General features: G+C 44.7%; 2 protein-coding genes and 1 long non-coding RNA gene across 3 annotated transcripts; 2 read left to right on the top strand and 1 right to left on the bottom strand.

Annotated features, from left to right (window-relative positions):
- Positions 1-52,138: 52,138 nt before the first annotated feature.
- On the top strand, positions 52,139-58,260 carry LOC125130735 (uncharacterized). Its single transcript, XR_007135785.1, has 2 exons — positions 52,139-52,266; positions 56,644-58,260. It is a non-coding gene; the product is annotated as an uncharacterized LOC125130735 (long non-coding RNA).
- A 7,140-nt stretch (positions 58,261-65,400) lies between these two features.
- Positions 65,401-122,352, top strand: TIMP3 (TIMP metallopeptidase inhibitor 3). The gene is made up of 5 exons (XM_047786453.1): positions 65,401-65,869; positions 109,652-109,734; positions 116,452-116,563; positions 117,245-117,366; positions 118,483-122,352. Exons 1-5 carry the CDS (start codon positions 65,749-65,751, stop codon positions 118,678-118,680), a joined length of 636 nt encoding a protein of 211 aa, XP_047642409.1. The 5' UTR covers positions 65,401-65,748; the 3' UTR covers positions 118,681-122,352.
- Positions 122,353-123,757: 1,405 nt separating this feature from the next.
- Positions 123,758-251,759, bottom strand: LOC125130732 (synapsin-3-like). Its single transcript, XM_047786452.1, has 5 exons — positions 251,304-251,759; positions 233,358-233,415; positions 195,643-195,734; positions 127,505-127,661; positions 123,758-124,228 (listed from the first exon to the last, which is right to left on the bottom strand). The coding sequence occupies exons 1-5, from the start codon at positions 251,612-251,614 to the stop codon at positions 124,094-124,096; spliced, it is 753 nt and encodes a 250-aa protein (XP_047642408.1). The 5' UTR covers positions 251,615-251,759; the 3' UTR covers positions 123,758-124,093.
- Between the last annotated feature and the right edge of the window lie 36,599 nt (positions 251,760-288,358).

The raw sequence follows: 288,358 nt of genomic DNA, 5'->3' as shown, positions 1-288,358 counted from the left end.
GATTTATGATATCTACCTGCAAGGTTTTGAGAGAATTACTAAGAAAAAGTATGCAAAGAGCTTAACATAGCACCTGGAACAGAGAAAATGCTTAACACATGTTAACTGTTATTGTTTTTGTTTGTTTGTCTTATTAGAGCCAAACTCACAACATATGAAAATTCCTAGGCTAGGGGCTGAATCGCAATTGCAGCTGCTGGCCTATACCACAGCCACTGCAACACGCGATCCAAGTCGAGCCTCATCTGCAACCTACATCACAGCTCATGACAACACCAGATCCTTAACCCACTGAGCCAGGCCAGGGATCAAACCCCGGTCGTCATGGATACTAGTCAGATTTGTTACCGCTGAGCCATGACGGGAACTCCTGTTGCTTTGCTTTTATCAAATCTCTGCAGAACTGCACTTAAGTAATGCATTAAGCACTTTTACTTGCTTAATATGAATGACAAATCCCTGCTTGGGAAGTAATTCTAAGTACATGACCTTATTCTCTCACTAGATAGTAAGGCAGGGAGGGAACCACTCCAAGACCAGCTAGTGTCTCTTGCTCAAGTCTCCATCCCCAGTACCTAGGACAGTGCCCAGCACACTGTAGGATTCCAATGACCATATGCTGAACCAATGGATCTATAAAGAACTCTTGAAGCAGAGGTTGTTAGTGGTGTCATTTTGCAAATGAGGAAACAGAGTGACATGCCCATCATCGTGCAGTCAGATTCCAACCTACCTGACCCCAAATCCGACCCTCTTTCTACCACCTTCTGATTCCTGATGACTCCTCACACTCATTTATGTCAGTGAGATGGTACAGGCAGCAAAGTGAGGTGGCAAAAGCATAGGCTATGGAGCCAGAAAGCTTATTGCTACATTTACAGATGGGGCTGTTTCACACACATGGGTCCAATCACTCGCCTTTATAATAAAGAACCACCTATCTTTATGATAGAGTTCATAAATTTCTTGAAGGTGGGGACCATGTCCATTTACTTCACTGAACTTGCTTAGAACCTACAGATAGGAACCATATTTACTGAGCATCTATCTACCAGGGGTCAAGAAAGGTGCTAGGGGCTTTATGGAAGCTCTTTTATTTAATCCTGACATCAACTCTACAAAGGTATTTCCATAAGTCTTTGTTTATGCACAGGACAAAAACAAAACAGGACAACTCCTGAGGTTCAGAGAGTTTAATTGTCCAAGACTTCCCAGCTGGTAAGTGATTCAAACTCAGGGCAGTTAAACTCCAGAGGCTCTGCTTTCTCCTCTTATCACAATGTCTTTTGATAGTCTGTGCCAGTTCACTTGGTGAACTGATGGATCCCCTTGCACCATGGCAAAAAATAGGGGGTAAGATTGATGGAAGGAAGTGGCCCCCAGATTTCTGGCTCGAAGGCCAAATCAAGGCCACTGAAGGAAGCATCATTAATGGCAGCCAGAGCAGCTAAAGCATCAACAGAACTTTATCTTGCTTAACCAGGAGATGTCAGGGGTGGGACAGAACGAGGGCAGCCATATTACACAATTATGATGACGCACAGACCTTTCTTGGGCCTAAAATGCTTCCTAAGTCCCGAGGGGAATAGCATGAATACCTTATTGTGTCCATGGAGGAGAAACTAACAAAGACTTCCTATCTTACAGCTTCCTATGCCAGGATCAGAATTGTCTCTGACTTTTCTGCACTGTCGTGGGTTCTTCTTTGGTTGCCTGGGCCCAGGAGAGCCGTTCCTTATAGCTGGCTCTTGCTTGCTACTCAACATTTAATATGGCCAGTGCCTGCCTGAGCTCTACCTTGGCCTTATCTGTGGTCTTCTTAAAGGCAACAGCCTTATTTTCTTCATCTCTTTATCCCATTGTGTGGCTCAGTGCAGAGTCCAAACTTAGAGAATGCTGAACCGAAGCCCAAGAGTTTGGCCAAGGACGAGTGACTAAAGCCCATGTGATGTTCTTGGTCTTCGACATGGGCTTCTCAGACTAGCCCAGCCAGGTTCCTGGCCAAAAGGAGCTAGAGGCTGAGTTTTCAGGCAGCGGGTAATGGCCCTCCAGATGATGTTTGGACATGGAGGGACACTCTAGGATTACAGAGCCACGCTTAGTCAAAGTCTGATCGAGAGAACAGAGATTTGCAGTGTGGAAACTGAGAATTTGGCAATTAATCTAAAGGGCCAGCTTCCAGGATTGCACTGAGCAAAAATCCAAGACTCTAGAAGAGATGGCATCTGAGTAAGAAAAGGTCCAGAAAAATGTGAACGCTGTGGAGGGTTGATGCTGCCATGGTCTCTGGGTGTAAAGACAGTGGCTGAATCTGCTGCCTTAGAGGGGTGGGCTGGGTGAACAGATGCAATCCCTCATCCAGTGTCTAAGTGTCAACAACTTGGGGGCATCTCTGCACACTGGTGGAATCTGAAGAATCTCTGAGCCCTGATTAGGCCAGTGGTAGTATGTAGTAGATAGACATATGTAGGATATATCTTGGGAAGTGTTAGACTATGGACCAACAACTCCCCCCTCTCTATCACCTTAACTGCCCACCTTTATCTCCAGTGGTGCAGATGGGTGGGGAAAGAGGATGGGTAGCTACTGTTTCATATGCCACATCCCAGGCTGTCTGCTCCTTCACTCAGGACAGGCACCTGACCAAGCTCAACCAAGCTCTGCCTGGGCACTTGGACGTGGTGGAAGAAAAGAGAAAGAAATTCTCAGGCAGACAGACAGACAGAGGCTGGCCCTGAAAGGGCAGCCATATTTCCTGTTGTGTGGATCTGAGAAGAGGAACCTCATCTTCCAGGAAGGAGTAGGATAAAGCAGATGCACAGAGGCTGAGACCAGTGATGAAGGGGAAGTCCTGAAGTATTTCCTGGTTCTGGACCATTCCTAATTTATTGTTGCTTTTGGAGTCCATGTGACATTTCCCATATGTCTCAGGATAAATTCTTGATAAGCTTGCTTACTTTCATTTGTTGTTGCTACTTCTTATCCAAGAGTCCTGCCTAATACCCTCTGTACCCTTTACATGGCCTTTGACTCCTCCAGCTCAAAGCTGCCTCCCAGGTAGACATGGTCCTCAGTGAGTGTACTTTCCACTCTCCTTCTCATGTGCCTACCTGGGCTCCTGATCAGATACACCTGTGCAAGATTTGGGAGGCAGAACAGGGGAGCGGCACACTCCTGTTGCCTCTGGGTTCTCCCCTGGGGGTGTTTACAGAGGCCGCTGCTTCTGGCCATTTGACTGGTGTGGTGAGGGGCAGGACGTGGGGCATCTGCTGTCCGCAGGCTCTGGCATCAGTCACACTGGATTCTAGTCCCAGGTCTGCTACTTCTAGCTGTGAGACCTTGGGCAAGTTATTTAACTTCTCGTGCCTTAATTTCCTAATCAGCAAAAGGAGGATAATGATGGTATCTATGTCACAGAATTCTTATGAGGGTTACCTGTGGTAATGAATGTAAAGTACTTAAAGAAGTGCCCACCCACAGTAAATTTCTCAATTAATGCTTACCTGTTATTACCATCATTACTACTACTAGCAGTTCAAACCCACTGGGGTGGGAAGCAGTGGGAAGCAAATGAATTTGTGTAAATCACCTGGCACCGCCTAGAGCATCATTCCATCCCATTTCCAGCTTCCCTCTTTATCTAATCTAGGAATTGGGTGGCTCTGAGAGTTCTGATTACCTAAAAGGGGAGGATCTGAGTTCTTCCCAACACAATTGCTAATAACCAGAAAAAGAAGCCCAGACCCTGAAGCATCACCGTCAGCTGACCCCTGCTGCCTCCCACGCTGGCTCATGAATCATGGTCAGCAGACCCTAGTGGCCTAGGGGTGACTGGCTCCCCCAGCCCAGCGGGGGTGGACGTGGAGCTGCCGACATTTTTATCCCATCATGGGCTAATAACTGGGGCTCCCACTAATGTCTAGGACCTTATGCTACTCCAGCCTGCATCTTATCTTGATTTACTGACAAAGAAAAGAGTTGTAGTTGGCTGGACTGAGGGCAGAGAATGGGACCAAGGTGAGCACAGATAAGGCAGAGGCCAAGTGGGAGGACTGGAGAATAAGGGCTCCTGGTCAGCAAGCCCTATTTTGTGGGCAGAGTAGGTGGTCACACCTGGAAGGATCTTTCAGAATTAAAGTTAGAACTCACAGAGTCTACCATTCTAAATTTTTTGTTTTGTTAATTTCTTTTTCTTTTAATGGCCACACCTGTGGCATGTGGAAGTTCCTGCGTCAGGGGCCGAATCAGAGCTGCAGCTGGGGACTATGCCACAGCCATGGCAATGCTGGATCAAAGCTGCATCTACGACCTCCACTGCACTTTACAGCAACACTGGATCCTTAACCCACTGAGCGAGGCCAGGGATTAAACCTGCATCCTCACAGAGACAACATCGGGTCCTTAACCTACTGATTTTCATTAATTTTTAAATCTACTTTACTGTAGTATAAATGACATGTAATTAGGGCATTGAATTTAAATGTTCAGACCCATGAGTGCTGGCAAATGGATACAGCCAAGTGGCCATTCTCACAATCAAGGTACAGAACATTTCCATCACCCCTAATATTCCCCTGTGTCCCTGTTATAGTGAGACCCTGTATTAGTCGGGCTTCTCTAGCGAAACAGCATAGGGTGTAGATATCCTACTATATATATATAAAATATATATATGCACTTAGGGAGGCAAGAACTCCCACATTTTTCTGCCTGTGAGCTGGAGACCCAGGAAAGGCAGTGGTGTAATTCAGTCTGTGTCCAAAGGCTTGAGAACCTGGGGAGCGGATGGGGCAAGTTCCAATCTGAGTCTAAAAGTGCGGGAACCAGGAGCACTGATGCCCAAGGGTGGGAGAAGATGGATGTCCTAGCCCAAGTGCAGAGTGAGTTTGCCCTTCCTCTGCCTTTTGCTGCTATTCAGGCCCTCAGTGGACTGGATGATGACGCCACTGCATCAGTGAAGATGATTTTCTGTGCTCAGTCTACAGATTCAAATGCTAATCTCTTATGGAAACACCCTCACAGTCACATCCAGAGGGACTATTTTACCAGCTAACTAGACATCTCTTATTCAAATCAAGTTGACACATAAAATTAACCATCACAGACTCTCTCATCAGGCCCCAGGCAACAGGCAACCATGTATCTGGATTTTTTTTTTTCCTCTGTGGATTCATTTAGTCTTTTCTAGAGTTTCACAAAAAATAGATTATATAGAATGTATAATTGCATCTGGGAATTATACAGAATGAATGCGTCTATCTTCTTTTGCTCGCCATAGTTTTTTGAGATTCATTTCTACTGTTGCTTGTATCAGTAGTTCTGTTTGGTTGCTGAATAGTATTCCATAGTATAGTATACCCACCTTTCATTTTAATAATATTACCCAACATTACTGGATTCATGTCAGACAAACACAGTGCTAATGCTGTGTACAGATTTGCTCCTTGAGTTCGCACAACAATCTCATTAGGTAGGTACCATTAGTATGTCCTTTTCATGGATGGGGAAAGGCTTTAGAAAAATAATGTAATTGTCCCCAAATACACAATGGGTAAAAGTTAGAACCAGTACTTTAACCAAGGCAGTCTGACTCCAGAACTGATATCCTTAAGAATTGTGCTCTATTGCCTCCCACTTTACAGATGGAGAAACAGAGGCAGGAATGGAAGCAATCTGATCAGCATTACACTGTAAGTCAGAAGCAGGATATTAAGCATTTTGAGAATGCAAGGATCAAGATTCCCAAAGTAACATGCAGCCTCCTTTGAAGGGGCCTCAAAGACAGAACTGGCACCTTCTTTATTTGTTTGAAGCCTGTGTGTTCCTCCATATCAAACCTAAATGCTACTCCCTTGTTTATTCACCAAACGTGTACTGAGACAGCAGGGCCAGGAAATGTGCTAGGCTCTGGTCACACCAGTAAACCAAGCAGACACGGTTCTCTGAAAATAAAATAATAGGTCCAAAAAAAACATCTACAGAAGCATAAAAAGAGGAGAACTACAAACGACAATTCAGGGTTTTGTGTTATGTTAAATTCAATATGTTCAATGATGTTAAAGACCCACCGAGCCCATTTGACCTGAGCTCCTGACCCAAATAATATTTTTATAGAAGAGTCAAAATAGGTCCACCTGGACCTATGTGCTATCATATTCATCACCAAACCTCAAAACAACCCTATGAGGTAGGTACTCTTAGTATCACCATTTTGCCCAAGAGGAAACTATAAAGATTAGTGTGGCTAAGTAACGTGAATCTCTTCTATACATGGTCTCATAGTTCCCAAATCTTTTTGGAAACAAGGTGAGGGAGCAAATCTATTCCAACCCACCTAATAATTACGGCAGAGATGGTATTAACCACCAAATAACCCTAGTGCCCCCCATATTTCCCATCCTCCCCTGGAATCTGGCTTGGGCTCTTGAACCAGTTCTGGCCAGAGGACTGTGAGTGAAGGGATTGGAGCATCGCTTCCAAGAGGGGGCAGTTAAGAGCTGCTCTTCCTCCTCCATCTCTCCCTTCTTTTCTGTTGTGACTGTTGAGGCTACGTGATCTAGATGCTGTAGCTACCAGATGAGAGAAGACTGCCTGACCCACATCAGATGTCATATGAGCAAGAAATTAGTCTTTCTTGTGGTAAGCCACTGAGATTTCAAGGGTTTGTGTGTTGTAGCAGCTGAGCATTAATTATCCTGACTAATACAGTTATAAAAGCCACAATTACTACCCCTTATCTAATGTTTACCCTGTACCAGACATTATGTGCTAAGCACTCTACATCTGTCAATTCCTTGAGTTTCTCCTTACCTTCCCAGCTTACCTGCAGACTAGAGATAGGTTCTCTCCAGTGGGCTCTGGATTTGTCAATGACCTATGAGGAACAGACTGTCCCTGGGAGGTAGAATTCTCAGGCCAAAGCAACTCTATTACCAATGACTGTGCAAATAGCTGCACAAGCCTGAAAAATGTCTGCTCCCATGAGTGTGGACACTCTGTCACTAAATAGAATCCACACATCTCATCAAGGAGAAGGAAAAGGGCTCAAAGGAGAGAGAGAGAGAGAGAGAGAGAGAGAGAGAGAGAGAGAGAGAGAGAGAGAGAGAGAGAGAGAGGGAACGGTTTTTAGTCATACTGGATGGGAAAAAAAAGCACATCATAGGTCGACTCCTTCTCCCCCTGCTCTCTGGTAGAGGCAGAATGCCAAAAGGAAACTCTCTCTGCCTCACCCTGAATAAAACCAAGTCCTTCCTGATGTCTCATTTCCCATAAAAGTGAATCCCACCAGGTTATTCTGAATAGGTGGTGACCCTCCCCCCCCCCCCCTTATTTTGTCTTTTTAGGGCCGCACCCATGGCGTATGGAGGTTCCCAGGCTAGGGGTCCAACTGGAGCTGTAGCCACTGGCCTACACCACAGCCACAGCAACATCAGATCTGAGCCACATCTGTGACCTACACCATAGCTCACAGCAATGCCGGATCCTTAACCCACTGAGTGAGGCCAGGGATCGAACCTGCAACCTCATGAATGCTAGTCAGATTCGCATCAGCTGAGCCACGGCGGGAACTCCCTGGCTCCCTTTTGCGCTTAGCATTTAGTGTGACATCTAGAGCCCCCAATTCAAGTTTACAGGCTTTGGGGGGGGGTACATCTGAGCCAATACCAGTAAATGAGTAGAAGTTTGTCAGCCAGAGAAGGGAAGACAGGACATTCCAGGGAAAAAGGACATCAGGAGTGCCTGTTGTGGCTCAGTGGTTGATGAATCTGACTAGGAGCCATGAGGTTTCGGGTTCGATCCCTAGCCTTGCTCAGTGGGTTAAGGATCCGGCGTTGCTGTGAGCTGTGGTGTAGGTGGCAGATACAGCTCAGATCCTGCATTGCTGTGGCTCTAGCATAGGCCAGTGGCTGCAGCTCTGATTAGACCCCTAGCCTGGGAATCTCCATATGTCGCTGGTGTGGCTCTAGAAAAAGAAAAAAAAGAAAGAAAAGGGACATCAGGAGTTCCTGTCGTGGTGCAGTGGTTAACGAATCTGACTAGGTTCGATCCCTGCCCTTGCTCAGTGGGTTAATGATCCGGCATTGCCGTGAGCTGTGGTGTAGGTCGCAGACGTGGCTTGGATCCTGTGTTGCTGTGACTCTGGCGTAGGCTGGCAGCTACAGCTCCAATTAGACCCCTAGCCTGGGAACCTCTATATGCCACGGGAGCGGCCCAAGAAATAGCAAAAAGACAAAAAAAAAAAAAAAGGAAAAGGAACATCAGTTGAGGCATGGATTATCCATGGAGGGGAGGGTGGCAGGCAAAGGGATGGAGGGAGAAGGTTTGGGACCCATTAAAGGGGACCCTGTAGATAAGTGTTCCCATTTGGGCTTCAGCTAATTTTATTTCCAGGTGTCTGACAGCAAGGGAGACCCTGGCTCTCTATCCTGGGCATCAAGATTAGGTTCTAAAAGTCTTCCACCAGAGCACCAGGGAGGAGAGGTGGGATGCGAAGGTTATAACAGGTTGGTACTAAGACAAGAACTGTGTTGAGCATTTGACATTGGTTCCCCATTCTGTCCCCCGACAACCACAGGCAGTCATATCACTGTCCCTGTTTTACAGAGGAAGAAACTGAGGCACAGAGAGGTTATGCAACTTGCTGAAAGTGCCAGGGCTGGGATTCAAACCTGAGGATTTTGACCATTATATTGTATTAGCGTGTGCCCTTCCCTTGTAGGACAGGCTTTAAAAAGATACTCATGTTGCAACAGAAGAAAGGGTGGGGGAAAAATGTAATTGTAATGTATACATGTAAGGATAACCTGACCCCTTTGCTGTACAGTGGGAAAATAAAAAAAATTATATAAAAAAATTATTCAACTCTAAGCATTAGTACAAACTTTTATTTGTCAACAGATAAATTCACGGAGACAGAATTCATTTTATGGGTGTCTTTCTCACAGGGTCTCCTGAAGGTCTGTTATTGAGCAGATTATAGCAAGTGTCCCAAGCCAAAGTGCTCCAGACTCCAACTGATAAATGAGATAAAGCACAGAGGAAACTAGTTGTTTTTTTTAACTCAGATATTTACCCTTCTGGTTCAAAACTTTCCATTTTGCCAGATGGGAAGTTAAACCACCAGGCACATGGCCACAAAGCTCAGAATGGCTCCTGGTCCTGGCTTGGGCTCTCACAGGGTCTTGAAGAAACTTTCAGAAAAGCAGAGGACAGAAGGGCAGAAGACCAGGCTCAAATCAGATGTTTGATACTTGCTGGCTGGGCAGCCGAGAGAAGTGGGGAAAGGTCTGGAGGGACAGAAAGTGAAGTGACAATTGCCATCGCCACAATGGAAACTCAGTCTGAATGCCTACTCTGGCCATGAGAGACATGTTCTAAGTCACTTTATAAATCAGGAAACAGGCTCAGAGGAGAAAAGCAATTCACCCAAGGCCACCCAGCAAGGAAGCAGGTGAGCTGGGATTTGAACGCAGCTCTGCCTGAGTGCAAAGCACATTTCCCCGCCTTGGGCTGATTTTCTCACCTGCAAAATGCACTTACTGACAGCTTTCCCACAATGCACAGGGTGCTTTGAGACATTACATCTACTCATGAGGTTAACAGAAACACTAACAGCAGAAACAACAGAAATAGCTAAGAATGACAAGTTACCAGGAACCTGGAATGGTTCTGAAAATTTTATGTGTATCAGCTTGTTTAATCCTCACCAGGACCCTGTAAAGTATGAGAACTTCCATTTATACAGGAGGAAACAGAGACATTAAGAAACTCATACCCCATGATGTGCAAGTCTCAGCCAACAGAGAGTTGAGGGCAAAGAGAACATGGACCAAGCGATGGAAACGGAAGAATTTCTTTCATCCATATACATATCTCCCCAGGGTATGTGATACTTGTACATATAATAAATTAATAAATTAAGCAGCATTGTCAAAAAAAAAAAAAAGAAACTCACACAAAGCTGTACAGAAGAAATGGACAGAACACTGTAAATCAACTACAATAAAAAATTTTTAAATGGAGAAACTTACACAAAGTAGCACAGCCAATTGTATATTAAATAATAATGATAGAGTTCCCGTTGTGGCCCTGTTGTGGCTCAGTAGTTAACGAATCCGACTAGGAACCATGAGGTTGCAGGTTCAATACCTGGCCTTGCTCAGTGGGTTAAGGATCCAGCGTTGCCGTGAGCTGTGGTGTAGGTCGCAGATGCAGCTCAGATCCCACATTGCTGTGGCTCTGGCATAGGCCAGTGGCTGCAGCTCCAATTAGACCCCTAGCCTGGGAACCTCCATATGCTGCAGGAGTGGCCCAAGAATTGGCAAAAAGACAAAATAATAATAATAATGAATAATTATCCATCAATAAAACCCTTTGGATTAATCAGAGACTTCGAATGTTATTGATTAGTTGACCAATGAGATAATCTGAATTTCTAACACTAGCTATTTCAGTAACCCCCTACATGAGTATCAAGGTATGATTCACAAATGACTTTGGGAAATATAGGAAATTACTAATAGATTCCTAAGGGCTGGTGGAGGAGGTGGGCCCATGCTGGAAGTCACAGTGGTCTAAGACCAAATACTCCAGCTCTGATTCTGAACATACAAGGCCTCACCAGCAGAACAGGATTTAAGGAATAATTCTCAATGGCCTCTGTGGACAACTCCGAGCCATCCTTGTACCCTGGGCCAATCAGCAACCTGGATCTTCTCCTAAGCAGGGGAGGCAGACAAGATGAAGTAAGATTGAAGGCAGAGGAGAGGGAGGGAGCAGAGGAAGAAAGGGACAAAGGAAGCTGATTGCTGAGCCTGCTTTTGTTGCTGGCTGTGGCAACCCGCTTGGGAAGATATAAGTCTCATGGTTTCCAGGAGTTTCAGCAAATTGGTTGCATGTTTGAAAATGAGAGCAGCAGAGATAAGCCATTTCCCACCCAGAGCAGATGGAATCTGCTGTTGGTATCCCTGGGGCTAAGGTGACAAGCATCTTCAGCTCTCCCTCACTGTGGGCTCCAATTAGCAGAGGTGAGTTTGGAGGCCCACCTGGGCTATCAGCCTCCCCTGCCCCTTCCCCATCTTCCACCCATCAACACCATTCCTTCCCTCTTGGAGACGGGGCAACCTGAGGCACCCTGGGAGGCAGTGAGCTGGTCTTCCTGGGTCCAAGCCTCCTCTTTGGGGCAACTTTTCTACTTGATGTCATTCAGAGGCAGCCCAGTTCTGGGGTCAGAAAGACCGAAGTTGGAATCCCAAATCTGAGCACCTCTAGTCGTGTAATCTCAAGCACCTGAACTTCTCGAAGAGAAACAGGATGCACTTTGCCAGCCTGGTGAAAGGATTATTAATGAGGAGACCCATTTCATGCCCTCCCATGCCACTCTTGGCTCTCACCTCCTCTCCTCTGTGCAAACCTGCTGTCAGAGAGCATTTGTATATCACTACCCTACCCTCAGGAGTCCGGGATCAATAAAGCCAAGATGCTATCTCCTCTCTGTCTTACTAGAGAACAAACCACTCTGTGTGTAAGCAAATCTCTTTCCCCCTTTGGGGACTCATCTTTCCCTTCTAAATGTGGAAATGGGTGGCAGACGTCTGATTCTTGAAATCTTTCTGAGTCTGAGAGGCTTGGCATCCCCAGAAGCTCCTGCCCAAGCTGAACTGTAACAGAAAGTCACTAGTGGGAACACTTGATCTGTGACAGATGCTCCATTCTATTCCATTTCTGCTTACAGAATAGCCTAGTCCTGTGCTAGATGCCAAGGGAGCTAAGATGCCCTGTCACAACAGCTAGAATTCAGAACCCTGATTCGCAGAGGGCTTCACAGTTCTCAAAGCTCTTCATCATATTTAATCCTCAGAATCCAATCCTGCCCTTATGATCCCCATTTTATACATTAAAGTGTCACCCAGGAACACAACAAATAAGCAGAAAAGGTCAAATTCCAACCTGGGTCTACACTTTCACCCAATATTCAGTGGTGAACATCCCCTCTTAGTCTGAGACACTATCAGCAAGAACCAGTGGCTTGCAGTGTCAGCAAGGAGACCAGGTGTCAGTAGAAAATGATCTGAGAACTAGTAACAAAAACAACAACAACAACAACAACAACAATGGCAATAGCAGTAACAATAATGGTGCAGCTATGACCCATGCAATAAGGTAGCCTGGAGGCAGCATCAATGGGTGGGTAGAGACCAATAAAGGGCTATAGGGAGCAGAGGGTAGGAGAGCAGTGGGAGCTGGACTGTCCAGGAAGATTTTCTGGAACATGGAGGAAGGGAGCACTGGGCATTGCCAACCTCTGTGCCAGGCATTTTAGAGAAGTGATCATTACAGGTACTCTTGGAGGGAAGAATCATGGTTCCCATCTGACAGGTAAGCAGTTAGGGGCCAGGGAAGGAAATCCAGTGGTCCAGAGGCACACGGCTACCACTGGGAAGAATGAGGACTGGAAGCCAGCCAGTGGGGACGAAGGGGCATACTGGATTTCTATTCTTCTCCCTCTAAATCCCAAGCTCACAGCACCCAGCTCCCCATCCAGAGCAGATTAAGAGTGCAGACTCCGCCTTACACCAATATTGACTCTTGCTTCCCCATCCATGCCCTCTGCTCCCCCTGCTTAGGCTGCTGTAAAGTCACTGCTCTCTTTCCCAAAAGTGCTCCAGCCTCAGGCCACACACCTGGAGGGCGGGACTCCACACTTCTTCAGACCAGACATTTGGGGGTGGAGGGCTGGGAGGCAGACTGTCACTGACCAATGCCTCCTGTTTGTCTCTTCAACACCTCTTTCCCTTCCTGCCAACGGAATGTGCAGCTTTTGGCAGGGGCCTGGCCAGATTTCTTGATGGCTCCCCCCTCCCACTGGCCTAGGAACTGGAGGCTGAGAACCCAGAGAGTCTTCAGGAGGCAGAGACTGCACAACCTTGGGCTGGTCAGAGAAGAGCCAGGTGGCACCTCTGAGTACCTGCATAGCCTTCCTGGGAGGGGAAGGTACAGAGAGCAGAGAAAAGACAGACAGAGACAGACAGACACACATACACAGGGCAGAGAAAGACAGAGAGAGGGAGAGACAGGCAGGCAGGGAGGGAGGAAGAAGGAAAGAGAGAGGGAAGAGACAGAGAGGCAGAGACAGAGCAACAGAGAGGGGATGGAGGAGAGAAAAGGGCAGGGAGATAGAAAGAGAGGCAGACAGAGAAGTACTGGAGAGAGAGACACACATGAGCTATGAAGAGAGGGAAGAGAGGGAGGACAGAGGCAGAACCAAAAGGCAGAAAAGACAGAGCCAGTCCAGAGACCATACTCCAGCCATGCGCCAACGAGCAATTCCTACTTCTTAGAAGGCAACCTTATAAAAGAATAAGAAAAACGAGAAATGGATATAGGTATATGTATAACTGGATCATTTTGCTGTACACCTGAAACTAACACAATATTATAAATCAACCATGCTCCAATGTAAAAGAAAAATTAAATTTAAAAAATAAAAGAAAGAGGGAGAAAAGAGGAGAGGGCTAGGAAATCATTACATACTCTTGGGTAATAAAACTGACTTTCCAATTTGAAGTTGAATCATGATGTTCACTCAGGACTCCCTAACTTCTGAAATGAATTCCTCACTTTCATAATCACATCTTAAAGATTTTGTCCAGGCTCAGTTTCCTTATCTGTAATATATGCTAAATGATAGTGACTTCACAGGTTGCTTGGAGGACTGGGAGGGTATGACAGAGTTTGTAAACCTAAAGGGCTGTGCAAGAACAATGAGCAAAAGAAAAGTGAACTCTAGGAATCCCCCTCTGGATTTAGTTTTAAGACCAGTTGCTTTAAGTAACCACAGAGTTGCTTTGATTGGAAATGGATACCCAAGAAGAAACACTGATCTTCACGTGAAAGTTGCTGATGTTTCCAGCAGACCTAGCTGGGTGACCTGAGAAAGTCACTTCAGCTCTCTGTGCCTCTCTGAAATGACAGCTGGATGAAATGATATTTTAAAGCCTCCTCTAGCTTGTAGTGTGGACAGATCTATGACCACTGGGATGAGGACGTGCCAGTGTGATGAAACCTTCACCATAGGATAAAGGTTTTCATACTGGGACATGGCTGGGTGAGGGTTGGCTCCTCTCAGATGTCCCCTCCTCCAGGAAGCCTTCTCTGATTCTTCCATGCTGCATACAGTGCCTTCCTCTGGGTTATTCTATTGTTATTGTATCATATCATATCATCTTTGTCTGTGATGTAACCATTTCCTCACTAGACTGTGAGCTTCTGAGGGCAGAGATCATTTAGCTCAACCTCAGATTCTCAGTGCCCAGGGCCTGGCACAGAGCAGGCACTCAAGGGATGCTGGTGAACTCAAATGGGACTGAATTGCCAGCCTGCATTCTTTCCCATTAGGCCAGACATTTTCAAGGAGGAAGGGCTGGGGCCAGGCTGAGCCGCCAGAGGCTTTGGAAGCAAACTTTGGACAATTTGTGCTGTGCTCTGAATCCTTTCTGGGAGCTGATTCCAGGGCAGCTAAGAGCCAAAAAGGGTGGGAGGTAGGCTTGCTGGCTAGGGAGAGCCTGGGTGGGTGGGGGACAAGAAAGGGAAACCATCTTAACAAATTAGCTAACAGTTCCCCAGTATGTCATGCTTTATATAATATTTCCACATTTACTGTTTGTCCAAGCCTCATGGGAATCCTGGGGGCTAAGTGGGGCAGATTTCAGTATCATCACTTTTCTTTTTTAGGCAAGTAGGACACAGCCTACTGAACTTGGACCTTTAGGCTCCAGGTCCAGTGCTCTTTTTCCAAGAACGAAAAAAGGTGGCAGGTGGTATCCATGAGGTCTGGATTATTTTCCCCATTCACTAGTTGCTTAATGAACTGTTCAATCTTTCTTTTTTCTTTTTTTTTTTTGTCTTTTGTCTTTTTTGTTGTTGTTGTTGTTGCTATTTATTGGGCCGCTCCCGCGGAATATGGAGGTTCCCAGGCTAGGGGTCTAATCGGAGATGTAGCCACCGGCCTACGCCAGAGCCACAGCAACGCGGGATCCGAGCCGCGTCTGCAACCTACACCACAGCTCACGGCAACGCCAGATCGTTAACCCACTGAGCGAGGGCAGGGACCGAACCCGCAACCTCATGGTTCCTAGTCGGATTCGTTAACCACTGCGCCACGACGGGAACTCCTGTTCAATCTTTCTTAATCCATGTGTATTAAAAATGATTATAATTATGGCTGCCATTGATTAAAAACTGGTAAGTGTACTGTTCCAAGCATATTCCTAACATTCTCTCATTTAATCTGATCTATGACTTTATGAGATCTTATTATTCTATTATTAGCCCCTTTTTACAGATGAGGAAAGTGATGGTCAGAGGAGATGAGGAAACAACTAAAAATCATACAAATAATGAAAAGCTTCTATTTGAATCCAAAAACTCGGATTCTAAAGTCTGAGCTCTCAATCACCCCCCACACTGATAAGATTTATTCCTCTGCACCCTCACTGTGGCGAGTAGCCTTCAGAGCCCATGAGCCACTGTCAGAGGAGAGGCATGTTGTCGTCTGTGTTTATCCAGATGTGGAGATTGACCTTACTGGGCCTGCCCTGGCCATTGATTCCTATGATTCTTCCCTTGGCCTGGCTTGGGGGAGGATGCACTGGCCACAGTTTACAGAGCCGGGTCAGCAGAAAGCTAATAGGTGCAAGGGAGATGCGAACTAAGGCCTTGCTCTTAATAGCCCATGCCCATCACCAGGAGTGAACCAGCCTGGACATCGCCTTGGATCTTGGGTGTTGTGGTGCAGTGGAAAGAGCTTCATGTTGGGGTCAAACGAAGCCTGGTTCCAATCCAGTTCTGAAACTTAGCAGCTGGATGACCCTGAACAAGGTACGGAACTTTGTGGGCCCTTGGTTCCCCATTTGGGAAAAGGGATAATATGGGTCTCATAATATGGGAATTGAATAGAACAACCCACCTGAGGTGTCTTAGCGCAGTAGCCTACACATAATAGATGCTCAGTCATTCTTCACTTAAGAGTGCATGGCCCAGGAGTGGCCCAGGTGCAAGGGAGATGCGAACTGAGGCCTTGCTCAGGAAGAAGAGCATGGATGTGGGGTTAGGCAGAGCTGGTTTCAAATGCCAGTTCTAAACACAATCATATAAAATCTATGGTAGGCCTCAAAAGCAGTTTTTAGAGAGAAGTTCATAGTGATACATGCCTTTCTTAAAAAACAAGAAAAATCTCAAATAAATGCCAGTTCTGCTAGCTATAGACTTATAACCTAGGGCTGATGACAACCTTTCTGAGCTTTGGCTTTCTCACCAATAGAGCAAAGCTGACAGCAATTACCTTAGGGAGAATTATAAAAACAAGAACAAATGGGGGTATGATCAATGTTCAATGAAGAGTATCTGCATCAATAAAGTCGGCTTTCTCTCTTTCCCTGGAGTGGGGAATGGGAATATATATTCCCCCCCCCCTTCCCTCCTTCTTCCATCCAACATGTAAGGATGCTGTCTATATTACTGGCCCTGGGCTTATTCTAGAGGGTACCAGGATGAATGCCTGGGGCTCCCTATCTTTGGGGAGGAGACTGATTGCCATGTAGATAATCATGATATAACTTGGAAGGTGTCTAGACTGAGCTGTTGTGCAAAGTGCACTTGTCTGGCTGGGGTGCAGCAGTCATGGGCAACCACATCCACGCCTTCTCCTCTGTCGGTGAGAAGGCAGCCCCTAGATTGCATGGGTCAGCTCAGATGGAATATTAGAATTTGGGAGAGAGTGTGAGAACTTTCCCAAGTGCAATGAGAACCAGTGCTCACATGTGGAGTTCAAGGCAATGACCAGGATTGAAGGGGGTGGGGGTGGTGTTGATATCCTGAGTGGTATCTCTCACAAATTCATTCTTTAAACACTTACTAAATGCGCTGGTCCTATTATAAGCGCTGGAGACACAGTGGCGAATAAGGTAGATGAGGTAGGAGACGGACAATAGACATACCAGTGTGTCATTTTAGTGTCTTAGCTGGGATATGAGCTACAGGGGAAAAAAAGCAGAAGGGGATAGAGAATGCCACAGATGGGGATGGGTTCAAGTTTAAATAGTGGAGCCAGGGAAAGCCTAGGGAAAGTGACATTTGAGTAAAAGTCTGAATATGGGGAGGGACAGAGCCAGGTGGATACCTGGGAGGAGGTCATTCCAAGCAGGGAGGAGTGAGAGCGATGGCCCTGAAATTGGAGCACATCTGTTGTATTAAACTACAGCCAGTGTTTGGACCGCTTTGCTCTAAGTCCCTTTCATGTTGTGAGATGAGGGTGGAGAAATAAGGGAGCAGTGTAGAAACCACAGGGCGTGTAGATCCTGCAGTGCCTACTAGGACCTGGCTGACTCTGTGAGATGGGAGCCACTGGACACTTTGGAGCAGTGGGAGGGTGGACCCACATTTTTCAGTCTCATTCTTCACTGTGACAATATATGAGAGCGGGCAGGGGCAGAAGCTGGAAAACCAATTAGAGGGTGACTGCAATAGCCAGGCGAGAGCTAGTTGGATCCTGGATAGATTTTGACAGTAAGGATTATAGGTTTACTGGTGGATTAGATTGGGACTGAGGAGGGAGAGAGAGAGAGAGAACACTATAGGGAGACTCAGAGGTTTGGGGTGGGAGACAGAGTGGCCTAAGTAAGATGGGAAGACTGAGAGAGAAGCCAGTTTAGGGGGAAAGACCGGGAGTTCCATTTTGGACAGGTGAACTCAAAGGTCTGTTACACATCCTCGGAGACACCATGCAGCTGTCTTGGATTTGTGAGTTTGGAGTTCCGGCTTTTAAAACCATGACACTAGGTGGGAGCAACGCAGGAGCAAAGGGGTGGATGTCGGTGGGGAAGAGAGAAGTACAGCGCTGAGCCTAACCCAGACCCCGGCAGTGTGAAGAGGTGGAAAGATGATCAGGGACCAGCAGGGGAGATGGAGAAGGAACTGCCAGGGAGGCAAAGATGTGGTGAGTGTGGTACCCAGGAGTCCAGTGAAGGAAGTGTTTCAAGGAGGAGAAGGACCAAGTGTAGGTCAAATGAGATAAGACTGAGCAGCAACCACTGGAGGTCACTGTGACTTGAGAGGAGCCGCTGCCGTGGAGCAGTGAATACCCAGAGACTGGTGATGGCCACTCAGAATGCCCTCTGTCCTGGCCCTGAGAATTTAATTCTGAGTTCCAGGGAGAGGGTGATGTACATTTTAATAAAGGAGGGGAAAAAAGAGAAAGCCTCAGGATGTGCTTCTCCAGTGTTTCCCTGGGGTTGGGGGGGGGCGTGTCCCAGGCGTTGGCAGTTGTAGGAGGGGGACAGCATTCTGTTAGGGTCTGCCCCCCGCCTAAGTCGTTGTCAGGCAGCACACGGGCTTCAGAGGGTGCCTGGCAGAACTGGCCTGTGGGCAGTTTCTGGTGGTGACCTCGACAGAAGGTACTGACATCAATGGGATCCAAGTTGAAGAATCAGAACAGGAGACATAGAGACAACTGTTTGCCAAGAGGACAAATTTTGGGGCCCATGTGATAAGTCCTCCTAGAGAGGGACTAAAATGCTTAAATAGTGAAAACAGAGTAGGGAAATCCCGCCATATGATGTCCACAGTGATTATTTACTCCCAGACTGGTATAATGAGAGCTCGGTAAATAATAGTAAACATTTATTGAGCACTTACCATGTTCCAGACAGGCACTGTCTAAGTGCTTTGGTGCTCTGTATATGTTCTGATTTTTTTTTTAAGTATAAATAATCCTTCCCCAAGGAAAAAACAATATGTTCTGCATATTCTTTAGTTTTTTTCTTTTTTTATCAGCTTTCTTCTCCAACAAATGATAAGCTCCTTGAGGGTAAGATGTGCTGACAGTTAAATTTCCCAGTGTTTGAAATTTAGTAGGTCCTATAAAGAAGCACTGAATAAATGGAGAGCTATCCCATTCAAGGACAGGAAGACTCAAGATGCCACTTTTGGAGTTCCCACCATGGTGCAGGGGTTTAAAAATCCAACTGCAGTGGTTTGGGTGGCTGCAGAGGTGTGGGCTCTATGCCCAGCCCAGGTCGCAGCTGAGGCTTGGATTCAGTCCCTGGCTTGGAAACTTCCATATTCCTTGGGTGCATCCATTAAAAAAAAAAATGCCAGTTTTTTCCCCCAACTTGACTCATAGATTCAATGCACTTCCAATCAGAATCCCAGCAAGTTATCTTTTGGGTACTGACAAAGTGATCGTAACATTTAAATGGAGAAGAAAAAGGCCCATGATAGCCAACAGAATATTGAAGGAGAACAATGTTGGAGGACAGATGCTATTTGAGTTCAAGATTTAACTACAAATGTACAGTAATCAAGGCAGTGTGATATTAGTGAAAGAACAGACAATGGATCAATAGAACAGAATAGAGAGCCCAATATAGAGAGTCAATTGATCTTTGGTAAAGGAGAAAAGGCAATACAGTGGAGCAAAGTTAGTCTCTTCAACCAGTGGTGCTAGAACAAGTGACATCCACATGGAAAAAAAAAATGAATTTAGACACAGGCCTTACACCCTTCATAAAAATGAAGACAACATGGATTGTAGACCTAGATGTAAAATGCAAAACCATAAAACTCCTGGAAGATAACATAGTAGAAAACTTGGATGACCTAGAGTATAGTGTTGTCATACTCTAGGTGTTATAAAAGGTTATAACATCAATGGCACAATTCATAAAATAAATAATTGATAAGCTGGTCATAGTTAAAATGAAAAAACTTCCGGAGTTCCCGTCATGGCGCAGTGGTTAACGAATCCGACTAGGAACCATGAGGTTGTGGGTTCGATCCCTGGCTTTGCTCAATGGGTTAAGGATCAGGTGTTGCCGTGAGCTGGGCTGTAGGTTGCAGACATGGCTCAGATCCCTCGTTGCTGTGGCTCTGGCATAGGCTGGTGGCTACAGCTCTGATTAGACCCCTAGCCTGGGAATCTCCATATGCATGGGAGCGGCCCTAGAAAAGGCAAAAAGACAAAAAAAAAAAAAAGAAAAAGAAAAAAAAGAAAAAACTTCTGCTCTGTGAAAGATTATGTTAAAAGAATAAGATAAGCCACAGACTGAGAGAAAATATTTGCAAAAGACACATCTAATGAAGGACTTATCCAAAATATACAAAGAACTCTTAAAATTCAACAAGAAAATAAACAACCTGATTAAAGTATGGGCCAAAGACCTTAACAGACACCTCACCAAAAAAGACAGACAGATGGCAAAGAAGCATATGAAAAGATGCTCCACATCCTATGACGTCAGGAAAATGCAAATTAAAAAGACAATAAGATACCACTACACATGTATTAGAATGGTCAAAATCCAGAACACTGGCTACATCAAAGCTAACAAGGATATCCATATAACAGGAGCCACAGGAACTCTCATTAATTGCTGTTGGGAATGCAAAATGATACAACTTTGGAAGACAGTTTGGCAGGGGTTTTTTTGTTTTTTGATTTTTTTTTAAAAATTAAACATGCTCTTACCATAGAATCCAGCAATTATGCTCCTTGGTTTCTACCCAAAAAAGCTGAAAACTTATGTATACTCAAAAACCTGCACACAGATGTTTATAGCTGCTTAATTTATAATTGCCAATACTTGGAAGCAACTAAGATGCCCCTTAGTAGGTGAATGGATAAGAAAATTGTGGTAATTTGGATGATGGAATATTATTTAGTGCTAGAAAGAAATGAACTATCAAGCCATTAAAAAGATGTGGAGGAACTGTAAATGTATATTAGTAAGTGAAATGAGCTAATCTAAAAGGCCACATATTGTATGATTTTAACTGTCTGACATTCTAGAAAGAGCAAAACTACAAAGACAATGTAAAGATCAGTAGTTCTGAGGTTAGGGGTGGAATATGGAGAAGAGGGAGATGAATAGGCAAAGCATAGAGGATATTTAAAGCAATGAAAATACATTGTACGATATTATGGATACATGCCACTGTACATAGAGCGCACAGCACCAAGAGTGAACTCTAATGTAAAGTTTGGATTTTGGGTGGTTACGATGTGTCAAGGTAGGTTCATCCTTGGCAATAAATGTACCACTCTGATTAGGGATGTTCATGATGGAGGAGGCTATGCGTGTGTGGGGGCAGGAGTTATATGGATAATCTCTATATTTTCCTCCCAACTCTGTTGTGAACCTACATTAGCTTAAAAAAAACAGTCTTTAAAAAAATTAGTAGGTGCTCAATAAATACTTGTTGAATGAGTATATTCAAGTCCCCAGATATCGAACTTGATGAATCTTACCAAAGGGAACTCCAGGAGCACCAGTAAGCCTTTATTGTGCACTGACTACATACGAAATGTCAAGCCGATGCTTTCTAAATATGGGTGCATGTTCCCCAGTCACCCTGGGGCTCCTCTTTCTGGTCCACTGACTCAGTCTGGAACATCCCTTTCCCTTCTTCTCACAAGCAGTTGCCCTTCTCATTTACGAGCTCACCTTCTCCTAGGAGCTGCCTCTGAGCTCACCTGTCTCTGGCTCCAGCCTCCTCTTGACACGGGTGCAGGTCTGGACTACCTGCAGTTCCTTAGGTTTTTTGTGTTCCTACATTTTCCTTTCTCTAGTGTCTCTACCTCAGTAAATTACAAAAACTACTACTAATACTGCTGTTATTACTACCACTACTGCTACTAACCACCACACTACAACAACTACTAGTACTACTGTTACTAGTAGCCTTTTCACTGAGCCCTGGCCGTGTGCCAGGCCTCTGCTATCCCTTTCCAAGCCTCATATCACTGAATCCTTGGCATCCTTCAGAAGTCCCTATCATTGAGTTTGTGCTCTTGCCCAATAATTTATACCCCTCTGGAATCCTGACTCCTTTGTCAAGAATCTCTCCTGCATCCAGAGAGACTCTGACACAGATTGCCACGGTGGTGGGAGGAGTGCAGGGGTGGTGAGTGCCCCAGGTATTTGTTGGAGGGGTCATAAGCAGACTTTTCTGATAGAAGGGGTGTGGGAGGGAGGTGAGACTGAGCCCCAGGACCATCAGGGAGCTGAGGACTTGGGAAAGCCTTGGTCTCCCTCAGCACTAGGGCCATTTAAGGCGTGAGAAGGGTCAGGATTTGGCCTAAACAACATGGATTTCCTCCTGGCAGGGCGCCCAGGCAAGAGCCTCTTGGAGAGGCCAAGAGGAACCTCAGGGCCTGAGTAAGACACATGTGACGGAGCACTGCCCTGGCCCATCTCTGCTGAGCCTCCTCTCCTCATTGTGAACCAAATATTAGAGCCTGGCTGGGTCAAGAGGCCAGAGTGCATGGAAGGGTGAAAGGTCACAGGTCCTGAGAGCCAGTAGATACTGACCCCATGACTTCAAGTCAGGCAGGTGATTCTTCCCAGTCCCTGGACAGACCCAAGGGGCTGACATATGGTCATCTTCAGAAATTCCCAATTTTTAATTCAGGTCATCTCCAGGGGGACCTCTGGAAGACCTTGACTGCCCTGTGACAACACTACCCAGGGAGCTTCCTGGGGAAGGGTCTCGGGGAGGGCTGGCTCCACCACAGTGGGGACCTGCGTGGGTAGGCACAATTAGACTTGCCAGCAAGGGTTTATACCTAGTCATCCAGGGGCTCATTAGAGACCTTCATCGTCCCCCACTGCTTACAGAAAAAGTCTGAATTTCTGGCATGCAAGGTCCCTACCACCTTACCATTGTCATCCTTAGAACCCCCAGCTCTATGAATGGTTCTAAAGAACTTTGTTCATGAGCATCTGCTTTGTGCCAGACACTTCACATGCAGTGTCCTTCACCCAATCATCCATTCAGCACAGACTGAGGGAGCACCTGGGCCTGGCGTTGTTCCAGCTCCCTCAGTCTGTGCTGAAGGAGCTCACAGGAGAAAATAAAAGACATGGGATGCCTGCCCTCATAAAGCTTATATTCTAGTGAGGAATTATCCTCATTGTACAGATGAGAAACTGAGGTTCAGAGAGGGTGATGGGCTGCAGGCGGCAGAGCAGTAATTTGAACACAGGCATGTCTGACTCCAAAGCAGTTCTTTTCATCCTCTACTCTCCTGTACCCACCAGAAGCCACGGTGGTGTTCCACACACTAGGGCTTTGTATGAGCTGTTCCCGAAGCCTAGAATGCCTTCTCACTTCTTCTCCAACCCATGGATCCTTTCTTTCTTCACAACTCTTCTCAAGCATCCCCTCCACTAGGAAGCCCTTCTTGCTTCCCCTCCTTCCCAGGCTCTCACTCCGAGACACCTCAGGTTCATGCCATGGCTGGTGTGGTTCATGCCCCTCCTGGACTGTTGGTCTCCACTGAGAGATGGGTCCCTGTGAGCAGGACTGTGTCTCCTCAGGTCCGAGTTGCCAGTGTCTAGCACAGTGCTACTCAGGTGTCCCATAGTCAGTCTGCTCAACCTCTCCTTGTCCTAAGATGTTCAGCGGGCATAGTTGGCAATCTACTCCCCTCCAAGAGTTTTGATGCCTGTTGAAACAAAAGGCTCTGGAAGAGCTGGCCTGTATTACTGGCACCTTGGTGGGAGCAAGGCTTCCAGGGTGGAGCTTGGGTGCCAAGGTCTTGCTGCCAAGGGCTCCCTCTAGGGGGTGCTGCAGGAGGGCTGTCCTGTGGCAGGTGCCTGTGCTTCCTCCCCCTTCCCCACCACAGCATCCTGGACTACTGAACATTTCCAAGGCCATTCAGGCCGCCCTCTGCTGCTGTGGACCTCCGGCTACATGAAGATTCAGGACTAGCAGGGCAAACCGGCTCCTCCACTGACTCCCCCTGTCCTGCTCTAAGATCCTCATTAAGAGTTCCAGCAGTTTCTCAAATACTCCTGAACATACCACAGAGTTTTACACCTGATGCTGAAAGGGAAGGTGAGAGTCTCCACAGACTGCAGGGCTGTGGAGAACGTCCAGGCTGAGAAACCACTTTGTTCTGCTTTTCCCAGTGGGTGAAGCCTGGGGCCAGGGCCAGAGAGTACTCCAGAAATTCTCACTATCTTAGTCACTTTGCTCCCCACGGACCCCACAGCTGGCCAGAGGAGGAGGTGGAAACTCCCCAGCGTAGGGGGACTTATAACCTCTGCTCTCTGTTCCAGGATAAGTTGGGGGCATGACTCTACTTCCTCCCTCCCAAGCTTGGCTCTAGGATCAAAGGACAGAGGTCGGGAATAGTCTGGGGAGTTTGGGGGAGATGGAGGAGGTTGGAGGAAGAGAATATCTAACATATTTTCAGAATTACTGAGTTGCAGCACTTTTTGCAGACGCTTGTTAAAGCCCAAATGTTATCATAACCCTAACAAGGTAGGATGGTTCTAATTCCCATTTTCCTGAGGCTAAAACTAAGACTCAGAAAGACAATGGCCTGTCTAAAGTGGCATAGCCAGGTCCACACCGGGTGGATGATCGTCTTACTTCCGCCTCCTGCCTCCAGACCCACCACTTTGGCTGCACCAGAAGCACAAAGAATCTTGAGAACCCTTGACGGCTCCTAGAACCGTGGGATGTTCCACCTCAAGATCACCTTGTTCTGAGCCAACCATGTAGGGACAAAGGCCAGCGAGGTTTGGCCTGGTTTCAGTGTCAGGAAGTGGCAGAACCAAGATTCAGACTCATATCTTTTGATGCCAACCTCAGTGCTCTGTCCAATCAGTTACCTAACTCTCACCACAAACGGCTCTCTTGGCCAGGAAATCATGCCCTGAGTCCCATAAGCACAGCTTCCACTCTGTTCTCAGCAGAGTGATGAGGAAGAGCTCATGACCCCTCTGCTGCTCATGACCTTTTACCTACGGCAGTGACCCCACTCCCACCATCTCACACCCAATGCCCCTTTCCATGAACAAATACCCCGTGGTGCCTCTTGTACTACATTGAAATAAATTTCATAATTAACCTATAAGCACAATTCAAAAAAATTAACTGAGTGTCCGCAGTGTAATATAAAGAAGAAATCAAAGATAAACAATTTATAACCAATAAAAATAATTCATAATAAAAATGTGTTTCCATTTATAAGAACTCACTTGTGACTACACCGGAAGATGTAATGAAATAGTCTGATGCTTGCACTTATGCATAGAATCGCCAATAATTTAACAGTTGCAAATGTGAACTGATTCAGATGTTTCATTAGCAACTCAAAGGTCAGAAGTAGGGTGGCCATGGGTGACATGATTTCTTGAAACTACCCTTGGTAAGATTCAAACAAAATAAAGTGCAGCCTTCCCTTAATTTATACGGAGATTACCTTAAGTGGGGGTGGTGTATATTAAAACGGCTTCCCATTCCAATGCTTTGTGTTTAAATTGAATGTGGAGTTAGGTTCTTGGTTTGGATAATTATAGGTGAGTTTTCACCTCTCTGGTGCTGTGGGACAGCTCTCAACTGTGCACAATTCTCCCGTGCACAAACCTGGCCCCTCCCACTAAGTGCTCAGAGTGCCCAGGGCTTGTGATGACAACCAAAAGCCTTCCCACCAGTTTCCAAAATACACCCCGAGGGACAGTACAGCTCCCGTGAAAAACCACTAATCAGAATGTTAAACTCAAAAAGATTATATCCCCAAACTTCTCAATATCTTTCTAAGTTAGCCAGGCCCTCTATTTACTTGTGGCATCTAGAAGCAGCAATAAGAGGCAGCAATAAGCAGAGGCAGAAGAGCTCCAGAATCAGTTGGGAATTCACATGACCTTGCTGACTGCTGTTCTTCCAGGCCTACTCTAGGTGCTCAACAAATATCTGTGAAATGAAATTATTAGTGTGGCCTTGGGAAAATTATCTAATCTTTTCAATCCTCAATTCCCTCACAGCGAAATGAAGGTCCTACCATGGGTCTCTCGAGAAAATTATATGAGACCAAATATGAGAAAGCCTGGGACCTGAGGAATGAGCTCACTGACAATGAGCTGACAATGAACTCGTGATCCTGGGTGATCTGCCTGGGATGAAACTCTGGATCATGCAGAAGCTAACAGAAGAGTGTTTTCAAATCAGCCTCTGACGACTACTTAAACTTTTGGAAAGATGGTTCCTTCCAAGCTTGAGACTCAGCAATTCTGAGGCCCTTGTCTAGACAGAGCTGGTGGTGAGGGGTGATGTTCCCACCTGCCTGTCCACCCACCACCTGCCAGCACTGCCTGCAGCCCTGAGTGTTTCACTGGAGTCTAAACATCCCAGCAGAGACTCTCCCCGCATCCTGCTCCTCCGCCCTGCAGCTCAGGTGAAGGGGGAGAGAAGAGAGCATTTCCTGAGTACTGCCTATGTGCTGGGAGCTATGCTCTTCCCTAACGATGCCAGGGAAGGTGAGGAAATGGGGGTCGGGGACAGCGAGCCACTTGCCCAGGATCCCAGAGGACGTGTGGGTATGCCTCCCATACCTGGCCTTCCTTCCACCACAGCAGGGGAGGTTGACAGAAGCCAGGCACCCATGGGAATATCTACTCCAGCCTGCACCCCCCTGACCCAGGCTCCTGGGATTCTCCAGGCACAGAGTGAGGTACCTCTGCCTGTCTGCCCCCCCTCCATGGGCTCAGAGGGGCAGCGTTAGGATGGACTGGGAGAGAAGATGGGGAAAGTGTCGGAGGCTTTGAATACCAGGGGTATTGGGAGTGGCCTGGGCCTGGGTGACAAAAGGATTTGAAGCAGGACAGAAGAGATGCTTTGTGAGATGCTTTAAGAAGACTCTGCCCAGGGATTGACCGGGAGGCTCCAAACTGGTCAGGAAGCTGCAAGGGGTCTCCTTGTATGTTTCTCCCAAAGTTCCCATTTCCCTGCCCTCTCTGGCAGGGGGAGCTGCCGGGGCACATGGAGGTTTAGCCAGCTCTCCCATCCAGGGGACAGTGGCTGCTGCCAGGTTCTGGAGGTCAGGGTCCACAGAACCTCGTCTTCTGCGCTAGCCTCAACTCTGCACAAAGGTGTCATGTGACCCAGGATCAGGTGCTGATGCTCTCCTGCCACGGGCTCCATGTCTTTATGGAGGGAGGAGCCCCAGAAAATAATGGGACATGAACAAGAGGCAAGGGGCAGAAGCCATGTGCACAAGTCACCAAAGTAGGTGGTGATCCCCAAAGAAGTCCATACATTCACATGATGTCAGGCCCCAGGGGTGGGTCACTTCTGGTTCTTCTCCTACCTGGGGAGAGGGGATGACCACAGGAATGTTGGGCCACCTGGAGCCTGAGGCACGCAGCTAGCTTGCCCATGAGGGTTGACAGCCCAGTTTTGAGCGCTTGGTATAACGCTAGATGGGTCCTTCTCTGGTAGGGGTGCCTCAGGATGAAACAGGTCCCAGGGAGGTCAGGTCCTGCAGATTACTTTGGTGATGACAGCTGCTTTGTTTTGGGGGGAGTCACAGAATTCCTTTTAAGCAAGATTTCCTTCCTCCATTTATTTATTTACTTTTTGCCAAGTGATTCAGCGAAATAACCTCAAAACCAGTCTCCAATGGGAGGCAGGAAGAGCCAAACCCTCAGACATCAGTGTCCCTGTGAGGTTTTGCCTGTGGAACTTTCCTTAAAATAACTGCATCAGGATACTGTCAGGGTTGGGGTTGCAGGGAGAGGAAGACCTGACAGCAGAGTCCTGTGGGGCTTCTGAAGGACACATAACTGGAATGAGGACTCAGTAGCAGCCCCAGCACCTTTCTCCACAGCGAGGGTCTTAGCATCAGTTTCCCCTGTTTCACTGGTTCCAGAGGTTGCCTCCCTCCTGAGGAAGGGGTGATCCAGGGGTTTGAACTCGACGGTGCAAGGAGAAGTGACCTGAGTGATAGGCTCTGTGGTTGTAGTAGTGAAATATGGATTGAACCTGCATCCCTGTGTCCACATGTTCTTCACTCAGGCTGTAATTCCTGACGCAGTGGCTTTGATTCCTTTAATTCAGTGGAAAAAACAAACAACAAAGTCTTTCTCTTTGTAATAATGCATCTAAACTGGAAACAGGCCAACCAGATAAAAGGTTGAGGAGGAAATAGTGCCAGACTGGAAATTCAGGAGACGAGGGCTCTATTTTGGCTTTGGCGTGCCAAGCCGTGGGACCTTGCAGAGGTCACTTTCCTGAGGACATAAACAGCACCAGGGTCAGGATCGCAGTATCTAACCAGGAAGTCGGATAGGATCTGAGAATAGAGTTGGTCATGAGCAGAGCAAGGTAAGGTAGAAGCCCTTGCCTAAGAGTCACATGGGGCATGTCCCAGTTTGGCATTTGCTGGCTGACCTGGGGCAAGACAACTGTGTCTCTGGAGCCTCAGCTTCCCCATCTGTAAAGTGGGAGGGGGGTGGTAAAGTGTTCTTGTGATACCTCAAATGGGGAGAATGCATGGGAAAGTGCTTGGTAAACTGGGAAGCATGAGTTAAACTGGAGAGATCATTACAGGCATATACCCGTGTTTATCACACTTTGCAGATACTGTGTTTTCTACAAATTGAAGGTCTATGGCAACTCTGGGTTGAGCAAGTCTACTGGCCCCATTTTCCCACTTGTTCACTTTGTGTTTCTGTGTCACATTTTGATAATTTTAACAATATTCATACTTTTTCACTATTATGATATTTATTACAGTGATCTGTAATCATTTGATTTTTGATATTATTATTATTATTGTTTTGGGATACCACAAACCTCCACCATGTAAGATGGCGAACTTAATAAATGTGTGTATTCTGACTGCTCCACCGACTGGTCATTCCCTCATCTCTATCCTTCCCTCCCGGGCCTCCCCATGCCCTGAGACACAATAATGAAATTAGGCCAATTGATAACAATACAATGGCCTCTGAAAGTGGCCAACTGAAAGGAAGAGTCAATGGATGCAGCAAACTTTGCCGCAGTCTTATTTTAAGAAGTGGCCACAGCCACTCCAAACTTCAGCAACCCCCACCCCGATCAGTCAGCAGCCATCAATATCGAGGCAAGACCCTTCACCAGCAAAAAGATTATGACTTGCTGAAGGCTCAAATAACACCATTTTTTTCAGCAATAAAGTAATTTTTAATTAAGGTAAGCATAATGGTTTTTAGGTGCAATGCTGTTATTTCACACTTAATAGTACATTAAGTTATGTATACTATAAACATAACTTTTACATGCACTGGAAAACCAAAAAATTCGTGTGACTTTATTTACTGTGACAGTTACTTTATTGCTGTTGCCTGGAACAGAACCTGAGTAGGGTTAGCTCTCAGAGGGACCAAAGTTCAATAATTATAGTTATAATAATAACAACTATCATTATTCAGCAATTATTAGATGCTACTATATGCTAAATGTATAAACTAATTTAAAATGAACTCATTTCATCTTATTTTATGTATAACACACAGTAAATTAATAAAAGTACTCTAATCTTAAATTTTTACGCTGTATCTATCATGTGAACTGATTTAGTTTTCAAGAGCCCTTTACTTGTTACTCCCATTTTATAGATGTGGAAGCCAAGGAAAAGCTGGGATTCAAAGCCAGACGGTCTGTGCATGTGCCCTGCGGATCCCACATGTCAGGAGAGTGATGGGAGTCACCAGTGGCTGCTGAATTGGGAGGTCCCCATGAAGCCACTGGAAAGTTCTGTCCTCATGGGAAACTTTTAGAAGACCCAGGTCTTTTTTTTTTTTTTTTTTGTCTTTTTTGGCATTTCTTGGGCTGCTCCCGTGGCATATGGAGGTTCCCAGGCTAGGGGTCTAATCAGAGCTGTAGCCACCAGCCTACACCAGAGCCATAGCAATGTGGGATCCGAGCCGAGTCTGCGACCTACACCACAGCTCATGGCAACGCCGGATCGTTAACCCACTGAGCAAGGGCAGGGACCGAACCCGCAACCTCATGGTTCCTAGTCGGATTCGTTAACCACTGCGCCTTGACGGGAACTCCAAGACCCAGGTCTTAATGTTTCTGATGTTAAGAGACAAGCATCAAGCACAGAAAAAAGAATTTTCCCTTCTCTGTGAGTGTTCATCACGCCCCAGATGGGCCCATGGTGGGGTGCCGCTCATGTCCCCACAGACCTCACTTCCTTTCAGAGTTTCCACTTCACCTCTGTGAAGAGCAGGCAAAGGCTGCACTGAGAAAGCAAGTTTAGGAGGGAGGTGCCCCACTGCTGATGGTGATGGAGGACTCAGCAACCTGCTCTCACACGACAAAGAAGCAGCTCAGTATTTGAAGGAGGCTCAGCCTCTAGTGGTTCCAGCTTGGTTCCAGCTCTGGCTTCAGGTACCTCACATTCAGACCTGACCTTGGAGAAGTCACCTCTGCCTCCGGCCTTGGTTCTCCCCACCGTGGCATGAGAGGCACAAAGAAAAGGAAGATGTCTGTCTCTTCTGCTTTAAAACTCTACCTTGTGATTGGAGAACCCCATGAGACTCTGTGCACAACCACTCGAGTAGGTGGGCTCAGGTCCACCTGCTGTACGAACAGCGGGGGCGTGGGGGTGAGGGCTGGTGGCAGGCATCCATCAGCCTGTCTTCTTTCCCATTCCTACACCTTCATCCTCCCTCATAGTCTCTCAAAGGCTCTGAGGTTGTGAGCTCATGATTGATGCCATAAACACCATCTCCTTATTTGGGAGGTGGGAAGTCGCTCCCCTCCCCCACTCTCTTTTGTCCTTCCAGGATTCCCATCTCACGCCCCCTCTATTCAGTTTCCCACTTCCTGAGGGTCTTTGAGCCAGTGGGGGGACCTGGATTACAATTACTCCTCTCTGATTTGAATGAGAGCCAGAGAGTGTGGATTGTGAGAGGCCAGAATGAATACACTAGGCAGAGGGGAAAGGCGGGGGCCAGGGTCACTTAGAACAAGCCAGTCCCAAGAACCTAAAATTAGCTCTGGAATGTTAGGGCTCCAAGGAACTGCAGCTGTGAAAGGAAAGCACAAGACAAGGAAGGAAAATGCACCCGCCTCACACCCGCCACAAACATCGTCCGCCCACGTCATCTGCCCCGGGGTCTCCACAGCTTTCAACCCACCCCCAGAATATTTCTGGCCAAGTCCACAAGGTTGGTCAGTGGGAATCCCCCCTCCACCCAAATGCTGTCATTTTCCTCTCTGGATTCCTGATAGCACGTGGTTTAATTGGAAACAGGAAAGCAGAGGACAAATTTGGGTCTGGGGTGGTGATAATGAGAAAATGACTATCCAGGCGAAAGGGTGACACTGGATGAGGGGTCACATGGTGAGGAGGGAGTGCCACACGTGGGACTGGAGGCCCCCAGGAGTGCAGAGGCATGTGGGAGGGAGCACAGGCTTACTGATGAGGGGAAGTGCCTGGGAAAGGACTTGCGGAAGGGGAAGGAGGACCTAGGGATTGTGTACCCCTTTGCACGGATACAAAGACTGGGTGTTAAAAAAAAAAAATCAAACACTGCTAAGTGTGTGATCTTGTGTTTCCAGTGACTGGACCTAAAAAGGATCAAACACAGGCCAGGGAAGAATGTCTCGGGGCGGGGGAGGTGGGGGGGCGCAAGGAGCCAAACCTGCGGAAGGGAGCAGGGTGCCACGATGCCATGACGATCTGTTACAAGCAGGGCCTGATTCCGGTCCTGGAACCCTGGAGGCCCTAAGCACTAGGCTTCTTCCTCTAGTTCTGTCTCCAGATAGGACAGACTGGTTTTCACTGATTTTTGCTGAAAACGGAGGGAGGTAGCACCTTTGTGGTCTGGAGACTGGGGAGGTACTCGGAGCCACACAGTTCTGCCAATGATGGGGAAGGACGCTGGGGAAATGAGGTGGGGCAAGGAGCCTTTGTGGAAGCCACTTTGGGAAGGGATAAAGTGGAAGTGATATCTACTGAGCAGTTTTTGTGCTGTTCATGCCCCAAGCTCTGTGCTTGAAGCTTTTCTTGTTCTTCTCCTCAGGATGATCATCAAGAGTAGAAGCTCCCAGAGGGAGAAACATGAATATTTTCTTTACCAACTAACCCCCAGCCCTGGGAACAAAGCCTGGCACACAGTGGGCTCTCCACAACAACCTGCTGAATGCATGTGATAGTCACAGACACTCGGCAAGAGCTGTGTTATCATTCCCATTTATAGATGAGGAAGCTGATGCTTCGAGCAGTGGAATCATTTCTGATAGTGAGTAACACCCAAGATTTGAGCCCAGAGCTGTGCACCTGAGAAGGCCATACCCAGTGTATCATGCACACGGTCCCACCCTTCTGCAGTGCTTCATAAAGTTACCTGATTTTGTCCTGGGTTTCATCCCTGCCTCCATGGGGCTTCCCCACTTTTTCCCTCCACACCACTGAGAACCCAATGTCTTGATGCTTTCCTCCAGGTGCTCAGTCTAGGATGTACAGATATGCTCTAATTCATCCTTCCTCAAAAAAATTATCAGTCTTATTGGACCCCTTAGACAGCTCCCAGCCAAATGATGCACTGACTGCTGTGCTCCCATATTACAGAATTAAATACACTTATACTAAAACACATGCTTTAGGTATGTAATTCTGATAGATTATTGAGAATCCATAGCAAACTATTTTCTTCACCTCTTTCCCCTTCCTTCCCCTTTCTTCCTTCTCTTCTAACCAATCACAGGTCTCTCTCCTTCCCAAAGCCAAGCAAGTCAAGTCTGGAATAGAAGAGATCCTATTTGCAAATCATCAGCACTGACTTAATAATCTGCTGTGTGTCATGGTTGTCGCACATATATGTACACTTTCCACCTTTACAACTCCTTTTCCTTGGCTTACAAACATGCTTTTTTTTTTTTTAATGATTTTTATTTTTTTTCATTATAGCTGGTTTACAGTGTTCTGTCAGTTTTCTACTGTACAGGATGGTGATCCAGTCCCACACATACATATACATTCCGTTTTCTCTCACATTATCATGCTCCATCATAAGTGACTACATATAGTTCCTTGTGCTATACAGCAGGATCTCATGGCTTATCCATTCCAAAGGCAATAGTTTTGCATCTGTTAACCCCAAATTCCCAGTCTATCCCACTCCCTCCCTCTCCCCCTTGGCAATCACAAGTCTATTCTCCAAGTCCGTGATTTTATTTTCTGTGAAAAGGTTCATTTGTGCCATACACTAGAATACAGATATAAGTGATATCACATGGCATTTGTCTTTCTTTTTTCCGACTTACTTCACTTAGTATGAGAGTCTCTAGTTCCATCCATGTTACTACGAATGACATTTTGTTCTTCTTTATGGCTGAGTGGAATCCCATTATGTATAGATATACCACATCTTCTTAATCCATTCATCTATCAATGGACATTTAGGTTGTTTCCATGTCTTAGGTACTGTGAATAGTGCTGAAATGAACATATGGGTGCATGTGTCTTTTTCAAGGAAAGTTTTTGTTTGGAAATATGCCTAAGAGTGGGGTTTCTGGGTCACATGGTAGTTCTATGAATAGTTTTCTAAGGCATCTCCATACTGTTTTCCATAGTAGTTGTACCAGTTTACATTCCCACCAACAGTGCAGGAGGGTTCCTTTTTCTCCACACCCTCTCCAGCATTTGTTATTTGTTGACGTGTTAATGATGGCCATTTTGACTGGTGTGAGGTGGTACCCCATAGTAGCTTTGATTTGCACCTCTCTAATAACCAGCGATGTTGAGCATTTTTTCATGTAATTGTTGGCCGTCTGTATATCTTCCTTGGAGAATTGTCTATTCAGGTCTTTTGCCCATTTTTCAATTGTGTTGTTGACTTTTTTGCTGTTGAGTTGCATAAGTTGTATATTTTAGAGATTAAGCCCTTGCCAGTTGCGTCATTTGAAACTACTTTCTCCCATTCTTTAAGTTGTCTTTTTGTTTTCCTTTGCTGTGCAAAAGCTTGTTGGTTTGATTAGGTCCCATTGGTTTATTTTTGCTTTTATTTCTGTTGCTTTGGGAGACTGACCTGAGAAAACATTTGTAAGGGTGATGTCAGAGAATGTTTTGCCTATGTTCTCTTCTAGGAGTTTGATGGTGTCTTGTCTTATATTTATGTCTTTCAGCCATTTTGAGTTTATTTTTGCGCATGGTGTGAGGGTGTGTTCCAGTTTCATTGATTTACATGCAGCTGTCCAGGTTTCCCAGCAATACTTGCTGAAAAGACCATCTTTTTCCCATTTTATATTCTTGCATCCTTTGTTGAAGATTAATTGACTGTAGGTGTCTGGGTTTATTTCTGGGTTCTCTATTCTGTTCTATTGGTCTCTATGTCTGTTTTGGTACCAGTACCACACTGTCTTGATTACTGTGGCTTTGTAATATTATCTGAAGTCTGGGGGAGTTATGCCTCCTGCTTGGTTTTTGTTCTTCAGAATTGCTTTGGCAATTCTGGGTGTTTTGTGGTTCTATATAAATTTTTGGATTTTTCTAGTTCTGTGAAAAATGTAATGGGTAATTTGATAGAGGTTGTATTGAATCTATAGATTTCTTTGGGTAGCATGGCCATTTTTACAATATTAATTTTTCCAATCCAGGAGCATGGAATATCTTTCCATTTCTTTGAATCCTCTTTAATTTCCTTGATTAATGTTTTACAGTTCTCAGCATATAAGTCTTTCACCTCCTTGGTCAGGTGTATTCCAAGGTATTTTATTTTTTGGGGTGCAATTTTAAAAGGTATTGTATTTTTGTATTCCTTTTCTAATATTTCATTGTTAGTGTACAGAAATGCGATTGATTTCTGAATGTTAATCTTATATCCTGCAACTTTGCTGAATTTGTTGATCATTGCAAGTAGTTTTTGGGTTGAGTCCTTAGGGTTTTCTATATATAGTATAATGTCATCTGCATGCATGACAATTTCACCTCTTTTCTTCCAGTTTGGATACCTTTTATTTCTTTTGTTTGTCTGATTGCTGTGGCTAGTACTTCCAATATTATGTTGAATAACAGTGGTGAGAGTGGGCATCCTTGTGTTGTTTCAGATTTGGGTTTTGATTTTATGAACAAAGTCAGGTGCTCTTTTGATCCCTTAAGTGATCATCCCTTCCTGTTTTACCTCCCTATTTTCTGAAGAAGCATTCTCTGGCTACTGCTTTCATATCCCCTGCAATCCAGCTTCTGCCCCCCCCTACTTTCCTGGGATTGTTCCCTCAAGGAATTGCTCGTGACTTTAAACACACACAAGCACATGCATGTCACACACACACACACACACACACACACACAAATTTACCTGTATGTTTTGTCTTTAATCATCTTGGACCTTCGTTCTGATCAATTTTTCATTTAACTGGAGAAGATCTTTAATTCACTCACAAAGAGTATATGGCTGGTATACTTTGAGTTCTTTTATATTAGAGCCCCTCTAATATGCATGACATTGTGGCTCTGTAAGGGAATCTTGAATTACACACATTTCTCTCATCAGTCTGAGAAAATTGTTCCACTGTCTTGAAACTTCCAGTTTTGCAGATGAGCTCCCTGTTGCCAGTCCTCTTCTCTTTTTCTTCCTTCATAAGTAGCCTGTAATCTCTCTGAAACCTTTCCAAATTTTTCTTTTTACTCTGGAGCAAAGAATTTTCACCAGATTGTCTTTGTATTTATTTTTATCATTTATCTTTCTAGGACTCAGAGAGCCCCTCCCCCCCCCCCTTATCAGATGATTCAGGTCTTTCTTTAGTTCAGGGACATTTTCTTCTGTTATATTTTTAGTCTCTCTTCTCTTACAGTAACTCCTTTTTCTCTTTCTATAGTTCCTATTATTTTTACATAGTTCTTTGGGGTCTTTTCTTTCATGTCCCTTATGTTTTTGCTCATGAGTTCCTTTTCTTTGCACTTTTGCTAAGTGCTCTGAGATAACCCAGTACCAGCTTACTTCTGGGCAAATCCAGGGGACTTTCTGTTTCTTCCTGGCATCCCTGAATGATTTTCATTCCCTTTCTTTGAACTGTCTCACTTCAAAACTTCAGGAAAAATATTTTCATCTAATTTTTTAGCTCCTTTCTCTGTCTATTTTGATGGATACTTCCCTCTTTTCTATTTCCTAAAATGAAAGTGTTTGTCAAATTTGTGCCTAGTCCTCTTCTCTTTATATTTCCTTACTTAGATATCTCACCTATTTTCTCAGTTTCAAATACCATCTCTTTTCTGATGACCCTAATTTTATCCCAGACCTTCTCCTGAGTGCCAGGTCATATAATAATCAACTGTCTCCTGGCCATCTAATCCCACAGGCACTCAAACATATGTTCAAAACTGATCTTGCCTTCCTACCCACAAACATCACTGTTTCATCTTATTTTGTCCTCAGCTGTAAAGGTGATCAGAACATACCACATCTGAACATGGCTGAAGAAAAATACGATGGTTAACTTGAGGACTCATCTGAGGCTATATCATTCTATTATATTTCCCTAGTCCATTCCCTCTCCCATTCTTTAAGGCAAATATTTAACATTGAATCTTTTCTTGTAACACTTTTAATACGTCTTTCTCCTCTAGATTTTTGGTGATAATGACCTTGCTTCACATTTTATTGAAAACTTCGGAAGCAATCAGAAGAGATCAGTGCCCAAGCTCCCACCACCGTATTTACCCACCTTCCAGTACCTATAGCCATACACTGTGCCTTCCCTCTTGTTCCTTTGGGTGAACTCAGCTCCTACTCATACAAACTTTTCCATTGTGCTCTAGGCATCACTCCTTTCACCAACTCAAGGATATTGCTCCACCAATTTCTCCTCTCTTGCTGTATCAATTTATCTTTACTATTGAATCATTCCCCTCATGATTCAAACATCCTATTGTAATACCTCCCTTAAAAAAAAAAACCTTCGGGAGTTCCCATCATGGCTCAGTGGTAATGAACCCAGTGACAATCCATGAGGATGTGGGTTCAATCCCTGGGTTAAGGATATGGTGTTGCTGTGAGCTGTGGTGTAGGTCGCAGACATGACTTGGATCCTGTGTTGCTGTGGCTGTGGCATAAGCTGGCAGCTGTAGCTCTGATTTGACCCCTGGCCTGGGAACTTCCACCCACCCATAGAGCTGTGGCTGTGACCCTAAAAAAGCAAAAAAAAAAAAAGGCAAAATAAAACCTTTCTCAACTATATTCTCCAATTTACCACCCAATTTTTCTAATCTTCTTTATAACAAAAGGTCTATACTTCTGAGCTCTGCTTCTCTTCTGTTCTCTCTTGAACTCACTCCCACCCCTCCACTTGTCAAGGTCTTCCATGACTTCCATGCTGCTAAATATAATGATCAAATTTTATCTCTCATTTTACTTTACCAAGCAGCTGTACTTGACATAGCTGCTCATTCCACCTGCTTGAAAAACTTTCCTTATTTGGCATCTGGAACACTGTTCTTTTTGATGGCTGCACCTGCAGCATATGGAAATTCTTGGGCAACACCAGACCCTTTAACCCACTGTACCAGGCAGAGATTGAACCTGAACTTTTGCATCGGCCCAAGCTGCTGCAGTCGGATTTTTTTTTTTTTTTTTTTTGGTCTTTTGTCTTTTGAGGGCTGCACCTGGGGCATATGGAGGTTCCCAGTCTAGGGGTCTAATTGGAGCTATAGCTGCCGGCCTACACCAGAGCCACAGCAACAAGGGATCTGAGCCGTGTCTGCGACCTACACCACAGCTCACAGCAATGCCGGATCCTTAACCCACTGAGTGAGGCCAGGGATCGAACCTGCAACCTCATGGTTCCTAGTCAGATTCATTTCCACTGCGCCATGACAGGAACTCCTGCAGTTGAATTCTTAACCCACTGCACCACGGTGGGGACAACTGGAACACTAATTTTGATTGTCACTAACTGCTTGGCAGTCACCTTTACTGATTCTTTTTCATCTTCCTGACCTTTAAACTCTGAAGCATTCTGGTCTCTGCCCTTCGCTATCCACATCCATCCGTGGTGACCTCAGTCTCATGACTTTAAACATCATCTACGTACTGGTGACTCCCAAACTTATATGACCAGACAATTCTCTCCCTCTAAATATCTCCACTGGGCTGCCTAATAGGCATTGCTAGTTAAATACACTGACAGCCAAACTCTGATTTCCAACCCCTCCCACTGCTAGACCTGCAGCCCTCCCCATCTCAGTTAATGGCAGCTCCTTTTATTTGATCATCCCCAAAGTCTTTCTCTTATACCCCACATCCAATCCACTGGCAAATTCTGTCAGCCACACCTTATAATAAAATCAGAACAGACCACATTTTACCAGGTCTATTGCTACCCACCCTGGTCCAAGTCACCATCATCTCTCCTGGATCACAGTAATCTCCTCCATCTGTTCTTTGTTTCTTATCAGCCTCTTTTCCTCAGGGCAGAGAGAGTAATTCTCTCAAATGTAAATCAAGTGGCATTCTTCTGCTCTGAGCAGTGTAAGGACTTTCCATTTCTCTCTGAACAAAAGCCAGATTCTTTACTACGAACTATAAGGTCCTACACAGTCTGTCCCTCCCACCCATCCCATCCCTGACCTCATCTCCTACCTGCTCCTGCTGCTCACCTGCTGTTCCTTGAACACACAATGGATCCTCCCATCTTACAGCCTGCCTCTCCACTTGATATTCTCTTGGTCTAAAAACTCTGCTCCCAAATATCCACATGCTCTCTCTCTGACTTTATTTTTGTGTCCACCTCATCAGAGAAACCTTCTTTCACTCATCTATATAATATAAAAACATCCTTATTCCTGGCATTTGTATTCCACAATTAGTAGGCGTTGGGCCCTGAATCAAGGTTCTTAACTGTTCTGTGTCTCAGTTTTCGCCGCTATAAAGCGGCTCTAATAAGAGCACTCATAAGGATGTTGTGAGGATTAAATTAGTTAATCCATGTAAAGCACATAGTATAGCACCTGGCTCATAGGAAGTGCTCAATGAAATGTTAGCCATATTATTATTAATTTTTATTATTTTCTGTAAGCAGCCTGGCCCCCTGAAGTTATCCACCACACAGATGGAAGAATTCTGAAAACTGAATACCAGAGAAAAAAAGTAAGTTGACCGATTTAGTGACAGAGAAGACACCAGAACAGTCTTCCACCTCTCAGGACAGGCTTTTGATACTTTGTTATTCGGTGGACCTGACCCTGTCCAGTAGAAACACTAGGTGGGGAATGACCTCCAGGACCAAGTCTGCCACCTACTATCTTTCTAACACGAGGCCATTTACTTACCTGACTTTTCTGAATTTCAGTTTCCCTTCTTTAAAATGGAGATAGCAACACCTGTCTTCCTTCCTTGCAGGGAGGACCACATGCCATAATGATTCCCAGAATTTTGATGCCCATAGGCAGTGTACACTATTTCAAATACTCCACCAAGAGATGCAAAATGTTCCTTATTCATTTACAAGTGTGTGGACTGTGCAAAAAGATGCACACTCTACATGAAGCAGATACCAGTGAGCTTGTGTGGTATGCATTAACTGCCACAGCAAATGTTCATTTATCACCATGTTTGTGCTAGTTTTACCAGCCAGTGTGGAACTTGGTAACTAATGTAGTTTTATTTCCATGATCCAACTTGGAAAGGGGAGGGAGAATACATTTCTTGGTGAGCTGCTGCTTGGGGCCAGGTTTGTACAAGGCTTGGGGAATGAACAGGTTACCCAGGAAGGAGGTTGCTTGCATGAGACTGGACTAGAATATTGAGAGAGCAGTTTCAGCCCAAAGAGGGTAGGGCAAAACCCTCCTAGGACATCAGGAAAAGGCATCAAGCTTGCAAAATAAGGTGAAGAAAGAGTCCTACTCTGGAAAACAGAACTTGTTTGCTGAAAAAAAGGCTCTCATTCTTTTTGTCCCTGAGGACAGTGCTGGGCCAGGAGGAGATAAAAGTAGGACCAGAAGGTCAAGAAATGTTGCAGATGTTGGTGTAATTTTATTATTATTTTTTGCAAGCGGAAGGGAGTCAGAGGTAAGGAAAGCATATGCAGTCCTAGAAAGTGTTTAATAAAATGGAGAACCCTGGTGTGGCCAGATGTAGACGTAGAGTGAGCTAAGGGGCCTCCAGAATTCAGAGTCAGAGGGTGGGAGCTGACCAGCCTGGGAGTGGCTTCCCTATCCTTCCTTCTAGAAGAGGGGTCAGCAAACCTTTTCTGTAAAGGGCCATTCATGTGATAGGCTGAAAATGGCTCCCCAAAGATATCCATATCCTAATTCCTGAAACCTATAAATATTACCTCAATTGGAAAAAGGGTCTTTGCAAATGTGATTAATTAAGGACTCTGAGATGGGAAAATTAATCTGGATTATTTGGATGGGCCCTAAATGCTATCACTTGTATCCTTACAGGCAGGGAGAAGTTTCTCTCTCTCTTTCAATCTCTCTCTCTCTCTCTCTCTCTCTCTCTCACACACACACACACACACACACACATGCACACACACAGCAGAAGGAGGCCCTGTGAAGATTGAAGAAGAGGTCAGAGAGATGAAGCCACAGATGAGGAATGCTGGCTGCCACCAGAAACTGGAGGAGGGAAGGAAAGTTCCCCCACTAGAACTTCCAGGGGATGCACAGCCCTGCTGACAACTCTATTTCAGCCCAATGATACTGATTTTGGACACCTGGCTTTCAGAAATGCGAAAGAATAAATTTCTGTTGTTTAAAGCCCCCCAGATCATGGTACTTTATTAAGGGAGCCCTGGGAAATGAAGACATCCACTATCTCACTAAATCCTCAAAATAACCTATGAGGTAGTAAAATACAATCACTTATTCTGTGCCAGGTAGTGTTCATTCAATATTCATAACAGTCCCATGAGGTAGATACTCCTATTGTCCCATCTTACAGATGAGAAAACTGCAGCCCAGAGAAGAGATTTGGCTTTTCTGAGGTTGAACAGCCAGTGCCTGGTAGAGCTGGACTTTGGTCTGGTTCCAAATCCCTTGAGCGAGCTCTCTGCCTCATAGCAGGTGTTCCATCTACTGAGCCACATGACCTGGAGCTACCATTTCTCTCTGCAGTACCCTAAGGGACCTCTTCTGGGATCCCATGGAGAACAGATGGAACAGAGGACACAAACAGCATTGGGTAACTATAAAGTGCAGTCCTAGGGGGAGACATAAGAATTCCAAGTGGTAATATCACTTAGATGTGGAATCTAAAATATGGCACAGACGAACCCATCTACAGAACAGAAACAGAACCACAGACATGGAGAACAGACTTGTGGTTGCCAAGAGGGAGAGGGAGGGAGAGGGATGGACTAGGAGTTTGAAGTTAGTGCTTGCAAACTATTGCATTTAGAATGGATAAGCAATGAGGTCTTGCTGTACATCATAGGGAACTATATCCAATCACTTGTGATAGAACATGACAGAAGAAAACATGAGAAAAAGAATGTATATATATGTACGACTGGGTCAATTTGCTATACAGGCAGAAATTGACAGAATATTATAAATCAACTATAATTTTAAAAATTTTTAAAAAAGAATTCCAAGTGGAACAACATGCCTGACAGGCATGACAAGGCAATTGCTCTGAGATAGTGGGGGCCCCAGTAGCAGAAGCCACCCTCCTGTCCCACAGGCACACAGGAAAGTTCCTAAAGTTGGGAGTGGCCACAGGTGACCTCAAAGATGTTACCACCCAGAGTGACCCACAATGCCAACTGCATAGATGATCGCTGAACGACAAGGTGTCAGTTCTTTAAGCCTGAATCTGACCTTGCACCAGCTCATCAGTACCTCTTCTTGGCTACCTTCCCTGTAGGTTTCAAATTCAGAATCACCCCCCCCCCCCGAATCATAATTTCTTTCCCTGCAACAACTCCTTCACTCTGCAGAGAAGGAGACATTAAGTGACATATCTAAGGCCCCACAGCTAGGGTGTCTTGCCTGAAGTGCCCTTAGCTGTGCATTTTGATATTCTCAGCTCTTCCTTTATTCCAGGGAGCTGGAAATTCTGTCCAGTGGGAAGAATCCAAAGCAGGTGAAGTTAGCATGTAGGCATATTAGATTTCATGTCCTGGGGCCAGCCTAACGTCCTTTTACCAATTATTATCACACAGAAACGTGTTTAGGAAGGAAAATACACTGTTGTTCCCAAGGCACTTCTGGGAAGACCCTGATATCAGTGGATTTGTCAAAACCCAAGATGCCAAGCCTGTCCTTCCATTCACTCATCCAGTCATCATTTTTGCACCTCACATCACACATTCACTGAATTTATTGAGTTCCTATGTATCAGCCACTGTGCTAAGTGCTTGGGATATAAAGAATAAAAGGCAGTCTCTATCCTAAAGAAACTCACAAATTAGTGGGAAGAGAGATAAGAAAATAAATAATTTCAGCATTCCTAAAGCTCATACATTAGCTTTCTACATTCATTTTTGCCATTTTATCCTAACAGTTTATTATTAATACTTACTTAGTATTTTCTTTGGATTGACTTTTTCTCTCACTAAAGTGTTAGCCTTGAGAATATCTAAGGAATAATATACATGAATTTGTAGATTTGATTTGCTAGTTAAGTTTCTTATACTACTTATTGTACTAAAATGCTATTAGATAAAAAGTTGATGGGAATACCACCTAAAACCTTTGAAAAACACCAAATTACTGCAAAGGCAGGGGATATAAGCTGTAATAGAGATGTGAAGGCTTTTCTCTTATCAGGACCCTCTGGTCAAAACACATTAGGGTTAAATGACTGATAAACAGCATCTAGAGGCAGGAAGTTTTATGGCAGGAAGCAGATAATTCTGTGCTCTTACCCTAGGATCTTAGGGCATTAACTTTTCAGTGCTCACGTCATCTGAGGGAAAGACAAGGACATTCTCATTTTCAATTTTCTAGACCAGAGGCCAGGCAAAAGGGATCTGTGATGTAAGTCCACATTTTTCAACCTTCTGTTTCCATCAAGACCTAATCACCGGATGACATTCCCGTGGGAGACATTCTCATGGGATTACGATGGGTAGAGTGTAACCTCCCGGGCTTGCACTGAACTGCTGCCCCACCCAAGAAAACATACTGAAAAGCAATCAACAGAGGATGACACTGTTTTCATTTCATTTTTATTTTTGTCAGAGTTTAAAAAAAAATAACGTTAAAGTTTCCTAAGTTCTAAGAATGATTATGCCATACAATGTTTAACCTTAGATCTGTTTTCCCTGGGTCAGGACTTACGCTCTCAGGAGGGGAGTCAACCTTTGTTAGAGTGCAGTTGGGTCCCTCTGTGCCTTCCCTCATCAAAATAAAACTCAAAGGGACAGAAATTCCTTTATTTGTTTAGCTGTGCCCCCTCCCTCCCCCAACTGCCTCTCCCTCCACTATTTCAGGAAAGAGACAGCGGCCAAGAGGCAGAGAAAACAAGAAAGGCTAAGTGTTGACCTTGGCACTTATTAGGGCCCAGGAGATTTGTGAAAGTTCTAGGGGGTGTTTCTGACAGTGAGCGGTGATTAGTTTTGGCTGGGGGATCTCCAGCCTCCAGGCAGGTGTACCTCACTGTGGACCCTTTTGTCCTGCCTGACCCACTTGGGTGGGGCCCTTCTGCTCACCCAGGAACACGAGGCTCCAACCTCATGCTGTCTCAGTGGCAGCTCTTGGGATTGGGCTTTGTGGCAAAAGTACTGGAAGTGGGGAGGTGCCGGCTGCAGGAGGGGACCAGAGCAAAGAGCTGGCCTTCTGAGTGCATGTATTGGCTGGGAAGAGACATTGGGAAGGGCACTCGAGCCACTTGACAATGCCAGGGCAGCTCCATTTTCCTGGAGGTTCCATCCTGGGTGGCCTTGACCTCGCTGACCCAATACCTTCCTCTCCTTATCCTTTCCAAGGTGTGGTGTCAGCTATGGGGCTTAAAGCAGGTGTCTAGCTGCCTGGTTCTGTTTGTCAAGTGAATTTGACTAGTACAACAAGGCCCTGATCATCTGTATCACTATTCCCACCAAACCTCCTGTTAATGAGGATGACGCTATTTTAAAGATAACCTTGGACATGTTTTAATTGTTTCTTAAAAAGAAAATAAACTCCAGGACTTTCACTACCAAAACCAAAAACCTATTTGTAACACTACCTTCCAAATAATGGAATACACCAGCATATTGGGATAGTGCTCATTTCCTTCACAAATTTACTCCACACATATTTACTGAGCACCTATTGTGTGCCAGGTTTGTCTTAGGTACTAAGGTTACAGCAATGGCCTGAGACAGACACAGTCCCTGCCCTTATGCATGGCTAGTGAGAGGGGCTGATGGTAATCAGATGATCATCCAAATAAATGTAAAATGTGATGTAGGCTGCAAAGAACTCTATGTATGCTGGCTTGTAACTGTAGATCCTTATCTGGTCCCTCAGGTCAGAGAAGGCTGCCCTAAGGGAAGGACAATGGTGGAGAACTGTGGATGTAAGACATCGTATTACTTGCCACTCCTCATTAAGTTTCTTCTATGAGTCAGGCACTATCTCATTTCATCTTCACCGACTCTCTAAACTGGGCGTTATTATTCCTACTTCACAGGAAAGGAAATCCTGGCGCAGAGAAGCATAATGACTTCCCCAAGGGCACACAGCTGGCTAGTGGCAGAGCCAGGAATCAAACTCTCACATTAAGCTTTTCTCTCCAAGACATACTGCCTCCCTAGGAAACCCATTAAGAGGAAAAGCAATGATTACTAGCTGAACACACTTTACAGATTACAATTGTGATGCCATCAATATCAACTCCTTTAATCCTCAGTACTGGCTACGACAGAGGTTGGGCAGAAAAGTGGAACATGGCAGAGGGAGCCAGAACAAAGAGCTCCCTCTTTTGGTAAGGCTGAGCACATCTCTGTGTTCTGCCTCCAGCATTGCCAAGTCCACGCAGGAATGGCGGGCCCAAATGGAGCCCCCTGACACCTGCTGCCTTGACTTCTGTTCTCTTTCGCCAGCTCATGGGTGTGGGACACTGCATCTGGTTTGTGCTTTGCTGAACTGGGTTGGGTTTCACGGCTGCAGCTGGCCCTGGGGGGACCAAGGAGGTAAACGAGCTAGGTATTTCAGAAGTGTGCCCTGGGGAGTAAAGTTACAGATGACCAGGGTATAGCTGCACAAGTGTGAGCTACACCTGAGTGGACCAGGCCCCCAAAGGGCACTGTCGGCTGCCCTGGTTTCTGTTTTACATTTCCACTTGCCTTGGCATTTTCCACCTAAGTGTTAGCCGAGAATCACTGGCTGAGAACCCCGGAAATTTCTGTCCCCATCTCCACCCTTGGACACTGCACCACAGAGTTTTGTAATCGGCCAAGTACCCAGCGTACGGGAGGGATTACACCTTGACCTCAAATATTTACTGTTTCTGTTACCAGCCAAGAGTCTGGGTACTAAAATGGCACCGCCTGGTTGGAATCTTGGCTCCCCACTTACTAGCCGTGTGACCTTGGACAAGCTAATGAACTTCCCATGCCTCAGTTTCTTCATCCTTCAAATGGAGGTAGTAATATTAATCAGGTCATAGGGTCATTATTATGAGGATTAAATAGTCTAATATAAAGCACTTAGTAGTAGCTGGCATAATAAACACTTGTTAAGAGCTAGTTGCTATTATAATTAGTTATTATTACGTCTATTTCTTTTCTTCCTCCTTCCTCACTCTCTCCCTCTATCTCTCCTTTTCCCTGCCCTTCTATAATTGTTTTTTCACTTATATAAGGCATTGGAACTACCAAGACCTGAAAGACCTGGCTGCTCACAGTCCTGCTGGAGTTTCCACAGTCAGAAAGTGGACTTTGCCTGGGAGACTCAACTTTTAGAGTCTAGCTCTTTCTTTATGCCTCCCTCCTCCTTCCTCTCATCCCCCTGGGACCTCGCATGGTACCTTATCCATGTACCTGCTCAATCAATCCTTGAGGGTCTGAGTAGCTAGTGGTTAAGGGTATGCGTCTCAGAGAAAGACTACAAGAGTTCAAATACCGGTTCTGTCTTTGATGGGCTTTGTGGCCTTGGTTGAGTTAACTAACCTCTCTGAGTTTCAGTTCCCATCTATTAAATGAGATTCTGATGATGTCTTTGCCCCACAGGGCTGAGCTAAGGCTTAAAGGAATTAATAATATAGTACTTATATCAGTGCCTGGTGCATAGCAAATGCTACCTAAGTTTACCTATCATTATTGTTGTTGATGATGGGCTGAGGCAGGGCCAAGGCACAAGTGCTTTTAGGATCATTTTCTGATGCATTTTCCTTTCTCCAGGGACTACTTTGGGATTCTTGGGCAGAGTAGATCCACAGCAGAATATGTTTCTCTCCATCCTTTTCCTGTTCATTCTCTTGAAAAACAACTTTCTTTTAAAAATAGAACAAAAAATTTAAAAAGGAGCTCCCTTGTGGTATAATGGGTTAAAGATCTGATCACTGCAGTGGCTAGGAGCTACTGCGTGCTGTGGATGCAGCCAAAGGAAAAAAAAAAAAAGAACAAAAAAGCATCTGCAAAGAACTCCTTACCTTACAATGAAGCTTTCCCTCTAAGAGCCCTCCCCTTCTTATTTTCTCAAAGGGTTGGGATTTTTTCCTCCTTCAAAACTATTTCTTAACAAAAATTCCATAGTAAGAAGGAAAACAAATGGGTTTTCAGGTCTTGGAGTCCTAATACAAGGAATGTGGCTTTGCTTAGATTATGCATATGGGCCTTGAAGGATATTTAGGAGTTAGTTCATTCTCCAGGATCTCACTGGATCCTCCCAAGACCAGTTGGACCAGAAACTGCCATTGCCATTATGCAGGTAAAGATCCAGGGAGGCAAGGGACTTTCTCTCAGTCCACAGTGGAAGCTGACCTGCTTGATACTTGCATCCTTGTCCTATGGCTCCCTTCCTATAACAGCTGAGCCTCTCACACTAAGGCACAGCTCCTCTTTGGCTTCCTCCTATGACCACAGGTTTATACTGCCTGAATGTCTGGCCTAGGAGTCCACAGTGCATCTGGGGCCTTGAAACAGCAGTATGAGAAATAACCAACCTATGGCCTCAGTTGAAGAGACAATAGGGAGTGGTAGGGACTGTGCTATGCAGGAGCATACTTCTTAGTCTAACCTGGACACCTGTTCCTCAGCACCTGCTAATTATGCCCTGCCAATCTGGACTCAGAGCTCCAGGTAAACCTCAAAAAATCTACCATGTGGTAGCTTTCACACTTTGGTCCCTGTATCTTTTAAAGGAAACTCAATCTCATCTTCTAATGACTGACAGCTCTTGCTAGGCATAAGCCCTGGTGGCAGACTGCCTGGGTTCAACTCCCAGCAGTACTCCTCAATAGCCGTGTCAACTTGCTGTATTACTTGTACTATCTACAGTTGTTTCCTTATCTGTAAAACAAGGATGATAACAGTATCTACCTTATAGGGCTGAATGATGGTTAAGTAAGCTAATATATAAAAAGTCCCCAGTTAAAGCAATATGTGTTTATTATTATTATTATTATCATTATTTTCCTTTTTCCCAAGTTAAATTTTTCAGGGCTTTCAAATGTTCTCTGTATGCCATGCTTTATAGGGCTTTCAACATTTTGATCACTCTGTTCACTCTGTTTGGAGGGTAAGCTAATGTGGTCTCTGTGATCCTCTCCTCTTGGTATTTACATCTTTGCATAGTTCCCTTCCTGAGTGTGGGCGGGACCTATGACATGGTTTTCAGCAGAAGAATACAGCAAAGGGAATGGGATGTGTATGATTGCGTGTATGTGCTCACAGTACACAGGACCGTAATGCCCATCTGGGGAGGAGACCTTGCCCTGCTGGCTTTGGAAAAGCAAGCTGCCGTACAGTGAGCTGCCTGTGGAGACAGCCACATGGCAAGGCACTGAGGGAGAACTCCGGCCCAATGGCCAGTGAGAAACTGAGTCCACAGGAAATGCAATGTTGCCACAATCAGGCGAGCAAGGAAGACGAAGCTGCAGCCCCCATCAACATCTTGACTGTGGCCTTGCAGAGGACCCAGCTCAGCCAGGCCTGGGCTCCTGACCCATAGAAACCATGAGACAATAAACGCGGGTAGTTTCAAGCCCCTAAGTGTGTACTAATATTGTCATGTAGGAGTAGATAACTAATATCATCAACTAAGCACAGTGGTAACTCCTGACCCATAAAAACTGGGAGACAATAAAAGCATGTTGTTTTAAGCCACTAAGTGTATGGGAGTATTGTCATGCAGGAATAGATTACTAATACCGTTGACTAATCACAGTGGTAACTCTTGACCCATAGAAACCATGAGACAATCAATGTGTGTTGTTTTAAGCCACTAAGGGCATAGCAGCTTTGTCATGCAGGAATAGATAACTAATATCATCAACCAAGCACAATGGTAGCTCTCCCCATCCATTGCACTTTGGAAACTCTAATGTGTCAGTGGACCTGCTTAAAACAGGAGTCCTGAAATAGAACAGCGCATCTCAGCTGGCACTACTTGCATGCTGCGTGAGGTGTGGCGGTAAACAACGTCACGGCTTCTCTAATTGCTATAAGAGAACAGCTGCATTTATTCAGAAAGAGCAGGGCTGAGCTCCTATTGTGCAAAGAGCACTGGGCTGGACATTGGGAGGCAGGGGAGTCATCTCTCTGTTTTGTGCCCCCACCAAGGCAGACCCGCTCTCCTGCTTGTGGTGATACCCACAGCTCATCAGTTTTCCTCCTAATTCTCTTCCCTCTTTGCATTACTTCTCTCCATCAAAGAGGAGGCGGAAGATTTAAAAAACCAGGTGAACTAACCTGTTACAGCTGGAGGGGATGCAAGGGGCCATCCGATGTCATGGAGAGTTATACCAACACTCACAGCTCATAAGTGACAGAGCAGGGGTTAGAAAGGCACCTCTGACATCTAGCACAGCACTCTTTCCTCAAAGAGAACCTGCTATTTTATCCTTGTGAGCAGCAAGAAGCTGACATTGTGGTTCTAGGTGGAATTTTGGTGCGAGGTTCAGTCAGAGGACCCTCCTGACTTTCCCTTTGTTGTTGGGCCAAGGAACGTGTTTCTCTGAACCTCATCTATGAAATGAGGCAAATAATACCTACTTCACAAGAAGTCCAAGAAGGCTGACAGAATAGTATGTATGAAGTGCATGACTCCAAGCAAGTGGTAGAGAAGTATTTGCTCCCACGATCACATTCTTTGGGGAGGATTTAAAACTCTCATGCATCCCACCATACATGCAACTATTCTCAGATGAAAAGGACTGAGTAGAACTTTGATCTCAACTGAGAAGTCTTCTCTGGTTTCCCCAATCAAAAGAGCCCCCTCATGCTCCCTGGCTCCAGAGTCACTTGGTTTTCTCGTCTTCATTGCACCTATGACCCGCTGAAATGGTCCATCAATTTGCTTCCATGTCTACTGTCTGTCACCACCATGAAAACGCAAGTCTAAGGATAGGGAAGGTGTCTGCCTTGTTTGGTGCTCTATCTCAATACCCAGAAGGGTCAAACCCAGCCTTGGTGCTCAATAAATAAGATGTGAATGAATGACAGAACTTGTCTGTTTTTTTTTTTTTTTTTTCCTTATGAGAATTAGCCCGAAGGAGAGGGAGAAATCCAAGGAAATCAAACAATTTCAAAGAAGAAAAAAACCACAACATTCTAGAAAGACACACTCCCATTTACTTATTATACTTTTTACATCCCAAGCACAGTGCCAAGCCCTCAACATGGGGTATCTCATTTAATTCTTACACTGGCCCTATGAGGTAGGTGCTCTTAGTGACCCCAATTTATAAATGAGGCAGTGGAGGTCGAGGGGAGTGGAATCTTCCGCATAAAAGCCCAGGGTTAGTAAGAAGTAGAGTTGGGGTTTGGATTGCAAACCCCAGGGGCTAAGCTGTTCCACACTGCAGAAGTTAATGGTGGCCTGTGTTTGGGAAATACGCACTGAAATATTTAGGGGTAAAGAGGCATCATGTCTGCAGCTGACTCCTAAACCATGTGTGTGTGTGTGTGTGTGTGTGTGTGTGTGTGTGTGTGTGAGAGAGAGAGAGAGAGAGAGAGAGAGAAAGAAAGAAGGAAAAGAGGACATACAGTAATATGTTAACCTTTAGGGGAATCCAGGCAAAAGTATTTAGTAATACTCTGAACTATTCTTTCAATTTTTCTATCAATAGGAATTACATCAAAATAAAAGATTAAAAAAAAAAGCCAACCATGGGGAGAAGATACAATTCATGTTATGGTGAGTAAGTGCACAGATCCTACTTGGCTAGAGTGAAACCTGGAAATGGCGCTGAGGCTGGGGCAGACTCTGAGGCCAGAAGGCCAGCTTGAGCAGCCAGGCTTTATCAGGGATGCAATACACAGACAATGGGAGGAGCGGTGATGAAATTCCTCTCTTAGCCAAGTGTGCCTTTCCTTAAGTACCCCAAAAAGCTTTAAAAGCCAACTTCTATATCTAGCTGCTTATTTCCAAAGTTACCCACAGGCAGCATATACACACAAGGTTAGGCAGCAGCCTTCCCCTGTGGTATGGTTCCCACGCTAGTGATCCATGCAACATACCAGCCTCTCCATCCCAGGGCAGGAGAGGCACATTTGAATTCTGGGGCTTCACACACTGCCATGTAATCGTCCGGGGACAGTGGAATCAGATACCCTCTGTCCATTCCAAAAATGCCCAGAGGCAGTAATTAACTCATTCAAAGTAGCACAGGTGGCAAAACTTGGATTAGAATACCACTGTGGTGAGTTCCCTTCAAGGATCTATATTCTTATTTCTTAGTACCATCACCACTGTATCACTAACGCACTCAGAGTTAGCCTTGAGTCCTGATTCCTTCCCTTATGATGCAGACACCATCTTTCCATATTTTCTAAAGCAGCTGTCCATGGAGGCAGGATATGCATACTCATCCCAAAGCATGGGCTTGGGAATCAGACCTTGGGGACATCACTTCCTATGGGATGACCTTCGGTAAGCGATTTAACCTCCCTGAGCTTCAGCTTTCTTACCTGGAACATCATAACAATGATGTCTCGCTTGTTGGGTTGTTGTGAAGATTCATTACATCCTCATATATTTATTGAGTACTGACCCAAGTGCTACAGATACACTAGAGAAAAGACAGATGAGGGGAGGGCCCTGACCTCAAGGAGCTTCTATTCTAGATGGAAAAGACAATGAGTAAAAAATAAACAAACTAATATAATTTTTTTCATATAGCAAAAAGGACTGAAAAGGAAATAAACCTGCAGGCAATGGGAGGCATGAGTGACTAGGGATGGTTTTGCTACTTCAACGGGGCAGATGTTTCTAAGAAGGTAACATCTGAGCTGGAAGCCAAATAATGAGAAGGAACTGGCCATGGCAGGACTTGGGAAGGCCAAGTGAGGAGGTCCTGGAGCAGGGACCGAGCTGGGCTTGGTAAAAGACGGAAAGGAGGCCAGCATGGTGGGAAGGAACATGGTGAGCTGGAGGGAGAGTGGGGCTGTAAGGGCTGTGATGGTGGGGACAGCATCATGCTGGGGATGGGAGGGTGAGGCATTCAGAATTCATTTTATTTTATTTGCTCTTTATGGCCACACTGGCAGCATATGGAAGTTCCCAGGCCAGGGGTCAAATCAGAGCTACAGCTGCCGGCCTACACTAGAGCCATAGCAACACAGGATCTGAGCGGCGTCTGCAACCTATACTACAGCTCACAGCAACGCTGGATCCTCAAGCCACTGAGCAAGGCCAGGGATCAAACCCGCAACCTTATGGTTCCTGGTTGGATTCACATCTGCTGCACCAGGACGGAAACACCTAGAATTCATTTTAAGTGCATGAGGGATCTAGAGAGAGTTCTGAGCAGGAGAGTGCTATGATCTGAGGGCTTTTTTTTCTTTTTCCCTCGTAATCAGATAATATATGTAACAGGGCCTGTACTGGCACAGCGTAGATATTTTAAAAAGGATCGCCATTATCATTGTTTACCATTCCTAGGCAGCACCGCTAAGCATTACAGACTTCCAGAAGGTGGGTGGCCCATGCCTGTTTTCCTTCTAAAGATAGTACACCTGGATGCACCTGACTAGGGAAGAGCAGTGGGGCTCTTCCTGACCCCTTTGACCTCCTCCCTCCTCCCTGCCACTCTCACCCCCACCCCAAAGCAGATGCCAGCCACCTCTGCCAGGCCAAGGGGCAGCCAGGGAAGGCTCGCTGGGCCTCCAGCTGGCTCCAGCTCCAGGCTTCTGAGCCGCCTTCACGTTGCTGTAAAAATGCAAAGCATTCCAGCCATTTTAATTACTGGGTGTTGCATAAGCCAGCAACCAGTTCATACAAAGGAACAACAGACAAAAAATGATTTTTCAACATGCCTTTGGCCTCTCCCCTCCTTTTTCCCTGAAATCAGCCTCAGATCACTGGCTCCCAGGCCTTGAAAAGCACTCCAGGTATGTGCAATCTCTTTTAGAGTTTGTTGATATGACATTAAGATCTTTTTTCTCTAAATACTCGAGGCAGAGGCAGTTCCAGCTACCTTCAAGCAGTTTGGAAAGTTACTGGTCATATTCTTACTTGACACGCTAAGACTATCATAGGGGGTCTATAATATACAGACTGAGAACTTGTTATAAAAGAATTCAGTGTGCGGTGGGTCTGACTGGGCATCAAGTCAGGGGCTTTTAGTTCCTGGAATTCCAAAATGACCACATTATAAGGTACTCCCAAGGCATGAACCCCAAACACAGTATTCCAGCAGTACTCGGTTATGGAGAAGAATTTCTTAAAAGTTTGTAATGTAATTAGAGAAATTTCCAAGTTCCCTAATTTTGATCTTTTAGTAGCTTCTGAATGCTTTCCTCACTAATAATCCAATCTAACAGTTTGTTGAGGACTTACCCTGTGTTTGGCATTGTGCTACGTGCCCAGAAGAGAAAACTCAATTAGACTTCATCAACTAGCTTATTTCTTAAAAAGGGAAATTAACACAGAAACTGTCAATCTCAGTGTAGTGTGATGAATGCCAGGTCGCAGATAATCTCTAATAGTGGAATCCAGTTTGGGTGGAAGGAAAGGCTACTTGTAGGGGATGATGCTGAATAATTATATTGCCTTAATAATAATATTGACAGTGGCCACTCTTTGGTGGCTGACTCTGTGCCAGGTATTCTGCTAAGTCCTTCCCCTATATCATGTTTACTCCTCACAACTCTGTGAGGCAGGCATGAATGCTGTTCCTATTTTACAGATGCTAAAACTGAGGCAAGGGTTATGTGTCCAAGATGACACAGTTAAGAAATAGTAGTGCTGTGCTGGTAAATATTTAAAAACTAACTCTCCAGGACAAAAGCCCTGGTTTTTATCATCTGCCATTTACATTGGTGTGAATACTCCCATCATGGCCAATTTTATTTTATTTTATTAAAAAAAATTTTTTTATTTTCCCACTGTACAGCAAGGGGATCAAGTTATCCTTACATGTATACATTACAATTATATATTTTTTTCTCTCCCTTTGTTCTGTTGCAACATGAGTATCTAGACAAAGTTCTCAATGCTACGCAGCAGGATCTCCTTGTAAATCTATTCTAAGTTGTGTCTGATAAGCCCAAGCTCCCGATCCCTCCCACTCCCTCCCCCTCCCATCAGGCAGCCACAAGTCTTTTCTCCAAGTCCATGATTTTCTTTTCTAAGGAGATGTTCATTTGTGCTGGATATTAGATTCCAGTTATAAGTGATATCATATGGTATTTGTCTTTGTCTTTCTGGCTCATTTCACTCAGTACGAGAGTCTCTAGTTCCATCCATGTTGCTGCAAATGGCATTATGTCATTCTTTTTGATGGCTGAGTAGTATTCCATTGTGTATATATACCACATCTTCCGAATCCAATCATCTGTCGATGGACATTTGTCTTGTTTCCATGTCCTGGCTATTGTGAACAGTGCTGCAATGAACATGCGGGTGCACGTGTCTCTTTTAAGTAGAGTTTTGTCCTGATAGATGCCCAAGAGTGGGATTGCGGGGTCATATGGAAGTTCTATGTATAGATTTCTAAGGTATCTCCAAACTGTTCTCCATAGTGGCTGTACCAGTTTACATTCCCACCAACAGTGTAGGAGGGTTCCCTTTTCTCCACAACCCCTCCAGCACTTGTTATTTGTGGATTTATTAATGATGGCCATTCTGACTGGTGTGAGGTGGTATCTCATGGTAGTTTTGATTTGCATTTCTCTTATAATCAGCGATGTTGAGCATTTTTTCATGTGTTTGCTGGCCATCTGTATATCTTCTTTGGAGAAATGTCTATTCAGGTCTTTTGCCCATTTAACATCATGAATATTTTCTCAAGTCAGTCTCCCAAAGCAATAGAAATTAGAGCAAAAATAAACCCATGGGACCTAATCAAACTGAAAAGCTTTTGCACAGCAAAGGAAACCAAAAAGAAAACAAAAAGACAACTTTCAGAATGGGAGAAAATAGTTTCAAATGATGCAACCGACAAGGGCTTAAGCTCTAGAATATATAAACAACTTATACAACCCAACAGCAAAAAAGCCAATTTTAAATTATCAGTGTGATGTCACTGAATGCAGAGTTGGGAAGAACGTTTCTTTTCCCATGCCACAGCAGTAACTTGAGCCAAAGCAATGACAGTGCCGGACTCCTAACCCACTGCACCACGAGGGAAATCCCAGCATTAGGAAGAATGTTTCTGCCATATAGATACAATAGCTGGAAATAACCTCAAGAGCATAGATGAGACTATAACATAATAATACAATGGTGAAGTGGTAAGGTTTAAGTATTCATTACTCACATTTTTAATATAATTTGTTTGATTGTAAGTTTACATAATCATATTTTAAATAATGGATGTGTTAAACAACTGACTGCCAAAATTCCAGAAAATTTAATAATCAGCTCTCACAAGCCAGTATGAGGCAGCTCCAGCACACCCCTGGGGGCCCCTGAACCTTACTTTTCACCTCTCCAGACACATAAGAGGTAGCCGGATGAGAGGAGGAAAGGCACTCCAGCGCCAAGGGAACAGCATGAATAAAAACTTAAGACATGGAAATGAGAGAACAGACAACAATGAAATTTAGGATTTGCAAAATGTTTTCCACCAGTCACCAGAGCGCAGAGAGGTGGTAAGGAGCACGGAACTGGACACAGAACTTCCAATTCTGCTTCCACCACTTTTAACTGTGTGATCTCGACTAAGTGACTAAACCCTTTCTGTACCTAGACTTCATTTTCTATAAAATGGGCATGATAATAACAGCCCCTATATCTCAGAATTAAACACATGTATACCTGTAAAGTACATAAAGAGGACCTGGCACATAATAGATCCTCCGTCAATGTTAGTTATTTATTATTTGATCCTAAAAACTACCTCTGTGAATTAAATGTTTGTCCTCACTTTATAGAGAATAAATATAAGTTTAGAGGGGAAACTCAGTAGATGGGAGAGACAGGATTTGGATAAATGTTCTGATTCTACCTTCTGTGCTCATCCCAAGGTGGAAACCACATTGACCCCATGAGTGTTATTCTTCAGCAGGGTCCACTGATGTACTCACTGCCCTAAGCGTCCTTCTGATAGGGACCACAGCTGATTCATGTTCTGACACGCCTTGTTTGATGGGTGCAAGGCATTCTGGGAGGAAGACCCACCCAGTGACAGACACTGGGCATCAGCCCCCTGTACATTTGCTACTTTTTGCATGTTCACCCTCACCATGAAGAGGCAGGTTGGCAGGGTGGCTAAGAGCATGGGCTCTTGGGCCAGACTGCTCTGATTCAAATCCCAGCATGGCTGCATCCTAGCCATATAAAATTGAGCACGTTACCTAGTCTCTCTGTACCTTTGTTTCTGTAACTGAAGGAAAGGGGGATGTTGGTGTACCTCACAGCTTTCACTAAAAGGATTAGCATGAATTTATATACAAACTGCCTAGAAGGATGCCCTGCACCCAGGAGGCATTCTCTAAGAATTAGCTATTATTACCAAGTTTTTGTTTTCTTTTCTTCCTCCTTTCCCCCATCCCTCCTTTGAGTACTATGTTCATAGTCAAAGGGGATAGGATATGGGAATATGCTCTTCCTTGATAAACACAGGTCATTAGACGATAGGAGACTTGCCAGCAGGGGCCTCATTCATCTCTGTGCATGAAGCACCGCACCCTGGTCCATACAGGTTCTCAGTGAGAATTCACCATATGTCAGGCACTGCGCCCAGGCCTTATTCACTGAACCTTGTTTGATCCTCATGAAGATTCTGTGAGATATGAACTGTTCCCCCATTTTACCACTTGACATCTAAGGAAAGGAGAGGGTAAGGAGCTTGTTCAAGGCCACAGTGAAAAAGTGAAGAAGGATCAAAACCCAGGTGTACTGACATCACAAACTTGGGACTCTAACCCCCTTGCCAGTCTGCCTTTGAGAATACTCCACTGGGAAGTTTTGAGAGATTATAAAATCTAAACCCCTGGTTCTACACTTGAAGAGAGGGGGTTTATTAGTTTATTCATGGTGGGTCACTCAGCTATTGTGTGTGATAGAACTGAGACAAAAACCTGGTATGTTGACTCCATCTTATGCTTAAAACTGCAGGAGGAAATGAAGCCATATTCAATAGCTGTTTAAACATTCTGGTCACTATTCTATCAGCTTGCCTTTGAATTCTGGGCCCTTTTTTGGCATTACAGGTATTATTTTCTGGTAGCATCCATTCAAATTCAGAGTAAGGAAGGACATATCCATTCCCCAGATATTGCCGGCCTTATAATTTCTCTTGCCTTTTCTCTACTGCAAACCAGGTCAAACAAGAAATGATGCATCTCACTTGCCTGCTGATAAAGCTCCCTTGCTGGCCCTCAGTACCATTGGAGGTATATGTCTTCTTCTGCCCCTCCTTCACACAGTGATCAAGAGGTCTGAGTGCTCAGTGAGCATCCAAAAGATGAAGAGGAATCCCCAGCACTTCATGAACCTATGGGCATAGAGACTTTGGAGTCTCCAAAAAGAGTGCTGGTTTGAAAAGTCATCTCTAGGACAGAATCATAGCTCTACAACTCTCTTCCTTGTAAGAAACTGGACATGCTATGTCATTTTTTGACCTCGGTTTTCTGGACTATAAAATGGGCATAAAATAATATCTACTTTTTAGGGTTGTGAGGATTGGAAGAGACACCATATTGAAAATGCCTTGTACAGAGCAGATATTCCACTACTGTAAGTTCCTTTTCCTTGCTCTTGTCTTAGAAATATTTTCAGCTTACCACCCCAAGGTTGATGAACATTACAAGGCAAGGAAATAATTATTTATTGTATCTCTCTATTGTGTCCAGCACTGAATTAGAGGAGCCTGGAGTGGTGTGAAGATCATGAGGTACTAGGGGGTCTGAGTTCTTGTCTTGCCTTTGCCAATAATTCTGCACGACCATATAAAAGGCCACACTCTGGGCCTTTTTCTGTATCTGTAAGATGAGGGGGTTGGATTTGATGACCCACAGTTCTCTCTCACTTCTGGCCCTCTGTCTTACCAAAATATGGGTTTCCAATCACCTCCCCACTCCCTGGTTGTGTGGCCCAGCATCTCATGGCACACTGGACCCTCCTGTTGTAGTTCATACCACCCACTATTGCTTTCACGTCTTTCTCTCCCACTAGACTGGGAACTCCTTGAGGGCAGGTCTGTGTTTTGTTCACTGTTAGATCTCCAGTGCCTACTGTGTCATAGTGGACACCCCGTCAATGTCTAAGGAAATTGGAAGGAAGGAACCCTGTACCTTTCCTCTGAAGGGTTGATGATCACACTGTGACATACAAGCTGTGAGGCAAAGAGAGACTGTCAGTGGAGCAACGATAACAAAGAGTTCCCCACAACTTGGGAAGAACTCTGTCTGTCTTCTGAGTGCTGATGCTATAAATTCACACACCATGCATGTGCTTATCTGTCTGTGACAGTAAATCAAGACAGAGTAAAGGGAGAGTTCAAAATCCAGAAGCCAGACTTGTTTACCTGAAGGTCATCATTGCATGGTGACTGTAATCTAAAATATAGAAACAAAATGTGTCATGATATTCTCAGTACAGAAAAAGTCAGGGTGAAAGAAGGGAGGAGTGGAGAAATGGAAAGTCCAAAGGGGACAAAATTGGCAATATGTCTCTGGCCTTGTCATTGTCTGGTGAGAGGGGATCTTGCTAGCAGGTGTGAGCATTGTCACCATCTTGAACGAGGCTTCTCCTCAGTGAAAAGGAGAATTTTAGAGCTGACAGACCCTTCTGACCTCATTCCCTGTGTTCTGACTCCGTACACACCAAAGATAACTTCTGATGAGAAACTAGCTTTATACAAAACTCTTAGGGAATAAGGGTCACATTGCACATGAGTGCCCTACCTACATGACAATTAAATCTCTCATTGAAAACAAGACAGTGGAATTTGGTGGGCTTGTTGGTCTCTTATGAATTAGAATGTCCCTGGGACTGATCAACTCTGGGAGCTGAATCTAGTTGAGTTTCTGGACCGAAGACACTGGACTCCAGAACCTCCGTCATGGTGAATTTGTGAAAGTGATACACTGACCATCCTTCCCTCCATTTTCTCTGCCGTTCATTGGTTAGCTTATTCTCTCAATATATGGTAGATGCCTATGTTGTGCAGATGCCATGCTAGAGATGGAAAAAAGCTCCTGATTTATCTTCTTCTAAGGGAGAGAAAAACGTATCAACTGCTAGGGACAACAGAGTGTGGGAGGCACCAGTGGCTATCTGGGGGATTGTGGTATGAGCGGGAAATGAGGACGAAAAGCCCTCGGAGGAGTGGTCAGTTCTGATGAGGCAGAGAGAGTGAGGAAAACATCCATGAGCTGGTGATTCAAGGTGAATCAGGAAAGATAAAGATCTTGACACATGAGACGGAGGTGGGTCAGGAATATATTGGTGGAAGATGGATTCCAAGCAAAGAGTGCAGTGTGAACAAGCCTTAGAGGCAGGAAACTAATAGCTGGAACGCAAAAGTTTGGAAGATGGGAATGAGGGCATAGGTTGGGAGGGATAAGCAAGGACAAGACCTGCTGTTGTGTAACTGCAGGGGTAGCAATCACACTGTATTGCCCGTGAATAGTCCCCTCTGTGGGGCCCTGGGAAGAGCCAGATCACAGAGGGCCTTGTAGGCTTTCTTTGGATTTTAAGACTTTGTTCAGAAAGCCATGGAGAACAAATGAATCATTTTAAGCAAAGGACAGCATGATTTCAGATTTCTATTTGAAAAACTTTATACGAGCAGTGGTGAAAAGTAATAGAGAAAGACTCTGGAAAGAGTGAGCAATTACGTGACCATTGAAATTGCCAGGAAAGACTCTATGGGGACCTGATCCAAGGCAGACATGGTGGGAATGAGGAGAAATGGAGTGAGATGAGGAGATGTGGAGTGAGAATCCACAGGACTTGGTGAATGATGGCACCACTGGCAAGGACGGGTGACGCCAGAGGAGACAGAGGAAAACACTATGAGTTTGGACCCTTAGGGTTTAGGGAGGCCATGGGACCTGCAGGCGAGACTGTCCAGGGGGAAGCTGGATCTAGTCAAGAGCTCAGAACAATGCTGCTGCTTCCAGTGCCCGCCCCAGTGCACAGAGCAGAGCAGTAGGTGGATCCAAGGGAGACGGCATGACTAGCTAGGGAGAGTGTGGAGGCTAAAAGGGAAGAGAAGGGAGGGGAGTCAAGAACAGAAAACTGGGAAACACCTACATTTTAGTGGCAGGAGGAGCCTGAAAAATCTGCCAGGAAGACTGAGAAGGTACAACTGGAAAGGTAGAAAGCAAAACCCCAGAGTGGAGTCTTTGCATCAGAGTTTAAAGAAGGACGTGATCAAGGGCATCAGATGGTCTTTGGGCATCCCCATCACACAGGACAAGTCAGCTTCAATCCCAGCAGGTTCCACCAAGGAGAGCTCAAGTGTCTTGGCAGAAATAGGATCTCCAGCCCAGTCTGACGGCAGACTGACCCTATCTATGTTCATCTGTCCATCCAATTCCCTCCCAAGCCATAAGAGCACCAGGCAGAGACATTCATGTGAGTCTTCTGTGCAAAGCTGAGCATGCAACCTTCAAAGAAACCGCAAAGGAGCTACTCATTTTTAAAGGAAAAACACATGAACTCCACAGGCATACGGAAGACATTAAGACAGGGTTGAGGAGGAGAAGTTCTGTCTCCACTTCATATTACCCTTCACAGAAATAATCGACCAACTGAGTACACAGTCACTTAAAAAAAAAGAAAAAAAAAAAGAGCAAGTTCTGAAATATTAGCTCTGTTTCCCATCTCCCACCACCCCAGAAAACAGGGTAAAAATGTCTCCACCATGAACATGTGTTTTCTGGCTTAAAATCCCTGGGAGTCGCTCTCTGAAGAAAGAAATGTGAAAACTCTTGCATTCAGGTGAATTTAGCCAGACGCATACCGAGGGGTCGTCCCTGCCTGGCAGGTCTCGGGGAGAGCTGGGGCAAGAGACGTCCTGCAATTTTACTACCATGAAATTGGCTCCAGATGGAAATGAGGAAAGGTGTTTACTCCCTGCTGGTGCCAGACACAGAGAAAACCTGAAGTACCTACCATCTTAGGTCCATAATTCCCAAGTGCTGTGCAGCAACCCCGCTGAGGGCTCATGGTGATGGGTGGACCATGGCTGTCTGTTGCTTGGAGAAGGCTATTTTGAATGTAATGACTTTCAGATGGACTGTGGGTTTGGGGGAAGGCACTGTGGCTGGGGTCTGGAGGAGAAGGAGCAGGGAGGAGAGGAGGTGTTTTGCTGCACGGCAACAGGAACGACACACATCTTGTCAATACCTTCTCTGGGTTTAATTTCCAGAGGCCAGCCCTGCTCTGGAAGAACAGGACTGTGGCATCTTCTCCTGTGTTCCCAAATCTCTCCAATCCCCCCAAACCCATGATTCACAAGTCTGTAGCTTCCTGAGAGCACAGATCCCCTTGGGTTGACATGTGGCCAGCCTGGGGGTGGAGAAGCTGGGCAGCTGTGGCCCCAGACGGGATGCTGACTGAGAGCTTTGTGACCACTGCAGACAGGAGGGGTTAGCTTCACCCACTCAAATGCACCCACACCCCACTGACTAGCGTGGAATTGTGCTTCTCCCGCCTTCTCAGTGAGACTGGCTGAGGCTGCTGGCTAAAGGAATGGGTGTTCTCTGGCTTACAGCGCCCCCTAGCACTGGCCAGAGGGATAGGACTGTGATCTCTCCAAGGAGCTACCACCTGCCTATCTGAACACTGACTGAACCAGTCGGTGGGGCCAAACAATTTCATCCATTAACCTAATATATATATATATATATATATTTTTTTTGGCCACATTCATAGCATATGAAAGTCCCTAGGCCAGGGATCAAATCCAAGCAGAAGCTACAACCTACGCCACAGCTGTGGCAATGCCGGCTCCTTAACCCACTGTGCCATGGTGGGACCACCCAAAACTTATTGACTGCTTTGTTACCAACATTGTCCTCAAGGGGCTTACAATCCAGGAAGGTAATCAATCACATTACAGTCAGACAAGTGGTATGAAAGAAAGAACAGTGTAACATGGGAGGGGACTGACAAAGGGCTGGGAATCAGAGAAGGCTTTCTAGAGGAGGTGACGTATAAGCCGTGACCTGAGGCAGTGTAGGAGTTCAGTGAATTTTGGAATAAGGTAAGGAGACAATAAAAGACATATTTCCTGACCTTCTAGTGCTTATGATCCAAGTGGCAAACAGACAGATAAACAAGTAATTACAATGGGGCTCTATCAAGAACAAGGCCCTCAATCTCGCCTCTTCGCATCATCATCACAATCTTTGTTTTCAGCCTGTGTCTTAGGGGAGAGAGCAGAGAGCAGAACAGGAATTCAGCAAGTGTTGACCGAGAGATCGATGGATGTGCTTTAGTCCTGGTCACATTATACTTGTCTTAAACTTGTTTAAAGGTAAGGTATATTTTCCCTTCAGTTAACATTCACCTTGCCCTGAGAATTTTCCACGGACTCTTAGACTTTCTAGTCAGGGGGCAAACTGGAGATAGCTGGGATAAACCCTTCATCCCATTAACACAAAAACTGAGTTTAGACAGGTAAGGCGACTTGTCCACACACACAAATGTTCTGCAGTAACCTTTGGAACAAATCTCAGGTCTTTTCCTTTTTTTTTCACTCCAGCCTCTTTTTGTCCTTGAGAAAGAAAATTCTCATGCATCTCTTTGTAGCAATATGTTTGAAATGTTTTCAAAGGGCATTAGATAGTTTAGAAAGGGAAAAATAAACACACAAGAGATAAACCTAATTCATTCTGATTGGCTCAGAGGTGATTATTATCATAACAGAACTATTTAGTCAGTGCAGGCAAAATTCTTTACTTGTTGGGCACTGTGCAAAGGGACTCTGAGACAAACTCATCTATAGATCTGACATGCAGGCTCAGGACTGCGAGTGGCTGCAGAAGAGTATAAACATTAGGTCATGCACTGCAGCTGGGGGGACCGAGGCTCCTGGACCTGTGGGTGAGCACCTACATGAGGAATCAGGCAGCTGCAGCACACTCTTGGCTTTGCTGACTAGCTGACTGTGAGACTTTGGGCAAATTCTATGACCTGTCTCAGTCTTATTTTCCTCACCTATAAAATGAAGATGGGTAGTCTCTGAGGTCATTTTTCAGGACTTCTAAATGTCTATGCGAGACTTCCCATAAATTCCAGCATTCTGGGACTGGAAGAGGGGGTGGACATGAACTCTCTCTTTCTTTTTTTTTTTTTTGAGGAAAGTTCCAGGAAAAGGAATACCAGGCCATCCTGGTAGGTTTGAGGACAGGTCAGACAGATTTAGAAACTTCTTCAGTCCTTCTGGGGTTTATAAATCTACCATTGTTCTTAGCTGTCAAGAGGAAAGTGGGGAGCTGGTATCTCAGTCTTACCATTAGCCCCACATCCACTCCATTCAGCTTATAAAGTGGCCTTGAAAAAGCAATTCTTACATATTATTAGGTCTATAGACACCATGACATCCGGATTGATGGCTGTGAGGTCTGCTTGCCAGAGGGGTTGACCTCGGCAGTAGGGCTCCCCTCTGCAAGAATTCATGAAGCTTTTTTTTTTTTTTTTTTTTGTCTTCCTCAGGGTGAGGACTGAACTGACCTCACATGGATATGCAGGGGGTAGTCCCTGGGATTAGATATTAGGGAGAACTGCACGACTTTGGAAGCTGAACTCCAAAGACAGCTTAGGATAGACAACAAGAGGAAATAAACCAAAAGGCAATTTCATTACCTTTCAGCTGGAAACACAATCAGATTCCCCTTACGCTTACATAATTAAGTAGCGGACATAATCAGAAGCTTTCTATAAAGCCCTGCTGCTTGAAGTTCAGCAAAAGTTATTTCTCTGATACTAATATTCTAGGCGAGCCTTCCCTTGGAGAAACTATTGGTAATTTGGAGAAAAATTTAAAAAAAGAGAAAAGAAGGCGTCTATCGAATAAGATGCTTATCCAAAGTGGATTTGGTGTGGAAAGGCTTATAAAACCTTCCACATGACTGGCACTGTGCAGGGATAAAGGAAACCCTCAAATCCCGCCAAGTATGCTCTCCTTCAACCTGGATTCTTGGAGTGGCCCGAGTGCCCACTGGTTAAGACTCAATGGGCTGCTGTCCACACCAATACCCATGCCTCCTGGGACCCTATTTTGCACTCTTAGGGCAAAAAAGCAGTGTGACCAAAATTTTCAAGCCTCAAAGTGTTTCTAGTGTGGTTGGGGAAATAGTACAACTATATCTCAAGAAACAAGGAGCAAAGTTCTAAAGTAAACACTGAGAAAAGGGGAGCTCTCTGAGTTGGGCTATAGTTAGAGTTAAGGTGGGGAGGGTCTTAAAAGTTGGGAAGGAGAGAAGACAGAAAAATGTGGAAACTAGATTCCCTTCCTTATAGTTAAAAAATTTTAAGGGAAAAAAAGGAATTTAAAAATGTTCTTGGAAATACCATTTCCAGTGAAATTTTCTGCTTCTGCCATTCCAACGTCTCTTCTCTGAGGTGTAAAGGTTGAACTTGCATTTCTGAGCAATAGTCCCAGTCCTCATTTTGTTCCAAACTTTGAGCATTTCTATAACCAAATCATTTAAGCCTCTTTCCAAAAGGGATGAGTTGGGAGAGAAAGGGAGAGAGACAGAGTAGAAAGAAAACTCCAGATGCAAAGGGGCATTTGGGTAGTTAGAGCTAACTGCTGCTAAGGCCCAAGAAAATAAATGCCCCTCTTAAGGTGGCAGCGGTGAATCGAGTTCCTGGATGGTTGCCAAGTCACATCACTTTACTATGCCAGTTTCCTCATCTGGAAAGTGTGAATAATACTTTGTGTTTTTCCTATCTAAAAGGATTATTGTGAGATGTAATGAGGTGAGGTGTGAAAAATATAAGGCGGGATCAATGTGTTACTGAATAATAAAAATGGTCATAGTATTAGTTATTAGCAGTTATCCATTACAGCTAATAGTTCTCCATGATCTACTTTTATCCCAGTTTGGGGTCAGTTCACCCCAAATTCATTGCTAAAGGATGGAGACCTGTCTGCCCTAGATGGGGTTACTACTTTCTCCTGCCCTTTCTATTTAACTGGGTTTTTTTTTTGTTTTGTTTTGTTGTTGTTGTTGTTTTTTTAATAAGCTCAGGGCTCTTGCACTTGACGTTCTCTCCACCAAGACTGCCACATGGCTGAGGCTTTCATTCTCATCTCAGCCAGGATGTCACCTTCTCAGCCAGACTTCTTCTTATTATCCCATAGACAGCAGCGCCCTTCCTAGTCCTTTCTAGCTCATTATTCTGTTTTATTTTCTTCATGGCACTATCACCTTAGAAAATCACCCTATGTATTTACTGATGTATATAGCCTGCAGTTCCATAGGAGCAGTTTCTTTTGCTCATGCCAGCATCCAGAACAATGTTTGTTGAATGACTTCACAATTTACTCTGTCTGAACCCAGGAAACAATCTTTTATTACTGTTAGCTCCAAAAAGCAGATGGCTCCCTTCTATGCAGGAAAGTCAGGGACGGAGGTAAGGGGTGTAGCGGGGCTGTGTGGTGATAGGTCATTAACCTAGTTCTTTCCCCAGAGTCTGCACTCTCCAGAGAAGGTAGAGAGCCATCAGCTATCCTTTCCTCCAGCCACAAAATCTCCAGGGCCAGGGCCACCTCTAACCTGCCAGAGGGGTTGGTGCTGGGGTGGATGGTAGTTGATTCTGGTTTGGGTCAGAGGCTCCCAGAGGGCAGGGTGGGCAAGTGGCGAGGGTGCAGGCAAGAAGCGGACGGGGGCGCCGCTCCGAAGGCCTCTCTGCAAGCGCGTATCAGAGGCACGTCCAGCCCACCCACTCGCGTGCCCATAGCAGCATTATTCCCTATAAGGATCTGAACTGTCCGGGGGCGGCCCCGCCCCGTCGCCCCGAGCCCCCAGCCCCGCCCCCTTTTTGGAGGGCCGATGAGGTAATGCGGCTCTGCCATTGGTCGGAGGGGGCGGGCCCCGCGCTCCGGAGAGGGGCGTGCCGGGGGGACGCGCTCTATATCACCCGGCCGCCGGGCTGCGGCGCAGAGCGGGCAGCAGGCGGGCGCTGGGACAGCTTCTTTTCCTCCTGCTCCTCGGGCTTCTCCAGCTCTTGCTACAGCTCCCGCTCCTTCGCCCAGAGTGACTGCCCACTCGCCGAGCCGTGTGCCAGCGCCGAGGCAGCCTCGCCTCACCCCAGCCCGTCCCGCTGGGCACTCGGAGGGCGGTGTACCCGAAGCCAAAGTTGCTCCACACGGCCGGGCGGGCGAGCTCAGGCTGCAGCGACCCCGCCAGCGGCGCGTACCGCAACTTTGGAGAGGCGAAAGCAGCCCGGCAGCGGCAGCGGCAATGACTCCCTGGCTCGGGCTCGTCGTGCTCCTGGGCAGCTGGAGTCTGGGGGACTGGGGCGCCGAGGCGTGCACATGCTCGCCCAGTCACCCCCAGGACGCCTTCTGCAACTCTGACATCGGTAAGCGCTCCGGGTGTCCCCGCAGGAGCCCCCGCGGTTCCCGCTCGCGCGCTGCAGCCAGACTTGGGTGTTGCTCCGGGTGGCATGGCGAACCCCTCTCCTTTTCTCTGCCTAGGCTCGGGCAGGTTGTAGATACTCAGGTTCCTGCGGCGGGGGCTCTGGCTTGACCGAGGGGGGAGGTGCCCTGCAGAGAAATCCACTGGACCGGAGTGAACCCCTTGTAACCATGCTCTTTTAGGGCGTGAGGTCCCTAATAGTCCTTTTGACATCTGGAAAATTTCCTTTTTCTCTTGGGAGGATGGGCTGGGGGAGGAAGGTGGGGAGAGTGTTTCTAAAACTTGGAATGCCAACTAAAACGCTGCAACGGTGAATCTTTAAAAAAAGAAAGAAAGAAAAGAAAAAGAAAAAAAAGTCGCCAGACTTGTGCAGGGAAAGTTGCAGGAGAAACTTGAAGTTTTCTGAGTTTGCCTCATCTCCTGCACCCATGAATTTAATTCTTTTCAATGAGACCCAACCGAGCCTCACACTCCAAAGGCAAGTGCTAACTGAGCTTCTTGGCCTGACCAGTTTGGGTAGATTTAAGGAGAAAAATGAGAAGAAAGCCTTGGGGTTGACCCTCCCCAGAGGAACTGTGTTTGAGAGTGTTGATAGCAAGCAGAAGGTGGCGTGTGTGAGGGATCACTTATCATATAGCTGTGAGAATTCACAGGAAGGTTATTTTTTTTTTCCTTGAATGTGTGTGGGGAGGGGGACACAGCAGTGGAAAACGGATTTGTCACCAAAAGAACAAAGATGCCAGGGGTCACATCATGGTGACTCTTTCAAATCAGACTTAGCCTCTTGATTAGAGACTCGGTAAGAAGTAGGACCAGTTTTTATCAAGGGCCTTGAGAGTGTCCTGGGAGAACTTGTTTGGGAGTTTTCGGGACACTTGTGTTTGGATGGTCAGAGATGGAGTAGCAGCTGGAAAACATCTCTCCTCTCCTTTCCAGTTCATAAAGCATACAAGTCCAGTGGCCCCTGCTGTGTGTGTGTGTGTGTGTGTGTGTGTGCTGGGGGTGGGGTGGGACACAGTCTCGCCACCCTCTGCCCGTGTCGATTCAGAGGTGAAGAATGGAGCATGTGTGTTTTAAGCAGTCATAAAGGGGGAAGGAAATTTTCCACTGGGTCCTGGGTGAGGGCCTCCACAAGTGTGCTGCAGGGGAGGAGGGGGAGGAGGCAGTAACCCGGCAGGGGAGCGGCTGAGGTTGGGAGGGGTGCTGCTGGTGGGCCTGGTGAGCCCAGGGGAAGTAGGGGAGGTAGCTCTGGGGACTATGTCAGTCCAGCTGGCAGGCATAGATATTTGTGTAACCTGGGGTCACCTGTGTTAGTGGTTTCCTGGGGCCCGTGAGGTACACCTTTCTCTCTCCTGGGGGAATGTGGCTGGCCCCTGGGTTTGTGGATGGCTTGGAAGGATGCTTTTAGGCTCCCTGAGGCCTGGAGCCCCTGCCCAAATATTACACGACCTTTCTCTCCTTACCCCATGGGTGTCATTCCCACCAGAGCAGTGCTGGGAGTGGCTGCTGCTGGTGGCAGTGGGTTCCAATCCTGCTCAGTGAAGAGCATATACTAGGGGCCAGGAGTCAGGTGGTGTCAGAGTGTCCTCCTCTGCTTGACAATGTTTTGGGTGTGTTCACTTGGATGTTTTTGGTGTGTGGGAAGAGGGAGACCTCAAGTCTTCCCTCTGCCCTTGGCTTTGCGTTTTCACCCTGGAAGTTCACCAGTGAACAGTGGAAACAGGAGCAAGGAGACCACTTCCAAGGGGGGTACTCTTGATCCTGTTCACTGCTTGGGTTTCCTGCTGTGTGTCTGGGCTGACACAGAAAGTTCCTCATAATTTCTCTGGATTTTTTCAAGACGTCCACCCACATCCCCCTCCTCAATAGACTGTCCAGAGGAAAGCAAAGTTACTAGGAAGTACCCAAACACCAGAACATTGTGGTAGCAAAAACAAAAAAGAAACAAACAAAATCTTCGATACCGCTGGCACCGATCCAAGACGGCTCTGCCTGGGTTTGGTGGTGCACTGCACTAGTGGCAGGGATGAGATAATGCTTTTAAAAATGGGAGGTGTGGGTGTGGGCCGCCTACTTGTTGACCTCCGCTGCCTTACAGTACCCTGCTGGCGTCCAGTAGGTGGCTCCCAGTCTGGGCTGACACTCTGCCTGTCCGCTCCCTGGAGAAATGTGTTGATGTTCTCATTGCCCTTGACCCTTAAACCCTGCCAGTCAATGCTGTAGCTCATGGAAGAGGCAAGCACCAGCCCACCAGCTTCTTCTTCCAGAACCTTCCTGGCTGTTTTCTCTTCGTGGCTGGGTGCTATGTTGCCAGGCGAGGGTCCTCTCTAAGGAACCCGCCCATGGTCTTCCCTTTCGTTTCTCCTCATCCACAGGTGTCTCTTTTTGCCTTTCTCCCTCAAAGCCCTGGGGATTGGCATTGCCTTCTGGGTGAGGAGGAGTTAAAAGGTGTTTCTATGGCAACTCCAGGCCCTGCACCCTAACGAAGTGTTTAGGAAAAGAATAAACTACATGCCAGCTTATAAAACATACTGTGGGGGAAAGAAAAGAACTTGGCAGCAGCCACGATGTCTGTGGCCCCCTCCCCACCAGTCATTGCCCCTGAAACTCTTGACAAAACCTTGACTCTGGAGGAGGGAAGGGAGGAGACTAGGAATGAAGAAGGCAGCCTTGGCCTGCTTTCTGCTTCACAGCTCTATCCAGTTCAGGAAGGGGTGGACAGTGCCAAGAGTCTTCTGAAAATTGGGGTATGTGTGCACGCGTGCGTGCGTGCATGCATGCTTGTGTGTATGTGTGTGGGGGGATTCTGCAGGGGGGCAGGGGCAGTAGAGAGAGAGAATTTTGCTTCAGAATGCTAAGCCCTCCTTTGCAGAGAAGAAGAATAGGGCTGTGAGCCCCCGCCCGCCCAGCCTGTTGAGAATTTGAGAGTGAGGCTCAGCTTGGGGGCCGGCTGCCAGCCCTGGAGGATGGGCTCTGGATGTCTCCAAATTGTTTTGACAGGGACCAGTGCCAGCAGATTCTTTCAGTATCAGATCTGAGGTTGTGGTTTTAGCAAAGAAGCCATTTTCAAAAAAGCCCGGTCTGTTCCCTCTCACTCACAAACACAATTATACTGTACACTGGACTTAAGGAAAATGAAAAGGATCAGACTTCAGAGAGGAGCCAGTCACTTGGGAAGTAAACCCAGGCTGTCGACAGACATCTCAGTAACTGGAAAGAGGAGAGCTACTCTGCGCAAGAAGAAAGAAGGGACATCTCTCAGACTCCCACTGGGTGCAAGCACTTTGCAGACCCCATGTCCTTTGTCCATCCAGCATCCTTAAGAGTAGGTATTACCCCGATTTTTTTTCAGATGGAAAACACTGAGTCAGAGAGATCATGCTTGCTCAGGGTCACCCAGCTACTCTATGGTAAGACTACACCCATTCTTAGTTATGCCAGACTTTCAAAACTTTTCAGCTTTCACTTGGCCTTGATCTTCTAGGGCCGGCAACTCTTCCTAAGACCAGGATGCAAAGGACAGTTAATATCTGAAGAACGCCCTACTTATCGACTTGGGGAGTTTTCATTACAAAATATGAAGATAGCCAAACTGGCCAGAGGTTTTAATTAAACATCATATTATGGGAGTGAGAACTAATTACTATTATTATCATCGTCTTAGGGTATAAATAGAGAAAAATAAAGGGATGTTTTTAATGTTCTTTGGCTATTAGAACTGGAAGAGACTCTCAAAGCCACCAAGTCCAAGTTAAAAAAAAAAAAAAAAAGACTCTGTTTATCTCACTGAGACCCAGGGAAGAGTAAAGCTGACAGGGACAAGAGATCTTAGCCCTCAATCCTCTTTCCCTTCTGAGTGAGGATGAGTAGGGGTCTCCCAGGACAAGGTGCCCAGTCTATATAGACAGCCAGTATGGTGGGAGGAAAACCAGAGAAAATCCGGAGACGGGGTCCTGGGCTGGCTAGGGAAGGTGCCCCTCCCACAGTTCTGTGTCCCTTTCACAATCCCTGGATAGATAAGACTAGAAAAGTGGCCACAGAAGTGGCCTGGGTGGAGGGACTTTTGTTTGTTTTGCAGGAACAGCAGGAACCATTCAGCTCCACTGCTGAATGGCACATTCCAACAGGTTCATTAATTAAAAACAAAAACAACAACACAATTCTCCATTGCATTTAGTTTTTACCATTCCAGGCGGTATGGACAAGGAGGCCCCTTCTTCTAGCTTTTGTCATGGTCAACTCCTGGGTGGCCTGGAGAGGCAGTGTGGGGTGATGGAAAGGCCATGGGGCGGGCAGAACTGGGTTTAAATCCTTCCTCTGGGGCTTGTTGACTGTGTGCACTGAAGCCTGTTATTGGCCATTTTTAAGCATTAGTTTCCTCATTTATAGAAGGGGAATAATAATCTGTATCTCCTTGGCCCTTTAATTTTTATCTGCATTTAAAATATTACAAGGATAGTATATATTCATTCTATGTTCATGTGTGTATGTGTCTGCGTGTACCTCTGTGTCCATCCATCCATCCACCCATCATCCATCCCTGTCTGTCTGTCTGTCTGTCTGTCTATCTATCTATCTATCTATCTAAGTCAGATAAGGGTAAAATCCTTGTTGAGTCCTTCCTCTAATTCTAGTCCCTTCCCCAGATCCTTTCTTCCCTTTTCTCTCCAGATGCTTTCTTCTGTTCCTTATGTATGTAAAGGACACGATATATAGGTATTCTTTACATACATAGGTACCCACAGACAACTCACAGTGGTTTTCCTTTGGAAACATGAGTGGTAGAGCACCATTGAGAGTAGAATACCGCATACAGCATTCTATTTTTTTCAATGAACAATGTGTTAGAGATTGTTCTCAGTTAATATACATATAGATCGGCTTCATTTTTTTTTAATGTGTAGCATTCCATAGGGTTATACATTTTAAAAACTAATTATGTGATTACTATGTGTCAGGCACCATTCTAAATAATTGACACGCATTAACTCATTTAATTCTCTCAAAAGTCCCATGAGGCAGGTAAGCTACTGTTGTCTCCGTTTTACAGATGAGGCAACTGAGGTGTAGAAAAATCAGGTAACTTATTCAAGGTTGTAGCAGAACCTGTATTTAAACCCTTGCAGCCTGGCTCTAAAATATAATCAACTACTATATTACATATCACATTACATTATGTTATATATCATATTATATACCATGTATTGCTATTTACTCTGTAGTACTATAACAATATAATAGCCCTATAGGTATAGGTATAGGTATATATTTATTTAGTCATCCTGCTACCGATTACATATCTAGGTGTCTAACAGCTTTTCATCGTTACAAAGAGCACTGCAAATAGTCATTGTACAATCCTCTTGTTCATATGCACAAACACTTCTCTATGGCAAATACGCAATTTGGAATTGACATAAAGTACATGCATTTTACATTTTAACAGTTCCTGACAATGTGCCTTCCAGAGTGGCTGTGTTCACACAGTTCTTTTCAGATAAGCAACATGCAGAGATGGAGGAACTATTACAGCTATTAACAGCCCTGTGCTGGAGATCCTTTCATGCTTCTTTCAAATGGGAAAACAATTTATGACTTTTATTGACTTTGTGAGGTTTTTTTTCCCCCCTTTTTGCTTATCCCTTTGTTTCTTTGAAAGGGAGCAATATGAAGGCCACTTAGACCAAGCTGATGGGAGCATTTTGTAGGGAGAATGGGGCTTACATTCCAGGAAAGCCATGGCCCTTGTCTTGTTGCTGTTTGGGATTAATTTGGTTGCAGATGGTTTTACTTTTTTGCTTTAATAATAAGCCATGGGCCTTTCATGACACTAAGTTGCTTGATTTCGGGGTTTGACATGAACCCAGGTTTGTGTTTTAAAGATGTGTACATGCCCAGGGGCTTGTTTGCTGACTCAAAGATATCCCCTAGTTGACTGGGCCTGGTCAGGCTCAAGGTGGCAGCAAGGGGATGCATCCCTTTGTCCCCCTTCTCCCCTTGTCTTTGAATTTGGATGGCGCTTAGATGAGAGTGGTGGGATGGCCATGGGATGGAGAAGGACAGCCTAGAGGGGGCGAGGTTGGTTCTGGCCAAGAAAGACGCTAGAGTCTCATCTTGATGGGTGCTAGAAGGCTGGTTTAAGAGAGAATTTCACTGTCCTGATGAGACCCTTTCAGTGGACTCTTGGGATAAAGTGTCATGAAGTGGCTCTCTCAATGGCCAGTCTGGGCCCTGCCCCCCTTGTCATCTACCTCTCTTCACTGGCCCTTCCAGTGAAGTTCCTATTCTTTCTCTGGATCTTGGCCAAGTCCCCTTGGTTTTGAATACCCCTCATTAACTTCTTATTCGCCAGGTATCACTTGATCCCAGTTTCCTGCTCGCTCTCTGGCACTGATGCAGAATAGTCACATCGTGCCCCAATTGTACACATGTTGAAAAAATCATCTTTAGGAAAAATCAAGTCTCCAAAGTTGCTTGGAAAATTCCCAGAGGGAGTCATTCTTGGGCTGACCTAAGGGCTTTGGACCACCCAGAGGGACACATCTCGCCCCTCTAAGATGGGAGGCACCTGCTATGCCCTATGCATTACTTGATAAGCCCAGCCCCACCTTCAGAGCATAATACTCTACCACCCTCCCAAAGAAAGAAATTTGAAGATTTCTAAATGCTCCACAGAAGGGGATCATCAAAAATGATAACTGCCTTTCAATGAAGTGCACTTGCTATGCTCCAGGCACTACACCAAACTCCTTTTTTTTGCATGTCAATTACCCTATTATGGTAGAGGTAGAGACTGCCCATCCCAGCTGCCTAGTGAGGGATCTGAGGCCAGAGAGGTGAAATCACCCACCCAAGACCACACCACTAAGAAGCAGATGAACTGGAACCTATGCTTGCTTAGTCTACCTCCAAAACCCGTGTCTTGTATCAGTATGGACCAAGGGCTAGGACTCTTTAAATTTGAGAAGGTGCTACCCCTTTCACAACCCCATATTGGTTTTTTGACTCCCTACTGTGTCCTCTGTATGCTTCTCTTTGATTATCTTCCATAGCCAGCCTCTCCAGCCCCTGCTTCCCCTGCTGTCCCCAGTTTAATTACAATAGTCTTAACAAAACCAAGCCTCACACCCTATTTCTAATTCTTAACCACCACTCTTTCCATTCAGTGGTTCTAAGCCTTCAATACCACAGATTATTTTTGATAATTTTCCTCCAGTGGATTTCATCTTTGGAAAAAATTATCCATCACAACTTCATGTCTCAGGTGTTATTTTTCCATTACAAAACCCAGTTAAGGAGATCCCATTGTGGCTCAGTGGAAACGAATCTGACTAGTATCCATGAGGATGCAGGTTTGATCCCTGGCCTCGATCAGTGGGTTAAGGATGTGGCATTGCCATGAGCTGTGGTGTAGGTCGCAGACATGGCATTGCTGTGGCTGGTGTTGCTGTGGCTGTGGTGTAGAGCAGTGGCTACAGCTCAGATTCGACCCCTATCTTGGGAACCTTCATAAGCCAAAAAATCCCCAAAAAACAACCCAGTTAAACTATATCTATCACTTCTGACACTAGCCAGTCATTATTCTGGTATAATCAGCTAATACAATTAACTTCAGCCCAAAGCAAAGAACCTTGATGCTTTCTTAAGCCTGAGAAGCATTCTCATGGATTATTGGATAATGGCAGTGTATGATTTTGGCTGGCTCACTAAAGTGCTGAAAAGAACTCACGGACCTCTTGTAGATTGCTGTTCTGCCTCCTCTGGGAATGGTTCTTCACTTTCACACCAGTTTGCCATCTCTCCACCTGTGGACATGTCCACCCATCTCCCACCCTTTCCATTTACATGTGGCCCCCAGTGCTGAGAATAGGGCTGGAGGAGGCGATGGGTAACTGACATGTCCTAGTTGAGTTGCCTGCCCTTTCAGAGGAGGTGACATGGGCTCAGGTGTTTGTTTTCCTATATGAATCTCTGATGGCTGGAGCAGATGAGTACCGACTCTAGCTAAAGGGACGCACTAAATAGCATTTGACAGGAGGTGACAAGGTGTCTATCCCAGCCATAGTGGGACTAAGAGGGCTTTGGGCTAGGTTGCTAACAAACTAGTGTCTAGAGGAGAGGAGGGGGCCAGGAGAACTTTTCGTGATTCATCAGAAGCCATCTACAAGATTGGGATGGTTTGGCCACCACAGAAGTGACAGTCCATGCTGCCCAACACCCAGTTCTGATTTATGTTCACATAAAGCCTATCACCAAATGGTGTCATTCATGGTCCCAGGCCTGTGGCCACCTGCTCTTTGTGGAGGATGGAGAAAGGAAGGAAAGCTGAAAGATTTGGCTTCAGAGAATCCAAGGTAAAGTTCATCAGGTGGAAAAATAGAGTCCTTGGGTGACAGGGTGTGGGGAGGGCAGGGAGAGGGGAAATCTGAGCAGACCAGAGCCATTCCAGAACCAGAAACCTTAAACATTGCCAGGCGATCATCCCCTCTACCATCTTTGACCCTTCTCAGAATGAGGGCACTGGGCACTGGAGAGCCCTGTTGCCTGCAGAGGAGGAATGTTCATTCCTAAATCTCAGGGCTTCTGCAACCCCCAGGTTAGGGTATGGGGAAGGAGAGCCTTACAACCTGAGGATGTTGTTTTCTGACATGAGGGCTCACCTTGGCTAAGGTGCTTGTGGTTCATGGATTAGGATGGATCTCGTTTTGATCTAGACTTAATCATCATGCATAGACAGAGACTTTGAGATTTGGAAACAATAGCTCTGTGAGCTCTGCATCACAGAGCATGGGTTAGTACTCTGGCTTCAGTTTCCTCATCTGCAAAATAGGGGGAATAATAGCACATACCACATTGGGTTGGTGACTAAGTGAAAACATTTGGGGAAAATGTTTTGTACAGAATCTGCCACACACCAAAAGCTCAACAGATGTTAGCTTTTAGCAGTAGTGTTATGTTATATGGCAGAGCAAGTATTCTCACTCTATGTTTGGTGAGGAAAGCGGGACTCTGAGGGGAGATGGGATGTTTTCCAGGGTCACATACAGAGAGCTGTGTTTCAAAATCATGGTTTGACACCCCCCTCTCCCACCAAAGTCTAATGTTCTTTCACTTTGTCACACCGCCTCCCACAGGACAGAACAACAAACAACAAAGTTCCCCTCTATATTTTCATGATTCTCCACAGTTTAGAGTCTTAAGTCTACCTGATCATATCTGATGATGACAACCTCCCACTGAGGAAAGCAGGACAGTGAGGGGTCATTGCTCCCCTTGAACAGGTGTGGGCAGTGAGGACTGGTGTGGTTCAGGAGCTCGGGATTGGAACCAATGTCTTTCAAGTCTTTTCAAGGGCTAGATGCCTCTTGTCCCTCATCAGACTGCTCTAGCACATTTGCCTCTGGTAGTCACAGGTGACAGATTCTGGGTTAGCCAAGGGCAGGACCTGGGAAATGGCGATACTGAACTTGGGTGTCAAGTCCGTAGCCCTGTCCTTATCTACCCCAGGATTGGGGGATGTTCACTTGTCTAGGAGTAAGCACTAACCTGGAGTTAGGATACCTGGCATCTAGTAGTAGGTCATCTCCTAATTCTAGAATCACCTTAGTGATGTCAAACTCCCTGGATTTTAGAGTTTTATCTGTGAAATAGCAGGACTGGCTCTTTGTGGCAATATATACACCTTTCCCTCCACACACATTGATGGTAACTGATAGTTTGCTGAATGCCTACTACGTGTCCAGTATTTCTGGCTCGAAGCTCCTTTGGAAGGGGCTCTTTAATCTAGCAGCATAATTGAGCACATAAATACATCAACAGCACCTTTTAGGAGGTAACTTCTTTAGAAATATGGTCTATTAAGGCAAGAGCCAGAATCTCTGTGGTTGTAAAAGTGGATGAGGGCTTTGACTAAACAAAACCACTAATGAGCTGACATACTTTATCAGATGACATATTTGACCACCAGACTTCCTGTTGGAGCAGAGCTGGTGTGCCAAACAGATAGCAAGCTAGCCAACCCGGTAGGTGGCTAGAATTAAAAATCAAGGTCACTTTAGTCTCTGTCATTGATTGTGGGAAGGCTTGGTAAAAATTCTTTTGAACACTGTTAACACCACTACTGAAGCTGAGAGAGAAGAGGTGGAATTGAGACTCATTGCTGATGGGAACAAGGCCTTTCTGAACCATGGTCTCTCTGAGCAGCCCCGTCCTCCAGAAAATTTGGTTAATGGCTTGGCTCAAACATCCACACCTGAACAAAACTCATGCATGATTGGCTTGGATAAAAACCTGTGATTAAGACATGTGTCATCTGATGGAACCTTTGCTTAAATGGATTAGGAGAGGGTTTAGAAGACTCAGATCAAACATGTGCCCTACTGGGCAATCCCAGTCCACTCCTCTCTCCAACAATAGAACAGAGTCATCCGAAGATCTCACGAAGGACTGAGAGATGCGAGAGAGCCCGGACATCCAGGCTGTTCTCTGGGACACAGTTCCAAGCAAAATGGGTGCAGTGGGAAAAGACTGCACAGGAGGTAGGCAGGTGTAGGTGTAGGTTCCAGTTCTTTCTTGACTGGACTGGGTTTCCTCACCTCTCACCTAGGTCAGATGACAAATCCAAATGCCCACCAAAGCTAGTCACTGGAAGCTGGATGGTTGCATATTAAATATATTGATTTATTACTCAGCTGTACAAAAAAGCATATATGTGTTTCTCTAGTCTCCTGTTTTCCCACTTTTAATGGGTACTAACAATCATTTCTTTATTATAAGACAAACAACAAAACAGTGGGCAAATATGATGAACTAATGACTTATCTTTGGCTTTGGAGTAGGGAAGCAGTATGGAATGGTGGTGACTATGGCAAATGGAATAGTTCATGTCCCTTCTGAAAGGGATGGCTGTTCTCCAGCTCCAATCTATCAGAATGTAAGTCCGATACTGCCAGATCTCCAGCCTCTTAGGATAAGCTCGAAACCCAAGATTTTAACATGAAATCTGATTTTTTAAAAAAATTATGGTTCAGTTAAAAAGAAACACACACCTATACAACATGTGTGAGCCAAATAAAACATGTCCTTGGGCCAGCTTCAGCCCTATGGCTCATCAGCTTTGTGACCTTGAGTTGAGATAATCTCTTGAATTTCCTTTGGGTTGCAGCATCTCTGAGTAAATAGGACCAACTGCTTTCTCAGGCAAAATAGTGCACCTGTCCTCTGTGTCCCAGGTGCACCCATGTTCTGTATCTTACTTTCCACACTTTCTGAGGTGGTTAAGAGCACAAGTCCTAAAGTTATACTGCCTGGTTCAAACCTTGGCTCCAGTAATTGCTAGGCTAGCTCTACGATCCTAGACAAGTCAATCCTCTCAGCCTCCTTTTCCTCACCTGTAAAATAGAGGATGCCATAGTAGTACTTTTAACCTTGCAGGGTCATGGGAGAATTCACAGAGATGATGGGAGTTGCCAGCTTGGCCTACAGCCGATATGTAGCAAGGGCTTGATAAGCGTCAGCCATGGTGCTCCCCTAGACGGTGAGCCAGCTGGAGTACAGGGAGTCACATCCTACTCTCCATCTCACTGCCCAATGCCTAGTAGGCGTGCATAAATTATCTCGAATGAACGAGGGCATTCGAGAAAGAGAGCCTTCCAGCCTTTCCTGGCAGTGGTGTACTTAGCTTACGTGTGTGTCGAGAGAGAGAAAAAAGGAAAACCAGTTTTCTTGGTTGGGCACAGCCAGTGCAATGAGAAAAAGCTGGTCTGAGCTACTAAGATAGCAGATAGCAGGTTAAACCATGGCAGTCGTCTTGGAAAATATGACCAAAGCCATTGCCCATCCTTTTCCAAGCTGAGAAGCCAAGAGGTGGCATGGAAACCAGAGTGCACATGTCAGACTTTGGGTGCATACGTCGTGGGTGCTTTGGCAGCTTGACAGATTTTATTTATTCAGGGCCCCTTTAGCCAGAGGAGATTCCTGGAGGCTCTTAAAATTTAATGCCCCACCTGGATAGTTAACATCTGTGTTTTATTTTGTTTTAAAAAGTTAACCCCAAATAGTTCAAATTCCTTCAGGATCCCTGGAAGAAGGATTTCTTACTGGGCTACCAACAAGCAGAGAGGAGAAAGAGTGAGGCAAGACCAAGACCTTCCAGGAGAAATAACACTGCAGGCCACAAACGTGGGCTATGCACGTAATTTAAAATTTTCTTGTAGCAGTAATAAAAGGGGGGAGGGAACCTGTGAAATTAATCTCAATACCATTCTTAATCTGTCATTTCAAAATATTATCTTTTCAACATGTCATCAATTTAAAAATTATTAATGAGGTTTACATTCCTTAAGTTTTTGAAATCCAATATATATTTTACACTTGTAGCATACCTAAGCTTGGACTAGTCACATTTCAAGTGCTTAACAGCCACATGTGGTTAATGGCCACACATTAATAGGACAGCACAAGGCAGGACAGTATTTGTAATGCAAGCCATCTTTTTTTTTTTTTTTTTCTCCTTCTAGTGGTTTTATGAGCTATGCACTGAGATGGGGGGAAACTGGGAGTGCGCTAGGGCTGGTAAGGGTCTGAGGCTATTGACTCTGCTACAAGTGGCTTTCGGGCTGCAGGTCCCTGTGCTGTGAGACTGTAGAGCCATCTGAGTCCTGCTCTCACTTGACAAATGAGGAAACTGAGATCCAGAAAGGCGGGGTGGTTTGGCCTAAGAGATTGAGCTGGAAATGGAATAATAATATTATTTGATAATATCTGACACTTATGAATCATTTTTACATTCCCACAAATTACCTCCTTAAACTCTCATAACCACCCAATGAGAAGGTGGTCATTTCTATTTTGTAGATGAAGAGATCTGGGCTTAGAGGAATTAAATATTGGGTCTAACACTGGTTGACAACTGTCTTGAGAGTGTTACGTACATATTATATCAATTCTACTATTTACTATAAGTTTCATATTAGGAATTATTATCATCACCACCATTCCACTTCTCAGATCTGAAAACTGAGGCTGAGAGAGGCTAAGTAACTTGCTTAAAATGTGGCTAGTATGTGGTGGAGCCTGCCTGACTCTAGAGTCTGAGCTCTTAATCACAATTCATGTTCGAGGTCACCCCACCATATAATGGCACAGTGGTGTTTGAGCTGGTATGTCTGCTCCCTGGTCCATGGTCTTTCTCTACCATCCCATTGTACTGTCTGGATCACGACCCTTTTGATTTCTAGCACTTTTTGCCTCACTGTGCTGCCAGTAAGGACCAGACCAGGGAAACTCTGGACCCCAGTGCTGATTGAAGGGTGCAGGCAAAACAGACACATCTCCTCTGGCTTGGCTGATTCCCAGGCTGCTCTAACCCATGAAGGCCAAATTCCTGGCCCAGTGGAGGAGGGTGGGAAGAACACTTGTCCTTTCTGCCTTCCCAGTTGGGCGAGGTCAATGTACCAGGTTAGAAAGTGGTATGTGCCTAATTGCAGAGGGTGCGGTTGAGAGGATTAACACTCTTTAAATAGACCTCAGAAAACTAAGAATAGCCTCACTGCCTGGAAATTGATGGGTATTCTGGACCACAGGCCATCCCAGTTAGTAAGTGCTCAATAAATGAGATGAACTATAGGAATAAACAAATACTGAAAATGGGTCATTGGGAGCGCCCTTAGCCAGTAAGACTCTGAGCTCTGTATCAAGAGGACTTCAGACTGAAGTTATTTGCGTCTTCCTGCAGGCTGGAGACCTCTGTTACCTCCGCTTGTCCACTTTTGCAGTTTTGAGGGTCTTTAGGCCGGTGTCTTTATTTTTGGCAAGGAGAACAGCAAGCACTTAGAATACCAGGGAAAGGCAGGTTCAGTTTGTTTCCCCCTATTTCTGGCTTGGGGCCTGCTATACCACCAGGCCAGAAAGATGGGCATTACTTCTTTTTGTCCTATTATCAGGGCTTCACTGTTCCCTAGGGCACTTTGAAGATTCCAGTCCATCAAAGCCTTAAGATGGGAACCTCTGAATTTGCCATCAGACCTGGATCCATCCCCTAACACAGAGTTCCTAGGACCTTACTGAAGGCTACATTTTTTTTTTGGCTCAAAAAATTGGGGTTGTCTTCCTGGCAAAAATTCAGCATTGCTACCTCTTATAATTTCTCAGGTGAACTGTAAGGATATGGGCAGGAAAGATTTCCTTGTACTGTGGGTGAGCCTAAAGCAGTGTTTTCCAGGGTGTGATCCTCTGAATACCGGCTGTAAGAAATGTTCTTTAAGCCAACACACTTGGTAAAGTTGTTTACTGTAGTCTCCCTTGGAGATGCGCAACCGCCATCAGCAGAATAAAGGCTCTGAGGAGACCTGCTGCATGGTAACCGATTTAACTTAAACACATCTGATCCAGGAACTAACTTTTCCTAAGAAACACATATTAACCTTGTTGGTGAGACACTGCCCAGCTGAGGATTCTGAAAACCACTTTTGCCCACTTGCCTGCCCTGTGACTGCCGAGTTGGGGAGGAGACAGCCATCAGTACCATCTGTGTTGCATATGGCTTATCTGGGGTTTTGCCAAGCAGAAATGGCTGCATCAGTGTGAGTGGGCACCGGATAGGGGCGGGAAGAGGAAGAGGAAGAGACTGAGTGATCCTCACGGCCAAGCGTTGGCCAGACTAAGGTTCCATCCTCTGCCCCTGACTTGTTTTATAATCTTAAATTCTGGCAGTTCCAGTTCTTGGCACACATCAGATTTGTAAACCCTCGTATCTTGCTTACACTGTTAGGGGCTTGATGGAAGGAGATGTGGCCGTATGAAGTATTTATGACCTGAAAGTCCAGGGCACAAGTACTATGGAGAAAAGGTCATGAGCAGCAGAGGGGGCTTACCTGTGTGTCCCCATCCCTGGTCCCCAAGTAGTCTTAGTCTGAGCTCTCACGTCTCTGATCTACACTTCTCTTAGATGAGCATCTTACCATTTTACAGTTAGCCTCTTGGAAATCCTGATTAAAGCTACCTGATTAAATATTAAAGCTACATATTTCTAGAGGTTCAGAGACTTTCCTGAAGGCCAGCTATAATCATCCACCCAAATCAGAACACTTATTTAGAGAATCACTGAGTTGGTGATGGTGTGTTAAAACGATAGCAAAAAGAATAACCTAACTTGGTGTGAAATTGTCTGAAAGTGAGTGCCTCTGCAAATTCAGTGCCTGCTTGGAATAGTTTGGTGGAGGAATGGATTGGCTATTTTGCCTCAGTCTACACAGGATTTGAGGTGGTCAACTAGGGATTTTATCTCCTAGTTTTGTGGCTCTGGGCAAAGCAAGGACAGATACTCCTAGCCTATGTAGTGGATCCACTATGTTCACACTAGTACCAAAGGGTCTTGGCTACCAAGGTTCTGAGGGCAGTGTGGGGTGCAGAAAAAGGGGCCAAGGCCTCCAAAGGATAGGGCCCCAGGCCTGGCTCTGCTCCCTCTGGCTGTGCGATTCTAGGTGTATCACCTCCCCTTGGAGGGGCCTTGATGCCCTTGATGAAAAGGTCTTGGGTCCTAGGCATTGACCATTCTGATCCCAGCTTTCAAGGTGTTTCCTTGGGAGAGGGAAGGAAAGAGCAAAGTGGGGCCAGCAGAGGGAGACGACTGGGTGTTTGCTCAGCCATCCCCAGGGCTGGGGCCCCAGCTCCTGCCCCATTAACTCCTGTCAAAAAGCCCCCTTGCCTGTGGCCAGACTGAGGAAAAGCCTGCGGACAACACGGCTTCCACCTGGGCCTGGGGGTTGAGGTCGGGGGGACAGAGCTAGCAAGAGAGCAGCAGGTAGGGCTCTGAGGCTGGGAGGAATGTGGGCTGGGGAGGAATTCCCTGTCCTGGGGCTCTGACGCCATGGGCCAGGCAGGCGGTGGATTCCCAGCCAGCAGGGTCACTTCACCTCTGCCACTCCTCTTACCCCCTCCTTCATAATTTCCTATTTCCTGCCTCCTTCTCCTCTGACACAGTTATAAATAACCTCCAAGGCTGGCCTCTGGGCTTGAGCATAGGTGAGCCCGAGGAAAGTAGAGGGGACGAAGGTGAAGCTGTGTCCCCCACTTGGCTGGGGTGGGGCGGTCACAGGGTTTCAGGTTGCCCGAGGGAATTTTGTTTCCTTATTTTTTCCAGTAGGGAATGAGGTAGTGAAAGAGGAAATGATCTGTGTTGACGTGGAGAGGCTTGGCCTCCCTTGAGTCGGTGCTGGGTTATGCCTGCAAGGAGCTACTGCTCTGGTGGCTGAAGATCCTGGAGCCACAGGTCTGAGAGGCTTAGAGAGAAGGCATCTCAGGATACTCAGAGGGCTGGGCGCCATGTCAGCAGGACCTGTGGCCTTTTTCCATGCCTGGTGGGAAGCTGAAGGCTGTGTGTCAATTTCTATCTTCTTCCTCAACCGCCAACCATGTCGTAGGTTGACACCACCAGGCATGAGCCTCAGTCACCATCATCTCCATCTGGCTGCCTCCATGACTGTGCAGAGGATCCATGAATACATTCGCTGTGGACACATCTATTCCTTGAACAAAGATTTACTGAGCACCTACTAGATTCCAAGCAATGGGCGAGGTGCTGAGGCCACAAAGAGCAATTGGCTGTGCACTTACTCTCAAGGCTTTGGTTCAGCCTGTCCTCCTCTCAGCTGTGGCTCTGCCCTCCCACCTCCACCGGTCCAGCTTGGACAGATGAAGACCTACAGGAAGCACAGTTGAGGTCCCCCTTTCCCACCCCATCATTTGTTTTCAAAGGTTCAGAATACAGAAGAGGGGGATTCTGAAGTGGCCAGTGTGTTAACTTCACTGTCGCCCATTCACTGCCCGACTTCCTCTTCTGCCATGGGCCCATGGAAGTTTCTACAGTCATGATGTGCTGGCTCTCTGTGGTACCCATCCTACCACATGGCTTCCTTGGAAACTCATCAGCTTTTTTTTTTTTTTTTTCTGTGTGTGCTATAGGCTGCCAACACCTAGAAAGGATAGAGAGGGTGCCTTTTTTTGATTCACACAAAGGTGCAGTGTAGGTGTTGCTCCTGGCTCAGCCAGGGTAGTGAGTCAGACCTCCTGCCTGGCCAGGCCCTAGCTCAGGCTGGCTTGTGTCCCAGGCCATCCTCATTCTCTGTCAACATGACCGTGGGTCATTTCCAGCATTCCCTTCTTTATCCACTGGTGTGTGTGTGTGTGTGTGTGTGTGTGTGTGTGTGTGCGCATGTGTGTGCATGTTGTCCTTGCTCTGCTGTCTACCCATTCTACTGCAGCTCCTGACACCACTTGGGGACCTGGAAAAGCTAAGCCTGGCAACAAGGCTTGGTATCAGGAACCAATAGGCACCTAGCTCATTGGCATTTTTTTTAACCTCATTTAATTTTAGGATGAGGGACAGTTTTGAGAGTCAGCCTGAGATTTTTCCTGACTCATGTTTCACTGGAACATCTTGATTCTGCAACACATTTGCAGGGATGGGCACAGACCCCAGAGAATTCAAGTCCTGGCATCATCAGGACCTGTACTTCCAGGTCCAGGAAGTACCGGGGGTTGGAGAGCTGGGGGTTTGGGATATGTTCTGGGATAGAGGATTGCAGAGGCTCACTCACACCTATTTGTAATCCAAGTCTATAGGTGTTGGTTCTTGGAAGGACGAAAGGAGACTTACTGGATGAGAAGTACTGTGTGAATGATACAGAGACTGAGCAGGTTTTGCCAGACATTGCTAATTAATTCTCTCACTGCTTATTTTATAGATGATAGAAGTTAGGGAGAGACGTGTTAATTGGCTTCAGGGTCCCTGAGCCAAGCATGACCAATCTGAGAAATCCAGGTGACTTCATGCTTTTCCATCTCAGCCTTGCATGAGACTATTTCTGGGCACCTAGAATCCTTCTGTAGGCCTAATTGGAGAGACAGTGGAGGGTGTTAGAAAGAGATGGAGCTTGGAGTCAAAGAGACTTGAGGTTAGAATCTCAGTTCTGTCTTTTCTTCATGGGGTAAGTTTGACTACATTGTTGTAAGCTCTGAGCCTCAGTTTCCCCAACTGCAGATGGGAAAGATCCAAGTTGTAATGCAGGGCTGATGGGACGAAGGGTGAGCTATGTCAGCAAGGCCAGGGGCTCTCAGAAAATGTTGAACTGAGGCTGGATAGAAAAGCATGTCCTTTACTTTCCAATGAAGAGCTCCTCTCTCTCGGTAACCACTAAGATGTCATTAATGCTATGCTAATACAAGCAGAAGCCAAGAAAAGGTTGGTGTGGCTCCTCAAGGAGGTAGAGTTTATAAAAATAGATATATTGGAGAGACCAAAGAAAGGTAAATAACTTTATGAATGGAAGGAGGATGGGTGGAGATCTGTTTGCTCTGGTCTTAAGCCTGGTTCTGGGATGAAAGAATTAAGAATGTCAGGTTGGATGAGAAAACAGAGGCCCAGAGAGATGAAGCCCTTCCTTAGGGTCATGCAGCTGACTGGGGAGCAGGGGAGACAGCTTCCAGTATTCATAACTGCCCCATGTAGCCCCTCTTGTCACCCTATGCCCCCTCAGTGGAGGGATGCTTTGAAAAGACAAAGGAAACTTCGTGAGCAGCGCCCCCCCCCTCCTGCCGCCGCCCCAGGTGGAGGCGGGGGGGCCCTCACTGCCCTGAGCTGTCTGCTTCAATGACTGAGAAGCTGGAACCCTCCCATCTGTCCTTCCCCCTGCCTGCCACCAGCAACTAGTTTGTTTCCTTGTGCCGATGCCTCTGGGGATTTCCAGAGAATGTCCCTGGTTTGGGCAGAGCCGTGTGGAGAATCCTGGTGCTTGCATTCCCATCCTCACAGAGTTTGGTCTGTCACTTCCACAGGCTGCCGTTGAAAACCAAGAGCCTCAAAACTGAACATGCCCTTTAATCAGCAGTCTCATTTCTGGAAATCTAGTCAAAGAAATACTTAAGCAGTGAGGTCCACAGCTGCATTGTTGCTAACTTTATACACAAAAAGGATTAATCATGAATAGATTGCTAAAATTATGATACATTCATACAGTAGAATTCTCAGTAGCCATATACAATGGCTTGAGGTAGCCTCTACTTAATGATGTGGAGAGATTCCCATGACGCACTTTTGAGCAACAGAAACCAGTTGGTTAAAATAATGATATGGCTATTTATAAAAATGTATAAAGAAGAAATTTTGGATATCTATATAAATACCAAAACATCAGCACTGGTTATCTCTGGTTTGTGGGAGTCTAGGTGATTTTAATTTTGATCAGTATATTCTATAAAATGAAATTTCATGATGTGACATTATTTTTATAATCAGATAATAGAACAATGGTGGGAAAGTAAGGACTCAGCGGATACCCTGGACTTAGGTGTACAGCACCACTGTGGGACAGCACCAGGAAACTGCCCCTTTCCCAGGCACTCATCTTTGGCTCCTGGTTTGAGGGAGGAACTCCTGTGTCTTGTGGTGGGCTCATCCCATCCTGCTCCTGTGGACATGAGCTGGATTTTCTCTGACTGAGGGACCTGAAGTGGGTGGGACCTGTTGGCACTTGCCACAGGGGAGGTAGGAGGGGGGTTCTTACTGGGGACCGTGGGTGGGGTGGGTTTCCTCTGCTTCTCTTCTAAATAGATTTGCACCTGGGGGGTTGCCAAAGAGAGTCACCTCTGAGAAACCAGGATGCAGTGGACCTTCTATATCCCAGCCCAGAAATGGCCGGGGTGCTGTGGATTGGCACAGAGCTGGTCAGGCCTGGAGAGGTGCGGTCTGGGACTGAGTGAACCAGCGCTAGTGGGAATAGCAAGTGGAGGGAAGGAAAAGTGTTGCCAAGAGAAACTTGGGCCCTGAATGCTGAGCTCTGGACATAGCCCAGTGAATGGCTGAGGCCGGAAGAGGCTTGGTGGGCTCTTGTGGGGGTGGGGAGGGAACACCTCACTCAGAGTGAAAAGACCTGGGTGGTATCCTTAGTCATCCACACTGTTTCAGGTGAGTCGGTCCAGCTCAGAGCCCCCATCTTCAAGCCTATGAAACAGGTATTCTTATAATCCCCCACATGGTGATTGCAGGGGAGGGTCCTATGACACCTATGGATGTAAGGTAATGGAGTGGCATCTTAGGAAGGCAGCACATAGAAAGGCAAAAAGTCCCATTTAGAAAGTCAGAGAGCCCTTAAATCCCTCGAGAATACAATGCCATCTCTCAGTAACTCCATCTGAGCAGGCCTTCCTTTAGCATTGGGACAGGTCCCCGTTTCTTCACTGGACAGCCCCAGAGGAAACAGCTGGGTTGTTTTTGGAAAGCAGAGGACAACACAACCAAGACATGCTGTATCTTTGGGCCCCACAGTCATACAGGATGAGATAGTACCTCCTAGGCTCACTCAGGAATCATGGGTAGGAGAAACTGACTGGACCCTTTAAAACTGAGGAAAACAATATATTTATAATGAAATATACATAAGTTTGTACCAAAACAGAATCACTGAGTTCAGCTTGGTTAGAGATGTATGTGTATGGTGTCAGTTCCCTGTACACATAGAGAAGAAAGTTACTTTTATTAGTTGAATAGGTTATTCTTATGGCTCTCTTCAGGAGAAACCTTCTGGTCTGTTTCCTCTCCTTTAGATGTCATTCTTTTGCTTCCAGACCAGTGTTTGAGGCAAATGCCTTTGATACGGAGCGAAGAGAGGGAAAGCAGTTTGCATTCACTCTTTGACCAAAAGGGATGCTCCCCACTGTGCAGCCTACTACAACTGTCCATTCCAAGTAGAGAGCTTTTTATAAGAAGAAGGGGCAGGCAGGGGCAGGAAGGAACCTCATCTGGGGTGGTGGCCTTAACCACTGACTTTGTGACATAAACCATTGTGCTCCTCTTGGCCCTGCCTATTCTGGGACGTTTACTGAAACCTTGTAAAACTTTTGAAATAACAGACTGGGCCCAATGAGGCAGAAGAGGGATAGGACTCAGGCAGTAAGATGTCCTTCAGACTTGATCACTGGCTGGCCTAGGTGGGGCAGGGCCAGGGGCTGTGGGGTGGGAGGATGGGAGGAGACAGGACTGAGTTGTGCAACCTGAGAAACCATGCCCGATGCTTCCTCACCTATGCTCAGTGTGAGGCTTAGGTGTCTGCAGAGTAGTCAGCTCATAAGTGACTGGTGACTTGGGTTAATATTAAAATTATGGGCTTAAAAAGTGGTGATAACTTCTAGATTCAGAGAAGTCATCAGGTAAGTATGTTAAGATGTGTGTATGCATATGTGTGTGTTTGCATATATTTGTATATAAACGTTCACATGTACATATGTGTATATATACACAAACATAAACACACAAGGATGTTTATCACAAAGTTGTTTATAAAAGTGCTGTATCCACATAGTTGGAAACAATACAGCTCTTCAAAGGGATGAGGCCGAGCCAGATGGACTGATATATTAGGACTGAAAAAAACCCCAGATCACCAAGAAGTATGTTCTATATGATGCTATTATTGGGGCAAGGAGGAAACCTATATCCATAGGCTTATATGAGCAAAGGGAAAAAACTGAAGGTTAACCTATAAATAAGGAGCATAGTTATAACTGGGTGGTAAGAGTTTATTTTAGGTTATTTAAAAAATTATCATATAGTTTTTTTTGTCTGCCTCTTTTTTCCCCAACTTTTCTTCAGTAAAATTGTACTATTTACATAAGAAATAAATAATGTAACAAAATAAAAAGCATATGGAGTTCCCATTGTGGCTCAGCAGTAATGAAACCAATTAGTATCCAGGAGGACATGGGTTTGATCCCTGGCCCCACTCAGTGTGTTAAGGTCTGTGTCGCTGTGAGCTTTGGTGTAGGTTGCAGACACAGCATGGATCCTGAGTTGCTGTGGCTGTGTTGTAGGCTGGCAGCTATAGCTCCGATTCGACCCCTAGCCTGGGAACTTCCGTATGCCTCGAATGCAGCCCTAAAAAAACAAAAAGAAAGAAGGTAGGAAAGGAAGGAAGGAGGGAAGGAAGGAAGAAAAAAGAAAGAAAGAAAAAAAGAGGAGTTCCCGTCGTGGCGCAGTGGTTAACGAATCCGACTAGGAACCATGAGGTTGCGGGTTCGGTCCCTGCCCTTGCTCAGTGGGTTAACGATCTGGCGTTGCCGTGAGCTGTGGTGTAGGTTGCAGACGCGGCTCGGATCCCGCGTTGCTGGGGCTCTGGCGTAGGCCGGTGGCTACAGCTCCGATTCAACCCCTAGCCTGGGAACCTCCATATTCCGAGGGAGCGGCCCAAGAAATAGCAACAACAACAACAACAACAACAATAACAACAACAAAAGACAAAAAAAAAAAGAAAGAAAAAAAGAAAGACAGAGCATAGATAAAGCCCCAGGAAACTGGCAGGTAAGTGCATGGACCAGGAACTGTAGCAGAAAAACAGATACCTTATTCTCCTTTTGTCAAATTCTAGCCGTGAGGCCTTGGGAAATTTCAGTGTCCTTACTGTACAGATCACAGGCAATTGAGGTCTTAAGATGTTAACAGTAATTTTTTAAAAACTCTATACTCCGACTATGTCATCTTAATTATTCTTTTCTCTTAACTCCCTGGCATTTTAGATAGTGCATTTTAGCTGGAATACAACTTACTGTGCATCTTCAGTTTCTCCAAACATTTGCTAAGCACCAGGGTGTCCACTATCCAGGCCCAAGCTTGTCACCCACAGGCCTGTGAGTGAGTGAGTGAAGGCACTGAGCTAGGCTTCTTCAAATCTGCTCTCCTACTCGACCTTGTGACAGCCCTGAGAGGTTGCTTCCACTCTCCTCTCACTCCACTTGAGGACATCTAGAGGTGGAGATGGGATTTGAATCCAGAACTCTGGCTTCCAAGCCCAGCAGAAGGAAAAGGCTGGAACTCCACAGACAGCATGTTTTCCAGCTCTCCTGCTCTGAGCCCTGGGATCTCATCTTGTGGTACAGGGCTTTGCTGGCCATGATTCTTACAAGGATCCTGACAAGGGCCCACTCTGAAATTAAAAATCCCTAAGTGAACAAACCTCCAGCTTTCCTTCTCTTTCCTTCTCAGTCCTGAAAGCGAGGCCAGGAGAGATGAGCTTCTGCCAGGAATTCGGTAAGGGAGTTTGCATGGAGTGTCGGTTTCTCTACATTGCTGGGTGTTAGCTTACCCCCGTCCGGCACCAGCAGCAAAAGCAGAGTCAGGCGTGGCTGAGAGCAAAGCTCCCAGTTTAAATATGTGAATTCATCTGTGCCTGGACAGCTGCATAGCTCAAGCAGGGTAGAATCTGCCGCCCTACCCTATTTCCTTGAAATCCATACAGGGACACAGTTCCAAGGAGCTGGTGCCAGGACCTGCAAGCTCCTACTTGTAAAAGTGGATTTTAAAACATGTGAGGACACAGGCCTCCTCTCGTGCCTCTGGACTTTTCTAGGTGTCAGCATGAATCTCATGGGCGCCTAAAGTGACCCTGGGAGGTGGGCAGGGAAGGGGTGGCGATGACAATTATTAATTCCTTTGCTTTCACTCCATCCCTCCCTCCACTCCATTCTCCGAAAAGCAGCCAGAGTGACCTTTTTAAAATGTCATTCAGATCTTGGTACTACCCTACTTAAAGCCTTCCAGTGGCTTCCCAATTCCATAATGAGTTCTAGAAAGCTCTGTGGGATTTGGCCTCTGTCTCTTCTTGCCTTGCTGTGGCCATACTGGCCTTCTGGCTGTCCCTGGAATGTTCTAAGCTCCAAGTCTGTCCCTGTCTCATGGACTTTGAACTTGCTGTCCCTTCTCCCTGGAACACTCTGTCCCCAGATTTTCACTGGCTGGCTCCTTCTCATCATGAAGGTGTCAACTTGGATGTCACCTCCCTGGAGAGGCCTTCCCCTGCCCACCCCATCTTACAGTTCCACCCACCACCCCCATTCTCTATCTCCTTTTCTCTAGCACCTGACATCTTACTGGGTATTTGTTTATTGTTCTGTCTCTGCCATCATCATTTAAGCACTGAAAGAGCAGAGTCCTTACTTGTGTGTCTCACTGCTTAGATCATATTTGCAACTCTGATATTTGTTAAATGCAGGAATGCATGCTTTTTTGAAAGATGAGGAAATGGAGGCTCAGACAAGTAAAGAATCTTGCCCCAGTTTATCCAACTAGCAGAGACAATGCTGGACTGCAGCTTAGCTCCTGAGCTCCAGCCTAGAGTGGGCGAAACTCAAGAAGGAGAGTTCTTATAGGGCCACTTAGGAGCAGACAGCCTCTCAAGACAGAATACTTTTAAGCTGATGTGAAGCAGCAGATCTTTCAGAGATATAAGCCTCTGGGAGATTCTGCCATCTGTCGGCTACTGCACTAGAGCCTCAGAAGGAGGTCAGCAATCCAGCCACTTGCCAACTGCTGCACCCAGGAAGGAAGGACCAGAATTTAAAGAAGCCTCTCCTGTCCACCTAGATGAGCCTTCCAGACCACAGGCAGGGCCACATGGACTTATAGATTTTTAAGGGCCATTATGCAATCTCTTTGCTTCCCAGTTGGGGCAACACGTCCTGGGATGAGACTGACTTGCCCATGACTACTCTGTGGTTAGTGGTCCAGGTGGCTGGCACTACGGTTTCATGACGCGGCCAGGACTTCTTGTCTACCCACCACAGACTGGCCCTGGAAACGGAGTGTATCCCTCTCCCACATGCATTGCTTCCATGTGTTTGGCTCTCTAGCATGTTGAATTGAGCCTTTCCAGATTCAATGCTGAGGCCAGCAGAGTGGAGTGGTGTTGGGGCCAAAGAGTCCACTGGCCGAGCTGTGGGAGATAATCACGTAAGGAAATGCACACTCTTCCTATTTTATTAGGGGTCCCCAGGAAGAGGGAGGGCAGGACAAAAGCAAGGATCTGGATAGCTAGTCACGCCTTACCTCCCCACTACCCAGGGGAAGAGATCACCGGCTTGCTCTCTATGGTAGACTTGAATTTGGTGCAAGAGACCAGCTGAAACTGGCACCATTTTGATGCACCAGAGTGTACTGCTGAAGGATATGGGGCAGGGATAAAAAAGGAACCAGGAAGTTCAGCCCAGCACTTCTTAGCAGGCCCCCACCCCCAACCATTGCTAACTCCAGTCCCAAATCAGAGAGGCATGAGTTGTATTGAACATTAAAACTAATGCCTTCTTTGTTTGAACCTTCCTTTCTTGATCACACCTGGTGGTTCAAAGAATTGCCCCCAGCTTCCTGTTCCTGGGGTGCTGAAAGAATACCCATAATTGTTACTGAATAACAGATAGAGCATAGGGACATGCCCCCTTTGTCTAGCTGGCTCCCAACTGGCATTTCATTACAGTGGGGGGTGGGGTAGGGGCAGAGGCACCCTCAACATTTCATGTGCAACCACTTGTCCTGGGGATTGATGGGTGTTAGATGCTCCATCTAGCCAGTATCCCCACCTCCTGCTTCATGAAAAGCAGCCCTGGTTTCCATCAGACCTAGGTGGACTGCATCTGGCCTTCACTCTGCCACGGCCTCCCCACAGAATGCTGGCCACAGGCCGTTCTCTCCTCCGGCCAGAACAATGCTGGGCTCTGGCTGCTGACCCTGGCCCGAGCAGGCCTGCCAACTCCATGGCTCGCAGTCCTCACTTCGCACATCAGGGCTGGCTTCCCACACACACAGCTTCTCTGCAAGAAGGTTTGGGGACTACCCACACACTCTGACAGACCACTTTTGGCCTGAACCCCTCCCACTCAGGTAGAAAGGGACCAACATGTGATCCAGAAGGACCTAATTACTCATTAGCATTTCTAGCAATGCTTCCGCTCCCTGCCTCTTGCTGGGCCTCTCTGCACTGCTCTGGGGTGTTCATTCACTTGGACTGATACCTGTTAATGTCCCTTGTTTCAACCTGACCTGAAATCACAATGCCCCTAGCAAAAGTAAGTGGGACAGCCAACGTTTTGTGAGGGGAGGGTTGGCAGCTAGGCTGTGAGCTTTCAGTGCCCCATATGGGTCCCAGCTAGTATTCTGCATTTTCTTTTCTCTCTTCTTGGAACTGTTTCACTGTTTCTCCTACTTCCCTCCAGCCTCTTCACTGCCTTGTAAAAATGGGCCTCTCGTGAAATAATAAACACCACCACTGTTTCTCAAGGTTGCTGCTTATCAGGCACTGTGCGTTCAGTGTCTCACTCCATCCTGACAACATCCAGATAAGGCAACTTCATTTTCAAGGCTGAGAGATTTAAATGGTTTGTCCGGGAGTCTGCAGCTTGTAGAAGTTGGAGCTGAGATTCCACCTTAGGTTCTTTGGTGCCCAAGTCCTCGTGTTCCTGACATTGTACTGTGCAGCCCCCTTTCACAAAAAATGTTGTTTCTGCTAAACCCTGGAATAGGCCCTTGGGAAGCTGCTTTTGATCTTTCTTATTGGGTCCCCTCTGCACAGATCATGCATAGGAAGTTGGAAACAGATATGCAAGTTAAAGAAATTCCCAGTGGAAAATACCAGAGGTAACTGCAACCACCCCCCCGACCCCCTGAGTTGTATGTTTGCACTGTCGAGGGTCTGGAATCCCACAGCCATTTCCTGCATCCCAGCCTCGAGAGCCAGTCACACAGCGACTGGAGTGTATCTGCCTTGCACTTCTTGGTGGCCTCTGCTTCTCCCAGTGGATTTTGCAAGGTGTTTCCTGTAGATCTTGCTGACGTCTTTGCTGGCACATAGTAAAATCCGCTCAGAACATCATGATCTGTTGGCCTCAGACTGGACTGGGTTTTGTTTCTATTTGGACTTTAAATGCCACCCACCCCCAATGAGGGGCATGGGAGCAGGAGGAAGGAGGAGGGAGATGAAGGTAAAGAAAATATTGACAGATGAAAAATACTGAATATTCCTTCTGTTTCAAAAATAGAAACCTCTGGAGCTGGGATGCAGCGTGGCTGGGTTCAGGTGGGACTGAGGTTGAAGTTAAGAGCAAGGTGGCAGTTTGGCCTTTATGCCTCAAAGTATATCCTCAGCGAGGCGTGAGGGCTGGAGGTTGAGTAGAAGAGAGGCACCCTCTTGTTTTAAGACAGCTTTTCTGAGCAGCTAAAGGAGCATCTAAAATAAGCCATCCAGGAAGGATGGGGGTGGATGGTGCCCTGTCTCATTCTCCAGGAGGACTGGAGGGACCCAGAGGAGAGGTGAGTAGTTTAAATTACTCAGCACATCGGAGTGGGCTGGAAAATCGGCATGCCGATGGGATCACTGTCTTAGCTACTGTTGAACTCAATCAACAGGGCAAGGGTGGTGGAATTTTATCTTCACAGATGTGGCCATATCCCCACTTAGTATGTGAGAGGTCATTTGAGCACAGTCCCCATGGAGAAGCCATCCTGGAAGCATTTTTATTACCTTAGATTACCATACAATTGGGAGGTTAATGGCAGACGGCTGCTTCTCAGCTTTTTTTTTTTTTTAGACTTTTTCTATAGGTAGTTACCGGAACATTCAGAGCAGGAGACCCTACCTGGCATTAACGTCCAATGCTCCCATAATGACTTCAGGCACTGAAATTACCCCAGGTTTGTTTACATTCTTGGATATAAACCCTCTGCTGGACTGTCAGCCTGGAAAGTAGTATGTTACCACACACACACACACACACACCCAAAAGATAACGGCTCATAAGAAAACAGATTGGTGAGGGTTACTCAAATTATGTAGTTGATGGACTGGGTGGGTGACTTAGGAGCCAATTCTGTCCATGCTGCTGTGCCCAGTTTTGGCAACTGCCAATCATCCAGACACATAACAGGCCAAGGAAGGCTTTTGAGAGGACACCAGAAGAGGCACCTGGAATATCCTAAGTACTTATTCAAGTTAGATCAACTCTTCAGACATGTGAATCTAGATCCAGTGAATGGTAAGAACATGACATCCTGGACCTTTACCAATGGAGAGAGTAGAACTCAGGCGAAATGTATGAATTAGAGATATAAGGTGATGGTAAAATAACCTTAGCTCCTGGGTTGTGAGGGACCCTAAAATGCATCCAGCTCAACTCCTTCATTTTGAGAAAACAAACAAACAAACAAACAAAAAACTGGCAGGGCTCTGAGGATAAGGGGATTTGTCAAACTTGCATAGCAAAAGAGTGGAAGAATCAGAAAGAGAACCTCTCAACCAATTCCTGGCCCAGGGTTCTTTCTCCTACTCAAAACTTTCTATGTAGTAAGACTTCCCTCACCCCAAATTTATTTACTTCTACACCCAAGTAAGTACAGTTATTTAGCAGAGCAGGTTGAGTTATTTATTAAGTCATGTCAAAGTTGGGACACAGACCCTGTTCTGAAAACACCAGGGGTTTTTAATGGATGGTGGTGAAGTTTTAGACCTCACTGCTGGCAGTAAAAGCATCTAGAGTGGGGAGAGTGAAGGCCCTCTCAACTTTGTACACTGATCAGCAGCCCCTGAGAATTTGCATTCACCCTGCACCAGCACCATTAGGAGTTAAAGACCCTAAGTGAGACAGAGAAGGAGACTTGGAATCAAGTCATAGGTAGGGAAAGGCCATCCAAACCTATGAAAACATTTATCCTGAAAACAGTGTAGAGCACATGACCATGCTCTTCAAATGTCTGGTTTTGTATAAGCCTAAAATGTCGACTAGCTGGAGGAAGGCACATGGAGGCAGTATAAAGGAGAATTTTGGAACAGCCAAAAAATGGCTCAACATGGAACAGGCTGCCCTAGGTCAGAGATGTTATACATTAACCCTGAGATGATAGGACTGTAGAAGAAATTCAGAGGAGGTTCCACTGAGTGACTGTGAACGTCCCACTCAAACCTAGAGTTCGTGACCTGTGAAATAGCCTGTCCCCTCTACACTGTGACCACACATGTGCTTCTGGAAGGGAAGTAAGACCCCGTGGTGGAAAGCATCAGCTCCAGAGTCAGGCTGCCTGGACTGGCCTATTTCCTACTTAGATGACCTTGGGAAAGTCACTTATTCTCTACAAGCCTCAGTTTCTACAAGGTGGGGCTAATGTCAGCACTTACTTTACAGGGTCTTAATGAGGCTCAGATGGGATAATCCACAAAAGGCATTGAACACCAAATGTGCACAGCAAATGCTTGACGGATCACAGGACCCATTATAATGAATGATGATGAGTATTCTTATCAATAGGGAAAGTTGGGCACTACCTCCAGTGACCATTCTCCTGCTTTTTATGGTAATGTCTGGCCAAATGTATTCATCTCTGATACTCCCATTACTTATTCTCCAAAAGTGCAGGCATATCAAGGAAAATGTGTCCTTATTTGCTGTGTCACTCCAGTCGGCAGCATCTTTGAGCATTGGTTGGGGATGTGCTTTAGAAACTATCTTAGCCAACAACCTTTTCACATGAGCTGCCCATGGACAGGCAGGGGAAGAAGCTCTGGGTTACATGCCATAAGGGCAAAGCCCTGCCAGCCCTCAGATGTGCAGCAGAGGTGGTGGTGGGTCACTTGCATTGAGGGTGCTCTGTGGCCAGCCAGCATCCTGTGACAGAGTTAGCTGTGATCTAGCACATGCACTGTTTATCAGGCCAGGCCTCCCTCAGAGAAGGCAGCCAGATGGATGCTCTGTCAGGATAGGTATACTCTGGGTGGAACCAGAAAACACAGCTGAGCTAGGTCTGTGCAGGGGTCCATTCCGGCAGCTGGAGAGGGACCTGCACAAGATCTGGAAACTGCCTGGGGGGTTATCCATGTTCCTAACACTCACTGGCCCCATTTGGTCTGCAGGCAACTCTGCTGGGAGGGACTCAGCTTGCATACTGGGAAGTGATGGAAGGTAAGGGAAGGATGAGATGAGGGGGACTTGGTATATTTTGAAAAACTTCTACCAGATGGCTTCCACCTTTATTATTTTCCACCCTCACAAATATGCTATTCACTTTTCTTCAGAATGAGGAAACTGAGGCTTGAAGAGTTATGTATTTGCCCTGCTGGGAAGAGTCAATGGGCTGGGTTCACAAGTCCATTCTCCAGGATACCCATAAGCCTAAGTATGGCCAGTGTAAGGTTATCAAAACAGGACATGGAGGGAGTAGTTCTCAGAGGGCTAAGGACCTGGGCACAGAGAAGCAGCACCACTATCTACAGACCCAGTTTGTGGACAGTGCTGAGAAGTCCCCTGTTCAAACTCCATCCAGAGAACCTGACATTTGTTTGGGTTGGAAGGAGCTAATGGGCCTCCCCTGCTTCTCTCCAGCCAAGGTCTTCGTGGTCCCCTAGCCATGTGACCTCTGTGCCCTTGCTCATGCTGTTGCCCCTGCCTGGAATAACCCCATTCTCTTTCCGTGACTAAAACCAACATATTCTTCTTGGTTAGCTCCTGGCAGAGGAATTGGCTATGGAAAATTACAGCTAGTATACAGGGGGGATGGTTAGGGTAGACTGCTGGGGAACCAGGAAGAGATGTCAGGCACCTATTCATGCAGTAACTGTTCACTGAACATCTGTGTTCCAGGAACTGTGTGAGATGTTGAGGATAACAAGGTGAGCAAAACAAGGCATGATCCCAGCACAATTTGAGTGTGTGTGAGTGTGTGTGTGTGTGCATGTGTGTGTGAATAAGACATTATTTAAATGAACATGCAAACATATACTTACAAACTGGAGACTATGAGAATATTTAATAGGAGTCCTGTTCTACTCTGATGCTGGGAGAGAGGTCAGGGAAAATTTCCTCTAAGGAAGTGTCTTGAGTTGAAATATAAAAGACAGATAGGAATTCTAGGTAAAGGGAAGCAGAACACCTTATACAGAGGGAATGACATGTACAAAAGTCCCCCAGGCCTTGCAGCTGAGCAAAGTTAGATCAGGGTGAAAATTAAGGCTCCAGAAAAGTTTTCTTGTTTCTCCTGCCCATTTCCTTGGCCCTCAGATGGGTGCTCCCCACCTCTAAACCATGGAGCTTTAAGCTGATTACTGGGCTTCTCTGTTTGGGGAAGTTAATCCTACCTCAAAGTTCTCAGCATCTTGGCTTACGTGAGTCCTTCTCTAATAATTCAGCCTTAAGAATTTTCCTTTTCTCTGCATTTCTGATGCATTTGACTTGCTAGCTGCATGTTCAGATTTGCGCAATGTCAAGTTGTAGAAAGATGAATGAGTTTTGCTGTCGGGTGTATGTAGATTTAATTCCTAGCCATGTGACCTCTGACAAGTGTCTTATCTCTCCTGAGTCAAGTTTCTTTATTGACCCAAGAGAAATTCATGCTAGGTATCTTGCAAGTTAGTTTTAAGAATTAGATATAAAATGTGTAAGGTTTTGCTTCCTATGTGTTTCCACTACCTGACACAGTGCCTGGCATGTAGTAGTCACTCAAGAACTACTGAATGAACAAGAGGCTCAGGTACTGTGCACTATATTCAGAAGATGTTCAAGGGGTAGGAGGTCTTTTTCGTCTTTACCACTGACGCCACCTCCTGATCACCCTGTTAGGCCAGGGCAAACCTTCATAACTCTGCCATTACCTACTTTGACCAAAGAGGGCAGCAGTTAACATTCTTTTCTTATTTATTTTCTTAACATTCTTTACCTATTTATTTTCTTTAGGACAGAGATTGGCCTCCTTAAAAGGCACTTAGATCTTATCTGCAGCCATTCCTCCAAACTCTCAGTGTTAGCTATCCTTGATAACTGTCTTGGAACTTGAAGACCTATAGTTTGGCCTTGTTTTTTTTCATACCTGTTTCGGCCTGAGTGTCCTGGGTACTGTGGTTGTGACCCGGTGGGGAGGTTCTGAGTGAGTTGGGGTAGGGGAGCACCTGCTTACAATGGGACCCTCCAAGCCATGTCCATTTGGTGTCCAGTCTTTCTGGCTGAAGTTAGGGAAGTTGACGTGAAAGGAGACACGCCTTGACTGTTTTAAAAGCTACCCAACAGCTAAGTTATAAATTACCAGGGTCTTCTTGGCATCTGTGCTGTATAATCCCCAGAGACAGAGCAGAGAACAGACACTGCTACTCACTCAAACCACGACAAAGTCTCCTACACATCCCTGGTGCATTTTGGGAACAGAGTCACTGTTTGCAAAAGATGCATCTGCAGGTCTGGTGTGCAAACAAGGGAGGTCCCCTCAGCCTAATGGTCCCTTGGCTTTCCTGATCCTGGACCTATCCTGGAGTCCCTTGGCTCTCCTAGCAAACAAATCTCAATTAGCAGAAAAGTAAAATAAATACTATAGACAACTCCTGAGATGTTGCCAGCTGTTCTGGTCTCACAAAATGACCTGACCTGAAAGCTCCGAGTTCTGAGAACCATTCGTCGGCGCGGTATTTTTCTGGGCACTGCTTCAAAGGGGCTGTGGTTGAAGACCAGGCTGCTATTCTGGTGGCCTCTTGTGTGGGATAAAGTTTCCCATGGGCCCCAGGGGAGGGCTGGAGCACTTGGAATGGGGTGTTCCGAGCACCCCTTGCCTGATGACAGTGAGCAGGTCGGCCCCTCTGAACAGAGGCAGGTAGAGGCTTCCAGAGGCCTGCATGCACTATAGACTCTGGGACACCTTGGAGTTGAGCCAGCCAAAACACTCAAGGCAAGACTGCTGGAAGAGGTTAATGGGCTTGAGAGGAGGGTGCGGGGGAGACAGATTCATTAAATCTTAACTTTGAAGATCTTAAGTGGGATGTGAACTGGACTGGGATTTCTGGTGAGTCTGATGCTGAGTGGGGCCAGCAAGGCCTGATCTTGTTTCTAAGGGTTTCTCGAGGCTCTGGGGACCCACCCATTTGGGCACATGTTATCCCAAGGGCTTCTGGCAGAGACAAAAAGTGATGTCTTCATCACTGCCCTCAAAGCTGGAACCCACCTGAGAAAAGACATTGTCACTCGTTGAAGTGAGACCCACCCTACAGGCTACATGTCCCTGCCTACCTCTTGGCTTCCACCCTCCCTGACCCTTGTCACATGGGTCATTCTGTCATGGGCTAGGTTCTCCGGCCTCCAGGCCTTCCCTTGGCTCCCTCTTCTAACCGATGCTGTCTCCTTCGCTTTCTCTGGCTGATAATTTCTCAGTCCCCAGCTCAGGCAGATGTCTCCCCAGACATGTACATGGAACCACCAGGGTTGGTTTCGGAGCTGACTCACCTGGGGCTTGATGAACAGCTCTGAAGGGAGACGGTGTTTGTGATCTGGGCTTCCAGGAGGCCAGGAAGGGGACTGCACCGAAGTGCTCACCAAGCATTAGAGTCACAGAGGCTTTTGCTCTTCAAAGTGTGCCCAGGAAGGCAGTGTCAGCACTCCAAGCACAGAGTATGTCTAGTGTGGCAGGTGTGTCTCTACACTAGGACCACCTGTCTTCTTATCTCACAAGATAGGAATAAGCTTCCTGAAGGTAGGGACTTCCTCTGCTTGTTGACTGCTGAACCCCAAGGCATAGCACAGGACCTGGGGCATGTGGTCCTTCAAACACTTCTGAATGAAAAATAGCGTGAGGGAAAGAATTAGTTCCAAGTTGTAACACTGACCTCCTTTAGGGTGCTGAGCCTTGATTTTCTCATCTGTGGATGGAATCTTGGTGCTGTACCTCCACAGAGACATGTTAACTGGGGCCTCCTGTAATAGGACCCCTTGACTCACCCATTTGGGAAGAAAAGAAGCCAAGCTGTAGACAGGAGGGACTAGCATGGCCTGGAATGGACAGAAGGCTTCCAGGAGGAGGTAATATTTTCAGCTGAATGGGTTTTGCAGGAAGACAGATGTGTGGACAGATCCATGGAGAGAAGTCATTCTCATGGGGACAAGGGGCATGACAGGACAGGTCTGTGCAGCGGAGGGGATATGATGGGAGGTGACAGAGGCTGTAGAGAGTAGGACTTAAGGTAGAGTCCCCGCTCTGGACAGCAGTGTACACATTTCTGAGCTCTTCAGAATAGTTCTGACAATGCTGGGAAACCAGGGAGGCTTGGTGGGGGGAGGGGGGCGGTGTGAGTGAGTGGGACTGTTGCTCCCATTTGTTCCTGGAAGAATTGGGGGAAACTGTGGGAGAAGGATCACCTTTCCCATTTTATGTGCTTTGGGGTATTGACACTCCCCTCTGACCACACTTTGCAGAGCAAAAGCCTCTGTGACTCTAATCATGCTTGGTAAACACTTGGTAAGCACTTGCTTACTGGCCATCTAGAAACCTACATCATACAAACACCGTCTTCCTGAAGAGTTGATTATTAAGCCTCAGGTGAGTCAGCCTGAATCCAGGAATCAGCCAGCTCTGTGACTTTGCCCTGTTCTAGGCCAAATGCTTCTTATCATGCTCCCAAATCAGCTGTGGCCACTGAAGAAATTGAGAGTAGCTGACTTTACATGTGGTTGGATTAAAAATGAAATGTATTTATGATATCATTTATATGTGGAGTCTAAAATATGGCACAAATGAACCTGTCTACAAAACAGAAGCAGACTCACAGACACAGAGAACTGACTCTGGTTGCCAAGGGGGAGCAGGGATGGAGGGGGATGGACTGAGAGTTTGGGGTTGGTAGATACAAATGATTACATTTAGAAAGTTTACATTAAAGTTAGGGTGAATAAATGCAAACTATTCCATTTAGAATGGATAAGCAATGAGGTCCTACTGTACAGCACAAGGAACTATATCCAATCTCCTGGAATAGAACGTGATGGAAGATAATACAAGAAAAAGAATGTATACGTATGTATGGCCAGGTCACTTTGCTATACTGCAGAAATTGGCACAATATAAATTAACTATAATTTTAAAAATGAAAGAAATGAAATGTATTAATCCCAAGACTAGGGATGTGCCTAGGTAGTGACTCGCTAATTTTGTCTTTTGAAAACTTTAAAAAAGGTCACCACCTAAAACATGAAAGCAGGAGTGAAATGTAGATTTTGTTTGTGTTCCTTTTTGGATAATCTCAAAGTTCCAGGCAACCTGGCCTTTCTGGGCCTATGTTCCCTTTCCTCCTTTCTCTGGCCCCTTCATTTCATATACAACAGACGTCAGCAGGGGCCCCTGTGTGTTTCCTGGCGACTCAAGCAGAAATGTAGTGCTTACAAGGTGAGGAGAGCAAGGACCCTGCCAGGCGCCTCCTCCCCTTTGCCAGGAGTCCCAGGACAGGGCATCCCCAGGACAGCCTTGCCTGGGGGGACCCCAGAACACAGGCAGGCACCAAGAAACAAGAGTCTCTGTGCAGAAAGGGGTTTTAATATCCTCCTGGTTTTAATAGCTTTCCCTGAGATGGAAACTTGGGTTGAAATGATTTGCAGCTCTCCAGATTTTTCTGAGTGTGTGTGTGTATTTGGGTTTATTTTTAGCCACAGGGGTTCATTTCTTGCCAAAAAAACCTGCTTAAATAAAACCAAGATTAATATTTTTACTTAACGGAAAGAGTTAGTCAGGACAGGCTTTGAACTGGAGACTCCCTATCTTGATTGGGAGTTCATCTTAACATTCTGGCCATGGCTTTGACATCAACAAAAAGGGCCTTTGAAATGACAGAGAGACGTTCCCTCAGGGGATTGGGGTTGGAGGCGGGAAGAGCCTATTTGTGAGACTTCTCTGAGGAGCTTTCTTCCTCACACAGGCTGCCTCGCCTGCCCTGCACCCTTCAGGGTCTCCGGGGCCATCTTCCCGGAAAAGCAGGATTTTGCTCACTCCCAGATGTTTTCCTGAGGCCCTCCCCAAGTCTGGTCCAGGTTTTTGCTTCCTCTGGATTCAGATAAAGCAAACCGAGTCTCTTCTCCAGGATGGGCTAAGGCCCAGATCCGCCGCCACCTCCAGGGAGCTTCTGACACCATCCCTGGGACAGGCTTCGCCCCTCTCTGTAGCATCCTGCCTCTTGGTACTTACTCATACTGCTGTGCTTGCCAGACTCAAATGCCCTTCACCTGCTTCCTTCTCTTTCTTAACTCTGGACTAAGATCCTCCAGGGCCTCATGTATCTCTGGGTTCCCGTGAGCCTTATACATTACTCAATGCATGATCACTGGACAGATGTTTATCTGACCCCATGAACTGGGACCTGTGATTTTTCCCATCTGATGGAATAAGGCTCAAAAAGACTTGGTCATTGTCCAGAACTTGCCCAGAGGAGTTATTTGTCAATGTTTTAAAATCGCCTTCCATGTGTGCAGCACTTTTAGCTTCATGTACTCAGCAAATACATACTAGGGGCCTGCTATCTGCCAGGCTCTCTTCTGATTGCTTGGCCTACAGCCGTAGTAGAACGTTTGTGAGGCTTACATTCTAGCAGGGAGAGATAATGAACAAGGTCTATATAACGTGGCAGATGGTAGCTGGTGCTTTGAGCACAGCAAGGCTGGCCAGAGGATACAGGGAGCACTTGGGGGATCATGCAAGTGACCAGGTGATATCTGAAACCAGGTGAGGGATGAAGCCATGCGGCTACTGGAGGAAGAGTGTTGTCAGCAGGGGCGTAGCAAAGGCACAGGCCCAGAGAGGGTGGGTGGTCTGGGGTGAAAGAAAAGTAGGAAGGAGCCAGGGTGCTGGTGAGGAGCAAGTTAGCCATTTCCTGAGATGGGGAAGCTGATGGGAAGCCTAGGCGTGGGTGAGAGCCTTTACTAGGAGCTCTAGGATGGGGCAGATTTGAGATATCTTATTAGATTTCCAGGTGTACAGATGGTATGAATGCTGGATGTGAATAAGAGGAGGATGAAGAATCCACTGCTGACTGGACTGAGCAACGTGGAGGTCATGGGTGACCTTGAGAGAGCTGCTTCCATAGAGTGGGGAGGGGCGCTCGGTCATCAAAAGAACTTTTTGAGCTTGGTAACCATCATACCGATTTATACGCTGGGATGGGAAGTGACTTGCCCAAGGTGACAGGGCAGTGACTTCATCCAGGTCCTGTGTGCTCCATGCTTATTCGTTCCAGTGTATCACAGCCACTTCCACAGGGGTTTTCTTGATCTGACCTTTCAGTTTTAGAGCGGCTTTTGGGGCTTGGGGTGGGGATGACAAACAGGCTGGGGACCAGAAGGATTCAGATCAGGCAGGCCCCTCAGGGATCTTCCCCCCACCTTTCCTAAGGCCCTTTCCTAAAACAGGGACATCATCAATATATCCCCCAAAAGGCAGCAGATAATTGAGAGGGAGCTTGAAAAGGCCACTGGAGGTGAGTGCTAAAGATGAGGAAATGCTGGCTTCCTCTGGTTAGCACATTTGAAAATCTAGAAGTGCTCACCATCAGCAAGACTGCTGGACATCATCTGTTTGGCTTCAGGGTTACAAAGTCTTTTCTACATGTGCATGGTCTCACCTGATTAATCACTCTGATTAACCGTAGACTCGTAGTGCTGTGAGAAACCTCATGATCATCAGGTTTTGTGTTTTCTGTTTTTCTCCTTCCTTTCCTGGCTGGGGAGCACAGGATGCTAAGTAGATGATACTGTGTTATATTGCTGAGGTACTCATTTATTGATTCTTATTACTAATCAGAGGATGTGTATATGAGCAACTGGAAAGGGAAGTGGGCGGTCAAGGGGAGGTGGGGGGTCAGTGGATTATAAGGGGGTCCTTCCTTCTAGGGACCAGTCCTCTTTTCCGATTCTTAGCAGTGCTAACAGTGGAGGGTGGGGAGGTGCAGAAAAATTATGAACTCTTTTGCAATCAGTACAAATCTCATGGAAAGGTTCTGAGGCAGTCTGCTTTCTCAGGGACCCACCAGCGTTTTTCCCCAGTGAGATACAAACATGCCCTCAGGATATCTGTCCTTCTTTTCCAGGAAAATGGGGACAATAACAGCACCTCATACAGTTGCCATGAGGACAGAGTGAGATGACATGTACACACGCTTGGCACGTTGGAGGGTCTGATGCATGGTAGTTGTTACCAACATGCTCTAGCTCCTGCCCTCCTTCCTAATGCAACAGAAGGCAAGGAGCTAAGGGTTAATTAGTGGGTAGGCAGCTGGAGGAGCAAGGGAGCCGAGCTCTGCCCTCCTTGCAGAGGTGAACATGCTGCCTGTCCTCGGTGCACAGGAAGTGAGAACTGCTGAGCAGCTGAGCCAGGTGAGCTATGGGGTCTCTTGCTTATTGCCTTTACCCTGAGTACTCTGGCCTCAGAAATGACCTTTCCTTTGCCATCCTTTGAGGATGACAACTGGGAAAACATCAGGTGCCCATCAGACAAGCTGGATTGCAGGCATCCCTCCCTCCTTATTTCTGGGGTGCTTCCATGGAAATAGGCACAATTTTAATACTTGTAGATCCCTCTTTTCCTTTAAATTCAAGTCCAAGAGACAGGTGAGCCCAGAGTCCAAGCTTTTGCGCCCACTTAGATCCTGCCTGCTGCTGTCAGAGTAGCCCCTTCTCCAGGGTTGACACTAATAGTGACTTTTGCTTTTGGAGAAATTCATTCTATCTACTAGTCAAGTGTGCCTTACTTATCCTCCCTCTCCTCCTAAAGACCATATCTTAAGCTAGTAAAAGCATCCTACAGGGCTTTTGGGAGACAGAAATGGGGCAGTGTGTGTGTGTGTGTGTGTGTGTGTGTGTGTGTGTGTGTGTTAGAGGTAGTATCTCACCCACTAGGTGGCTGAATCAACTCCTGTATCATGGAGAGGGTCTACTGCTCTTAACAGGATGCTCAGATGGCCAGAATCCAGAGTCTTCATTAGTTGGTATACACTAATTCAGTTTAAGGCTCCTTGATCCCAAACCCAGCCAAACTCAGCCTTCCAGCTCACCAGTAGGAAAGTCCAACAATAAGTTTGGAGTAAAAAGGTCTGGATTTGATTGAAGATGATTGGGTAGGAGGTAGAAGGAGAGGATGAGAGGCAGGGGCCAGCTTATGGGTGTTTTATCCCTCTCTGAATATGTTGATGAACAGCAGATGTGCAATTTCTGGGCACACCAGCAAGCTGCACTGGGCACAGAATCCTGTTGGCATCAAAACTGGTATTTGTTCAAAACTTATGTTGCTTGTGGTCTACATTACCCTGAATGGGTGGGGGCGGGCAGCACGCAATTATTTCTGGAAGGGATGTGCCTTGTTTTGCTTGTTTCTGCAAGTTCTTATTATACTTCTAATAAATAAAAAATATTTAAAGGAAGGAAAGATAATTCCATAGATATACCTTTGCACCTGGATCCTAAAGTGTATGATGTATTTAAGAGGGTCCCACATACTTATATTCTGTGTGCCAATCATATAAGTACACAGAGTCTGGTCAGTTTCTTCTTACACGCTTTACAGTTAAAATACTCTTCACTCTGCTTTCTTTTCACTTTCACACCCCCAGAAGCTCAGCAGCATAAAAGACTCCAAGGCTAAGATTCATGCTGCACCTCATCCCTACGTCTCTAACTAGTGCTTCTGTACCTTGGAGATCAGCCCTCTAGCCATGAACTTGTAAACTTTGTCTTCCCACTAGACTGTGCTCCGTGGAGGTGGGAAATGGAACTTCTATTTCTTGTTGTCACCTCCAATAGAACCCAACTCATTTTCCTGCACACCAACCCAGTCACGCCCATGTTGATTTAGCTGCTGGAGGACACTGGGGAGACAATCTAGGGGCCACTCTCCAGCATGGAGGAGAATAAAGACAACATGTGTTCAGCCAAGTCCATCTGTAAAGGTGGCTTCCAGCCACCACATCAAGGTAGTGGGAACGGCCACACATGCTGCCAGCTCTAAGTCTGGAAACTGTCTTCTGTCGTTGCTGAACCGTGACCTCCCTGCACCTTCCCTGTCCACTCTGGTCCCTGGGCCAGCGGATGCCTTGGGAGCACCCTCGCTGCCAAAGAGGAAAGTACAAAATAGCACATATTTGAATTGCAGAGGAAAAACTGAAGCAAATAAAGACATATTAATTCACAGACCAAATAGGCGGATTTGGGGTTGGCCAACGATTTTATTTTGGAAGGACTTTGCAAATATATTTGGAAGAGCAGAATGTTATTTAATTTTAGTTAAGTTTAATGCAGTTTTATTTTTGTAAGGAAAACACTGGTGTGGCCTCTGCACTGGGTCATCTCGGCCTTGGTCTTTCTGGACCATGAGTGTGGGATCTTGTTGGTCCCGGCAGGTTGTTCTTGGGTTACAGGTGAGTGATGAGTTGGGATAGGTGAAGTGGGTGCTCCAGGCCTAAGTTTGCTCTAACAAGTTAGTATGTGCTGCCTTACCTCTCCCTGATATTTTATAAGTCCAGGGTATTTTGACAAACTTGTCTTTCTCCTTATCCTAAGGCCTTAGGATACTCAGGATTCGACATAGTACAGAAGTCACAGTAGTGGTGATAACACCAATAACAGTGACAGCAAACACATAGGATTTGGGATGGGCCACATGCTGTTCTCAGGGCTTGTACTCCTTAACCCTCACAGCAGCTTTATGAGGTATTGTCTTGTCATAGATTAGGAAACAGAGGCACAGAGAGGCTTACTAACTTGCCTAAGGTCACATAGCACCAGTGCTGGGATTCAAACCCAGGCCCTCAGGCTCTAGAGACCAGGCTCTTTAATTCTATGTCATGTTGCTGCTCCACTAGTAATAAGTACATCACTTATAAGCCACGTGAGGGGCACTGGGCCAAGACAATCAGAGAGATTTAGGAGGAAAGAGCTCTGGGGACACAGGACTTTGCCTGAGACCGCGCTGTAATGGTGGAACTCAAACTCATATGTGGCTTCCTGATTACAAAACCTTACTCTCTTTTCCCTGAACTATTCTCAGATGAAAATGTTCCAAGCTCAGGCCATTTCAGGGTAAGGAAGGAACTGGCTCACTCTGCATGCAGAAGCTTCCAGAAGTACCCAACTTTATAGGACAAGTCTGCTTATGACATGTTAAGTCCAAATGAAGTCAAGCCATTTTTGAGCCAGGAAAGGGTAGACCTTGCTATTTAAAGGAATCTTTTTTGCTTTTTTTTTTCCCCTCAAGGCAAAGACTCCCTCCTTCATTTACCTTCTGTATTAATGAAGCAGCAGAAGATGGAGCCAAATCGATTCAGGAAGAATCAATAGAAAAGTCCTGGCAGAGATGCCTTCTGCCCAATAGTTAAGCTGTTACAACCTGCCTGTGGGAGTTAATGTAGAGGAAATAGTCCCTGGGGCCTCTGGGAGGATGGCTCCCTGCCAAGGATGCTGTTTTAAAGTTAGACACAGAGGTAGAGGCAGAATCTTTAGGGGACTTGGCCTGGGATCTTGACAAACTCTTGTTTCTACAGCAGACTTGGAAACAGCCACTCACCTCTTCCCAACTTGAGCTGCCTCCACTATACTGCTAACTTTGCCAATGGTCTCTGTGTCTTGCCATCCCTGGCAAGTAAGGTCCGGAGGGGCCATTGATTCATCTGGGTCCTGATTTCATGTCTGACTGGGAGAGTAGTCTCCAAGCTTAGCTGGAGAGCAAGAGGTTAGGATTCAGTTGGGCTAGGGGAAGTAGTTCTTACTAAAGAAATTTTATTTATTTATTTTTATTTTATTTTTATTTTATTTTTTTGTCTTTTGTCTTTTTTGTTGTTGTTGTTGCTATTTCTTGGGCCGCTCCCGCGGCATATGGAGGTTCCCAGGCTAGGGGTCGAATCGGAGCTGTAGCCACCGGCCTACGCCAGAGCCACAGCAACGCGGGATCCGAGCCGCATCTGCAACCTACACCACAGCTCACGGCAACGCCGGATCGTTAACCCACTGAGCAAGGGCAGGGACCGAACCCGCAACCTCATGGTTCCTAGTCGGATTCGTTAACCACTGCGCTACGACGGGAACTCCTAAAGAAATTTTTAAGAGTTAGAGTCTATGAACTGAGAAACCTGGTGAAGCATCCAAAATGGGGAAGGATAATAAAGCTACCAGAATAGGCAGGGGTGTGTGTGTGTGTGTGTGTGTGTGTGTTTTAAGGTAATCTGTTTAACAAACTTTTACTAAGCACCTAATCTTTTCAGGGCTAAGTGCAATGTGAGGTAGGAAAGAGTGATAAGATCCTAGAGCTAGAAGAGTTCAAGCTGCAATTCAAAACACAGCTGCTCTACATGCAAAATCCATTCCATTCTGGTCAAGGTCCTGGCATGGGAGCATCCCAGCCCCCTTTGATGGAGAAGCTCTCTGCCCCGCTGGCAGCACCACTTCAACCCGCCCTGACTTTGTTGCTAGTTCTTATTATGAGATGATTTTTTTTTCTTTGGCTGGGCTAATAAATGTAACTTCTTTGCAGTTTTCGAGTTCTGTCTTCAAGACCTGTCCATTTGCTGGTTTAACAAATAATGAAGATGGCTGTTGAGTACCTCGTCTTCATGTATAATAGAAAAAGAAGTCTCTTGTAATCTCCTAGGCAGTCTTCTCTTCTCTGTGTTTTTACTGCACATAGTAAACGCCTCTTTCCCAATCTTTGTCACACTGGGTCTGTCTATTTTCGTATTCATAGTCAACTAAAATTTACTGAACCACTTCTAACCACATGTTGTAAGAAATTTAATAAAATTTTTCATTTAATTCTCATTCCAATTACCTGACACAAGTAGTATACACCCTTTTTACAGCTGAGAAAGTTGAGGCTCAGAAAAAGGAAGTGGTTTTACTTCTCTGTGGGTTTCCTCAGCTGTGTGACGTAGGTGTTAACATTATGTGCACATAGTAGGTGTGTGATAAGTGGAAGCTATTTTTCTTTTCTTTTTTTATCTTTTTAGGGCCACAACCCGAGGCATATGGGAGTTCTCTGGCTAGGGGTAAATCAGAGCTGTAGCTGCCCAACCACAGCCACTGCAATGCCAGATTTGAGCCACACTTGCGACCTATACCGAAGCTCATGGCGATGCTGGATCCTTAACCCACTGAATGAGGACAGGGATCAAACCTGCATCCTCATGGATTCTAGTCATATTCTTAATCTGCTGCCACATCGGAAATTCTGGGAACTATTTTTCTGGAAACAAAACTTCCATGGTCAGCCCATTCCATTTTTGTCAATGATGTGATGATAATGGTGATATTAATAAAACTGATCTAATATACACTCTGTCCAAGACACTGTGCCAGGAGTTCACATGCATTATCTTTCTTAATCCTTTCAACCAGGTAACTGCTATCATTACTATCCTATTTTATAAAAGAGGAAATTGGAGGCCAGAAACAAAGTTACCTACCCACAGTCATAAAAGCCATAAAGAACGGGGCTGAGATTAGAACAGTTTGGTTGGTTCCTGAGCCTCTGCTTCCAACTGCTTCCCCCTCCACCACATCCTCATTGAGCTGCTCTCTACTGCATCCCTTGCATCTAAGTACCAAGCGCCCCATCAGAGTGCCAACTGGGGCATGGAGAGAAGCTGGCATGAATCACAACCCTGTGGGTGTATTAAGATGGGACGAAATTAATGCATGCAAAGGAAGAGCCCAATGAGGGAGAGCTCAGAAAGAGGTCCTGGTACAAAAAGGATAGGTCTAGGAGACCACGGGTTTTCAGATGTGCAATGGAGGAAGGGCAGGAGGCTCTAACAGGGGAAGTAGATTTTGGATTATTGTGAAATCACAGAGTCAAGAAACTCCTCCGGGGGTGAGTGCAGCCTAGGAATTTCCAACCAGCAACTATGAACATTTAGGGAAATTAATTCCAAAAATGTTTGCCTTCTCTTTCTCTTCCACTCCTCCCTGACCACCCTAACCCAGTGCCTCTTATCTGAATTCTTTCTCATATAAACACTATCACCTAGTTGCCTCAAAGTTACAAAGAAAGCAATTCCAGGTACACCGGGGGCTGGATGCCCATCTGAGACATGATCCCTGATGTGGTTCACACCTCCCTAACCTCCCTGTCTCCACCTTGTCTTTTCTGCAGTGATCCGGGCCAAGGTGGTGGGGAAGAAGCTGGTGAAGGAGGGGCCCTTTGGCACACTGGTCTACACCATCAAGCAGATGAAGGTGAGTGGCAGCAGCCCAATCCTAGGCCCCAGGAAGGTTTGGGGGGATTTTTCTTTCCTTTTTTTTTTTTTTTTTTTTTTGCCAGTGAGTCTTGGCCAATGGAGGCAAGTAGGATTTGACTTCTGGTGTGTGTTTGCTTAGTGTCTGAGCCCCAGCCCCAGTCCTACACCTGGTGTGAGAGGATGTAGGCAAGGCAGCAGAAAGGGATGGGTGGTGGCTGCTTCATCCAGAGCTAAGGCAGGCGGAGTCCCTCAGAGGCAGCTGTAAAGAAGCTGGGCTCTGGAACTAGACAGCAGTTAGCCCTGTTACCTCGTAACTCTGAGACACTGGCCAAGGCCTGCCTCTTCCTGGTCTTCTCATCTGTAACATCAGGGGTGGGGTGTGTGGACTAGATGGTCTCTCTGGGCTCTTCCAAGGTCTGACTTTTTTGAGATTCAACAATGCCTATTGGTCTTATGTAGTCACTGAGGTCACAACTTAGGTTTAACCCCTCAAGACTTCACATTGCCTTGTGCTGATCACAGGAACTTCAAACCCAGGTAGGAACTGCGCCCTCTTTCCCTATTTTCCTTCCACTTAGCTTACTTGCCTTAGAATTATCCCTTTTCCTGAGCTCAGTTTTACCATCTGTTAACAGTGCGGGGTTGGACTGGGTATACCTAAGAGCCCTCCTGGTTCAGGCATTTCAGGATTTTAAGTGCCCTGGGACACCAGCTGCATTACTTCTAAGCAGGAGCTCATTTGGGTGCTTCAGCAGCCAGCTGGGCCTCTGCTCTGAACAGTTTGGCAGCTGGCCATATCCCACCTTTGTCAGTGCCTCCCTACGTGCAGCACTCTGTGCCGGGAGCCCTGGAGGCCACGAGGAAGACGTGCTTCCTATGCTTAGGAACTACACTCAGGCGGGGAGAGAAGACACATGTGCATGACTAATCAGAGGTTCAAGATGGGGTGTGCCCAGGTCTTAGTGGACTGCCAGCCTTGTACTCAGTGCTCATATTTGCATTCCTAGCAATTAGGGTGGGACCCGGCAGGCTAGAGGGACTTGGTGCATGCTTGTTCATCTAATAAGGGAATGAGGAAACTTATTTCCACTAGCTTAGAGGAAACTCCCCAGAGGAGACAAGCCTTGATGCCCCCTGGATGGAATTGAGAGGAGGAATAACACAGCCTATAGGTGGTACTCAGCCATCTCAGAGGCAGACCTCCTATGCATTATTCCTGTGTCCTGAGGCCTGAGGTTAGATGTACTGAGTTTGTGGAACCTGTTGCTTTGGATTCAATTTTGGAAACATCCACAGCCTTCTGGTTATGTAATGTCCAGAGTCAGCCCTGGCCAGCTGCCCTTGGCTGCCCAAGCCTGGTCATGGGACCAGCTTATGTCTTCAGACAGCCACGGGGAAAGAAGAGTGGGCGGAGGGGGACCAACAAGAGCAGTATCAACCCAAAACACCCACTGTGTAACCCCTGGCGGCTGAGGAGCAAATGCCAAAGCAGATTAAACAAAAGCAGAGGTTCAGGAGGTGCATTCCCTGCCTGCTCTAGAACAGTCCTTCCCATTGTGAGATGCTTGGTAGCCAGCATAGAGCTGGGAGGGGAAGAGCTGGGCAGAGTTCCTCAGCTTGCTTAGCTTCCCTTCTTCCGGACCTGGAAGCCAGGTTGACCAGAGGCCCTTGCTGTGGGCAGAATGTCCCATTCCACTCACACTGGGTGTAAGAACAGCTACTGAGATGTTTAGAGGCCAAATAATACTTCCTTTCCTATCCACTTCAGAGTATACACACCCACTCCAAATGCTGGTCTTATGCTAGCCATTCACCGTTTCTCAGGTCCATGGATCAGGGGGCTGGGCATTAGATAAAATAAAATCCCTTGTTTTACTTGTGACCTAGGCTTAAAGGGAAATAAGTTGCTCAAAGTCACACAGTTTATTAAAGGCAGTTCTATTTCCCAAGCTGAAGTGTCAGGATTCCTTTCTAATCCTGTGTGTTCTTTATATGACCCCCCCCCCCTGCCAAAACTCCCTGCCATCTTACTTTGATCATCAACCACTGTCTAATATCTTTTATCAACTCTGCCCCTGCTAACAGCCCAATATGAGATTACCCACAGAACTGGTCATTACCCTTCTACCCAGAGAGGCCACTGGATTCTGCTGGTCTCCAGGTTACCGGTCTGCTAATCCAAGAAGGTACGGGATCCAGGAGTAGGTTATCTGACCATCCTCCCTCCCTGCTTTCTCTCTCCCTCCTCCCCATCCTCTCTGTGCTTAGCACTGAGCTTTGGGCTCCGGATACAAAGATAATTGTTATAATGAATATAAGACTCCATATAAGTCATGGTGAATGAGCATTGTACCATGCATCCTGATAAGCCATGTATGGATTAATTGTCACAGCAACCCTATGGAATTAGCCTCTACTTTGCAGGTGAGACTTGGAAAGGTTATATAGTCAAGATCATGTAGCTAGAAAGCAGCAAACCAGAGGTTTTGCCTACAAGGAGATTACACAGCAGTGAAGCAGCAGGCTGATTCATCATTCCTACTCACTGTGGGGGCTCCCCCCATCCTATTTGTATCTAGTGCCCCAAGGGAACAAAAGGAGGTTAGCTTGGGTTTATGGGTTTGTCATCCAACACTGTAGCTCTTGACTTGCAAAGGGTGTATCAAAAAATCTTTGTAGGAGAGAAGGAGGAGTGTCCAGAGCGCAGAGCCTGCAGGAGTTTTGGCACTGGTCCCTGGGTGCTTTGTTCTGGTGGATTAGAGTCTACCCTAGAGAGTCAGACAGGCAAGGCAAGGGCTCCCTTAGAGCAGGACTAAAGGAACTCAGAAAAAGTGAGAATTTGAGCCGCCCTGTCTGACCTCTCTCTTCTCTCTCAGAGTTCCCACCCCCTCCCCCCAAACTTCTCACCAGATGAAAGGCAAGCAGACCCTCTCCCACATGCTAATTCCAGAGCCTCTGGTCCTCCTCTCAGGCATATCTTGAGTGTGCAGAAACCCACAGGTGTGTGTTGGGGGCGGGGAGGGTGTTAGAATGCTGAGGGAGCACACTGCAAACCCAAACCTGGAGACTGGCTGGGACTGAGGTGCTGGGCTATGGTGCAAAGGTGGAAGTCTCCAGAATAGGATATTCTAATCTTTGGGGACCTTATCTCTTATCAGGCCCATGAGAAAGTGGTCTGCTTGTCCTGGAGCTGTAGCTTGTGTCATGAAGACATGTTCTTAGGCTGGGTCTAGGGGGCAGTATGTGGGGGACATTATATCCCAGCTAGTCTTGGGAAGGTCCCGTGGGGAGGCCTGCTGGTCATGTGCATGTCTTGACTCGGGTCTGGACAGATCTGCTGGACAATGAGAAGGCTTGGCCCCCAGGGACTTCCGTTAGGGCTTTGTCTAATCATATGAGCAATAGCAGGCTCTCGCCTTTGAAGCTCCAGCTGGTAGCCTCTCTGACCCCTTAGCCCACAGGGAACTGTTCTCCTCCTCCCAATGCCTGTGACTCTTTATGGTTTAGGACCTGCATTAGCCCTCAGCAGAGCCTCCTTCCGTTCCCATGTGCTCTGCCTCCCCAGCTAGAGAGCCCATTCTGTGAGAGAAGATCCACGCACTTGGTACCTCATGAGGTATCTAATGACTCAGACACTCAGTCGTTTATGAGAATAAGTCATGAGTTTAAATGAGTTCAAGATATAAAGCAGCATCCAGTGCAGTGCTGATCCTCCATGGGCATGCCAGAAATATCTGACATAGTGGCGATATGTTATGCTGTGACTATAGAATGAAGACCAGACATTCCATAAGAAATAGGTAAAACTCCCCAAACTCAGGCATTTCTCACGTTATTTGTCCTTTCACCCCAAGGGAAGTTAACATCTTGGAACTTTGTGTGGATAGTATCACTAAGCAAGGCCTAGAGGCTTGTAGAGTCCAATATGATATAGACATATGTTGTGTATATATATGTGTGTGTGTGTATACACACACACACACACACACACACACACACATATGTTGCGGTAGAATATTATAATGGAACATTATTCGGCCTTTAAAAATAAGGAAATTCTTTCATTTTTGACAACTTAGATGAACCCAGAGGACGTTATGCTAAGTGTAAAAAGCCGGACACAGAAAGACAAATATTGCATGATCTCATTTGTGGAATCTAAAAAAGTCAAATTCTTACAAGCAGAGAGTAGAATGGTGTTTTACCAGGGTCTAGAAGGTGGAGGAATTAGGGAGATGTTGGTGAAAGGGTAAAAACTTGTGGCACCCCAGCAAGAGTAAGTTTTGGAGTTCTGATGGATAGCATGGTGGCAGTAGTTAACAATATTGTACTAGATACTAGAAATCTGCTAAGAGAGTAGATGGTAAGTGTTCCCACACATAGCTAACTATGTAGATGACGTGACAGATGCACTAACTAGCTTCACTGTGGGAATTAGTGTATACATGCATCAAAACATCGTTGTTGTACATCTTACACTGATTAACTTTTTATCTGTTAATTTACCTCAATAAAGCTGGGGGCGAGGGTAGGGGAAGGGCAATGTGCCTATGTCTGAAACCCACTTCAACCACTCGCACTAAAAGATGGGGTTGGGCAAGATGTGTAGGAAGAAGAGGACCAAAGGCTTCCCTCCACTCATTACTAACTTCCGTATAACTAGTTTTAAGCTAACTCTTACTGAATGTGTAGCGAGTGCTATTCTAAGGCATTTCATTCTCAAAAAAAAAACCACCTTATAAGTACCTTGTCCCATCTTACATATGAAAAATCTGAGGCCCAAGATGGTAGGCAACTTTCTGAGAGGCCAATAAATGGCAGAGACAAGATGCAGACTCTGGCTGGCTGTCTGCAGAACCTGAATTTACCATTAATCCTCCATTGCATCAACTGGATTAGATTAATATCCTTTTCAATGCTGAGAGTCTCAGATTTTCTGATGTCAGAACATAATAAGCCCATTATAAACCTCCTACAGAGATGGTTAGTTCAAACCAATTCTAGTTCTCTATGACTATAGACCTAATAATACTTTAGGATTAATATTCAGGTCAAGCTGGATTATTACAAAGAAAAGACAATAAGTAAAACCTGGCTTTACCATACATTTACCATTTTGTTATTTTCAGAATTTACCCTAAAAAGCAGCTCTGTATTTGTCAGACTCAGTCATTTGCAGTGTATTAAGATTTTGATTTGGTGTGCAAATGCTAGAAACCACGTTAAAATATAGGGTTCTTAAAATTCAAAAGCTGCAGTGATGCCAAGCTTATTTCAAGATAAGTTCTTACCAGGCAGGATTTTGATTCTTACCCACAGAGCAGAGAGGAGATAAAGGGGACAGAATAACATAGAATAAACTGGGGCTCCAATAAGCTGGCCTGAAAGACCTAGAGTGAGTGCTGAGTTGAAACATTTGCCAAAAAGTCAAAGGTCGGCCACACCAAAATGAGAAGTTGTTGGGCCCAGGAGTGAGTATAGGGGATGTTGTCCGAAGGCCACACTTGATGATGTGTACTCAGCAGCATCTTAAGCATGGTTCCTATTAAAGCCAGAGAGGCACCATCCATCACTGAAGAAGTAGGGGTATGATGTGACATGCCCCTGCTCCCCCTGGCACAAGTGAAAACTGAGTGAGGACAGTGCTTCTTGTTGCTCTTAACCATTTCCTTGTTCAGCTAGAGAACCTCTTGGGAGAAGAGGATTAAGAAGGGGGGCCAGGTAAATTAAAAGCACCTGCACCAATGGTTGCACACAATTAGAGCAACATTCCGCTTGAAAAGGCAGAGGCTCCCAAACTCTGTTGGTCCAACAGACCCTTTGTGATGACAGAGGGCCTCACGGACCACTACCCCCACCAGCTAGTCGTCACTTAAAAGAAGACAGGGAAGAAAAAAAAAACAAAAAAAAACAGCCCATTAGACTGAATGGGAGGCACTTAGATGAGACACAAATGAGGTGATGTCTGGCTTTTGATAAATTACCATAAGTAAATTAATAACACATGCCAGGAATTAAAGTGGAGACATTGTCTTATTGGAAACTCTTGGGATAAGCCCAGGGACCACCAGCCATTCGGGGCCTGTATACTCTGAGAACTGAGGGATAATGGGATTGGGCAACACCTCGGTGCCCACTCCCACCCCCACCAACTCACATGGTTAACAGTTGTCTCGACAGATCCAGGCCCATGTAACACTCATGGACTTGACCTGGAATCACCAAGTGGGTTCAGCCTCTGTTATGTTCACACCAGTGGCTCTGAGTGCAAGCTGATAAAGGAGGCACAAGAGCTATAAATGGCATTTGCCTGCATCAGAGGCCCTTGGGCATGAACTCGTGAGGATGCAGTGGGAGACAGCGTAGGGTAATAGTTAAGAGCAGATGCCTCTGCTTGGATTCCTGCCTCTGGCATTTACCAACCGTGTGACTCTAGACAAGCCGCTTAACCTGCCCAGGCCTCAGGCTCCTCATCTATAAAGTGGAATAGGAAGTGTGATGTGATTGGCTGGATGGGAAGCTTTCTTCAGGAAGGCACCAACCATGGCTCAGATAAGAGAAGGGCAGGTGGCCTTGTCTCGGGACTTGGGGCCCTGGGGTAGGTAGGTCAGTGATTGGCCACACAATGGCCTCTTAGGGGAATCAGACCCCACTGCTCAAATGACAGCATGTGTCCTAAGCCCTGGTCTTTCTCTCATATTCTTTCTGCCCACAGATGTACCGAGGCTTCACCAAGATGCCCCATGTGCAGTACATCCACACAGAAGCTTCTGAAAGTCTCTGTGGCCTTAAGCTAGAAGTCAACAAGTACCAGTACCTGCTGACAGGTAATTGCTCATTCTAGCATCTGGGTTAGGGTTTGGCTGAGATCCACTGTTCCTTCACTTGAGAAGGATGGGGGAGGAGTGGCCCAGAGTGTCCTCAGAACCTTGGCCATGAGACCACTGAACTGTGAGGAGCATCTAGTGTTGAGTCCATCTTGCTTGGCCAGTGGTGGGATCTTGAGGTTCCTCCAGTGAGGCTGGTTTTTAGTCTCTGCTCCACTACTGCCTCTGGGGAGGAAATTTCCTAGTTTTGCAATTTCTGTTTCACTATAAATAAAAAGAAGTTGCTAATACCTATTCCTCTCCACATCATAGTCAATCTATTAGGTCTATCTTTGAATGCTGTCAACCATTAGACAGTCAGTGTAGGAAAGGCAAGAACAAAAGCAAGACTAAAAGCCATTGACATGGAGGTGAACAGCTGATCTCCATTCCCAGCTCCAGTGCTTATAAGATTCGAGACCTGCAAATAATTTAACCTCTCTGAGCTTCATTTTTCCCATTTGAAAATGAGGATACAATTCACCCTAAAAAGTGTTGGGCAGGATGAAATAAAATCATGGGAGTGAAAAGTACTTAGCATAGGTCCTGGTCTAAGGGGTTCCTCAGTAGATATGAATTCTTTTCTTTTTGGCTGGGTTCTGGACTGGCAACTTTCTCCTTGTCATCCCTTTCCTCCTCTAGGCCGTGTCTATGATGGCAAGATGTACACAGGATTGTGTAACTTTGTGGAGAGATGGGACCAGCTCACCCTCTCCCAGCGCAAGGGGCTGAACTATCGATATCATCTGGGTTGTAACTGCAAGGTAAGCTACAGCAATAACAGCCAAGGGAAGTGCTGGCTCCCAATCCCAGAGCCATCAGCTCTTGCAGTGCTGGGCACTGCGTTGTTGGGCTGGGAAGCACATGCATGACAGGCCTGGGCAGAGGGGCAGGTCTGAGCAGGGGTGGTGAGGAATGTTGCACCCAGGCTGAGCAGTGAAGAAGGCAAGGAAAGAATACCTTTCTGCTGTGATCTGTGCTGCCCACTTGATAACTGCTAGGGCACAAGGGCTCTTCAAAATCCTTCGCCCTCCCGCGGCTCAAGGTTGTGGCAAGTACAAGATCCTTATGCTGGCAGGTCCTTACAAGCAGTCCCAAGTGGACCCACTTGGCAGCTGACCCACTGGCGAACCCCCAGGTGGGCAAGCTGACGCAGGACTGCTGATACCACTTGCTGCAGGGGGTTACTCTTCAACCTGGCCTGACTCCTTGACCCAAGCACAGGGTCAGGGCACACAGTCTTGCTGCTGTGGGAGGGAGCTGGGCCATTCTCTCAGTTAATACAATTCTGCAAAATGGTGATAATAGTGACCACAACTACTATAGTTTTAATTAAATAGTTTAAATTACTGTTACCCCCATTTTACAAACGAGGAAACAGAGGCCCAGAGAGCTTAAGTAAATAGGCCTAAGTCACATAGCTCAGTAAATCTGATTTCCAGCCTGGGGCAGCTAGACTTTACAGTTCATGCTTTAATCATTCTAATTCCTTAATTCCCTACAACAGCTGAGAGCTCTCATTTTTACCTGTCACCATTTGACAGGGAAAAGCTCTCTCAAAAGTAATTCTATCACTTTCTGGCTGTGTGACCTAGAGCAAGCTACTTAACCTCTCTGAAGTTCTATTTTTTAATTTGTAAAAGGGGGATAAATCTGTTATGAGAATTAGAATAATATAGAAGCACTTAGCAGAATGTCTGGTACACAGTAGGTGCTCAGTAAGTATTGGCAAGTGTTATTTATATTATTTTCACTAAGAGAGTGATGTGGCTGGACTCCACTTACATTGGTCCCAGGTTCTGACTCCAGACTGGGGCAAGCCTCAGGCCTAGGTCCACCACGGCAGAGTCCACCGACCTTTGGTTGTTATCTAATTGCAGATTAAATCCTGCTACTACCTGCCTTGCTTTGTGACCTCCAAGAATGAGTGTCTCTGGACAGACATGCTCTCCAATTTCGGCTACCCGGGCTACCAGTCCAAACACTATGCCTGCATCCGGCAGAAGGGTGGCTATTGCAGCTGGTACCGAGGATGGGCCCCCCCGGACAAAAGCATCATCAATGCCACAGACCCCTGAGTGCCAGACCCTGCCCCACCTCACTTCCCTCCCTTCCCACTGAGCTTCCCTTGGACACTAACTCTTCCCAGATGATGACAATGAAATTAGTGCCTGTTTTCTCGCAAATTTAGCACTTCGAACACTTAAAGGAAAATCTGTGCTGTCATATGGAGTTTATTTGGAACCATCCTCCTGCCCCCCCCTTCCCCTTCTTTTTGGTTTTGACATCACCTGTTTCTACCTGGGAATTTTTGGTGCCATGCCAGAAAGAATGAGGAATGTATACTCCTCTTCTTCGTGATAATATAATCTATATTTTTTTAGGAAAACGAAAATTGAAAAACTGTCCCATTTGGGCATTGTAATACTACTCCTCTTTCTTCTTCCCCAACTCACCATCTCCCAGGCCCTCCTCCCTTTGCCCTTCTCTTCCCTCTTCCCCAGTACATAAAGGACACAGACAAGGAAGCTGCTGAAAAGCCAAGTATTTCAAATCAGTCAAGGGCAGCAAGCAGATAGACTCAAGGTACGCAGAAGATCTTATACACCAAGGAGATGCTACCGCAGGTCCCAACCAGACTTTGGCTATCTGTGTCTGCATGGGAGAGGGAGGGAGGGAAGGAAGGACCTGCAAGAGGGTCTGGATGACGCAGCACACACGCAGTTCCCCCAGCCCAGGGATGCTTGGGTTGACCAGATGTTTCTGAGGCTGGAGCAAGCAGCCAGGCCAGAGTAACAGAACTTTCTTAGTTGGTGAAGACCTAAACATCTGCCTGAGGTCAGGAGGCAATTTGCCTGCCTTGTACAAAAGCTCAGGTGAAAGACTGAGATGAATGTCTTTCCTCTCCCTGCCTCCCACAAGATTTCCTCCTGGAAAACTCTGGTAGACTTGGCCAGGAGCTTGCCTTTATGTAAATTGGAGAAATATACACACCGTACACTATCCACAGATATAGCCAAGTAGATTTGGGTAGAGAATACTATTTCCAAAGTAGCGTTTAGCTCACCTAGGGGGGACGTGTTTGCATACACATTTGCATATACCCATGTGGGGACATAAGCTAATTTTTTTACAGGACACAGAATTCTGTTCAATGCTGTTAAATATGCCAATAGTTTAGTCTCTTCTATTTTGTTGTCATTGCTTGTTTGAAGAAAATCATGACATTCCAAGTTGACTTTTTTCATTTTAATTAAAATTTGAAATACTGAGCACCCTCAGCATCCCTCTAATTGGGGTCATCTGACCTCTATCCCTCTTCTGCTTCATGTTGGGGCCTTCATTTAACTGCCTTACTGGCTTGGCTCAGATGGGAGATGAGAGTTAGTATGGGTCAGGGGTCTGGGTGCAAGAAGAAAAGCTGCAATGTCCTGCCTTAGATGGCCACCTTTCCTAGGTTTGGGGACAACTTGCTTCCTTCCTCCAGCTTATTGGTGAGTGAATGCCACCATCTGAGGTCCTCGCCTCCTAGAATTAAAATTGGTGGTCACTGAGAAAGCCTGACTCTGCAATCCGCTATAGGGTTTTTGCTGTGTTTTTGAAATAAAACTATAATATAAATTCTCTGATTAAATAAAATTACTTTAAGTTTTAGTGTTGAAAGTGAGATGCCAAGAGTAAGTGATAATGTATATTTTACAGAATTGGAGATGGTAGGATGGTTACATTTAACATGATTGCTCTGTCTCTCTTTTCAAATTATGGGTATTTATCCTCTATTAGTATTTGCATCTTCAGTTCATTCCACTTTAGGAAACAGAGCTGCCAATTGAAACAAGAGGAAAAAAAAGCAAACAACACATTGTACTGTCTTGCACACATACACAAATGTCCAGGCAAAGTGTTGGCAGAACTCCAGAGTGGGAAGGCAGTAGAGGCATCTGGTTTCCTTAGGATCAATTTCATTACCTAGTACCTTTCATCATGTGGTTGTGACATGTGGCATACAGGAAATGAGATGCTTTGTCCTCTCAGTGGGGCAGTGTAAGCAGAAGGAGCTGAGGTGATCAGGCCAGTGCGTTTTAAGGGGTGAGCCCCAGATCTGGTGTTTTAAGATTTTCTTTATTTGAACCTCAGAGTCCTACAAGGTAGAATCCCTGACCCAACCTGCACAAATGCCCCCTCCCCCCGACAACTGGACATCAGTGTGACCTCCATGAGGCATCTGGTTATTCTCGGTTGCTGGTGGGGTCAACTCCACTCACACAAGGAGGGGCTTGGGGTGAGGCCTGAGTATGAAGCATCTGAAGTTTCCTTGCTGAAAAGTTGGTGGAACCATAGCCCCATCTGCCAGGCCCTGGCAAGGAGAACAGCAGGTCCTGGGCCTAAAGAAGGGTCCTTTGCAAAGTGATGTTGTCAGAGGGCGGTTTTTGAGCTTTCTATAAGCTATAGCTTTGTTTATTTCACCTGTTCACTTACTGTATAATTTAAAGTCATTTATGTAGCTGAGACACTTCTGTATTTCATTCATATCGTGAACGTTTTATTTTGCTAAATCTTATGTCATGTGTAGGCTGTAATATGTGTACATTGTGTTTAAGAGAAAAAAAAAATGAAACCCACATGCCGCCATTTTCCTGAATCAAATTCTACAATGGAATGGAGGGTAAATACTTCTACTGTGCAGGCAGCCAGACTGGCAAATTGGAGAAACTAGAAGGAACTAACCCCTGAGACTCCTCCAGCCTCCTTCCTATTGGCATCCTTGTGTTTTCTGGAGTAGGAAGGAGGAGGGAAACAAGAGCAAGTACATTCACATCCTTGCTCTGCATCAACTGGCCCTGGGCAGTCTGCTGGGCATTCCCATCCTTTTTCCCCCATCTGTTTGCCCACCCCACTGGGAAGCCATGATTTCTCCTAACAGTCCAGGGCCATGGGAGCTGTGATTCCAAGAGCTCTTGGCCTCCTCTGGCCATCTCGTCTGCCTCCCCATCCAGGAAGCACCACACCCATGCTCTCGCTACTCAGGCCAGTGCTCCATTTGGCCAGGGTGGATAAGAATTCTGTGCTTTATCCTGACCCAGCCCCAGCCCCAACATCACAATGGTCAAGATACAGCCCATGAGCACCATCTTTCATACCATGGTTCTTGAGCAGTTAAAAATCAAATGACTTGCTGGAACAGCTGTCTCAGAGACACTGTGGTCCCTAGGAGACAAGACTCTCCCTGATCCTGCCTTTTGTCATGTGCTTGCCAATCAACAATATGAATTACCCCAAAATGACGCCCAAGTATTTGGCTCCTGGCTGCTAAAGTAAAAATATCACTGAAATAATTTTACACAGGAAAAACACTTAAAAATCTGATGGCAAAAGCAAAAAAAATAGGGGCAGTGCTGGGGGGATGGATACTAATAACTTCCAAATTGGCTCTTGCTTGGGAAGCATGAGGAGGACTCATCCTCCAAGGGGCGAGGCTTCGTAAATCCCCTTATGTCCCCACCTTCCTCCTCAGCCAGTCTGCTGTCCTGAGACCCAGAAGTGAAGGAGAGAAACCAACCAGAGAAAACCCTGTCTGGAAGGAATGTATTTGTTGCTAAATTTTGTAGCACTGTTTACAGTTTTCCTCCATGTTATTTATGAATTTTATATTCCGTGAATGTATATTGTCTTGTAATGTTGCATAATGTTCACTTTTTATAGTGTGTCCTTTATTCTAAACAGTAAAGTGGTTTTATTTCTATCACATACCTTCAGTCTCTTGCCTCCTATGTCTTGACCGCCGTTGGGGGTTAGAGAGACCACAGGGGGCCTCGGAAGCCGGGTCCTGCCTGCTGTGGTTCCCAGCCTGTGCACGCTCCCCCACCCCCCGCCCCGCTCACTTCTACAGTGTGGGCCCACCCTGCCCCAGCCCTTTTCCAAGGCAGGTGCCTTTTCCAGAGTGGACCCTAGAGTTCCTCCCAGCTACTAATCCAGCCCTGACCTTGCTCCCTGATTCAATGGCCAGGGAAACTGGACCTCTAGTTGCCTATTAGTGGCACAGGTATTCCCAGACTGGGGCCCTGACTTGACCTTCCCTGTTTTCTTCCTAAGAATCTCAACATGGTGGAAGTCAGGGGGGATGGGGGAGGCTCAAATAGCAGTGTTCAATGCCAAATGCCTGCCTGAAATTCCGAGTATGGCTTGGCCTAGTCGGGAATGCCAGGAACTCACTACAGCCAGCCAACCCCTCCCTGAACTTACAACTGGGCCTGTCACCCTCGATAGGCTGGGTTAGCTGCAGACCCCTCACCAATGTTCATTCCACTGTTGACAATGTTCCAGGGTATAGCTTTCCCCCTATTTTAAAGCTACCCTACTTGGAGAACCTATTGTATGTCAGGCACAGCACCCTACACACATGATCACATTAAACCTCAACCATCCCATAAGGTGGTTTCACTATCATCCATGGTTTTCAGCTGAGGCTCACAGAGACCCAAGACCTAGTCAACAGGAAGAACTGGGACTCGAACTCAGACTGGTTTGATGTTAAACCCTGAATTTTCTCCACTGTGTTGTCACTATACTGGAATATGCCAGGTTCCACTTACTGTTCTTATTCTAATCAGTACATGCTGGATTCTATGACTCCTCTCAGTGGACCAGATATAAGGGGAAGATAATCAGTGAGAAACATTTCTGCCTGGCTAGACTGTTCCCCACCTGGAGACACCCATCAGTGTCTCCAAACAGGATTGTTGGGTTCAGCAGTCTAAGCTCAGGGTCTACCAGCAGGCCATCATCCCCATCAGGGATTACTGGATACCCTATCAACTATTCTGCTCCCCAAGACTCACATTCCTTGCAAGGCATGTATGGGGCCATGGCCCTGCATTCCTTTGACCAGTTCAACAAGACCACTGACCATACAAGCAGGTGTGTCACAGGTTATCTGAGCTGCCCAGAATTCTTCCATTCAACTTCTGGCTGCAGGATGGAGAGCTCTTCGCCCCATCCAAAAAGACATTCATCTTTTCCACCATCCAAATGGGAAGCCATCCCACATATTCCAAAAAAGTTCCAACCACTTCCAAGATGCAACCTCAGGTATATTCAAAAGCTATAATGCAAAAAGAATGCACAAGGAAACTTCCCTTCAATGATCAATGCAAATAAAATATTACTGCTTTTATTGAAATAAGAGTTGAAACCAGGTTCTCCACAGGGCTCAAGTGAACAACTTTCACTTTATTATCAACCCTTGGTTCCAACGTGCCAGCTCAAGTTCCCCCTGATTTGCTGAAAATTCTGGATGTCCCAAAGAATACTGTCCATCTTTGATATCTGCTATAGTGCCTGAATTTTCACCTGGAGACCTGACTCTTTCTCTAGGAAAGTCCAGTATTCCTATAGGATGTCACAGCTATTCTTTAGAGTCTATGTGGTCATGGAGCAGCCCCTAAGCCCACTTCCTCCATTCAAATGGTTTGAAAACATGGATATCTGTGTTTATTCTGTATCACAAAAATAAGCAAAGTTAAAAAAGGCACTCACCATTGGCTTATGGTTGGGAAAAAATGTTTGCTCCACAAGCGGGAACTTCTCAGGACCCAGGGAATGGAAGATCTTAATAAGTTGAGAGAACTAGGACAAAAGATGAGAGAACATTGGTCAACCATTGCTAAACAGTATGGAAAAACCTCCTTGATCCCAGGCCTCAAAGCATCTGTCTGTTCTGAGCTGATGGGATAAAGGCCAGAGTCCTTGGCCAGACACTCATCCTCTCTATCATCTGGTTGCACCAACCCCTTCGTTCTCATCAGGCCCACTAAGTTCTGTTCAATCACATTTAATCAGCATTTACTACACTCTTAGCATTTCACACAAGCACAACTTGCTGACCTTCATGCCATGTTTCCTGCCTGCAGTGACCTTCTTTTTTGAGAGGCATATTGCATAGTATAGTATAGACTCTGGGTTCAAATCCTCTACCACTTACTAGCTGTGTAACCTGGAAAGTCACTTCAGGTTTCTGAGCTTCAGTTTCCTCATTTGTAAATGGAGAAAACAAGAGATCCCACTTGATGGGATTGTTGTAAAAATTAAATATACAGTGTATTAAAAGCAAGGCCTGGTCCATAGGTACACTTCAATGTTGGCTATATTAGCACTATTTTCTCTGCTTTTACAACCCTACTCACTTCCAATAGGGTGAACTGCATCCCTTCCATGCCGTGCTTCCCCCCACCCCCGCAGCTTCCTTATTTTGCCATGGAAGTAGCTACTGTTCTGGAGATACAAGGTAACCTCCGAAAAGGCAGACCTGAGACTTAAGATTCTCCTCCATCGCCCACCTCTCTCAGCATCCCTGGGATCTCACTCTGTACCAGGCACTGCACTTTAATATTGGGGCTACATGCTGAACATGGCAGTCCAGACATGGAGGAAAGCCAGCCTATGGGCAGATGGTTGAGATAATAAGGTCTTGCTGGAGGAAAGGAAGGGGGTTGTGGACCTGGAGGAGTGACAGAGTGGGGGTGAGGACAGCTCCTTGGAGCAGATGACAGAGAAGAAAGAAGGGCACTCCAGGTGAGCAATGAAAGAACACTTTGTAGACAAGAACTGTCCCCTGGAGACAGTAGCTGCCATGGCTATGGCCTTGGGTGCCAGGGACAGTGAGAGAGGAGGCTAGAAAGTGATCTATCACAGACCATCAGAAGTCTGAAAGTTGGACATAAGCAGGGAAGAGCAAGGTAGATTCTGATCAGGAAGAAGGAATAAGATACTAAGAACTCACACAGAACAGGTAACTTAGCAACTTTCTGCATTAGGCCAGGATTGATCTGCAAACTCTTGGGTTATAGCCTGCAGCTGTGGTACCACATGGTATCAATTTAGTGAGTTTGAGGGACCTCAGAAATATGGGAAATGATGGGAGGGTCCCTTGTTTTATAGATAAAGAAACTGAAGTCCAGAGAAGAAGAGTAATTCCATAATCAAGCACACAAGTTTTGAGATGTCTAGCTTCACCCTACTGACTACGTGAGGCTCAGTAGCCTCATCCGTACAATAATAGAAGATATTAGAAATACCTACTCATCAGGATGGTTTGAAAATTAAATATAATATGCATGTTAAGAGCTCAGCACAGCACAGCTAATATTAATGAGTGATAGTTGCTACTAGCACCATGACTATGTGGAAAAAAAAAGAAGGGTGAACTAATATCATCTAGGATCCTTTCTTCTTGCTTCCTTGCTTTTTTTGCTTTTTAGGGCCGCACCTGCAGTATATGGAAGTTTCCAGGCTAGGGGTCAAATTTGAGCTGTAGCTTCCAGCCTACGCTACAGCCACAGCAAAGCAAGATCCAAGCCGTGTCTGCAACCTTTGCCACAGCTCATGGCAACGCTGGATCCTTAACCCACTGAGTGAGGCCAGGGATTGAGCCCACATCCTCATGGATAGTAGTTGGATTCATTTCCACTGAGCCACATCAGGAACTCCTAGGATCCTTTCTGAGATGTTGTAAGCCGAAAAGCTTAGTTAGGAAAGAATGAGACGGAGACCAAAGCCATGGCAATAGTGGTTAAAGATTATCCATATCAATTAAATTAATGCATGTATGCACTCAATATACATTGAGTGCCAACTCTGCAGAGACCTCATTCTTAGTACTATTGACAAGAGTAGCTGTCACCATTTATTGAGTGTGTATTTAATGCCCCCAACATTCTAAGCACTTTACATGTGTTAACTCACAACCCTCTCAGGAAGGCCTTATTTTTATCATCCTTTTACAAATATGGAAAATAAAGTCAGAGCGGTCAAGCAAATTGCTCAAGGCTACACAGCTCATAAATGGAGGCGCCAGGACTTAGGCAGTCTGGCTCCAGAGCCCCTGTTTTTAACCACTGCCCTATCACCAGGAGACCAACCAGAGAGACAAGAAGAGAAGACATGGCTAAGATGTGGATGAGATGGAGCACATTCCACATACCTCCCAACCCCTACATTTTCTCTTCCCCATCTCTGCTTTGTTTCCCCCTTGACACTTATCAGATGCCATATAAAATAAGTGGCATGTTTATTAACATACTGCATGTGTCCCTGCTCACTAGAATGTAGGATCCAGAGGTTTTGGTCTGGTTTGCTCACTGCCAACTTCCTAGGACTTTCAATAGTCCCTGAAACACAGCAGGTGTTCAATAAATATTTGTGGCACAATGGATTACTTCAAGTATGGGAGCCAGATAATACAGATGAATGAATAAATAGATCATTCTAGATGGAGATAAGTATTGGAGAAAAAAATAAAGCAGAGTATTTGGGGGAGTGAAGGGGTCGTATTTTAGGAAAACCTTCTCTTATAGGTAATATTTGGATGGACAGTCCAATCAAATGAATGAACATAAAACTAATGAATAAAAGTGGGGGAGGGATTGAAACTTGGGTGTTAGAGAAAGAAGATTTCACCCCTCACCGGCTACATGACCCTGGGGAGTTCCAAAACGGCCCTAAAGCTGATCTTACTTCTCTGTAAGATAGAATAATGATGCTCTCTTCATAGGATAGCAACAGTGTGAGCACCAGGCAGCACAGTTTTCTAGGACACAGTAAGTGCTCAGTAAACAGTACTGAGCTTTAACAAAAATGATACTCTCAAATATCAGTATGAGCAGTATGGTACCCCCCTCTTAACACTAGCATTATTATAAAATAACACTGTGTCATAATACACTATATAATATCTATTAGGCAATAATTACAAGAAGGGGTTTGGGATCCAAGCTTTTTATTGAGTTGCTTTAAAAAGACTCCTTTTATTACTAGGCCTCCATGCTGGGGAATGGGTCCACTTCAGGGCTTGGAGGCCAGACACTGCCTCCCCTTCCTTCCAGGTCAGCCTCGCCCGGCACCTACCACCCACGGCTTGCTGCAGAAGTTGTAGACAGAGTAGAGGGAGTTGACGGCAGGCAGCCCTCCGTACTGGAGGCCGATGATCAGGCTGCGGTAGTCTTCGCCCAGGGCCATGCTGTAGGCATGCTGGCGGACAAGGATGAAGTCTGGCTTGAAGGATCTGCCAAGAGAGGGGCCAACAGCAGTGTTAACATACCTCGCAGTACCTCACGTTGATGGAACAATCAGAGCATTGAGCCACAGCCCCCTGGGGATGGCACCTCAGTTCAGAACAGGGACAGGGTGGGCCTGTGTGGATGAGGATCAGATGCTAACGCATAGCAACTGCAAAGTACAAGCACTGAAAACAACTCAGGCTTTCTTCTAGTTCTTTTTAAGGCTGTTTTCTAAATTTTCCACATTGAACAAATATTTCTTTTGTCATCAATTCAGAGATTATACTGCGATTTTACTGGGCACTCTAGGGGATGCATGTGTCACTGAGTCCTCACAAATAGCAACCTCTGTAAAGCAGGAAGAGTACCTCTGCAATGGTAAGAACACAACAGGCTATTTGCCAGGTCCCTCTGGAGATACGATCCTGATTAATGCTCACAAGCAGACCTGGGTAAGGTTGGGATTATTTCTCTATTTTACAGGTGGGAACACTGCACGTCAGAGAAGTCATGAACTTCCCCAACTCACAAAACTGGAAGCAGGAGAGCCCGTCTGAACCAGGTCACCTGGCTCCAACTCCACATGCTCTTCCCTCTATTACATGGCTCCAGGTGGATTCACACACTGTTTCATTCATGCTGCCATGGATCCACTTGTTTCTGGATTCCTTAATTCTAAGTCACATAAGAAAATCAGACTCAACATTCGTAGGTGATTTACATTCAAAATGGTGTGATCCATTTGGCTCATCCAGAGTCAGACACTTAGCTTCAAATAAACTGTATCTCTTTAAAATAATCCAAATGTAAATTAAAAGAGCTCTCAAAGGGAAAGGACTTGGCCCCAGTGAAGACACTTTTTGAATCTCTGAGCTTGGGGCTTATGGTGCCCCCAGGGGCTGGTGCCTGGGAGCAGGGGCATAATAAGGACATGCTGAAGGAATGAAGGATGTACACAAACATCACCTCCTTGTTCCCAGAGGGAAGGGCAAGGGTCTCCCTGGCTAAGTTGTAACTGGTCCTGAGGATGGCCATGTGGATGGTGACATCTGGGTGTAGGTGGCATTGTGCTCATGTGAACAGGCAGTGATGTCACTGTGATTAAGCTTAGGGTAGGGTTAGAAGCTTAGAACTACAATGTGTACATCCCTACTGCAATCTTAGAGACAAACCAGTACCACCAGAGCATTTTACAGATGCAGATATCGAGCCATGTAGCCAGGCAAGGACATGTTCCAGGTCACCCAGCAAAACTGTGGCACAGCTGAAGGCTGCACCTGCTTCCCTGATCACCTCCTGCCTCCTGCTCTTTGCCCTCCACTTTGCTAGGTCTTAGAGCAAGAGAAATGGAAGAAGGGATGAAGGGGGGCATGTGTCTCGTAGGGACCTGACTTATAACCATTTTATATTTTTATCTTATTTTTAAATTAATATATGTTCATTGTGCAAAAGCAAAAACAAACAAACAAAAAACCAACAGCCCACCCTTGGAAAACAAAGAAGTAAACAAAATTACCTGTAATTCTCAACTCAGGGAAAATTCTAATAACCTTTCTATGTGTTTCCTTACATGTACACTGTGATCCAGTAATCTGTTTTTATGCATATAATATGCATTCGTACTAAAAATTGATTTCATGCTTTCTACTAATTACGATTTTGCTGTTTTCTGCACATTACAATGTATTTTCCCTATCAAAATATCTTCAAAAATATCATTTCTAGTGGCTGCCTAATAGTGTGCCAAATGGATATACCAAATTAAGCCAATAAATCATCTGTTATTATAAAGTATCCTATTTCCAATATTTCACACATGCACGTCTTGGCACACAAATCAACCTCTTCATTTAGAACTATTTCCGTAATTTGGAGAAATGTCTTTTTAGGTCTTCTGTCCATTTTCCAATTGGGTTGTTTGTTTTTGTTGTTGTTGCTGTTGTTGAGTTGTATGAGTTTAGCATTGGTAGATGCAAACTATTACATTTAGGATGGACAAGAAATAAGGTGCTACTGTACAGCACAGGGAACTATATCCAATCTCTTGGAATAGAACATGATGGAAGATAGTATGAGAAAAAGAGTGTGTGTGTGTGTGTGTGTGACTGGATCACTATGCTGTACAGCAAAAATTGGCACAACACTGTAAATTAACTATACTTTAATTTAAAAACGCATTAAAAATATCTCCTTAAGATAGGGTCATCTAAGAAGAGAGACTATTGGGGTAAACGGTATAAACTTTTTTAAAGGCACTCAAAAATTGGCCAACAGGGACCTTCTGTACAGCACAGGGAATTCTACCCAATATTCTGTAATAATCTATGTGGGAAAAGAATCTGAAAAAGAGTAGATGTGTGTACATGTATAACTGAATCACTTTGTTGTATGGCATAAATTATCACAACATTGTAAATCAAGTAGAAGTCAACAAAACTTTAAAGATGAAAACAAACAAAAAAGAAGCATCCCTTATTTATTTATTTATTTTTCTTTTTAAAAAGTCATTTACTTATATATTTTTTTCTACTGTACAGCATGGTGACCCAGTTACACATACATATATATATTCTTTTTTCTCACATTACGTGTTCCATCATAACTGACTAGACAGAGTTCCCAGTGCTACACAGCAGGATCTCACTGCTCATCCATCCTGAAGGCAACATTCTGCATCTATTTACCCCAAGTTTTCAGTCCCTTCCAGTCCCTCCCCCTCCCCCTTGGCAACCACAAGTCTATTCTCCAAGTCCATGATTTTCTTTTCTGTGGAAAGTTTCCTTTATGTATATTAGATTACAGATAAAAGTGATGTCACATGGTATTTATCTTTCTCTTTCTCACTTCACTCAGGATGAGAGTCTCTAGTTCCATCCATGCTGCTGCAAATGGCATTATTTTGTTCATTTTTATGGCCGAGTAGTATTCCATTGTGTATATTATATATACACCATATCTTCCTAATCCAATCATCTATCAGTGGACATTTGGGTTGATTCCATGTCTTGGCTATTGTGAATAGTGCTGCAATGAACATGCGGATGCATGTGTCTTTTTCAAGTAGTTTTGTCCAGATATATGCCCAAGAGTGGGATTGCTGGGTCATATGGTATTTTTATGTATAGTTTTTTAAGATACCTCCATACTGTTCTCCATAGTGGTTGTACCAGTTTACATTCCCACCAACAGCACAGGACGGGTCCCTTTTCCCCACACCCCCTCCAGCATTTGTTATTTGTGAACTTATTAATCACGGCCATTCTGATTGGTGTGAGGTGGTATCTCATGGTAGTTTTGATTTGCATTTCTCTAATAATCAGTGATGTTGAGCATTGTTTCAAGTGTTTGTTGGACATCTGTATATCTTCCTCGGAGATATGTCTACTCAGGTCTTTTGCCCATTTTTCAATTGGGTTGTTGGCTTTTTTGCTGTTGAGTTGTATAAGTTGTTTGTATATTTTAAGAGATAAGGCCCTTGTCCATTGCATCATTTGAAACTATTTTCTCCCATTCTGTAAGTTGTCTTTTTGTTTTCTTTTGGGTTTCCTTTGCTGTGCAAAAGCTTGTCAGTTTAATTAGGTCCCATTGGTTTATTTTTGCTCTTATTTCTATTGCTTTGGGAGACTGACCTGAGAAAATATTCATGATATTGATGTCAGAGAGTGTTTTGCCTTTGTTCTCTTCTAGGAGTTTGATGGTGTCCTGTCTTATATTTAAGTCTTTCAGCCATTTTGAGTTTATTTTTGTGCATGGTGTGAGGGTGTGTTCTAGTTTCACTGATTTGCATGCAGCTGTCCAGGTTTCCCAGCAATACTTGCTGAAAAGACTGTCTTTTCCCCATTTTATATTCTTGCCTCCTTTGTCAAAGATTTATTGACCAAAGATGTCTGGGTTTATTTCTGGGTTCTCTATTCCATTCCATTGGTCTGTCTGTCTGTTTTGGTACCAGTACCGCACTGTCTTGATTACTGCAGCTTTGTAATATTGCCTGAAGTCTGGGAGAAAGATGCCTCCTGTTTGGTTTTTGTTCTTTGGAATTGCTTTGGCAATTCTGGGTGTTTTGCGGTTCCATATAAATTTCTGGATTGTTTGTTCCAGTTCTGTGAAGAATGTCATGGGTAATTTGATAGGGATTATATTGAATCTGTAGATTTCTTTGGGTAGTATGCTATTTTTACAATATTAATTTTTCCAACCCAGGAGCATCGAATATCTTTCCATTTCTTTACATCTTCTTTAATTTCCTTGATTAATGTTTTATAGTTCCCAGCATATAACTCCTTTACCTCCTTGGTCAGGTGAATTCCCAGGTATTTGATTTTTTGGGGTGCAATTTTAAAAGGTATTATGTTTTTTGTATTCCTTTTCTAAAGTTTCATTGTTAGTATACAGAAATGTGACTGATTTCTGAAAGTTAATCTTATATCCTGCTACTTTGCTGAATTTGTTGATCAGTTCAAGTAGTTTTTGGGTTGAGTCCTTAGGGTTTTCTATGTATAGTATCATGTCGTCTGCATACCGTGACGGTTTTACCTCTTCTCTTCCTATTTGGATGCCTTTTATTTCTTTTGTTTGTCTGACTGCTGTGGCTAGGACTTCCAAAACTATGTCGAACAGCAGTGGTGGGAGTGCACATCCCTGTCATGTTCCAGATTTTAGTGGGAAGGCTTTCAGCTTTTCTTCATTGAGTATTATATTTGCTGTGGGTTTTTCATAAATGGCTTTGATTATGTTAAGGAATGTTCCCTCTATACATACCTTGGTAAGAGTTTTTATCATGAATGTATGTTGGACTTTGTCAAATGCTTTTTCCGCATCTATTGAGATGATCATGTGGTTTTCGACTTTTCTTCTGTTAATGTGGTGTATGATGTTGATTGATTTGTGTATGTTGAACCATCCTTGTGAACCTGGGATGAATCCCACCTGATCATGGTGTATGATCTTTTCTATATGTTGTTGGATTCGGTTGGCTAAAATTTTGTTGAGAATTTTTGTGTCTAAATTCATCAAAGATATTGGTCGATAGCTTTCTTTTTTTGGTTGTATCTTTGTCTGGTTTTGGAATTAGGGTGATGGTGGCATCACAGAATGTCTTTGGGAGTGTTCCTTCTTCTTCAACCTTCTGAAAAAGTTTAAGGAGGATGAGTATAAGTTCCTCTTTGTATGTTTGGTAGAATTCTCCTGTGAAGCCATCTGATCCTGGACTTTCATTTGTAGGGAGTGTTTTTATGACATATTCAATTTCATTTCTAGTGATCAGTCTGTTCTTTCTTCTTGATTCAGTTTTGGCAGGCTGTAGGTCTCTAGAAAGATGTCCATTTCTTCTAGGTCGTCGAATTTGTTGGCATATAATTGTTGATAGCATTCTCTTACGGTTTTTTTGTATTTCTGTAGTATCTGTTGTGACTTCTTTTTTATTTCTTATTTTATTTGGGTTCTTTCTCTCCTCTTCTTGGTGAGTCTAGCCAGAGGTTTGTCTATTTTGTTTAACTTTTCAAAGAACCAGCTCTTGGTTTGATTGCTTTGTCTATTGTTTTTTTAATCTCTATTTTATTTCCTCTTTGATCTTTATGATTTCCTTCCTTCTGTTGACTTTAGGTTTTGCTTGTTCCTCTTTTTCTAATTCATTTAGGTAGTGGGTTAAGTTGTCAACTTGAGATTTTTCTTCTTTTTTGAGGAAGGCCTGTATTGCTATGAACTTCCCTCTGAGCACTGCTTTTGCAGCATCCCATAGATTTTGAGTGGTTGTGTCTTCATTATCATTTGTCTTGAGGTATTTTTTAATTTCCTTCTTGATTTCCTCATTGATCCATTGGTTTTTTAGTAGCATGTTGTTTGTCTCCATGTAGTAGGTTTTTTCTCACTTCTTTTCCTGTGGTTGATTTCTAATTTCATGCCATTTTGGTCAGAGAAGATACTTGAAATAATTTCCATACTCTTAAATTTGATGAGGTTAGCTTTGTGTCCCAATATGTCATCAACTTTTGATAATGTTCCATGTGCACTTGAGAAGAAAGTATATTGTGATTTTTTTTGGATGTAATGTCCTGAAAATGTTAAGTCTAACTTTTCTATTGTTTCCTTTAGAATCTCTGTTGCTTTACTGATTTTCTGCCTAGAGGATCTGTCCATTTATGTCAGTGGGGTGTTAAAGTGTCCTACTATGATTGTATTCCCACCAATTTCTCCTTTTATGTCAGTTAATATTTGTTGTTGGTATCTGGGTGCTCCTATATGAGGGTCATGTATATTGACAATTGTAATATCCTCTTCTTGTATGGATCCTTTAACCATCAAATAATGTCCTTCTTTGTCTTTCTTTATGGCCTTCATATTTTGTCCAATATGAATATTGCAACTCCTTATCTCCTGTCTGGTCAATTGGCATGAAATATCTTTTCCCATCCCCTCACTTTCGATCTATAAGTGTCCTTTGCCCTGAGGTGAGTCTCTTGGAGGCAGCAGATTGAAGGTTTTTGCTTTTTTATCCAATCTGCCACTCTGTGTCTTTTGATGGGAGCATTCAGTCCATTGACATTTAAGGTGATTATTGATAGATATGTATTTTATTGTCATTTTATACCTTGTTTTCCAGTTGATTCTATGTTTCTCTTTTCTTCCTTTCTTTTTGTGGTTGGACAATTTCCATTTACTTTATGTTTGAATACTTTTCAATTTTTGTGAATGTAATGTCTGTTTTTTTTTTTTTGCCTTTTCTAGGGCCGAACCTGCAGCATATGGTGGTTCCCAGGCTAGGGGTCTAATCAGAGCTGTAGACGCTGACCTATGCCAGAGCCACAGCAATGCGGGATCTGAGCTGCATCTGCGACCTACACCACAGCTCACGGCAATGCCGGATCCTTAACTCACTGAGCAAGGCCAGGGATTGAACTCACAACCTCATGGTTCCTAGTTGGATTCATTCACCACTGAGCCACGACGGGAACTCCTATGTTTGGTTTTGATTTGTGGTTGCCTTGTTTTTTAAGTATGTTAACCTCTTCCTGTATCTGCTTGCTTTAGCCTGATAATCATATAGGCTCAGACACATCCTTTAAAAAAAATGAAAAAGAATCTACGTTTTCTTTTTCTTTTTCTTTTTTTTTTTTTTGGTTGTTGTTGTTGCTATTTCTTAGGCCGCTCCCGCGGCATATGGAGGTTCCCAGGCTAGGGGTTGAATCGGAGCTGTAGCCACCGGCCTACACCAGAGCCACAGCAACACGGGATCCGAGCCGCGTCTGCAACCTACACCACAGCTCACGGCAACGTCGGATCGTGAACCCACTGAGCAAGGGCAGGGACCGAACCCGCAACCTCATGGTTCCTAGTCGGATTCGTTAACCACTGCGCCACGACGGGAACTCCGAATCTACGTTTTCTTACTTCCCTTGCCTACACTATATGAATTTGATGTCTTTTCTTTTCTTTTTCTTTTAACATCTTCATGTTTAGAGCAGTATGGTGGCTTATTTAAGTGATTGCTTTCCAATTGTGGTTTCCTCCATCTTAGGTTTTCCTCTTTTATTTATTTTTTTTAATTTAGAGAAGCCCTTTTAGTATTCCTTTTAGAATGGGTTTTGTATTGCCGTACTCTTTTACCTTTTGTTTGTTGGAGAAATTCTTTATTTCCCCTTCTATTTTAAATGATATTCTTGTTGGATAGAGTATTCTAGGTTGCAAATTTTTTCCTTTCAGTGCTTTAAATATATCCTGCCACTCCCTCCTGGCCTGTAGTGTTTCTATAGAGAAATCAGCTGATAGCCTTATTGGGGTTCCCTTATAATTAACACTTTTCTTTTCTCTTGCTGCCTTTGCAATCCTCTCTTTATCTTTAACTTGTGCCATTTTTATTATAATATGTCTTGGTGTGGGCCTCTTTGGGTTCAATTTGTTTGGGGCCCTCTGTGAAAAGCATCCCTTTTTAAAGGTGCACATCACCACAGCACGATAACATCCATCTCACTGCAGCTTCACCAGCAGAGAGTTTTTAAAAAATACATTTTTATATTTGATTAACAATTTGCCCCCAAAGATAATTGGCATCCCACTTCTGGTTTAGTTTGCATTTCTCTAATTTTAGTTAGGTTGAGTTCTTTTATTAACCACATGGATTTTTCTTTTCTATAAAAGTCTGCTCACATCTTTCCCCATTTAAAAAAAGTGGGGGCTCCCTGTTTCCTCACTGATGTGAATTCTGTGTCTTAGGATACTGTCCTTCATTGGTCATGTGTGGGAAAGTTTTTCCAAGTTCCTTGCCTTTTGATGGCTGTGAAATCTTTATAAAACATGTAAATACATTTTCCACTGCTCCCAAGTTTTTTGCTTGTGATGTTTCTCTCCGCTTTGCTGCTCTGAGGGTCCTCCTGGGCCCCAGTTCCAACAGCGGGATGCCTGCTCTACCAACAGTGTAGTTTCCCTCACAGACAACAGTGCCAGCATACTTGGTGCCTCACTGGGGCAACTCCACTCTGCTCCAGGAGGAAGTCATTAAAAGTCCCGTGCTGGCCAGCCTCCTAGTGTTTCATGTTTGTGGAGAACTCAAGAAGAACACAGCCTGGGCGTGGAGGAGATCTGGCTCTCTAGGAAAAGGAGCTGTCCTTCCCAGACCACCTTCCACGAGGAGTGTCTCAAGGCCTGTCTTGGGCCATCCAACCTCAGTCCCAGATATTATTGTGCTGTCTCTCCAGGGCATCTAGAACTCACCTCTAAATCAGATCTTTCTTAATCTTTGAAATAAAGTAATGGCCACTTCCTATTTGTCCTCAAGGATTTGAGAATCTACCTCAAACTTCTACCTTCAAAGTGCTCTTTCAAAATTATACATGTCCCTACTCAAAACTTCTGAAGGCTTCCCTATTTCCTTTTTTTCTTTTTAAGGCTGTACCTAAGGCATATGGGAGTTCACATTGGAGCTGCAGCTGCAGTCTACATCATGGCTATGGCAACGCCGGATCCCAGTCGCATCTGCATCTGTAAGCTATGCTGCAGCTTGCAGCAACACCAGACCCTTAATCTTCAAGGATTGAGGCCAGGGATCAAATCCACATTCTCACGGACACTATGTCAGGTTCTCAACACACCGAACCACAAAAGAAAGTTCAGAGGCTTCCCTCTTTCTAATGACAGATCCTCACCTTGGCCCCTGCCCACCTCTCCATCCGCATTTCTACTTTTCCCCTCCCTCTCCACCACAATGACAACTGCTCCTCCCCCTAATTCTCTCCCCAGAGGCTCTTTTCCCAAATTATGTGTAGGTTCCTCCTTCTTATCACTCATTGGCTCAAATTCATTTCCTGAAAGTCATCTGTCCTGTTTGCTCTACTGAAAATTTCCTCAACCCTCATATTGCACTATTTTCTCCATGGCTCTTTTGACAACTGTGTTTCTCCTGTTTTATCTGTTTGGTTATTTATTGTCTGTCTCTCCCTGTAAAGATGTCAGCTTAATGAGAACAGGGGACCTGCCTCTCTTGGGCAAAACAGACCTTATCAATGTTTTTAAATGAGTGACGGCATTAATGATCACATGTACACATGAAAGAATGAGTGAACACGAAATAGAATGGCCACTGGGAAGAATAGTGGTCCCAGGACCCTGTGGTCCTAGAGAAGAGAATTAGGACTGATGGCCAAAGTAGTCAGGGGTAAACATGTGGCCCCTAATAACTAGGGGGCTGCCTTACAAGGTAACAAGTCCTGTGTTCTTGGAGGTATGTTAGCATCACCAAGAAAGTCTTAAGTGCAGGGAATTCAAGTTGGACCCCATGACCACTTAAGATTCTCAGATACAATATGTGAGAGATAAACACTCTCTGTGTGTAACGTATTAGGGCAAGCCAGGCATGTGTCACAGTTCAAGTTCTGCCAATGGTTGCTGTACAGAATGCACAATGTCTTCCCAGACAGCCTGGGATGTGAGGGATTTGCATAGAAAGCAGAGAAATTAATGACTCCAGCATGCAGTTCCTCCCTCCATGCCCAATACCAAGAGAACTTTGGTATAGAGAACCTATACAGTGGGGGAACAGCCAATTCCTGTATGTCACTCTAACATTCGAGGATGTGGCCACCAGCAGTGTCAGGCCCTGACAGGCAGGAGCGGCTGGATGTCCTGAAATGACTGGGACATATCCCTACTCTCACAAAACCATAGTCCTAGAGGAGGCGGGTGCAATGCTAAAGGATAAGGATTTGCTAAAAGAACAAATGAGTATGTGAGTGAAACAGCAGAAGCACATACAAAACACTATGGTGGCCCCGCTCTGTCTGGGGAGGGAGTAGATGGATATGTGCCAGAGGGCTTGGGCCATGAGGGAAAAGCAGGGGTTTGTCACACAGGCAGGGTTTTAAGGGTTTCAGGGAGTTCCCATTGTGGCTCAGCAGTAACGAACCTGACTAGCATCCATGAGGATGTGGGTTCGATCCCTGGCCTTGCTCAGTGGGTTAAGGATCTGGTGTTGTCATGAGCTGTAAGTGGAGGTTGAAGACGCAGCCTGGATCCGGTGTGGCTGTGGCTGTGGCTGGCGGCTAGAGCTCAGAATTTGACTCCTAGCCTGGAAACTTCCATATGACGCAGGAGCAGCCCTAAAAAAAAGGGGGGGGTTTCCAGGTGAAGGAACTGCACCTGCAACTGAATGAACAGATCCCTGAGGTGAGGGGTGTAGTGGACTGTGCTGGTTTTGTTTCATCTGCTCAGTGTCTTTCTATTTTTTGGTGGGGGGAGAAACAGACCCCATGATAAAATACTCTCCAATTAGAGTACTTCCCTGGGCGGTAACTGGTCTAAGGACTGCGTCGCTGGTGTTCAATGGGCCCATCACAATCCTCTGAGTGGCCAGTGAAGCTGGAGTGACGTCACCTGGGCTGATGAATACCATTTCCCTGCTCCATGGAGGAATCCCATCTGTAACAGATGTGCCACTGGGAACAAGGCAGGGAGGGAGACAACAGCCGGTCTGTACCATTGAGTCCCTGAATCCTGCTGAGCCTGACACCAGAGCTGCCCTTATTTTCTGAGTTCCAGGAGCTATTAAGTTTTGGTTTTGGCCGATGCATGTGAATTGGGTCTGGTGGCCATCACCACTGCTCTCCCTGATACTTGGAGGAAGTGGCAGAGTTGCAATTGGCTCCAAGGCTGGAGTATGATGAGATGGCGGCAAAAGATGAGGTTGGGTAAAAATTCCCTGCAACCCTCATGAACCCCTTCCTGCCTTCTGTCTCCACTGATGCACTGGGGCCAAGCCCTGTGTCTTTCATGCCTGGGCAAGAAGGCCTCCTTTGGTCCTATATGAACTGACACATTCTGGCTGGAGGCTGTCCCTGGAGTTTCTTGTTTAGACTCACTATCAGCTATATTCTTTGGGTTTCTGATATCAGGTCTTTCTCGTAGTGGCAGCTGGCACTGGAGAGGAAATCAAGGACAGCATATGATTAAATGGTAGAGACGGGACAGGTGAACCTTGCTGGGAGATTACTAGATGCTTCAGTGTTAATGGGGATGGGAGCAAAGACTGAGTGACTTTTAACCATTGTGGAAGTGTAATAATTCTCTTAACATGCAGAGGCCTGAAGTAGCAGGAGTTCCCATTTTGGTGCAGCGGAAATGAATCTGAATAGTATCCATGAGGATGCAGGTTCAATCCATGGCCTCACTTAGTGGGTTGAGGATTTGGTGCTGCTGTGAGCTGTGGTGTAGGTCACAGATGCGGCTCTGATCTGGTGTTACTGTGGCTGTGGTGTTAGCTGGTAGCTGTAGCTCCAATTTGATCCCTAGCCTGGGAACTTCTATATGTTGCAGGTGAGGCTTTAGAAAGTACAAAGCAAAACCAAAACAAAATGAAAATGCAGAAGCCTGACATGGCAACAGATTTTAGCTGAGCTTTGCCTGAGACCTAAGTTAATAAGCAGAAACCTTGTTATTCTCAGCCACTTGACTGCTGTTTTGTAGTAGTCCCCTGTTCTCCAAGAGCCAGGTGGACTAAGGAGGACAATGTTGATGATTTTGGTCACATGCTGATCCATCACACCCAGACCTGACCCCAGCCATGCCTGGGAAGGCTCCAGATTTCCTGACATCTGCATCCACGGCAGAGACTTCAGGTGTCCTCATAACCTCTCCACACTTGTTACAATCCTTCTCCACCTTCCTCCACCTCTGAAAATTCAAGCTTAGGTTCCAAATCTGAGGAAAGGAGACTAAGAGAACTGAGCAACAACCACTATGGAAAACAGAATGGAGGTACCTCAGAAAACTAAATATAGAACTACCATAGGACCCAGCAATCCCACTCTTGGGCACATATCCAGAGAAAACATTCCTTGAAATAGACACACGCACCTGTATGTTCATTGCAGCACTACTCACAATAGCCAAGACATGGAAACAACCTAAATACCCATTGACAGATGAATGGATTAAGAAGATGTGGTATATATACACCACGGAATAGTACTCAGCCATAAAAAGAACAAAATAATGCCATTTGCAGCAACATGGATGGAACTAGCGACTCTCATACTAAGTGAAGTAAGTCAGAAAGAGGAAGACAAATACCATATGATATCACTTATATTTGGAATCTAATATATGGCACAAATGAACTTTTCCACAGAAAAGAAAATCATGGACTTGGAGAACAGACTTGGTGGTTGCCAAGGGGGAGAGGGAGGGAGTGGGATGGACTGGGAATTTGGATTTAATAGATGCAAACTATTGCCTTTGGAATGGATAAGCAATGACAGACTGCTGTATAGCACTGGGAACTATATCTAGTCATTTATGATGCAGCATGATGGAGGATAATGTGAGAAAAAGAATGTATATGTGTATGTGTGACTGGATCACCTTGCTGTACAGTAGAAAATTGAGAGACCACTGTAAATCAGCTATAATGGAAAAAATAAAAATCATTTGAAATTAAAAAAAAAAGAAAAAAAGAGAGAACTGAGCAAACCAGCAAAAACAGGTGTCTCAAGGAAAAGGGGCAAGGGGATAACTACGCTCCTGAAGACTTAAGGACCACTACCTGCAGCAAGGACAGAACGGGGGTGATGTGTATGTTTGGCAGACAGAGGGCTCTGAATGGGCCATATGGAAGGACTTTGGGAATTAGTGATGCTTCCCGCCAGCCCGAGGGCTGCAAGAAATTAGTCCTGGCCTAAAAGAAACTAGGTGGCAGCCAACCAAGAATCTGGAGAGGAGTGGACAACAGGATGCTGCAGTGAGGTCTGTGGGGCCCGCACAGCAGCTGCCAGCTGCAGGGTGTGATGACGGTGGGGAAGGGGCCCAGCGGGGTTTACGAACAGGCAGGCTCTCTGATGAATGCCGGGGCTCTCTTCATAAACTACTAGGAGGTTAATACAACACAGACACGAGTTGCCGGAGGAAGTAGGCTTCCTTGTCTTCCTTCTCAGCTTCAGCATCCTGGTCTCTTGAACCCAGTCTCTCTGCTTTCATTTCAGAGAAGGAGTCCTTGCTGCTCCACCCCTGCTCTATCCTCCTCCTCCATCACCCTGGGGATCCTACATGTTATGGGCTGAACTGAGAACCCCCCACCCAAAAGATAGGGTGAGGTCCTGAGCCCTGTTACCCATCTGTGTGACCTTTTTTGAAAAGAGGTCTTTGTGGATTTAATCAAGTTAAGGTGAGGTCATATTGGAGCAGAGTGGGCCCTGATCCAATGACTGGGACCTTTACAAGAAGAGGGAAATCTGGACACAGAGAGAGGAAGAGGAGACTATGTAATGAAGGAGCCAAAGACGGGAGTAATGTGTCCACACATCAAGTAATGTCCAGGATTGCTGGCCACTATGAGAGGCTGGGAGGAGAAAAGGACAGATCCTCACCTAGAAGGTGCATGGCCCTGAGGACCCCTTGAGCTCAGACTTCTAGCCTCCAGAACCATGAAAGAATAGACTTCTGTTGTTGTTTAAGTTGCCCAACCTCTGGTACTGAGTTACAGCAGCCTCAGGAAACGAATCCACTGCACGCCCCAGTGTTTCCTCTTTCCAGCAGCTTCCTGGCTTCCTTTGTTATTGTGTGCCTCCATCCACAGCCCGCTCCCCACTTCCCCAAACAACCCCAGCCCCAACGATAAGAAAACCTTAGCGTCAAGGTTGAAAAGGAATTGACAGTTAAGAAATGTTCACATTTACGTAAAAGAGTTAACAGTTCAACACACAGATAAATACGTGGGGGTTTGTTTGGAAGGATGTTCATCAAAATGTGAGGCTGGCTGTCTCTGAAGGGTGGGATGGGAAGTGGGGGTTTTCAGATTCTTCTTCAGGCTTTTTGGTATTCTCCTCATTAAAAAAAAAAAAGAGCACAAAGCCATTTTACAACTAGGAAAAAACAATGAGGTTTATCTTCATTTTGGAAAAAATGATAAATGTAACAATGATGTAACATCATGGAAAATGCTTATGGGATAATTTCACGTGTCATAAAACAACAGAAAAGAGAATGTGTGTTATGACTAACGCACTGTAAAAATGATAGGCCTGGAAGGGGAGTTGGAACATCACTAATTTGTGAAGGTGCTGAGGCTGTGGGTGATTTGTTTTGAAATTTTCCACTTTTTGGTACAATGTGGCATAAATAAATAAATAAGAGAAGTCCCTTCCACTAGCCCTGGCAGCCATAACTAGCCTTTCCTTCCCTTCCTCTTCTTGCTGTAGTCTGTCTGCCAGCCCTGATTCCCATGTACCCATCTCCACACCCTCTGCATCTGGCTGACAGTCCACTTTCCACACTAATTGCTCTGTGGTCATTCTTAAGATCAAATGGATGCTGCTAGGCCCTCAATTTCTAAAAAACAATGAGCCTCTATTCTAAGCCTCCTGCATATCTTCACTCATTTAAGCCTGTCAAGAATCTTCTGAAGCAGCTGTGATTTTTATCCCCATTTTCTAGATCAGGAAACTGAGGCACAGAGTAATGAGGACTTGCCAAGGTTATACAGGTGTTGTTGGTGGAACCACGTGTCAAACCTGGAGTCTGCTGGCTCTGGAGAAGGGCTTCCCACTCTCTGCACCATTGACATTTGGACCTGGATAATTCTTCGTTGCTGGAGGGCTGCCTGGTGCATTGCAGGGTATCAGGAACATCCCCAGCCCCTGCCCACTTGATGCAACTGCACCCCCAGGCCCAGTTATGACAACTAAAAATGTCTCTAAACGGGTGCCGAGAGTCTTCTGGGGGAAATTCACCCTGGTCCTTGTGGACTCCTTGGCATGATCTCCATCCTCCTGCCTTGAAGACACTCTCTCCTGCCTTCCCAGCTGCCTCCTCCTGGCCCCTCACTGTGCTGTCTGTCTTCACCCCTCCTAGGGCTCTGATCCAAGGCTCAGTGTTGGTTCCCTGCCCTGTGAAATCAGCTCCATTTGGTGTGTTTACCCACCTTGTCCTCACAGGCCATGGTGTGAATGACTCAGATTTACAGAGCACTTCCTCTGTACCAAGAGTCATTTCTAGGCTTTTAACTGTGTTATCTTTAATCCTCACAATGACCCCATAAGAAGACTATCAACACTCTTACTTTTCAAGAAACGAAGCTACCAATCATCCCTAAAAATATCAAATCACTATGTTGTATACCTGAAACTAGCATAATATTGTCAGTCAACTCTACGTTAATTAAAAATAAAAATAAAGGTAAAGTAAATAAATAATAAAATAATAATAAAAATAAAGAAACTAAGACACCGAGTGATTGCACAAGAACCAGGTTTACGTGAGACCTGCCTGCTTCAAAGCTGATGTGCACGATCAACATGCCACCATGTTGGTCACCTCAGATGCGCCGCTGTCCTCATCACCTCAGATGCGCTGTGCTTGGACCCCAGGTCATCAGCTTCCCCCAGCTCGGGGGATCTTCTGACTTCTTTAAGGCACCCCTCATGCTCTCAGAAACCCAGGATCTGTCATCCTGAAGTCACCTGTGATTCCCGTCTGTGACCCCCTATGTAGGGAGCCAACTCCCCTCCAGAAGTGTCTAGGATTTCTCCCTACACTTCCTGCTCTCTTGTCTCACTCTGGTTTTCCCTCCTATTGCCTCATGCCCAGGACATCTCAGCACACCCTCAGCTCCTAACCCTGGGTCCCAAGTCCCTCCTCCTCCTCCTCCTCTCTGAAGCTCAGCATCCAGACTGGGTGTGAAGTCACTCCCCAGCCTCCACCCCAAAGATTCCCAGGCTAAATGCCAACAGGGCCCAAGCAGGTAATGTCACCTTGGTGGGGGGGGAGGGGGGAGGGCAGGCCCATATATTCTAGCAGTGCCCTCAGTGGTCTTCTTCTAACACATAATCTCACGGTTCCCAAATTAAACAAGGGAATACTCTTCATTCCCACAACACTCTCTCCAACCCTTTCTGGAAGCATGCATGTCCTTTACTCTTTCATTTTCCCACTTTTGATAATGATTTGAGCATTAAAAGCATTTTGTCTTCCTATGGGAAAGCCCAACCTTATGATAAGTGGCAGCTAACACAGGCCTCCATGGAAAGCTAGAAGTGGGGGGTCTTGAATGGAAAATGGCCCAGGCTCTAGCTGTAAAGGCCTCATAGGAAGGAGGTCCGAGGTGGCCCTAATGACTTTCTAAAGAAGCTCTAGATATTTATAGGAAATTCTCAGTTACTTAAATGCTAATGGCTCATTCAAAAATTTTAAAAAATCACCACACCTATTGCCACCAAAAATAAATAAAGCAGAACTGCTATGGGAAAAACTCCAATGAAACTCAAGGCTGCACCTAAAGGGAGCAGTTGTGACCCAGCTCCAGCATATGGCAGCCACGTGGAAATACTTGGTGCAGTCTTAACAAATCCTCCGATTTTCAAATGAAGCCAGAAACCTGGCTTTTATGTGAAATCTTTTGTGCGAAATTTCCTGTTAAAAAATATGGGACCACATTGTGTGTGCAAACCAAACGTGTCTGGATGGGGGAATATGGCCTGAAAGCAGGCAGTGTATGGTCTCCAACTTGGGGGGTCACTTTCCCATCCCCCCTCCTGCATTCCGCTCCTTCTCTAAGCTTGAAATCCTGCTTCCCCCCTGCCACTCTGCTGTTCAAAACCCACAGCAGCCTCACTGCCCACAGGAAGGAGTTCATACTTCTTCCCCTGGGGCTCCCAGAAAGTGGCCTGAGCCTCCCCTTAGCTCCATCTCCTCTGTGCTCCCAGGACACCCTTCCACCCAGGTCCACAGCCCCGCTGTCTCCTGCACTCATTTTCCACCCAACAATATTGCACTCCGTCCACACCACTCCCTGTGCTTAGAAAACTGCCCCTCAGAATTTCCAACTCAAATCCCACCACTGCCTCATGATTTCTCCCTGTCCTCCGTTCTTGTCACCTTCAGTACGTCTTGCTCATGTGGATATTACCCACGCAGCGTCGCCTGACAGCTTACAAGTTCTGGTCTTACTTAACTCTTTACCTGTTCAAAGCTGCTACCATCTGGGAGCAGGGATCTTGCCCTGCCTCTCAAGTCTCCTCTCCACGCTGCCCAGAGATATTTTTGCAGGTCACACATCTGAGTGCTGCTCTCCTGGAAAAAGGGTTTGGCAGCTGCCCATTGTGTGCAGACTGAAGCATGACACACAGAACCCTGGGTCTGATCTGGTTTGAAAAGCTCCACTTCTCCAGTTCCACTGTGGCCATCTGTGGTCACTAGATGATATGCACTCTGTATTCCAACCACATGGGATCTCACTATCCCCCGGAAGCCACAGTGTCTCATATTTGTACTCTGTACATCCTTGGGAAAAAAGCAAAGGACAGCAGACTATTCTGAGAGAGCACTGTTGAAATTAAGAATATTCCTATGGGAGTTCTCACTGGGGCACAGCAGAAACGAATCCGACTAGGAACCATGAGGTTGTGTGTTCAATCCCTCATCTTGCTCAGTAGGTTAAGGATCTGGTGTTGCCATGAGCTGTGGTGTAGGTCACAGATGCAGCTCGGATCCTGTGTTGCTGTGGCTGTGGTGTAGGCCGGCAGCTGAAGCTCCAATTCGACCCCTAGCCTGGGAACCTCCCTATGCTGTGGGTGTGGACCCCCAAAGCAAAACAAAAACAAAAAACAAAAAAAAGAAAAAAGAATATTCCCATGTGTTTAATACAGAAAAAAATGAGTCCAGGAATACTCTTGCCCATCTGCCTGCCCTCACTGGTCTTTCAAAGCTCACGCTTAATAAAACATCTACTGGAGAACACACTAGTATTATTTACTTCCTGAGATAAAAATCTGAACAACCAGGGGCTGGCTGTAGTACGTCTGTATACACCACTTCCCTGAGTGCCTGGCAGGTGTGCAGTACTAGCAGGTGCATGTGGAAATAAAATGTGCTCTGACTTCCCTTCTCAGAGTCCTGGCCCCCCTAAAGTCAGAAACACCTCCACCACTAGCAGGGACAAAGGATCCCCGAGTCGCCAAAAGAGCAGGAGGAGTGGGTGGGGTGGGGTGGGGAATGCAGTCTAGTCCCAGCTCTGCCCCTGCTTGTGTGGGTCTCTGACTTTACAGCTTCTCCTCTCTGGACGTAGGTTTCCTCACTGTTAAGGGGACAGATGGGAAGTGACCTCCAAGGGCCCTTCCTGGGATAACTGCTTCCAATTCCAAACTTGGAACCCAGGCTTTCAACACCCACCTCTCTGCCATATCTGTCCATGTTCCCCTATGACATTTTGTCACGTAGCAGTGGTATATACGAATCATAATCACTGATTATTGGGTGCTTGCCGAGCTCCAGGCACCTACAAGGGGCTTTTAAATCCACATATAAAGCCCCTGTGAGGTGGGTACTTGTCTTGGGTACTAAAAGCAGCATCCAAAACAGGCTTCCAAAAGCCCATGATTCATGGAGGGAGGGTGTGCTCTTGAGGAAAAGCTGTAAGGAGATGAAGGCAGGACAGGAAGGTGGTTGAGGATGGATATAGTTGTGGGGAAGGTCTAGCCTTGGCTTGATCCATAGAGATTTCTGGAGCATAAGTAGTCCCATGGAGTTGTCCCATCTTGAGGAAAGAGGCCCGGGCTTTGGAGTCCCCAGTATCAGTCAGTTACCAGCTCCCCTGATGGGAGAGGGAGCGGTAGCAGAGGGAGATAGCCCTTTGGTTGCTCAGGGATGCTGTTACCATAAGCCAAAGGATCTGGAGATGGCCAGAGGTACAAATATGAGACCTCGTGGCTTCTGGGGGATAGTGCATTACCATGGCACTCACAGTGCTGGGGATGAGAGCACTGGCTGGCAAAAGAGGTCTGGGCAGAGAACCACAGTATCTATACAAAGCTATCATTAGCCCTTTTTGCAGATGGGAAAAACCAAGGCCTGGCATGGTTAAACATAACTCTCTGGGTCACAGAAGTATGAAATATAGAAGTCTATATTATTAATACAACTCACATTTCCCATAAACAGTACCCACCCCTGTGAAGCAGGACCCATAGACCTGTTTCCCCAGCACCTAGAATGATGACTGCATTCAAGCGGTGGGGGAGTGCATCTGGAGTGGCTGAGTTTGTGAGGTGTGGATCTCCATGGCTGTGGGGCCTCAGGGTGGCATGTTTCCGTGAGGCAGGGGGGTTACCCCTCACCCCATGTGGGGGCCAGGAGGGCGGCCCGCTCTCCAACAGCTGCCTGGGCTTCAAGTGCTGTCGGCAGCCTGCTCCACACTGGGGCGGGCCTCTTGCCAGGCTGCCACTGCGGGGGAAGGGGAACATTATCCATCAGGGAGATAAGGCAGCTGATGAGAGATGGGCCTCAGAGCAGCTGTTCCTCAGCAGCGGCTGGAACGGATGCTGGCAAAGTGGAGGGGAGGGCAAGATGGGGGAAAGCCCATTTTGAGATAAAAAATGATGGTACTGCTGCGGGGTGACAGCAAAGCACATTTCCAACCGAGGCTGGGGGCTAGTGTATACTTATACCCAAGGCCTTCCCCACAAACATCTATGTCTGACGAACCACTCTGTGCTGCTGCTGGGTCAACCCTTGGACAAGTTGGGGGTTCTCTTGTCAGCTTACTCAGTAAGAAGTATCCACCTGGGGGGTACAGAGTTCCCAGAAAGACTTCTTTCCCTGACTAACTGTTCAATGAAACAGACTTGGGGCCAAGGGAGGCTGAATGCTCCTGGCTGAGCTGCAGCCCTAAATCACACACTTCCTGCCTCTGGGGCACTCAGGCAATGACTTCAGGGGGCCCAAACCCCCTCCTGCAGCTCCCCTGGGACTCCCCTCTTCTCTCAAAGCTAGCCCATACAGAGTGGAATTTTCCAGACTGAGAAAGCAAGTGTGGGTGAGGTTTCTTCATTGCATCTCCTTTTTCGGTGTACGTTTTAAAAGTAGCCATTAAAAGGGATGCTGAGGGATTCCTGGGAGAGAGGAGAGAGTTGGCTGGATCTTCTGTGGTGGGAAATGGGCTCCCAGGTGGGGTTCAAGGGCACTGTCTAGGCTCCTGATGGTCTTCCCCTGATGTGCCCAGCCTCTCCAGCCTCCTCCCCTGCATTCCGGTCACCTTCCTCTCTGACCACACTAGAGGGTTTGCTCAGATGTCAGGCTTTCTACTGCCCCGTGCCCTGCAGGGGGCATCCCCACCCTCATGTCCTGGCTAACTGGTACTCCTCCTCAGCAATCAGAACAGGGGGCGTGTAGAGAGGGTCTTTAAAAGCATCTATGACATCCTACTTCTCCTCATAAACTCATCTAAAACAAATGCGGCAGGATGTTAAGATTTGACCAGTGAGGTCGTGAGCACCTGGATAACAACAGCTAGTATTTGTTAAACATATACTGTGTGCAAGGAACTCTTGCCTTTTAAAGAGCTTTACTTTAATTAATCTTGATGATTACCTTTTTTAACATTAATTTTTTTTTTTATTAAAGTATAGTTGATTTACATGCCATGGCGAGTCACCCTTCACAAACTCTGCTGTTTGGCGCAGTGACTCAGTCATACATACATATATATATATATATGTATATACACACACTTTTTAAAAATATTATTTTCCATCATGGTCCATTCCAGGATACGAGATATACTTCCCTGTGCTACACAGCAGGACCTTATTGTCTATCCATACTAAGTGTAACAGTTTGGATCTATTGCCCCAAACTCCCAGTCCATCCCACCCCTTCCCCCCCTCCCCTTGGCAACCACAAGTCTTTTCTCCATATCTGTGAGTCTGTTTCTATTTTCTGACAATTACCTTTTGAGGTACTTGTTTTGTTTTAATAAGACAGAGGCACAGAGAGGTTAAGTCACCTCTCCAATATCCTACTGCAGAGCCAGTGGCCACGCCTCACCACCTCAGTATACAGGTGTTTGCTATATTAGTCTCTATACTTTTCCTGTGTTTTAAACAGTTTAGACTTGGTTTTCTTAAAGGAGCTGAAGTAAATGTGACAAAATGTTAACATGTGTTAAATTGGTGTGTTCAACTCTATGTTTAAATTATTTTAATTAAAAAAATATGCATGTGAGTATTTCAAAAGAAGAAAAAAACCTCAGTGTTCTTACAACTTCTCAGAAGCCTTCAGGAGCCCCCGAAGCCCCCTCCTCACTCCTTCCTCTAAGCCCTCACTTTTCTGTACTACTTTCCATCCTGCCCTTATCATAGCATATCCTACCTGTGGATTTACTTCTCATTTCTCCTGCTAGACTGTGAACTCCACCAGGGAAGGGGTAATGCTGGCATTTATATCTGCATTTCCAGGGCCTGGCCTGTTGCAAGGAATAATAAATGCTCAATAAAATTATTAACCTAATGAAGTTACTCCGGGGTTTCCCATGGGTTATGACAGAGCCAATGAAAGAGAGGCTACAGAGGGTGGAGGAACAACTGTAGGCCCTGCCCTCCCTGCTGGAGACATATGGCAATAATTTTTAGGACTATCACCAAGTCAGTGTTTCTAGAGTAAATGCTTCCAGCTGCACCTTCCACTGTGCACAGGAACTTCTTAAGACAAGATTTTGGCTGCTTTCAGCTCAGCTCACAGGCTCAGTCCAAGAAGTGGAGGGTGGCTTTCGAGGAAGCCATCTTGGTTTCACCCTTTGTGGCTCCAAATGTGACTTTTGCTGGACTGGCAGTTATCAGATGAACCCTTTACAATGTGGCTTTTCCACACTAGTTTTAGGGGTTCTCGATCATGGCTGCACCTTAGAATCGCTTGGAGAGTTCTTAAAACTATTCACATCCTGTCTGTCTTCCCCCTTCTTCCCCTGCCCCGAGATATTCTGATGTGAATGGCCCAGGCCGAGGGTTTTTAGAAGTTCTCCTGGTGACTTTAAGGAATAGCTAAGGCTGTGAACACGTATTAGGTGCTCTTTGCAAAAAAGACAGCTGCTACCAGGTAAACCGTGGTGAGTTCTGCATCAACAGACTTTACTGAGCATCTACTATGTGAAGGGTATTGAAGAAGGAAGGAGTTTGAGATCTGTCCCAGGGAGCAGCTGTGTTGAGAGGAGGAAGTTCTTTGCCGGTTTTGGTATGTACAGATGGCACAGCCAGCCTGGGAATGGTAGGGTCTTGGTACCCCCTAAGCCCATGGAGGACATCACTGACAGATCACAGGATAATTTCCTGCTAAGTCCATAGTGGTGGTCAATAAATACCTGCTGGACAAGAAAACAAGGTGGGAGCTACATATTCAATACTAAGCTGTCTTTCCTCAAGGTTCAGCTGGCATGGATTTATTCTTTTCCCTTTCTGGGTGGGACCTCACATACACTCATACCCAGCTAAGGAACATGTCAGCATGGAACGATCATGTAAAACCAGGTCTAGCTGAACCTAGGCAACATTCCTAAGAATTTAGATATACTTCTAACAAATGTCTAACACTGCTAATGCATGGATTACTCTTTGGGAATTAGCGGTTAAGGCCAACACTAGCTAAGCACACATGAACTCACTTAATCCTTTCAATAATCCCAGAAGTCAATTTAGTAGACCCTTTAGGACATGGACTTTGGCTTAAGCCCTGGATCTACCATTTAACAGCTGTGTGTGATCCTGGAATATTAGTCAAAATTTCTACACCTCAGTTTACCCATCTGTAAAAAAAAGAGGATAATAACAATGACATACACCTCATAGTGCCACTATGAGGTCTGAATCTGCCAATTTGGATAAAAAGCCAAAGACCAGTAACTGTCACAAAGCAAGCCCAGATAAATGTTAGTCGTGTTAGCTAAACATTGATGCTGACGGGTAGGTAGCACTTATTTGTGAGACATGGCAGAATTTTCATGTATGTCTTTTAAAAAAATTTCTTTAATATCTTGAAAATGGGTATCTTATGTATATGAGACCACAAACAGCAGCCCTCCTGCAACCCCACCCAATCCTTGATGGTTTGGCCCCAAGACAATGATCTTGTGAGCCATTTCCATGCTGTTGGTCCGCCACCACAATGTATAGCTTTCTTGCCGTTGCCAGTAGCGCGGCTTCTTATAGTCCCACCATCACTTGCTGTCCTCAGTGGGCCCATCTATGGGGGAGGTCTTGCATCCATCTACCAAGTTCCTTTCCTGTACCACAACATTTCCGGCAATGAACTTCAGATGTTTCTCCATGACCATACACTTTAAAGTATTCTGCATACTGTTCCGACTCTAGTTTTTCTACTTGGTATTTCTTGGAAATAACTTCATATCAGTACAAATGGAGATCCTTCTTTATTTGTAATTGTATCTCATTATATGGCTCCATCCTAATTTATTTAACCAATTCCCTACAAACTGAGAATTAGGTTTTTTTCCCTAATCTTCAGCTATTATCAAACATTTCTAAAAATGAAACTAATATTATTATTCACACTATGTATAGCATGAATTGCCTGCCACCAATTGCGAATGTACTGCACATACAAGTGCTTAAAAGAATTTTATGCACTATGGAATTGGATGCCAAAAATGTGTTTGACAATATCTGTTTATATCTTCTGTATGCAAGATGATTATGGCTGCAAATAACAGTGATGACTAAAGCAACAAAGAAAATGTATTACGTTACTGAGGTGGGCAGTCACATCTGTAAGTGAATCAAAGGCTCAGCATCATCCTTAAGGACTTAAATATTCTTCTCATTCCTATTTGCAGACATGGACTTTTGTCCTCACACTACCCCTTCGTATCATCAGTGAGGCATCCCACTCTCATACCTTTGAGAAAAATCCCCTTCCTTTTGTTGCTTTTAAGAAGCATAGTAGACTTTCCGGAATCTGCTAGCAGGTGCCTCTCAGGGCTTATTGGTCAGAACTGCATTTCAGGCTCTTTCCTAAACACATCTCTCTCTGTGGGAACAGAGTGACCACAACTGGCTGAAATAAACCAAGGTTCACCCCTTGGCATTAGGGGGGACCTATCTTTCCTTGAAGTATATGGCCAACATCTAGATAAACTCAGGATTTAGGAGGCAAGAAAGAAGGCCAGCAACCAACAGTTACAGCACACATTCTGAAGCCTTTATCTTCATGGATGACCATATGTTGTTTTTTTAAAGAACTGGCTCATAGGATTATGTACTTTAAGAGAACAACACTGTTAAGTGTATTCACAATGACACATACGGACAAATTTTAAAATGCAATAATAACTCTTAAAATCTGCTACAAGGCTTTAAAGAGGTCCGCCAGACCCACTGGTACAAAGAACTCTTGAATTGGGATAAGAAAATACAAGACTGAAACGTTCTGCCACTTCTGTGAAGTCTGAGGAATGTTTCCTTAGCTCTCAATGTCTCCATTTTCTCCTTTGTGACATTGGCGGCTTGGAGGAAAATTAGAAGCCATGCATAGAGGAAAATGGACTTGTAGTTAGACCTGGCCCAGAATCCCAGCTCTGCCAGCTGTGTAACTATGGGCAAACTTTGGACCTCAGTTTTCCTCATAGGTAAAATGGAAATACAAATGTGCAATTCAGAGGGCTGTTTAGAGGAAAGATTTTACTTATTTAAAATGTACAATTTGATGAGCTCTGACAAAGGTATACACCTATATAACCATCACACCAAATAAAACATACTTTTATCACCAAAAAGTTGCCTTGTACTCCTCTACAATGAACCCCCAACCCATTCCCTCGGTTCTAGGCAACCACTGATATTTCAGTGACTATAGATTAGTTTGGCCTATTGTAAAATCTCATATAAATAAAATTACAAGTATGTAGTCTTGTGTATTTAGCTTCTTCTGCTTAACACAATGTCTTTTAAATTTATCTGTGTTGTGGAGGGTGAACTATGAAGTAGCCTACCTGTGTCCTGACTGCTGGTGTTCATGCCCTTATGTAATCCACTCCCCTGAATGTGTGTTGGACCTGGGACTTGCTTCTAGATACAGCAAAGGTGATGTGATATTCATGATCATATTTCAAGACACTGTCTTTCCAGGGGATTCACGCTCTTTCTTCCTTGCTTGCTTTAAAGAAGAAAGCTGTCGTGTTGTGAGAGGACCTACAGAAAGAGCCAGGTGACAAGATACTTTGAGTAGCCTCTAGGAGCTAAGGGTGGCCTCTGGCTGATAACTAGTAAGAAACCGAGGCCCTGTCTTACAACCACAAGGAAATGAATTCTGCCAACACATTGCATGAATTTGGAAATGGTTCCATTGCCAATCAAGCCTTTAGATAAGAACCAAGCCAGCCGTGGATGACATCTTGACTGCAGTCTTGCAGATTACCTGGCCAACCTGTGCCCAGACTTCTGGCCCACAGAAAATGTGAGACATCAAATGTGTTATGTCAATAAGCTTGTAGTGGTTGTTACTCACCATAGAAAACTAATACATACCTCTCAGTAGTTTGTTACCTTTTATCACTGAGAAGCATTCCATTATGTGGATATACCACATTTTGTTTCTCCACTCAACAGCTGATGGACATTTGGGTCATCTCCAGCTTGGGCCTATTATGAATACAATTGCTATGAAAATTCTTTTTTTAAATTTTTTTTGTCTTTTTAGGGCTGCACCTGCTGCAGCATATGGAAGTTCCCAGTGGTCAAATCAGAACTGCAGCTGCAGGCCTATGCCAGAGCCACAGCAATGCAGGATCCAAGCCATCTGTGACCTATACCACAGCTCATGGCAATGCCCAATCCTTAACACACTGAGTGAGGCCAGGGATTAAACCCACATCCTCATGGATGCTAGTTAGATTCTTAACCTGCTGAGCCACAACAGGAACTCCCTGAAAATTTTTACACAAGTCATTTAGTATATGTATTTTATTTCTCTTGAGAAGAAATGTAATAGGAGAATAGGTGGATTATATGAGATATATATATGTAACTTTATAAGAAACAGACAAACCATAAAAGAGCCAGAATTGCCAAAGAAATCCTGAGGAAAAAGAAACAGGAGGCATAACTCTCCCAGGCTTCAGACAATACCACAAAGCTATAGTAATCAAAACAGTGTGGTATTAGTACAAAAATAGACATACAGATCAATGGAACAGAATAGAGAGACCAGAAGTAAATCCAAACACCTACAGCCAGTCTTCAACAAAGGAGACAAGAATATAAAATGGGAAAAACTCCCTTCAGCAAGTGGTGCTGGGAAAGTTGGATAGCTGCATGTAAATCAATGAAATTGGAACATAACCTCATATCATACAGAAAATAAACTCAAAATGGCTTAAAGACAAACATAAGAACCATAAGACTCCTAGAAAACATTCTCTGACATAATCATACAAATGTTATATTAGGTCAGTCTCCCGACACCATAGAGATAAAACAAAAATAAACAAATTGGACCTAATCAAACTTACGTACAAGCTTTTGCACAGCAAAGGAAATCACAAAAACCCCAAAAGACAACCTACAGAATGGGAGAAAATATTCACCAATGATGCAACCTACACAGGCTTAATTTCGAGCAAAAATATAAACAACTCACATAACTAAACAACAACAACAAAATCCAATTGAAATATGGGCACAAGATCTAAACAGACATTTCCTCCAAAGACACAGAGATGGCCAGAAGGCACATGAAAAGATGCCCAGCATCACTACTTATTAGAGAAATGCAAATCAAAACTGCAATGAGGTACCACCTCACACCCATCAGAATGGCCAAGATTCAAAAGTCTATAAATAACTTGGAGTTCCTGTCGTGGCTCAGCGGTTAACGAATCCGACTAGGAACCATGAGGTTATGGGTTTGATCCCTGGCCTTGCTCAGTGGGTTAAGGATCTGGTGTTGCCATGAGCTGTGGTGGAGGTCGCAGATGTGGCTCAGATCCCGCATTGCTGTGGCTCTGGAGTAGGCCAGGAGCAACAGCTCTGATTTGACCCCTAGCCTGGGAACCTCCATATGCCATGGGAGCGGCCCAAGAAATGGCAAAAAGACAAAAAAAAAATCTATAAATAACAAATGCAGGAGAAGGTATGGAGAAAAGGAAACCCTCCTACACTATTGGTGGGAATGTAGGTTTGTGCAACCTCTATGTAAAACAGTATATAGGTTCCTCAGAACACTAAAAATAGAATTACCACATGATTCAGCAATCCCGCTCCTGGGAACACATCCAGAAAAAACTATAATTCAAAAAGATACATGCACCCCTATGTTCATAGAAGCACTATTTGTAATAGCTTATATGTGGAAACAACCTAAACGTCTATCAAAAGATAATGGATTAAGAAGATACAGTACATACATACAATGGAATACTACTTGGCCACAAAAAAGAACAAAATAATGCCATTCATAACAACATGGATGCAACTAGAGCTTATCATACTAAGCAAAGTAAATCAAAAAAGAAAGCTAAATATACCATATGATGTCACCTACAGGTGTAATCTAGAATATTGCATAAATGAACCTATCTATGATATAGAAACAGACTCATAAACATAGAAAACAGACTTGTGTTTGCCAATGGGGTTGGGGGAGGGAAAGGACAGAGCGGGAGTTTGATGCAAACTATTACATTTAGGAAGGATAAACAACATGGTCCCACTGTATAACACAGAAAATATAGATATGATAGATGATGGAAAAGAATATAAAAAAGAATGTATATACACACATACATATATATTTACGTATAACTGAGTCATTTTGCTGTATAGCAGAAATGGGCACCAATACTTCAATTTAAAAAAATTTAAAAAAAGAAACAGCGAAAACTGTTTTCCAAAGAGGTAGTAATTTCACATTACCAGTGTATGAGCTCCATAACCTTGTCAACAGTTTGCACTGTCAGACTTTTTAATTTGATATCTCATTATAGCTTTTATCTGCATTTTCCTGATGATTAATGATGTCTGGAATCATTTCATGTGTTTATTGGCCATTTTTTTTTAATATCTTCTTTTGTCAAGTCCCTGTTTAAACCTTCAGATATTGCCATCCCATAGGGTTGTTTTAAGAAAACAATACACATGTAATGTGATTGGTATTTAATAGACACCAAATAAAATAGAGCTATTATTATTTATATTATTTTTAAGTGACAGAGTTCTACAATTCTATAAAGGGCTCATGGAATATACTTTTAACAATGTATCCCAAATCCTTATCCTGAAGAAGGGAAGGAGGTGAAAGAGACAGGGTAAATAACGGAAAGGATAGAGCAGGAATCCTAGAGCCCTCAGGATTTGAGCTGGAAGACTTCAGGTACAGGAGGTATTGCCTGGTTTAGAAACAATCAGGAGTTCTGCCTTAGAGACACTGAGGTTGAAGGGAAAGTTGGCATCCAAGTGGCTTTGTCACAGAGCCTTAAACTAGGGTGAATGCTGAGGGCCTAGCTCTGCCAGCCCTGCCATCCCAAACAGTGCCAAACACCTCTATTTAAAGCAGCAGAGATTTCAAGCATTTTGCTGCAATCTGAAGTCTGTTAGTGCCTGTGTTAGCCTTGCAGTCACTGGGGCAGGGGCTGGAAGATAGAGCTAAGCATGTGCGAGGGGACACTATGGAGATCCTGGAGCGACTCTCTATCAGAGATGCTAAAATTAGCACATCTCCTTCCTCACTGCTCCACTGGCCTCACCTCTACTTGCTCACCTTTGCCCCAAGCTCCAGTCCTTGGTTCTAAAGACCCTTGCTTCAGAAGGGGGCCTTGTTTCATTTGCAAATATTTTCTCCCATTCTGTGGGTCGTCTTTTTGCAGTTTATGGTTTCCTTTGCTGGGCAAACTTTTAAGCTTAATTAGGTCCCATTTGCTTATTTTTGTTTTTATTGTCATGACTCTAGGAGGTGGATTTGAGAAGATGTTGCTGCAGTTTATTTCAGAATGTTCAGCCTATGTTTTCCTCTACAGGTTTTATAGTATCCGGTCCTACATTTAGGCCTTTAATCCATTTTGAGTTTTTTTTTTTTTTTTGTATATGGTGTTAGAATGTTCTAATTTCATTCTTTTGCATATAGCTGTCCAGTTTTCCCAGCACCACTTACTGAAGATACTGCCCTTTCTCCGTTGTATATTCTTGCCTCCTTTGTCATAAATTAATTGGGCAAAGGTGCTTTGGTTTATTTCTGGACTTTCTATCCTATTCCATTGATCTATATTTCTGTTTTTTGTGCCAGTACCATACTATTTTGATGACTGCAGGTTTGTTGTATAGTCTGAAGTCAGGGAGCCTGATTCCTCCAGCTACATTTTTCTTTCTCAGAATTGCTTTGGCTATTCAGGGTCTTTCGTGTTTCCATACAAACTTAAAAAATTTTTGATCTAGTTATGTGAAAAATGCAACTGGTAATTTGATAGGAATTATGTTGAATCTGTAAATTGCCTTGGGTAGTATAGTCATTTTCACAATATTGATTCTTCCAATCTATAAACATGGTGTATCTTTCCATCTCTTTGTGTTATCTTTGATTTCTTTCATCAGAGTCTTATAGTTTTCAGACTACAGGTCTTTTGCATTTTAGGTAGGTTTATTCCTAGGTGTTTTATTCTTCTTGATGTGATGGTAAATAGGATTGTTTCCCTAATTTCCCTTTCTGATTTTTCATTGTTAGTATATAGAAATGCAATCAATTTCTATGTATTAATTTTGTATCCTGCAACTTTACCAAATTCATCGATGAGCTCTGATAGTTTTCTGGTAGTGTCTTAAGGATCTTCCAGGTATAGTATCATGTCATCTGCAAACAGTGATAGTTTTACTTCTTCCTTTCCAATTTGGATTCCTTTTCTTTCTTTTTCTTCTCCTATTGCCAAGGCTAGGACTTCCAAAACTATGTTGAATAGAAGTGGTGAGAGTGGACATCCTTGTCTTGTTCCTGATCTTAACAGGAATTCTTTCAGATTTTCACTGTTGAGAATGATGTTAGCTGTGGGTTTGTCATATATGGTCTTTAATATGTTAATATAGGTATGCCTACATTTATGCCCACTTTGTTTTTTTTTTTAATCAGAAATGGATGTTGGATTTCATCAAAAGCTTCTGCATCTATTGAGAGGATCATATGGTTTTTATTCTTCAGCTTGTTAATGTGGTATATCACACTGATTCAGATATTGAAAAATCCTTGCATCCCTTAGATAAATCACACTTGATTATGATTTATGATCCTTTTAATGTATTGCTGGATTCAGTTTGATAGCATTTTGTTGAGGAATTTTGCATCTATATTCATCAGTGATATTGGCCTGAATTTTTCTTTTTTTGTGGTATCTTTGTTTTGTTTCAGTATCAGGGTGATGGTGGCCTCATAGAATAAGTTTGGGAGTGTTCCTTCCTCTGCAACTTTTTGGCATATTTTCAGAAGGATAGGTATTAACTCTGCTCTAAATTTTTGATAGAATTCACCTGTGAAGCCATCTGGTCCTGGATTTTTATTTGTTGCAAGTTTTTGAATCACAGTTTCAATTTCAGTACTTACAACTGGTCCATTCATCTTTTCTATTTCTTCCTGGTTTAGTCTTGGAAGATTGTACCTTTCTAAGAATTTGTCCATTTCTTCGAGGTTGTCCATTTTATTAGCATATAGTTGCTTGCAGTAGTGTCTTATGACCCTTTGTATTTCTGTGATGTTGGTTGTAACATCTCCTTTTTCATTTCTAATTTCACTGGTTTGTGTCCTCTTTTTTTTTCTTGAGTCTGGCTAAGGGTTTATAAATTTTGTTGATCTTTTCAAAGAACCGGCTTTTAGTTTCACTAATCTTCTCAATTGTTTCTTCATTTCTGTTGCATATATTTCTGCTCTGATCTTTATTACATCTGTCCTTCTGCTAACTTTGAGCTTTTTTTTTGTTTTTTCTCTAGTTGCTTTAGGTGTAAAGTTAGGTTGTTTATTTGAGATTTTTCTTGTTTCCTGAGGTAAGTTTGTATTGCAATAAACTTTCTTCTTAGAACTGCTTTTGCTTATATAACTCAATGGCAAAAAAGCCAACAATTATATTGAAATATGGGCAAAAGACCTGAATAGACAATTCTCCAAAGAAGATATACAGATGGCCAACATCACTGATTATTAGAGAAATGCAAATCAAAACTACTATGAGGTATTACCTCACACCAGTCAGAATGCCATCATTAATAAGTCCACAAGGGTGGGGGAAAAATGTATACATGTAAGAATAACTTGATCCCCATGCTGTACAGTGGGAAAAAAAAATAAAAAAAATTTAAAAAGACCAAAAAAAAAATTCCACAAATAACAAATGCTGGAGATGGTATGGAGAAAAGGGAACCCTCCTACACTATAGGTGGGGATGTAAACTGGTACAACCACTATGGAAAAGAGTATGGAGGTACCTCAGAAAACTAAATATAGAATACCATATGACCCAGGAATCCCACTCTGGGGCATATATCTGGACAAAAATTCCCTTGAAAAAGACACATGCACCTATATGTTCATTTCAGCACAATTCATAATACCCAAGACATGGAAACAACCTAAATATCCATTGACAGATGAATGGATTAAGAAGATGTGGTATATATACACAATGAATACTACTCAGCCACAAAAAACAATAAAATAATGCCACTCGAAGCAACATGGATGGAACTAGAGACTCTCATATTGAATGAAGTATGTCAGAAAGAGAAAGACAAATACCATATGATATCACTTATATCTGGACTCTAATATACAGCGCAAATAAACCTTTCCACAGAAAAGAAAATCATGGACTTGGAGAACAGACTTGTGGCTGCCAAGGGGGAGGGGGAAGGAGTGGGATGGACTGGGAATTTTGGGTTAATAGATGCAAACTATTGCCTTTGGAATGGATACGCAATGACATCCTGCTGCATAGCACCAGGAACTATATCTAGTCACTTATGATGGAGCATGATAATGTGAGAAAAAGGAATGTATATGTGTATGTATGACTGGGTCATCTTGCTGTATAGCAGAAAATTGAGAGACCACTATAAACCAGCTATAATGGAAAAAAATAAAAATTATTAAAAAAAAGAACTGCTTTTGCTGCATCCCATAGATTTTGGATTGTTGTGTTTTTGTTGTCATTTGATTCTAGGTATTTTTTAATTTCCTCTTTGATTTCTTCAGTGATCCATTGGTTGTTTAGTAGCATGTTCTTTAGTCTCGACATGTTTGTGTTTTTTGAAATTTTCTTCTTGTAGTTGATTTCTAGTCTTATAGCCTGGGCCAGAAAAGATGCTTGATGTGATTTCAATTTTTAAAAATTTACTAAGGCTTGATTTGTGGCCCAGAATGTGATCTAGCTCATAGAGAATGTTCCATGTGCACATAAGAGTGTGTATGCTGCTTTTAGATGGAAAATTCTATAAATATCATTAAGTCCACCTGGTCTAATATATCATTTAAGGGCTGCATATCCTTACTGATTTTCTGTCTGGATGATCTGTCTATTGCTGTAAGTGGGTGTTAAAGTCCCCCATTCTTACTGTGTTATTGTCAATTTCTCCTTTTAAGGCTGTTAGAAATTGCCTTAAATATTGAGGTTCTCCTATGTTTGGTGTATATGTACATACAATTGTTACATCTTCTTGGATTGATCCTTTGATCATTGTGTAATGACTGTCTCTTGTAACATTCTTCTGTGTTTTTTTTTCCTTTTGCCTTTTGTCTTTTTAGGGCCATACTGGCAGCATATGGAGGTTCCCAGGCTAGGGGTGAATTGGAGCTGTAGATGCTGGCCTATGCCACAGCCACAGCATTGCCAGATCCAAGCTGCATCTGTGACCTACACCACAGCTCACAGCAATGCCAGATCCTTAACCCACTGAGCAAGGCCAGGGATCGAACCTGTGTCCTCATGGATACTATTCAGGTTTGTTAACTTCTGAGCCATGATGGGAACTCCCATCTTGCAACATTCCTTAAGGTCTATTTTGTCTGAAATGAGTATTGCTACTCTGGCTTTCTTTTGATTTCCATTTGCATGGAATATTTTCTTCCATCCTCTCATTTTCAGTTTGTATGTGTTCTTAGAGCTGGGTCTCTTGTAGACAGCATATGTTTGGATGACCATTTAGATTTTTAAAAATTATTACAGCTCCTGGAAAGAATGCTTCTATTACTATATATTTTTGGACTTTTAAACTTTTTCCTTACTGAAAGCTTTTAGTAGGGAACTTATGGGACAAGGGCTATAAAAACTTAAAATTATACCATCCTCTAGAAAACTTAAACACTTAAAATTATACTGTCCTCTAGAAAACTTGTATTAATTTTCACTTTTTTCAATAGCTCATTGGAAGGCCAGTTTCCTCTATCCTTCACAACATGAAGTCAATCTTTTTGATTCTCAAAAAAAAATCTCCTGATTTCCTTCATGTTTTCCTTGATAAGGACTGACGTTTAGCATCATTTTCCCCAATGTTTACAGGCCATTTATTCTTTTTAGTGAATTATATTTACATTTATGCTTATTTTTATTGAGATATTCATCTTTATTGATTTATAAGAACTATTTACACATAGGGGCAGTAATCCTTTGCCATAGTTTCAGTATTTTCTCCAAATCAATCAATTCTCTGAGTAGGCTCTTTCCTTCCAAGGGAGCTGTAGTAGTGGTAGCCAGGAGGTGTTCTAACTTTCCTGGCTCTTGACTGTCCCACTGGTGTGAGATTTATCAAAGCTTCTTGTGCTTCCTGGGGTGGAAGGAAGCTAACACAATTGGAAATCCACCCTCCTACTAGGGTGCATATCTTCCTGTCCTGTGGAGGATGGAATGCTGGGAACTTCTTTCCCAGACTCCCTTGCAGCTAAGATTTTGAAAATAAAGCAGGTTCGGCTGACTGAAAGTACTTGCTCCACTCTGAACAGAAAAAGTGAGCTGGTGATTCTTTTTCTCTGCCTGACTGTCTTTGAGCTGGAGCATCCATCTTCTCCAGCCTTTGGACCTAAATTCAGACTAGAATTTACACCCTCAGCATTCCTGCTTCTTAAGCTTTTGGACTTAGGTTTGAACTATACTATTAGCTTTCCTGGGTCTCCTGCTTAATGACTGCAGATCTTGGACATCTCAGACTCCAGAATCAAGTGAACCAATTCCTGCAATATATATATATCTGTTTACATGCAATATATATAGCCTAAATATTTATAATATATTGTATATACTGTAAAATAAAATCCATATATCGTATTTAAATATGCAATATACTTATAGATTGCTCCAATTGGTTCTGTTTCTCTGGAGAACCCAGACTAATACAGACACTGAGGTATTGAGCCTGAGAACAAAATGCCAATACGCTAAGGATGGGGGACAGAAAGACAAAAAGAAACTAGATCCTTGACAGCAACTTCTCTTACTGTGCCCAATCTGGAAACACCTATATCTAGACCCTTATTATATGAGAAAAAAAAGTCTTTATTGCCTAGACTGCTACATGTCCAGTTTTCAGTTACATGCGGTGAAAGCATTCCTGACCCACCCAATTATCTCACATCTCTAAGCCTCATTTCCCCAGGTTACACAATGAAGGTAAGACTAGAGAAGGGGATGACCTTAAATGAAGCTCACAAGCACTTCTCAGTGACTCCTAGATGCAGGGTTCTGAATATGAGGCTCCCAGGGGGTGGGGGGTGGACAGCAGAGCTAGTGCCTGAGAGCCAGGGACTCTGGGGCCTGATTGCCTTGACACATAGACACGTTTCTTAGCCACTCTGTGTGTCAGCTTCCTTGTTTGTAAAGTACAGCTCCTAGCAGTATGTTTAATAAGAGTTGCTGGGAGGAGTAAATGAATTAATCTGTGTAAAGCACTTAAAATATTACCTGGCATGTAGAAAAACACTCAATGAATGCTAGTCATAGCTAGACATGGGTCAGCTTGAGAGTTAGAACCAAACTTAGAAGTCAAGAAAGACACGTGTACAAATATGACTGTGAAACTTATGTATGTTTGTGGTTAAAAAAAAAGAAGAAGAATCCTTTTACTTCTTTCATTTAAAGTAAACTTAGCAGCGTCTTGTCATAGAGATAAGAGGCTAAAAACTGCCTTCAAGTAAGATTTAGATAAATAGGTGGATGACAAAACCACAATAATATGTTAAAGAAAGAAGTAAGGCATATGGGGGATCACTTCAGGACTTGTACTAATATGAGACAGAAAAAGATAATACTCTTTCATTGTTATTACATAGAAATGCAGTTTTCTGGGTATTAATTTTGTATTCTGAGACTTTACCAAATTCATGATGAGCTCTGACAGTGTTCTGGTAGAATCTTTATGATTCTCTAGGTACAGTATCATGTCATCTGCAAATAGCGATAGTTTTACTTCTTCTTTCCAACTTGGACTCCTTTTATTTCTTTTACTTCTCTGATTGCTGTGGCTAGGACTTCAAAACTATGTTGAATAGTAGTGGCCAGAGTGGACATCCTTGTTTTGTTCCTGATCTCAGTGGGAATTCTTTCAGCTTTTCACCACTGAGAATGATGTTAGCTCTGGGTTTGTCATTTATGGCCTTTATTACGTTGAGGTAGGTTCCCTTTATGCCCACTTTCTGAAGGGTTTTTATCAGAAATGGGTATTGGATTTTGTTAAAAGCTTTTTCTACATCTATTGAGAGGATCATATGGTTTTTATTCTTCAGTTTGTTAATGTGGTGTACCACACTGATGGATTTACAGATATTGAAGAATCCTTGCATCCCTGGGATAAATCCCACTTGATCATGATGTACAACCCTTTTAATGTATTGTTGGTTGTGGCTTGCTAGTATTTTGTTGAGAATTTTTGCATCTAAGTTCATCAGTGAAATTGCCCTGTAGTTTTCTTTCTTTGTGGTATCTTTGTCTGGTTTTGGTATCAGGGTGAGGGTGGCCTCACAGAATGAGTTTGGGAGTGTCCCTTCCTCTGCAAGTTTTTGGAATAGTTTCAGAAGGATAGGTGTTAGCGCTTCTCTAAATGTTTGATAGAATTTGCCTGTGAAGCCATCTGATCCTGGACTTTGTTTGTTGGAAGTTTTTGAATCACAGTTTCAATTTCAGTACTTGTGATTGATCCATTCATCTTTTCTATTTCATCCTGGTTTAGTCTTGGAAGGTTGTACTTTTCTAAGAATTTGTCCATTTCTTCTAGGTTTTTCATTTTATTGGCATATAGTTGCATATAGGAGGCTCTTGCAATCCTTTGTATTTCTATGATGTCTGTTGTTACTTCTCCTTTTTCATTTCTTTCTTTCTTTCTTTTTTTTTTTTTGTCTTTTCTAGGGCCGCACCTGTGGTATATAGAGATTCCCAAGCAAGGGGTCAAATCAGAGCTACAGCTGCCAGCCTACACCACAGCCATAGCAATACGGGATCCGAGCCATTTCTGCGACCTATACTACAGCTCACGGCAAGGCCGGATCCTTAACCCACTGAGCGAGGCCAGGGATCAAACTCGCAACCTCATGGTTCCTAGTCGCATTTGTTAACCACTGAGCCACGGCATGAACTTCCTCCTTTGTCATTTCTAATTTTAGTGATTTGAGTCCTCTCTCTTTTTTTCTTGATGAGTCTGGCTAAGGGTTTATCAATTTTGTTGATCTTTTCAAAGAACCAGGTTTTCGTTTCGTTGATCTTTTCTATGGTTTTCTTTGTTTCTGATTTCATTGATTTATGCTCTGATCTTTATGATTTCTTTCCTTCTACTAACTTTAGGTCTTGTATGTTCTTCTCTATTCTAGCTGCTTTAGATGTAAAGTTAGGTTGTTTACTTGAGCTTTTTTTGTTTCCTGAGGTAGGCTTGTATTGCTATAAACTTTCCTCTCAGAACTGCTTTTGCTGCATCCCATAGGTTTTGGAGTGTAGTATCTTTGTTGTCATTTGCTTATAAGTATTTTTTAATTTCCTCTTTGATTTCTTCAGTGATCCATTGATTGCTTAGTAGCATGTTGTCTAGTCTCCACGTGTTTGTGTTTTTTGCAGTTTTTTTTCTTGTTATTGATTTCCAGTAGTACAGTGTTGTGATTGGAAAAGATGCTTGATACAATCTCAATTTTCTTAAAGTTACTTAGACTTGATTTGGAGCCCAGGATGTGATAAATCTTAGAGAATGGTCAGTGTGCACTTGGGAGGAATGTGTATTCTGTTGCTTTTAGATGGAACGTCTTATAAATATCTATTAACTCCATCTGGCCTAATGTTTCATTCAGGGCCTGTGTTTCCTTATTGATTTTCTGGCTGGATGATCTGTCCATTGCTGTAAGTGGGGTGATAAGTCCCCCACTATTATCATGTTATTATTGATTTCTCCTTTTAAGGTGGTTAGCAGTTGCCTTATATATTGTGGTGATCCTATGTTGGGTGCATAGATATTCAGATCAGAAAGAGAAATTAGGGAAATAGTCCCATTTACCATCGCATCAAAAAGAATAAAATACTTAGGAATAAACCTACCTAAAGAGACAAAAGACCTGTACTCTGAAAAACTATAAGACAGTGATGAAAGAAATCAAAGATGACACAAACAGATGGAAAGACACACCATGCTCTTGGATTGGAAGAGTCAACATTATCAAAATTACTATACTACCCAAGGCAATCTACAGATTCAATGCAATTCCTATCAAATTACCAAGGACATTTTTCATGGAACTCGAACAAAATATTTTAAAGTTTGTTTGGAAGCACAAAAGACCCAGAATAGCCAAAGACATCCTGAAAAAGAAAAATGGAGCGGGAGGAATTAGGCTCCTGGACTTCAGACTATACTACAAAGCAACAATCATCAAAACCATATGGTACTGGCACAAAGACAGAACTATAGATCAGTGGAACAGGATAGAAAGCCCAGAATTAAACGCATGCACCTACAGTCAACTAATCTATGACAAAGGAGGCAAGAATATACAATGGAGAAAAGACATCCTCTTCAATAAGTTGTGCTGGGAAAACTGGACAGCCACATGGAAAAGAATGAAATTAGAACACTCCCTAACACCACACACAAAAAGAAACTCAAAATGGATTAAAGATCTAGATATAAGACCAGACACTATAAAACTCTTAGAGGAAAACATAGGCCAAACACTCTCCGACATAAACAGTAGCAACATCTTCTCAGATCCACCTCTTAGAGTAATGACAATAAAAACAAAAACAAACAAATGGGACTTGGAGTTCCCATTGTGGCACAGTGGAAATGAGTCTGACTAGGAACCACGAAGTTGCAGGTTCAATCCCTGGCCTCGTTCAGTGGGTTAAGGATCTGGCATTGCCGTGAGCTATGGTGTAGGTTGCAGATGCGGTTTGGATCTGGAATTGCTGTGGCTGTGGCATAGGCCAGCAGCTACAGCTCTGATTGGACCCCTAGCCTGGGAACCTCCATATGCTGTGGGTGTGGCCCTCAAAAGACAAAAGACAAAAAAAAATGAAAGCAAATGGGACTTAATTAAACTTAAAAGTTTCTGCACAGCAAAGGAAACCCTAAACAAAACAAAAAGACAACCCACAGAATGGGAGAAAATATTCTAAATGAATCAACTGACAAGGGATTAATCTCCTACAGCTCAATACCAAAAAAACAAACAACCCCATCAAAAAAGGGGCAGAAGATCTAAACAGACAATTTTCCAAATAAAACATACAGATGGCCAAAAAATACATGAAAAGATGTTCAACATCACTCATTATTAGAGAAATGCAAATCAAAACCACGATGAGGTACTGCCTTACACCAGCCAGAATGGCCATCATCAAAAAGTCTACAAACAGTAAGTGCTGGAGAGGGTGTGGAGAAAAAGGAACCCTAGTACACTGTTGGTGGGAATAATTTACATTATTGGTGCAACCGCTGTGGAAAACAGTACGGAGATTCCTCAGAAAACTAAAAATAGAACTACCATTTGATCCAGCAATGCTACTCCTGGGCATCTACCCAGAGAAAACCATGACTCGAAAAAATGCGTGTACTCCAATGCTCATTGCAGCACTATATAGAATAGCCAAGACACGGAAACAACCTAAATGTCCATTGACAGAGAAGTGGATAAAGATGTGGTACATAATCACAATGGAATATTAGCCGGCCATAAAAAGGAAAGAAATAATGGCATTTGCAGCAACATGGATGGACCTAGAAATTATCATGCTAAGTGAAGTCAGTCAGACAATGAGACACCAACATCAAATGCTATCACTGACATGTGGAATCTAAAAAAAGGACACAATAAGCTTCTTTGCAGAACAGATACTGACTTACAGACTTTGAAAAATTTATGGTTTCCCAACGAGACAGGTTGGGGGGTGGGGGGATGCACTGAAGGTTTGGGATGGAAATGCTATAAAAATTTGGTTGCGATGATTGTTGCACACCTATAAATGTAATAAAGTTCATTAAGTAATAAAAAAAGAAAAGAAAAAAGAAAAAGATAATGCTTCATAGCTTTTTTATTTTTAGTTTTTAAAGCATTTTGATGAATTTGAACAACTTTGTGAGAAGGGACAAAAACTGTGAAATTTGCTCTAAACCTGACCTCATTTTGCTCCCCACCTTCTTTAATGAGCATAATTCTCATTTTATAGATGAAAGACCAGAGGCTTACTGTGAGGCTCACATGAGATGATACAAGGGAACACACTAACTTTCCTAAAACAGTTTTTAAAAATGTGTGAGATATCACTTTGTGAGGGTTCAGACTAGAATTTGAGGGTTCAGAAATCATATATTCTCCAGTGGTATCCCACCTACACCCCAGCCCCCTATAGGAATATGAGAAGGAGCCCCTTATTCCTCCTGAGGGCCCTGCTTAGCCCACTTCTCTCTCAGGGGCTTGGGCTGTGGGAACTGCCCCTCAGAGAACTCTTCCTGGCTCTTTGGATTTCCAAAGCCTCAGTCCCTGAGGTTGGGGAGGTTGTGAAGAACCGCTCCTGACCCTTACCCTGGCCAAGCCACTTGCTCACCAGCAGAGCGCCCATGCCCTTGAGGAATGTGAGCATCCCAACCTGGTTCCCGCCTCTGCGAGACAGGACCCAGAACGTTGCTCTCCTCTCCTCTAAGGCCCCAGATTCCCAAAGCATGAATCTCTCTCTAATCATCTGAGATCTGAGGCCCACCCTTGGGAAGCACCACTTATTCAGGGAGGTGCTTCTTCCCAGGCCAGGCTTTGCTGCAGGATGCTGTTGGAGGGCCGTTTCTGCCCAGGACAGGAATCCTGGCTTTTCTGAAGTAGAGCTCTCAGCCACAACGATTACAGTGTTACACATGGAGGGGATTTCCAGGGGGCACTGAAGGACGGGAACTGTGAGCCTGTTTCCACCTCTCTCCTGCAGAAACAGCAGCAGGGGAGACAGTCACACCAGGATTCAAAAGGGTTGAGAACTCAGGCTCTGGAGCCAGTCTCCCTGGGTTCAAATCCAAATTTAGCCACTTCCTGGCCCTGCAACCTCAGGCAAGTTAATTTATGCTATGTGACTCAGGTTCCCTTTGGGAAATGAAGAGAATAACAGTACTTACTTCACAGAGTTGTTAAGAGAATTTAAGTGAGTTCATGAAAAATGCCTGGCATGTAGTGAGCACAATGAATTTCAGCTACTTTATTTACCCTGTGATTTTGAGTAAGGCTTGAAACTACATGGGCTTCAGTTTCCTCATGTACATATTATCAGGTTAATAATACTCTACCCAATATTCTGTGACAATCTACATGAGAAAAGAATCTGAAAAGAATGGATGTGTGTACACGTACAATTGAATCTCTGTTGTATAGCAGAAATTATCACAACCTTGTAAATCAACTAGACTTTAATAAAACTTTAAAAAATGAAAAAAAATACATGCCAAAAGTCACTCCTTTTCTCCCTTGTAATACTCATCACACTTGTAATTAGTTATCTGATGTCTGTCCTCCTGCCTATGCAGCATATGCTTGCAACAGGGCTTAATAGAGTGCCTGGTACATAGTAGGTGCTCAAAAATATGCACTGAGTGAAGGAATGGTACTGTTGTCAGGACCAGATGAAACAATAATAGGCAGTTTAGTCTGAATGAAATAATACTTAATTTGTTCTGTCTGTCTGTCTGTCTGGGAAGGAGGGATTTGGGCTGTCAAGCAACCTGGGCTGGTGTCCCAGCTTAGTTCCTATTACCTGTGTGACCACAGGCAAGCGGCTGACCTCTCTGAGTCTCAGTGTCCTCAGCTATAAAATGGAGATGGTGGTATTGACCTTGTTAGGAAAAATCAAGGAAGTATGGTTAAGGGTCCAGTCCGGTGAATGGCTCACAGTAGGTGGCCCGCAAGCAGCAGCTCCCCACTCTTCTGCTTTCTATGGACTGAGCCAAAAGCACAATAAAAATGATATGCATGAACATTAATAGATCATTTGCTGTGTGCCAGGCACTTGCTAAGAGCTTTACTTGTATTATCTACAGTGCAGTGGTTTTGAAACGGGACTTAGAAGAAATCTTTTTGTAGGCAGGAATGGGGTTAAGGAATTGAGGCAACATTTATATGCATTTCTACAAGATTGAGAAATTGTTAGCGGCCTTTTTTTGTTTTGCTTTTGTCTTTTGTCTTTTTACCTGCAGCACATGGAGGGAGGTTCCCAGGCTAGGGGTCTAATCAGAGCTACAGCTGCCGGCCTACGCCACAGCTACAGCAACGCCAGATCCGAGCCATTTCTGCGACCTATACTACAGCTCACGGCAAGGCCGGATCCTTAACCCACTGAGCGAGGCCAGGGATCAAACTCGCAACCTCATGGTTCCTAGTCGGATTCCTTTCTGCTGTGCCACAATGGGAACTCCGGTTAACGGTCTTTATCAGCGAAAGAGTTTACATGTAAGGAAGGGGAAGCTGGTCCATGATGGAGATTCTGGACCCACCACTGGCCCTTCATGTGGCTTCTTCCAGGGCAGCTCTGACTTTATCCATATAAGCTTTTAGTTGGGGGGAAAAAGTTCTGCTGCTTAAAATAAAAATAAATAAATAAATTGAAATGGCTTGGAAACCCCTCATATAATGGAAAGAACATAGACCTGAATTTAAAAACCTGGCTTCCTGTGCTGGCCCTGACACTAACCAGCCTGAGACCTTGGACAAGTTAATTCCCCTATTAAGTCTTGGTCCCTTTATGGGTAAAATGAGGAGGTTAGATGGGACAACTTCTGAGGCCTTTTCCAGCTAAAATATTCTGAGAGTGTGCTGTTTTGGCTCTTTCTCCAATGGAACTTTCCAGTGAAAACCCAGAGACCAGCACATAAAGATGGACTTGAATCAAGAGAGAGTGGAAATGGAATAAATAGATCTTAAGTTGCCATTTAGCCCAGGGCCATCTTCATAGATCCTTGTTCTGAGCAAATCCTCCTCTATTCTTCTCCATCTTCCAGCCCTTTCATCCTGATCACTGCCAAGCCTTAGGCAAATTTCCCCACAAAATTCTATTCATCCTTCAAAATCCAGTAGACATCATGGTCATTTGTTCACTCCATGACTATTTATTGAATACTTACTATGTGCCAGGCACTATTCTAAGGCATGTATATATAGTCAACAAAACAAAATCCACACTCTACATATTTGAATGGAGACAGCATTTGCTAACCAAGCAGACTTTTGCACAGACCTCTATAATTAGATGATTGTTTTAAATTACATGTCAGCCTCCCTATTAGACTGTAAGCTCCACAAAGACAATGGCCACACCCATAGAGGCGTATAGTCCCCCCTAAGGAGGGGCCAAAAGATTTCTACAAGAACTGGGAGGCTGCACAGCTTATTTGGGGCAGATGACAAGGGAGGCACAAGCCCTCCAATTCTGCTCCAAATTCCCCACCAAGGATAAGGGAATGATGGCACATTCCATGCCACCCTATGGGTTGCTGCTGTTCCAAACACATTCATTTTGCATGGGCATAGGGCTTGGTGCTTGAGATATTTTCTTGAGCACTACATATGCACCCTTTGAGTCCAGGGTAATTTTGGGAGACAAGCAAACATACAGGGCATTTAAAAACAAGGTGATGAGTTAGCCCCTGCAATCCCCAAATCCCAGGCTTGGCTGAGATGAGGGAGGACATAGCCAGTGAGAGCTTTTAAATCCAGGTGAGTACTAAGAAGGAGTCAGCAAGACGGTCAGGAGTTGGCCATGCCACCGAAACTTTCTGGGGGTGGTTGTGAGATGGCAAAACAGGTTTTTCAGGCAAGATTGGCTGACACCTCCAAATCACAACCTTATGGAAAATAGTCATTAGCCTTTTTTAAAAAAAATGAGAAAATTAAGGCTCAGGAAGTACTTTTCTTAAGTCACCCTGCTAAATAAGTGGTAGAGCTATTCATTCCAAAGCATCCACACCAGGTTCTAGGAACAAAGGCTTTCACACAACATGCAAATAAAAGGGTGTTGGAGCTAGTGGGTAGATTTATAGACCTAGCTTCTAAAGGAAGATCTGGTACCCTCATGTACTACAGAAAAGCTACTTGAACTTTCTAAGCTCCAATTTCCGCATCTGTTGGCATCTACTGCAGGGTCATTTTCACTTCTACTGGCAAATAGAGCATATTTGAATATGCCTCAAGTCAGAGGCTGCAAACTAGCAGCCTGGACTAAATACAGCCCTTGGAGGTAAAAAGAGCCAGTGATTTTAGACAAACTTTACAGATGAGGTTTAGGGTAGTTAATAAGTTACCCAAGCTTGCACAGCTAAAATGTGGCAGAGCCAGTATTTAAACTACAGTGGTCTGGATCCAGTGTCCCATCTTAAGCTATGCACTCGCTAATGCTCTTCAAGTACAAAGAAGTGGCAATTGACAGCCTCTAAGTCTGGGAGGCATTAAGGAGTGGCAGGGACTACAGTGAACCACAGAGAATGGGCCTTAACTCCTGTGATTGCTCCTGTGATTGATCTTGGGTAAGGCCAGTGAAAATTTTGCGCCTCACTTTTCTTCTCTACGAAACTGGGATGATAATTATGCCTATCTCCTAAGGTTATGGTGAAGACTAAATGAGTTAACATGCCTAGCACCTAGTAAACATTACCTAAGTATAAGCTGTTACTATTGTTACTATCTCAGCAGTGACTTTTGTCTTAAACATTCATAATGCCCATTTAAATATGGAATGGCGAGCTGGGCACACCACTAAGTATCACCCTCTGATAGTATCTAAGGCCTATTCCTTCTCCTATGAGCAACAGTGAGGCTCCTGGAGGGGTTAGGGAGAAGAAACAAGATCTCTAGGCCACCTGCCACAAGCTTCAGGCACCAGCAGCAGCCTCCATAGATGGCTGTGGTAGTCCATCAGTGAGCTCATGGTTACCACTGGCCTCTAGGCTGAAAAGAATGTGAGGTGCAATGGGCAGTCTTCCAGGGACACAAGAAGGGAGGCCTCATCCTTTCAAGATGTCTCTGGCTTCAGATAAAACCCTTCCTGTGTTCCAGCTCACAGCTGGCAGAGGCCATGGGCAATGACTGATTGAAATGGATAGGTTGTCGAGAAGATGTGTGTGTGAACCAAACGCCTGCTAGATGAGGCAAAGCATGCATTCAGGAGGCTGGTAGTAAGACCATCAGCTGCACAATGGTTTGTTTTGCACCTACTATGTACTTGGCCTTGGGCCAGGCATTTAGGAGGCAGTATAGTTAATAACAGTAGCAGTTCACCTGTACTTCTCCTTCTGAGCATTCCAACATCCATGGTCCCTCTTGATCTTTGGCACAATCATATGACACAAGCAGACCTCATTTCCTGCATTTAAAGATGGGTAATAGCAGTGTAGCAGAGACCAGATACTGTTCAAACTTACAAAGTGTAGCAGAGACTAAATACTGGGCCAAGCTTGTTTCCAAACTAGTTCACCTGGGTATCCAGCTGGACTATATTTCCTGGCAGCCCTTGTGTTTGTGTGCAGCCACTCTGGCCAATGGAATAAACTAAGTGCTCATAATAATGATGTATAGCTCTGCCAAGCTTGGCCCCTAAAAACCTTCCCCAGTAGTCTTCCACCTTGTCTTTTTCATCACTTAGCAGATGTAGATGCCTACAGAGAATTCTGAGGGCCTAGAGATGATGGAACCACAACATGGAAGGGGCCTGGCCGTACTTAGGAGTAACCAACTCTGCTGAAGTTCTATCCCACTGAACTTTTAAATGACTGAGAAATGAGCTTCTTTTATATTAGTTATCTAGTTTGTTTGTTTTCCCATAACAGTCAGTCTACCTTAAATGCACAGCAATAACCAAGAACTTTTAAAGGCATTTTCAAATTCTTAAGGTTTTAAAGGCATTTTCTTCCACAACTGGTAGTTTTCTCTACCACCTTCCAAGTAAGTGGACAAAGCTCCTTATGGCTGTAGGGTCTTTGGATTTTACCAAGCATTTGGACAAGTAATAGGATAGTTTCTTCCTTCCACACCACTAACCACAGAACTGTGACTCTCATCCAGTGTGGGAAGCTTCCAGATGGAATAAGTTGCCTGGGCTAGCCACAGCTCTGGTACCCATTAGCTCAGGTCTTCTCAACTAGTTCTGGGAGGAAATTATGCTCCAAGGTCCAAAAGCATCACTTGTATGAAATGAATAAACTTCTGTCCCACTCATCTGTAATGGTATAAGGTATATACTATGCCTGGGAGAAAGGTAAAAACAAACACTCATACCATTTTCTAAGTGCTCTGGTTCAGATAGGACCCCCAATTGCAAGCCACTTCCTTTCTCTAAGCCTCAGTTTTCTCATCTGTAAAACCACTGGGTGGAATCAAGTAAACTTGGAATTTCTTGCCAGCTATAATTTGTAATAATTTCATTTTAAAAAGCAATATTTTGGGCCCAGGATGGGTCAGACACTTTCCCAGGTTATTTCATTTAGTTATGAAATAAAGAGGGATATAAATTTTTTTTTTCAAATGAAAGAGAAACTAGAGTTCCCCACCATTAGCTGCTTTCCACAAAGGTGGTACTCAATAAACTTTGCATGGGTAGCACATACACAGAGTATTACTCTAGCCTGAGATCTTGTTGAGCCTACAATCTAATTGGGAGGTGAAAACCACACTTGCAAAAACAAGAAACGTCCTGGAGAGTGGGGCACAGAGTCAAGGCAGTCAGATAGAGGAAGAATGACAAGCAGGAAGAGGTCTATTTACCTTTCCTGACCCACCTCAAATCCCTGCTTCTCTGCAGACAGATGCATTCTGAGCACTTGCTGGGTACCAGACACTGGCTGGGTGCTTTGCCTTCATTACCCCTTTTAATTCTCATAGGAGTTCCACCAGGACCAAAGAGGTACATGCACAATGAGCCACTATCTTAGGCCCTGTGGTTTATGTGGCTACAGAGGCTACAATCCTTCCCCTTCACCCCTGCCCTCCCTTAGGCTCAGCTCTGTCCCCAGCTTCCAGCTTTCCTGAAGGAGAGATGCTGGTATCCTGCCCTTTGACAGTCAAGAACCACAGGGTCAGGTCTCCTGGGACATCTCAGTTTGCAGGGTGCCCCCAGCAGAAGTGTCCCCCATTCAGCTGAGAGGTGTAGCGGAGCCCTCAATACATGAGTTGGAAGTTCTTGAGAGAGGACAGGCAGAGGTTTGCACAGCTGGAGGCCCTGGGGAAAGGCCTGGCAGCCACTAAAACAAACTGACCCCATCTGGAAGCAAAGCTCCCCCCTCCCCCCAGCCCAGGGACATGGAGGGAGAAAAGGAGGCAGGAAGTGGCTGATCTGCTTGTTCTCAGGAAGTTGTAAGGCCTGAGAGATCCTGTTCCCTGGAAACCAAAGATCTGGCGTTTCCTTAACTTGTGCTGCTGAGACTCCTGCAGCACACTCACCTGGCAAGTTGTAAAAGGGGGTTTGGGGGCCATGAACATAATGGATCCAAATCCTAGGAGTGGGAAATAGGAATCTGCAGGTTAGACAAGCTTATCAGCTAGTTTTGATGCTTACTAAGGTTTCAAGAACAGAAAATTCCACTTTTCTGAAACAGTTCTAGCTAGTTCTCCTTTAGATGCCCTATTCATGTCTGCCATTTTGCTTATCAGGAATAAAATAATACTTGTAATTCCAGGAAAAAAATAATAAAGAGCTTAGTATCCATTGAGTGCTCATCATGTGTCCCTTGCTTTTCTAAACACATTAGGTGGATCAACTCATACAAATTTCCACAGCATCGTTATAAGGTAGGTACTGTCATTAGCTTTATATTACATATAAAAGAACTGAGGCACAGAGAGGCTAAGAAACTTTAAAAAGTCCCACAGTAAGGGGCTGGACCCAAATATGGACCCTGGAGGTCTGACTCCCAAACTTGAGTTCTGAACCCTTGTGACACGCAAACACTATATAAGCTTCTGTTTACCTGAAGATCCACTTGGTGCCAGACCCTGTGCCTGGGCACCTCATGCATTCAGCAAATATTAGCTGAATGTCTACTATTGCCAGAACTGCTCTAAGCTCTGGCCAGCCCAGGATGAGGGTGACATGAGTGAAGCTCTCACCTTGGTCACAAAATTTGAAGGGGTGGTGTGGTGCCCCCAAATTTAATCAAGATAAATAACATTTAAAAAAAATCAAATTGATAAGGTATGGCCCATGTCTGGGCAACTGTTTTGTAAATAAGTTTTATTAGAGGAGGATAAAGAAAGAACAAAACACTAAAAAACCCATGCCTTAATGGAGCTCACATAAACGATATCATCTGGTCCTTCCCACCCAAGGTCCCAAAGGGCTGGTATTATCACCTCACATCTACTACTCTCCCTATGGGTAGCTAACGCTGATGTAGGCTGACAACAGGCCAGACATGGTTTTTTAAAGTACTACAAGTATTATGTTGTTCCTCACAACCTTCCTATAAGGGAAGAATCATTATCACCCCCAACTTTGCAAATGATAAAACTAAAGCACAGAGACGTTTTGTAATTTGTCCGATGTCAATATAGCCAGCAAAGGGTGCAGGCAGGATTAGAACCCAGAGGCCACACCCTTAACAAGACATTTGCAAACTGACCCACATGCCAAATCTGGCTAAACCCAGACTACCACCTATTTTTGTAAATAAGGTTTTACTGGCACACAGTCATACGTATTCGTTTGTATCGCAAATGTCCGCTTTCATGCCACAACCACAGAACTTAGTGGGGATTGAGACCATATGGGTTGCAAAGATGAAAATATTTGCTATCTAGCCCTTTACAGAAAAAGCATGCTGGCCCCTGCCCTTAAACCACTGTGGAAAACATGATTGGCATGAAAGTTCAGAGTGACGTTATGCCCACAGTCACAAAAGAACAGAGATGGGATATGAACCCAAGTGTGTCTCTGAATACCAAAACTTGTCAACTCTGCATGGCTATGTATACCCTGTGCCCCGATGGGTACCAATGCCTCCTGCTTGGCCCACAGAAGGCTTTCCATTAATGTTCACTGATGGATGAGTAGATGAGACTTAGCATATAATACTGTGCTGAGGCCAATCAAGCCTAGAGAAATAATTAGATAGACCCTACCTGGGAATGTCCAGTCTTACTTCTGTACCCATTAACAGATTCTTGGGGTCTCCTTGCCATGATAATCTGCCCTAACAGCCTAATTCATTGGTAGTTTTGGAGTGTTTTGAGGCTGTCTTAATCTTTGTATCTAGTAAGCTGCTCATCCCATATTAGAGCACCTCAATGGTCTTCAACTAAATCCAGTGGTTAGTCTTGACACCCAGGCTAAACCACTTTGCTCTTAAACCCTAGAGGACAGGGTCCTAGCTTTAAGACCAAGTCTTAATCAAAGGAATGAGGATTTGGGGAGTTCCCGTCGTGGCGCAGTGGTTAACGAATCCGACTAGGAACCATGAGGTTGCGGGTTCGGTCCCTGCCCTTGCTCAGTGGGTTAACGATCCGGCGTTGCCGTGAGCTGTGGTGTAGGTTGCAGACGCGGCTCGGATCCCGCGTTGCTGTGGCTCTGGCGTAGGCTGGTGGCTACAGCTCCGATTGGACCCCTAGCCTGGAAGCCTCCATATGCCGCGGGAGCGGCCCAAGAAATAGCAACAACAACAACAACAACAACAGACAAAAGACAAAAGCAAAACAAGACAAAAAAAAAGAATGAGGATTTGGGAGTTGGAGAAATCTGATTAAATTCTGGCTTCTTTTCCATCTGCTGTGTGACCCTGAGCAAATTCCTTCCCCTCAGCTTCCAAACCTGTGCCATACAGTTTACTGCTGGGAGAGGATCCATGCAAAGCTGCTGGGCACCCAACAGGCCTCAGTGGACGGCCCTGATTCTTTATTATGATGATCAAGACAGTTTAGGAGAGCTGTCTGCGGAAAGACCCCAAATCCATTATGCATGTTTTATCTTTGTGCTCCCAGGGTCTTGAATAAACAATGTCTTCATCCAGTTTTTAAAAGACACTAATTCCGCCTCAGAGTAACCACCCCCTCCTAACCCAGCTGAAATTTGGCCGGCTCTGCACCTGGCTGCTGGCCCGAATTTCCAAACACTGTTGGTTTAGCATTTCTCAAATGAACGCCATTAACACTACGAACTGGTCAGCTCTCCCTCCTCTGTGAGCTCAGGTCTGACCGGCACAGTGAGAGATGGAGCCAGGAGTGCAAGGCCAGCCTCCCCAGCTCGCCTTTGTGAAGCAGGGCGGTGTTGGGGTCAGTCTGCCTGGGACTGGGGGCACCTGTCAGCATTTGCATTAGAGGGTGCACCCAGGTCAGACACAGACACAGGCGGTGTGCTCGGAGACTGGGAGAAAGCGCATTGGAATGAGGGGGTCTGGGAAATGTGAACAAAATATATTCTCCTGGTTGCCACTTGAGGGGAAAAAACAAGACCTTGAACGAGGCTTAGCAAAAAGCCACTGCTCTGGGAATCAGGAAATAGCTCTGCTCTGGCATGGTCTCCAACTGACTCGCTGTGTGTCTTTGAGTAAGATGCCTGCCCTTTCTGTGGCACATTTATTTAAAGATAAATGGATTAGGCTGGGGCCCATTTTAAAACTCTTGCTTGGCAGCAGAATATTTTTTCAAACAAAGTTTTACTTGGAATTTTAACACATCGATAAAAGTGGAACTAATTCTTTGGGTGAAAGTGGCAGGGATGGGAAAAGGGGGAGTTGGAATCCTGCCCACTAAACCCCTGCAACAATCTGAAAAGAGACCAGGAGGTACCTCTGGGGAATAGGGTTTGAGCACCACATGACACAGTAGATGATTTATAAAATCTCATGTGCTGGTAGCTTCTGATCCTGGAAGCTACAGCTACAGCTGCAACTGCTGATAACAGCAATGGCTTTTATTTATTGAGCACCTTCTTCGTGCCAGGTCTGGACTTGATCTCTATGTGCTTTACTTGAGAGTCAGTAGAGAGGCCTGATCAGAGCCCTGATTCAAATCCCAGCCTCACCAATCTAGCAGCTGTGTGACCTTGGGCAAGTTAGTTGATCTTTTTGTGCCTCAGATTCTTCATACGGAAAACAGATTGTTCAGAGAATTAAAGCAATCAATCTCCATAAAAGTGTATAGAACAGGAGTTCCTATAGTGGTTCAGCAGGTTAAGAACCCGACTAGTATCCATGAGGATTTGGGTTCAATCCCTGGCCTTGCTCAGTAGGTTAAGGATCCGGCATAGCCACAAGGTGCCACATAGGTTGCAGATGCGGCTCAGATCTGGCGTTGCTGTGGCTGTGGCATAGGTCGGTGACTTCAGCTCTGATTCGACCCCCTAGCCTGGTAACCTCCATATACTGCTGCTGTGGCCCCCCAAAACAAAACAAAACAAAAAATGCATAGAACAGACGCAAGTCTATAGTAACCAACTGATATTAGACATTTTTTTCAGTTTTAGTTATTATATCTAATTTTTATAAGCACCACTCTGTTTCACAGATGATGGAATTGAGGCTCAGAGAGGTGAAGTGAGTGTCCATAGGTCACACAGTCAGTAGGTAGTGGAAGGAGGACCTGAATCCAGGTTTACTTAACTTTGCAGCCTGTGATCTTAACACTTAGTCCAAAATGCTTTGTTCTTGACCCCAAAGGTCAGAGTCTTAGTCCCAGTAGTTTGCTTAGGAGTTCCAAACCTAGATGGAAGGGTAGTCAACATTAACTACGACGAGTGATTTATGCCTGCAGGAGTTCTGGTGTCAGCAGGGTCTAGAGACTGACATCCTAGTGAATGTAGATTCCATGCAGAGAGAGATGGTGTTTGGTTGTCAGAGCCCAGGGCTGACTGATGGTCTTTATTAGGACAAGGGCAGAGGCAGATCCAAGCTAAGACATAGATGAGCAGAGAACTGGATAATTTTCAGCCCCCACTTGAAGGGCATCGTATATGTCTTTGAGCAGTGCACAAGATGCACAACCTTACACAATGACCCTTACTATTCTCCTGCCTCAGCATTAGGTGGGAGAAGCTCAGGGAGAGAATGAATTTGGCTGGAAGAAAGCGACAAAGAATGGTCTCAGCCTTGCCCTGATGTAGGTAGGAGCCCTCAATGAGGGGAAGGAGGATGTAGGCTGTGCAGTCAGAGAGCTGTGCATGATCGCCCAAAGCAAATGCAAGCCACAGGGTCACTTTATCTCTTTGTGCTTCTTTCTCTCAGCACAGAGGGTGGTAATAAAAGATGGCTGTATGGCTCTCCCTGGGGAGCTGAATGGGAGCCAAACCATCATATGGTGAACAAATGCTGTGATTGCCCGACTGCAGAGCTGCTGCTGTACATTACTAAATGGCACCAACCTCTTCTCTGACCCCCAGCCCCTGGAAATGAGTAGCCAGCCACCCACTCAGAAAGTCCCAGTACCCTGCCACCAATACAGGCTCAAACATGGACTCCAGCATTAAGAAAAAGTCAGGTGGCATGGTATAGTTGTAAGAACATGACTTTAAATTCAGACAGAGCTGGATAAAAATGCCAACTCCACCCCTCATGACTGTGGGACTTTGGGTAAGACACTGAACCTCTCTGAGCCTCAATTTCTCATCTATAAAATATAGTTTATGTACTGACCATGCAAGAAGGATGTAAGAATCAGAAATAATAAATGCAAAGTGCCCAGCACAGTGCCTGAGACACAGTAAATACTTTAAATAGCTATACAGATAGTTCCTTCATTTAAGGAATATAGTCAATGAAGACAGACTCCAAGCCGCTGAGTACAAGGCACAGTGAATATCATATAGGAAGGTTAAGTGGTTTTCCTGAGTGACACCTGAGCTGAAATCTGAAGGATGAGCAGGAGTTTTCTAGGTGAAATGGGGAGGAAAGAACTTTCCAGGCAGAAGGAACAGAATATGTGAAAACCTGTGGCGGGAAAGAACGGGTGAGTGTGGAAGAACTGAGCAAGATGTGATATGGCGGATGCAGAGAGAGCAAGAGGCTGGCAGGTGTGTGAGGCCAGACCACAGGAGCCACAGTAAAGACTTTGGTCTGAGAATACAAGGAATGTATGGAAGAGTTTAAACTGATGAAATGACACAATCAAATTAGTGTTTTGAAAAGCCCACTCTCTGAGTTCCCGCTATAGTGCAGTGGGTTAAGAATCTGACTGCAGCAGCTTGGGTCACTTCGAAGGTGTAGGTTTGATCCCTAGCCTGGCACAGTGGGTTAAAGGAACTGGAATTGCCATAACTGAGGCTCAGATTCAATCCCTGGCCCAGGAACTTCCATGTGCCATGGGTGTGGCCATTAAAACAAAAACAAAAACAAAAACAAACCCTCACTCTAAAAAGAGTATACACTACTGTATGATTTGAACTTTATGACATTCTAGAAAAGGCAAAACAATAGAAACAGTAAAAATATTAGTGGTTGCCAGGGGTTAGGGAAGACGGAGGGACAAATAAACAGAGCACAGGAGATTATTAGGGCAGTGAAACTGTTCCATAAGATACTATAATGGTGGATATGTGTTGTTATATATTTGCCAAGACCCACAGAATGTATGATACCAATTTTTAATATAAACTAAGGACTTTGGGTGATAATGATGTTTCAGTGTAGCTTTGTCAATTGCAATAAATGTACTACCCATAGGGATGTAGATAATGGGGGAGGTAGTGTGGGGGGGAGGACAGGGGGGTATATGGGAACTCTGTGTACTTTCCTCTCAATTTTGCTATGGACCTAAAACCTCTCTAAAAACATAAAGTCTAACGGACTGGGAGTTTAGGGTTAGTAGATGGAAACTATTACATCTAGAATGGATAAGCAATGAGGTCCTGCTGCACAGCAGAGGGAACTATATCCAGTCTCTTGAGATAGACCATGATGGAAAATAATATCTTAAGAAAGAATATTAAAAAATAAAAATACCAACTTATCCTCAAAAAATATAAAGTCTATTAATTAAAGAAAAAAAATCAGTCTGGCTGTGGTATAGAGAATAGATTAGAGGTGGGGTGGGGAGAATGTGGAGGCCTAGTTAAGATTTTCCATTGCCTTGCTGGGTTCCTCGGGGACAAGTTACATAAGCTCTGAGAGCTTCAGTTTCTCCATCTGCGTTATGGGGACAAGAATACAAAGTAATGCAGTACATAGGAAGTACCTCACAGAGAGCCTGACACAAAGCAGGTATTCAGTTCACTCTGGCGGAAGGCAAAAGAATGTGTATGACACTGACAAGAATGGCAAACAGTATCAGTATCCAAGTTCAAAGTCCCACTGTGTATTGGCAGAGACAAAAGTATTTATCGGAGTGTACAGCCCAAGGCTAAAGCTAAGTTTCATGCTTTGAGGGAAATAACTCATAACAACTAAGATATAGTGAATGCTAAGTACCTGGTAGGTCCTGTGGTAAGTGCCTGTTGTGAATTAGCTTCTTTCATTCTTTCAACCACACCTCGGGTTAGGAACTATCATTATCTCTGTTTTGTATCTGGGGAAACTGAGGCACAGAAAGGATCATCAACTTGCCTAAGGTAAGTGACAAAGATGGTTTTAAAAGAAAATCCAAAGATACAAAGCTGAGTTAACTGAGGAAATAGGTTGTGCAGGCATAGAGCACTTATGAAATGGCACAAAATGGACTAGTCATGACCAAGGACTCAATCACATGGGGAGCACTATAGTAGAGCTCTTAAGAGCATGGGTGTAGAATTAGCCTTCCTAGGTTTAAATCCTGCCTCCAACTCTTGTCACGTAACCTCCTCTTTCTTAGGGGAGTTGTTAGCTACTCAGTGACTCAGTTTCTGCATCTGCAGTATGGGGATGCTACATACCATTTTGAGTCACTATATATTTCAGAGCAAAGGAGGACCACAAGCATTTCTAAGAAAGCAAGCTTGGGGCTTCACACAGGGTGGGGCTCAAACCTGGCACCCAGTCCACACTTATCAAGTACCACAATACCAGCTGGTTGCAATGATGAAAGCAGCACAACTTCTGCCCTCCAGGACCTCCCAGTCTGGGTTGGGGAGATAGGTCCAAATGCAGAAAATAAAATAAAAAGCAGTCAGGAAAGGAAGAGCATGCAGGGTGGGAGGGCAAGGAAGGGGAAGGCTGGCCATGTAGAGAACATTCACTCTGTTTCCGGCATTCACAGACTCCCTCTTTCAGCCCTCAAAGTAGGCAACACTTGGATTTTACAATTGAATAATGTGGGAATCAGGGAGTGAGGTTCCTTGTGCAGGCATACAAACAACAAGTAGGGACTTGAGACGTGAACCCAGGACTGCCTGATACCAACGCCAGTGTTGTTCCCAGTACCAAGGTGTGCTGACCAGCTGGAAGGGTGGTGTGATATGAAATCATGGGAGTCTGAACCCCACTCCCCTACTCATTCGCTGTGTGACCTTGGACCTAGGCATTACCTTTCTCAGAAAGTGTCTTTTCACTTCTTTCAAAAAGGGATCAAATTACCTGCCACTGAGAAGTCCCTAGGCACAAAAGTAGCCTTTTAGTAAAAGGTGATTACGTCTGAATGAGAAACAGGATGCCAAAGGCAAAAGGGGGAAGTGACCATCGGGGCAATTCCTCCTGCAGTGGATTGTGTCAGGTTGGGAGCAGGAGCCCTGAGATGGCAGAGTGTGGCCCAGCGCTGGAGCCATTCCTGGGAGGGAACGCAGGGGCTCTCCAGTGGCCTCCCAGGTCTCTCCGATAGGATCCCCAACTTCTATGATCCTGGGAATCAGGAGTCACACTGGTTTTCTCTGTTAGCATGCCGTTCCCTCTCCTGGGGGAGTTGGCAGATCTGCCACTGGCCTGCTGGCCAGAGACACATGGGCAGCAGAGCCTGGCATTTCTTTACAGGCTCTCACTGTCTCTTTCTTGGGCTGCTTTCTTCCCGTTCCCACGCCCCACCTCTGTAAGTCCCCAGGGATTCTGCTTTCTCCTGCAGTGCCGAGGGCAAAGGCCCTGGGCGAAGAGATAGATCGGGCCTTCCTCCGCCAAGGCTGCTCTGCTGGGACCCTCAATGCCTCATTGTCCCTGGCCTCCCAGACCCCGTCCCCTCCCCGGGAGAGAAGGCGGTGGGCGGCGTGCCGGTCAGCAAGTCCGCGCCTGGTGCAAGCTGGCTGGAGTCTTCTCAGTCGTGAGCTTTTTACTTTGCAAAGTTGTGAGATTCTTATTCATTCGAAGAGTCAGCCGGTCCTGAATGCCTTCAGCAAAGATTTTGGCACTGTGCCAGACGCTGAGGGTAAAACTTGGAAAAACTGTCCTTAACCTGATCCTTAAGGAAGGTCCAGTCCAGTAGGAGACATGAGAAGTAAGTAATGACTACTGCTCTCCTGAATCTGTCACAATCCAGGAAGAGCAGTAAGAGCAAGAACACAGAGCCACTGGTTCAGGGCTGGCTCATCCCTTTACTCACTGAACATACATTTATTGAGAAACTGATGGCCCTGTTCTAGGAGCTGAGAATACAGTAAAGCAGAACAAAGTCACTGCCTACCTGGTCTTCTGTTCTAGAAAATAATACAATAAAATAAATTACATAATAGTATATTTTATCTGTATCTTCAGTGTAATAATTATATTACCAATACATAATTACTATATAATATACATTATAATTATAATATTAATATTATTATATTAATGTATGTATCTAATTATACAAAGCATATAATCTATAATAATATTATTACATATTATACATTATTACAATAATATTGCATTAATGCAGTATATTAATATATCTAATTTATCAGCCATCAATCAATCTTCTATCATCCATCTATCTATTTACCTATCTATAATTTCAGGCAGTGATAAATGCTTGAAGGAAAAAAAAAGCACAGTTGAGCCTCAAGTGCAGGGACAGTATAGTCTGGCAAGGTCTCTCTGAGGAGGTAGCATTTGATCAGAAATTTGGAAGGAAGTGAGAGGTGTAATCTGTAACGTGGTAACATCTGTAAGGTGTTTCAGGAAGGAGGAAGAGCAGGTGCAAGGACTGCCTACCAGGCGCCATTTACCTGCCTCATAGGAATCACTCTCGGAAGTAAGGACTACTTCCTCCCACTTTACAGATGGGGAAAACCAAAAGTGAGAAAGGTGGAGAGACTAATGCAGGCCTCCCAGCTTGAGAAGGGAGAGCTGGACCCATCCCAAGCAGTCTGCTCTGCCACACAGTGGGCTTTTGGCCATGAAGACCTGCAGCCTACCTGGGCAAGTCCTAGATGCTTTATGAGCACAGAGGAGGGGCACCAAATTCGATTTCGGGGAAGAAGGCAGAGAAGGGGACAGGAGTGCACCAGGCCAAGGGAGGTCTCTGCCTTCCTTCTTTGCCTCTTCTGGCCCCAAAGCTGCCCCTTACCTGTGTGCACATCCATTCAGTCGAGAGAGGGAGAGAGAGAGAGAGACAGAGAGACAGAGACAGAGAAGGGAAGCTCCTCCTCCAAATCCACAGGGCTCACTCTGCTCACTTTATTTAGGTTTCTACTCAAGTTGCCTCCTCAGAGAAGGCTTCCCTGAGTACCCACCTCAAGTACCAGTCGCTCTCCATCTCCTTTTCCTTCAACCTTTTCTCATGATCTGCCATTAGAACGCATATTTGTTTTCTTTTTTGTTGTCAGTTTTCTGTAGCTTAAATCTCAGTTCCACAAAAGCTATTGTCTATTTTTTTCACGGTTGTATCCCCTGGCACATCTTTAATAAATGAAAAAAACAAACAAACAAAAAAAAACGGAAAGTAGGAAACGCTCAGTAGGTATGTAGCCACTTAGGAGAACTGAAGGGAACACTTTTCCAAACAGACACAGGCACCAAGAAAGGAGAGCAGAAACTGAGCTCTTTGTGACTTGCTGGAGTGGGCCTGGCACTCTGAACTTGCTCAATAAATATGTGTCGAATGAATGAGTATCTGGAATTTGAAATTCCAAGTTCAGGAAGCTTGGAAGACTTTGAACAATTATGTGTGAAGTAAACATTATTTTATAATGTTCTTCGACGGGATGTTTTGAGAGTTCTCAGGATTGAGAGCTGATCCTGACACAAAAACTAATGTGTTAGGAGGGTTCGGACAAGTCAGCCTCCTCCCTGCTTCCTGGGCCACAGTTTGCCCATCTGTAAAAAGAGGACACACAGAAAACTCTAAGGGACTCTACTAACTCTGGACCTCTAAGATTTTGTAAAATAAATTCTCTTATGGGACAGGCCCACACAACTCCATCTTGCCCCAAACATCCTCCCTAGAAACTAAAAGCCTGGGGTGGCTATGGGGGTAGAGTTTTTAAGAGTCTTCAATGCCTTTCTGCAAGGTCCTATGTTACTTATGCTTTCTGGCTCCCTCTCTTCAACCTTCTCTGAGGTCTGACCTTCTAATGAGCAGAGACACATTATCAGCCGCTGTGGTTTGAACGGGTGCCTGTAATTTAGTGTTGCCTAATGTTGGACACTGAAAGCAGGGCTTGCGTAATTAGGCTGGGGCCTCATTAACGTCTGCTTCCTTGGGTGTTTTTCATTCTTGCTTTCTCCTGTCCTGTATTTCGAATCCCATCTGTCTGTATGGACACGGCTGCCTTTTTTTTTTTTTTTTTTTATTGCTCCATTGTGAAGCCAGGCTTGAATTTGGGCCCAGAATGGCCACAGCCATCCACAAAGCATGAATCTTAACATGCCCTGGAATGGCCCCTGCTCTGCTCTCTAAATAGAATTATGCAACTTTACTGAGAACCTGGATTGTCTGAGTTGCTCTTGAGCACCTCTAGCTGGCTGGCAGTCCACCCTCGGTTTGGGTGTTTGACAGAAACCAGAGCAAGGGGTGCTATCAACTTAATTACTATAATTATTCATGATTTAATCAACTCGTGTGCAATACTTTGCAATTTACAAAGCACTAGTAGAACGTGGCTGAGCAGAGAAGCGGACTGTTTTGTTTACTGGTGATTCCTGAGAGTTATTCTCTTTGGGGACCCTCCTGCCCCGACGCCATTCTTCTCTGTGCTGCTCTGAGCCCCAGGAAGCTGAATTCTGTAGACGGCATCAATCGGCTCTCTTGCTCACTGGGCCAAGTGAGGCCCCAGCAGGAGATGGAGGGCAGAGGTGGTGGTGCTTCTTCCTGCTTCAGTGCCATGACTTTGGAGGTAGCCAAGTTCCTCTAAAACTATTGCTTCAACTGCATATCCCTCCTGCCCAAGTCTAACCTAAACCTACCAGATTTAGTCTAGTAATTCTCCTTCCTCTCCTAATGATGATAACGGCTTCTTGCTGTTACTATTCGATGCCTCATGTTCTCTGAGCTCCACATATGCCTCTGTAAGTGATTCCTTCATTAGAATCTCTCTAAACTATTTGGGGGTGATTTTTGTTTTCTGCCTAACCCTTGTCTGATACAATTCTTAATATCTAGAATGGAGCCTGGAACATAGTAGGCCCTTAGTAAACATATGTGGAATGAAGGAACAAACTTTTCACATACAACATCTCATTTAATCCTTATAAAAACTATGTAGAATATAATACTATTATCTTTTACATATGAAAAAGCTGACATTCAGAGAGGTAGAATCTGAGGTCTGAGTGACAGATTTCTAAGAGAGAATAACACACACATCCTGCACCCCAAGTGGACCTGAGCCACACTCAGCACCAGGAGAAATTTCTATTTCCTCCTGCTTTCTGCACAGACTCAGAGTCCACTCATGCCAACTTGGGGTGGGCTCAACAGGACCAGATGCTGTGGTGTGGAGAGAGGTAATGTAAGGAAGAGAATAACATTCCAGGGTTTGAAGACACTGGAAATACACTTGGCATAGACTCAGAGGCCCGGGTTCAAATCCAAGTGTTGTCTTTTTCTTCTCCTCCCTACCTCAGCTTTAGTGAGGTATGATTAACAAATAAACGTTGTATACATTTAAGGCATACAACCTATTTTGTCATATATTTAAGGGGTACATGGTTTGATCTGGGTATATATTATGAAATGACAACCATGATCAAGTTAATTAACATGCTTATCACCTCACATAGTGAAACATTTTTTTTAATGTGCTAAAAACACTTGAGCAATACTCCTGGTAAATTTCTTTCTTTCTTTTTTTTTTTTTTTGTCTTTTTGCCTGTTCTTGGGCTGCTCACGCGGCATGTGGAGATTCCCAGGCTAGGGGTCAAATCAGAGCTGTAGCCGCCAGCCTACACCACAGCCACAGCAACGCTGGATCCTCAACCCACTGAGTGAGGCCAGGGATCAAACCCGCAACCTCATGGTTCCTGGTTGGATTCGTTAACCACTGAGCCATGACGGGAGCTCCCTCCTGGTAAATTTCAAGTATATGATATATTATTATCAAGATCTCCAGAACTTACTCATAACTCAAAGTGTGTACCCTTTGACCAACATCCCCCATTTCTCCCACTTGCCAGCAACTAATTACCACCATTCTACCCTTTGTTACCATAAGTACAACTTTTTTAGATTCTACATAAAAATGAGATCATGCAGTATTTGTCTTTCTGTGTCTGGCTTAATTCACCTAGCATAATGTTTTCCAGGTTAATCCATGTCATCACAAAAGGCAGGATTTCATACTTTCTAAAGGCTGAATAATATTCCTATATATGTGTCTGTATGTACATATATACACATGTCCATTAATCCACCAATGGACATACAGGTTGTTTCCACACCTTGGATACTATAAGTAGCACTGCAATAAACATGAGCACATAGATATCTCTTCAATATAGTGATTTTATGCCCTTTGGACATATCCCTAGAAGTGGGATTTCTGAGCCATATAACTCCAGTTTTAATTTTTTTGAGGAACTTCCATGTTGTTTTCCAGAATGACTGTACCAATTTACACTCCCATCAATGCACAAGGATTCTCTTTTCTCCGCCTCCTCATCCTCACTTGCTATCCTTTGACTTTTTGATAACAGCCATCCTACTAGGTATGAGATGATATTTCATTGTTGTTTTGATATGCATTTCCCTGATGATTAGTGATGCCGAGTATCTTTTCATATACCAGTTGGCCATTTGTATGTCTAATTTGGGGGGAAAAATGTCTATTCGGGTCCTTTGCCCATTTTAAAAATCAGGTTACTTGTTTTTTTGCTATTAAGTTGTTTGAGTTCTTTATATATCTTGGATATTAACCCCTTATCAGAGAGAAGGCTTGCAAATATTTCTTCCCATTCTGTATGTTGCCTTTTCATTTTGTTGACTGTTTTCTTTGCTGTGCAGAATTTTTTTAGTTTTAGATGAGTTTCCCTCCTATGATTTATTCTGCTTTCATACAACTGTGGTCTGAAAATATACCTGACATGATTTCAATCTTCCTAAATTTTTAAAGACTTGTTTTGTGCCTAACATATGATTTATGTTTCATATGCATTTGAGAATGTATATTCTGTTGCTCTCAAATGGAATGTTTTGTGTATGTCTGTTGGGTCCATTTGGTCTAAAGTGTGGTTCAAATCCAATGTTTTCTGTCTGAATGATTTTCTGTCTGAGTAATCTATCTGGTGTTGCAAGTGGGGTCCTGAAATTCTCTACTAATACTGTACTGGTGCCTACTTTTCCCTTTATATTTGTTAATATTTGCTTTATATGTTTAGGTGCTCTGATGTTGGGTGCATATATATTTACAATTGTTGTATCCTCTTGAACAGACCCCCTTTATCATTGTATAATGTCTCTTTTGTCTTTTATAACAGTTTTTTACTTAGAGTCTATTTTGTCTGAAATAAGCATAGCTACCTTGCTCTGTTTTGTTTTCTCTTTGCATGGAATATCTTTTTTTCCATTCCTTCACTTTTGGCCTATGTGTATCTTTAGAGCTAAAGTGAGCTAAAGTAGGTTATGCTCTTTTAAGCAGCATATTGTTGGATCTTTTTTTCTTTTAATTCATTCAGCCACTCTTTTTCCTTTTCATTGAAAATTTTAATCCATTTATATTTAAGGTAGTTATTTAAAGTACTGTTGCCATTCTGTTAATTGATTTCTGGCTGATTTGCCATTCCTTTGTTCCTTTCTTCCTCTCTTGCTGGGTTCCTTTGTCATTTGATGCTTTTCTGTAGTGGTGTGCTCTGCTTTGTGTAAGTACCAAAGTTTCTGCTTTATGGTCACCATGAGGCTTACATAAAACGCCTTATAGTTATAAGTATATTTTAAGCTCATAACAACTTAACCTCAATCATACAAAAACTACTCTTTTACTTGCTTCTTCCTAAATTTTATGTTTTTGATGCTACAATTTATACTTTTTATATTGTATATTCATTAACAAATCATTGTAGCAGTTGCTGTTTTCAATACTTTTGTATTTTAACCTTTTTACTAGAGTTAGAAGTGTTTTACACACCACTGTTGTAGTATTCTAAGCTAACCAAATACTTACCTTTATCAGTTAGTTTTATACTTCAAATTTTCATTTTACTAATTAGTGCCCTTTCCTTTAACTAAATTCCCACTGCCTAAAATTCAGATTCTTGGATCCCTTCAATATTTGGCTATTGAGTAATTATACTTTTGCATTCTACTCATAATAAGGAAATCACTGCCTCTTTAAGTAGCTCTAAATATGAAACAGTCTCCCCCTTGTTAAAGAGGCAGTCCAGTAAGTGGAGACACAAAGGCTCTGGGACCAACTGCCTAGGCTTGAATCCTAGTTTTGTTCCTTACTGGCTGAAGACCTTGATTCCTTTGCCCAACTTATTGGTGCTTCAGTCTCCTCATCTAGAAAGAGTGGATTATAATAGTACAAACTTTATAGGGTTGTTGAAAGGATGAAATGAGTCAATACATGTTAAGTGCTTGGAACAGTGCCTAGGCATGTAGGAAATGCTATAAAGTGTTTGTTAAATAAATAAAAATTCATGAATTCTGTATATGCAATTCAAGCTGGCTTCATCCAAAAGGCCTTTTTTTTTGGCTCCAGTTTGGAGATGAGTCTGGATCCAAGGCCTTGAATAATATCATCAGGTCATTGATTCTCTTTCTCTATCTTGGCCTTGTTTTCCTCTGCCTTGGCTTCATTCTCAGCATATCCCCCTGTCAAGGAGAAAGAGCCATGGCCACAGCAGCTCCAGGAGTCCATCCTACCGGCTAAGCAGCCCCAGCAGAACACATGTGTCTCATACCCAAGAGTTCCAGCGAAAGTCTCACATGAATTCTCATTGGCCTGGCTTGGGTCCCAGTCTTTTTTTTTTTTTTTCCTTCCAGTGTGATATTCTGATTCTAGGGCTGGTTATTGCTGTCAGCTCTAGACACCACACAGATTGCAAGTTGGGTAGGTGCTGCCCCAATGGGAAAGCTAGGTGCTATTCCCCAAAGCAGGAGGAATAGGTGCTAGAGAAAAACAGCAGTGGTCTGCTCTATCATCCCTCCTGGTCATCTTCCCTGAAGGTGTTCCCCAAGAGCGAGACTTTGTAAGATCTAGGCCTTGCCCCTACTGCATACTTGGAAGTGCTTAAGGGTATTTTCAATGCAACACCTAAGTCTTTTCAGAAGAATATACTGCAAATCAAGAGCACTGCTCGATATTCCTGCTAGGACTTGGTATGGCGCCATATGCAGAGGAAGATTCTACTGACTCTTCACCACCAGGACAAAGTTTGAGTCAGGCTGGGGCTACCTGGTTTGTGTGAACATTCTTGCAGGTCTGGCACTTGGTAACCTGTGGCTTGCCAAAACAAGCGACCTGACTGATACTGTACGTACCATCCTGGGAATGGACAAAATAAATCTTAACGTCCCCATGGACCCTTGAACCCAGGGCTTTGGCTATATCAGCACTGTCCTCACAGCCCTGGCTACTCAAGGTAGGGTCTTCTATCAGTAGCATCAGTAGCATCTGGGAACCTCTGTGCTCAAATCAAGTTCTGCAGGACTGGCAGCATTGGCTTCATCTGGGAACTGTAGGAAACTCAGAATTTCAGGTCCTACCTGAAGACCTAATGGATGGGGATGAATTTCAACAAAATCTCCAGGGGATTTGTATGCACATTAAAATCTGAAAAGCACTACTGCACTCATTTTCTTGGGCTTTTCTGACAAGTACCACAAACTGGATGACTTAAAACAACAGACATTTATTCCCTCACAGTGCTAGAGGCTCAAAGTCTGAAATCAAGGTGTCAGCAGCATTGGTGTTTCTTCTGAGGGCTGATGGATAATCTGTTCTATGCCCATCTCCTAGCTTCTGGTGATGGATGGCAACCCTTGGCAGTCCTTGGCTTGTAATTTCTGCTTCCATCATCCCATGGCTTTTTCCCTGTGTCTGTGTCCACGTTTCCCACTTCTTATAAGGATACCAATCATTCGGGATTAAAGGCCCATCCTACTGAAGTATGACCTTATCTTATTACATTAGTAATGACCTTACTTCCAAATAAGATCACACTCTGGGGTAACTAGGCATACATCTTTTTTGGAGGCACACAACTCAACCCATTATAACTATCTTCAAAGCCTGCCATTCCTAAATGCTGGGAGACTAGCTAATTAAGAATAACTTGAAACAGCTTTATAAATCTATTTTTATAAGCATTTTAATAAATTCTGGAAGATGGCAGGTCAAGAATGAGGCTTGGGATGTCTAGGAATCCTTTATCCTAATGGGTTACTTCTTATCCCCTAGTAATGCTTTTTACCTAGAAGTCTGTTTTCCCTCTGATATCGGTACAACTGCACTGGCTAGCTTTCCTTTGCCCCGTAGTTACATGGTGTGTGCATGTATGTGTGTGTGTATATGTGTGTGTGTATATATATATATAACTTATTCATACTTTATTTAATATTTAATTTATACTCTTATTTAATATGTGTATTTTTATTTCCATCTTTTAACTTTTAAGCTTTCTATATTCTTATGTTTTAGATGACTCTCTTGACGGGAATACAGTTTTATTTTAAAGAAATATACTCTGAAAATATTGCTGCAGATGCTCTGTAAATTAGAGCCTTCAGTTCATTTACATTTAATATAATCACTGATATGTACTGGTGACATGTATTGGTGACACAAATATTTAGCACCTTGTAGGATACTTTGAGGAAGTTGTAGTTCTCACAAGTGACCATGAGAGGGCGACTCTACAGGACTCCCAGGCAAACAGCCGTGAAAGGACAAAGGGAACCAGGCATTTGCTTTATGGGTTCCACTACGGCTTCCAAAGGTGTATCTTCCCTATAATGTTCGGCATCCTCTGACCACGGGCAAAACAGGGATATGGGATTGGGGACAGGAGTGTGGTGAACTGGTGGACAAAAGAGTAGTCCAATGGCCACACCCATCCATGGGGTAAGTAAGGGTGGCTAAAGGCATTCAGTAGGTTCAGGGCAGAGACTATTTAGCAATTTGCACAGAACAATTTCAATATTTTAATAACCAGTACTGCTGTACACATCATTCAGAATATCAGTCTATTGATATATATGGATTTAAATCTATCATCTTTGTCATTTATAAATCCTGTTCTTTGTTGGTTTTTCTCTCTTATCTTCTTTTATTATTTCTATTTCTCTCTCCCATCATTTTAAAGTACTACATTCTGTTTCTATCTTTTTAGAAATTACCATAGAGATTAAATTTTTCTTTAATTTTCATGTTCAATTTTTCAAAATGTTATTAATCAATACATTGACCTTCCTCTCTTCCTCAGAATACTTTAATTCCATTTAGCCCCAGCCCTACTAACTGACTGTTGTGTATTTTAATCTTTCCTGAATTTTTAAATATATAAGATATTATTGTTGTTGCTGTTGTTTGAAAACAATGCTTATTACCATTTCTACCTTCTTTGCTTTTCATGTCTTCTCACTAATCTATGTTACTCTGGGATCCATTTTCTTTCTGCCTAAAGTCCATACTTTACAATTTCCCTTAGTGAGGGGCTTCTCTCACTAAGAGAGAAGTTTAAAAAACTGTGTTTTTATTTTGCCATCTTTCAGAAAACATATTTCCCTGAGGATGGCGATTATTTTCTTTCAGCACAATGAAGATATCTTTGCATCCCTGCTGCCTGGGAACCAATCCGTTATTCCAATCAAGTAATCATCTTGATTTTTCTTTTGGCTAACTTTTTATTTTTCATCATCTTTCTGCACTTATACTATCCTGTTTTGGTGGTAGAATTCTTTTTGTTGATCTTGCTTGACATTTGTTCAGCTTATGATTTTGGTGGTTTGGTATCTTCCTGAAATATTCTTAGCCATCATTTCTTATTATACTGCCTCTGCTCCATTCGCTTTTCCCTCTTTTTCTGCAATTCTGATTAAATGAATGTTAGACCTTCTCAGGAGATCTAACCATCCCTTTTGAATTTCCAATCTTTTTCTCTCTGTGCTTTATTTGGGATAATTTCTTTAGATCTACTTTTCACTTCATTAACATCTTTTCAATGGTGTTTAATATACCATTAATTACAACACTTCCAGTAATTTTGGCTATTATAGTCTTCATTTCTATAAGTTCTATTCAGTTTTAATAAAATTAGTTTTTTGTCATTAAATTTTTTTGGCTGTGCCTGCAACATACAGAAGTTCCTGGGCCAGGGATCAAACCCATGTCACAGTTGTAACCCAAGCCACAGAAGTGACAATGCCTGATCCATAACCTGCTGAGCCACCAGGGTCCTGGTTGTGCCATCTTTATAGTTTCCCATTCCCTGCAGATATTTTCCAACCTGATTTTCTTTTCAACTTAGTAGTAGGATTTTTTTTCTTTTAAAAATGCATGTGTCTTATAATTTTAATATCTGGTGTCTTTGAGGGTCTCTCTCTGAATATAGCTCCTGTCTCTTCTTACTCGTGGTGTCTGTGCATGGTTATTTTTGACTCTGTGCTAGCTATTTTACAAAAAAATATTTGAATTATTATTTTAAGCCTAGGATGAAAATGCTTTCCACTACATAGGATTTACTTTTACTTCTGGCATGTCTGAGATTATCATAAACTAAGTTTAATAATTGAGCTTTCCTGAAAGACTAAGCAAAGTGCAATTCAAGCTGCAGTGACTTGCAAGGGCTCATCTGCCTACAGTTTGCATTCACCTTGAGATGTAGTCCTTTGGGGCCTCAGCTTATTTGGGGTGTAGCCTACCACTACACCTTGAGTAATCCTGGGAATTGATTTCTTTCTCCCTTGCACCTGCTAGGCTGTCAAAACCAATGTTCAAATTTTCTATACTCTGCAAATACTCTAGAAAAATTTAGCTTTTGTACTCATTGATCTCTCTGTATTTCCATCTCCCCATTCTTCTTTTCCTCATAATTCCATACTGCATGTCAATTCTTTAAAGCCTTTAAAGATTATCATTATATGAAACCACCTTTATATTGTTTTCAGATAATCTAGAGTTGGTCTACCATTACTAGAAATAGGAAGTCACATAACGTCTTCCTTGACACACAGCAGGGACTCAGTAAATGATGGCTGAATTAGTTGAATTATCGTAATTTCCCATTCTCCTTGTTTTTGCTTGTCTGTTTGTACAAAGACTGTTTCCTATTCTTAGAACAAACAGAATACCCATATTTTACCATTTGACAGATCAAATGCCACCTTTTCTTGAAATTTCTTCCTGTTTTCTTCACTTTCCCAAATCTGAATCCTATTTCTTCCCCTAATCTAAACTCTCAAAAAACTTCTTCTGTATCTTTCTCTGGGTGCTTAACTAGATAGAAATATTTTAATATACATTTATCTCTCCTGTAGATTTATACTTTCTTGACATTTCTGGGCTTCTGAAGAATTCCCTCACTTCTCCTCCAGCTCAGCATATACTATAAACAGATTCTTTGAAAAATATTATATCCAGTACTTTTCAATATGATGTCCTGGGAGGGGATTCTCTGAACATTTATTCTGCCATATTGCTGGAAGCAGGATGCAGCCTATTCTAAAAAACTCTTACATTTGTATAGCATTTTAGAATAGAAGGGTGTTCTCATATACATGCTTTCTACTTCCATGGGCTATCATCATGCTGCAGATGAGAACCAGAGGGCAAGAGCTAAATAATATTCCCTAATAGAGCCACAAAGCCAGGAATGAAGCCCAAGTCTTTTCTTTCAAGCCCAGGGCATGGTTTCTTCCCTATATTATTTGCGCCATTAGTCATTCCTATGCAATAACACCTAAAACTCTCTGGAAGCAGACACTCTGTATGTGAAAGCACATGCAGTACAGGAGTTAGGTTGCAAGCAATAGACAGAGGCTGGCCATGTGAGGTATCCCATACACATCTCTCAAATGAAGGTTTTTTTGCATCACAGTCCTCCTTACCTCACAACCTTGGTCCCATTTCTCACGACCTGCATGTCCACCATACAGCCCCCGGTAACATAGGCGGCTAGGTTCAATTCTGAGAATTCAGCCTGAAAGAGAAAGTAAAACAATAAACATTCATCAAATATTAGTGACACCAACAACTTCTAACATTTATCAGGTACCTGAATATGCCAACTACACATTTAAACCTCACCTTAAATTTAGGAAATGAGGAATATTATTTATCTCCTTTTTTGAAAGATGAGGAAGCTGAGGTGTAGAGAGGCATGGTGACCTGTAGGGTTACATCACTACTAATTTCTACCTCCTTGAAGGTGGAAGAAGCAACTCTAGCTCCAAGAGTATCAAGGGCCAAATGCTACTCAATATATCATCTTCTCTGGATTTCTGCAGTTCATGCTCTGCACTGATACAGCATCAGAGTTATGGGGTCACTTATCACAGTTAACAGAACCCTTCTCAAATTATCTGCCCACTCTTTCCTTTTTTGGTCATGGCCCCTCCCCTTACTCCATCCACGTGGTAACAATGGAAGTCCCACATTTGAGCACTGAAATACTGTTCCTGGTCATGGTTGATGGGGTTGGCACTGACTCAGCATGGAGTAATAAAATGCCCTTCCATGAGAATTTGGAACTTCAGACTGATCCATGAGTTTCTTTCTAGGGGGCTGTATCCTTAATACACAAATCTGGGCACAGGTGGGGACCATGTTTTCTTCTGTCTGGATTGGGAAAGCACAGAAAATCGGGGACAGGTGGGGCAGTGGGGATGGAGAGAAACTTCTTGGTCACCAAGAGAGAGGCAGAGGCAAGAGATGGAGGGAGTACTCTTGATGTTTATGTGCCAACTATAATCCTGCACTTGGATTTTACAATTATATATCCTTCTAAGCTCATCTTTTGTTGGCTGATTTGTTTGTGCAAGCTTCAGTAAATTTCTGTTGCTCGTGACCAAAATCCTATGAACATCCCTTCCACCTGATTATAAGCTCCCTGGGAACAGCGATTTGCTAATAACCATCTACTTCCTAGGGCTGCCATGACACAGTACCACCACTAGGTGGCTTAAACACAGAAAATGTTTTCTCACAGTTCTGAAGGCTAGAGGTCCAAAATCAAGGTGTGGGTAGAGCTAGTTCTTTTCAAGGGCTGTGCGGGAAGGACCTGTTCCAGGCTCCTTTGCTTGGGGTGTAGATGGCCATCCTCTCCCTACATCTCAACACAATGTTTTCCCTCTGTAGCCAAGTTCCTCTTTAACCAGTCATACCGGATTAGGACTCACTCTGATGACCTCACTTTAACTTGATTACCATTTTAAAGATCCTATCTCCAAATGCCTAGGTCCACATAAGGTCCCATTCTGAGGTACTAGGGGTTAGGTCTTCAACATACAAATTTCAGGGAGATACAAGTCAATCTGTAACCCCATCCTAAAAAATACACAGTACTAAACTGCCTTCTACAAAGAAGCCAAAAGCTACTTCTTTGGATTTAATGAATAAAAATAATTTCTCACATACATGAAACACTCACTATGTGCCAGGTACTGCCCTAAGCATTTTATACGTATGAATTCACTTAATCCTCACACATGTCCAGATGAAAAATTGAGGCAGAGGGAGATCAAATAACCTGTACAATGTCACACAGTAGGTAGCAGAGCCAGGATTTAATGCCAGGCAGTCTGGCTCCAGCCTGTGCTTTCAACTGCTACACCTCACTGTCCCTACCATTTAGCTGAATAAGGCAAGGCCTTAAGTGGATTACAACTGGGAATTTTAGGGACCTAAAATAACATACTTAAAGAGAGAAACAAGTTTACATTGAAGGGAAATATCATTTGATGACAATTTAAATGTATCCCCTTGGAATTATTTACCAGGAATTATGACCAAAGACCTATGCATCTCCCCAGATGGCATTAAAGCACACCCAGAGTGCTTGCATCTCTTGCTCTAATTAATAACTTCATTTTGATGTGGCAAGGTAAAAAGCAAAGAGCCCTGTTAATGAGGCCAAGTTGGTAAATAGTGGTAATGACCTAGTTATTAAATCTAATGTCTTAAAAATTCAGTCCCATCATGTTGATACTTTACTGGCAACATTACAAAGAATTAGAAAGAAAAGTTGTTAATTGTGTAAATGGAGAAAAAGAAATTAGAAGAAAGTTGCAACACAGGATAGCTCAGTACTAAATATATGATAAAAGGGAGTGAATCAGAATTTTGGATGGGAGAACCTCCAGCTTATAAATGGCAAAGACCCAGGGGACTGTCTTGCTGCCCAAATGGAAAGAGAAATATCTGGGTAGAAGACAACCTCAAGCTAGGTATACAAGTCAGAAGTTCATCTTGTTTGGATCTGTGTGTCTACAGTTGTTTCCTAGTCCTGGTTTATGAGTTATTACAGGAGGTAGATGCCTGGGTAGGTGCCTATATATAGAACCAAGCCTCTGTTGGGTCAAGTACAGAAAGAAAGGGCACCCTTCTGTATTTAGCTTTCTGAAACCTTCAACAGCCATGGAAATGAACATACAAGTATCCAGCCATCTCTCCTTCAAGACAGCATGATAACCCTCCTGGTAGAGTCCTAAAGACCAGCCAATTTTGGAGACCTCTCATAGAAACTATAGTGAGTTGAACTGTACCCTCCTAAAGATATGTCCGAGTCCCAAACCTTGATACCTGTGAATGTGACCTTGTGTGCAAACAGGGTCTTTGCAAATATAATTAAGGCTCTCAGAAAAAATATACTAAGTGATAGTTTTCAGACACTGAACAACAGACATTGCAGGACTGTGACCACTGAACAAAGGAAACAAATGGAATTATCCCTGTGACTGCCCTAGCTGGCTGCCTAAAGGCCATTGCCAGGCATGGGAGAATGCCATCAGTGCCCAGCAGTCTCAGTGGGCTGAAGAGTCCAGAGGTCAGAATTTAGGGAGGCTGAAGTGGCTAGAATTTGTAGAGTAAAGATACAATTGCACAAAAAAAGACCTTCATGGGCAGATCTGTAGGTCTTTGGCTGAGCACTAATCTGAGCACGTATGAAAGGAAACTTTGCAGGGCCAGTGAAAGAACTATCAACAAACAGTAGACTCAACATTCTCCAGAACTCACACAGGGCTGGGGATAGTTCATGTTCTCACCAGCTAGAATGTAAAGACCTTGTAATATGAGTAGAGTTCTCAAAAATTTAGTAGTGGGGCTAATTAGACCTGGACTGCAGGATACCCTAGATCTAGGATGACCAGTGTGTCCTAGTTTACCTGGAGCTTTCTCAATTTTAAAACTGAAAGTCCCACTTCTCAGAAGCCCCCTCAGTTTCAGTTTTTAACTGAAAGTTCCATGTTCTGGGAAACCCCTTGTTCCCAGGCAGACTGGGATGATTAATCACTCAATCTAGACCTGTCCTAAGAAAAGCTTAAAAAGCATGCCCTGAAGGGATCTAATTTATTCCAAGTAATTTACAAGTAAAAACAAAGTACAACACTATTTAAAGGAATACAACAAAATCCAGCATGCAACATGTTAAATTCACAATGTAAAATTTATGGCATTTGATTGTAAATTACTAGGCATGAAAGAAAGCAGGAAAATATAAACCATATTGAGGAGAAATCAAGAAAAGATCCAGAAATGAGAGAGATGATGGGAAGAGCAGAAATAGAAGTTAAAACAACTATTATAAATATATCCCACATTCTCAACAATGTAGAGGACAGAGAGAAATGTAAAATTAAAAAATGGTAAAAGAAAACTTTTACACATTAAAAATTTAATATTTTAATATAAAATGTATTATATGGGATTAATATCAATTAAACAATATAGAAGAAAATACTAGTGAACATGAAGAGAAAGCAATACAAATTTATAGAAAATGAAGGCCAGGTTTAAAATACTGGGAAAAAAAGAACCTCAGTGAGCTATGGGACAATATGAGTTTAATATATGTGTAACTGAAGAAGGAGAAGAGGAAAGAGCATAAGGAAAATGATCTTTCCTTATGATCAAGATCATTATAAGAAAAATGGCCAAAAATCTTTGAAATTTGATGAAAACTATAAATCCACAGATCCAAGAAATTTAATGAGTCCCAAGGAAGAAACATAAAGAAAATCATACCAAGGCACATAATAATAAGTTTAATACAAACCAGTGATGAAGAGAAAAATTTCAAAGCTACCAGAAGGGGAAAATATACTTTATATAAAGAGGAACAAAGATAAGAATGTCAGCCAATGCCTTGTCAGAAAGCAGCAAATTAAGAGACAGTGGAACAGCTTCTTTTAAGTACTGAGAGAAAAAAAATGTCAACCTAGACTTTTATATTCAGTAACATATCTTCTAAAATAATCGGGGTACACTAAAGACTTTTTCAAGCAAATAAAAGTTGAGAGAATTTGTTTCGAGTCTAAGGAATGTTAAAGGAAGTTCTTCAGGCAGGAGGAAAATAATACCAGAGGGAAATTTATATTGACACAAAATGAAGAATTTTGCATATGGTAAAAATATGGGTAAATACAATTTTTTTATGTTTAAAATGTCTATAAAATAATCAACTTTTTTATATTTCTGAAAGCAAATTGATTCTATAGGAAATTATAATCATTTGGACAATGTATACTATCTTATTTTACTTCTAATCTCTCTGATGACTGTTTTCTTCAAATTCTTCTTAATTGAACTAGGATCAAGTTGTCGTAGGCGTTCATACATGTAGGCACCTCATTTTCACTTTACATTCTTCCACAAAAAATGCACTTGATGCAACTGACAAGGGCTTAATATCCAAAACATACAAACAACTCAACAGCAAAAAAGTAAACAACCCAAATAAAAAAATGGGCAGAAGACCTAATAAACATTCTCCAAAGAATACATATGCATGGCCAACAGGCATCAAAAAAATGCCCAACATCACTAGTTATGAGAGAAGTGCAAATCAAAAGCTACACTGAGGTACTACCTCACACCTATTAGAATGGGCATCATTAATAAGTCTACAGATAACAAATGCTGGAGAGGGTGTGGAGAAAAGGGAACAATCCTACACTGTTGGTTGGAATGTAAATTGGTACAACCACCATGGAAAACTGTGTGAAGATTCCTCAGTAAACTAAACATACAACTACCATATGATCCAGCAATCCCACTCCTGGGCATATATCCAGACAAAACTTTCATTCAGAAAGATACAAACACTGCAGCACTATTCACAATAGCCAAGACATGGAAACAACCTAAATGTTCATTGATAGATGAATGGATAAAGAAGATATGGTACATATACACAATGGAATACTACTCAGTCATAAAAAAGAACAAAATAAAGCCATTTGTGGGAGTGGCCCTAAAAAGGGGGGGGGGGGATACGAAAAAAAAATAAAGCCATTTGCAGCAACATGGATGCAACTTGAGAGTCTCACACTAAGTGAAGTAAATCAGAAAAAGACAAATACCATAAGATATCACTTATATGTGGAATATAAAATATGGCACAAATGAACCTATCTACAGAGCAGAAATAGACTCACAGACCTGGAGAAAAGACTTGTGGTTGCCAAGGGGGAGAGGGAGGGAGTGGGATGGACTGGGAGTTTGGGGTTAGTAGATGCAAACTACTATATTTAGAATGGATAAGCAATAAGGTCCTGCTGTATAGCACAGAGAACTATATCCAATCACTTGTGATAGAACATGATAGAAGATAATTTGAGAAAAAGAAATGTATATATGTATGTATATATATGACTGGGTCACTTTACTGTATAGCGGAAATTGACAGAACATTATAAATCAACCATACTTTAATAAAAAAAACTTAAGTGCATTTGAAAGTACTCTAGGAAGTATGTTCTTTTGCTTCAGTGTACTTCTCTGTATCTGAAGGTGAATAAGCAACTGTTTAAACAAAAGAATAGTATTGTTGGAGCTGTATTATGGGAGCTTATAACACATACAGAAGTAGGACATATAACAAGAACACGAAAACGGTAATGGTAATATACTGTTAAAAGGTTCTTACACTATTTGTGAAATGGTGTGAAATTATTTAAAGATAGATCTTGATAAATTAAAGACACATAGTGTAAACTTAGAAGAATGTCTCAAAAAAAGAGGCATAGTTAAATTAAGTTCACAAATTTTAAGTTTAAAGCTTGATGAATTTTCATTGATTTCTACTTGTATAATGCATTTCAAGATGACAACACAGAACATTTCCAGCTTCCCTGAATGTTCCCTCATCCTCATTATAGCTGATATCAACTTCCACACTGTGATGCTCCCACTTTAATGTCTTCTATTTCCATAGCTCAGTTGTGCATGTTCTTGAACTTCATATAAATGGCACCTCACAGTATGTACTCTTTGGTACGTGCCTTTTTTCACTCATCATTATATCTGTGAGAGCCATCCATGCAGTTGTGGTTAGAAGCAATCATTTTGTTTCTGTGTAGTGTTTCATTGGACTATTTCTAGTCATTGGCTATTAAGAAAAATGTTGTTATGCACATTCTTATGCATCTCTTTCGGTGGAGATAGACACTCATTTCTGGGTATATACCTAGGAGTGAAATTGCTGGGTCAAAGGACAGGTATATATCTAGCTTGAGAAAATACCACTGAAAAACTTCCCAAGGTGGTTTAGTAAGTTTAAACACCTATTAACAATATGAGAATTATAGTTGCTCAATGTCCTTTTTTCTTTTCTTTTTTCTCCTTTTCTTTCTTTCTTTCTTTTTTTTTTTTGTCCTTTGTCCCCCTAGGGCTGCACCTGCAGCACATGAAGGTTCCCAGGCTAGGGGTCTAATCAGAGCTGTTGCTGCCAGCCTATGCCAGAACCACATCAACACCAGATCTGAGCCGCATCCGCGACCCACATCACAGCCCACAGCAATGCTAGATCCTCAACCCACTGAGTGAAGGCAGGGATTGAACCCACAACCTCATGTTCCCAGAGGGATTTGTTTCTGCCTTGCCAAGACAGGAACTCCTCCATGTCCTTTTCAATACTTTGTACTGCCAGTGTTATTCTGATAGGTGTTTAAGTGGTGGCACATTGTAGTTTTAATTTGCATTTCTCTAATAACTAGTGATGTTAAGGACCTTGTCAGGTGCTAATTAGAAATTTAGATAATCTCTTTGACGAAATGCTTGTTCAAATCTATTGTTCATATTTGTAATTTCTCGTTTGCACTTTTTAATTAATATGTATTCTTTTTTTTTTCGTCTTTTTGTCTTTTTGTTGTTGTTGTTGTTGTTGCTATTTCTTGGGCCACTCTTGCGGCATATGGAGGTTCCCAGGCTAGGGGTTGAATCGGAGCTGTAGCCACTGGCCTACGCCAGAGCCACAGCAACGCGGGATCCAAGCCGCGTCTGCAACCTACACCACAGCTCACGGCAATGCCGGATTGTTAACCCACTGAGCAAGGGCAGAGACCGAACCCGCAACCTCATGGTTCCTAGTCGGATTCGTTAACCACTGCGCCACGACGGGAACTCCTATAATTTTTATTTTTTAAAATATGTTTTGGTTTCTGATATTCAATTGTTGGCTTTATTTTTATCTGTTAATTTATTTTTGTTTATAGCCACACCCACAGCATATGGAAGTTCCTGGGCCAGGGACTGAATATGAGCTGCAGCTGCAACCTATGCCACTGTGGCAAAGCCAGATCCTCTAACCCACAGTGCTGGGTAATCGAACCCACTCCTCTGCAGTGACCCAAGCCACTGCAGTTAGATTCTTAACCCAGTGTGGCACAGTAGGAACTTGCTACTTTATTAATTTTTAAAATGAAGATTTCATAAATGAATCATATGTATGAATATAAAAAAATTAATGATTTTAAGTTAGTGTCTTACTGCATTTATCTTAAAATTTTTTTGCCTATCCTAAGGTCACGTGAAGCCTTATTGCTTCATGTTTCACATTTAGGTCTACAACCATGTAGATTTAATTTTTTGCATAAGATGTAAGATAAGTTGTTTTTGCATATGGTTATTCAAATAACTTGTTGCTATTTTTTTAAAAGACCATTCCTTCCTAATAGAATTGCATTGATGCCTTTGCCAAACACCAAGTCACTTCATATCTGGCAGTCTATTTACAAATTCTCTATTCTATTCTATTGTCTATTTGTTTATCCTTAAGTCTGTTTCAAGTTGTCTCAGTTACTACAGCCTGACAGTGTCCTCACATCAAGTAGTATAATATTCTAAGAGCAAAGCAGTCCAAATACTCCCCAGGGATAACAGGTCCGAAGACAAGGTAGGATGACCCCACCTCTTGTCCCCTCACCTGCTAATCAGATAAAAAGTCTTCCTACTCACCTCCTCCAAAATACACACAGACACTGGGCAACCAGAGCACCTCAAATGCTCTGCCCTGAACAAACTGATTGGATGTTTCCTTATGATGTAACATCGGGCAGAATATGCTCTACTACTCACTAATTGAGACCACAATCCACCCTTGCAGCCAGACCTCCCAGAGATCCTCAGGAAATCCCCATCTCTCTTAAATGTTAAAAAAAAGAAAAAGAAAAAAAAGAACTGAAGAGCTCAGCCCCCTCAGCCTCCCTGACAGTGAAAACAGTTCTCAACAGCTTGTTAGTGTGATGCCAGCTGGGAGGTTGATAAATGAAGAAGCCAGAACTTCTGTGACTTGGGTCTTTGCCTGTACTGAGGGATGGCGCCTGCACCATTCCACCTTTGCCACACTTACCTACAAATTTCTCTTTGCTTTCTAAGGGAACTTTTAAGTTTCAGCACAGTTTTAAACATCCCCTATTATTTTAACTTCTTCCTACCTTGTTGAAAGCTCAAGCCCGCTATCTCATCTGCATTACTTTTTACCTATTTGTTGCTAGCATGGGTATTTAAAGGAATTTCTTTGCTGTATGTTCACTGCAGCACTATTCACAATAGCCAAGACATGGAAACAACCTAAATATCCATTGACAGATGAATGGATTAAGAAGATGTGGTATATATACACAACGGAATAGTACTCAGCCATAAAAAGAACAAAATAATGCCATTTGCAGCAACATGGATGGAACTAGAGACTCTCATACTAAGTGAAGTAAGTCAGAAAGAGGAAGACAAATACCATATGATATCACTTATATCTGGAACCTAATATATGGCACAAATGAACCTTTCCACAGAAAAGAAACTCATGGACTTGGAGAAGAGACTTGTGGTCCAAGGGGGAGAGGGAAGGGGATGGAGTGGGATGGACTGGGAGTTTTGGGTTAATAGATGCAAACTACTGCCTTTGGAATGGATAAGAATGAGATCCTGCTGTATAGTACAGGGAACTATATCTAGTCACCTATGGTGGAGCATGATGGAGGATAATGTGAGAAAAAGGATGTATATATGTATGTGTGACTGGGTCACCTTGCTGTACAGTAGAAAGTTGGCGGACCACTGTAAACTAGCTATAATGGAAAAAATAAAAACCATTAAAAATCACAAAAATAAAAAAAATAAAAAATTTCCCTCATTTTTAACAGAAAAATGTCATCATCAATGGCTTTGGAAAATGAAGGCTATGATGGTCAAGATACTGATTTTAGGAGGGAAACTAGCCATATAATATGTTTGAAGGATATTATCTTTGGACAGTATTAAAGATGGGCACAATATCAGTGCTATATAGGGCCTTTGTAATTTGCTACCCTTGTTAAAACCAGATATGGGAAGTTTTCATGTATATGAAAGTTCTGAACTATCTTGAGTTTTCCTATTTGTTTATGAGTTTTATTAAATATGCACATGGAAGAATCAAAGAATTATGGCAAAGAAGTTGGTCTTGAAGTCTAGGGTCCAGGGATCTAAATCTTGGACTTAACACTGACCCAGTGTATGACCTTAGGCAACCCCCACATTCTCTTCCCATTTTAGTTTTCTTCATCTTCAAAATGAAAGTTATAATCAATTGGGTCAATTATATCCATGGTTCCTTTTATTTTCATTTCTCTTTCTTTTGCAACCATTGTCTCCCAATGATCACAGAAGGAAAAAACTATTATCACAGCGCACTTAGAAAAAGGAATGCCACACAATTATATTTTTATTAGAAAGCTGTCCACCACTTTATACCCAGCTCCTGCTACACGGGAGGTATTGAAAATATATAGATTGAAGTGTTATTTTTATATTTTATAGATGAATGGAAACACACATATGCTAAATAACTTGCCTTCTGAAACTCTGTCCATTGCCAGATCCACTAGACCATACAATGGGGAGGGTGCTTCCAGGCAGAGAGGAGGAGAAAGGCACAATCCAAGTTTCCATGGACAAAAGCACAGGTGAGGACACAGGATTCTCCGGTCAATGGAGTGGTAAGATGTCTTTTGCAGCTGGGGCATGGAGTATATGGAAGAACACAATAGGACAAAGCTAGAAAGGTAGGTGGGAGACCAATTCAGAAGGATTATGAATTCCCTGTGAATGAACGTGAATGCCATTCTATAGTGCATTAGTATTTTATTGCTGCCATATCAAGTTACCATAAATGTAACAACCTCAGAAAACACAAACATATAATCTCTCTGTTCTAAAGGTTAGAAGTCCCTATTAGTGGAGCTGGTTTCTCAATTCTGGGTTTCACAAAGCTAAAAATCAAGGTATCAGACATCTGGGCTCTTATTGGGTTGGGAAGCTCTGGGAAGAATCTGCTTCCAAGATTATCAGAGATCTTTGCAGTTGTAGGACTGAGGTCCCACTTCCTTGCCAATGTCAGCTGGGACCCTCTCCCAGCTCCTTACAGCTGTCTATGCTTCTTGCCACGTTGCACTCTACATCTTCAAACTAGTAATGGCAAGTCACATCCTTCTCATTCCTCCAAATTTTCTGACTTTCCTTCTGCAACATTTCTCTCTAGCCCAAGAAAGTGCTCAGTTTTGAAGGGCTTCTGTGGTTAGACTGGCCCACTGGGATAACCATTATTACAATATATAACAAGTCCATTATTATAATCACATCTTCAACTCCCTTTTGAGTGTCATTTTCACAGGTTCCAGGGATGAGGGTGTAGTCATCTTTGGGGGACCACTGGAAAACACTAAGGGCCACAGAATAGGGAAGTGATAGATATTTAAGCACAAATATTTATGTAACACTTTCTAAGTTCCAGGCTCTGTTATCAGTGCTAGATATAGATGGAATCATATCCATTAACAAAATCTCTTCTATAGCACCCTAAATAAGAAGGAAATATGAGTACCTGTCTATAATTAAACACATGTCCAGTTCTAAGAAATCACATGCACACACACCCACAAGTGCGCCTGAGCACATGTGTGGGTGTGCGCACGCGCGCACACACACACACAGGAAAAGTCCTGTAGGGACTTTTGCTGATTCTGACTGGAATTGGCACCTGGCAAGTGTGTGATGCCAAGCATATAACATTACTGAAAGCACAAGGTATTCATATTTAGTTACCAATAATTGCATCTGTGATGATAACGATATTGATGACAGGGTGGACAATGAGGATTGTAATCATCATTATTGTCATAAGTTGAAGGATGCTATTAGGCCACCAGATCAATGGGAAAGAAACTGAAATTGGGACTTGGAATTGGATGAGTGACTGGAATGTTGTGTGTGAGAACATGGAGGTAGCAGCTATCATCCTTGACCATGAAGCTTGACTGAAGGAGGATTTTGACACAAAGACATGTTGTCCAGAGTTCCTGGGAAAGACAACATGCTGGCAGACAGATTGTTCTGGAATCCAAGGGTGGCTGATGAGATAGTGGAAATTCCTGTTGGCTAGTGAAGAGCCATCTGGTGCAGACTGAACCCTACACTCTTAGAGTGTGACCCTTTCCATGGCATTAGACGCCCTTAGAACAGAGAGACAAGAGAACACAGATACTGAGCTGATGGCAGAGGTGGGCAGCCTCCAGTGCCTTTCCTAAGGCTAGGACAATGTCTCACCCTCTTCCCTATTCTCTAACCTTCCCCACTGCTCCTCACGAAGAGGAACTGTTAATCTAGTGGTCAGGACATCACAATGCCACATTACACAGTGGGCAGGGTCACTGCTGGGTGGAAAAGCCAGGCAATCATGTGTGATTCTGGCTTCTCTGAAGCTGAGTGCCTCCTGCTGTGTGGTCATCACATTAACTTACTCTCTCCTGCCTTACAGCTCCTCAGAGGAGGCAACCTCAGCACCCATCACTAGCTCTCAGCCACTCTCTCCCTCCGATTCCAAAGAGGCTCAGATGTCCTGCTCTCTCTTCTCATAATTGTGTTTGTTGTACCTTGGAACTATTTAGTAATACATACATAGTGGGTAACATCTAAAAATGAGATTTTAGCCTTAAAGGCAGGTAAGAAGCTGCACTGCTTTGGTATGGAGCTGATTCAGGGCAGCTTTATCAGACAGCCCTGCAAAGGCAAGGTGGAGGTGGGGGGTGTTGGCCAGCTAACACTTAGTGGTATTCCAAGTCTTAATTGCTCTTCCTCCTTGTGTTTTTGGCTACTGTAGGAACTGGTGGTGGTGACTGTCAAGGAAGGATTAGGGCATTCCTGAGTCCTCTAGCAAGTTTTCATCAAAATTCCACCTTAATCCCTAACAGATTGTTATGTTTACTCTTGGGAAGGAAACTGTGTCATTAACAAATTCCTTTTAAAAATCAGCATTCTGCCTGTACTGTGATCTTCTCCACTTCTTAAGTTCTTTCATAGCATCTCACAGAGTCTAAGAGTCTCCTTAAAGGGATAAACAACAGCAGCAATAATAATAAAAATAGTATTAAATACAGAAGACTAAGCTTTACTCGGGCTGTGAGGTCCTACATGATTTAGATTCTCTGATGTTGCCCCTAGTCACCCTGTGCTCCCCTGTTCCCACTCACTCTGTCATCTCCACACTGGCCTCCTTTCCACTGTCAAACACACTGAGCCTCCAATCCTTCCCCTCCCCCCCCACCAAGATTAAGCCTTGCTTCCCACAGCTGGCAGCACACCTCTGTTCCATGGCGCCCCCAGGGGCACCTCCCCACAAAGCACCTGCTGTGCGCCAAGCTTTGTTTTTTTTCCTTCCTTCCTTTCTTTCTGCCTGCCTGCCTGCCTTCCTTCCTTCCTTCCTGCCTTCTTCTTAATGGCCACACTAGTGGCATATGGAAGTTCCTGGGCCAAGGACTGAATCTGAGCTCTATTTTCATTCTTTTTTTTTTTTCCGGTCTATTTTGTTTTTTTAGGGCCACACCTGTGACATCTGGAAGTTTCCAGGCTAGGGGTCCAATTGGAGCTGTAGCTGTCAGCCACAGCCACAGCAATACCAAATCTAAGCCACATCTATGACCTACACCACAGCTCACGGAAATGCCAGATCCTTAACTCACTGGGCAAGGCCAGGGACTGAACCCGAGTCCTCAAGGATACTAGTCAGGTTTACTACCACTGAGCCATGACGGGAACTCCAGAGCTCTGTTTTCTTGCTTACACTTCCCCCACAGCACTTACCCTTCTCTGCCATAAATAATTACAATCATCCCAATTAAATATTTAATTGTCCATCTCTCTCACTAGAATAGAAGCCTCAGAGGGGCAGGGATTTTGTCTGTTTTGCTCAGGGCTCTATCCCAGCACCTAAACCAGCATCTGGCAAAACAGCACAAGTCCTCTGTGAATATCATCAAAAGAACAGATGCCCATTTTGCAGACATCAAAAGTGAGGCCAGAAGCAGAGTGACTTTGTTCAAAGTTATAGCCTGGGATCCAAACCCAGGCCAATACCCTACACACTGCACCAAGTGACTTACTTGGGGTGACTCATGTGCTAATTCTCAGAGCTGTCATTTTTACACCTTCCCGTGTCTTCTGCACGTCAGCATACAGTGTCTGCTGGGGAAGCCCACAGGCCCCTCCTTTACCATTCTGCTTCTTCTAACTGCCCCACTTGGGCAAGAACTTGGCAGGCAGCCCAAGGCCTGCTGTCGGCAAGAACTGCTTCCTGTCAGTTTCCTAGCACAGGCCGTGTTTTTAGCTCTGAGAGCCTGGTGGGCTCAGTGACTTCCTTGGCTGGCATCTCAGGGCTGAGCTCTTTTCTGCTGGTACAGACTCACCTTGCAGACAAAAGAGGCTTTGAAAGTTTGCAGACTCATTCAGTGGCCCCTTCCAGAGGAAGAAATCTTGCACAGAGCATCTTAGTGAAGGCCTGGGCCACTAGGTCAGTGAGTGCTGCCTGGAAGTACAGCCCACCCGCCATGCAAAGCACCCATTTACGCGGGCAGATGCAAAGGTACTTTCTGCGTATCAAAAAATCATAATACTCCTATGTGTGGTGTATGTTTGTGGGGAAGGCAGGGAAGGAAGAGACAAATACACAAAAACATATCAAAACATACAGAAAAATAAATGATAAGACCTAGATTCCTAAATGCTCAAGTAATGAAATGCCCAAAATTAGAGTTCACCATATTATTTTTTATAAAAATCAACAGAAGTGATTTGCAATTTAGAATTGTTTGGTGTATAATGGTTTTTAGAACTGGACCCCACGAATTTTAATCTGAGCTCTACCCCTTTCTCGTTATGTGACTTTAGGTTATGCCACAGTCTCTCATCTGTAAATGAGGCTAAGAATGGTCCCCTCCTAAGGCGGTTGTGAGCATTAGATGAATTAATCCATTTAAGAGCTCTTGGTGAGGTCCCTAAGGGAAAATGAGTGGGTAATCAATGTTAGTTCTCATGATTATGTTAATTTGATCATTATAATGACCTCTTGATAGGAGAGTAGGTATTAGCATCCTTGTTAGTGGATGAGGAAACTGAAAAGCAGAGAGAGCAAAGGGTTTGGCCAAGATCACAAAGCCTCTGAACAAGAGAGCGAGAACTTGAAAATCCACCAGTCCATTCATTTAACAACTTATTTTTGAACAACTACTATGCCAAGAATAGGGACTGATGACACAGAACAAAAGTAATAGACAAAAATCCCTATTCTCACAGAATGTATCTAATGGGGCAGATGAACCAATAACAATAAATAACATGTCAGGAGAGGAAAATAGCAGGGGGTCAGGAAAAGGTGGCACTTGATCAGTGATATGAGCAAAATGAGGGAGACCATACCAGTAAGCAGGGAGCTTTGCAGGCAGAGAGAATAGCAAGCACAAAGGCGCTAAGGCTGGAGCAAGTGAGCAGAGTCCAAAGAACAACAAGGAAGCTTTGTGCCTAGAACAGGGCTAGTGAGGGCATGAACGGAAAGAGACAAGGTCAAAGAGGGGACAGTGAGCCAGATCGTGGTAAGGAATTTATTCTGCATGAGACAGTAAGATGTTAGCACCATCACCATCTTCATCACCAACATCATCGTCTTCACCAGTATCAGTGTCATCGTCATCACATTTAGCAAGGCAAGAAGTCAAGGATTTGAGTTTGAGAAAATTCACCAATAGTTGTATCACTCTGATCTTTAAGAAATTTCTTTTCTTTTCTTTTTCTTTTTTAGGGCTGCACTCATGTTGTATGGAAGTTCCCAGGCTAGGGGTCGGATCAGAGCTGCAGCTGCTGGCAGAAACCACAGCCACAGCAATGCCAGATCAGAGCCGGGTCTGCGACCTACATCACAGCTCATGGCAACGTTTGATCCTTAACCCACTGAGTGAGGCCAAGGATTGAACCCGCATCCTCATGGATACTAGTCGAGTTTGTTACTGCTGAGCCATGCCAGGAACTCCTTAAGGAATTTCTTATTGGCCAGTTTTTTTTCTCCAAAGCCTAGATAGACATTTGTTTGGGGTTAAGGTAGGGTTCTGGTGGCTGGCAGCCAGAAGACTCAGGCATGCCCTAATTCCTTCCTGACAGTCACTCCCTTCCTGTTCGGATCCCCAAGAAACAACTGCACCTGAGAACCAGAGTAAAACATCCATTGTCCTTTTCCCTCTGCCAGGAAAAACTTCAAGGGAGGGAGAGATTTTGATGCTGTCCCAAGTATAGGAGGTATTCACTGAAGGAGCCGGGGGTAGGGGGGAGAAGGAGGGGAGAAGAAGGGGAGACAGAGTGGGAAGACAACCTGAGACTCATCTTTCCCCATCTCCAGAGCTTCCCTAAGGTTGAGAGACCTAGGAACAAATGTTTCCACTTGCAACAATTTTTGCTGCCTGTGAAAGATGGGGCAAAGGTTCAGAGATTTTAAGAGCAGAGCTTAGCTGGCTCCACAGAAAAGAATGATGGGTCATATCCCCTTGACATCTATTTCTCCTCATTGCTGGGTTCCAGAGGTTTAAACACCATTCTGCTGAATGCTCAGAAAAGTGTGTTTAAAGGACTAAGCAAAGCAGGTGTGAGTGTCCCCACATTTCCCCAGGTGGATGATGGATGGGTTCAGGGACTTGGAGATTATTGGGGGGCAGAAGCAGAGTCCATGTTCAGTGGTTGTATCGCAGGCAGGTGCCAAACTGAAGGTGAGAAGGTAACTGTGGGGCTGGAGCTTTGGGATGAACTGCTTGGGACGGTACCAGGCCAGAGATGCAGTGGGCATGACCCTGCCAAGTATGGTGAGGGGAGACACTGAAAGAGCTTGAATAGGACTGATGTAATTCAATTTCTGTAGTTTTCTTTCCAAATTGAAACTTGTAATGTGATGACAGGAACATCTCATCCATCAAAACTCTGAGAAATTAAAATGATCTATTGGACCTTAACAGGCATTTATTTATTTATTTATTTATTTATTTATTTATTTATTTATTTTCATTTTACAGGTCCAGCACCATCTTCAGTGTTACAGGAGTGAAAACAGCATTGAGCCTTCTTTTTCTACCTCCTGCTACCCAGCACATGGGCCTCATCTCCTCTTCCCGGAGCTGCCTCCCAGCCGTCTCCCCTCTTACTTTCCCTTCATTCAATCTAGTCTGCACATCCAGAGGACCAGGATAAAGCTCTGCACCAAGATGAGGACTGGCCACTCCCTCCGCCTGGGCCTTGAGGAACGTAGCTGCGCTTGAATGCCAGATGTGGAGGCTCTACTGCCCTCTGGCAGCCCAGGCTTGGTAGTAGACACTCTGGAAACAGCAGCAGGGTTAGCGCTCAGAGTGCTAAACTCTTTGAAGAGAAGTGAAGCAGGTGACATGACACAGAGCAACTGAGAAGTGTGCGTGGTGTGGGGTGCAATTTCAGAGAGGGTGGCCATATGCCTCTGAGGAGGTGACATTTGTGCAAAGAACATGAGCCATTGGGGAAAGAAGGTTCCAGGCAAAGAGAATAGCAAGAGCAAAGGCCCTAAGGCAGTGCGTGCTTGTCTGAGGTTTTTGTTTGTTGTGCCCACAACGTGTGGAAGTTCCTGGGCCAGGGATTAAACCCAAGCCACAGCGGTGACCTAAGTCCCTACTGCTAGGCCACCAGGAACCTCTTTGCTTGAGTTTTTTAAAATTTGTTCTCATTGTAGTAAAATAATCACAACATAAAATTTATCATTTAAACTATTTTTAAGTGTATAAATTGATGTCATTAAATACATTCACATTGTTGTGCAACCATTACCACAATCCACCATTCCCGGGACTTTTTTTCATCTTTCCCCAGCAAAACCTTTGTGTCTACAAAACAGTAGCTCATTCTCCATAACCCCTGGTAACCACTATTGTACTCTCTGTCTCTATGAATTTAAGCACTCTAGGCACCTCATACAAGTGGGATCATACAGTATTTGTCCTTTTATGTCTGGCTTATTTCACTCAGAATAATGGTTTCAAAGTTTGTCCATGTTGTAGCATGTGTCAGAATCTCCTTCCTTTTAAAGGCTGAATAACATTCCAATACATGGATATACCACATTTTGTTTACCATTCACCCGTCAATGAACACCTGGGTTACTTCTGCCTTTTGGCTCTTGTGATTAATGCTGCTATGAACATGGATTTACAAACATGTTTTGAGTCCCTGCTTTCAATTCTTTTGGGTATATACCCAGAGTGGAATTGCTTGACCTTATGGTAATTCTGCTTAACTTCCTGAGGAACCACCCTACTGTTTTCTCCAGCAGCCGTACCCTTTACATTCCTATTAGCAATGTATGAGCATTCCAGTTTCTCTACACCCTCAACATTTGTTGTTTTCTGCTGTTTGATTTTAAGGAACATTGAGGAGGCCAGTATGGCTGGATCAGAGTCAGCAAGAAAGACAGGAGCAGGAAGAAGGCCAGAGAAGTCTAACCATGAAGGGCCTGTAGACACGGAAAGGACAGGCTATCAATGAGAGTGAGACTGGGAGCCTTTTGAGAGCATTGAGCTATGGAGGGTCATAATCCCATTTATAATAAGGAAGTTAAAACTTAATGCTTCCAGCTCCAGAAGCATGGGGCCTCCAAGGCCAGCACAATCCTCTTTTCTCCCAAGCTGCCAAAGGGTTAAGTAAATGTAAACACGGGTAAATGCAGTGAAAGGAGATATTTCCTTCCCCTGGTTGACACACCTGATGCAGGAAGCAGACTCCTGCTCCCTGGGAATGAGAGGCCTGGCCAGACTTGTGCTTCAAGAAGAAAATGAACGTCGCCTGGACACAAGATGGCTTAGCACTTCCCATGTCAGTTTCTAAGAGCTACTGAACAGCCTAAGGCCCCATCTGTTTTCAATCTTGTTAAAAGGGCCTCGTGTGCTGGCGCCTATTTAAAATAATGCACACATGGAGTTTCTAAAATGAAGAAGAAAAAAGGCTCATGCTTTCCCTGCCGGCACAGCTTATGTGTTTATTTTGGAGCAGGCTTTGGGAGTTCTGAGACAAGACATAGCTAATTTCTCTTCCCGGGGTTGATTTGCAAGTCCCCATAGGCTTTTGCTCCAAGCATTTAAGGCAGCTTGGTATGAACTGGTCACCCCTTCAAAAGTCCACTGTAAAATATCTCCAGATTAAGGCTGGGCTCAGGAAAGGGGAGCCCAAGGCCGCTTTCTTCCTTGCAGAAGGGATGTTTCCTCAATTCCTTTTCCTCAGTAGAGACTTACATTTTGAAAGGCTGAGTTGCCCTTCTCAGATGCTCATTTTCTTCCCAAGAGGCCATAGTAGCTCCAAGACAGCATGACCAAGGTAGAGTCAAGAGCCAGTGTGAACCTAATCCCCAAATGAGGATGGCAAGGGGCAGTCAGGGAAGAGCCCCCTGGAGTCAATAAACTCCCATGTCAAGAAGCAGAGGCAGCAAGGTTTCTCTTTCCACATTCCAGAGAGCGGGGAGCTCTCTGAGCTACTGGACCAATGATATTCTTGACTCATGATGGCACTTGCATGTCCAGTGCCACAAAGAGCTCTACTGGGTCATTTCTGACCCTGCAAGCTCAGAGAAAACACCTCATAAATGTAGAATCACTGTACAACTTCATCAACATCAGCTCTACATGTCTGGGGACTTTATGCTATTTATAAACATCCCCTAAACCCAGAGCAAGGGAAGTGCAAAGAGGCTGCAAGAGACACAGGGAAAGAGTGTCATGTGGCCCAGTCGTGATGGCTCCTATCATTTTCGGCATCTTCTCATTGGCTCTGACTCTAAGGACCCAGATGACATTGTTTTCACTTGGTGGAAGCGATGTCCCATGGCAATGGGGCCAATGGGTTATCCCAGTAGGAACAATGGTAGAAGCAGCTGCAATAGAAGCAAAAGTAGGAGAGGCAGTGGTTGTGGTCTTTGGAGAGGTAGAGATGAAAGTAGTCAGAGTACTAAGAGCATGACTAGTGACAGCAGGACTGGCAATGGTCTGTTTCACCTTTGTAGTTCTAGCAGCAATATAAGAATTGTGATATGGTCTATTTATTATCCAATATCATGATTCATATTTATATTAGGATTACAATCTGTAAGTTTGTTAAGCACTGACTCTATGCCAGGCACTGTTCTAAGGGCTTTGCATCTGTTAACTCAACTGCTTCTGAGAGTAACCCCATAAAGTAGGTCCTATTATCATTATGCTCACTTTATAGGTGGGAGCACTAAGGCACAAGGAGATTAAATATAATTACCCAAGGTGACAGACTAAGAATGCAAACACAAGTGATCTGGCTCCAAGATCCTTGCTCTTAATTCTTCTGCTAGGCTTCTTCCAAAAAAGAACCCAAGGTAAGGTAGAGCAGCAGGATGAAGGTTGTGGGAGAACTCAGTTCTGAAGAGGCTGTCTAAGGATGGGCCTCGGACACTTCCTGGAGGTTCAAAGGATTCAGGGAGTTCTGCATCAAATGGAGCACTAATTTTATTTTTTAACTTAAATACTGGGTTTTCTATAAGATTTAATTTGAAACAAAAGAGTTCTGTTTAAAAGACTCTTAAAAAGCAGCAGTGTGGTGAGGCTTTGGAGCTAAGGCAGGGTATTATTTTAAGTACCAGGTCTTATTTTCTGTATTCCCATGCTTTGACACCTTGGAGCCTCACTGACCCTGGACAGACTGCCTCTCACAAAGTTAACCAGTACAAGAGGGGGTAAAAGACTTGCTAGAGAAAGCACTGGCCTCAGGAGTTCCCATTGAGGCTCAGTGGTTCTGTCCCTGAGGATGCAGGTTTGATCCTTGGCCTTGCTCAGTGGGTTAAGGATCCGGCGATGCTGTGAGTTATGGGGTAGGTTGCAGACTCGGATCCCGAGTTGTGGTGGCTGTGGCGTAGGCCAGCAGTTACTGCTCCAATTCAACCCCTAGCCTGGGAACTTCCATGTGACACAGGTGCCACCCTGAAGAGCAAAAAAAAAAAAAAAAAAAAAAAAAAATTAAAATAAATAAATAAATAAATAGAAAGCACCTGCCAAATGCAAGACAACCAATCCAGAGCCCACTGCAACTACCTCCCCTACCAGACTCTCACACTCTAGGCCGCTATCCCCTCTCCACTCCCTGTTCCCTAACAACCCAGGACCAGGGACTAGACAATCAATCCCTATACCCCAGAGCCTGCTGAAATTATTCCAATTAGCCAATCCTGAACCTGCTTACCATGCCTTACCCTTTCCTTGCTGGGAAACCACAATAAAGGCTCTTGCCCTCGGCTCCCTCTGCCTCCTGACCAGCCATGGTGCCACTCCATGTGGCCCTGACATCATGGTGTGCCGTGCCTTCTGCTTTTAGGAGACTATAAATATAATACACTTATTCCTTCATAAGAGTCATTTCCTTGACTCTGTGTCTGCATGTCTTATCCCCTAAAACAAATACTGGGTACCTTTACAACAGACACTCTGAGTCACATGCCCCAAGGCCCATAGGTAATAAGAGGCCATGCCAGGATTCAATTCCTTGCTCTTCTGACCCAAGGCACAGCTCTGGTCCAGCCCTTCAAGATTTTAGCTCATTCTGGGCCTCTGTCGGACTGCTGGGTGCCCAGCCAGGGGACACACTTACTGAGATGGGCAGTGTTGCAAAGATCACTGTGCCTGCGGTTTCTATTCCATTCTGAAACTTCCTTGCTGTGGGATGTTAGGGACATCACAGAAGCCTCTGCCTTGGTGTCTATGTCTATAAGAATGAAGAAGGTCCCTGTCCTATCCCTGTACTGAAGCCACTGTGAGGACCAAAAGGGAGTGAAAGGTGAAGTTTCTCTGGAGTGGTCTGGGATGTCCACATCATCAGAAACAGGATGGTAACCTCCTGTCTTTAGGGTACCACAGGGCTCCCTGCACAAAAGGTATAGTCTTGAAGCTGCTTCAGTCTAGATCAAGGTTCCTTAACCTTGGAACATTGACTTTTTGAGCTGGATAATTAATTTATTGTTGTGGGAGGTTTTCTTTGTGTGTGGTAAGATGCTTAGTAGCATCCTTATCCTCTACCCACAGATGTCACATCCCCCTGTTGTGACAACCAAAAAGACTGCCAGGCATTGCTAAATGTCCTTGGCGGGGGGCACTACCCCTGGTTGAGAATTACTGATACAGAAGAAGTATCTCTTTTCTCCTCTCCACCTCTCTTTCCTCTTCTTCTCCCTTACCCTCTTCCTCCCCCTTCTTTCTCTCTCCCTATCTCTCTTCTTCCAAGGATGCTCAACAGTTTGCTACCCCAGGTACCCCTGTGAACACCTGGTTCTAAGGGGTACAAGTGGAAAACAGTTGCTCTAGTGGACTTCAGCATTCTGGTTTTGGTGGGTCTTAGTTCATTCCTATCATGTATTTACCAATTCAGTTCATCTGTCCAGGATCCAACCACCTCATCCATAATTTCCCATCCTTTTTAGGTAGACACATATCAAACCCACGGAATGTGAGAACCAAAAGTTCCTTTGGGGTTACCCAGTGAGTTTCATCTTGCCACAACCTCTGGTTGCTGTGTGGAGAATATGAGGCTGCCTTAAACTCAGTGGGAAAGCCTGCCTTCACTGAGCGGTGGTGTCTCTCCTGGCTGGGGGTGGGGGGGGCTGGCAGGTAGGAAACACTCATGCACCTGCCAGTTCCTCCTTTACAAATGAGTCAGCCCAGATCCACAGATCCAGGGTCCTCCTGGATTTAACTAAAATAAACCAAAGTCCCAAATGTGCTGAACATAGTAGCCTTGTCATTACTATCTCCATTTTGCACATAAACTGAAGCTTAGAACACTGAGTCACATGCCCCAAGGCCCATAGGTAATAAGAGGCCATGCCAAGATTCAATTCCTTGCTCTTCTGATCCAAGACACAGCTCTGTCCATCACATCAAGTTGTCCTGAAATATTTCATCTCTCTTTAGAAGCAATAAAAACGTTGCTTCACCTAAGTAAAATACTACAGAGTAATAATAAGAATTAATGAAATGAGCCTGTTTACTTTCAGACTCTTAATGTCATTGCCCAATAAATATATGCAAAGAGCAGTAAGGATTACTAAAAGCCAGAAGCCACACAGAGAGTGGTAGGGATATTGAATGCATATCCTAAATGAGGGGTGAGTTAGCAGCGGGAGTCAGGAGAATACAGTGTTTTACAGGGTCTGGGCTGCTTGGGAGCCAGGAGTTCAAATCTTGGCTCTGCCAATTGTAAGTTGCATTGCTGGACCTCTCTGAACCTTAGTTTCTTCTGTAATAGTAATAGATAACTCCAAAGGTCACTGTAAGGATAAAGTGAGGTTATATATACCAAAATCTTGGGAGAACATCAGGCGTGTGTGTGTGTGTGTGTGTGTGTGTGTGTGTGTGTACCAAACACTTATATTTGGGAGTTGTTTATTTTTATTATCACTGTTACTAATATTATGAAATACAAATTTGGTGAAGGTATTTATAGAAAGCAACCCATTTCTAAACTAATTAGAGATCTCCCCAAAAAAAGGAGTGGGGAGAGAGTTTTTAGAGAAATGGGTAAATGGATAAACAGGTATATGGGTGGATGGAAGAACAGACAGATGGATATTCATAGAAACAACATATTTGGAAACCAAGACGCAGAACTTCAGGGAAAGCCACTATAAATGAGAGACAATCTGAATTAAGTACTAGCTCCTCCAACAGACCCTTGGAGGCACCACTGAGCAGAGAGAGGAAAAGAGAGGTGGTAAGAAAGCCAGGATGGTGCCTTTGGGGAGGGCCTTGTGCTGCCTAGAGAATTTGGCCTTCATCCCATAGACATCAAGGAGCCTGGACCATGGAGAATAGAGAGAGACCGAAGCAGTTGCATAAGAATAAGCAAAGTGTGACTGGTGATCAAAACCAGGTTCTGTCCAATGAATGCAAAATTGGGGTTCTTGGCACTTGGCTGGCCCAGCCATGGGAGGTTCCACCCCTCTGTTTCCCCTGCTTTTCCTGGCAGCTAGAGGGGAGGGCTGCCTGTCTCCTCCCTGTCTGGACAGAATGTAGTTCCCAAGGTGGGGTGGGTGGGGAGGTCACTTGATTCAGTTCCATTTTAAACAGGCTGAGAATGCACCCAGAAGCTCATGAAGGAAACCCCAGGGCTCGGGGAGCAAAGATAGTTGCAGCAACACAGGTTAAGACAGATTAGAAAACCAAGATGGGCTGCCTGTAGACTCTGAGAAAATCAATCTGAAAAAGTGCTGTGGGATGGAGGAAGCAAGTCTTTTTTCCAGATCTGGCTGGGCAACAGGTGAGGCAAGGGAATTGGGCTTTAGAACCAGGTAGACACAGGTTCCAATGACAATTCTGCCTCCGACCCTGCAAATACCTACTTTACCACTTCCAGGCTCAAGTTCCTCATCTGAACAATAATAGGACTAAGCATAGCAATATGTGAGAAGCACCAGAGTGATGAAGGGCACATAACTCACCTTCAATAATAAAATTTTCTTCTTTCCTTTAACATAAACATTCAACCCCCAAAATGCAACTCTTGAAGCCCCTATATGGGGCTCAGTTCCACTTTCTGTCTGGCACTGCCCTCTTATCGCCATCAAATTCTTCCCCTAAGAATTCCCAAAGCCTAACTTGGCAAGGAGGAGACAAGGGTGGGGAGTGGTTTGGCTCTACGCTAACCTGCATCATAACTTTGAACAAGGAACACCCAGTGTTTAGTCACAGTTTGAGAGAAGGACAAAGAGAGGTGATAAATGCAGGGTCAGTGGTGTGGGCTCCAGGGCTTCTGGATCACCTACATCTCAGCTCTCCCACCAACTGCTGGGTGGCTCTGGGCAGGACCTTCAATGTCTTGAGTCTCAGTTCCATCAATATTTCCGTGGTGGGGTCGTGGAAAGGATTAAATGTATACAGATAAACTCAGACAGTGGCTGGCACCCTGTGCTCACCTAATAACAAGCATTGCTTTACCTGTATCACTATTGTCAGATTAGTACTTTACCTGTGTCATTTTCTGTGCAGAAGAATACTTGGGTGAGTCTGTTTCCTGGGAAGTTCTATACCAGATCCAATATTTTCTCTGTCGCTTTTTCACTTTCCCCTATTTCAGATAAGTTAGACAAGTATTTATTGCACACATATTATGTATCTGGGTACTTGAAGCACCTAGTAAGCACCTGAGTATGTGCCCAGTGGTATCCTACCCACTGTATGCTACCATAACGTTGTGTATTTTTTTCCCACAGTTCCTAGTCAGTTTGTAATTACAGTGTGTGTGTGCATGTGCATGTATGTGTGTATGCATGCGTGCAAGAGAGAGGGTGGGGGGAGAGATCAATTATGTGATTAGTATGTCTCTCCTCCATTCGACTGTAAGCTCTATCAGGTAGAGACTACATCTGTTTTAACTGCCGCTGCAGCCCTAGCACCTACCACTTAGCAGGCACTCAGTAAACATCTGCAGGTTGAATAAAGATACTGCCCTTGTTCTCCATAGGCCCAGAGTCTGGAGGGAGTAACAGGTGAGTGAACGAATAGTTTCAAAGTAAATGTGATGGTAGTAACATGCCCAAGGTATGTGAGCAGGGATAAGAGGCACCTCGCCTGCTTGGGTAGACGGGGTGCTCAGGAGAAGCAGAGTCGAAATAGCTGAGCTAAACCTTGAAGAAAGGTAGGCAGCGGCTAGCTCACAGAGGACATTGTAAGCCACATTTGGGTCCAGCAGCAGTCTAATGCACAAGCCAGCCCTTACAAAGAAGAAGAAATTCACCAAGTCTTCAGACTCTACTTCTCCAGGATACACCTTCTTAAGTAAAACTGCACCTGCAGTTAGACTGTGAATTCCAGCTCTGCCACTTGCAAGTTGTATGGCCTTGGGTCAGCCACATAACCTCTTTTAACTTAGTTTCTTCATCTGAAGAACGGGGAAACTTAGAGCACCTACTCTTCATAGGGAAGTGTTCAGGATAAATAAACTAATCTGCATGAAGTGCTCAGCATGTGCCCGACATTTAGTAAGCACGTGATTAAACACTGGCTATTTTCACTAATACCTTCCAAGTCCAGGCTCCACAGCTATCATGCACATGACAACACCATCCGTGGAAATTATCTCATGTCACCCTCTAAACTCCCTGGAAGAAGTGGTCCAAGACAGGTTCAGCGTAGGCTGAATTGATTCTAAAGGAAGAAGTATCTGAGGAAAGCTCCTATGTGATATTAAATATACATACTGTAGGACATAGAAACTCCATTCTCAGATATCAGCTTTTCTTCTCGTTCCCAGGGCCTGGAAAATGCAGCTAGACTGGGTATGATCCAAAAGAAGCCATTTCAAAGCATATGTCCTGTTTATGTGTCGGCCCCACTCCCCTCCTCAGGAGACTCTGGCCAGGGTGGGCTGGGAGATTCCTTAGACAATCTAATAGATTAGTTTCCAGTTTAGCATAACAGCCAGACAGATTTTTGTGGTGAAGTCATCCAAGTCAATTAAAAGGCATTTTTCCTGCTGTGAGTTCAGAAGTCCCTTTGGTTTGTTCCAGCTTTCTGGGATGTTTCATAATAGGTTCCACCCTGGGTTAATTAATAACCCTTGATTCCTACTGAAGTGCAAAGACTGAAAGCCTGTGTGCAAGCACATCCGGGCAGGGCTGCTGGCAGGGCTGGGGTGAGCCCAGCGGGTCTCCTCTCATCAGGGAGTGAGCCAGACCTCAAATAGCAGAAATGACAGCAGAGCTGACTGCAAATGTACAGAGTGGCCCAGCAAAAGCTGAAGGTCAAAGCTGGAGAAGTGGTGTGGGGAGGGGCAGAAGGGAATGAGGAAGGAGAACATAAGAAGTTGAAGGAATCACGAGGCCAGAGATTAGGTAGGTTGAGAGTAAGCTGGAATGCGGGTGTGAAATGGGTCAGAGCAAGTGGACAGGACTAAGTTGGTGAATAAAACGCAGCTGACGGGTTTGTTTTTATGTGATGCCAGCTCAAACACATCTTATGCATCTGGTTCCATCCTCTCTGTTTTAAGGAAAGTAATAAGTCACCTCTCCTATTCTCAAATACAAGTTACAGGTATGAGAATGAAGTTTAAAGAACTAAAGAAGGCAGAGGCAGGAATACGCATGCATTTTATCAAGTCCTTTCCGTGAACCTCCTCCCCAAGCATAATATTCAAGAATAGAATGTCTTTTTCACCCAATCCAGAGCTGAGTTTCCCTACCTCCAGTCTCATGTCACCAATCCTGACCAGTCTATCTTCTAAAACCACTATCGGCCCATGCATCAAAAAATGGAAACATGATCACATCACTCCATGGCTTAAAAAGTTCAATAAATATGTCCCACTGCCTCTGGGACACAATTTCTAGTCTCATGCCTTGTCCTACAAAGCCCACCCTGAAAAGAGACTGTTCCCTATCTTCTTTCCCAGCTTCATGTCCCACCAGCCTTTTGCATGCAGCCTACACTCTGGCTATTTTCCCCCACATGTGACAAGTTGAGATTTAAAACATGCTCTTTAGTGGGAAGCCCTGATGTTCACATCTGCTCCTTCCTGGCCTGTCACCCAGCTAGTTCCCACCCCCAAGCCTCTGAGAAGCCTTTCCTAAGAGTGTCCCAAGGCAAGGTTGGCAATCCCTCCCTTTCCGGTGCTCCTCTATACTCTTCACAGATCTTTGTGACAGCCCTCACACCAGCCTATGAAGTCACCACCCCCAGTGTCTAACTTCCCACCAGAAGAACACTTTGAGAGTGGAGGGCTCTGTCATTAAGGCCAAGTACAAAGCAGGTGCTCGGTGAGCGTTTCTTGAATGAAAGAGCAGGTTAAGATAAGACAGATTTTGTTTACTTTTTTATTATACAACCCTCAAGAAATTAAAGGGCTTATTGACTTCTCCTTCAGAATTCCTACTTAATTTCCATTGGAGTCTCAGCCACCAATGATATTAACGGGGCCAGGGCCAGTGCTGATGGAGTGGTAGTTAGTTAGGAAGGGTAAATTGCAAACATGGCAGGCAGAGGCTAAGGAACATGCCAGCACTTCCCAGTGCAAGAAGATGGACTCGCTTTCATGCCCATTGCTCCTTTCTACAGCCACACCAGGGAGGTGAGCCATGAAGGGTCATCCAACTGGCAAAGCAGTCCCTGTTACATTTAGAATTAGCAGGTTTCATCCAACCATAGCCTCAATATTGCCCCTGCTGCACTGTTTGGAGCCCTTCATTGGTTATCAGCTGCTGCTCAGCATTCATTCCTAGACAAACCCCCTTGCCCTCTCTCAAAGAAGAAAGCCCCTTGCAAGTAAATGTGGAACATATGAACTGCATGACTGGAGAGTAGTATTAATTTGTCTGCTATAAAAATCATCAGAAGGGACTAGTAGTTTCTTTAAAAGGGAACGCAAAGGACAACATTGGAAAACGGAGAAACATAGTGGGAAAAACAATGATGTGGGAGATGGGAGCCTGGGTTCTTCACACTTTGAACTCCAACAGTAAATTGATGTGTGTGCTGGGAATAGTCACTTCCTCTCTGAACCTCTGAATTACATGATCTCTAAAGTCCCTTTCTAGCTCCACCTTTCCCTGACTGTACCACCATCATCACACACTCATTCAACAGACACTGAATATCTTGACCAGGATGTGCTATCTACTATCAAGGAAAAGTTGGAAGTTCACACTAGGTGTCAGCTGACTGCCATGTCTCGATGGGAAATGGTATTGGATAAACATATCAATAATAAAAACACACATAGAAACATGAACCATTCATATTTCGTATCCCCCAACTATACAGCAAAATTCTTTAGAGTATAGAGTATATTCTTTCCATTTCTGAGCAATCTCACCTAGAAACCACTCAAGCAACATGTATTCTATTCAATGATATGAAGGTGATTGTAAAAATAGTTACTGACACTTATGGAACACTTTCTATGTGCCATGATCTGCTTTGCATTTTTCACATGTGATCATTTATTTCATTCTCACAGCTCTATAGGTATTTATTGTTGTTGTTAGTATTATAATTTATATGCTACACACAAGGAAAGTGAAGTGCAGAGAAGACAAAGTGCTTGCTCAAGGTCACTCAAGAAGAGGCAGAGCTAAGATTCAAACCCAGGTGGTCTGGTGCCAGAGTCTAAGCTATAAACACTACTTGTGTAGTCTAAAGACATATAGCTACACCTAAAGACAAATAGTAAACATTAACTCTTGGGGGAAAACAAAGAACAAACAGAACTGGTAACAGGGGAACTATGCAGCAATAAGCCAGAAACATCAGATGATTAGTCAGAGCCATTAGGTTAGTCAGGAAAGGAGGAGTCTTTTCCTGGAAGAATATTTCGCAAGAACTTGTGATGGTGGAATGATGCTCAAAGAACCTGAGCAAAGAGAGGAAAGGCAAAGAACTTGATGAAGTAGGAACTCTGGTTGTGGCTCAGCGGGTTAAGAACCCAACTACTATCCACGAGGATGTGGGTTCAATCCCTGGCCTTGCTCAGTGGCTTAAGGATCTGGCATTGCTGCAAGCTGTGGCATAGGTCGCAGATGCAGCTGGAATCTGGTAATGCTGTGCCTGTGGCATAGGCTGCAGCTGCAGCTCCAATTTGACCCCTGGCCCATAAACTTCAATATGCTGCAGGTGCAGCCCTAAAAAGGGGAGGAAAAGGGGGGGGGGGAGAAATTAAGAGAAAGAGAAAAAATATTATGAAAAAAAAAAAGAACTTGACAAAGGCAAATTCAAGACCTAACACATATGTTGATATATCTACTTCGGTTAAGAACTGGGGCTCTGGAGTTGCCTGAACCTAGGTTCAAATTCCCAGTTACCCACATTCTTACCAGCAGTGTGACCCTGCCCAGGCAATTTATTCAAGCTCTCTGAGCCTCAGTTTCATCAGCAACAGGCATATTGTGAGGGTTAAATGAATTAACACATGGGAAGAACATAACACAGCCCCTAAAATAAAGTCCATGCTCGATAAAAGTTTGCAACTATCACCATGATTATTGTTTTTCCATTTCCCTATTACCTTAAGTCAGTGAGCTTAAAGGTAGGCCCAAGATGGTGATAAACCCACATCAATCAATGTCATGGTTAAGGAGAGAAACACTTGCTCTCTAATGAGTTATGTTTCAGCTAATAGCCCTAGGGTCCCACCTGCTTTTTTTTATTCCTCCAGCTGGTTCTTAGATTTGAAAAGGGGAAAAAAACCTCCATGGAGACCTGCACGCTTTTAAAAATAATACAAAACAGAATGTCTGAGGTCAGGCTAAGCCAAGCCAAACAAATAAATCTTGCAGGATTGTGTTAACAAAACAAGGCTTAGTGGATCAGAGCGGGTGAAGTTCTGCCGGACTCAGCCCTGCAAAGAAAAGCTAAGCTCTGGGGAATTTCAAACACAAGGAGGTCAAATAGGAAGATCAAATCATGGAGCACTTCAGAATTCAGCATCAATATTGGGGCCATAATCAGGAAAGCATTCTGGGAAGGATGGGTCATACAAAGTCCTAGTACATTCTACTCAGAACCCATGGGTCATATAAAGTCCTGGAAATCCAAATCTGAAGGATATTATAGATCATCTGTATAACTGCTATGGAGGCTAAGTTGTCAATATCTATCAGAATTATAAATTTCCTGGGAGGCGGAGATGAGCATTAGCCTGTGAGAGGTTCATTAGGGAATATTCTAGGAATCATTGCCACTGGAAGGGAAGGAAAGGGAAGGAAGCAGGACTGGGCAGAGGGAAAAGCTGGGCTGCCCTGTTGTCTCAGCAGAGGTCTCCACCAACTCCACAGGGAGCTCTGAAGCTGGGACAACCCTTCGGAGTTGTCTCAAATTGGAGTAGAGGAACTAGGTCTTTACATCCTGTGCCAGCCAAGGTCACAAGAGATGCGCCCTTGGGCAAAGCAGTTCTTTTCACCTAAGTGAGGCACTTCTGAAAGAGGGCTGAGAGCTGAGGGCTGTCTTCCAGTATTGGTTCCAGCAGCTGGGGGAAAAATCCTTCATTCCTCAAGGCGCATTACAACACCCATAAATGCAATACTTCTATAACTAGTTTTCTATTCTGGAAAGAAATCTTATGGATATACTAACAAATGTTTCAAATGACATTATTTATAATAGTAAAATTATGGAAAAGAAATTATGGTGTATCCAGATGACCATCCTCAGCAGTCATTAACAAGAATGAGGCAGCTCTGCACATACTTTCATGGAATAAACTCTAAGACTTATTAAGCAGAAAGTCAGGGTGCAGAAGAGTATGGGGAAGTAGAAGGGTGAGTATGGATGACAAGCCACTAAAGGGATGGACTATGCCACTCAGCCCCACACCTACCCTTCCATATTCTCTCCTGTACTTCAAGGGCTGGAATCCTAACTCTACACTTCCCAGATTTTTGGACAACTGATTCCTGCTAGTTTCTACCAGTGGGAGACCTTCATGTAAGAGCTGAAGTTAGGAAGTTGGTGGCAACCATTCTGCTTCTTGGGGTAGCAACAGAAGCTTCACCAAAAGCAACAGAAGTTAGAGGAGGCTGGTAGCAACTCCTGCAGCCTCAGTGGGAGTGCTGGCTCACATTATCCACCAGCAACAGTGGAAGATCCAACAGTGGCAGTGACAATGGTGAACCCGGGTAGTATGATTTCCCCTTTCGACCCACTTGGAATCAACCTTCCTTAGTCAATACTCCTCTGAAACACAATGCTTTATGTGTTTTTTTTTTTTCTGACCAACTATCATGCATGAAAAGCAAAGGAAAATAAACATATATGTGAATTTGATTGTTGCATTTAAAATTTCTCTGGAAAGTTGCCCAAGGAATGAGTGACAATGGTTAAATGAACTGGCTAATAAGTGGTCAAATGAATGGTTAAAGAGAACTAGATTGCTGGGGGCAGGGTTGGAGGCAGACTTTTCACCAGGTACCATTTTTTACCTTTTCAATTTTTGACTGTTTGAATACATTACCCTTATACAAAAAAGAAAAGAAAAGAGAAAATAATAAAAGTTATTTCCAATTAGGTACATACATTTCCTGTGAGATATTTCCCAAATTAACCATCTAATTTCTGCTGGAGCATTTCCAGCACAGGGACTCCCTAACTACCAAAAAGATGTGGTTCATTCATCATTACTTAGCACTGCTGAACAGTTTCTGTTTCGACTGAGTTAAAAATCCATCTTCTTGTATGACTGTACCACTAGCCTGAACTCTAATCTCAGTGAAACACATAGGCTGGTGATTCAGCATATGTGCCAATGAAACTTAGGTTCAAAGTCCTCCTCCATCACTCATTTCAAGCAGGATATTTAACCTCCTTTCTGGGCCGTAGTTTCTTCACCTGCCAAATGGGGAAAGTCATAGTACCCATTGCAAAGGGCTGTGGTAAGGTTGGAATAAGATTATAGCTGTAAAGCAATTTAACCAATACATTTGATTGTTGTTCCTGACCTCAGCAACACCACCAGACAAATGTTGTGGATAAAAGGAGGACTGTGAATTCAGACTGCCTGGGTTCAAAAACAGGTTCCTGCCAATTATAAATCAGGCAACCTTGGGAAAACCACTTATTCCCTCTGAGTCTCAGTTTCTGTAAGAGGGAGGCAACGACAGTACCCCTCCCAACAATAAAAACCATTTATCCATATCTTGTAAGAACACAACATCTGGTAGCTCTTACTCTTTCTAACCACTCATTCAGGTGGTGGATATTCCCAAAAAGTAGAGTGGGTCTTACCAAAGCCCTCTCTTTTCTGGACCAAGCATCTCCAGTTCCTGGCACTGATCTTTGCTTCTTACTCTAGCCACTGTCTTCAGAAGGCATTCCAGTTGCTACTGTCCCCTCCCAGTGTGACACTACAACTGGACCTCTCCTTAGAGTCCAACTCAAAGCGTGTGAGAGAGTATGTATATATGCCACCATCCCGTTCCTGGATTCTAAATGCTATACTGTGATAATGCAGCCTGAAGTGGCATCAGGTTTTGGGAGAGTAATAGCCATAACTACAGCTACTGAGTGCTTAATATACATGCCAGAAACTCTGCCAAGCCTATTATTCACACTGACTTACTCACTCCAACATTAACTCTAGAGGGCAGAAATTATTATCCTCATTTTTCAGATGAAGAAGTTGATGCTTAGGGATGTTCTAAGTGGAAGGTCAATCCAGCTGAAATATGGTGGAGCTGAGATTCCATCCCCAGTATATCTTACTCTGGAGCCACAATCTTAACCTCCATACCATACTTCCTCTCACAAATATCAAGAATTTGTTAAGTTATAATTTTAAGGAGTTCTCATCATGGCTCAGTGGTTAACGAACCTGACTAGTATCCATGAGGACACGGATTCAATCCCTGGCCTTGCTCAGTGGGTTAAGGATCCTGCATTGCCTTGAGCTGTGGTGTAGGTTGCAGATGCAGCTCAGATCCTGAGTTGCTGTGGTTGTGGTGTAAGCTGGCAGCTACAGCTCCGATTGGACCCCTAGCCTGTGAACCTCCATAAGCCACAGGTGCAGCCCCCAAAAGACAAAATATAAAAAGACAAAAAAAATTAGTTTTTTTTTCCCTCATGTCATTTTAAGAAGCTAAGTCTTCCCAATCCTGCTCTTCTTCAGCTGAGTTTTTGGTTAGGACCTTATACTGCACCCCTCTTCGGTTTGATAGTATCAAATTTAATCCAGTGTACTCTCTCTCCCATTAAGTCATTGGCAAATGTAATTTGATAAATGACAGTTAAGAAGGAGAAGCAGAGCAGAGCCAAGGGCAGAGCTCTTTGGCGAAGCATTAGATGTATTTCTCTCAAGGTGAATTACTATCAAGTCGTCATTTCCTAATGGGGGTAATGTCCAACCTGTTACCAATCCACAAAACTGAATTAACATCCAAATTCCATTCTCTATCTCCTCGACAATTATTTCTTGAAATATAACATGGCTTTTATGACACTAACTACAGTTAGGGTCGACTCTAAGAAAGAATTGTGGATGGTGGGCTGAAGTGGGTATGAGAAAAAATAAATGGTCTTGATTGTTTAAATTATTGTAAGGGAGAAATTCTACCTTTGCTCCCAGAAGACATTTAAGTTGAGGAAATGTACAAAGGGCAGAAAATGAACAGGAATCCAACCAACAGCCTTCCCTGAGATCCTATACATCTACCTAACCCCATCTCAACTCCAGCATCACACAAAGTTGGGACTCCAAAGGCGCCAGCGGCATTTGAATGTAAATCTGTGGCTTGTCCAGCTTCAGGAGAAAAGGATCCTCACCTTCTCCTGCCTTCCTCTCCATCTTCTGGAGCAAGGCACTGTCATTCCTTATGCTTTAGTACCTCCGTTAACACCAAGGAAAGACTGTCTATTGCAATTTCAGCCTTTTTATTGGAGAAGAATGAGGCCCAAGGCCTGCCCATCAGGTCCTCGTGCACTACTCTCAGAACTGTGATGTGAGTCTACTTGATATTAATCCATTCATCAACCTCACTGCTGAGTCCCACAGAGGGGTGACTTGTACCTGTGGAGAAAGAGACCCTTTGCCTCAAATATAAACAGAGGAGAGCTTGACATGCCAACCACCCTGGCCGGAACCTCTCCGACCCTATGAGGACACTGCTGTGAGTCCCTGCAGAGCCAACAGGGCATTCTGGGTAATGGAATGCAACATGAGGCAGTTCCCCCACTGACCTCCCCAGGGTTTCTTGATTTCTGGCTCTGCAAAAGCTGAGGCAAACAGTTTTTGAACTAGGGGGAAGAGGGTGGAGAGAAGGAGCAGAGGCTTCCTCTAGGCCAACCACAACTAACTCATTTGCTCTGTCCAGCAAAACCCAGACAGTGCAATTATCTGGTTAATTTGGCCCTTAGTTGGGAGACAGAATTCCAAAATGTGAGGCCAGCTCAGACTAAACAGTGGCTTCCATCCTAAGACTTTTCCTAAGCACTAGAGGATGCATGTGAGATTCCTAGGGGTTGCTTATGTGACCCACCCATCGATTCAGATGGGAAAAGACAAACAATTCAGACTCAAAGATGAGTTTAGGAAGGCTATCTTCCAGGGAAAAATGCCCAAATGACTTGATAATTGGTCTCCTGGATGATTTGCCTCCTGGCTGCCATGGGAGAGAGACGACAAGAAGTAAGATGACTAAATTAGCCAATGTTTTCCAGCATGATTGTAGCCTTCATAGACTGGCTGAGTGTCCCCAGTGTCATAGGTGAGTTATTCTTAGGGCAATTTCTTCTAGTGTTCCTGCATCTACATGAGTTGGGCCAGAGGCAAAACTGAGATAAAGAACAACATTAAAACATGCTCCTGGGGGTTTCACAAATGGGACGAGACAGGGCTAGCTAAGCCAGCAACTGAACATTTACCAGATGGTTTATGGAAAACTCATATTTTTGAGAGAAGATTAAAGAACAGTGATTTATCTCCGTTGGAAATGGACAAGCAGCCTGGAATCTGTGGAATCAATCAGTGATTAATTCTGCAAATATTTGCTTCCGTTCTGGTATGTCCCAGGCCCTCTGTTACTTAACAGAGTAAGATGCAAACAGCCATGGTCCCTATCCTCACGCAAATAATCCCACATCAGAATATGTCACAGAGTTCCCATCGTGGCTCAGTGGTTAATTAAACTGACTAGTAACCATGAGGATGCAGGTTCAATCCCTGGCCTTGCTCACTGGGTTAAGGATCTAGTGTTGCCATGAGCTATGGCGTATGGCTTGGATCCCGCATTGCTATGGCTGTGGCGAAGGCTGGCAGCTGCAGCTCAGATTCGACCCCTAGCCTGGGAACCTCCATGTGCCATGGTGTGGCCCTAAAAAGACAAAAGACAAAAAAATAAAAATAAAATAAAAAATATGTCATTAAAAACTCTGAAAGGGCTAGGAAGGAAAAGTTGGGGTGTCCTGAAAGGAAATAATCAGGTTACCTGATCTATACTGAGATGGGAGGGCTCAAATAAAGGGTCTTTGAGAAAAGGATTTTAAAGCTAATAACCCTTTTAAGACTCTAATTTGCTTCTTTACAAAGATCGCTCTGGCTTTAGTACAAAATATAAATTGGAAGTGGATGAAAAGATGAAGTTAGGAGGCCACCAATTAAGAAGACTGGATGAGAGCTGATGATGGTTCAGCCAAAGACCTAGGCCATCATGGGAGTGGAGAAAAGTGGACAGAAGCTAAGATGTGGGATGTAGAGGCAGCAGCATCTGTTAACTGGGTGGATGTAGTGGTGGTGGGGGAGGAGGCATCCAGGAGACTGTGCCGGCTTCTGGGTAAGGTGCAAGGTACACGGGGTCACTGTCATTGAGAGAGAGAATTTGGGAGGGTGAGTGGGCTGAGGCCAGAGGAAGATGGTGTGTCCCCACCTCATTCCACACCCTGTATGTCCAGTCGCCCTGTCTTTGCTCACGCTACTTCAATCTCACGCACTCCTCCTGATGCCATCTCCACTTGCTGCAATCCTATCCATCCTCTACAGTCCATTTCAAATTCCACCCCCTCCTCGAAGTCACTTCTGACTCCCTCAATTAATTGTGGCCTCTGGTGCCCACAGCCCGAAGTCTGGACCTCTCTTTCCTGGATTCCACCTGGATTGAGATTGTGTGAAGACTCATCTTGCCTCTTTCTGAGACCACAAGCTTTTTGGGACAGAGCCTCTGCTTCTATATCCTCGTTCCCCACATGGTAGCTAGCTAGCATAGTAGACATTTGACAAATATTTGTTAAATGAACAAAAATAACCTGCTCTTTGCCATGGAAGGAAAACCAGTAGACACTGGACTGACTTGAAAGCCACAGGATTAAATTGAAATTCAAGCTGTAGGTGTTTTAATACTAAGCCAACTCAAATTTGATGCTCAAAAAGGCTTTCTGTTCCTCCAACACACCAAACTCAAAAGAGTGCTGGAAAAGTCACACCCCACTATTTTTTATGGTGTTTTTCTGAGTTCATCTTATAGCAAGAACTTCTATGTTATTAACTGTTTGCCTTTGATGGTGATGATGATATTATGATAAATGGATAGCATTTACTAAATGTTGATACATACCCGGTGCTGTTCTAAGTTCTTTTCCTAGACTAACTCATTTGATCCTCACGGCTACCTTTGAAGATGACGACGCTGTGATGACCCCAACTGTACAAGTAAAGAAGCTGAGCTTTAGAGAGCTTAAGTATTATTCAACCAACATCACACAGTTAATTTGTATTTGAACCTAGAATCTAGTTCCAGAGCTCATGCTCTGCTGTGCTCTCCTAAGGATAAGCATAGTGTTTGGTACTGAGTTGGTCCTCAACAATGTTCATGGAATGAAGGGGAGAAGCCCTCAATCTGGAGAGCACAAGCTCTAGTCCTAACTCTGCCTCTGACTTCCTATGTAGCCATGGGCAAGTCTGTGCTTCTTTCCCCATAAAATGAGGGGTGTGGTTGTTGATACTGGTGGTAATAACAAGAGCCAGTATTTGAGGTTCTAATCTCTTTTGAGGCTTTACATAATTTAATCCCAGCAACAATGATACAAAGAAAATGAGACACAGAAAGACTCACTTGCCTAATGCCTAGAAAATGGGAGAGCTGGATTCAAACCCACTGTGCTCCTACATTGTGTGGCCCAGCCTAAGTGATTTCAGGGAGATGCCTTGAGGACCATGGTGGGGAATGGAAGGAGGTGGGAAGGATGCAGCTCTGAGGCTCCCTATGCCTCTTTCCATTAGAAGTTCTATGTGTCTCTGTTTTGTAAAATGGGCATCTTCTGGAGATTCCCTCTGAATAAAAGGTTCTGTTGCTAAAACAAAAAGGTAGAAAACCACTGAACTAAATAATTCTGGAATTTAAACAAGACTTCCAGATATAAACCAGGATTTTTCTGGTAATCTTGGCTCATTATAGTCACATAAGATGGGGACATGTTGCTCCTAGGAATAGCTCCAGGTATAGAAAATGTCAGGGCAATAGCATGACTCAGTTCCAACCTACCTGTTCCACTCGGATCTCAATCTCTCCATTCACCTTCTTTCCATGGAAATACTTGGCCCTGTGAAGAAGAAGAAATCTACTGAGCAAGGATGCAGACTGCTTCACTCTTTTCTCCTTCTCCCAAAGGTACTACTCCACAGGTGTATGTCCAGACACATTCCCTACCTTCCTTCTCTCTCCTCCCTCCTGGGTGGATGATTTTTTCACTATTTAAATGTGTCATGTGGGAGAGGAGAAAGAGTACTGGAGGGGAGGACTGCAGACTCAGGTTCTGGTTCTGCCAAGTTGCTTTACCTCCCTGAATCCCAGTTTTATCCTCTGTAAAAGGAAGATTTTAATAACTACATGATATGTTTCTAAACTTTTTTTTCTTTTTAGGGCCGCACCCACGGCATACGGAGGTTCCCAGGCTAGGGGTCGAATCGGAGCTGTAGCCACTGGCCTAAGCTATAGCCACAGCAACGCCAGATCTGAACCACATCTGCGACCTACACCACAGTTCATAGCAACACTGGATCCTTAACCCACTGAGTGAGGCCAGGGATTAAACCCACATCCTCATGGATCCTAGTCGGGTTCATTAACCACTGAGCCATGAAGGGAACTCCCTATTTCTAAACATTATTTTAAGGATCAAAAGAGATAAAGAATCCCACATAAACAAATAGTGCAGAAGTAATTATGGTTTTGAGTTAGACCCTATAGAATCTATAAAGGACTTATTAAATTGACCTATCCATCCCCTCATTTCTTTATTTGTTCATCTGTCCAATGAAGCAGACCTCATTTGTCCTTTGTCCATCCATCTATCCATCTATCTAACCACCCTTCCATCACCTTTCCTCCCAACCCCTACTTCTGTCTCCCCATAATCAGTAAATGACATCCCACCTAACCAGCCTCATCAAAGGGAATCTTTCACATAGTTTGTGCATTTTATCATGAATCCTTAAAGGTAGTGCTGCTAAACCCCAAACACTGGGATAAGCTCATCTCTAATGTTTGTAGGGCCTGAGGCAAAATAATAAGTAGAAGCCTAGGTATCACAAGCCTAATATCTGAAATTTCTAAAGCCAGGAAACATTTAAATAAAATGTCTATCTTCCTTCCTTGACCAATACAACTTCATAATGACCTAGAAGGGTCAGAGTTTAAACTTCTCAGAATTCTTGGAGATCTACCCAGAGTATGGTGGCATGAGAGTTGCCAGCTCTTGGTTCCCATCATCCTCCCTAATTCTCCTCCCATCCTCCTCTCTGCATCACTGGGGCTTCTTGTGCACACTTATGGGTAGCCCCGCCCAGGTGGCCAAGCTTCATCTCCTCACTCACACTCTCATCAACAGTTTTTTGGCCATGTCTGGGGAGGATAGATCAGGGAACCGGCCTGGAATTGGGCCTGGGTCCCTATGGGAAGTGAATTCTACAGTTCTGGGTACCCACTGCATGATCTCAGGGTGCAATCTGCAGGGTCCTCCTTTGTTGTCAGAAGGGGCATGGCTAGTAAGGCCAGAGCAGGACTCAGGGCAGGGGTCCCTGCTGCTTGGGTTTAGAACTACTGGATGATCCTGGGACCTCAGGATGGTATCTTACGAGTACACTCAATGGTGTACCAGAAAAAGCATGGATCTAGGACCACAGAGGCTTGGGCAAAATCTTAGCTCTCTAGCTTACCCATGGCGTGCTCTAAAATGTACTTAAGCCCTCCAGGTCACAGCGTCCTCATTTGTCAAGTGGTGATAACATCTACCAGCCAAAGTGTGGTGAGAAATTCACTAGATCCTCCCCACCCATGGTACTAAGTAGAGGGTGTGGACCACCCGACATGATCCCAGCATCACCACTCGCTCGCTGTGCAACCTTGGGTAACCCACTCAGCATCCATGTGCCTCAGCTTCCACATCTGGAAAGCCAGGATAATCACAGTAATTATTCCACATGGATGTTAAATGAGGATTAAATAAGAAGATTAAATGAGACACGACGATGTACAAGGCACTTAGAATGGTTCCTGGCACATAGTAAGCTCCAAAGAATACAGCCCAGGGCCTGAAACAGAATCGACAACGACAACAAAGAACCACTGAGTGTTTACTCTGTGGCTCCGGGCACCATGTCCAGGGACCCCAGACATAATCTTTACCCTTATGGAGGTTACAGAATGGAGCACCTCATGTTGATCTGTCCCATCAGTGCAATAAGTGATTGATGATGATGCTGACGATAAACAGGTGGCACTGGCATAGAAGGCCTGCGCACCCATCATATCCCTCCTCCTATTGACCCCAGTGTCAACCCCTAGGAACAGCAGGGCTGGGACCAGTCCCCACAAGCTCAATGTCACACAGAGCCCCTAAGCAGCAATGGTGAGTCAGATCTTGTGCTTTAAGATTTTTAGGATTCGGTCCAGACCTTCTAGGTCCTTCATAATCTGGACCCTGCTGACCTATGGCCCATGTCTTCTCCTGTTTTCTGTTCACCTCATGAACACACTCAACTTCCTGTGACTCCTGTGCTTGTAGGATTCTGAGCCTTTGCACGTGCTGCTGTCTCCTCTGCTTGGTTACCTCTTTCTCAGGTTCCAAGATCCCTGACTAGCGTTTCCTTGAAAGCACCCCCCTAATAAGGCTGGGTTCGTATTCCTCCTCTGAGCTCCCATGGGGGCTTTGCTTAACAACCCTATAACACATACCACTCCGTGTTGGAATCACATGTTGTTTGCTGTCCCCTGCCCCCACACACTTAGTCTATGAGCTCCTGGAAACCCGAAACCGTGTCTCAGTGCTCACTGAATCCCCAGTATCCGGCACAACGTGCCAGGGCACAGGCACATGTCTAAGGAATGTTTGCTGACTGGGTAAATGAATAATGTTTCCAGGGAGAGGCCATGGGGCATCCCCTGCTCCAGGTGCTCTACTGCCATCTACTGGTACACTGTTGTAACACACAAATCCACACCCATCACAAAGTGGGGTCACCATTCAGGGTCCAACATGCACAACCAGCAGCCCTTAATGTGATCCTAGCTGGGAACCCAGAGCATGCCGCCCTACACCAATACCACCCAAGCAGCTCTGGCCTCCATGGGCCTCACCTTCCCAGGAGAAACACTTGTTTGGGCAAGAAACACTTGCCCATCTCTGGAATGTTTACTGCAGGGCCTGCCAGACGGACTCAGGCTGAAGCTGAGGGTCAGGCGGTCCATCCCCCTGCCTGGCCGGGAGTCAGAAGTCTGTCTCCTGACAGGCCACACAGACTGCTGCCTCCTTGCCTGGGGCTCATTCAGGCTTGAGCAGCCTCTGAACAGTTCTGTCTGGCAGAGGGAAGGGTAGGGATGGTCTGGAATTCTAGATGCCTTGGGGGCTGGGGTTGCTGCCTCTATAATTGCCTGGCTATTTGACCTCAGGCAAAATGGATGACCCCACTGTGCCTGAGGGCTCTGTTTCCCTCATGCAGGCCTCTTCCTAATGCCCTAATATGTTATCCTCATAATGAGCTCCCTGAATACGCAGGCCAATCAGTCAAGTCCTTGGCCTTGGGAAGGGGTGGGGGGGAGCTCTTGATTCTATAAAGCTTCCATCTCTGTGGGTGGTCTCATATTTTACTGCCACATCAGAGGCACCAGGAAGGAGAATATTATAAAACCAGTGCTGCCTGGGGTGGGAAATCCCTGGTTTGGGGAGGCGGGATGTGGTGTGTGAGCAAGATTTATGGGGAGAGATACCGAGCTCTTTCATGGCTGTAGCAGGGGCAGAAGGAAGAGGAGAATTAGCACAAACAGGATCCACCTGTGTCCAAGCAGCATCCTTCTAATAAATCCGTCTGGGATGGAGAGTCAGTGTGGCTAGGCCTTGGCGATGCCCTTACCAGGGAAGAGGGGTCAGGAAAGTTCTGTCTCAGGCACAGCCCTGCCTGTTGGGGGGGTAGCGGGAGGCAGGGATCTGGCTCTAGAAACAGATTTTCATGTTTCTGATGCAACTGCAACATGTCCGTTGCACATTTGCAGCCTGGACAGAGCTGGGGGAGATGGATGACAGACCCCATAGGAGAACTCTGAAGGTGGACACCCTCAGGGTTTTCCCAGTTAGCAAGATGAGGAGGGGCACATGCCAGGTTGGATGGGTGGAGGTGTGGCAAAAGCAGGGCCAACTCAGAGATACAATTCTAGCTCCATTTATTTACTCCCAAGAATAACTAAAACTCCTGGTCCCCTCCCACTCCCAGATGGGGCCCACCAATGACAGGACAGCCTTGTCATACCTCTTTGCAACTGGGGGGCTCCAGTGAGTTAGGATGGGGGGGGCACCCTCTGAGGGTAACAAGGCTCCTCACACCTGCACAGGGATCTGTGAAGGTAAGGTTGGTCAGACTAGGGTCCCAAGCCACAGGATGTGCTGAGGTCTCCCCACTGGTTTCTGATAGCAATAAGGAAGATTTGTATGGGCAGGTGTCTGGTCGCAATTCACATCATTTATTCACTCCCTCATTTAACCACTATTTACTGAGCCCCGTAAGGACTAGGCACCCTACTAGGCTTGGAGAGGGGAGATTGATACAGTCTCTGTTCTTGTGGAGCTAACAGGCTCTTGGAAAAGTCAGGAAACTAACCAGATGAAAAGAAAATGATGAATGCAATGAATGCGGTTAAAGGTAGGATGTGGGAGCAGGGAGATCTGACCTGGGGTGGTCAGGGCAGCTTCTTTGGAAGACACTTAATACGCTTGTACTAACCATCTACTGTGTGCCAAAACCTGCAGGCTCTACATACACAGGGAAGATCACTCAGTTCTCGGCCTCAGGGGGCTTACTACCTAACAGCAGGGAGAGACCCATAAAGAGCAATGAACCACTCAGCCTACAGAAATGGACTCAGCCCAGTCTGAGGGCCTGGGCTGCTTCCTTGGCAAAGTGGTCCAATTTATCCATCCATCCATCCATCCATCCATCCAATATTGGGTACGTATCCTTTGCCAGGACCAAAGGCTGCCAAGATGAATCTGAGAAGGTCTGGATGTGTGTGTATTTGTGTGAAAGGTACAAACAAGGACAAATGAGTTGGGCAACACTGGAGGTGCCCAGGGGGCTGATGAATTTTCCTAGGGCATGTCCCTAAATGTGCAGGAAAAATGAGTGACAGTCATGTATCAGAAGACCTAGATTTGAGTTGGCAGCTCTGGCACCTGCTACATGATTTGGGGCAAGCCTCTGCTTCCTTATCTACAGGGTGGGGATGGGAAGAGCTACCCATAGAGTCATGAGAATTAAGTGAGGACAAAGATATGAAGGCCTCTGGAGACCTGCCAAAACCGTGCCAGCAGGCGGGTTGCTCACTGGTGGGTGCTGGGGCATACTTCACCCTTCAGGTAGAGAGGTGGGTGGCACTGCTAGTGTCAGAACAGACCCAGGTCCTCTTCAGCTCTGCTATTTATTTCCTAGGGCTGCCTCAGACAAACATCAACCTTCCTGAGCCCCAGTCTCATCTGCAAAAATAAGTACATTGCCATGTCTGCCATAAGGCCCCCTATGATATCCCTGACACATGGCAGGTGTTTAATGTTCATCTCTTTTCTTCCTGTCCTTCAACAGCTGGGGAAGTAACATAGCATTTCCTCATGCCAAGAGGAGGGCGGTGGCAGCATCTTCCTTGTTCTAAATGGAACTCCTGCTTCATGTCTAGCAGAATGGAAACCTGTCTTGGCTGCCCTCTGGGAGCTCCTCTTCCTCCCCAGCACCAGCCTTTAGGGTAAAATTGTCAGTCACTCACCCTGATTGCAGAGATCATGCTAAAATGTTACCTCCCAGTCCATGCCCTCTCCTCTCCAAAGACACAACATTGTGTCACCTTCATTCCCACAAAATTCTAAAAGTCCACTGCCTTCACTCTACCAAGCCAGTTCACATTTATAAGGCTAAGCTGTTCCCTCAGTAAACATTAAATGAGCATCTATTAAGAACCCAATCTAGGGAAATCCCCATGGGAAAGATGAGACACTAAAAGATAATTCATACCAAGGTGCAAGTGGTTAATATCTGATCATCCAGGAAAAAAAAAAAGAGGTTTAGATGGTATAAAGAGAATGAGAAGGAGGGGACCATGGGAATATTGCATTTCATTTAAAAAGGGGGTGTGGGGCAGAGTTCATGTTGTGGCTCAGCAGTAACGAAGCTGACCAGTATCCATGAGGATGGTGGGTTTGATCTCTGGCCTTGCTCAGTGGGTTAAGGATCTGGGGTTTCCAAGAATTTGTGGTGAAGGCCAGCAGCTTCGGCTCTGCTTAGACCCCTAGCCTGGGAACTTCCATACGCTGAGGATGTGGCCCTAAAAAGAAAAAAGAAAGAGAGAAAGAAAGAAAGGGCATGTGGGGCCCGTCACTTATTCACCCATCCATCCATCCAGGGTCTACTATGTGCTTAGAACTGTGCTAGTTCCCAGGAATTGTGCTGAACAAAACAGCCCCCTGTCACTCTGGTGCTTACAATTTAGCTGAGAGACAGAGCCAAATGAGGAATATCCACTCCTGCCTTCTTCATCAAAAGCTGCCAAGAGGCAAAACTCATAGTCCACAGTCTTTTTTTTTTTTTTTGTTAGACTTAAATGATATACTTTTTTTTTTTTTTTTTTGCTTTTTAGGGCCGCGCCTATGGCATCTGGAAGTTCACAGGCTAGGGATCGAATCGGAGCTACAGCTGCCAGCCACAGCCACAGCAACGCCAGACCTGAATCGCATCTGCAACCTACACCACAGCTCATGGCAATGCCAGATCCTTAACCCACCGAGCAAGGCCAGGCATCAAACCTGCATCTTCATGGATACTAGTTGGGTTCATTACCACTGAGTCACAGTGAGAACTCCCACTTTTAATTTTAAAATAGAAAATTCAGGAGTTCCTGTTGTGGCGCAGTGGTTAACGGATCCGACTAGGAACCATGAGGTTGCGGGTTCGGTCCCTGCCCTTGCTCAGTGGGTTAACGACCCGGCATTGCCGTGAGCTGTGGTGTAGGTTGCAGACGCGGCTCGGATCCCGCGTTGCTGTGGCTCTGGCGTAGGCCGGTGGCTACATCTCCGATTAGACCCCTAGCCTGGGAACCTCCATATTCCGCGGGAGCGGCCCAAGAAATAGCAACAACAACAACAACAACAACCTAAAAAAAGACAAAAAAAAATAAATAAATAAATAGAAAATTCATAGAAAATATTCATAGAAAAATCCTGGCTTCCCTTGAAAATCAGTAACTCGTCAACACCAGTGTATTCCCACAATTGCAAAAACTGGCTGAGTGGATGGCCGCTGCTACCTTCAGAGGGGCATCAGTTCTCACCTGACAGTCCCTGCTGCTCCCTGTTGTCTCTCTGTAGCCAGAACCAAGTGGCAGATATATTTGTCATAGAGCTGGTGCTGTTGTTTTCCTTACAGCAGGGAAATATTCTCTGTGCCTGTGCCTTTTCCTAACACCTGCCCCTTCACTCACTGACCACCTTGCCTCCTGTGAGCAGCTGCACAGGCAACCCCTAATGTAACTAATTTCATTCTGAAGATGGCAATTAGCTCAGTGCAAATCTCCAGGAAGCCCACACCCTTGCCTTTCTGCAAATCCAAGGTGGGAAGTCAGGAAAATGGACACAAAGCACCATCCCCTCTCTTGCCATCAGACAGCCTCCGTCCTGCAGAGGAAACACGTCCCAGGCAGGCTTCCACAGGCCCCAAGAGGAGAGATGTTCTGTAATGAGGCTGGCCTCTGCCCAGGGACCTGCCTCTCCAGCACAAGGCTACAACCAGGCAGATGAAGTCTGGAAGACTAGGAACAGCTATTGCTAGGAGAGACCATGGCGTCCGAGGGGCTCCTTTGAAAGAGGAGAACCTGAGCTAAAAAACCACATTTTGGAGGATAAGGGAAGACTCACAGCAGCTGAACTCTTCAGAGAAAAGCAGGGCAATGGCAGGAAAAGTGACTGAGACACAAAGCCAGAGAGGCAAAGATGAAAAACTTCAAGTCCGAGACTCCTTTAAGGACTTGTAGGCTGACCCCTTTAGAGTCTGAGCCTTTTCTGCACCATTTCTCCCAAATGGCCACTCCAGTTGTGCTGGACTACCTGCAAGTGACAAGGGTCTCACTCCCTCCCTGGGCAGCCCAGCTGGTCTTTGGATGACTTTCCCACTTGCTATACTGAGCTGGCACGCCTCTCTCTCTCTGTTTGTCCCACCGGCCCCACTGGCTACCAGTTGGGAACCAATGTGAACCTGGTCCTCTAGTTCAATGGTTTCTAAACTTTGCTCTTTATTACTTAAAAAATTAGGTCCCAGAGTTCCTGTTGTGGCTCAGCAGTAACAAACCCAACTAGTATCCATGAGGATGTGGGTTCAATCCCTGGCCTCGCACAGTGGGTTAAGGATCTGGTGTTGCCATGAGCTATGGTGTAGGTCACAGATGTGGCTTTGATCCCGCATTGCTGTGGCTGTGGTGTAGGGTGGCAGCTGTAGCTCTGATTGGACCCCTAGCCTGGGAACTTACACATGCCACATGTGCACCTGAAAAAGCAGAAAAAAAAATAGTTCCCTGGGCTCCCCTCTAGTTATTCTGATTCAGCAGTTCTAGGGGGACATCCTAGTGTTACGGGTCCTGCATGCATTCTGACTCCTAGTAGCAGCATCTCCATCTCCATTTGTGTTCATAAAACCAAGCCTCCCTCTTGCACACAGACTTGGTGGGGCTGTTCCCAAGTGTCCCCAGGACTCACTGCAGAACCAGCCAGGTTTGTTCTTGCCTAGGAATTTGATTTTTGAGCAGAGAGACAAAGGCTGGGAGGAAACAAGAGCTGACTTCTCTACACTGTCCGCAAGTCCTTGCCTCTTAGGTGCAGGTGGAACCTTGGGTCCTGATCCTTCTGAAACTTGGGTTTTCATGTTTTCTTTTCATTTGGTGAGCCCCTCACATACGTTCAGGAAGCCTCCATTTTGCCTAAGTCAGCCAAAGTCATTTCTTTTTCTTACAAACAAAGAAATCCCTAATACAGAAGGTGTAGGGTGGTGCCTGATAGTCTCAATGTCATTCTGATGGAAACAGTCTTTTGGGGACCATGATCTTAGTCTGTTGTCATTGTTTGATTTATATGGAAACGGAGGCCCAGAGAGGAAAGATCTCAGTCGGCATCAGCAGAGAAGGGGGAACTTAGGAAGAAACAGCATCCATCAGATTCCTCCCCACATTCCCTTCTGCTCAAAGACATTTCCCCCAGATTTCCCAGCCACAGTCTCAGAGGGTGAAGACTCTACCAGGGCAGGAGACAACTCTTCACTGTTTTCCCCTCCCGCCCTCTCTCCCTGCAAGAGCGGGTAGGAAGCCGCAGGGGTAGAGGCCTCAGGATTGGACAGCGGGGAGACCTCACGGAGAGAGGTCAGCACTTGAAAAATTCCTCAAGTCAAAGGGCTCGGGGCCTGGGTGCCACACAAGGCCCTCACTGTGTGCGTACATTGTCCCCCTGATAAAAGGGGCCGGGCCTGGGAAAACGGCACCGGTGTCCAGGCGACAGGGCAGGCTGCTGGGGAATGCCTGAGGCCCCTCCTGCCCCAGGCACCACGGGAGGGAGGGGGGAGTGGGAGGGGGGCCAGAGTGGAAGGACGCATCCAGAAGTCCAGTGCCACTCCAGGTGGCATGGGGTGGTGTGTGCAAATCAGCAAATGAAGGGAGTAGGAAGGTGGCCAGACGCCCACATCAGGCCTTTCCTAGCTCGCTCTCCCTCCACCCCTGGATTTCCCCATAGGAAACAAGCAGGGCCTGCCCTCATTCAAGGAGAGTCTTAAGGGATAGGGAAGTGGTGGAGTGAGCTGTGAGGATTTTGTATCCTAGAGCAAATGTCTTCAACAAAGAGGTGTGTATCCTGCGTTGAGCCTCTGGCAAACTCACGGAGGAGGGGACTAACTCCAGCCCCCATCTTGCCATCTTTAGAGTAGAGAGTGTGCCAGCCTACCAGCAACCAGACACCCCTCCTCCAGGGCTTCTGGAAGACAGCCCTCCAGCCTATCCAGCTGAACTGAGAAACATGCCAAGTGGCTTCCTTTCCCTTGGCTCCCAGCACTATTATATTCACTAGCAATTAGTGATTGCAATTAATTGTTAATAACAGTGACCATTTCAATGCCTGTTATGGCAGCTAGGCCCTGTACCAGCCCCACCCATGCCATCATCTCTAACTTTACAGTTAGATGTGCCACGATCCTGCCTTACAGCTGAGGAATGTGAGGCTCAGAGATCAGACTTGCCTAAGGTCACATAAGTGAAAGAGAACAGGGGCTGAGGCCCGTCTGCCTCCAGACTGTCCACTTGGTTTTGCTCCTGCCCTGCTGGTGACTGAGACTGTTCAGTCCTCATCACAGGCAGGGAAAGCTGCTTCCTTAGAATGAGATTGATTGGGAGGGCCTGGCCTGGCTCCCCAACCAGAAGGCAAGGACGTGCAAAGGCCAGCCTCTCCCTGGGCTGGCATCAGCAGAGCTGGGCACTGTCTCTCAGTGCCATCCTCCATTAGTAGGATGGCCAGATAAACTAAGGTATACCCAGTTAAATTTGAATTCTGAATAAACAACAAATAATTCTGCAGCATAAATCTATATCAAATATTGCATGGGATATACTTATACTGAGTCATTATTTATCTAACTATTAATTGGGGATCCCATATTTTTATTGGCCAAATCTAGCAACTCTACCCAAAAGTCTCTACTGGGGATGCCAGCTCTGAGTTTAAACCTCTCTAAAGGTGGCACAGTGAGAAGCAGAGAGTCCTGATCACCCTGGGACCAATTAGGCCATGGAAAGGCTTCAAGGGGTTGCCAAGACACCCTGAAGTCCTCACACCTTCACTCAAGCAGCCGGAAGCAGCTCAACCTCTCAGGTGAAGGCTGGAGGCTTTGAGTTATCAGCTTGGCAGGAAGGAGGAGGGAGCCTGGGGATTAGCACAGAAGTATCTGCTACTCTCTGTACATTGGGGGCAGCTGAGTGCTTCCTGAGAAAGACTCTCTTCCAGGGCAGAATCCTGAACTTCCCCTTAACAATAATAACAGCCTTGGAAGAGCATCCACTTTCTTGTTAATTAAATCCTCCATCTAGTCTACTGTACCAAGTTCCAGGCACTGGGCTAGGCTCTGAGGATATAGCCGTTAAACAAGAGAGGCCTAAACCCTGCCCTCCTGGAGGTTATGTTCCAGAGCAGAACTGTATTACAGGTAAATAAACTGTCACACTGAAAAGTGCCTGTGAAGGAGAGGCACAGAGTGCTCTCACTGGAGTCTCATACCTCCCTGTGAGCCCACTTTACAGATGAGGAAACCGAGGCTCAGAAAGGTAAGGCAGCTTAGCCGACGCCACAGAGAGGATGAGCAGCAGAGCTGGCACTTCAGTCCCAACCTCCCACCTGCCTGCCCTGAGTTCTCTATGTTTTATCTTCTTTTCCATTTTTAATGCTCTTGGGGAAACATGTCAGCCATATGTTAGGAAATCGTATCTTTAATATCAAAATACAGGGAAAAGAAGAGAAAAGACCCTGTCGGAGCTCCCTTGGTGTTTTAAAAGGAGGAAAATAGTTCAAGGGAAATTTCGGCAAATGGGTCCAATTTCCAAGCCTGAGCTCACAGGTGTCTGGATGGAAATAGGAACCCCCTCTTCTCCTGGCACCTTAACATTCTGGCTGTCTGTGGCACCAGCAGGGTGGGCCACCTGGCTGGAGGTGGACGTTTTCCTCTGAGGGTGAGGTCACCAGGATCCTATGCTTGGTCACTGGGGTCTAACAAAGAGACCTGCCACCTGTTCCCTCCTGTCGCCCTCAGATTCCGAGTGTGTGCGGGTTTGTGCACACATGCAAGGCTCCAGAGCCCTGCCCTGTGGGCTGACACAGCATGCAAGGGACTGTGCTCCAGTGGGAGAAGGAAGAATGACAAGAGAACAGGGATGCTCAGGCTTGTCGGCTGGACGCCCTGAGCCGATCTCAGATGCTGCTGGTGCCTGCTCTCATTTTGGGCTTGGAGCCTCAGTTTTCCTTATTCATAAAATGAGAAACAGTAATGGTACTCCATACTGTTGTTGGGAGGATTGAATTAGAGAATCTATGAAAACCATTTAGCACGAGGTCCGGTCATGGAAGTACACAAATGTTTGCCATACGAGGATGAGGTCATGATCTCATTCCCAAGGAGCTCATGGTTTATTCATTTGTGTGTTCATTTTTCAAGCAAGGCTTTTCAGCATGTACATCATGCCAAACACTGAAGCCCTGGTCAGCAGGAGGCAGGTCACCATCAGAAAGGCCTTTTAAGGAGCTCCCGTTGTGGCTCAGTGGGTTACGAACCTGGCTGGTATCCATGAGGATGAGGGTTCAATCCCTGGCCTCCCTCAGTGGATCCCTCAGTGCCATAAGCTGTGGGGTAGGTTGCAGATGCGACTCAGATCACACATTGCTGTGGCTGTGGCTGTAGTGTAGGCCGGCAGCTGTAGCTCTGATGGACCCCTAGCCTGGGAACCTCCATATGCCACAGGTACAGCCCTAAAAAGCAAAAAAAAAAAAAAAGTTAGTCTCACTCAAGTCCCAGCCTACCACTCTCCTGCTATGGCTCCGTGAGCAAGTGCATGGTTTTTCTGTGCTCTGCTTCCTCACCTGTAACACGCTCCCCAGGAAAATCAGGAAGTGCAATGAGCAGTAATGTGTTGGCTAATGCTTAACAATCAGCTCTCAGGGGAGACCTAAAAGCCCTGGTTTGTAGCGTTTGCCAATTTCCATGGTGTAAATGCTCTCACTGTGGTCAGTGTGACTTTCTGTTGGACTGAGTAGTAGGTGATAGAGGGGAAAGAGGGTGGAAGAATGCCACAAAGACCACTCTTCTGTTTCACTGTCATACCATCACCCTTGTCATTACCAATAACATTACCTCCAACATCACTCATTCAATCAACAGGCGTTTCCTACCACCTATTATCTGCTGCCCTATTCTAGGCACTGGGATACAAAGACAGCAAGTAGGCATGGGTAGGGGTGGGAGTGGTGAGGACACAAATTATCACACAGCGTAATAACTCCCTCAGTGAATCTATAAATGCACAAGGTGCTTTAATGAGTATCATTAACCATCATTTAGTAGGATGGTGTTAGCCTCACAAACTCCAGGCTGGAAGGAAAGCAGCTAAGGGGTGTTTCAAACCTTTTCATTTCCTCCTCAACAAATAAAAGAAAAAAGAAACTCTAGGGAAGGGTGGAGAATAAAAGGGAAGTTAACAATAGGTCATTGTAGAAAGAAAATAGAAGACATCCTGGGAACAAGGGCCGCTGGTGAAGTGAGAGGAGGAGAGGGTTCCAAAGGCCACTAGAGGAAGGGGTGGGGGCCAAGGCTTAGCTAGTCTATGTTCCCTTCATCCTAACATCCCCATCCCTAAGCCCCTCAGGCTCCAGAGACCCGGCAGGTGAATCTGAGAGCAGGGAGGTAAACCCAACCTGAGCCTGGTTATGAACAATCTTTTCTTTTCTTTTCTTTTCTTTTTTTGGTCATATTCAATGTTCTGATTTCGAAAATCAACTTTGGGGTTCCAATACATCCTGTGGTAACAGTAAAACAAACAAACAAACAAAACCTGCCTATTCATTCTTTTTTGACAATCTCAAATAGCTGCCTTACAGTTATTCTACCTACATACTGGAACATACGTGGGTGAGTAAAACTGGAAACCCCTCAACTGTGTTACTGTATTGCTGACGCCTAAAGTAAAGTGATGCCCAATAAAGGTTACCCTGATTGGACTGGGTTGAACACAGTGGCATTTGCTAAATGAAAATTTACTATGTGTTGAGCATGAGGGACACAGGTATTGTTTTTGCAGAAGAGACAGTCGTCTAAAGCCAATTATAATACAGTATATTTTAAGTTATCAAAGGTGGTAGTTATTAGCGCTGATGGCAGGGTAGGTGTGTCAGGGAAGCCCTCAGCAAAATGACACCTGGGGAGGTTCTTAAGGATGATGGAGATTGGTCCAGTGAACGAGATAAGGAAGGGTATTCCAGGTATTGAGAAACAAAATGTGCTAAGGCAAGGAAGTGTGTTTGAAAACTACAAGTCATTTGCTATTCCTACAGAATAATCAGCAGAGCAGGAAGCAGAGCTGGAGGCAGAACTAGAAGGAAGGCAGACATGCTTACCATTTTGACTTTGAACTCAAGGGCAATGATGTACCACCAAAGGGTTTGGGAGGAAACTGATCAGATGAGTATTTCAGGAAGCTGTTACTGAGGGTAACATGAAAGATAACCAGGAGGGGAAGTCAAGACTAGAGGCCCAGAATGAGTGAAACTCCTAGAAAATTCTAGGCAAGAGAATGAGTGGAGAGGTAGTAGGGGTGAAGAAAACTGACCATGAAACCCATTTATTTCTCCGTTCCCTTGGAGTTCTCAAGGCTGACTGATCTCCCCTCTTCCCAAAGCAGAGCACTGGCTTTAGTTCATATCTACTACTAAGCCAGACCTTAATGGGGGGTAGGCCTGGTCCAAAGGCCTCCAACATCCTTGCTGTAGCCAGGCTCACCTTTGTGGCAACCCCAGTAGGTGGTGGGATCTTAAAATGCTCAGCTATGAGTCCTTCTTCCCAACAAAGGTTGCTTTGGGCCTCTGTGTCTCCTAGAAGATAAAAAGCCCTCTCCCTCACTCCTCAACCCTGTTCGCAGGCAGAGTATCAGATCATCCTTGGGGGCCCCAGGCTGGTTCAGAGAGTCTGGAAGCTGGCCTCTGCCAGGAAGCAAGAGTGGGAAGTTCCTGAAACTCTCTCACCCCAAAGAAACCTGATTCTTTGCAAGAGGGTCCTGGACAGGGAAAGAGATGACAGAGAGAAGGAACAGTGGTTGACAAGGGAGAAAAGGAAGCCGCATTGTTCCTGGTGGGTTCACTCTCAGTCCAGACAGTGGTTCATCTCCCCCCTCATTATCATCTCAAAGGAGGAAGAAAGGGGCTGTGTGAGCTGGCTTCTCCGCCTTCCACAACTTCTTCCTCTTGGGGAGACAGTTCGCACAATGAAGGAAGGGCTGGGCAGGAGGCTGACCCCGAGGGAGTCAGGCTCTGCCAAAGCTATGCAGAGACAGTGGGGCTGGCCCGCCACCTGCTGGCTACTCCTGGTATGGGGTGACAGGCATCCTTAAGGAATTCTTCAGGAAGTTCTAAGGCAGCCATCGTCAATTTGGAAAGCTGGGAACAGATTTGAAAAGGCTCGCAGGGTTCTTAAAGAATCTGATGGAGTTCTATACGAGAAGCTGGTAAGTCTGCAGGCAGGAAGTCTCGTCACAAACATCCAGTGAGTGCAGAGCCAACCTCCAGGCGACTTAATGAGTCTCAGTTTCTCACATTTCTACTTTTTACCCACTGAGAGGCAAGAAAAAGACTGCTGTTCTCAATACGTAATTAACTGATGGGCATATAAGGCATGATTGAAACAGACTGTGAGAAATTCCTCTGGCTAAAACTGTGTCCCCCACCACAATGCACACCCTGAACTTCACACGAGTCATGCCTGTAGATTGGAGAGATGGAAGACCAAAGTTAAAATTTAAATGTTACTTGGCTGGGGCTATTCATGGCATTTCAATCTCATTCACTATGCCCCTACACCATATTCCATATTCCATGGGCACCGAGGGAACAGAGTTTAACTAATAAGACCCAACTTTGTTATCTGAGAGCTAGCAGGGAAGAGTAACCAGCAGAAAACCTTAGCACAATGGGGGTAAATCCTAATCCACTTTGCCCAATATTGAGCATAAAGAAATTAAATACACATGCCTACAAGGGCCTGCTGTCAAGACAATTAATATTGTGCAGAAGGTCACAATAGTCTGTGATAATAATGTACACTTAAATAGCACTTACTGTCTATTAGACACATCCTAAACATTTACATAAACTCAAATTTTAACCCTACATACATATATTAACTCTTGGCACTATTTTATTCCTATTTAGGTGCCGTCACTTTAAAAGTTCTTACAGCTCTTATGAGATTTGATCCAGACAGCGTAGTTCTGAAGTCTGAGTTCCTAACCATTGCACCATGCTGCCATTTATGAGCTCAGCCTCCATACAGGAAGTAACTGTCTTTGACAAATAGCCCTCATCACCATATTCTGGCAAACCCTGACTGAGCCAGGGATAACACAATCAGGAGAGAACACTCAAAATCAAGGTCAAGCACTGGGTTAAAGAGAAACAGAGGACTACCAAGGCCATGCAGGAATTCTGATTACCAGGCAGATCAGCAGCATGACTGTACAGGCCTGGGTGCCTGGAAGCAACACCTCCACAGAAATCAACCCCTTAAAGATGGTACTTTACATAAGAGCATAAGCAGAGATAAACAGGCTTCATATAAGACCCTTCAAACAAACAGCATCACTGAAGACAACTCAGACTGGCTCCGAGCAGAGGCCAGGCACAGGACACCCCTGGTGAAGATGGATTTCTTAGTGGAAAAATAAAGGCTGATGTCAACCCACTGAATATGCTTTAATGTTGACTATATTGAATATGTTATAAACTGTAAATGTTTCCCACTCCAAAGTACAGGTTCAACCATCCCAACTTGAGTTAACTGGTCAAGGAATCAGTGGGAGTATACCCACCCATGTTAGAATAACCAAGTATCTGGCATGGTAAGAGAACGGAGTGATTAACTTATTCATGTAATACACATTTACCGGATGCCCACTGTGGCAGCTTTGGAAGCACATGCGTGAAACCTTGCCCTCCAGCCCCCATGGCCATCCATAATCCACTGTCAGAATTGTCCTGGACAGTGCTTTCATGTCTCCACATTGGGGTTTACTTCCTAGACTGCAAATTCTGTCTCCAACTGGACTGATAATGTTTATCATCTCTCCCTACCAAAAATTTGGAGAGATGCCTATCCTCCACCTGCAGCTCTGTGTGTGCAGGGCCTGTTCATTACTTACCTGAGTACCAAAGGCTGTTACTTGCACTCCATCAGTGCTCAGTAACTACCTATGGGATTACTGCTACAATGACCTTGATACATGTGTCCAGTCTCTGCTCCCCAAAGAGCTTACCATCTATCAGGGTTGGGAGTGCCTGAGAAGGGGCTGGAAGGGATGTCATTTATGCCCACTTTTCCTGTTAAGGGGACAGGTTCTGGAACCAGACTGCCAGTACATGGAAGAGCAGGGGTGCAAACTCAGGCACTCTGGTCTGGAGGGTTTCCAGTAAGGACTGTGGGCCTCTGTTGGCTTCTTTCACTCTCATAGCAACCTCATTTAATGAGGGATCATGGCTAAAGCTGAAACAGGTTAAGAAAATTGAAAGAGTATTGCTGATTTTAAGCTTCCCATTTCAAAAAAATGGGGGGGGGGGCTGTACCTACAGCATACAAAAATTCCTAGGCCAGGGACTGAACCCAAGCTAAGTAGTGACCCAAGCCACAGCAGTGACATGCTAGATCTTTAACCTGCTACGCAACAAGAGAACTCCCATTTTCCCATTTTTAGAAAGTTAATATAGTGCATCTACCATATACTATATGATACTTTCAGTGGGCTCTGGGTAGCACCCTATATCAAACATATAGATGTTTGCAACGAATCGTATGAACAAGCACGGTGAGTGGCGAAATGACTATCACAGTCTAACTTTCCTTCAGGTTAGGCTTTACTGTCAAATGGATTATACAGTATTTTCTAGCTTTCAGAGCTTTTTGGATTTTGGATGTGTAAGTGAGATATTGCAGACCTATAAATATAAAGCCCTTTGGACAGAGTGTGGCATGAGGTAGCTACCATGATGCCTGGCATTGATGTCCCTCCTTCCTGCTAGTCTGATACCAGAGCCTCTCACAGCAATTCCCCTCTCTTTCCCAAGAGTGAGGTAGCCCCATCTCATCTCCTGCCCTGCGGTGGGGGCACCTGCAGGTTCCTGCTTACCAGTCTGTGTGGGCATCATCGATCACCAACAGGATCCTGGGCCTTTGAACAACAGGCGTGGAGGGACCCGGAGGTTCCATGAGCCCAGAAGGGGCCTGTGGGGTCTGCTTCATGGCACTGGAAAAGGAGCTAAAAAGGCTGGATCCTGGAGAGGAGAAGGAGGCTGCCAGGGGCTGGGGGTGCCTCCTCTCCATGGCCGGGGAAGCAGGGGAGCTGGTGGAGCTGTCTGGGCGCTGCAGGTCTGTCATGTAGCCGTTAGGTAGGTTGGCCACAAAGCTGCTGTCGGAGAGGCGCCGCCGGAGGAAATTCATGGCTGTGATGGATGAGATGGCTTGTTCCTACTCAGACTGTCTAGGTGAGGCCCAGAACACAGGCTGCCAGGTAGAGGGAGTGGCAGGGTCTTAGGCCAGAAGAGCCAGGGGAGCCGCACACAAGGGAGCTGCAGCTGTCTTTTTTTCACCTGTGGAAACAGGCCAGCAAACACATTAGTGGAAACAACCTTAGCCCCTTAAGAGCAACCAGGTAATGCCCTGTCCTTCATGCTGCTGTGGACAATGTAAAGAGGGACTTCTTTTTGGCAAGGAACTTGGCGACACCTAATTAGAGCATACCCTTTTAACCTACAATTCCCATTTTCTGGAATTCAATCCCCCAAAAGAAATCGAAGCTACAGAAAAAGCCTCTTCTACAACTACATTTATCGCAGCATGATTTACACTAGCAAAATGCTGGAAAGCATCTCAAGGTTGGACCACAGATAATGACTGTGTAAACTACAGCATGGTCCTTCAGTGAAATCTCATGTGGCTATTAAAAAGAGGAACTTCAAGCAAGGATTTTAATGACATAGAAAAAAATTCATGTTGTAATTTAAAAGATCATGATACAAGATCATAGGTACAGAATGACTACAAACCATAAAAGTTGAAATAACAAAACTTTGGAAAGAAAAGATATCAGAATGTTAACGGCGACTATATTTGGATAACGTGACTACATGGCTCTTTTTTTTTTCTTTCCACTTGCCTATATATTCCAAATTTTCAAGAATATATAGCTGTAGACTAAATTGTGTTCGAATTTGTATGTGGATGTGTTGGTATTTGCAGATGGGGCCTCTGGGAGGTAATTAGGGTTAGATGAGGCCATGAGGGTGGTGCTCTCATGATAGTATTAATGTCCTCATAAAAAGAGACACCAGAGCACTTGCCACGTGGGTCCCTGAGCCATGTGAGGACACAGGGAAAGGCAGCCATCTGAGAGCCAGCAAGAGAACCCTCACCGGAAACAAACCATGCTGGCACGCTGGTCTCAGATTTGCAGCCTCTAGAACTATGAGAAAATAAATTTCTGTTATTTAAGCCAGTCTGTGATATTTTGTTATGGCATCTCCAGCAGATTAATAAGCACATGTATTACTTTCCTGAACAGTATAAGTTTTAAAAAGCCAGACTGTTCATTTGCAATCCAAATATCTCATTGAGAAAAATGACTGTTTATATCATGCCATTAGACTCTAGCGACATTTTTTGTTAAGATTATTTTGAACTTTTGCTGAAGTAGAATTTACTTAGAGATGCACAGTCCATTAAGTGTACAATTCATGGAGTTTTGATAAATGTACACAACGGCATAATAAGATTTATTATACTCCAATCACCTGTGCCCCTTTCTAATCAATCCACATGTCCTCACAGGCAGACGCTCTGCTGATGTCTGTCATCATATGTTAATTTTCACTATTCTTGAACTTCATATAAATAAATGTAATTGTGTATTTTCCTTTTATGAATGGCATCTTTCCCTCCACATAATGGATTCAAGACTCAGCTATGCTGTGTGTATCATTCTGCTTTTTATCGCTGAACAGTATTCTGCTAGATGAATAAACCACGAACTATTACTACATTCTCCTGTTGATGGGTGTCGGAAATATATCCACTTTTTTCGGGGGGGGGGAGTATTCTGAAGAGAACTGCTCTAAGGATTTGTTATTTAAGAATTTTTGTGGAGCAAGAGAAAGAAAGAGATGGGAGAGGGAATGAGAGAAGGAAAAGGAGAGCGTGGGGAGCGAGGTGGAAGGCGCTGTCTTTTTCGTTGAGAAATTAATTTGTTAGGTCATAGAGGAGGCATATGTAACTTTTTAAGAAACTGTCCAAAAGTTTCCCACAGCCGTTGTGCTAATTCACACCTTTCATTCGAGTGCCAGTTGCTCCACATCCTCACCAACATTTGGCTGTTGTCTGTCTTTCTAATCTTAGCCATTTTAGTGGTTGTAAAAAAGGATATCATTGTGTTTTTTATTTATTTTCTCTGATATCTAATGAGAATAAGCAACTATCATGGAATCACTGTCTATTGATATATCTCCTTTGGTGAAGTGTCTGTTCAAGTCTTTGTTCCATTTTTTTTAAAAAAAGAATTGTTTATATTTTCAATTTATTTGTAGGATGTAAGTATCAGATATTTATACTGCGAATATTTTCTCTCAGTCTTTGGCTTGCCACTTCATTTCCTTCATGATCATAAGTTTGGCAGAATAAAGTAACTCTTACGAAAAACAAATTGGTCTTGAGATAAAACAATCCCAATGAGAAAAAATTACACCATAGGATGAGACCACACTTCCATATTTTAGTTATTAGGAATATTATCTTATGCATACAAAAATATATATGTGCATATATATACACATTTACATGTACATATATAATATCTATTACATCTATCTGCACATCTTTTCTTTTTTCTTTTTTTTCTGCTTTTTAGGGCCACACCCCTAGCATATGGAAGTTACCAGTAGGGGTTGAACTGGAGCTACAGCTGCTGGCCTACATCACAGCTGCAGCAACGCCAGACCCGAGCTGCGTCTATGACCTACACCATAGCTCACCGCAATGCTGGATCCTTAACTCACTGAGCAAGGCCAGGAATCAAACCCGCATCCTCCCGGATACTAGTCAGATTTGTTTCTGCTCCCCCACAATGGGAACTCCCTGCACATGTTTTCATAAGCAGAAATTTAAAATTTTTATGAAATCCAATTTAACAAATTTCTCTTTTGCATTTAGTCCTTTCTGTGACAACTTTAAAAACTCCTTGCCAAACCAAAGATCATGATGATATGGTCTTATAATTTCGTATAGAAGCTTTATAGTCTCAGCTTTACCGCTTAGGTCTGCAGTCCACAAAAACTTGATTTTTAAGCGGCATGAGTTGAGGTTTATTTATCCAGTTTTTCAGTACCATTTATTAAACTATTTTTCCCCAGTGAATTATTTTGGTGGCTTTATTGGCACCCACGGACTGAATATTATCTATTTCTGGACTCTCTGCCATGTTCCATTGATACTTACACTGTCTTGATTACTGTGTCTCTATAGGAAGTCTTAAAATTGGGTAAAGTGAGTCCTCCAACCAAACTTGCTTTCACAAGATTGTTTTGAGGAGTTCCTGTTGAGGCTCAGCAGTGACGAACCTGACTAGTTTCCATGAGGATGTGGGTTCAATCCCTGGCCTCGCTCAGTAGGTTAAGGATCTAGAGCTACCATAGGCTGTGGTATCCTGATCTGTGGTGTAGGTCGCAAACACAGCATAACTCAGATCCCATGTTGCTGTGGCTGTGGTGCATGCTGGCAGCTGCAGCTCCGATTCAACCCCTAGCCTGGGAACATTGATATGCCACAGGTGTTGCCCTAAAAAACAAAAAACAAACAAAGACTGTTTCGGGTATTTTAGGTCCTACCTTTATATGCATTATAAAGTCAGGTTGTATAAAAAAACCTGTTAGGATATTATTTGGGATAACATTGAATCTAGCTCACTTTGGAAAGAACTGACATAACAATAATATGGAATTTTCTGCCTCATAAACATGGTAGAGCTCTCTACTCATTAAATCTTTAGTTTCTCTCAGAAATGTTTTGTGATTTTTCAATATATTGGTATTACACCCATTTTGTTAAACTGATTCCTAACAATTTGGGGAGGGGGCTTTTTTGGATGGTATTTTAAAATATATTGTTTTCTGGAGTTCCCATCATGGCTCAGTGGTTAACGAATCCAACTAGGAACCCTGAGGTTGTGGGTTCGATCCCTGGCCTCGCTCAGTGGGTTAAGGGATCCAGCGTTGCTGTGAGCTGTGGTGTAAGTCGCAGATGTGGCTTGGATCCCACGTTGCTGTGGCTGTGGCGCAGGCCAGTGGCTACAGCTCAGAATAGACACCTAGCCTGAGAACCTCCATATGCCGCGGATACGGCCCTAGAAAAGACAAAAAATAATAATAATAATAAAATAATAAAATATATTGTTTTCTAAGTTTTATTATCCATTTTTTGCAGCATCATATATTTGCCAAATAGCAATATATTGGCTTGATAAATTAAATTATTGTTTTTTGTGATTGTTTATAAATTTCTTAAGATTTATGTTCAAACAATCACGTCACCTACAAATAGAGACGTTTACTTCTTCCTTTCCAATCTTTTACTTCTTTACCTTCTCTGATTCCAGTCGTTAGCTCCTCCATTATTTCTATTTATGAATAGAAATAATGAAAACAGAAATCTTGCCTTGTTCCTAATTTTAGAGGGAAAATATTCAATATCTCTTGTCAATACAATGTTAGTTGTAGGTTTTCTGTAAATGCACTTTATCAGATTGGGACAGTCCCTGTAGTCTTATTTTTTATCACAAATGGATGTTGAACTTGCCAAGTGATTTTCTAAATCAATGGAGAGGATTATGTTTTTAAAACTCATTTATTTGCTTAATGTGGTTAATTACACTGATTGATTTTCAAAAAGTTAAAACGTTTACATTCCTAGGATAAATCCCACTTGGTTATAGTGAATTACATTTTATAAAATGCTGGATTCAATCTAAGAATATTTTATTGAGGATTTTTTTAATGTCAATATTTATGAGAAAAATTGGGCAGTAATTTTCTTTTGTGTCAATGTCTTTGCCAGGTTTTTGTATCGGAATAATGCTGACCTCACAAAATATGTTGAGAAGTGCTCCCACCTTTTCCATTTTCTGAAAGAGTCTGTGTAATGTTGATTTTTTTCCTTAAATTATTGGCAGAATCCAACAGTGAAACCATCTGCAGCTAATTTTCTCTTTGTTGGAAAATGTTTAATAATTAACTCAATCTCTTTATAAACTATCATATTTTCTGTTTCTTGTTATTTCAATATTGGCAACATGTGATTTCAAACAATTTTGTCCATTTCATCTTAGTTACGAAATTTATTGGCATAAAGTTGTTCATAATATTTCTTTATTAATCTTTCATTTTTTGCAGATTTTATAGTAATTTCCCCTGATATTCCTGATACTGGTAATTTTCTTTTTCTGTCTTTTTGGTTAATCTGTGTGTAGGAATTTATAAATTTTATAAGTTTTTTAAAGAACCAATTTGTAGCTTTTTCTATTTTTTTCTTTTGTTTTCTATTTCACCTCTATCTGCTTTTTATTACTGCCTCTTACTTTGGGTTTAAGGTTTTAATTCGTTCTTCTTTTTTCCAGATTCTTGAATGTAATCATTAATTTTAAAACTTTCCTCTTTTCTAATACAAGCATTTAAAGCAATGCATTTCTCTCTATGCACTGCTTTAGCTAAACCCAGAAATCTGACATGCATTTATTTACATTACCATTCAAATTATTTTTATCTTTTCTAATTATTTTTGACCTATGTGTCATTTAAACAGGTTTAATTTTCAAGCTCCAATGCTCTTTCAGATATCGTATTGTTGTTGCTTTTAATATGATTCATTTGTGATTAATAAACACAGTCTATAAGGTTTTAACCCTTCAACATCTTTGACAGTCATTGAAATTAATTTTATGGCTCAATATGGTCTATCTTTATGAATATTTAATGTGCACTTGAAAAGAACATGGATTTTTGCATTGCAGTATAATGTTCTATAAACATCAACTAGATTGTTGCGAAGTCAGGTTCCCCAGGAAGCTGACTCTGCCAGGATGATTTGGAAACAGAAAGTTTTTTGGTGAGTGCCTTCATGATTAAATGGGGGGCAGCACGAAAAGTGCAAATGGGCTGAAAGAGGGATTAAACTGGAAAAAAGGTTTCACAGAGGCCTCAGTTAATCTCACTCAGAGCATGGATTAGGGGCATCTCTTTAGATTTCCTCATTTTCAGCCACTCTGTTAGCCTGCACTCTATCTGCTCCTTGTCAAATCAATAAAACTACAGCTTTCTGCTTTGGTTCTAGATGTGTCGTACCACGTGGATTGGGGAGTTCTTTTAAGGGAAAGGCCACATAAATATGAACCTTACTTAAGTGGGTGCAGTTCCCTTCTTTAAAAGGTCAAATCCCCTCCAGATTCCATCTACGTTTGTTTCTCTCCAGGAACCTCAAATAGATTCTTTTTTTTCCCTTTTAGGGCTGCATCCTAAAAGGCATATGGAGGTTCCCAGGCTAGGGGTTGAATCGGAGCTGTACCTGATGGCCTACACCACAGCCACAGCAATGAGGGATCAAAACCACATCTGTGACCTACACCACAGCTCACAGCAACACCGGATCCTTAACCCACTGAGCAAGGGCAGGGATCGAATCTGTGTCCTCAAGGATGCTAGTCAGATTCCCTTCTGCTGAGCCACGACAGAAATTCCCTCAAATAGATTCTTTTAAATACTTTATTCAAAGTTTATAATAACCATCTGAAAGTTAGGCGAACACAAGCTGCTGAGTTATTATTGGATCTGAATCTCTTCCATCTTTTAAACACTGGATAGAAAAGGTAACAAAGTATTAGATTTGAAGGACAATCCCTTCTTTAGGAATTTTGGTAGACCTTAACAATAGTGGGAATTTCCCACCTTCATTATTAAGAGTCATCTCATTACCTTTTGACCAACTCCAATGTCAGTCGAAGTCTCCTTCTATAATTTCTTCCACTGCAGGCCCCAGGGGAGCTTACAGTCTGGTAAAAGGAAGCAGAAAATGGACACATATTTACGGACTGGGGCAAGAGCTAGTAAGGAATACACAGAGTGCTGTCATAGAGATTAACATGGGGATGGTCAGGGAAGGCCTCTCTGAAGAGGTGACCTTTAATCTGAGCCTTAAGGATGAGAGGAAAGGGAAGTACACATGCAAAGGCCCTGAGGTAGGAAAGAGCTAAGCACCTCTGAAGAACAAAAGGAAGGCCAGCTCAAACAGGAAACAAGAAGATTTTTATAAGAAAATGTTTAGAGAAGTAGAGGGGTGAGATCGTGAAGAGCCACCCTGAAAATAGTTTTGATTTTATTTGAAGTGTGAAAGTAAGCCATTGGATGGTTATAAGCAAAAGAGATATAATCTAGTCTGACCAGTCCCTATGTGGAAAACAGATTGTAAAGTATGTGCATAGAAGCATCCAGGCAAGTTAGGAGGCTGTTACAATCATTTGGATCCTTGGACATAAAAGAAGGGATTTGGATTATGTGATTTGCGAGGTGTCTCCCTGTTCTGTGAGTCACTGGCTTCTTGTGACACTACACACTGCATATATCTTCAAGGAACAACTTAATTTGCTGGTGGGACAAGGTGGAGTGAGGGGAATTCTGGAAGGAAAGCAGTGGGAACAGAAGAGCAGGAAGGCTCTGGGACAGAATCCTCAGAATCCAGTAAGCAAGCTGAGTGCTCAGCCCCATGCAGCTCCACCAATGGCCACTAGAGGGCAGGAGTGACCACACCAGACAGGAGAAATAAAGCAGGTTTTTTTTTTTTTTTTTAACCCCACAAAGAAAGCAACTTTGCAGGCTTACTTCCAGGCTGTGGCAGGAAGGAATATTTTACTGTGAAGAATTTTTAAAAGGTTGGAGACTTCTTATTTGTTGATGGAGCCACAAGACAGAAGTGTAAATCACAGAGATGCAGGTTTGGCATCAAAGCAGGAATAACTCCATAGAGTGACAGCTGCCCCACAGTGGCATCAGCCACTTTGGGAAAAGATGAGCAACTGGTCATGAACTGGACAGGAGATTGGACTTCTCTGCTCAGAGGTACCTTAGACACCCAGACTCATTTCCTTGCTCATCCGCAGAAGAATTTTTGCACCTCCCCCAACCCGCTTCCTCCAGGAGGTACCACTATCCACATATTCACTTTGGCCAGAAACTTGAGTCTCCACTTTGCTCCTCCTTAACCCTCAGCAATTTCAGCCACTCAGCCACCAGGCCCTGTCAATTTTGTCTCCCAAAGCATCTTTACTATCATCCTCTCCCCTCCACCATTCCTGTCATAGTCGGGGTTCACATGATGCTAAATTTAAAAAAATGGACCAAAGTCCTTAACAGAGACTTTACTAAAAATAGGCAGATGGAAAATAAGCACAGGAAGAATGTTCCACATCATCTGCCAGTAGGGAAATGCACATTAAAACAACGAGATACCACTATGCACCTATCAGAAAGGCCAAAATCTGGAACACTGACAACACCAAAGGCTGGTGAAGATGGGGAACAGGAACTCTTGTTCACTGCGGGTGAGAATGCAAGATGACCCACCCACTTTGGAGGAAAGTCTGGGGGTTTTTATACAACTTAACACGCTTTTAACATACTACCAGCAACTGTGCTCCTTATGTCCTCACAAAAACCTGCACAAGGACATTTACAGAGGATGTTTATTCCCACTGACCAAAACTTAGAAGAAATCAAGATGTCTTTCAGAAGTGAATTAATAAACTGTGGTATCTGGCAACTGAAACTTATTCAGTGCTAAAAAGAAACTGTCACCAGCACAAAGTTCATTAACAATTCCCAGGAGATAAAAACAGAGTCTGGGTAATAAAATAAAATCTAACCTTTTTTTCCTTGTGCTTAGTCTACTTTCACTTGCGCAGAGGGGACCGCCTGCAGAGACCTCACACCCAGCCCTTCGGGCCAGCAAAATGGCTGCAGCCCACAGCTCAGTGTGGCAGGCGGCACAGGGCACCTCGGTCCAGGATGGCGGCGGCTGACTAGGGGATGAAGCCCTCGACGCAGCACCTCAATCCAAGACGGCAGCAGACCGGGTTTGCTGAGGCCCTGGGCAGGGCACCTCAGTCCAGGATGGTGGTGGACGGGGTACAGCAGCCCTGGGCAGGGCACCTCAATCTAGGATGGCGGCCGCTGACAGGGTGCAGAAGCCCTGGGCAGGGCACCTCAGTCCAGGATGACGGCCGCTGACAGGGCGCAGAAGCCCTCAGCAGGGCACCTCAGTCCAGGATGGCGGTGGATAAGGTACAGCAGCCCTGGGCAGGGCACCTCAATCTAGGATGGCGGCCGCTGACAGGGCACCTCAGTCCAGGATGACGGCCGCTGACAGGGCGCAGAAGCCCTCAGCAGGGCACCTCAGTCCAGGATGGCGGTGGACGGGGTACAGCAGCCCTGGGCAGGGCACCTCAGTCCTGGACGGCGGCCGCTGACAGGGCACAGAAGCCCTCATCAGGGCACCTCAGTCCAGGATGGCGGTGGATGGGGTATAGCAGCCCTGGGCAGGGCACCTCAATCCAGGATGGCGGCCGCTGACAAGGCGCAGAAGCCACGCCCACGGCACCTCCGTCCAAAATGGTGGCCGACTAGCTGCTAAAGCCCCGGGCACAGCACCTCAGTCCAAGACAGCGGCAGACCAGGCGCAGAAGCCCTGGGCACACACGGCACCTTAAATCAGGATGGCTGCGGACGGGGTGCAGAAGCCCTGTGCTTGACGCTCATCTGGAGCACAGCAAGCGGCACAGCTGTGCTGGACCCGCGGGACCTCTGCCCTACTTCCCGCAGACAGGACCCCTATAATCAGCCCTGCCCACAGCCTCTCCCTGAGGGTGTATATTCTACAGCAGGAGCTAGTACCTCTCCATTTTCTGATCAAAGAATAAAACTTTCTTTTGGTTCTGAACCAAAGGGTCTCCTTCTATCCCTTCAAACAACACCAGACAGAAGGACCCTTGCTAGGAACCCCCTCAGGAGGGTCAGTAACAAAATGAGCTATCGAAGCCATGACAAGTCATGGAGGAACCTTAAACACATATTATTAAGTGAAAGAACCTAGTCTGAAAGGCTATGGTACAGTGTGATTCCAACCATAGGACATCTAGAAAAGGCCAAATTATGGAAAGAGCAAAATGATCTGTGGTTGCTGGGGATTGTGGCGGGGGTGGAGGAGAGGATGAAGAGGCTGAGCAGAGAGGACCTCTGAGCACTAAAAATACTCTGCATGTACCATAATAAACCATAATGATGGATATATGTTCCTATATATTTGTCCAAGCCCATAGAAGGTACAACACAAGCGCGGACCCTAATGCAAGCTATGGATCTTGGGTGACCATATCAACATAAATTCATCAATTGCAACAAACTACCACTCTGGTGGGGATAATAATGGGGGAGGCAATATATGTGTTGGGGCAAGGAGTATATGGGAAATCTCTGTGGCTTCCTTCAATTTGTTGTGAACCTTACACTCAAAAAAAAAGCCTTACTGAAAAAAAAAGAAAAAAAATATTCTTCAAGTGCAAGACTCCCTAATAAACCCACACGAAGGACCACCATGGCCTTAGCACTCTGGTGCTGGACACAGCTGGACAGAGGGAGTAAGCCTGAAGCTTAAGCTCATGGACTCTGGAACCTGACTGTCTGTGACTAATTACAGCTCTGCTACCTACCACCTACACAGCCTCTGGTAAGTTTCCTAACCTCCCTGTGCCTCAGTTTCCTAGCTGTAACACCCTATGTCATAGGGTTCTTGTGAGAATAGGTGACAATATATGTAAAGTGTGTAGAACTGAGCTGTCACAGCTGTTGTTATCACACTGCCTGCTTTTTGGACAGTGTGTGTTTCCACTGCCAGAAGGCCAGGCAGCAGGGTCAACTTTCATTTGGGACACGGTGTGGCAAGTATTCCTATGGATTGCAGTATTCATATGAGAATGGGCTGTGGACGGATCTGACTGTGAGAGCCGGTCTGCCTCTTGCAGCTGAGTAACATGTCTCAGCCACAGGTTCTGGATCTGTAAAGTGGCTATGCTAATCTTTGGCCTCCCGACTCTACAGGTCTTTAAGTAGACCAAAATTAAATGCAGTAAATTGCTTTTCAACATGTTTATTTTTTTTAAGGTACTGTAGAGTAAATGTGACCTTTCTGGTGTATGGTTCTATGAATTTTAACACGTTCATGGAACCACCACCACAACCAGGGTACAGAAAAATGCCATCACTCCAAGGGAAATAGCTTTTTAATCTTTCAAGTGCTCCACAAATGTTGACGGCATGGTGTTTCATAGGCTCACGCCTGGCTCTCCTACAAGGGGACATCAGATAATGAATATTCAAGGACTGGCACACTTCTTAGAACATTAAGGGAGAAGATGAATTCCAATGACTGAACCGCCTGCTCATCAGTTGTCTTTGCACTGGCTGTTCCTTCACCTGGAACATTCTTTCTACAGACATGTGCATGGCTCACCCCTCATCTCCTTCAGATCTTTGGTCAAATGTCACCTTCTCAGCGAGGCCTCCTCTGACCACCATTAAAACATCTGTTTCTTTGGATCTCTCTCCACATTTGTTTGGTTTTTTTTCCCCAGCATGCATCACCTTCTATAAACTATTCAATTTACTTGTTTTTCTTATTGTTCATTCTCTGCTCCCTCTGATAGCATGTAAGTCCCCAGGAACAGAGACCCTTGTCTGATTTGCTCACTGCCATATCCCTAGCTCTTAGAAATGTACATTGCACATAGAGGGGCTCAATAAATATTTGTTGAGTCAACTTGTTTAAAATAACAGGAACAAAATGAAACCATCCTTAGCTTTGGTTCGCAAAGACTCAATATGTGACTGTGTGACATAGAGAAGCCTAAATTTGGTCTAAATTGGACCAAAGTTGGAATAATGGAAGGGGGTATCTGATTTCATTTCTTAGGGAGCTTTCCCCATGAAAAAAACACCGAGACTCATAAATTCTATCTCTAGCTCAATGAGTGCTGAAAGATACCCTTTTTTCCTCACTCCCCCACTCCAGGAACCAGCATTTGGGTAATTAACAGCTGCTAAAACCCTTTCTGCCTGAGCCCAAAGTTTAAAAATTCATGGAGACAACATGGGCTGAGCTTCATCCACATATTGATGAGTGTGGGTGAGCCTTCAGACCCAGAGCGTGTGCTGCTCAAGTTGCAGAGCTAAGAGATGCTTGACTTCCTGCAAAAAGGTCACACATGCATCTGCCTAGGAAGCAGCTCTGCCTCCACATAACAGTTCTGCTGGGTCTTTCATCCTCCGAGCTCTGTCCCAGCCCAGCCACATGAAAGCGTGTGCTGTCTTTGATGAGTTCAAATCCACTCACACAGGCCTTGTCTCCCATGTCAACACTCTGGTTCCCACAGGTGGGACACTGTGGGTTCCCAGCCAAGGATTCAGGCTTCAGAGATAAGATTTGTAGGTGAGTGGGCTTTTGCGCCAATGACCCCCTTCCTCAGGAACAGCCAGGGTGTCAGGAAATTTCATGGGAGAGGGTCTCCTTGAGGCCAAGAGAAGTGAGATCTTGCCCTTTATTAGAAACCACCTTCCCCAACCGGAAATCTATCCAAATGGAGACATGCCAGGGGGGCCACAAAAAATGTTCGTGCTTATGACTATTGCTTTTTCTTTTTATGACCACACCCGTGACACATGGAAGTTCTGGGGCCAGGGGTCAAATCGGAACTGCAGCTGGGGCCACCACCACAGCCATGACAACACTGGATCCAGCAATGCCAGATCCTTAACCCACCGAGCAAGGCCAGGGATCAAACCTGCATCCTCACAGAGACAATATCAGGTCCTTAACCTGCTGAGCCACGGCAGGAACTCCATGAATATTTACCTTTAGCAAATTAAAGCTTTTAACCTAAAATTGTAAAGCAATTGTAATGGTGTTACCCAGAAAATAATCGCAGGATATTTATTTACAAACAGGATTTATAGTGCTCTCCGGGCAGCACAGGTGGGACTGGGATGGAAGCTTGGCATCGTCTGACAATCACACCAGCTTGTCTCTGATTAGCAAGACCTTCCTCTGAAGGTCACTGTCAAAAACCTAATCTGGGAGTTCCCGTCGTGGCGCAGTGGTTAACGAATCCGACTAGGAACCATGAGGGTGCGGGTTCGGTCCCTGCCCTTGCTCAGTGGGTTAACGATCTGGCGTTGCCGTGAGCTGTGGTGTAGGTTGCAGACGTGGCTCGGATCCCGAGTTGCTGTGGCTCTGGCGTAGGCCGGTGGCTACAGCTCCGATTCAACCCCTAGCCTGGGAACCTCCATATGCCGCGGGAGCGGCCCAAGAAATAGCAACAATAACAACAACAAAAAGACAAAAAAAAAAAACCCTAATCTGCAGGCCCTGAAAAACTGAGGTCTGAAGCTCAGTGGTCCCCTGGGGCCCTCCTGATTGCTGTCCATGGTGCGCTCTTCAAAACCAATGTAAAATAAAATAAAAACCGTATATGGTTTGGGGGGGTATAGTTCACAATATTATTCCTAGGCTTTTTCATTCTAAACGCTGACCCCTCGGGGCGAGATTCTGTCCTGAGGGTGAACAGTTTTGCCCCCTCACCCCCTCCTATTCACGCTCATCTGGCTCAAGCCCCCAAATGCCATTTCACTCACAGGCCCCCTTAGTTCTTCTTCCCCCTCTGCTGCTTCTCTGGTGCTCCGTGGATTCTGTCTCTGAACTGGCTCTAGAATCCAACCCCATCTCTCTCCTCCCCTCACATGTCACTCTGCAGCAGCAGCTCAGAGAACAGAACATTTGTATTCTCTCCAAATGAAGTCAGGAAGTTCTGAGGTCTGGGAATGCCGCTGGGGTGCAGAGTGTGGCTGAGAGCAGGGGATGCCGTGGCGGCGGGGGGGGGGGGGGTCCCTGAATGGTGGGCAATAGAGATCTGGAGTCTTCCCCAGCAGAGCTCCCCATGCCTCCTTCTGCATGTAGGGCTGCTCAGAAAATGCACGTGGGGCAGCATCTACTCCATCTTTTTGTTTTTATCCCATTTAATTCTGTGCTTTCTTTCCTTCCCTCTTCCCTCCCTTCCTTCTTTTCCTCCTTCTGATTCTTTATCTTCCATTCCTCCACTTTTTCGGGAACCAATCTGGAATTTGAAAAAGACTTGAGAGTTGATGCTGTTTCTTATTCTATGTGGAACTTCCTTCTACAGTGTTAATTGCTGTCATTCACTGGGCACCTATGAAGTGCCAAACACTTTACTGGGACACACACACACACACACACACACATCTTTCTGTATCTATAGTCTACTTCAGATACTAATCAAAATCCACCATGTAAGTGTTTTCATTTCCTTTAAAAAAATAGCAAAATGAAAATCTCAGGGGGTTAAGTTACTTTTTCAAGATCGGACAGCAAGTCAGTGGACGAAAAATTCATTTCCCCATACTGCAGTGCCGAAAATTCTGAAGTGGAATTTTGAGAGGATCCAGTTTAACTCCCTCAGTGTATGAACAAAGGGACAAGAGCCCATCAAAGAGAAGTGTGTTTCATTTCACTCTGATTCATTTAATCATCATAACAACCTTAGAAGATATAAGCCATTATTAACCTCACCCCTGTTATAAAGATGTCGAAACTGAGGCACAGGCAGATGAAGTGACCTGCCCAAGGCCTTCTGTGGTGGAGGTGGAGACGGAGTTCAAACCCAGGCAGTCTGGGTCTCCCTGGGTCCAGTTTTAACTACCCTATGCTGCTTCCTAAGATGAAGACTGGGTAAGAAGCAGGGCAGAGCACATGGGGAACCCAGCTGTGACAGCCATCAGCCTGCCCTATCCTCGCCAGGTTCACGGTGAACAGGACTGAAATCAAGCTCCATGTGAGCGGAGGGAACAGAGAGTGGAATAGCCTCGGGATTTCCCTGTGCTGATCACAGCTCCATCCTTGCAGGCGCTGGGCCCCAAAGTCAGCTGTGTAATGCTCATTAATTTGCGCCAGCTCAAGGAGGGCCCTGCTGCTGGCCTTTCACATGGCTGGGGAAGGCAGACAACACACCTGCCAGCATGGCCAGAAAAGCATTTGAATCACTGCCAAACACAGTGCTTTGGCAAAACGCAGACAGTGCTTCTGGGCAACCGTGGCCCAGATTTAATAGCACCTAACATCCAGTCTCCAGGCTGAACAACCCATGATGCTTGCTGGACAGAGGGAGGAAGTAATAAGCAGGGACTCAGTACCAGAACTGCCAACACAGAAGTATAATAACAGCCGTAGTAATGGGAGTGCTGCTGGTGGTGGTGGCTCCATTTACTGACCTTCTGCCAGGAGCCAAGCACTGCACACCGGTGGTCCCCAAGCCTCACAACAACCCTGTTCAGGAAGTACAACCACCCCCATTTTACAGAAGAAGAAACTGAGGTCCAGAGATGATAAATAATGAACTCCACTTGTAACTATAATTACAGTCTGGCAGACACTGTTCTAACCACGTGATCCTGTTTACTCACGCCATCCTTCCTCCAGCCTTGTGAGGCAGGTGTGCAGCTCTTACCTGTACTATACAGACGTGGCCACTGAGGCCCAAAGTTACACTGCTGACAAGGGGCAGAGCTGTGATTCAAACCCTGGCAACCTGGCTCCTATGGACACAGTCGTAACCCCTGAGCGGCACTGCCCCTCCACGGTATCAGGATGCAAACACAGGTCTGTCTGAGGCCTATTGATTTTCCATCACATCACGGGGCCTCAGGCCTCTGTGAGCCTGGAATCTGTCTTCTCGGGCGCCTTAAACTTAGCTCAGTTACCAGATCTGCTGCAGGTTCCCCAGCCCCTAAGCCCTGCCCCACACGCAATGGTCTCACCTCCCCGCTCCCTCTGCCTGGCACGCCTCCCCTTTGCCTTCCTACATTCCTCAGCCGGTCCATTCGGACTCAGCTCAGCCCCTTCTTCTCTGGGGAGGCTTCGAAATAGCGCTTGCCTTATCAGTAAACAAAGGACCTCAGAGTCATCAATGAATGCAGCCACCTGCCAGAGGGAGCTGGTGAGGCCTGAGGAAACGCAGGATGTGAAAACCCCGGTAAGGCCCCAGAGAGCGGAGGTGCACATCAAAGGAATGACTTCAGTGAGGCCAGACCCTTGTATCTTCCCATACAGAGAAAAGCGCTAAATTCTTTAACTTGAGATGTCTAGGTTTCTTTTATTAAGTCATCTTTTGTTTTGCCTACCTGCCCTTTGTTGCAAAACTCCTGCATATCCTAGCTCTTCCCTCTTGCCTCCTCAGAGCAGTTTTCTAAGGGTTACTTGAGATGCTGCCTCCAGGCCTAAGTTCTCGATGTTGTCCACCCTATAAATCATACCTCTCAGCTTTCAAGGTGTGCATATTTTTTCGGTTGACACCATCTTCACTCACCAACTGATTAGAACTAAGGGAAGTGCTCTGTGTCCCCATGGAGCCCTGTGCATGCCCATCACTGTGGGTTTATGGGAAGAACCAGGTCTGGTGGCAGACTCACTGAGCAGGAGAGGGTGGCAGGCAGGGCACCCAGAGTCAAGGAGAGTCCAGGCATGGCAGTCCTGTCTGCTGGGTCAGAAAACACATGGAGCCAAATAAGTACTCTTCCTAGAGACAAAGGAGACATTTGGGAGGCTTGCTCGGGCCTTTAAGGTATCTAAAGATGCAAAGGAAGGGCTGAAGGGAAGGTAAACACCAGCCACTTGGAATACCTGAATGAAGGTATTCAAGGGTGAGAAGAGAGACAGAGACACAGAGAAAGCCAGAGAGGCAGGAAGAGACAGAGCTAGAAAGATGGAGGCAGAGACAGGGAGATAGAAAGAGACTGTAAGCACTGCAGCTTTTAATCTTATCACCTTCAGTTCCGACAGCCTCTGTCTGAGCATCCACAGGGCAGATGGCCAGCCTGGCGGTGCTTCTGGTGGCCAGGTGCCACCCTAATGAGGAATTTAGCAAGTGCATTCTAAAGGTGTGCTATTAGGCACCTCAAATCTATGAGGTCCAAAACAGAACTCCTGGTTTCCTGCCATCTCTCCTACCCAAACTGCCCCCTTCCCATCCTCCCCATCTCAATAAATACCCCATTGAGTGGTTTAACTAGAAATGTGGAGAGATGTAGATTCCTCCCTCTGGAGCCTCCCACACCCAGGCCACCTACTTCTTTCAACTTCAAGGTCACCACTAGCATCCAAACCATCATCAGCCCTCACCTGGACCAAACTAGAAGCTCTCTTCAGGCCTCCTCACCTGCCCCCCTGCTCCGATTCCCACCCTTCAGTGTGGATGGTATTCAAGCCTCTTTCAAGGCCTGCAAGCCAACACTGTCTGGCGCCCTTCTCCTCACTCCAAACTGGCCTCCCTTCTGCCTCTCCAACAAACCAGCCTCCTTCTCCAGCACCACCCCTGCCCTCAGGCCTTTGCTCTCGCTGTTCCCTCTGCCCAGAACCTTCTCTCCTGTCTCATCTCCTTGCCACCTCCTTGTCATCCAGGTCTCAAGTCCAGTGCCACTTCCTCAGAGCTCGTCTCCGACCACTCCATTTAATGTTCATCCCAGACCCCTGGCCCCACCAACTCCATCTTCTTCCATCACCCTGCAGCAACTTCTTTAGAGCAGGAATGGCTTCACCTCTTGACAGGCCCCTCACAACATGGACCTCAGTCCTCTATTTCCAGTACATCATGCAGGACCTGGATGCAGGACTGGCACCCTGGGCGCTCAGTAATCACCTGTCAAAGGACTCTGGGACCCCTTGGGTTGGGGGCTATACCTTGGCGGAAACACAGCTACCTGGAGGGGCTGGACCTGGGGAGGTGGGGGATGCCTGTGAAATCACACAGACCCATTCACTGGGGCACCCCTGCTCCCACCACTTTGTTGCCTGATGGAGGGATGAGGTACAGACAAGGAAGTAACTTGCCTGGGGTCACTTAGCGAAGTGGGGATGAGGCCAAGCACAGAACATAGGTCACCTAAGTCTTTGGCCAGTGGCTTTTTTCTGGCTCCACAATTATTATAATTAAATTAAAACTCTCAGGATATCAGTGCCTACTTGCTAATCCCTCACTTCACCCTCTCCAGGGAGTATTTTTCTCCTAAAAGAAAAAAAAAAACATACTTGTAACCACTATGTGGCCGACTGTTTACTCAATTACTGCATTAATTTAATGACAAGCATCATCTCATTAATCCTCACATAACCCTGTGATGCAGATACAACTATAAGCCCCATTTTACAGATAAGGAAACTGAGGTGGGGGCATTCAGCAACTTGCAAAACATCAGATAGGTAAGTGGCAAAATTAAATCTTTCCTCTGGATCAGTCTAGCCTTTCTCCAGATGTAGCTCTTCAATCACTGTGATACCCTGGTTTACGGCCCAACCCCTCCTCTCAACAATCAGGACAGCAATATCAATGCAGCACTCCTTGATAGCCTGGCACCTACTGGACAGCACTCAGAGGCAGGTTCTGCACTGTCCTTCATCTTGGGGAGCCTAAGACTGAGCACTGGCTCAGAACGTCCTGGGAACAGGGGGCTCAGCTGCCATTCGGGGAGCACAGTCCCTTCTTGCAGACTAGGGAGGCTGGCAACCTCATGGTCACATGAAGGAGCAAGGGTGGGCAAGGCTGGCATGCAGATTTTCGCTAAAAGAGGTGGCAGTTACCTCCACTGGCTCGCTGTGTGACCCTAAAAATAATGATGATAGTAATAATAAAAATAATAGCAACAATATGAACAGAAATATAGCAATACAATAACAGTGATAATAACAGCAATGATATTATAAATATATAATATTTACAGAATGATTCCTACATATTGTACTGTGTTTACAGAGTGAATCAAATAGTCTTAATAGGAATCCTTTGTTATTATCCACTTCCCATACGGAGGAAAGTAAGGACCGGAAAGATGGAGTAACTTGCCCAGGTGTCACCCTGATTCTGTGCGGCATCAGGATTTGGCCCAGATTGGATTTAGCTCCTCACCCCACTGTCAGTATCCCCCCAGGCAAGCCCTTCCATCACCCCCCCACCCATGGGCTTCTCCCCTTTGTAAAAGGAGGAGCTCAGATCTGAAAAACTTGGATGCTTATTTTTGATTCTCACTTCCAAGAGAAAGACACAGAAAAGTGGTTTCTTTCTCTGCCTTCCTCTATCCCGATATCTAACAATACTTGTCAGACCATATTAATAATAACACGGACAGAATTCTTGCTCCACGCCAGGCACTCAATTAAGCACTGTACCTGCATCCTCACTCTCTCCTGTACCCCTAGTAATCCTACAAGGAAAGGTCCAGTCTCCTTATTTCACAGCTGAAGCACCTGACCCTCAGAAAGGTTCAGTAACTTGCCCAAGGTCACACAGTAGGGAAGCTTCGGAACTCTAACCAGGCTGGTCTAATGTCAGAGCCTAGGCCTTTAACCACAAGTTTTTTCTGTTTGTTTCTCCCCCTCCCTCCTCCGGAGCAACTAAGCTTGGGAAGCAGCTGGCCCTACCCAAGCAGCAGTAATCCCCACCCCAGGCCAGGCGCTATGATACCTCACAGTGGATGACATGTGACATTCAGAGGAGCGCGCCCCCCGGAAGCAGATCTTTCATATCCCGGCATCAGATTTCCACCCAAACATCCCCAGGCAGCCCTGTCGACCCTTCCAGAGTACGGCCCTGTGACCCTCTCCAGCTGTCACTTTCAGGCAGGGAGAGGTTTTCACACAGTTGCGATGGAGATGGCTGTTCTGCCAGCACCTGCAGAAAACAGGCGTTTCTGCTGCGCTCGCCGCTCCAACTGCTGAAAAGAAGTCGGACTCGCCTTCACGCCCACCAGTGCTTTCACCTCCACTTTTTTTTTTTTTTAAATTACATAAAGCTTTTCTCACATCCTTTCCCAGAAGGTTGGGACCTGCCTAGGGAGAGAAGCCTTCCGAGGAAAGGAGGAGCCCTTCAAGGGCCTCAGAACGAGGCCTGACATCGGGCCCCACAGCGCCCCCTGCCGCAGAGCGCTTCGGCACCTTCTTTACTGGAGAAGAAGCGGGGGTGGAGGGAGGAACCGAGAGATCCCTTAGCCCCTGAGACCCGAACCCCGACAGCCCGTCATCCCATTTCACAGAAGGGTTAAGTTAGGGATCTGGACTAGGAGCCAGGCTACAGCTCAACCTCTCTCCCCTCCCTGGATCATACCTTGATTAGCTGTGGTGGTGCCCGACCCCTGGGTTGTTGGAGGAAACCTGGGGCTCTGCTGGGACTTGTTCTGCTTCTGGGCTTCAGGGCTGTTCTGCCGAGCCTGCAGCAGAGCAGAGCGCCCTGCTCAAGAAATCCTGCTCCAAAGACTCCCTGGTTCACCTTCCAGGGCTCCCTTCCCATAAAGCCGTGGCAGTGCCCCCCCCCCCGCCCCCGAATCGTCCCCACCATCATGAATATGAACCACGTAACGAGCATTTTCAGGGTGCCAGCCTCAGCGCGGCACACTAAAGGTCTCTGTCTAGCCTCCTGGCAATCCCTCGAGATGGGTATCATCAACCCCAGCATATGGCTAAAGAAATCTCCATTCAAGGGAGTGAGCGGACACGTCTGAGGCCACCCAGCCAACAGGGATGGAGCTGGGATTCAAATTGAGGTCTGTTCCGCCCCAAGGCCCCTGTTCAATGCCTCCAGGTCGGTGTTCTAGACTCTACATTTGTATACTTAATGATAATACTCCCTCACCTCCTGGAGCTCTTGATTCAAATGTCCTTTTGAAAATCTGCCCCCCAAAATCCTTATCTTCTTCTCTTCTTTAGTTTTCTCTGCAAAACCCCTCTACCACCAATATATTACATATTTTTGCTTTTGTAGTGTATTGTTTCTGTGCCCCCACCCCAACATGAATGTGGGCCCCATAATGTCAGAGATTTGGGTTTTGTTTCTATTTTTTCCCACTGTTGCATCTCCAGCACCAACTAGAAGGGGCTGGTACATGGTAGGCATTCAAAAGATGTGTGAGAGTCCGAGAAACTGAGTGAATCCATCTCTTGTATGGTCAGTGGTTTCATGTTCCTGTGTGATAAACTTTGTGAGGACAGGGATTGCATCAAATCCACCTACACAGCCTCAAAACGGATTATTCTGGGTGTGGGAATGAACGAAAGAAATGCTTTCGACCCTCCTTTCATCTCCGCCTCTAGCTCAGACACACACAATCTCCTTCACGGACCTCTGCAGAAACCCTCCTTCCTGGTCTCCCTGTGTCCAATTAAGTCTCCTCCAAACCCCATTTCCATAGCATATCGTGTCAACACAAATCTAACGTCACTGCCCTGCTTAAACACCGCAGCTGCTCCTGGATGAACATCCAAGCTTTTGCACGCAGCTCTGAGACCCTGCTGCGGAGCCAGGTGAAGCCTCAGCCTCCTCTCCCTCCAAGGTGCCCCTCACTCATGTCATCTTCACCAACTCTTATCTGCTTTCCTGCCACGCAGCCGTTATGGCTTTGCCCATGCGGTTTCCACTCCCTGAAATGCCATCCTCTTTCATTCTCCTCTAAGCCTGCCCCCCATATCATGGAGTTAGTGAATTCTATTCATTTTTCAAAACTCAGCTCAGCTATTCCTCCCTCAGGAAGCCTCCCCAGATCTCCCTCTGTCCCTCTGCCAAAGGAAACTTCAAAAACACTCCCAGATAATGTAGTTTTCCTTCTGCGCTGTCTGGGCGTCTTTTGCACAGCAAACTCAACCAACCAACTGCTATGGACTGAATGTTTGCATCCCCCTCCTCCAAATCCACATAATGAAGCCAGAATCCCCAGGGTGATGGTATTAGGACATGGGGCCTTTAGAGGTCATTAGGTCATAAGAGTGAAGCCCTCATGATGGAACTGTGCCCTTATTAGAAGAGACACAGCGAGCTTGCGTCCTCTCTCCCTGTCCTCTACCAGATGGAGATGGCCATCTGCAAATCAGGAAGCAGACTCACAGAACCCAACCACACCCGCGCCCTGATGGCAGACTTGCCAGCTTCCCGAACTGTGAGAAATAATGTCTGTTGTCTAAGCATTCAGTCTATGGTAATTTATTATAGGAGCTAGAACTTGTTGAGAACCTTGAAATAAGGGGAGAAAAAGTCCCAAAGCCCACAAGTTTACAGCATCTTTTTCTATACTTTACAAAAGGAGAAAAGCCCATTAGATTCTTTTGATTCTTCCTTAGGAAACAATGCACATGTACCTACTCGGTCATTTGCCTGCCCTGACTTCAGCCAAATACACATGGAAAATCAGAAAGAGTTAAGCAGCAGGAAAGTACACTGGCTACTCAAAGCAGGGGAAGTTGAGCAGAAAGACAGATTGATTGATTGATTGATTGATTGATTGATATCTTTTGTCTTTTTACAGGCACACCTACGGCGCGTGGAGGTCCCCAGGCTAGGGGTCTAATCCGAGCTGTTGCTGCCAGCCTACGCCACAGCCACAGCAACGCCAGATCTGAGCCATGTCTGTGACCTACCCCACAGCTCACAGCAATGCCAGATCCTTAACCCAGGGATCGAACCCCAAACCACATGGTTCCTAGTCGGATTCATTTCTACTGTGCCATGATGGGAACTCCAGAGAGACAGATTTAGAGGAACTCTAAAAACATAATAATCTAGGGCCATCTCATTTCAGTGAGACAGGCTGGGACCTGGGACCTAGGACCCTTGGCTGCAATAGCTGCAGTGCCTACACCCGGACAAATATCCCCTCAAGCAACAAAATACAAAGAAATTACAAGGGACTAAAAACAACTGCATGTATGCTCAGTTCGGGCAAATTATGGACAGAAAGATATCAAAAAACCAAAACACCAGCTCCCACTCCTGAAGAGCAGAGAGCAAAAGCAGAGTACTACGCATGCCCTTTGTATATGAAAGGGGTGAGCAAACCACTTAAGCCATCCCTGGCCTGACCCCTGGACCTCACCCCATATAAGAAACCAGCTTGCCCCCCCTTCCCTTTGGTGAGTGAGTGAGCAAGGGAGCCTGTTGCTTGTTTTTGCTCCCCCTGCTGCAGCAGGGGCCCCAAATAAAGCCTTGCCTGACTTTCTCACTTGGCCTCTTATCAACTTCTATTGATTAAGGGAGCCAAGAACTCTGGACGGTAACACAGGGCAAACAGTTGCACATATAATAACTTCTGGGACCATCATGTATTATAACATTTTATGTTGCTCTTTCAAACCTCAAAAAAGATAGACTATATACTGTTACTATTTAGACAAGAAAGAATAAAAATCATTAAGTTTTAACCCAAAGGCTAAAATCAGAAAAGAAGAATCTTTGTAACATAAAACTATCATTGAGGAGTTCTTGTCATAACACAACAGTATGAACCCAACAGCATCCATGAGGATGCAGGTTTCATCCCTGGCCTTGCTCAGTGGGTTAAGGATCCAGCATTGCTGTGGGTTGTGGTGTAGGTCACAGATGTGGTCAGATCCCACACTGCTGTGGCTGCGGCCTAGGCCAGTTGTTGCAGCTCCAATTTAACCCCTAGCCTGGGAATTTCCATATGGCACACATTCGGCCCTAAAAAGAAAAAAAAAAAAGTAAAAAATAAAAGTAGCCCCTATGTGGAATAATCCTAAGAATAACACACAACAGTGACACAATAACTACTGTATGTGTGTTATTGCTGCTACCACTACCTCTCCTCCTCAGACGCTGCAGATGCTCCAGAGGGTTTATGCAGCATAATCGTTAAAAGCACAGGCTCTAGAGTCAAAACTACTCGAGTTAGTTTCCTGAACTTCTATTTCCCAGCACTGTGACCTTGGGCCTGTCATTCCTCTTTCTGCATCTCACTTTGCTCACCCTAAAACAGAGGAAATAATTTTATCTCATCCACAGGCTTACCGTGAGAATGAAATGGGTTAATCCATGTAAAACGCATTGAAGGAGGCTTGGCCCACCTCAACTGTGCGATATATTTGTAGTTAAGCCCCCGGAAGATGTGGCTCTGGCATCCAGGATGATATGCATGAAGGAGATGCAGAGTCTGTGAGCTTTGAGGAAGGCCCGTGGTAGGACTGGGTACAGGGCATCCTGCAGCAAAGCTCTGCCTACTCTACCCCAGCCAGCTTGTTCACTGTAGCCACGGCTTTCCTCAATGGTGCTGCATCACAAGAGACTTTGAAAACACAGCGGTCCCTCTAAACACCCAGCTCTTGGACTGCTGGGTACTGCTTAGTAAAGAGGGAGCTGATGAGTTGCTGCAATCCCTTTAGACCCACTGAGCACAGGAAGTCATGTGACTCCCACCCATCACTAAGCAGACAGGTACCCTTTGGTCATTCATCATCATCACCCAACCTCCATTTCCTCTTTGCTCCAGCCAGCCCCTATCACTCCCAAGCTTCTGCTTGTGCTTTTCCCTCTCCCTGGCCACTCTTTCCCCAGCTTTCTCCAAGCCAGAATTCCTACTAAACACTGACACCCGCCTCAAACATCACTTCTTCTGTAACAGCACTCCAGCTAGCTCCTCCGGGGGCTTCTCACAGGGTGGTCGGCCAATCACCTACACTGGGTGATTTGTGGTGATTACTGACCGAAGACCTCTGACTTTTGTGGTGGGAACCCAGCCAGCTGCATGGTCGCCAACCTCCCTAGCCATCTCTGATACACACTGACGTCCAGAGAGCTGGCCTTGCACAACTTACATTTGACAATTTCTCTGTCACCTGGGCTTCCCCAGTAATTTTCACATGAGCTCTATGAGTGCACCTGGTCATGTTCCAGGTGAACAGCTTACGGTTCATCTCCCCTCACCCCACTGTGAGCTACTTGAGGGCAGAGTAGATGCCTGAGTTCTACTGAAATTCTCAGCCCCCCCAGCAATGTTGCCATCCTTGACTCCTCTTTTTCCTCACATTCCATCCATCACCGCGTCCAGATGGTTCTACTTTCAAAAGATTTGTTTTGACCACTTCTCACCTCTTTCATCCCAATGGCCTTACTCCAAAATACCATCATTTCTGCCCATGGACTATTGCTATAACTGGGAAGGACTCTAAGGGGTCTTCCCAGGACAGAACCCTCCCTCATATCCTCTGTTTTAGCTCTTCTTGGAAGGACTTAGGTAACAGTATCCAATGTACAATTCCTGAGTTGTTTTACAGATGCTAAAGCCACCACTATTATTTGATGACCAGAAGCACATAGCCCTCAGGCCTACTGAAGCCTAAGGACTGACAATATTAACCCCTGTGACGTGGCCCTATTACCTCCCCATCAGCCAACCAATCAGAGAACTGTGCATGAGCCAATCACATACCCGGCGGTGCTCCTCCCTTAACTTGCCTTCAAAAATGCTTTGCTGAAACCATGGGGAGTTTGGGTGTGTTGACTACTAGATTCCCTGGAGTCCTTGCCTGATGCCCTGTGATAACTGCTTAGTTTTCCTCCATCACAACCTGGAGGCAGTAGATTGGCTTTACTCTGCGTGGGGGAGTGAACCCAAGTTTGGTTTGGTAATAGTGCAATGGTTCACTCACTGATCCCTCCGCTTGAACTCCTGTGCCTTACAACTTCCTGTCCACATGGCATTCAGAATAATTCCTTAAAAACAAATCAAACATTTACAAATCACATATTCAAGAAACCACCAGTAAGCAGAAGATATAAAGCATATTCAAAACTTGAGAGTAAAGCAATGAGATCCTACTGTGTAGCACTGGGAACTATATCTAGTGACTTATGATGGAGCGTGATAATGTGAGAAAAAAGAATCTATACATGTATATATGTAACTGGGTCACCATGCTGTACAGTAGAAAATTGACAGAACACTGTAAACCAGCTATAATAAAAAAAATAGAAAACATTATTTAGAAAAAACTCAGAGTTCCCATCTTGGCACAGTTGTTAACAAATCCGACTAAGAACCATGAGGTTGTGGGTTTGATCCCTGGCCTTGCTCAGTGGGTTAAGGATCTGGCATTGTTGTGAGCTGTGGTGTAGGTTGAAGACTCGGCTTGGATCCCGCACTGCTGTGGCTCTGGCGTAGGTCAGCGTCTACAGCTCCAATTAGACCCCTAGCCTGGGAACCGCCATATGCCGCAGAAGCGGCCCTAGGAAAGGCAAAAAGACAAAACAAACAAACAAACAAACAAACAAACAAAAAACTTGACAGTAAAAAACACAAACACAACTTAAAAATGAATAATGGACCTGAACAGACACTTCACAAAGGGGATATAAGGATGGCTAAAACACATGTGAAAAGATATTCAATATAATTTTCCATTAGAGAAACATAAATTAAAACAACGGTGAGCTATCGCTAGACTATCAGAATAGCTAAAATAAAAAATATCGAAAACACCAAGTGTTGACAAGAATATAGAGCAACCAGAACTTTTAAACATTGCTGAAGAGAATATAAAATGCTTATAACCATGGCAGAAAACTGTTTGGCAGTTTCTTATAAAAATTGAATGTAAACTTACCGTATGTCCCAGCAATCCAATTCCTAGGTACTATGTACACCAGAGAAGCAAAAATATATGTTCACACAGAAACCCAAATACACATGTTTAGAGCAGCTCTATTAATAATTGCCAAAAGCTGGGAAGAAGCCAAGTGTCCTTTAAGGGGTGAATGGATAGACAAACTGTGATATGTCTATTCAATGGAATAGCAGCCAGCAATAAGAACAAACAAACTCTTGATACACCAACAACGTGAATGAATCTTGAAGACATTATGCTGAGGGAAAGAAGCCAGCCTCAGAAGGTTACAAACTGTATGATTCCACTTAAATGACATTCACAAAAGGAAAAAACAGTAGTGATGAAAAGTAGAGCTACAGTTGCCAAGTGTTAGAAGTGGGGAGTTTGTGGTAATAAAAGAATAGCAGGAAGGAAGTTATTGGATGAAGGAACTCTTCTGTGTCCTCATTGAGGTGTTGGTAGTGCCATGAAGCTATGCACCTGTTAAAAGTCACGGAATTGTAGGCCAAGGCAAAGTCAATTTTACCACATGGCAATTAAAAAATAAAATCCATTAAAAGAATAAGTCAAACCACATAACTTCCTTGTTCAAAACCTCCAACTTAGAATAGAATCCAAACTTCTCTCCAGAACCCATGATTCCCACCAATCTGGTTTCAGGTACCTCTCAGGTCACATCTCACACTCTCCCTTCTCGTGCCTCTACCTACCCTGAGACTCACTTGCTGTTCCCCCTGCTTGGAATTCTTTTCCCCAGATATTTCCAAAACCCACTTCCTAAACTTCCTTCCTGCCTCTACTCAAATATCAACTTCTCAAAGAGACTTCAACTGACTTTTCTATAATAGCATTTCCCATGCCCTCACACTGTTTTTTCTTCTTCTTCTTCTTCTTCTTTTTACAGTTGCACCTGTGGCATATGGAAGTTCCTGGGCTAGTGGTCTAACAGGAGCTGCAGCTGCAGACCTATGCCACAGCCATGGCAACATGGGATCCAAGCCTCATCTGCAGCAACGCCAGATACTTAACCCACTAAGCAAGGCCAGGGATGGAACCTGAATCCTCACAGAGACTATGTCCAGTTCTTAACCTGCAGAGCCACAAGGGAACAGCCACTCCTATTTCATTTTTTTCACGGCACTGATCACTAACTGATGTCACATGTGTTTTGTAGTTAGTTTCTGCTTCCCTACCAGAATATAAAATATATGAAGGTAGGGATCTTGTCTGTTCCATTCATCACTATATCCTCAGCAACTGGGACATTGCCTATCACAAGATAAGAGCTCCATAAATATTTGATTAAATGCTCAATGATTAAACCCAAGAGATGAACAGTCAATGATGGAATTCTCAAAGACATACTTTGACTTCTTTGTAGCATGCCTCAAATCACCTGCCACTTGGCCCCTGAGTAAGGCAGCCCCAGCCTAGAATATTTAGTTCAGCTCTTGGTGCTTTCAAAATGAATTAAGCTCAACATCTCCCTTCCAAGGGCAGCTTTCTGGTGCTTGGATGGGTAACGAGCATGAGGAAGTGCTAGGATGGGCAAGGCTGCAAGCATACACGGTCTCAGAGTAATGCCACACGGGGTTTCCTAAGGGCTTGTAAAAAGCTATCTAGAAGTGCTACTAATGTGGGCAAAGAAGTTGGAGGTGAGATTGAAGAGAGAAAAAATATACCACCTCTCCTCAACACCTTTCCAAGGAGAAGGAATAAATTAGCACTTACAGGACGCCTACTCTACATGTTCCCGGCACTCCCTAAAGGTTCTCATTTAAACTTCCATCCACCCTTGAGGTGGGGTCTACTGATCACATTTTCCTGAGTGAAAAAGCCCAAAGACAGAGAGGTGAGGTAACCTGCCCAAGGTCACACAACTAATGGTAACGTCTGGTGCTTTGAACTCAGGTCTGTGCAGTGTCCGACCTCATTCTTTGTCCACTTTGGATTTTAGAAGCAGTAGTCAGGGGCGTGAGAATGAGAACTATCCAGAGAAGCCAAACAGACATGGTTTCCTCCAATAGGAAACGCCAGTCTGGACACAGCTGACTAGGTTCTTCACCAAAACGTTTCAAAGACCGGGGAGTTCCTGTTGTGTGGCTCAGCGGAAATGGACCCGACTAGACTCCGTGAGGATGCAGGTTCAATCCCTGGCCTCGCTCAGTGGGTTAAGGACTGGCATTGCTGTGAGCTGTGGTGTAGGCCGACGGCTACAGCTCTGATTCGACCCCTAGCCTGGGAACCTCCATATGCTGTGGGTGTGGCCCTAAAAAGACGAAAAAAAATTTTTTTTCAAAGATCAGCATTGGCAAGTCTGCTAAACTAAGATTCAGCGTACCTTCCATTGTAAGTGTATTGAAGATCTGCTCTGTAACTGGGCTTGGGGTATCTACATGTATTATCTCATTTAATTTTCATTATCATATAAAAAGTTACATATATGAAGTATTAGAGGCTGTTTATCCAAATGCAATGGCACAAACCCTGCAAGCAAACTAGAGCACCTGACAGTCCTCTAGCCTCCCTTTTTGCCAGTTAAAAATGTTGCAGTTACCTCAAAGACAGAGCAGTAGGAACCCGAGACAGCTGCGTATAAATTTCATTTTGCTACTTCTTTCAGTCTTGGTTAGCATTTATTTTTATTTTTAATTTTTTAATTTTTTTCAGGTTTTTATAATGATTTTTATTTTTTCCATTGTAGCTGGTTTACAGTGTTCTGTCAATCTTCTACTATACAGCAAGGTGACCCAGTTACACATACTTGTATACATTCTTATTTCTCACATTATCATGCTCCATCATAAGTGACTAGATATAGTTCCCAGTGCTATATAGCAGGATCGCATTGCTTATCCATTTCAAAGGCAATAGTTTGCACCTATCAGTCCCAAATTCCCACTCCCTCCCCCTCCCCCTTGGCAACCACAAGTCTATTCTCTATGTCCATGATTTTCTTTTCTGTGGAAAGGTTCATTTGTGCCCTGTATTAGATTCCAGATATAAGCGATATCACATGGTATTTTTCTCTTTCTGACTTACTTCACTTAGTGTGAGTTTCTAGTTCCATTCTTGGTTGTGTTCTACACACTAGTTAGCATAGAAATTATTGTTCAGGTCTGCACAGAGGAAAACTGCATATAATGCAATTTGGCAGGCAATGAGAATATTTTCAAGGGTATTTTGGCTGTGAATGATTTCCACCCCATACTATGGCTTTGGGATTTAAAAACAAGTAAGACACAGCTCTGCTTTACCCCTGGCCTCCTCTCCTTTACTCCTGCTTGAGAGAGGATCAAGAAATCTAGGAGGGAAATTAGAGATTAGCAATGCCTGAAGGTTACCACCCACTTCTCATGACAGGGGCAAGGAGGCTGGATCCCTGCCCTCTGGACAGGTGCCACCAGCAGCACATTTTTCCTCCATTTACCTGCCATCTGCTCCCCTCCAACTTCCACACCCATGGCTGCTAGCTTTGCTCACCACCCTTGCAGAATAACTATAAGTATTAGGATAATTCTTTCTTAACATAATAGTGATTAAGAAAAGAGTCATAGGCATTCCCGTTGTGGCTCAGTGGGTTATGAACCTGACTAGTATCCATGAGGATGCAGGTTTGATCCCTGCCCTCCCTCAGTGGGTTCAGGATCCAGTATTGCCACAAGCTGTACTGTATGTCACAGACCTGATCCTGATTTGCTGTGGCTGTGATGTAGCTGCAGCTCCAATTCGACCCCTAGCCTAGGAACTTCCATATGCCACAAGCACAGCCCTAAAAAGAAAAAAAAAAAAAAAAAAGGAGAGAGAGTCACATATATGCCCTGCCCTTTTTCTTTTTCTTTTCTTTTTTTTTATGGCTGCACTTATGTCACATGGAAGTTCCAGGGCCAGGGATTGAATCCACACCTCCGCAGCCACCTGAACTACTGCAGAGACAATGCTAGATCCTTACCCCACTGAGCCACAGCAGGAACTCCTGCACTGTGCTTTTTAATAATTCCTTGGTGGTTTTTAATTGTAGGTGTACCTCTCTGCACATCTAAGATACTGACACCCACCTCCTCAGGAGGCAGCTCCACTGATTAGGTTCCACATTTGGGGAGCTGTGCCCTGGAAACATGCAGCCTAGTTGGGAAGACAAAGAACAAAGATCACATGTCATGTGGCAAATGTTCTTTCAGGGGTAGAAATGAGTCCCAGCCCCATACAGAAAGAAAGGGTCAGGACTGCAGCCCTTCCACCTGGAAGATGGCTGACCTGTGAGCTAGACCCATGAAACAAAGCTTGCATCCTGAGTCCCTTCTAGGACACTGACCAGGTCTCACGCTTTGGTTACCACCACATCTGTGTCTCAGACACCTGCCTCAATGCCAAAATAGAGTAGGTGCCTAAGGAGTCTTATTCTAACCTTCCAGCACTTCAAAACTAAATTCAAAAGATCCTGAAGATCTCATCTCTTTCATAAGTTCCTGCTGTGATGCAGTAAGTTAAGAATCTGACTGCAGTGGCTCGGGTGGCTTGGAAGACTTGGGTTCCATCCCCAGCCCAGCACAGCGGGTTAAAGGATCCTGTGTTGCTGAAAGCTGCAGTGTAAATAGCAGCTGCAGCTCAAATTCAGTCCCAGGCCCCGGGAACATCCATATGCTGTAAGTGTGGCGATTAAGAAAAAAAAACTCTAATAATAATATCCCTTCAAATGCTTAAGGCAAGTTATCTTGGTCTCTATCCCTGCCATCTATCAACTCACTGAGTGATGGACGAAGGTAACCTAACTCTCTAGACCTCCATTTTCCCAGAGAGAAATTGAGGGGCCTGGTCCAAAGGATTGTAGTGACTGTTTGCTGCCACAGAAAACTGGATACTCTGGAGTTCCCATCATGGTTCAGCAGTTAACAAATCTGACTAGCATCCGTGAGGACACAGGTTCGATCCCTGGCCTTGCTCAGCGGATTAAGGATCCGGCACTGCGGTGAACTGCAGTGTAGGTCGCAGACGCCGCTTGGATCCTGCATTGCTGTGCCTGTGTTGTAGGCCGGCTGCTACAGCTCTGATTCGACCCCTAGCCTGGGAATCTCCATATGCTGCAGATGCAACCCTAAAAAGAGAAAGACAGACAGACAGACAGACAGAAAGGAAGAAAGAGAGAAAGGAAGGAAGAAAGAAAGAAAACTGGATAATCCACAATAATCTGGCAGAACTAGTCGATCTGAAAATGAGTGCGTGATTTCCAACAGAATGAAGAGCATGCAAGGAACCAGAGGATAAGGATTCCAGCCTCAGCTTTTCCATTATTCTGCCATGTACCACCGCCCCAGCATAGTGACCAGCACAGGTTCAAGTACCAGTGTCCACCGTAGCTGAGTGATGATCTTGGTAAGTCTCTGAACTCCTTCAACCTTGATTCTCTCATCTGTAAATCAGATCATTCATCACACTTCCTCCCAGGTCTATGGGGAGGGTGACAGGAATTAAATCGTGCGCAAAGCCCCCAACACCCCCCAACACTCAGATTCTGAGGCTTTTCATGATCCAGAGTGCAGACAGCCAGAGTAGTAGGGCCCTAAAAGTCAGCTCAGCTAGTCCAACTCCCTCCTACCTCTGTGGCTGACAAGTGAGGAAACTGAGGCCCAGAGAGGCACAGCGACTTGCCAAGAACGCAGTTCACTCCACAGATACACACCCAGGGTCATACAAGACACAGAGAGAAAACTGCAGGTTCTGCTCTCCCTAAAGAAACTAAGGACACTCCACAGATAACCAAATTCGGAAAAGTAAAAACAATAGAACTTTTATTTACATATTTTTTGGAGGGCTGCAAGAGAGACATAGCATCATAGTTTGTCTATGAAATGCAAGGTTCCCCTGAATTCCTGTGAAATGAAGCCCAGAGTTTCTTGCCAGCAAGCCCTTCCCAGTTACTCTGCTCCCCTCCCCCACCCCATCTTGACTATTCTCAGTTGGCACCTTGAGGCAGACACCTGCATTAGGATCCTCTCCAGACACCATGAGAAGTCTCAGGTGGGGGCAATAATGCACGCCCCCTTAAACACAATCAGGAAAATCCTCACAACAGTACTGCCATAATAGGAAAAGAAACTCATCTCCCGCCCCCACCGCCATCCCCAAGAGCCCCAGCATGAGACAACCTGGAACATGCCCAATTTCAGGAAGAGACGCCCACAACTCAAAGGTCAGGGATGCAAAGGTCCCCCTAAAGGACACGATCAAAAAGCCCTGAGACCATTTAGGTATTTCTGGACACACCTCAGCCCAGAGTCCACTGAGGGCACTTGGCCGAGCGGGAGCCCAGACAAAATAAAGATGGGTCTGGGTTAGAGCTGGCTCCAGGGAGACAGTGCTCACCTGACACCCGCTCCTGCCCCTGATTCCCAGAGAAAAGCACTCCCCTTCCAGAAAGAAGCACATGGCAGAAAGCTACACTGAGAGCACGCCTGTGGGTAGCACACGCCCCACCGGTGTCTCCCTCATCCGGCCTCACATTGTGTTCTTGAGCAAAGAGACAGAGAGGGAGTTCCTCTGGGCCCGGCTCACCCTGCAGGTGGGGCCGGCTTCGCAAGGAGCCAGTGTCTGACCTTCCTTCTAGAGCTGTTCCCACCCACCCACCCCCAGGCTCCTCCCCGCCAGGCCCATTCTTCCTTCCAAAACCCTGGGCTCACCTCCTGGCTCTGAGGATCCCGCCAGTTTGAACAATGCTCAGAAGCAGGTGGCCATTTAGCAATTCATCCAGTGGTACCTCTGAGGGCCAGAGCAGCTGGATCTGTGCCCCGTGTCTGTCCCCTGTGGCAAGGAGAGACTGCTGGGTGGAACTTTGAAAGGGTTCCCCTTCCCTACGCAATCCTGACCACTTTCCTCCCCCCCCTCCTCCCCCCCACCCTCCGTAGTACTATGGAGACACGTGCTGTGCTTGGGAGGAGGTAAGGAGGAAGGTGCAGCTGAGCCATGCTACAAGCTCACATCTAGCAGAAGAGGAAAAGGGGAAAAAAATAGCTCTATCTGCTGCCACAGACTTATTAACCCTTGGGCTCCAGCTTTGCTCCTCACACAGCTGAAAAGAGAGAAACAATACACTTAACCAATGGAGTGCTGGCCAAAGACATTACATCATCAGTCAGCACCATCATTGGCTAATAATTCCTCGAAGGCAACGTTCTGCTTCTAGGTGCTTAACTCTTTCGTGTGCATCACAGCAAAGACTCCAGCAGTGGGTTGAAAGCAATGGTTCCGGGACGTTGCTTCATCAGAATCATCAGAGGCGCTTTCTAAAGCACCTCACTACAGACTTCAGTGTTCCGCCCCCAAACCATCTAAATCAGATTCTTCGCAGGGAGCATGGATTTCTGTGTTTTAACTGTGTACAGAGTCTGGAGACCACTGGTCTATTCGGAAAGTCTTCCTCTCCATAAAATAAATGAGACAACATGTTTCTGAACATTTATCATGCGCCCAATACTTTACTACATCATCCCATTCACTTCCTGTACTGGGTAGTGGATGTGACCGGCTCCATTTTTATGGGTATAAGATTCCGAGAGACAGAGTCTCTTGCTCAGAGTCATTTGCACAGAGACAGAGCCTGGCTCTGAAAGCCAGGCTCTTTGTACCCTACCATGCTACTCCTTTGAAGCTTCCACTCGAAATCAAACCAAGCTATCTATCTACTTATTGCTTCTAGGGTAATAGAAAAGACAGACCCTCTGGATGAGTGGAAAATGCCAGTAATTGAAGAACTGGGGAATGGCAAATTCCCACAGCAGGTGTTCAGGATCTGACCTCTCCAGAGACTCATTCTCTTTCTCAGGCTCAAGTCTTCTGCTTCTGCCACAAATCTTTGTTGAGCTGTCACTTTCTCTAGGAAGCCTCCTCCCACCCCCAAATCTGGAATAGATGCCCCTGCTCCAGGCTCCTGCGGTCCCCTGTTCACCAGGTAAATTCCACAAGATGAGAGCCATTTCTACCTTCACCAACATGCACCCAGCACAGTTAACTGCCCACTATGCGCACTCAGTCAGGACTGTGGAAAGAAGGGAGGGAGGGAGGGATGAAGGAAGAAGCAAGGAGGAAGGGAGGGAAGGTCTTTGCTGAAGGTCTAAATAGCACCACACTGAGGTGGGAAAGGCAAAGGACTGGAAGCCAGGGGAACCACATGAACAAACGGTCTGACTTTGGGCAAGTTCATTCTTGCGGGGGCCTTGGTTTCCTCATCTGAAAATGAGAACAGCAGCACCTTCCTCACAGGTAGTTATGAGGACCAAATTAAAGACTGGTCCAGGCTCTGATGTGCTCTTCTACACTCTCTGTCCCTAGATCTCATCCATTTTCTTTGACATCTAAGTGCTGACAACTCCCTCATTTCCATCTCCAGCCCAGACGTACCCCGCTAGTCTCCGTGAGGATGTCTTCCGGGCATCTCCAAGAAAGCATGTGAATTTTCTCCCCTAACCATGACCTGTCCCTCACCTAGTCTCCTGCCTTCTGGGATTTGGGCTCCATGCCACACAATCTCTTTTTTCAGGGTAGGGGTAATTGAGGTGAAATTCACATAACAGAAAATGAACCATTTTAAAGTATACAATGTAGCAGCATTTAGTACATTCATAATAGTGTGCCACCACCACCTCTATCCACTTTCAAAACATTTTCATCACCCTCAAAGGAAACCACTTACCCTTGAAAAGTCATTCCCCATTTATTCTTCCGCCCACCCCCCCCGAAAAACACCAATCTGCTTTTTGTCTTTATGGATTGGCCTATTCTGAATGTTTCACATAAATGGAATCATATAATATGTGATCTTTTGTGCCTGGCTCCTTTCGCTTCACATGTCTTCAAGGTTCATGCACTTGGTAGCCTGTATCAGCACATCCTTCCTTTTATGGCTGAGCAATATTTCACTGTTAAGTATTACCACATTTTGTTTATCCAATTCCCTATTGATGGGCATTTGGCAACCACCCAATCTTGAATCGTAAATCTGGGGGCCCTTCCTGATATTTCCTTTTGTCATACTCCTGACGTCTAATGTATCAGCACGTCCTGTCCATTTCGCAGCCAAATTATAGCTCCGATCTCTACGTTTCAAACACCATTGCTACTGTGCAGCCAGGACACCAACATCTCTCTCACCAAACTCCTAATCTGTGACCAGATCCCACCCTTCTCCCCTCTCCATTGTTCACCTGGTAGGAGCATAAACCATATCATCCATTCACCTCAGCAATATTTACTGAGCACATTTCTTCATGGAGCTTACCTCCTAAAGGCATGACAGACAGCAAACAAATGTATATTACGGTCATTAATAGGCTTATCATCCTACACAGACCCTTCACTGCCCTTTGAATAAAATCCAAGCTCAGCATGGCCTTCCAAGGCCCCATCCATTTCTCCAAACTCATCTCAAGCTGCTCCCCAGTCACACTGTGCTCCACTCCTCCACCTCCTGGATCTTGGGCAAGCTGTTCTCTCTGCCTCTTGATCTTGGCATTGCCGGACCTTTCTCATCCCTCAGACCTCAGGGTAAATATCACTTCTTGTTGATACTACTCCGTTAAATGGATCTACCCTTCATTCATTTCACTCACTCAAAAAAAAAAAAAATCTGTGCTAAACACTGTGCTGGGATAAAGTGCTATATGATCTCTTGGAGCCTTCAGACCTGTGGGGAGGAACAATGACTAGTAAATAAAACACATGAGCAAGTGCCCTGAAGGGGCTGGGGACCTGCTTTACACAAGATGGTCAAAAGGCCTTTCTGAGGAGGTTATATTGAAACTGAAGGACAGGAAAGAATCAATTGGGAAAATGGTCTATTACCCTCCATCACACCCTGCCTATGCAGTGCAATGTCCCACCCTTCAAAGTTTGCTTTGAAAGACTCAAAGTAGTTACTGTTGGTCTCTGTCTCTCCTAATAGACTGAACTGTATTCCCAGCACCTAGGACATTGTGTACCATTTAGGAGGCACTCAGTGTACATTGATGAATTAATTATTGATAAATTAATTAATCAGTCCACCAATGAAATCACTTGATAGAGCATAATAAGTCCTATCATTTTTGCTGTTGTTGTTATGGTTATTACTTTATGGCAAAATGATGCCTATCTCTGTTGGATCTTAGAAAACACTGGGTAAACTGTAAAATGAGAATAAAAGTACCTAAGCTAGATTGTCACCAGATAACTAGGAGAGAATACATGTGCATAACAGACACTCAAAAGTAGTCACTGTGGCCACTGTCAGGAAAGGTTCTTCCCTCACATAAGTTCAACTCGAACTCCAAAATCCATTTTCAGACAAAGCCAAGAAGTTCAAAGGTGAGAAAAAGGACCACTGTTTAAACACCTGCTCTGCTCTGGGCACAGGGCAAAGCACCTTCTGTCAGTTATCTCATCCACTTCCCAGGCCCATCCTGTAAGGTGGCTGCCAGTCACCCCCTTCCGGACCAAGGCTCACAGCTGAGTTCCTTTTGAGGAACTGTCCTGCTGAAGGGACACCCAAAGTTATGCCTCCTTCCCTGGGGGCAGCCTGCACCCACTGGCCCGTCAGCATGGGGTTTCAAAGGCCTGGGCTCATGCCTCAGG

This window comes from Phacochoerus africanus, chromosome 7, assembly GCF_016906955.1.
Source record: "Phacochoerus africanus isolate WHEZ1 chromosome 7, ROS_Pafr_v1, whole genome shotgun sequence".
Lineage (NCBI taxonomy): Eukaryota > Metazoa > Chordata > Mammalia > Artiodactyla > Suidae > Phacochoerus > Phacochoerus africanus.
The sequence above is the reverse complement of the archived record's forward strand: the minus strand, read 5'-3'. Positions and strand labels throughout refer to the sequence as shown.

Coding starts and splice junctions, on each gene's coding strand:
- TIMP3 (XM_047786453.1), top strand. CDS start 65,749: ATGACTCCCTGGCTCGGGCTCGTCGTGCTCCTGGGCAGCTGGAGTCTG. Junction 109,735..116,451: donor ACACCATCAAGCAGATGAAG/GTGAGTGGCAGC, acceptor TTCTGCCCACAG/ATGTACCGAGGCTTCACCAA. Junction 116,564..117,244: donor GTACCAGTACCTGCTGACAG/GTAATTGCTCAT, acceptor TTCCTCCTCTAG/GCCGTGTCTATGATGGCAAG.
- LOC125130732 (XM_047786452.1), bottom strand. CDS start 251,614: ATGAATTTCCTCCGGCGGCGCCTCTCCGACAGCAGCTTTGTGGCCAAC. Junction 233,416..251,303: donor GATGATGCCCACACAGACTG/GTAAGCAGGAAC, acceptor TCTTCTTCACAG/GGCCAAGTATTTCCATGGAA. Junction 127,662..195,642: donor AATGGGACCAAGGTTGTGAG/GTAAGGAGGACT, acceptor CTCTCTTGGCAG/ATCCTTCAAGCCAGACTTCA.